Source organism: Leptosomus discolor, chromosome 14 (genome assembly GCF_034619465.1).
Source record: "Leptosomus discolor isolate bLepDis1 chromosome 14, bLepDis1.hap2, whole genome shotgun sequence".
In the NCBI taxonomy this organism is placed as follows: Eukaryota; Metazoa; Chordata; class Aves; order Leptosomiformes; family Leptosomidae; genus Leptosomus; species Leptosomus discolor.
In genome coordinates, this window is record NC_141404.1 from 9,509,747 (window position 1) to 9,795,547 (window position 285,801).

At 53.7% G+C, this 285,801-nt stretch overlaps 2 protein-coding genes across 2 annotated transcripts; one reads left to right on the forward strand and one right to left on the reverse strand.

Moving 5' to 3' along the window:
• Positions 1–7,201: 7,201 nt before the first annotated feature.
• On the reverse strand, positions 7,202–203,330 carry LOC104343576 (ankyrin repeat and fibronectin type-III domain-containing protein 1). The gene is made up of 23 exons (XM_086473044.1): positions 203,212–203,330; positions 184,156–184,349; positions 179,489–179,706; positions 78,063–78,103; positions 46,889–47,017; positions 22,289–22,490; positions 21,756–21,963; positions 21,257–21,451; positions 20,897–21,010; positions 20,170–20,267; positions 18,642–18,732; positions 16,502–16,609; positions 16,149–16,248; positions 15,403–15,535; positions 14,100–14,219; positions 13,523–13,738; positions 13,004–13,170; positions 12,609–12,759; positions 11,661–11,829; positions 11,244–11,410; positions 10,488–10,698; positions 9,510–10,171; positions 7,202–7,489 (listed from the first exon to the last, which is right to left on the reverse strand). The coding sequence occupies exons 1-23, from the start codon at positions 203,328–203,330 to the stop codon at positions 7,202–7,204; spliced, it is 4,101 nt and encodes a 1,366-aa protein (XP_086329170.1).
• A 68,564-nt stretch (positions 203,331–271,894) lies between these two features.
• TEDC2 (tubulin epsilon and delta complex 2) lies at positions 271,895–283,294 on the forward strand. The gene is made up of 10 exons (XM_086473162.1): positions 271,895–271,920; positions 271,998–272,096; positions 272,341–272,396; positions 272,863–273,544; positions 274,993–275,046; positions 276,994–277,078; positions 277,436–277,544; positions 277,756–277,857; positions 280,642–280,853; positions 283,072–283,294. Exons 1-10 carry the CDS (start codon positions 271,895–271,897, stop codon positions 283,216–283,218), a joined length of 1,572 nt encoding a protein of 523 aa, XP_086329288.1. The 3' UTR covers positions 283,219–283,294.
• The last annotated feature ends 2,507 nt before the right edge of the window (positions 283,295–285,801 follow it).

The following is a 285,801-nucleotide window of genomic DNA, read 5'->3' on the forward strand; positions in this document are numbered from 1 at the left end:
TGAAGGGTGCAACAATGGGACCCTGGAATATTGTCCCTCCCTTGCTTCTGTGCCCAAACACACATGGTATTTGTGGCTGCTCCACCAAATGCTGCCCAAGAGATGTTTTCTTTGAAGATGTAAGGATCTATAATTAGTTGGTAATTTCCCGCATCCTTTAAGACGAATTTAGTAGACTTTAGCACCTGGTTCAGCTCACTGTTGTCATTACAGGGTAAACTGTGGTCAGAGTGAAAAGCCAGGGTGCACAGAAGTGGTGCCCTCATCTAAGCTGTGCTGTTATGTTAAAGCCTCCAGCCCATGACCTGCTGAGCTTTGCAACGACACTGTGGGGCACCAGGCTTGGTTTGTTCTTAGTGTAGAGCAGCTGTCTGAGCATCTTGCTCACGAAGGAGTGGAAACAGCAGCGCTGGGTCCGGGAATACCCAGCAGCACCTGGGGAGATAACATCTCCCAGTACGCTCCTCCACCACCACACTCCCCTGTGAACCACAACACAGGCTGCTAATCCTTTCCGGGACACCTCGCCTTTCTCCGCCTCCTTCTCCAGGCAGCATGGTCAGGAGCTCAGTGGGGTGGATTTCCAAGAAGCACCTCGTGCATTTAACTTCCAGTTTTGAGGCACTGTTGGAAACCAGCTGTCTTGAGGGAAAATGCTGGGAATCAGGTCAACTGATACCATCATGGTGATGGGCCGTCTACAACTGCAAGTAGGAGCGGGGACATTTGTTTGCCCAGAGCGCTCTGTTGCAGTTTGGCTTTGGCTGGCACCACGCGGGGCTCTGGAGGGAGAGCGAAATACGGCTGGCTCAGGGGCAGCCCTGCAGCCACTTCTGCCACAGCAAACCATCCTCAGCGGCCGAGCTGCCATGACCTCCGGCAGGCTGGGCAGCCAGCTCCAGCCTGGGGTTTCCCGGGGGCTCAGGCAGGCGAAAGCAGGTCCCAGACAGCAGCTCCCCAGCGAGGAGCTGAAGGACGAGCACTGCTCTGCTCGTGGCCAGCAGCTATAGCCCCTGCTGCCGCCACCCCATTTCCAGCAGTGGCAGGACAAGTCTAGGAATGTGGTCCAGCAGCTCAAAAATGGTCACAGGAAGAAAAGCAAAATCATACTTTTGTTGCTGTCTTAATTTACAGATCAAATCATACTACTTCAGGACAAATACGTTTGCATCTCCAAAGGTTCTTTGAAGCTTGAGTCAGCAAAGTGCATGCTGAGCTTTAAGCATGTGGTTTACCGTCTATCGGATTAAGCTGAGGCTTGAAGGAATAACCATATAAAAACATTTTAACATGTTATCTGTTGAGTTTTTCTTTTTTTTTCTTTCCACCAAAAAATGCAATTTTAGCCATAATATAAATGTTCATAAAGGATTGCTGGTTTCAGCAAACAGTAACCTCCAAAACTGTTGAGTTAGAACAAATTTGTAGATAGTCACTGGCCTGTTTCTGTGTTTTGGTTTTACAAGTGAAAATGAGTTTGGTTAAAAAAAAAATGTTTTTAATGGAAAATAAAATAAAATAAAGCACTATTGATTCCTCATGAATTTTTACCTTTACATTTTCACTATGTTTTTTCAGGTTGCTTTGGGAACAGAGGACTTTCCTGTGCCTCAAGAATTTTCATGTGGTGGAAGGAGCTGTTTTTTGCACGGTCTATAGGTGGGTTTGGAGAACCTCAAGCCAAAAAATCCTAGACACACCAAAGTCAGCTGGAGCTTTCCAGTGGTGCTAGCGTCACCAAGGCTCTAATCTGCGCCAATCCAAGTGTCTCTGTGGTTGGGGAATTGCAATCTTGGTCTAAAATCTGCATTGTCCAACCTGGTTCCACATGGGAAGTGGCTTTGCCCACAGGGTACAGAGCAGACCAGTGTGTGGTTGCTTGGAGAAACAGCGAGCCTTAGGCCAACAGTGCTTTTGCTCAGTGGCTGGTCGGCGAAGTCGCCTCCTCAGTGAGCATCTGTGCCAGGGATGGAACCTGCGGGCCCTCTGCAGCCCCTTGATTCACCCGGATATAACTGATCACACCACATTTCACTTGTACGGCAGCTCTACTTACAAGCTGTGTGGGTGAACGGTCCATGTAGCTGCACAGGAATTGTACAGAGTTCCTACAGGTGATAGAGCAACAATTAACTTGGCAATCACACGCACCCCAATCGCCCTGGAACTTCCACTGTGTCTTGGATGGCTGGCATGGCTCTTGCTCGCTTTCTTACCTCCCATTTGAGGGAAGAGAGAATTCCACAGGTCAGGCTCAGAGCGTCTCTCCTCTGTGGACACTGCAGCCGCTTTATGGAAAAGGCAGCTCTTCAGCTTTCCCCAGTAACCAGAACTAAGGAAAGAAGAAGTGTGCCGGGGAAAAAAAAAGGGTGAGGGGAGAAAAAAAAAAAAAACAAAAAAGCAAAAACCCCCCAGAACTCTCACATCTCAGACTCAGAGAGCCAAACCTTGGGAAATGTAAAGCTGGATTCGTGACTGATAAACTGGGCAACTCCCTTTGGATGGGAGAAAAGAAATGCAGATGCCTTAGAACTGATGCCAACAAGCTCCTGATTTTGAGGAGGAAATTCAGTGTCATAATTCAGGTTTATTTCTGTGAATCCACACATGCAGGCATGGCTTTTCTGGTGATGTAAATTAATACATTCCCATTAGCCTTCATGGAAATACGCCAGTTTTCTCCCACCGAGCTTCTGGACCTGGGGCTACCTCCAAGTAGAGGGAGGAGAAGACCTGGTTTCTGGACTGGACAAGTTGATATTTTGCTTTCGCTGTCCCCAACAGCAAAAGATAATACACTGATCTGCATTTAAAAGCTGTTGCTGACAGAAGTGATGTTGACAAAGAGATGAGAAAACCCTCACAAAGTACAAATTGTTCTGCAGCGTCATCTTTTGGTGCTCCACGGTGCCTAGAAGAGGAGGCCACACATCCCAGCAGAGGGGAGTGGCCCTTGCCTCCCAGGGAAGGTAGAAGATGCATCCCTGTGCAATGCCCACTGCTGCCCTCAGACCCTGAGTGCTGCCAGTGGGAAGGGAAAACCCTGAGCTGTTTGGTTCGCTGTCGGCTGAAGGTCAGCGGGGGACGAGCAGTGTTGGCATAGCGAGATTTCCTATTGAGCTCAGTTTGGGGACGACGGGCTGCTCTCGATTTCTCCCAGACCTTTGCTGCTGCCTCACCTCCCAGGTAAGCGCTGCTCACACCTGCCCTCAGCTGGATGAGATTCTCGGGGCTGCCCCATCCACCAGGAAGCGGGGATGCCCAGGGTAGGTAGGTGTAAGGCACCGGGGAAGGGACGCTGTGTGCGCGCAGGGTGTCTGGGTGGCAGGCTGGTCTGGAGGGCGCTGGTGTGCCCTGGAGGCGCTCATCTGGGCTCAGGCGGGCGTACAGCACACGGGTGGGTCTGTGCACATACGGGCACAGGGGTGTTGGTCCAGATATCGCCTGCGCCTGTGGCTGGCAGCACTGGGGACACGGGCACTGCAGGGATGGTGATGGCTGTGCAGGCACAGTCTCTCGGGGCCCCTCCAGGCCTCTCGCCTGTTTTGCTTATTAAAATACTGGAGAAAAGTGATTGCGACAAGCAAAATTAGGTCTTGTCCAGCTCCACCTCCACTGCTTCCCCAAGCCAGGAGAGAGCAGGGCCGAGGCCACATGCTCTGAGGATCTTCCTCCATTGCCTGTGACATGGTGCACAGGCCAGAGCAAGTGCCAGGCTGTTCCCCACTGAGGAAGCCCCTTCACCAAACTTCTGCCATCAGTGCAAGCAGACCTAGCAGGGCAAACACTGTTAATCCTTGTGCTACTGAGAACAACTGCCCTGGCTCCTCCTTGCCTGACAGCACACCTTGTCATGCCATGCCAGCTTCCCAGACAGCGATGCTGAAGCTGGTGGGAGGTTGTCAGCTCCACACCAGCCTTGCAGGGGCCACCTGCTGCCAGGGGCAAGGCTTTGGGTTGGAGAAAGAAGGGAACAGAGAGCAACTGAGGCACAAGGGGGTGAAGAAGTGACAGAGCAAAGCTTGAGTCACCTTAAGCCTGCTCAATGCCCCTTAGGGCCTTGAGCCACTGAGGCCCAATTTTAACCATAACACCATCCTGCTTGAGAGTGAGTGTGACATCGCTGTCAAATATCAAAACCAGCCTTCATGTAAGCAACTCATGGCTCCAGGCTGGTTCAAGCAGCCACATCAGCTCCACACAGCCCTTAGCACTGAGATTACAGCCTCAGGGACTGCCGCAGACAGAGCCTACGTGGTTTCTGCTCCTGCTCCTTGGCCATAGGGAAGGGCAGGAGAGCATTTGAAGGCTTCAAGACCTGTTTGGAAAGAAAATATTGGGATGTGCCCACGAAGCCATCCAGGGAGAGAAGGAGAATGTAAAAAGTTGCAACCACCTTGCAAGAGCCGTTCTCCAAGAAACGTTCTGCAGCAGAGCCTGCCCCAGAAACCCCTTTTCTTCACCCAGGCCCTCTTTGCTCTGCTCTTTATAGCAATCCCACCTTATCATGCATCATTTAGCAGCACAAGGCAGAGGTGTCCATGAAGTTCATCTCATGGGGCTGAAGACGTGCTTGGGGGAGGAGTGAAGCTTCCATCAGGACACCACACATCCCAGTGCTCCTGGTAGGGGGGGTTTCCCACACGACTGCTGTGCAACTCCCACCCTTCCCGTTCTGACTGCATCCAACTCTGCTTCTACCCAGGCCCCTGCTCTTTCCCTCTTCCTCTTCCAGGCAAGGGGAGTTGCTCCCATGAAACCACTTTTTGTTCCCTGCAGCCAAGCGATAAATCCTGCTGCGTGGCCAGAGGAACTCTGGCAGAAAAGCACCGCTCAGCCAGTGAGACCCTCCTGTGGGCAGGAGCTCTGCACTGAGCGATGTGGGTAACCAGACCCTGGCAGGCTCTGGCTGCCGAGTTTGCCCCATGCGCACCCTGGCTAAAGAGTCGGCACTGGGCTATGGGTTGCAGCTCCATCTCCCTTGATGGAGCAGGGCTTCCAGGAAGGGAGAACAACCACTTAAAGGGAGGCTTTTTTCCCCTCTGAGGTCAAATAAAAGGACAGCAAGAGTTGCATGGATCCGTGCTCAGGAGCACCAGGAACACAGATGTATCTTTCTGTTCGTAGTCCTGCTCTAATACTGAGCTGACTCTGCCACTTCCAGAAAGCCACTGAACAGTTTTCCACCAGTTGGGCCTTCCCTCTCCTCTGCCCCAGGCTCTGAGCATCAGTAGGTGATGCATGTGAGCAGGCTCTTGCCAGGGAAGGGCAGCTCCTGCCTCTTTGGGATGTGGGTGCCCCTGGATGTCCAACAAAGACGAACTCCATGGGCACCTCTAAGCTCACCAACCTGCTTCTTCCTTGACCCAGGAAAGTGGGATTGGTTTTAACTTGAGGCAGGAGATGAGCAAAGGGGAAAGGAGACAGGAGAAGTGCCTTTTTAAATGCTCCTTTGCCACTTGCCTCCACTTCCCATGGCGGTGTCTGTGCTGACATCAATGCGGTGCCGTTGATTCGCACCAGCTGAAGGGCTGGCACACGATCTTCCCCTTCAGCATGGCTTTGACGTGGGGCGGCCAAGGACTCGTGCTGTGATCTATTCCTGCCTGTGCCGCACAGCGGCCTGCTGGCCCCCTGCAGTGAGGCGAGGAGCAACGAACCTCCACGGAGCGATGGCACTCAGCAGGCAGAGCCCACGCGGCCGCCTGCAGAGCCCCTACCTGCCCCCCAGCACCCAGGGACGGGGCTCTGCTGCCCAGCCTGAGCCCCTCCACGCAGAGAGATGGGTACTGCTGAAGGGGCAGCAGCAACACCCGCCTCACCACCTTGTGAAGGACCACCAGCCTCGCACCTTGCTGCTGCTCGCCTGCGAGTGTTTGCGCCAGCTGCAACACAGCTGGGAGCCCTCGCTGCCTTCCACGTGCCTCTCCCGGTGTTCTTCCCCCAGTGGAGGCTGCAGGACTGGATTAATGTATTTAACTGCAGATGCTCGGGCCCTACAGCCGTCGGGTTTCCAGCACCACGTGGAGGTGACTGCCTCTGCATGCCAAAGTTTATTTTACTGCCTCAAAGAGCAACGAAGCCCCGAAAAACATTTTTAACTTCCACTTGGCTCCCACACACGTGATTTGTGTGTTAATGTAAACCCTCGCTGGGTGGAAAACATCCCATTAAACGCTCCTGGGAAAGACGAGCCCAGCCCTTGAAATCAGGGCTAATCTGGGGGATGACGGAACACTACACATCAAGCCGCAGGAAGGAAAAGAGCGAGACCACAGTCAGCAGCAGTCATCTTTACTATGGACCACAGGGGATCAGAAAAATAACCTTGTTAACAAGAGACCTAGTGGCTAACGAAATGTCATGCTATAGGACATACAAGAGAGGCCAAGCACAATCACCAGAACGAAACGGCAACCAAGGAGGAAAGGAAATCCTGGGGTGGTGGGCAGGGGGGGTGGCAGTAGATGCCCTGTTGCAAACCTCCAGTGGTACCAACACAGCGCGGGTGTGTGGGGCTGGCTGCGTGGGTTCCTTTTGCCTTTGAAACAAGTCAGAGGGTCTTCACCTCTTACACAACTCCAGTGTCTCTAGCACAATTATTATTAAACTTTTTTTTCAGGAAAAAAAAATAATAATAACATTTGTTCCAAGAACTATGTGCAAGAATTTTCTCCAAGTACAGTGAAAGGAGGGCAGACAGGAAAACACCCTTCTCAGCGCTGTCCTTGTGACTCGTGCCCTCTCCTCATGGACACCACAACCCTCCCCAGCAATCCTCTGTGGCTTTGCCTTCAGTGAACCCCAAACAAGGCTTTTCAGAAAAAAGAAGAAAGGAAAAAAAAAAGGTATTGCTGCTTCTTCTTGTAATATTTTTCCTCTCTCTCCCCCTCTTTCCCCTTAAAAATGTTTACTTTCAAAAATTCCATTCCTGCAGAGATTCCTCCCAAGCTCTGAGGTCTCTGCACTCCACCCTCCTCTTCTGCAGTCAGAAAAACTGAGTCTTGATGTCTCTTTGGTTAAAAAAAAAAAATTAAAAAAAAACCCCAACACAAACAAGTAACACACAGCCCAGTATGATCCCATTCCACCCCGTGGACGCCTGATGAGAGGGTGTCTGTGGAAGAAGGAAGCATCAGAGACGAGCTGTCTGCTCTCTGGAAGCTAAGGTCCCCACACCGCCCGGCCGGCTCTCCTCCTCTCATACAGTGGTCGCTGGCCCGTACTGGAGCACCAGAGGGGATGTCTCCTTGATCCGGACATAGAACCGCCCCTCGGGCCGGGTCGTTTGGAGGGACAGAGGCAAGAAGTCATCGGGAAGCCACTGCTCGCTCTCGTCGGAGGCGAACACCAGTCCAAAGTGCTCCAGCTGCTCCTTGCCGTAACAGAAGGCGGCCGAGCTGCCCAGCATGCTGCGAGAGACATCGTTCATCTCGAGTACCACCAGCTTCACCACCTCACCGGCAGATGTCTGGCTGGTGACGTGCAGCTGTGGAAAGAGAAAGGTGGGAGAGATGGACGTGAGGGGGAGGAACGAGGAGGAACCAGGGGCCACAGGCAGCGTGTCCTATACTGGTGATTACTAGGGTGGAGGAGCAGCAGCCCCAGTGGTGCCTGGTGAGCAAGCAGCAGCAGCCCGGCGCAGAGCCGTGGGCACACTGTGCCCGGGGATGCCCGGCATGCCGGGGCCCCAATCCACGCACCGCTTTCTTGCCTCCACTGCTCTCTCTGAGCCCTCATCGCTCAACTCCTGCATGTGTCACCTACGGCTTGCCCGCTCTGCTCAGGCTGCCCCACTGTCCCATCACCTGCAGCCAGAGAGGGATAGTCCCAGCCCTGCTCCTGGCACCATGGAGGGATCTGCATCAAGTCCCTGTCGCGAGCAGGATCCACACTGTCAGACCAGCTGAACCACCACGGCTCTGCCAACCTAGTGGCGCTAAGCTGAAGCCTCTTTGGGAAGCGGTGCTCAATTTCAGCCCTTTCACAAGCTCAGGGTTCTCCCACCAACATCCACTCTTGCTTTCCCTTTCTGCTTCCTTGGGCACTGCCCTCCCAATCCCAAATACAGTGAGAAAAGGAGCTCCTCTGGCCTCTGGCTGCTAACGACCATCGGGAGCCTGCTACTTGACTTCAAAGGCCCTGAAGCAGAACATCCATTCTCGCCTGGGCAAGGCGACAGTTTCCCTTGGCACATCCGCAAGGGCTTGCGGAGCGCTGTGAGCAGCGCCCCGGCAGGGTGGTCCGAGCCCTTGGCCCACGCGAACGCTGCCAGCTCCGAACAATTATCGCAGGGCTCAGCTGATTTACGCCAGCCGAGAAGCCTTTCCTTTGAACTTGGCTTTCTTTGAGGAGAACATCGTAAAACGCTTTCAAGCAGGCGTGTCCAGAGCTTTGCAACTTCAAAAGCCACGTGGGCAGCCCGCCAGGAACCCGAGGGCTGCGCTTCAGTTGCATAGAAATCTATGGTAATTTCTCAAATGGAAAATAAATACTGAGTCAGATTCCCCTCTGCTTCTAACGTCCCTGCTGGGTGCAGAGAAACTGGCTATCAAAACTCCCCAGCAATAACACCCATCATCCCATCAGCTCTGTCCTTCCTCTGCCATTTCACAGGCAGGCTGCGCTCAGGCTGCTCCATCAGCCTCTGCTCTGGGCACCGGGAATGTTGGAAGGGAAATTTCAACAGGGGAAGGAGCTTCGTGGCTGGGAGCAGAGGAGGTGGCAGAGCCAGACGGGACCTGCCCGAGATGCGTGCCCTGGGGGACCCCTCCATGGGGGATCCCACCCGGAGCAGGTGAGGATGATGGGAGCTGGAGCAGCACCTCTCAGCAGCAAAGCCCTTGCGGAGAGGAACCAGATTGCACAGCAGCTCCGGTGGACATGGACCCCAAGGCCCTTTACCTGCTTCCCGACACGGGCTGGAGACAAGCGGCTCCTGCTCTCCCTTCCCCAAAGGCTCACAGGGCTGGAGCGGTGGGAGCACAGACCCTGGGGAGGGGAGGCTGAGGGACGGCCAGGGACAGGGCAGGGGAGCGATGGGCTGGATTTTGGCCACGGGGCTGGTGTGTTTGAACACCAGGCTGTGGCGAGAGAAAACCATCAAAGCGACCTTCGCTCGCTGCCTGCCCATGCTGGGTGGCACTGACCTCCTATCAGGTGCTGAACCACAGACCGAGAGCTGAACCGCAGCTCCGTTAACTTGTCTCCCAAAAATACCCTGCCCATGGCCCTGGCTTGCCCCCCGCACCAGCGACTACCGCTCCTGCAGAGCCACGTGCCCCATCCCATGCTGCCCAGGAGCCTTATCACCGCTGCAGGGACAAAGGGATGTGGGGCAGGAGTGTGGCGGGTCTCCAGGGGACCTTACCCCCAGGATGGTGGAGGATGGAGAGGGCAGTGCCGGGCAAGGGGCACACGAGCCCCTGCTGCCTGCCTCCCCCACCCTGCCAGCCCTTTCTGCCTGGGCATGGCAGAGCCACACCACTGCCCTTCACAGGCTCCAGTACCTTGACACTGGTCTCTTTGGAGAGTCCGGTTTCGTACTGAGGGCAGACCCGCAGGGTGACAGAGCCTGGCTTCTTCCCTTGGTCGGCCGAGCACCCAGGTTGCTCCAGCTGCTCCTGGAAGTTCTGAGTCCACTCGGCGGAGCGTGTCCGGAAGACGGGCTCAGAGCCCTGCCTGCCCCGGCTGCATTCGGGGCTGGGCATTGAGCCAGTCCCCAGCCTGAGCTGGCCGCAGGGGCCCGCGGTCCTGCTCTCCGTCGGGGAGCTGTCGATGGAGCTGGGGCAGGACTTTCTGGCTGCCTGGCAGAAGGGTTTGGGGAAGTCCAGGCTGCTGGTTCGAACGCAGTATGCCTGCCGCTTCTCTGTGATGCGCAGCAGTTCAATCTGGCGGCTGGGCAGGACGAAGTCGCTGTCATAGAGCTCGGGGGGCAGCCGGGGCTCCTCCGGCAGCAGTGGCGGTGGGGTCTTGAGCTCGTGGGTCTGCAGAACATCCGGGGTGCTGTCCTGGAGGGTGCGGGCGACTCTCCTGCTGCAGCACTCAGGCCCCGAGGAGGAGTACACCAGATCGAGCTCCTTTGGGCTCTGTGCCCTGCTGGAGTCATAGTCGCTGTCGGTGGCCAGGAACACCTCTGAGGAGCCCTCCTCATCTGACAGCCCGTGCGAGTCTGCGAGGGGGTTCAAGAGAAGCAGAGAGGGGTTCAGCCTTACTGTTGGCGACCCCAGCTGAGGGTTTGCACCCGATGGAGTCCAGGAAAACCCCCAAGCGTTCACCCCCTTGCCTTACAGCCGTGCTGCACTCGCCAAGGCACAGGCAGAGCAGGTCCTGCCCCAACCGAGAACCACTGTCCTGCTCATAGTCCTGACACTGGCCCTGCCTCCACCCCTGCGGTGCAGCCAGCCAGAACTGCCCTCCCAGTCCCCACAAGCACAGGCAGCCCCCCAGGTCCATCCGGCAGGAGCCTTGCAAAGCTGAGTCCTTACGAGAGTTAAGCTTACGGCTGGTCTCCGGCGAGGGCGCTGGGGAAGGAAGGTAGTCAAGGTGGGACGAGGTGGACTGGGTTTTCTCCTTCATTGCGCCACCAGCCTCGCTGAGGAAGCCACTGAGAGACACCCCACAGGAGGGCTGCTTGTACCGGGCGTGTTGCAGGGCATCCATAATCCAGCGCATCTCACGCCAGATCTCCTCCATTTGCTGCCAAAATAGGAAATGAAGCACCCCTTCCAAAAAGCAAACAACAGTAGCAACAAAAAAGCCCATGGCAAAACACAGGCTCTCCCCACACACACCCTTCCCACGAGTTGAAAGTTCCGAGGGAAGGCCCGAGTCAGGAAATCCCAACAGGGCTCTCAGGTGGGAAGATGCTGCTTCGACCACCAGCAGCTGCTGGTTCAGCAGTACCTGCCTGCTGCGGGCAGGGGTGCTGGGAAGGGACAAGTAGCGTGGGGTGCTCTTCTGCACCTCCGTCCCAAAATGCACTTCCAGGCCCTTTTCTAGCAAGGTGGGGACGTGCAGAGCATGATTAATGCGATCATTGCAGTAAGAAGTTGCAAGATAAAGCCCTGCCTGCTGCTGCCCGTCTGCCACGTCAGAGAAACCCCACAGGTCACTGCCGCCAAGACCAGTGAACAGCCCCAGCGCGAATGCTCCTGCAGCTCACCCTGGGCCTGACTGTGCTGGCCATGTCCCAGGGCACCGTTGAGCCTGGCTCCCCCCGAGCACAGTCCGGCTCCACGTACCTGGATGTAGTCCTGAACCTGCTGGTGCCTCTGCTTCGCGGTAGAGAGCTCAGCATCGGAGAAGGCCTCCCTGAGGCTCTGCTGGGAGAGGAGCGACTCCAGCTCCAGGAGGGCAGACACCTGGCAGTACTGGGTGATGAACTCCCGGTCATATGTGAAGAAATGGACTGGGGAGAGGAAAAAAGAGAGGGAGGAATGAAAGATACCAGGTCCCTTGCTGATGGATGCCCTACAGGCTCCTCCCCACTCACCCCACACAGGGAGGAGGCAACACTGTCCTCCAGCCTACCGGGACAGCCCTCAGTATCCCCCTCCATCCCTCCTCTCCAGCCCACCCCACTGTCTGTCCCATCTCTCAGGAGGTCTCAGAGGACAAGAAGAACAGCAAGGTTGGATTTTGGCATTCCCCCTCCTCACCTAGCTCGAAGATCTGCAGTGGCAGCGTGAGGAAGCCGGAGCGAGGGGTGTAGGGGTTGTTCTGGCCTGGAGCAGTGCAGACGTCATCCGATGGAGGCAGCAGCAGGAGGAAGGAGACCTGGCCCCCGAAGTCCAGCACCTCTTGGCTGTACAGACGAAAATCTTTGGCCTGCAAGGAGACACTCCAGTTAACAGCTGCAAACATGACTTGGAGGGTCCTCCACCAAGTCCTCATTCACAAGGGAGTCCTCAGGGACCACCTGCAGACAGGGGACACTGCTGTTTCAGCTCACAGCCAGAGGCTCCTTGCTTCCAGCATAATCTGCACACCTCCTTTTGTCTCTTATTTCTCCTAAAAGTCTCTAAACTACTGGTCAAAGTCACTATGACAGGGTCTCAGAGAAGAAGTGCCACCAACCATGGTCTCAGCCCTGCTCAGAGAGGAGGCCCCACAACTGCCTGGCCGCAAGCACGTGCCTGGCACTGGAGCTGGTGGGCACCATCCCAGCTAAGAGTCATCACGGTGGAGGAGGGATTTCTCCCCGTGCAGTTCAGCCCAGAGCGCTGCAGCTCCATCCCACCACTGGCCAGGGACCATCCTGCTTTGGAGGGGCAGAATTGGGCTGGTCTCATGCTGCAAGGGCTCAGCCCAGGACCAAACCTCATGACAGGCAATAGTGCGAACCCGGATTCACCACCCTTGCTTCAGAGGTACAGGTGAGGGTAGGACAATCGGCTCCTGTGGACACTGTCCCTGGGCAAGCAGACGCTGCAGCTGCTGGTTGTCCACCACTTGCCTTCTGTTTGCACAGGACTAAAATCTCATTGATGCTTCAGGTCCCCAAACAGGGACCTGGGGCTGCAGTACCCTGCCTGCCACAGTGACCAGCATGGTGCTGCACGGCCCCTTCCTCTCCTCCCTCCCCAGACCTCAGTCCCTGCCTGTACCTCTTGCAGTGGGATGTTGACCAGAGTCATCAGCTCCTTGATGGCCACTTGGAGCTCCTGAAACAAGTGGTTCTGGGAGGTCTCAGCCTCTGGCTCCACAGGAACAGGCTCCTCCATGCTGGCCATCTTCTGCAGCCATTCCCACTCCTCCCTGGAGAAGGACAGAGACAGACACATGAAGGAGGGAGCAGCTTGGGGTGGACCTGAACGCACCATCACTACGAGAACTGTGTTTGCTCGGCTGCTCCTGTTCACAGGCTGCCCTGTACAGCTGAGAGGGAATGTTACGTTGCTGCCAGGAGCCCGAGAGCAGAAGCAGGAGGTGATGGGTGCTCTTAGGCTGGATGGGACAGAGGAGCCTGGCTGCCCCAGGTGAGCTTCCCTGCAAACCCCACCTGGAGATGTTGGGGTTGGATCGAATCTTGACATGGCATAGGATGTTGGGGAGCTGCTCCGGCACCAGCACTCGGATCTGATCCACGGCGCTGCAGAGCTTCAAGTAGCCCAGGTAGAGGCCTGGGGAGAGGGCATGGCTGCTCCGCTGGTGGTAAGTCAGCTTGTCCTGAGGAGAAAGGTACTGCTGGATGGAGCAAGCCCTCGCTGCGGGGCTCTCTCCCGCCCCTGTGCCGGCTGCCATGGCGCCGCCAGCCCAGCCAGCAGCAGGGAAGCAGCAGAGCAACCACAATCCAGTGCTGCTGGGACGAATCCGGCACCAGCCTGATCCCTGCCCTTGAAGCAACAGGATTTTTTCAGGTTGGCTGGGCTTTGCTCCCCTTTTGCCTGCAGCCAGGACCAAACCCTCTGTGGCCCGGGCTCTGCTGTGGCCTTTCCAGCCGGCAGCAGGACAGGGAGCGCTGGTGGTCCTGCACTTGAACCCACTGCAAGCCCCTGCCGCAACAGCACCGGTGCAGCACCTGGACGGAGATCAGCAGCGTATCCAGAGCAGTGGGCTCCTCCGGGGAGGATACAGACTTGCGGCCGGTCTGCAGCTTGCAGATGGGAACCCAGCGGACGCTCTCGAAGGTCTGGTTGGTTTTCACCTCCTTCAGGGTGACGATGAGGATGTTTCCTTGTTTGTCTTTGACAGGCTCGAAGAAGACCTGCCCCAGGTCCTGGATGCCCAGCAGCCCCTGCGTGATGGGATGGGAGGGCAGGAGAAAGCAGTGTCAGGGGGGCATCCTCGAGGCACAATGCTCCGTGGGTATGGGCAGCTGGGATGGGACTGGCAGCTGCCTGCTGGAAACCAGCTTGCCTAGCAAAGCATGCCAGCCCCTCTGCATGAGATTGCCATGAAGCCTGACACCCTGTTGTCCCATGACCAGGATCCTGTCAGGAAGGGGGGCACCCAGTCCTGTCGCTGACTGAGACACGGGCAGGACTGGCAGAGCCCGGGGTTTTCCTGGGTGCCGCACATCCACGTGCTGCTCCCAGGGGAGCCCAGCCCACAGTGCCCCCAAAAAGCGCCCGCTCCTCACCCAGGCCCACCCTCACCTGCATTTGTGAGATGGCCAGCAGCATCTTGAAGCGGGTCTGCAGGATGCAGGAGCAGGACGACTGGGAGACGGTGACACACTGCCGCAGCCACAGGATCTCATCCCACATGCACGAGACCTGCGGCAGACCAAAGGGCCGTTACCACCACCCGCCGCTGCCTGCAGCTGGGTCACACAAAGGTGTTTTGAAGAAATCCGTTTGCCTTTCTGTTGGAGCTGGGTTAGGAACGTGCACGGGCACACATCGCCTCTCAGGAGGGGTGCGATTTCCTATGCCACAGGCACCGTGAGATGCCCCCAGAGCCTGTACCCAAGGGAAGCACCATGCAATGACCACCCAGGTATCTACTTCATCTAGGACTGAGACCTTCTTATGTTTGAACCAAGAGAAGGAGGGAGAAGTTAGTCTTCTCCCTCAGTAGGTAAGGACCATCCAGCAAAGATGTGGGCCCTGAGCTGCCCACCTGCCCCACTAACAGCAGAGGACCAAGCAGCAGCGCCCTGCACAGCCTGCTCTGCCCAGCAGACGGGATGCTGAAGCAGTTAAACAGCTCAGAAGCTGCTGGCATCCACGTGGAGAGGCAGCGCCCACCAGTCCGGGCATGCAAGCCTGCCCAGTGCGACACTGGGCCATCACCCACCCGTCGTGGCACGCAGCCTGCCTGGCGCGGCACCGGTCCATCGCCCACCTTTGGGTGGAAATGCTGTTCCCTGGGGGTTTCTCAGTCCGTGCTGAACTCTGGGGAGCAGCAAGCCCGCTGCCTGTGTCGCAGAGCCCCAGCGCCCGGGGCGGAGGAGCAGCTGCTGCCAGCCAAAGGCAGTGGGGGTGCACGACGCCTGCTTGGCTCACCCTGGCACTCCCAGTCTGTGACCAGCTCTTGGCATCGCTCTGCCCCGCAGAGCGCACGAGGGCAGTGGCACAGCAGAGGCCCTGGAGGCAACTCCGGGAAGCCCAGGAGCCTCCAGACGTTGTGCTGTCTGCTGCGAGGAGCTGGAGTAGCTCATGCTCACTTCGTGCACGTGGGGTGTCCCCTGATGCTGCTCCCAGCCCCGAAGCAGCCCCAGCCAGCCCTGGTGAGAGCCCCACAGCACCCCACGTACGACAGGCACTGCTGCCTGTGCCGGCAGCACCACGAAAGGTGCTGCAATGAAGATCATGCCAGCCCTGGAGGACACAGTGCCCGGGTTGGTGGCCATCATCTCAGCAGCATCCAGGGTGATGGCCAGGCAGACAGACGTGTGTCAGAAGACACACTGCTGCAGTGCCTCAGCACACACCACAGGGTCGCTGGGCCCCCCACCTTGGTGAACCAGAGGAAATCCTGCATGAGCAGGCAGGAGTAGGTGTCATCAATCTCCACCACGGGGATCTGGTCTTCATGGGTCACCAGGATGTTGTCGTCCTTGTAGAAGATGGCTGTCAGGTAGAGGCCCCTGCATGGGAGGGAAGACAAACTTCAGTGTCGCCCCAAGCTGCCAGTTTCATTTCCCAAAGGGTCTCTCTCCCGATGGCAGAGGAGATGCCCTGCCCCAGATCTCAGCTCCTCTCCAACTGCCCAGGGCAGAAGAGGCACACGGCCAGTACAGGAGCAGAAACAGGAGCCCAGCACCGTCAGCAAGGCAAGCCTCGCCTATGCCATGGCCGATGACATGGCTGATGCCCCAGCTAGCCCAAGGAAGGGAGATAGCGCCAGGCCTATGTGGGAGAGACCCTGGGGTGCCTGGAGGCCAAGCATGAAGGTGGGTCGTGGGAGGGTGGTGGGGTCTAGAGGAGGGTGGGGTGATGCCTGGACATGGTGCAGGGATCTGGGTATGGGCATGGCTTGGACAGTCCAAATGGAAACAACCAAGGAGAAACGTTTGATTTCTGGGCAACAGGACCCATCTCCAGTGACACTACCAGCTTGCCCCAGGCAAAGATCCACCTCTGAGCACCCCCACCCCCACCCAGCCCGTGCGCGCAGCTCCCGGCTGTGCCCGGGACGGGCAGCCCTGTGTCCCGGCCAGGAGTCGGGCTCTCCACCGCCCCCGCGCACCAGCTTCTCACCGCTTCAGCGTCTTGAGAAACTTGCTGCCAGGGTGGAAGAGGTGCTTGAGGCTCTTGGAGACTGAGTGCTTCCTGCTCTGGGGCTGGTTCTTGCAGGGCTCTGGGGAGCAGACAGCAGAGGATGCTGCAGCAGGAGCTGAAGGACTGCACTGGCAGCCCACAGCACAACATGCCAACGTGGTGGGAAGGCTCTGCCAAGGTCTCCACTGCCTGCCCTGCCTCCCTGCGATGATCATCCATGGGACAGACCTATTCCTGGAACCACCTCAGCCCCCTGGACCATGCCACAACCACGGGGGGCCCGACTGGATCCCCCGCCCCAGCCTCCCCGCAGTGCCGAGCCACACACTCACCGTGGCAAACGCAGTGCTGGTGGACGGTCTTCACCTGGCCCAGCAGATGGTCCAGAGCTTCCGCTTGTCCCCTTCGCCGCGGGGCCCGCCCGTCATACTCCCGCCAGTCTGTGGGGGACAGACCAGCGTCACCCCCAGCACCCCTTGGCCTGGAGGAAAGGAAGACTTCCATCCCTTCCTCCTCATGGCACTTCGCTTCCTGGCACCCCACACGGCTGTCCCAAAGGCCCAGCATGGCACAGCACGGCAGCAGTCGTGGGCGCTGGGCACCGCTGGGCAGCCTGGGCTTTGGGAGAACCGCAGTTTTGTGCCACTCCTCCCAGGAGCACCCCACCTCTGCACAGCACCCATGGCCACTGGCCACCCTGTGGCACAGCAGGGACACGGCAGAGGGAAAGAACAAGGTCCCGTCTGTTCCTGCTGCACTTCACTGACCTTAAAAAATAAAATTCTTTCCAGTGTCTTCCTCCAGGTCTTCCCCAGAGCTGCAGCATTCTCTAGGCGAGCGTGGAGAGCTGGGCTCACTTCGGCAAACACATAAATAAGCTCTCCTGCCAGCTCCACCCGTTGCGAGACAGCAGCAGGGCTGGGGACCGCAGGCGCTTCTACATTAGCTTTACATTAATTGCTTTAAACACCCTCTACGTCCTGCCTGCTGCTGTTTTCCATGGAAAGTTCAGCTCTGTTAACTTTGGCTGGGGCTTGCCACTATTTTTAGGAGCTTTAAAAACACCCAGGGAGGTGCCTGACTGTATTCTGCTGGGCTGGGGAGCAATCTTTACTGAAGGGAGAAATATTAATGAAGATAAAAATAAATAAACCCCGCTCCTGTCTGATTCATTTCAGCCGCACTCCGCATCGATTCTGCATGGATCTTGGTCACAAGGAATGTGACCTGTGCGGGCTGGCAAAGGGGCTTTAAAGTGGGTGCAAACGTGACCGACACCCGCTGCCAGGACAGGGCAAGGCCAGGGCAATGCCGCGTGGGCGCAGACCCGCTACACGCATTCACACACATGCAAATACATTTTCGCACCTCTCCACACCAGTGCTACAGCGCTGGTGCCTCACAGGAAGGGGCCTGCACACCTCTGGCCCCACAGCTGTTCACCCGCTGCCAGACCCGCACCCCGACCCGCCCGTGGGGTGTCTGCTGCGTGCAGGCATGCCTGCTCCCTCACTGCCTGCTCGTCGGGACAGGCTCAGCCTCCCCGGAGGCGCACAGAGCTGCTCCATGCACTCCGACGGCGCCGATTCCATGGGACCGCCTTGGGGCCTGCTCAGCCCTGAACCCTTCGGGGCTGCTCCTTCCAGTCCAGTCCTTCTGGCTCGTCTCCCCCAGCACCCTCGGGTGCCTTGTGTGACACTGGGTGGCTTTTCCTCCCAACACTGCCCTCATGCCAGCACAGGGAGGGGAGTGCTGACAGCCCCAAGCTGGTCTCCGGTGGGGCTTGTGACCCCATCCCAGCTCAGTGCCAGGGAATGCCGGTGCCCGGGGCTGGGCTAGGCGGGCAAGAGCATGTAGTGGCACAGGGAGGGCTCCAGGCCCACTGCTGCCCAGGACTGGGATGGCTCTGAGCCCTGGGGGGCACCTCCAGGGGCTGAGCTGGGGCATCCCACCATGTCACCCCTCAGCACTTCCCAGTGGTGGTTTTGCACAAGCTTAGATGCTTTGGGGCAGATGTCACTGCAGTGGCAAGGACCAACCTGTCCCCCAGAAGCTGCCCTGCACTAAATTACAAACCTCTGCTAAAAACCAGAGGCGTGTTTTTCCTTCCTACAGAGGAGACAGCTGCATTGCTTTCCTTTCAACTGAGAAAGCAAAACATCCTCTCCTAGCTGCCTCCTTAGGATGAGCTGATCCAGGTGGCCTAAAATGGCTCAGCCTTTACCAGGCAGCCAGGAGAATCTCAGGTTGAAAAATCAGTATTTGTCAAAGCTGCTGTTGGCTGGAAGCAGCATCCCAGACCCCTGGGCACAGCCTCCCTGCCTGGCCCGAGACCCCAGATACTGCCTCTGAGCCCACGAGATCCCATCCCAGCAGCAAGAGGGACCTCAGATGTCAGAGGGAGCTGCCACCTCCCCACAATCCACCCCACAGCCAGTGCTGGCTCCCGCGGGCGTTCCCAGTTGTACTTACTGGAAGGGATGGCGAAAGGGGGCACAGAGGCCTGCGGGGGACCCCAGCCCTTCATGTTGTAGGCAGACACCTGGACGTAATAAGCTGTGCCCTGCGAGGAGGGAAGCCACACTGAGCACATCGGCACCACTCCCAGCTCGGTGTGTGAGGGAAGGAGGATCCCACCCAGCCCAGTACACCACCAGTACTAAATTGGGAGCCTAAAGCCCAGGTCATCGGTTCTATTCTTCCCCAGCTGTACAAAGCTCTTGGTATCAGACGTCAGAGAATCCCCATGGCCCCACTGGGCAGTTTTTGGGGGAGGCAGGATGGGATACTGCAAATGCCCCTTGCTGGGAGATGCTCTGGCCCCAGAGACACGGGGCTTCCACAGCCTGGCGGGTCGGGGTGCTGCCTTCCCACTGGGACGTGCAAGGATCCAGCCCCTGGAGACAGGGAGCTGGCCCAACGCTGTCGAGGGCTTGTGGCACAGAAACAGTGATTACAGGCGTCTGATTAAAGCTCAGTCAAGCTGCCAGATGTTCCAAGGCCTCCAGGCACTCATGAAGGTGGCCAGGAGCCTGTGAAGCAGCTCTGAAAGAATGATTGATGGGCTCGGGGGCAGCTCCTTGCAGCGGTGCTGCTCTGGGCTCCGCTCGTGCCCTGTCCTGCCACGCACCAGGGCAGCTCTCCCACCCTGACAGCGGCTCCTGGGCTCCAGCACTGCTGCCTTGGCTCAGCCCCTCTAACCCATCAAGGGCTTGCCCTGCTCCTCGAGCCGGTGGTCCCTGCCTGCCTGCCTGAGCCAGAGCTTCAGTGCTGCCCCTCCCTGGTAAGGGTGGCCCCATCCATCCCAGCATCTCCCCATGTTCCTGCCCCAAGCTCCATCCCACCCCAATCCCCATCCCACCCCACCTTCCTCCTCCAGGCCAGTGCATGCAGCCGGACAGCAGTCCCTGGGGAGGGGACAGATGACAGGCAGCGTGGCCCCTGTGGTTCTCAGGGAGATAAAACAGCGGGGAGCCCCAGCCCCAACCAGCCCGTGACCTTGCCGAGCTCCTGGAGATGGAGACGGGGCTGGTCCCCCCTCTCCAATGAGTGAGGGGGCTGGTGCAAGGGGTCGATCTGTGCAGGTGGCAGAGGAACGAGCTGCTGATTTATTGCCCAGGAGGAGCACGGGTGGAGATGGGAGCAGGGTGGGGGACAGAGAATAAATCAGGCGCTTGGTGAATGGACCCATTTTGCCTGTCACTCAAGAGTCCCCAGGCACCCTGTGCAGGGGGTTTCCCCATTGCCAGGGCAGCTGCAGCCTTGCAGGCAAAGACAGATGCCTCTCCCAGCCCCACGCTCACAGCTCTGCCACAGACCGTGCTGAACACAGCACACACCACAGCACGCTCCTATTCCTCCTGCTCAAAATGATGCCTCATCCCCTCCCTGCATCGGCTGCAGGGAATGACCCCAGGGGCTGCACTGTGGCCAGCAGCTTTTCCCAGCTATGGGCTCTCCCCCACGGCCCAGACGCCCGGGGGACACCCCCAGAGCTCACCGACACCAGCCCCCGGATGGTGAAGTGCAGGTTCTTCAGCTTGTCGATCACGGCCTCCCCCAGCGACGGCGAGAAGGTGGGGGAGCAGCTCCACTCCACTGAAAGGAGAGACCCCAAGGTGCCGCATGGCCCCAGAGCAGGGACAGGCTGCCAGGGCTGGCTGCAGCTTGTCGGGGCCAGCAGCTGCAGAGGGACCACGGGCAGCACCAGAGCTGGAAGCGGTAAGCAAAGGCAGGGCAGGAGGGGAGCTGCAATGGGGGTGGGGGACAGCATGGGCAGCTGTGGTCCTCCTCACCAAGCCCCATCAGACAGGGTCAGCACCCTCAGGTGATGAGTCAGGAGTTGGGGATGGAGAAAATTCTCCCAGAAGCCAAAAATACCTGGTTTAAGTGGGTGAGGGGCACAGGAGTGGCAGGATGGGAAAGACTTGCAGTGTGCAGGACAAGATGAGGGGCAAAAAAGTGGCACTCTGAGTTTCGCTGTGGTGCAGGAGGGTGGTTTGGTCTGGCTCAGAGCATTTGGGTGGCAGCCAGGTGGTGTCACAGTATGGAGCCCTGGCTCCTCCACCCTTGAGCTCAAAGGCAGCTTGATGAGCGCTCAGCAGCACTGCCTGTGCCCCTGAAACACTGGCACGGCATGCACAGGGTGAGAGCCCCAGCACACCACCCCCGGTGGCACAGCCACAGCTGTGTGTCCCCTGCACTGGTGGGGGCACCCCAGTCCTCACCTTTGTACTTGGTGACAACGGCCGAGTTGACGCTCAGGGGCTCCGAGAAGGTCACCTGCACTGAGGAGCTGCTGGCCACAGAGAGGTGGACATTGGCAGGGGCATCTGGCACTCCTGGGGACAGAGAGCACAGGGACCACTACAGCAAGGACGGTCACTCGGAAGCCCTCAGTGTCCCTCCTGGGCCTCCCCCTGTGCCCAGGGACATGTTCCCAGAGTGCCCACCCCCCACACACCCACACACCGAGGATCCTGACGGGTGCTGGTGCCGCCCCGCGCCTGGACCACGCACAGTCCTGCTCCTTCCCCCAGCATGGGGACCTCCGCCCGCGCCCCCCGAGCCCTCCTGCGGGCACTCACGGGCGTGCTCAAACCCTGCCTTCATGCGCTTGTACAGCCGGTAGCGCCACTCCCAGGCCTTGAGCTGCTTCTCCTTCTCGGAGCAGTCGGCGTTGGGCGCCTCGTTCACCACCTGCGCCATCAGCTCGTTAACGCGCTGCTCCGCCTCCCGCACCAGCGTGGAGAGGTGCAGCGAGCGGCTCTCCAGGCTCACGACTGCAGGGTGGGCGGGCATGGCCACAGGTCCCAGGAAGACAGGCAGCAGGAGGGAAAAGAAGGCGGTTAGGGCAAGCCCAGGCTCCGCTGGCACCAAGTCCCCACCCCGAGACCCCACCGACCCCTTTGTATCCTGCTCCTAGGCTCTACCCAAGTGCATGGCTCCACCCGAGCCCCTGCTACAACCTACACCAGTTTCCCAGAGCCCACCCACCCACCCGGACCCTGCTGCCTGGGGTGCCTCACTCCACCATGCTGGAGATCCAGGCGACAGGCATGGCACAGCTCCCCTGCACCAACTCACAGTGCGGGCTCTCCTTTGCTCCTGCCTGCAGCAGGGCCCTGGCAATGGGAGCGTTGTTGGTCATGATGGCAATGTCCAGGGGCAGCAGCCCTTCACTGTTGGGGGTGTTGAGGTCCAGCTCCTCAGGGCTGTACTGCTTCAGCAGCTCCTGGACCCTGTCTAGGTCCTGCAGCTCCACGGCCTCGAAGAGGGCAGCATTGCTCTGGAACTGGGTGGACCGAGGAACACATGTCGGCTGAGCATGGGGCACCCTCCTCCACCCCACCGAACACCTTAGCCCCTCACCAGCACCCCAGAAACCCAAACAGGGTGGGCTGCCGTTGTCCCAGGGGCTTGGGAGCACCAGCTCTTTGCAGACACAACCGGATGATGCTTAGCAAACACCCAGCCCAGATCCAGCTGAACTCGCTCCAGGGCGGCTTCACTTAATGCACTCTTGGGCTTCCCCCCGGGTGACAGTATCGCCCACACATGGACCCTCCATCCCCGTCCTCCCAGCCACAGCAGCGCCAGACAGAGCAGCAGGCACTGACCAGGTAGGACTTGCGGAGCTTGTCCTTCTCACCCCGTCCCGCCAAGCTGCCCTCATCGAAGGATGTGTAGTTGACACGGAATTTTCCTGACAGATTTCGGTAGAGCCTCTTGGCCGCGTTCGGCGAGGAAGGGCCTGGTGGCTTCCTGGCCTGCGCCAGCTGCAGGTCCCGCATCTGTTGCGTCATTTTAGGGGAGGATAACCTGGGAAAAGGCAAGACGGTGTGGGGAAATGAGGTGTGGAGGAAACGCCAGAAAGGCAGAGGCACATCTGCAGCATCGGGACTGAGACACGACCCAGGAAAGCCAGAGCAGTGCCGGGGCAGGACTGATATGAGTGGCTCCAAGGTGGGTGCCGGTGCCAGCACTGCCCTCATCCAGCTGGTATCTGCCAAGGCCAGCCCGTTCCTCCTCCCCATCACTGCTGCTGGCCCTGTTCCAAGGGGCTCGTGCGAACCCCACGGGTGAGACATTTCCTTCCAGACCCAAGGGCCAGTCTGGCCTCGCACTGCGCTTGAGCTGGGACTCCCCAGGCAACCTCAGGCTGCTCAGCTCCAGAGCCAGTCCCCATCCATCACACTAGGGAAAACTCTCCCTACTCCCAGTGTCCGCTATCCAGCTCCGACAGAAATGGGACGCCCCACCCTGAGTTGCCCAGACACCCTCAGCAGTGGGGGCTGCAAGGACTAACAGCTGCCCAGCCTCATGCTGGGTGAGTGCTTCCCACCAGGCTGGTGGCTTGGGATGGCCTCATGCACCCTCTCCACATCCATCCTTCCAGCAGGAACCAGTCTCCTGTGCTTATCGCCATCCCTCAGCCCTCTTTGCTACGTGACATTCCTTGGGGTCTTTATTCCAGCGAAGGGCACCCTCTGAAAGTGACGGAAGAGCAGGGAAGGGACAAAAGGCCATTCCTAATGGCATCAAGACAACACCAGGTCCCAATGGTGACCAGTGACCCCCAGTGCCCCACTCACCAGCAGACCCACACTCCACAGCTGCTCCTCACCTTCTCCATCCACATTGATTAAGATACAAAATCTTTCTTTTCTCCACTCTGATTTTGATTCCTACTTTAAATAGCCATGATAAATATGTCCAAGTCACTAGGAAAGCTGGCATCTTTCCTTGGCTTCACAGTGGGGGAGCTGCCCCTCTCCCTGTAGTCATGAACTTCATGTGCCCACCAAGCCCTCATCCCCATTGGGTAAAGTCCCTCGTTTCAGTGCTGCTGTGTGGGGCTTTTGCCCATGAGTCATCCCTTACAGCACCCAGGGTTTGCGCTGGTGTCAAACACCTGATCCCCTTCTTGCCGTAGCCTGTGGCACAGTTCCCAGACAAGGAACAACAGGTCTAAAGAGCATTTAGTGCAACAACGCTGAACACCATTTGTCTCAGTTTTGACCTCATACCCCTGCATATAAGGTCAGATATTTAGGATCAAGGTCTTCTCCATATCACTTTATTGGTTAAATATCAAGCGAGGGTTAAGCGTGACAAAAAGCGTGACAGTTGTCTAGAAGGTCATGCCAAAATGCTACCGCAAGGCTGTGCCTGTGATGATGATGTTTATAAAGCCATCATCAGGAGGCAGGATATTAATAACAACCTCACTATGTGCTCTTCATCATCCTGACTTCAGATTAGGCACAGTGGGCTGCAGAAGGCCTTTAATGGTTTTTACCTTTTATTACTGTGATATTTAAAAGCAGAAAATGATGGGGAGGTTGGCTCCTGCCAATCACTCATCTTACCGGCTTCAGCCTACGGATTTAGAGGTCTTGAGGCTGGCCCAAGCTGCGGTGTCAAGTTGCTGCCCTGGATTCCTCCAGGGATAGGCATTATCTGAACAGAGGGCTTTACGGACCAGAGAGACACTGAACACCAACCACGTGGGCTTCAGGTGGCAAGAGACCCCTAAGCAACCACGTGGGGGTTGGTGAGATCTGTGCAGCAGGGTCCTGCTGGTTCTGGTGGGGAGGAAGCGGAGCAGCTCTCCACCAGGACGGCATCATCATGGGGAGAGAGACCTGCACAAAGCAGGGAAGGGCTGGAGAACCAGCCTTGGGGCCACTGGGACCTACTGGGCGCTGGACACAGAAACCTCAGCTTACAGCTGTGGCAGCCTGAGCACATCGTGTTTCATCGTGGACAGGGAGAAGCTCCTGGCACAGCCAGTACTGAAGGCTCCTCATGCCAAGAGCTCCCCACACGGCACATACAAGCCTCTACAGATGGCAAGTTCAAGGTCCCAGATATCAAAGGAGCAGAAAAGCACCACGCAGCTCTGCAGCCACACACGCCTCTGCAGGCAGGGTACTCTGGCAAGAAGAGGCAACCAGGAAGGCAGGTCCTGACCCACGGACCAAGCCTGAGAAGCAAAGCGCTGTCTGACACACTTAGGAAAGAGAAATAATTGACTCAAGAGACTCTCCAGCAAAACCTTGCCCTTTCTCTGATGTTTAAGAACTCCCTGCTGCCCAAGTCCTCCAGTCTCCACCTCCAGCTCAGTGGTGAAGATGGCTCTTTTAGCAGGCTTGTCGACAAGATGCCTGATTCCGCTGCAGTTCTCCTTCATCCAAGGAGGCAACAAAGCTCTCCCACATCAGGAAAGGAAGGAAGACCCCAAAAGTAGCTCTCTGGAAGCTGAAGTTGTGACAGATCCCTGCTCCATCCATGCCTGCAGAATCAAGGTTTAAAAAAGGAGTGGTGCTTTGGAGCAAAAGCACTTTTTTCTGCCAATTAAAATATATGGCAAATGACCCAGTACAGGCAGACTGCACAATTTGGAGGAAGCTCTCAGAGAGATGGTAGAAACAGAGGCGATACAGAGAAATTTCTCACTGTTTTCCCTCATTTGATTTGCTTTTAATGAGAAGTAAAGAGACAGAAATTATTCGGAGCTCAGGAGTGAACATCTATCTATATTAAACCGGCTGCCCCAAAGATAAAAGTTTCCTGCCGTGTGGTTATGAGTCATCTGGACTCAGTGAAATGGTCTTGATTTATCTAGAGCTAAACTTCGCGGTTGAGCAACTGATAGCTGAAAACAACACCCACAGATGTCGTGCCCTCAAGGTATGACCAGCCAACACCAGCTTGCTCCAACGGCAAAGCCCCATCCCGCAGGGAAGGTGGTGGGAAGAGGTCCCACCTCCTCTGCCTTTACAGTCTCAGTGCAGCCGAACTAAATTTATCTCGCCCACAATCAGTTCTTGTTGCTAATTATTTACCTACCTACTGCAAACACCGCGGCAGGGGATGGGTGCTTTGTCTGCCCCAAATGTTCAGTGTTCTGGCCGCAGGAAGTGACAGTAACCACCAGGAAGGTGGCATGGACATCACGTCTGCAATGCCATAAATCCACGCACCAGCAAACTCCGCCACCCCCTCCACGGAAAAGGCTGAGGTTCTGCAGAGGGATGGGTTAGGGCTGGCCAGAGCCATCTCATGAAACCGATGTAAGGAGGATTTTTTTTTAAAAAGCACATGAGGATGGATGTGCATCAGACAACTTCATTTTTATCCCTCCTGCAACGAACACAAGCAAATCCACTGGGTCGTTTATAACATTGTGGTTTCTGCATATTCTGGGTTTTAATGTTTCCAGTGCTGCAGATCTTGGCCGAGTAAACAATGTTAATAATTGTTGTAATTATATGATTTTAAGTGCATTTTGTTTAAGGGCGTAGCCTCTCTGGGCCTCCAGCAGAGAACCAGTCCATGTCAGCCAGGACTGCCCTGTCCCACTGGTGCAGCCCAGACCCTGGACTGGCTGGAGGAGCCTTGCTTGCCCTGAGCCCAGCAGAATCAGGCCACCCTTCCCCAAGCACCCACGGGGACGCCCCACGCCAGGCACCTGCTGCACCACACGTGTAAACCCCAGAGGGACCGTGGGCTTCGTCCTCCCTGCTGCCACGTGCTCCCATCGCAGGGACAGGGGCTGGAGGCACCTGGACGGGCACGCAACGACCGTCCTGCCCGGACATCACCAGATGTGGCTGCTGGGACCACGGTGGCCATCCTATGCCACCTTCCACCAGCTGTGAAAAGGCCCATGTGCAAGTGATGCTGTCGCTGGTGGCAATGGTCTTCCAGCCAAAACCCAAGGCTGCCCAATCCCCACCGCCCCCCACGCCGGCCGTGGAAAGGATTAGCTCATGGGTGCCCACCCGCGCCGGCAGCGAGAGGGCAGATCCAGCCCGCAGCGGCAGACACAAGCTCAGCGTCGCGCTCCCATCCTCACAGTCGGCAGGGTTGGCTGGCACTTCAGGAAGGTGCTCCCCACCCTCTGCAGCCTGATGCAGCAGGGAGAGAAGCTGTGGGGCTCCATGCATGAGAAAAAGGGAGCCTGAAGGACGGAGGATGGAAGGTGTTAATGCTTTGAAAGGATGAGGCTTGGGGTGGGGAGGAGAAGGACTAGGTCTTTGCATAGTTCGCTCTAGGCTCGTGGTGCTGTGGGTGTCAGTGGCATGTTAGCACCAAGGATGCTTTCCTGAACCTCCGTTCAGTTCCATCCACAGCGTTATAAATAAACAGGCAAAGGACAGGAGAAGCCCAAGAAACAAGTTATCGGGGAGATCCAAGTCCAACCCAGTCAACCTCATCTCAAAGTGGGAGCTTGCATCAAGTGATCAGCCAGCAAGCTGGACACACAGGCTGTTCCCAAAGAAATCTGAGTGCAAGGGGTCTTTCCTTGTTTGAACACACTCGGCCATGTACACCAGGATGAGAGGAAATGGCCTCAAGATGCACCAGGAGAGGTTTAGGTAGGATATTAGAAAAAATTCCTTTACTGAAAGAGTGGTCAACATTGGAACAGGCTGCCCAGGGAAGTGGCAGAGTCACCATCGCTGGAGGTGCTCAAAAAACATGTTGATGTGGCACTTTGGGACATGGTTTAGTGGGCATGGCGGTGTTGGGTTGACAGCTGGACTTGATAATCTTAGAGGTCTTTTCCAACCTTAATGATTCTGTGACTCTATTCTACGATTCTATGCTCGCTTTTGGCGCACGCAGAAAATCACACGTTATGGCCACCAACACTTGGGCACCAACCGCTCTACGGCAGAGTCCACCTGAGCTCCCAGCACAGAAACAAGCTCCTCTCAGCTCATGGCAACATGAACCAGAAGCAGTGTCCAGCATGAAGAGGAGCTGCCGAGGCACTTGAATTTTCCACTTTTTCTGCGTGAGTGTAAGCAACTTTTCAGGACTGGGGAAATAGAGACTGGATCCAAAATGGAGCATGAGTAGGGGAGACCTTCTAAAAGAGTGGATTTCATAACCCACTGAAAGGCACACTCAAAGCTAGGACAAAACGCTGTGCTCAGCAGCCCTGCAAGGCAGCAGGACCCATGGGAGCAGCCTGTACACCAGTTACCCACCCTGAGCTGTGCAGATCTCAAAGGTATTGAAACATATTGCGGTGACCTGGCTGTGAGAAGATGGAGCTGAATACTCCTGCTCCATGGAAACATCTGCGTGCCTGGAAAATGCACTTGCTTATTGAAACCTGGGTCCAGGGAAAGGCACCAAACCAGATCCAGGGCTTTGTTTGTTTGTTTCCTATGGATTTTCTCTTTTTTCCCCATTTGGCAAACCTGCCAGGTTTTGTTTTGAACGAAGCTGAAACAAGCCTGCCTCTTTTGTTTAGCAATAACAACTAACTTATATAGACGTTGCTTCTGCCAGTACATTTTTGTTTGAGCTCCAGAAGCCCAATGCTAATACCCCAATGCTCGGAGGAGCTCAGCGCAGTGCAAGGCCAGGAGATGCTGCACGGCACCCGGGTTGGGGCAGCCTCCCAAGCATCAGGCACCGGTTTGGCAGCGCTGGCATGGCTGCATGTTGTCTCTGCTGTCTCCCTACCAGGCACGCCACGGTGCAAGAAGTCGGTGCTTTTTGAGGAGCTCGTGATCCAAAGAATGGACCCCGTGGCCATGCAGCCCACTGCGTCATGGCATGCCACTGGATTTGAAAGCAAACTCCCAGCAGCTCGGTGCCCGAATAAGCCAGAGGAGAAAAGCACATCCTGGGTGAGAGCCGCAACACCCTGCCACCATCCAGCACCCCGCACCTCTGCAGGGGAAGGAGTGGGGGGTTCACCCCTGGGAGCAAGAGGGGGTCAGTGTCAGGCCTCACCATCTGGGCTGTTCCCTGAATCAGGAGACTGTTGCATCCCTTGGAGAATCCTCACGCTAGGAGCGCAGCAGTGGCGGGGCCGTGACAGTTGGGATGCACAGGCTGGACATGCCAGGTCCACGTTGTGGGGCTGGTTGGCGAGTCAGTGGTGAATTCCCCAGGCACAGCCACGTTCCCTGAGCCAGCACAGTAAGGAAGAGCCTGCCTGCATGGCTCACCCCCTCCGCATCACCCTTCTAAATCACAGCCGCTGAATTTGGGAGATGGAGACTTCAGTGCTCCAAGAGAGGTTTGGAGACAACCAAGTAGATCACTTGCTGACAGTCTGTCGAGGCCTCTCATAAAACCCCCTGCTTCTGCAGGCCCAACAGCTCATTTGGGGGAGGAAGGGAGCAGAGACACTCAAGCAAATTCTGCTGCAACACAATAATGCTGCTGCTGCATTCTTTTCTTTTTTTTTTTTTTAATTAAGCATCCCAATCACTGTTTTTAAATGAGCCCAGAAGGAGCCTGTGGCTCAGCCCCCATTAAAATATAACCAAAATCACTTTCAGTTCCTTGGTCCCCCAGGACAGTCTGCCATCATGGTCAGGACCGCTGCTGCGTGCACGCTGCAGTCACAAAGCGGCACCGTCCCGGCTGTGCCCACCCACATGCATCCCTCCTGGGCAGCTCCTGCCCTGCCTGTGCACACACCTCACACGGCATGGCCAGGGCACCGCGGCACCTCCTCCAGGTCCGTGCTAAGGGGTGGTGCGCAACGGCTGGCTCTGGCCAAGGCAGATGATGCTGACAGTACCACCAGGCCCTTGAGCTGCTCCGCAGGTGGCACCGGCTGGCATTGCCTGGCTCTGGGCACCCCCAGCCATCCTCTGAGGCGAGGGAAATGTAAAATGCCATAGGCTCGCACAGGCTCAATCCAGGGACGTGCATCAGGAAGGAGATGCCGGAGGGGAGAGGTGATGTCCATGTCAGGCCCTCGGCTCTCCACGCCAGCCCAGCTCTGCCGGCTTCACTGTTTCTGTGAGGATTTACCCCAGCAGAGTTCCTGGCCCGCCCTGCCTGGAGGCTTGCACCTAGAAAATCTGCTTTTCTGCTTTCACGCTACCAAATTTCTGTGGGGACCAAGCTAAGTGCATTACAGACCGAGGTTGTAGGGGTTCGGGAGCTGCTGCTCGGGGTGCATCATGCCCCTGTCACCAGCACCACTTGTCCCTGGGGCACCTCCCAGTGCCAAAAGCCTCCGATTCCTCCCCACCAGCGCGAGCGCTGGGGACGGCAGATCTGCTGTCGGGAGCTGTGCTGAGCCCTCGGCTCCCACCTCCCAGCCAGGGTAAACCCTCCTTGCTCTGCTCCCCACAATGCCAGCCTTTAATTGCTCCTTGACATTAAGTATCTGAGCAAGGAAGTCTTGGGTAAATGTTCTTGCTATGGGAACACACAGTGCTGACTCTCTTTAATTACATTGTTTTTGTTTGGCTTTTTTTTTATTAGTTGTGCTGTGGCTTCCCCTTCCTGACAGGCCAGCGAAGCGCACGCTAAATATGGCTGGGTTTAAAGTCCACTGTGAAACTCGAACTGCGGCACCAGACTGGCTGGACTCGGTGCAAGCCAGGGTTATGCGGGACACACATTCCAGCGGCTGTGGTCCTGCTCTGGCCCCGTGCTCCCCCTGTCCTGCACAAACACACACCGTCGGTGCAGTGCAGAGGGCGACCGCCATGCTCCAGAACACCTATGCAACCTCCTCTTCCTCGGCTTGCTAAATCCTGCTGGGATTTAACCTAACCCTTTACTCCATGGACCCCAGGCTGGTCTGTCTCCATCATACGCATCACTTCCACACTGGTCCCTATCCCACGCCGTCTCCACCATGCCCATCACCTCCGCACCAGTCCCCATCCCAAAGCACCCTGCCCCTGCTCAGCCCGCCTTCAGGCTGGACCTCGGGGCCAAAAAGCCCTCTTCCCACCGGCCACGCTGCTTTCATCTGCCTCTGCCCCCCTTGTTATTTTAAAGGCATTCCAGAGGATGCTGTCAGGCTTGGATGTGGTTTGGTTGGGTTGTTTGTTTTCGTACTGGAGGTTTTATGATCGCATTGGGAATGAGCCCTAATTGAGCTGCAATTCGAATTGCAGTCCGTGGGTATTTGTTTCATTTTTGGAAGGGCTTAAACAGCAGCACAGCTTAGGCTGGAGAACGCATTTGGTTTTAACTGGAAACTGATGGAGACAGGACTGAGCAGGACAGGCTGCCCCAAGCCATGGCCAAAGCTCATGGGGAAGCCCTGTGTAGTTGCCCCCGCGCCAGGTACCCACGGCAGCAACAGCAGCGCCGGCTGCAACCACAGCCCTGTGACCACCCAAAAACCCTGCTGCTGTCAGGCAGGAGGTAGACGGAGCCAGTCCTCCGGTGCCAAGAGCCAAGCACACAGCCCTGGGGCCTGGCTCGGTTGGGGCTCGCAGCCACCCTGCAAACCCCTATGCCCTGCAAACCCTTGTGCCCTGCAAACCCTTGTGCCCTGCAAACCCCTGCGCCCTACACACCTCTGCGTCCTGCAAACCCCTGCCTTCTGGAAACCCCTGCCCCCTGCACACCTCTGCATCCTGCAAACCCCTGCCCCCTGTACACCTCTGCATCCTGCAAACCCCTGCCCTCTGCAAACCCCTGCGCCCTACAAGCTGCTGCCCCCTGCAAACTGCTGCCTGCTGCAAACTTCTGTACTGCATCACTCTAGCAAGGGAGCTCCACACCACTGCCCAGGGTGCTCAGCCCTGGGGGCTGGCTGGGTGCTTCTTACTCAAGTCAGGAGCTGTCTCCAGACCCAAGCTGCTCGCAGGGACCAGGCAGCAGAAATGGACAGGACCTAAAGGTCAGTGTCCAAATTGTCCTTCACAGGATCTGCATCGGTGTCATCTTCTGCTGACCGTGCCCCACGCTGACTGCCAGAACTAGCAGTTCAGCCCCAGCACCCAAACTGTGCCTGATGCTTCTGGCAGCCACAACCAGCTGGACCTTTGCAGGTAGGGACAGAAGGACAGACAGATTTCCAAAGCACAGAGGGACGGGCCGAGCACCTGCTCTGCGCTGCAACGGCGCTTCCTCCCGTCCCTCCAGGATCTCACAAGCCCGGATGCTGGGGCAGGTCAATGATGCTCTTGAAGGCACCTCCGACCTGCTGGCACCATCCCAGCTAAATCAGACTTCCGCATATTAAAAGCGGATGAGCAGCGGGGACTCATTGCCCCTCTTTCAGGAAGAAATCCTATCCTGGCATGGCCTGCCAGGAACGAGCACCGCTCTGTGCCACAGATGCATGTGTGCAAACTCTTCTTAGGGGTATCAAATGCAGAAGCTGAGTCATACGACGCCTGGTCTCAAAGATCACTGAAGGCAAAAGGAAGGAGAAGAAAATCCTCTCTACGGGGTCGCACAGCCCCAGCTTGGACCCAGCCGGAGCAGAAGGCAGATGCTCAGCGCGGGGATGCTCAGCTGTGGCTGGGGCCTGGCTGCCATGCTAAGAGGAGTGAGAAGGGATGTAAGACCCCACTCAGCCAAGCATGGTCCTGTCCCCTCACTCAGGCCCTGACACCCGCTCCTTGGAAGGGAGCGGGGCAGGGTGTTGGCGAAGCTGCCGAGGCAACCCCAGCCTGCGTGGGACCAGCAGCTGTGTCTGAGCACTGTCCTGACGGGAGAAGGGGCCACGGGGGCCGGGATAGCATCGCCCCAGCTACTCTGAGGGCTGTCGCCACGTACCCGCAGCCCAGCAAAATGCCTGGGACCCCCCCCCCCCCGGGAAGAAGCACTAACTTGTCTTGCCCTGTGATGGCTTGAGGTTGTGCGGGAGGGATGCTCTGTGTTTCAGCATGGCCTCACACCAGGGTAACATGTCGCACTGCCTCCTCCTTGCCCTTGCTGAGACCCACTGGGGCTCTTCCCCCACTGAGACTGGCTCCTCTGCACTGCTGTGCCCTGCTCCTGGGGTGCTGGGGCTCCGCAGCAACCATGCATCCAGACCCCCTGCTGTGGTTCAAATGTTGGCTCAACTCTCCACTCTGCTGGACACGGGGCTCCTGGGAGCTGCATCCCCGGCACCTGGCCCTGGGGCTGCAGCTCACCCTGCCATGGGGGCTGAGACCTCCAGACTCATCACAGCAGTGAGAGGCAATCAATTTGAACCCAGACTCGCAGGGATGACAAGCAAATCCTTTACCCTCCTGCGCCACCTGGTGCCACCAGGAAGAACACACTACTGAGATCCAGCTTTCATTGGAAACCACCTCTTCTCCATGAAATTGTAGAAAATTGGCCCAAGAAGGACTTCTGGAGGTCATCTGAGCTCAATCCCCCATACCTGTGGCTGGTGTCCATCTTCAGCCAACTACATCCCGCCTGTGCTTCACAGCCCTCCAGGGGACCTCCCCAGCCCATCACTGGGATGTCCCTTCTGGTGGAAGCCCACCTCCAGTCCATCATCCTACCCAAGCCATCCAGCTAGACAGGGACCAAGCTGCTCAAGCGCACCAAAGCTGCACGATGGAAACCAGCACTGCTAGCTGAAGACTTCCAGAGCTGCACCCAAAGGGGTTATAAAAGGCAGGCCACAGGCATTGATCTCGGCGGGAAAGAGGAGACGACGGCCAAGACACAATGGAAGAACAGACAAACCCACACACCCGGCTCCAGAGCTGCTGCCCAGCTGGTAAATGTTACTGGAGTCAGAAAATCCCCTTCCTGCTGGAAGGCAACCAGCAGAAGCCACCCAGCAGTGCTAGGCACGCTGGCCACCCTGCACAGGGTGTCCCTGGCACCACTACCAAGAACAGCCACCTCCCCTTGGGGATCTCCTTGGACTGCCGGTGGCATGTCCCAGGCTGGCTCCCTGTTTGGCACAGCTGCACACCAGGACTTGCTCCCAGCTCGCTCCATGACCAGCTCCCTGCCCAGCACCCACCAGGTCCTTCTCTTCTGACAGGAGGGACCAAACCCACCATGTAGCCCTGATGCTGCTCACATGCCAGCACCACCCAGCGCAACGCCAGAGGAGCTGGTTCACTGCCACCTAACTGCGAAAGCACTCACTTATGCCAGAGCCAACCTTCCCTCCATGCGTCTCCAGCGGAGTCAGGGTCCAGAGGCTGCAGTCCAAGAGAAGCCGACTTTTTTTTTTGACATTTTGCTAGAAAACACCCCACAAGTGCTCGAGAGCTCTTGTAACAGCATTAGCTGCGGAGACCTCCAGCCAGGCTTCCTGCCAGCGGAGATTTGCCCGCTGCCTCCATCAGACTGGAGCTTTCCCACCTCATGTGTCATTTTATTCTCCCTCTAGCTGCTCTGAGATACCATCAGGTGGAGAAGCTCAAGCTGAGGATAATGGAGCCTGTGGAGGAATTGTCAGAGCCCCCAGGGCAGCAAGTAGCAAAGATTTCCACCCTAGTGTAAAGGAGCTACGTTAAAACCCATAGTAATCACCAGGTCAAACCTCCAACCATCAGGACACGCTCATCCATCCATGCATTGATGCGATCAGTGCCGCTAAGTACACCCACAGGAGAGGCAGGCATGCAAACATCCTTTCCTGCGGTCTCGCAGGACATGGGAGCACTGGGAAATGCTCTCTCCTCTCACTAAGCATTGCCTCAGCTTCCCCTGGTCTAGAGACAAGACATTGCCCAAGCTGATGTGAGCTCTGTTCCTTGCTCTACGACTGAGGGCGAGAAGCAGGCGATGCCCACAGCCAGCACCTCAGTTTCCACACGTGGACATGAAGATAAAGTCAATGTTGCCTTTTGTAAAGCGCTTTGAGACTTACTAATGACGAGCACCAAAAAAACTCTCGAGCTCCTTGCAGTCGCCGCTCCTGACCCGAACTCGCGTTGGCAACGGGGTGCCTCTAGAGATGGGAACAGGAGGCGCTCAGTGCAGCTGGAGAGCAGCAGACGGTCACTTTAGCAGCTAGCCTCTGAAGAGCTCTTCCAAGCATGCTCAACCATGCCTGCCAGAGGCTAACAATTTGACCAAATCTGTGTTGATTTCCACCAGGAATGCACCAACGCTGCCAGATTTCAAGTCTCTTTGCCAAAGCGTGGAGGCACCAGAAGTCCTCAAACAAAGAGACGGGAGAGAAAAAAAGTTTGGCAGAGCTACCATTTTTCCCCAACCTTCTGCTGAAGCTTGAAAGAAAAAAAAAAAAAAAAAGGAGGCAGAAAGTTCAGCCTGAGGCAGAGCGAGCATGGAAAAATTAGCCCAAACAGTTAAATTTTGGCAAAGGTATAAGCAAACAACCTTCCGCTGGAAAGTGTTATACAGCCTTAACAACAGGCGTCTGCTGGCTCCATCTACAACCAACATGCCAGACGAGAGGTGCCCTCCTCACCCCCCCACGGCAGCACAGAAGGATGGCTTCACAGCAGCACGGAAAAGCAAGGGTGTCAGGAGCTGATGGCTGTAGGTGGCCCTGGAGATGGGAGGTGGCAGGGGAGGGGGGGGGGGTCGTAGAGGAGATGACTCCGACCCCAGCAGCTCAGAGATCTCTCACAGCACTTGGCAGATCTCTGGTCAGATGCTTACACCGAGCAGGAGTTTCGAGCCAGATGTAAACAGCTTGGGCTCCTCCATCACCAAAAGGCTGGGAAACATCTCACAGAGCTGGTGGCCCCAACACATGGTGTGGCTGCTGTCTCCTTCCTCCCCCTTGCCATCCCCGAGACACACTGCTCATCCCACCATGCTCCTCACCCTGCTCCTGCCTCTGTGCTGCAAGACAGCTTCCTTGGGACCAGGATGCCCATAGACCTGGAAAGCCCCTCTAGGTGCCCACTGCATCCTGGCACAGGCTGGCCTGGGATGTCACACCTTGTCCCTCGTGTTAACACGGGCTGGCTCAGGCTGCAGTCACACCTTCCCATTTACTGTGCCAACATGCCTTCAGCCCGGAGGGTTCCTCTTCCTCCGCTACCCCTGGTTTTTCTGGTGACACACCAAAGGATGTGGTATGAACACAGACATGGAAGCTAGCAAGGGTGATGTCCAGGTGAAGTCTGGGAGCAGGGCTGGCAGGGGTATTTAACTCTTACCTTTGTCACAGACCGCCTGGATGACCTTGAGCAGGTCACTAAAGCGCCTACAACCAGGAAGAGCAGCAATTATGGCAGCACGGTCCCAGCGTAGCCCAGGGACAGCTCTATCCATCTGTGGATGTTTCTACCTGGGTGAAGAGCAGCTGCTCTGGCAGCAGATACCTCCTTCCTGGCACAGCATGAGGATGAGGATGCTGGTGCATGAGGAAGGCAGCCTTGGTCCCCGTGCAATACAGGACCCAGCTCCTGACCTCCCTGCACTGTCAGGAAAGGGAAACGGCCAAAGACACTTCACGAGTTCATGCGAAGTTCACCCGCGTGGAGCTCTGCTCCATGAAACGTCTTTTCAGCTTGCCCCGAGCCTTCCAGAGCTCGTGACTGGGGCAGAGCAGGGCCAGGAGAGCGCTGGGAGGATGGGGACCTTCTGGCAGCACCAGCCTTCCACTCGCACAGAAAGCAGGCAGGCGCTCAATCAGGTTATCCACCTCCTCACGCAAGGAGCTCCAAGAACACACTCACAGCTGAGGTTCCCTCAGACACTCCCTTGGACAGCCAGCGAGCCACCGGGCAGAGACAGGGAAAGGAGGAGCATTAGTTAAATGTCATGCCGGCTTATCTGTGTCCAGAACCAGCCTCCTTGCTGCTCAGGATTTGGCCCGCTGCTTTGTGGGATCCCAGTGCACAGGGAAACCTGACACAGCTCTCCTAACCGCAAGCACCCGCCTGGCGTGGGGCATGGCAGAACTTGGCTCCAGCTGCCCCCCAAGCGTGGCAGCCCTGACAGCCTGGCGTGCAGCAGAGAGGGTGGAGCGGGAGGTGGGCTGGCTGCCGGCAAGGTGCACAGGGCAGTAACAAGGGACGCCAGCAGTGTCTTGGCATGTGTTAGACCTCCGATGACCTGCCTGCTCACCAGCAAATGCATGCCTTCACCCAGTCCTCACTTTCTGACAAGGTCCAGAGGCAGAGCAGGCCCCCTCAGCACCAGAATCCCAGCCAAGCCTTATCAAGCTGTCTCTGCCCTCCAGGATGTTCCCCGGCACAAGGTAACAGGGACTGACCCCCTGACGGGTCCCTCCTTCAAAGCTTGCACCTTCTGACGTAGGCCAGGCTTGCAGAAAAGCTGAAGGCTCCACCACACAGCAGGAGCAAGCACCCTCTGACTCCAGAGCCTGGGCCACAGTGACAGTTTAACCCAAAAGCATTTAAGATTATACCTGCCTGGATCTCACCAGACCTAGAAAGAGTCGCCTGCCCACCTCTGCTCCTGCCACTGCCTCTCAACAGAGTAACTGCCTCCTCTGCCCCAGCGAAGATGCTGATGAATGAGAACACCAATTGCGGGGGGGGGGAAGTAGGGAAAGACACTTGTTTTAGTACCTGCTCCCTGGGCAGAGGTAGCTCCAGCCGCGCAGGACATCCCACGCAGCACAGGAACCCTGACCTTGGTGCTCTTTGCTGAAGTGGTGACATAAGCTAACAGCTCCAGATTGTGATCCCAAACTCACAAAGCTCGACCTGCCAGCTCCGAGCTCGGAGCCAGCCCACATTTTTGTCCCTGGGGCTGGGGGAATGGGTTTGCCAGCAGAACACCCCAGTTACCAAGGGTCCTGATGGAACAGCCAGCTACTTCATCAGTAGATCTCAAAATGTCTGAGGAAAGAGGTCAGTGTCGCTGTGCTCCTTTTAGAGAGCAAGAAACCAAGGCAGAGAGAGGGGCAGATCTTGTCCTCAGTTGCTCAGCAGGCCAGGAGAAGTCAGGTCCCTGAGGCCGAGGGCCAGCACTTTGTCCTCAGCCCTCAACGCAGGCCAGTCTCCTCTGCGATGGGTGAAGATCAGAAACTTTGATGAGTTAGTTTGGGTCCTGGCCACTTTAGTGCTTAAATGTGGAGCTTGGGGGTGGAGAGGAGAAACAAGACTGCCGGAAGAGCTGAGTAACCACACTGCCAGATCTACCTGTGGTCCCTCCATCTCAGAGGCTGCAACAAGCATGTGCCCAGAAACCTGCAGGGTTTGCATGGAGAATGTCAACTCGACAAGCCACAGCATCCCGCCGAAGGTGATGATGGCTCCTCTTGGGGCAGTGGGCCAGAGTGGATCCTGACAATGCCAAGAGATGTTTCTTGGAGCTCTGCTCAGCTCAGCAGCTGCTCTCGTAGCCACGCTTAACAAGTGCTACCACATAATGTCATATGTTTGCTTTTCAAAGCTCAGAAACTACAGCTTTTCACAGCAGACCATCAGTAAGGACCTTGCCCTGGCTTCAGGCAGAAGAGATTTGCCTCCCAGCTACTAACTAGTGAGCGCTTACAGGCCCTGTTAGGTCACTTCTTGGATGGAAACCAGACTCTGTCTGAACAGACTTGGAGGGGGCTCAGGTGAACCTCCACACCATGGGCAGAGTGAAGACCATGGAGAGCTTCTCATGATGACACTGGCAGCTGCTCGCATGTGTCCAGCTCCACTTTGGACAAAGCAAAGCATGAACTTTGCCTTTCCCTGGCCCTGACACCAGAACTTTTATCAGATCTGCATGATTTTGCACTTCACACATGGAAAAACCTCCTCCACACTGCCCGACAGCTCTTTGTGGCAGAAGATCTTCATTCCTGTTGGACCTTCCCTGTTAACAGTGTAAATAAAGGCAGCAAAGGCAAAGCGGGACAGGGAGAGGAATGCCCCTGGGGAGTGAGCTGCTGCAGGACACACTGGGGTGGATGGACGAATATTTCAATGTTAGGGAGAACGGGAGGAAATGTGGAAGTCAGGAGCAGAGAGGAACATAACTGCTTTTCCCTGATGTTCCCTTGGGCTCAGAAACCTCCTCTGAAAAGCAAGCAGAAGAAAGGTGGGTAAGAGGGATGGATGGGTGTGAAGCAAAGCGATGAGGAACAGTGAGTGTGCAGGCAGCAGGAAAAGACTCAAGCACAGGTGGAGAGAGATCTCAACACACTCGAGGACCTGGTCCTCCATGTCCCAAGTGTCCTGGGCTGTCTCCTACCTCTAGTTTGGCCTCCCCGCTGAGTGCTGCCCATCCTGCCAGCATCCAAGGCAGTAGGTCCTGGCACCAGGAGACACTCTCCAGGAAGATAAACAGGAGGTTCCTGAAGCTCTGGCCAGCAGAAGTGTCTCAGCCAGTAGGAAACCATCTAAGAGCAGAGAAAACCTGCACAACAGGGACTACCACTGTTTAAGGGACAAGGGAGGATTAAAAGTACTTGAGTACCTTGAAAGTGCCGGCTGTCACAACTACCTGGAAATGCTGACGCTCCTTTGTCTCCTGACCGTAATGTCCCCAGCAACATCAGCAGCAAGACCAGGGATCCCTCCTGCTCCCAGGGCAAAGCTGTCCCCAGGAGCGGGGGAAGCGCAACCCCGCAGCCCAGGGGCTGAGACAGACTGCCTGCCCTGCTGGGGCTGCTCCAGACACACAACTCATCTGCACTGCCCTGCCTCAGGTGCCAATGGGCTCATGGAGAAGCCAGGTTCAAAGCTAGTAGGTCAGAAGAACTGATCACTAGTAAGAAGCCAGGACTATTATCGATATTCCCACTAAAAGAAAGATATCGAGATACTTTCTGTGTGCTGGCTGAGAGGACTGGGAGCGCCTCCAAATCCAGCGCACTGACACTATGGAAATACCAGCTGGCGTGGAGGATCCATGGGCCCATCAGGAAGGGCTTGGCTCGCACTAAGGTTCAGACATCCATGAGGTTTCCCTTTTGTACCAAGAATTGTGGCACCTCTGCACCTTCCCCTCAGCCTAACCATGGGGCTTGGGCTTCCTGCTGTACAAATCCAAGCAACCGGCACCTTCTGGGCACAGACATCTATGGAGAAGAACTGGCTGAGAACCTGCAGGACAAAGAGCATCTTCCACACTCCTCAGCAGGGACCAAGGCATCCATCCTGCTTTGCAGATCCAGGCCATGGGAAATGGCAGAGAGATCATGAGAATAAAACAGAACAAAACAGGCAAATGGGCTATTTGAGAGAAATCAAAGTGTGCTGAGGATAATGGATATGCTGCACTGAGCAATAATCTTATCAGGGCTTGGAGGTTATCAGCTACCAGCAGAGGGAAGTGGCCAGAACAACACAGCAGCACAGGATTTTAAATTTGTCTTTCAAATAAATGATATTTGCTTCCTGTGCTTGAGGAAGGGATCTGGCTGAGGGTTCCAGTCCCAGACAGGGCGAACCTGGAAATCGGTCTTCTCCGAACAGTTTGCTTCTGTCGCTTTCCCAGAGGGCTCAATTCTTCCTGCTGAAGTGAGATGAGAAACAAATGCAGACAGGACTGCTGGACCTGCTGGAGCAGGTCACAACAGCACACAGAGAGAATCTGGCCCTCTGTCTTCTCCCAGCCTCTCCAGCCTCATCGTAATCACGAGTCAAGCTGCCTCTCCCCACACGAGGAGGAAACCTGGGCTGGTGGAGGCCTGTGGCATCAGGACAGGAGGCACCAGCCTCGCACAGCCCCTACCGATTAGTCCCAAACTCCTCTCCCGCTGCCCTCCTTCCCGCCCCATGCCCACAGGACAGGGTGCTCCCCCACCTCTGCCTGCAGCACAGGGTGGCAGAAGCAGGGCTGCTCGGGCCGCGACTCCTCTGCCGTTGCAAAGCCCTGTCTGGGCTAAGGATGGGCTGCAGCAGGCACATCAGGATCACCATGAATGGCAGCTGCCCTTGAGCCTCTGTCTGTTTGCAGACGGCTCACGCAACAATGGTAAAAGGTGATTTTCTGCAAATAAACTATTTCTTTCATAGGCTTTCCCTAAAGGCAAACCCAAGTTGCAGGAGATATTTTGGGCTTGCTCCTCCCCATCCCCATCAGTAAGTCCCTCACAGTCACTGGCCAATCACTGTCCCACCAGCTCTAGGGGAGCGAACTCCTGCTGCCCCCATACACCCAAAGGCACTGACCGTGGCCATCCGCAGGGTGTCGGGGATAAAGCCAAGCTCTTGAACCACATCGCCCCATGTGTCATTCAACACCAAAAGCCCTGGGGCTCCCTAACTGGTGTCCACCTCACCCGTGGAGAAGTGTCCTGGGATGGTGGGGGGCTGGCAGCACTGGGAGCAGGCAGCCAAGCCCCGATCCTGCCCCGGTACAGGGGGGTCTCTGCAGACAGAGCCGTCCTTGTTTGCTGGGGCTGCAGCTCCTCTTGACCACATTTATTGCCCGTAAACTGACTTTCTAGTGACCTGCTGATGGCAACATCCATCTGCCATGCCGGGGGGAAGCTCAGGCTGCCTGGAGCCCTTGGGCAAGAGGCCCTGCTGCAGGCTGGCTCCCCGGGCAGTCGGGACACCCCGGCAGACCATGGTGCGGTGTGGAAGTCCAGCTCCCATATGGCTAATTCAATAAGTCACAGATACCATGACTTCATAAGGCAGAGAGGCTCCACAGCTATTAGGGGAATTGGGAGCGGGGGGAGGAGGAGCTGAAATGGAGAAGGGATGGAGACGGGGAGGGTGGAGAGGGGGAAGCTAAGACAAGCAGCAGAACAAAACATCCCATAAATCATGAGGAGCTGCTGAAATACCAGAACAAATGACCCCATAGCTTGGCCATTGTTCCCGAGTGAGGGCTTAAAGTGCTCCCAGTCAAGACAAAGCGCCTCGTGTTTCGTTTCAACACCGTGCCGGCCTGTCCAGGACCGGTGCTCGGCACAACCGAGCTGGGGGTGGCTGCGTTTCCCTCTGCATTGATGGCTGGGACCAGTGGGACCAGGGAGGAGAAGCTCTCAGCAAGGCTGGCTGCCCCACACCACAGCTGGTGCAGACGTGGTGCCCACATCTCAGCCTACCCAGAGCATCTCTTTGCTGCAAGATGCTCACACACCTCCCAGGCTCGGGCACTCCTCCCCTTCCACTGAATGGCTCAGGGCCTGGTTTTCCTTCTTGTTTTCCATTGCTCAGTCTAAGAGCTTCCTTGGCTGGCAAGAGAAGGGGCTCCAAACCTCCTCTTGGATGTGCGGATTAAGTTAGGAATAAGATAGCTCAAGTAGGGCTGTGAAACCCAGAGGAGCTCTGAGCCCTCTGTCTTTATGGTGCTGCTCCTCCCCACCTCCCAAAAAGTTGCTGACAATTCACTTTGCACTGGCTCCTCCTGACAAATGGATGACTGTCAAGCAAAGAGTCCTGGGGAAAGTCCTATATGACCGTAGACTAGTGTGATGGAAACAGCACCAGGCTCTCATCAAGCTCTGCAGTAGCAGCCCTCTGGTGCACTGGCTCAGGAACAGTCAGACAGATCAGCCAGCAGCTCAGCACCTCCCATGGGCTCTGAAGCCCTGTGGGACTTCGGGACTTGGGTGCCAGAAGGCGAGGAGCCTGCTGATGAGGACAGGCCATTCGTGCTGCCTATCCGCATCAGCTGACAGCAGCTATGGAAGGCAGCTGAGCAGTGCCAGGCACCTCCGTGGCACCAATTCCATACCCCAGCACAGCAATTTAGAGAGAATTTCTACACCATACGACACCACTTAAACCCAAAAGGGGAAATATTATCATATTATAAAATTTTAAATAACTTCATGAAAACACTTCTTGCTTTACAACCAAACCTGAAACACAGGGCTGAGTACAGCAGCAGTCACGTGTGCTGCCTCTGTCAGCCCAATGATGCCAGCGTGGTTCCTGTGCCTTATGGCTGCAGCTCCTGCCTTTGTGGCATCATGGTCCCACCCCAGAGGGATGCCCGCCAGTCACCACATCCAGCCCCGGTACTGGGACACCGCAGGGAAAACCACTCTGCACCTTCCCGTCAGGGTGGGCACGGTCTGTGCTCGGAGCTGCTGGGCAGGCAGGAGGGAAGAGAGGAACCGAGATTCAGCAATGTGCCAGGGGTCAGGCAGCAAAACAAGACGCAGGCAGGACTGAACCCGAGCCGGCTGGCTGCCTCTAACCACCAGACAACATGCTCCTGCCAGCGTTGCTTTAACAGCTCGTGGTGGGCAGCCAACAAGCAGAACCGAGATAACGGGATGGGGGAAGCGAGGAATGCTCTGCATTTTTCCTGAGCCACCATGGGAATAGGCTATTCTGACCACGGATTGCAGGGAGGCTGTCTGACATGAAAAACTCAAGGAGCCCAAATGGAAAAGGCAGCAGGTAGAAGTAAACAATCGAGAAGAAAACAGAGAGGAAAATCAGGGTGGACAACAAGCTGCAAGTATGGGACAAGGAGCGTGGCTGGGGAAGGCACGCAGAGGAACAAATGGAAGAAGGAAAATCAGACCGAGAGGTAGGAAAGGAAAAGGAAGACAAACGGATGCCAGGAGGACAAACCTGCTGAGGCTGGAAGTCCCGATGAGCACCAGAGCTGGAAGGATGCGAGACAGGGACAGAGGCTCCCAGGCTCTGCATGCACAAGAGTAAACCAGCAGATCGCAGCCCTTTTATTGGATCAGGACTCGCTTAAGAGGAAAGACAAACGCAGATCATTTCTCAGGTGACAGCACAAGAGGAGAGAAGGCTCTCTTTGCCTCCATTCACCCTAAGGGGAGAGAAAAGGGATGGCTGGTGTTTCAAGGCGGCCGTAGGGACAGCGGGAAGGCTCCACTGGAGCCACCAGCTTTCAGCTTCTTCACTCCAACAGCAGAAGGTGGCGAGCTTCAAAGAAAGAGTGCTTTTGTCCAGCATGCCTTTGTGCTATTTAGGCTTTGGAGCTAGATTACTATCACAGACCAGCAGAAAGTAAAGCTTTAATAAATCAGGCCCCAAATCCTTCCTTGCCTCAGTGACCAGTTTTTGCCTCATTTGGAGCTCAAGCTGCCTCAGTGCCCTGCGAGCCACAGCATGCACCCACCAGCAAAGAGGAGGAGAAAGGAATCAGCAAACCTAAATAAAACTGGACATGAGCAGCCCCCAGGTTTCTCCCCCAGGCTTGGGAAAGCCTCACGCTGCCCCACTCCCCGCAGTGCTTCTCTCCAGGCACCTCCCGGCAGCAAGACACCGGCTCGCAGGAGCAATGGGCTGAGGTGATATGGCACATTCATGGGCCCTAACACTGGAGACTTTGTGGTGCTGGATTTAAAAAAATATCGCCTAAAAAAAGCCTAATAATGAAGTATTTATTTCAGTAAATAACATATGAATGAAAGAAGTGTTTTCTCAATACTTCACTTTTTCCCTGCCTTCTCTCCCTTCCCCCCAGCAATTTTTTTTTAATAAGTGGAACTAACGAGGCTTCGCTCACCAATGGCCAAGCTCAGGAGCGGGACCACGCTCTGCTGGCCCAGTGCAGCACATAAACATGTGCCGTGCAAATAAAGCCTGCCTTGTGCTCGGGGAGAAACGTGACCCACGAGCGCATCCCACCCGATGAGCGGGGAAGACATGCTCTGACGGACACAGGGACCATCAGACCTGCGATAGCAGCATCCCTGCGCTTTTGGGCAGGCAGTGTGGGACATTCAGCACCTTATTTATTGTAGCAGCAAATAACTGCACCGCCTGGCCCTGAGAAATGCCAGCGCCCAGCAACGCTCCCTGCAGGCCTTCAAGGTCTCCCCAGGGACAGGGAGAAGGGCCAAGGGGAGATGAAGGGATCTACTGTCCCCATCCTACCTGGCAGTGCTCAGCGCAGGGGACACGGTGTCAGGCAGACACTGTGGTGGTTCTGTACAGCTCCTTCTCTTCTACCGCAGCTCCATCCAGCCCTGCCTGAGCACCTGAACAACTGGGAACACTGGAAAACTGGCTCAGCTCACCCTGTGTGGGGATGAGAGGTAAGGATGCTCTCCGCTATGGCAGAGACACAAGGTTGGACTGATGGTGTTTTGGTAGGAGCACTAATCTCTCCATCAAACTGAGCTTTTCAAAGCAACGGACACTAACGACGTTGTGCTTAGAATCTCTGCCTCCTTCTTGGCAACAGGTAACAGTGGGTCCAGGAGCCCCTCCTTGCCTTCAAACCTTGGGATTAAAATGGGCAGGATTCTCAGAAACTGCTGGTTTGGGAAAACGTGGTCCTTCACTTTTCCATCCCCCTCCTACCTGTATGGGAAGAGCTGAACCCCCCATCACACAGTGTGGATATTCACCCTCTGCACAGAGACAGGTAAAACAATGCAGAGGTGACCTTGGGTTAAGCTTATAAGTATACACAGATTTGATCTATGTCGATATTTGCTCTGGAAGCCACATTAGGCACCTGTAGAAGTGCAAGGGCATGAGCCATGCTTCCCGCCGGCCACAGCGCCCAGCAGCCTCGCCTACAGCCCAGGACACCCTGTGTGAGACATGGAGCGAGCAGGGACAGGGACACCCACAGCTCCAAAGGTCCTTCCCCTGTGTGACACAAAACCGGGAGGGGTGGCTGACACGCCAGAAGGCTGTGCTGCCCTTCAGAGAGACCTGGACAGGCTGGAGAGCTGGGCAGAGAGGAACCTGCTGAGGTTCAACAAGGGCAAGTGTAGGGTCCTGCACCTGGGGAGGAATAACCCCATGCACCAGTACAGGCTGAGGGCTGAGCTGCTGAAGAGCAGCTCTGCAGGGAAGGACCTGGGGTCCTGGTGGGCATAAAGTTACCCATGATCCAGCGATGTGCCCTCGTGGTCAAGAAGGCCAGTGGTATCCTGGGGTGCATGAAGAAGAGTGTGGCCAGCAGGTTGAGGGCGGTTCTCCTCCCCCTCTGCTCTGCCCTGGTATGGCCACATCTGGAGTGCTGTGTCCAGTTCTGGGCCCCCCCAGTTCAAAAGGGACAGGGAACTACCGGAGAGAGACCAGCGGAGGGCCAGGAAGATGACGTCGCTGCAGAGGCGATGACATCAGGTCCTTCCAGCCTTGATCTCCACCATGATGGCACGAGGCAAACTGAAGGCAACGGCCATTCCTCCTCACCAAGAGCTCATTTCCAAGCTGGCTTACAAAACCCCCATAAAATAGCATCACCTACTGCTGCTGCGGAGTGGCTGCTGTACAAGGTGCTTTGCAAAGTAACACAAGACAGATGGTTTCCCCCAGGAAAATGCTACAGAATGAAAATGTACTACAAATATACCTTGACACCAGGGCTAAAATGAGATCCGGGGGCTTCAAAGAGACATTTAAAGAGAGAAAAGAGATTTACTGACTTCTTTTGCTTCTTTATTATGAATAAAGAGAAACTGTGATTGTTTTTAATGAGTTCTTTGCTCCTTTTCCTATTCGGTATTATTACAAGTTCACTATTTGTCTATTTGAAAGATTCATAGTAATTGCAAAACAGCTTTCCTGATGACATCGTTTCAGCAAAGAGAAGAAAGTTGTGCAACTGGAGAAGAAGGCAATCTGTCACCAAATAGCTTAAATTCTTTGTCTGGCCTCATTAATACCTAGTTAGCTTTGACGCTTAACTAACCTCAAAGATAGAGGAAGTCTTTGAGGAGGACTCCACAACCTCACACTCAAGTGTTAGAACATAAAATAAATGCCAGAAAGATCTCCAAAAAAAGCAGGGAAAATGAAAACCAAACTTGACATTCTTGCAATTTCTAAGCATTCCTTTTTTTCTTTTTATTTTCCTTTTAACAGTTTTACCCTCCTTTATCCATCTAAGGAAGCAGAAAGCAATGCAATTTCCAGCGCTTTTAAATATCCTTAGCAGGTCACCTCTAATGCTGGGAGGGCTGACTGTGATCTGCTTCCAAGGCTGTTGCATCAGAGCTTAGAAACCCAGGATAAATTACTCCCTGCTCGAGCAGGGACTGCAGTTTGAGACCTGTGCTCAGCATGAGGGGCCCTGTGGGCGCCGCAGCAGCAGCAGCAGCAGCAGGGAAGGAGGGAGCACTGCTTCCCTCCCAGGCTGGGCAAACGGGGCCGCCCCGGAGGGTGGAGCAGCCCCGCAGCCCGTACCCCCACACCCCTCGCCCTGGGCACAGCGCCAGCAGGGAGCCCCTGTGACTCCCGGTGGCCGCTCAGCAGCTGCAGCCATCCTGCCATGGCTCTCGGCTCTGACTTATCCAGTGGAGATCCACCGATCAGCGAGGGGCTGTGGGATGCATCCCCCGGCGGCTCCTGTGAGGAGCACAGGGTGGGAATGGAAGGGGAGAGGAGCAGCCGGCAGTAGGGTCAAGCGCTCATGTGCCCCAGCCCATTCGCGTCCCCCGAGCCCCAAAAGACCCCCATGGCTCAGTTCGTGGGGTCTCCTCCATCCCCGCAAAGAAGGAGCTGCCCAGGGCTCCTCGCTGCTCCCTGCACTGGGGCAAGAGGAGATGTTTTGGCTTGATACCTAGGGGAGCTCCTGCAGCAGATGGAGGGGTTGGAAGGGGTGTTTGCTCACGGGACTTGGCTTGGACAGGGACAGAGAGAGGCAGCAGTGGGGACAGAGGACAGGAGGGGGACTGGAGAGGCAGAAGCTCCTTTCCCCCAGCCCTGTCCTGCAGCTCTTACCATTCAATGCTCAGAGACCTGGGCCGGAAGGCAGACAGCTCAGCCGAGGCATACTCAGCTTTCCTTCTCTTCTCCTGCTTCTGCTTAACCGACAAGCAGTGGGCAAATCTAGAGAGGCTGCTTTCCGACCTGGGGAAGGGGAGAGGAAAGGCATTAATGTCACTGAAGCACCCCAGCTCCCAGCAGCAGGTCCACGGCACAAAGCCAGGTGATGCTTAGAGCCGAAAGGAAGGGCCTCCCGGAGGGTCAGCTGCACCAGGACATGGTGGCACCAGCCTCAGCGGGGAAGAAGCAGAACCATAGCAGGTTTAGCACCGCTTCACAAAGCCAGGACCAGCCCCTGTTAACATAAACCGAAGCTGCGAGCTTGGCAGGCTGAGTTAGCGCCGGCTCCTGCTCCCCAGTGCAGCAAAATCACTGCCTGAAGTCGTACGCTCCTGCCCAAACGCCAACCAGTGACAGCCAACGCTGGAAAAACACCGGCTGCTTCTGCTTCTTGCAGTGCCTGCCCAAGAGGAGACGGGCAGCCAGGGAAACCTCGGCAGAGAGAAGCAAAGCAGACCTCTGCCACGGCCACACGCTCCTTCAGAGAAAGCCCAGAGCCCCTGTGGCCTCCCAGCCAGGGCTCTCAAACACCGGGACAGCTTTCCCGATGAGGGCTGACCTGGAAATCAGCCCACATCCGAGATGTTTCAAAGGAGGAAACAAAAACGTGAGCAACCAAATGGGTTCAGCTGCAAGACCTGTCTGCACCGACAAAGCTGGATGCTCCAGCATCGCTCCCAGTTCCTGGGACCAGGCAGAAAAGCATCCCCAGGTGCCAGGGCCATATCGCACCCCACTCCAGCCTGGCTCTCTGCAGAAGAGAACTGCTGCCCTGAAGCACAACCACACTGTCTCCAAGCCCAACGGCATGCAGAAAGCTGGCACTGAGATTTGCTTGGGAGGTACCTGCCCCGCAGAGACCCGCAGCCTTCTGCTCTCCTCTGCAGCACCTGGAGCCCCTGGCGCCCGCTGTGCCGAGGGCCGGCACCTCTGGCTTGCAGCTGAACACAGTGCCACAACCCGTCCCTGCTGCCAAGTGACCAGGAGCAGAGGTGGGAGCAAAGGAGGAGCAGCCTGGGGAGCTGGGACACCCTGACTTGGGCACATGGCCAGGCCAGTGGCACTGGTGCTGCCTGCCAGCCTTGCCACACACACTGGCACAGCCACTGTCTCCTTCAGTTCTGTGCCAGCATGACCTGCTCCCACCGCTCAGCCAGCCTTGGGCTGGGCAGGGAAGGGGACAGGAGAGATTAGACAGAGGTCCTGGGGGATGAGGGACAGACCCGGGGGGAGACTTTGAACCTACACACATTGCTAAAGCCAACCCTCCTTTCCTCTCAAGTCCGGGCCGGCTTCAACAAAACAAAATACCTCCAAAAAAAGAAAGAAAAAAAGAAGTATTTCTCAGAAACGAGAGCTCCCCGCCTTTCCTCACAATAATTAAGCCAACCATGACCAGCTAACAGTTTTTTTCCTGATACATTTTAAACACAGACATCTTCAATTCATTAACTCTGGTTATTGATTTATTTTTCAGCTTATGAATTGCTGTTGCTGGGGACAGGGTGGAGACAGCTTTCTGGAGAAGGCTCTTGTCTCTCCAATCACCGCCGGGAAAGAGCCACTCAGACCTTCCAGGGTCATTCTTTACATTCTTGAGAAGAAATACTACTTTGATGTAAAGGATGAGGTTTGCCTTAAAAGAAACCCAACAAGAAACCCAAACCCCAGCTCTCCCCTGCTCACAGCCGGAGGAAGAGGCGTTCGAAGAGGAGCGATCCAGGCACCTTGTGAAAGCCCATCGAGCAGAGCCCTGCACTAACACCACCCCCACCACCTCGCCTCTCCATTGACCTGGTGTCCAAGCTCCGCTATAACGCGTAAGCCCCCAGTTTATGGAGGTGTGGGCACTGACCGCTGATGCTCTGCAGCAGCCCCTGGTGTGGTGTGGGCCCCAGGGCGACGAGGGCCTGAGGCGGACCCAGGGGTGGGGCAAGTGGTGGGAATGGGGGCTGCTGGCTTCCTACAGCACCTCCTCGGCGGCGTTTGACCATTCCTCCTACAGCAGTCCTAACACTGCCCAGCTTTCCACCTCCCGTCCTGTTTGCTATGCTTGCCCCATCGCCACCATGCTCCCTGCACCACTACAGCCACCCCTCCCAAACGGGTCCCCAGCAGGGACGGCGGGCTGGGAAATCCCAAAGTGCCTGCATGGGCACAGGAAGGCAGCACAAATGAGTGCCTCTGCCGTGCCGGTATGTGCCTTTTGCAAGCAGCACCACCGGGACAGTTACACACCCAGGAGGTTTCTCTAGGCGCATCCACCTGCTTCAAGCAGGGAAGGAGCATCCAGTGGACAGAGCCAGTGGCATCTGCCCAGGTGTGACAACAGGGCTCGACATGGGGGAGCTCTAGTCCCCGGGGGCAGGGTGCACTGTGGGGCTGGAGAAGGCACCTGGGTGCTCCGAGACATGTGGCCTTGCCGTGACTCCCCCTGCAGCAAGGGAAGGCAGGGGAGAAGGGGGATGCTCTCTGGCTCTGGGCAGGTGCTGCCTAATCTGCCTGAGCCAGGGCAGACAAGTGAGGCCACGTATGAACCAGAAGGTGACCAAGAATCTTGAGATGTTGGGTGCTGCTTTCACCCCCGAGAGCAACCTTCCAACCTATCGGTCACCCAGCCGCTTCACCCATCATCTCCAGCTGCTCACAGCCAGGTCAAAGGAGGCGGCTGCAATCATTCTGACAGGCTGGTACCTCCCCCTTGAGAGCTGTCAGCAACTCATCCAGTGCTCAGCCATGAACCAGCTTCCTCTCACCTCCACTGGACCCAAAAGCTCCAGCAGAAGCATCGCTCATTAGAAACTCAGGAGCACATTCCAGTATCATCTGGCTATTTATACAGTGCTGCTTTACATAAACTGTGCTGCAGAAGAGGGAATGAATCATACCTGCTCTGCCGTGGCTGCATGCAGGCAAACACAGCCCGGCACCAGCAGCACGCTCTGCCCCGCTCCCCTCGCCCCACTGAGGCCCTGCTCGTGGGTCGCCTGCTCTGAGCTCCTTGAGCTGGGGCTGCTCCAGCCCCCCAAGGTCAGGATGCTCCCGCAGTCCACTGGGCAGCGGGGCCAGGGTCTGAGCTCTGTAGGTGGCAGCGGTGTTGAGCCTCTAACATGGGGAGGGGGATGCTGCTGGGACCACTCTTGTACTTCACAAGTGCTTTCCAAATACTAAGGGATGTCCCTTGAGAAAGATCAATGTTGAGGATCTTAAGGTAGAGGCAGGGGAACTGAGGCACAGAGAAGCCGTGCGAGTAAGGCAAGTTCCCTATGGCTGTTGGCATCGGTTCTTTTGTGTTCTTCACTGATGGGCAAGATTTTCACACCTTCTCCCATCGGTATCAGCACACTAAGCACCACAAAGGCCAGTCTGGGGAACACAGCCCCCAGAGAGCTGCTGCTGCCTTAAGCCAGCTTCACCCCAGTCACGGGATGGGGACAAGGCCAGCACCACCCCACCCCCCCACCCCCCCCGTCACCCCTGGCCCTGTCTGCTGCACGGGACTGCTCACGGTCCAGCCTCGGCAGGATTTGGGGTCACCTGCCCACCCCACTTAAGTAGCAGCACCTCTGCAGCAGCTCAGCACCGGTGCTGCCAGGGCTTGGCAGACCCAGTCCGCGGCACCAGCACCTGCCAAGTCTCCCTGGTGGCCCCCGCACGCCGCTGAGGAGCCGAGGGGACACGCGGGGACAACCATCAATTGAAACATCAACCGCAGCACTGGGAAGAATTGTCTCCTGACAACCAGAGAAGGTTGTTCAGCTACTGTGCTGTATCATAAATCACACCTCTATGACTTGCCATCTGTCAGCCAGATTACACATGTTCAGAGTCCCCTGTCAGCATTTAAGTCAGAACACAGCATCTTTTCCCCAGAAATAATTATCAGCCCTGGAGACTCTTGCAGCAATACCCATCCTCAGCCCTTCCCTCCAAATCTCCTGGCAGAGCAGAGCTGGCAGCCCCAGGGAGGCAGGAACGCCGCTGCTGGTGGGGCACGGGGACACAAAGCCCGCACATGACATCTCCCCCCTAAAACCACCGCTTTGTGCGTGCGCGGGGGCGGCGGGACCTGGCATGGCAAACACCCCCGGCACCAGCCACAGCACCCACCCCTCACCACAGGCACGGAGGACGCAGGGGCACCCAGAAGCAGACGCTGCTGCTGAAAGGAGATGGGGACAGTGCTGTCTCCAGCCCGGTGCGTGCTGATGGCTCCCTGGGGTGTTCAACCAGGATGAGCAGAGGGTGCTCAGAGCAGCACTCAGACCCTCGCTGCCAGCCCAGCCCAGCCCAGCCCAGCCGCAGGGGGAGACCGAATCCAGCTCAGCGCAGGGCACAGGTCCCGTGTCAGCTGCACTGCCCAAACGGGCCGGGTAACACCAGCCTGATGCCCACCCCTTCACCAGGCATGTTTTCCGGGGGCCTGACCGCAGCATGGGTGACTGCCGAGGTCCCCAGCTCGCTGAGGGATGGGGAACACAGGTAGAGCAGAGACACGGTGGGCTGGCAGCCCGGCGCTGTCCTGCCCGCGGCTCGGCCAGCTCGCTGAGCCATCACAGGACACAGCATCCCAGCACAAAGATCTGCGCAGCTGCCCTTTCGGATGAGGACAAGGGTCTGAAGTGTCACCCTCCGCCTCCTCGCCGGCCAGGCAGGCGGATGAGCAATGACATTTCCCAAAGCTGACTTAGTTCAGAAATACACAGGGACTCGATTCATCCCTCCGGCTTCACCAGCCATGCTCAGGCGCGAATCCAGCCAGGGGTTTGCAATGCCTCACCGCCACGTCCCCCATGCCACGCTGCAACTGGAAAGCGATGACAAGCAAAATCCCTGTCCTCTCGGCTCCACAGCTGTCCCTCTCTCCTGCGGTATCCCTTGGAGGGACATCGCGGCTGTCTCTGCAAGAAGCAGTGCATTTCAGCAGTCTGCAGCCGTCAGAGCGAGTGTGTGCCTGAAGAAGCCCGGGTGCTTGTGCGGTGCCTCACCCAGCCCCTGGCACCGCAAGACCTGGCCACGCCATTGCTGGAGCTACAAGGCAGACGGTGGTCCATGCAGGCACAGCCTCACCGTGCCATGAGTGCGGGATGACTGAGGTCTGGAGGCACTGCCACAGGTCTGGCGATGCCAGCAACACTGCTGCTCCACCAACATGCCCAGCCAAAGCCCTCACCACCACCACACAGGCACGAGCCATCCATCCCACAGAGATGGAGATGTCTCAGCCCAGGCAGGAATAACTCCCACTTGTTGCACTCCCCAGCCTGAGACTCAGGAGCCAGCACGTGCTGGTACGTGGTTCTGAGCTAACCCAGCTCCTGGTCAGGCAGCTGCCAGCTCCTGAATTAGCACAGGCGAGCAAAAGTCCCAGGACAAGCTGTGTGGTGGCTGCGGGCAGCCCAGGCACTTGGCAGCAAACAAGCATGATTTTCAGCTGGTCCTGCCTTTGGGAAGAGTCATTGCAAAACCAGCTTTCAAGTTGGGCTTATCCCCACGGGCATCCCGGCTGCAGCTTGGCCTCGGAAGCCGGATGCTGCCTCAGGGTGAGCGGGGCTGGGAGCGAGCACAGCTCCCTGCACTCCCTGCAGCCGCGGGGTTTGGCTCCTGTGAGCGTTTTATCTGCACAGGTGCAGTTAGAATAAAATAGAGGAAAAATAACTGAAGCTGGAAAGGTGCACTCCCGAGTAGGCAGAGAGCGGCTTCGGAAAGGGAATGTGCGTGGCCGCATGGCCGCGCACATGCAGCCAGCCTCCGGGCAAGCGTTGACCGCCAACACCGCTCCGGCGAGCCCTGCTCATCGGCCTGCCGCAGCGGCACACCTCGGGCACGGTGCCCACCGACCGCAGCTCCAGCCGTGAGCGCATCCCCAAAGCAGCAGCCGGGGCCAGGAGCGCCGGTGAGCCAGGCACAGCTGCAGGGTGCCGTGCTGTGCCGCGCCGCGGAAAGACGCCCAGGAGCTGCGCGAGATGCTCACTCACCTGCACAGCCTCTGCTCCCTTCTCTGGGGGCTCTGCCGATCGCCCGATGCTGGAGGAGCAGCTCATTCGAGAGTGGCTCTTTGGGACAGTCCCCGTCCCCTCGACGCACACAACCACGGGCACGTTCCCATCCCGGCCGGGAACCCCTGCTCCCACCCGTGCCACCCGACCTCCTCAGCCACCACCTCCGCTTCTCTCACCCATCACCTCAGGTTTCTCACTCGCTCTGTGCTTGGCTCTTTTTTTCTTTCTTTCTTTTTTTTTTCCTCCCAATCTTGTTTCTATAGAAACGAGATTAGCAGAGGGGGAAATAAAACAGCCCCATGTGACTCAGATTCCGACACTGAAGAATCTCCTGGTCGTGCTCGCCGGGGCTTTACATAACCATGAGTCTGCGTGGGCTCGGCTGAGGGGACTGGGCTTGGATAGGGGGACTGGGCTCAGAGAGAAGGACCAGGCTCGGCTGTGGAGGCACCACCAGGCAGCAATGCCTCTGGCTCACCTCTGCTGGCTTTGGGCTTTTTGTGGCATTCCTGATGCAACCACATGTCACCGAACTCCACTGGTGTCCCCAGAGGACACCGTGAGCCCCTAACAGCCTGCATGGCCCTGCTTCCCTCTCTGCTCCTACTGAGAAGGGGAGAAAGCAGAGGTAGTGATGCTGAAAACTGCCCTGACTCCCACCAAAACTTCTGGGATTCCCAGGTGAGCTGAGGAGGAGGAAACCCCAAGAGCCCTTCCACACTGCACGGCTGCCCTGCCCCTGCCCTCACCACTCAGGAAAGCAGTTTTGGCCACGGGTCTCAAATCTCCATGGGCTCATGGGTGACAACACAGGGAACCTGGCGAGCTGCAGCCAGCCACGTACTCCACTCTCCTCATGTTCCTCCTCCTTCAGATCCTAAATCCATGAGCAATGTCCGGGGTTGGAGTGCAAAAGCCACTGACTGAGCTCTTCCACCACTGTTTCGGGTCACGGGGTGACAGGCACAGGACACTGCTCACAGGGACTTCCCAAGCCCAAATGGATGCTGCACACCTTAGCTCCGGATGAATGGTGGGTGGGAAGCACTGGGCAACCACTGACTGAAGCTTGCCCTCAGTGTTCCCTTAGCTCAAAGACTGCACGTGGCCATCGCTGCCAGCCAAGGTTTCCCACCAAGGGTTTCTGGTGATGAACTCCCATGCCTATGCGGGACACTGCCCTTCTGCCACACCGCTGGGGGCTCCCCTCCCACTCCCCAGGTGCTGCCCGGGGTTGGAAATGGGAACTTTGGGTGATCTCCAGACATAACACAACAATTCAACCCAAGCAGCACTGAGGCACCTTCCCCAAGGCAGCGGCACGGGAACTCAGCTGGGCTTGCACTCCCTGTGGCAGGGCAGCAGAGAGCATCTTGCAAGGTTTGGTTCCTCACCCGAAGGGCAGGGCATCGGCTCCATGCAGGCAGAGGAACCCATCGACAGTTTCTCCAAGTCCCTGGGTCTCCTTCAGGACTTCAGCATCCCACTTCTTGAGCTGACTCAACCGTGATTAGTTTGTGAGATCTGTTACCGTTACAGCCCAAGGTTTGCCTGTGGGCTATCACATTAAGAAATCTCTCCCTCCGAGCATGGCAGTGCTGAACAGCTCATCAGCGGAACGGGGCTCGTTTACCTCCGTGACGAGCTCAGGACAGTTTCGACAGCGCAACAGAGCAACTGCAGGCAGCCACAGTTGGAGCAAGTGATGGATTCGGGCGTATCCACCCGACCAAACTTTCCGTGTGTTATCACAACAGGCCCGTGAGCTGTGTGATGAGCCAAGGTTGGGTGACGCTGCAGAGAAGAAGCCAAAGGTTCTTGCACTCCTAAAGGGATGAGCTCTGCGAGTGTGCTGGCTCACCCCCCTGCTGAGGATGAGTCTTCATAAGCTAAACGAGCCAGCCTGGGGACTGAGCAAAGCTGGTGGTTTCGACCCAAAGAGGGGGGTGCTGCAAGGGGAGGACAGCTGGCCAGCATGCTGAGGCTTCCCAAGGCCCAAGAGAGGGACAGGAGGGATGCTGCGGATGGGGAAAGAGTGGCAGGAGTTGCATGAGATAGTAAAGAAAGAAGATAGAGGTCTCTATAAGAGGGAACAAGGAGAGACTTCTGAGCCCTGGGACACGATGTTGCAGCTCTAGACAAGTTGATTCCAAGACCCTGAATGGTTCAGAGAACCTGAACCATTCCTCCTTGTGCCAGAGCACACATCTATATGAGTCGCCTCTTGGTTGACGAGTACCCTAAAGCCGTAAAGGAGGGATGGGTCAGGGCTGCCAAACCCAGGGCAGGCCCGTGCCACCGGCACAGCATGCCTGGCCAGCCACAGCGACTGGGGCCTCAGGCAAGGGACTCTGCAACAGCAAATCTCTCGGTGGTCGCTGACATTTGCCAGGTACTGGGGGGCATAAGCAGCTCTTAAGGATTGTCAGTGAGCATGGCTTTGCCAGGCCCGGCTCTTCACAACCTGGCAGATGCAGGCACCTAGGCTGACACTGGGCTGGCTTCCCCAAGAAGGACCCAGCCAGACGCTGCAGGACCTGGCTCTGCAGCAAGGAGTCCGGCAGAGCAGACGGAAGCCTCTATTTAAAGTATGGTAACGGGGTCACAAAACACTTCCGCCAGCAAAACCGCTTGGGTACGTACAGCTAATTATAGCTGGCATTATCAGGCTGCATTACAATTAGCAAGTCGGCGGCTAGTCTCTATTTCTGCTCTGCAACACAAGGTGGGTAGGTACACCCAAGGATGAGAGGAGAAGGGAAGCAGGGGGAGAAGGACGGAGATACCTCACGGGTGTGTTTAAATAAGCAGCGCAGCTGTTTCCAAGCGCTGTGGAAAAGCAGGTTTTACTTGGGGGGTGTTTATAAAGAAGGCCAAGGAGAGGAACACAACACATCCCTTCAGCACAGCCTCCGTCAGCCATCCGGGCAGCCTCGTGACCCTGCTGCCCACTTGCTCCCACCCTGATGGTGAAGTCTGCCAGCACTCTTCAGGTGTGCGCTGAGGTCCCACCAAACCTCCCGGGCCTGTGCCTCCGCGCAGAACCCCGGGATTGACTTTTCTGAGCTACGTAGCGGCCAGATGAAAGCAGCATCCAGGAAGAAACCCAATCTCACATCCCACTTGCATGTCCCAAAGCCTGTCCCCGTTGGCCTGTCCACTATTCAGCACCAAGCCAGTTGCTTCACAACAGCAGAGGCAAAGGGAAGCAGCAACAACCCCTTGAAATGGAGGGCATTTTTAGAACTTTTTTCTTGTTTTCTTTGAAAACTGGAGTTTTGTCAAACTTACAGCATTTGTTGCAAAGAATTTGATGCTAATCCAAGCAGAAGGAACCATCTGATGAGTCCCAAATTAAAATGTTCCTTTGTTTTGGCTTTCAAACATTGTATTTTAATACCAATGTACACGCTGAATGGAAGGTAAATTTGCATGTCCTTCCCCTAAAAATTCTCTGCCAAAATAATGATTTTATTCATTTGCATTTCGACAATAACAATTGTCCCCGCTCTGACCAACAGCTGTCCATGCAGGAACAGAGATGCTGGGCACGTGTGCCGACAGCCTGGTGAGTCACGCTGTGCTCTGCAGCCCCCCGGCATGCCCATGCTGCTGGGGCCTGGGACCTGCACCATCTCCCTTCCTGGGCACCACCATCACCCATGGGCACACACGATCCTGTGGTGACCCATCCCCATGTGGGTACAGGTCAGGAAGCCATCCATGGGTGAGCACGGCTAGGAGGCAGCGGGACACGCTGCCAAGAGACCGCGCACCCAGCGACCGGAACGTGGCCCGTGAACGGAGTTGCGGGACTTCAGAAGAGATGGGATGCTGGAGGCAACATCAGGTGATCTGGAAGCTTCCTCTCTCTCCAGACTCAAAGCAATATTTAGGCTGGGATCTCCATGCCTGCTACGTTGTCACATTAAGATCCTGTTATCTCCATTTGGTGCTTTAGAACAGCTTAAAAGAAGATGTAAGCAAAGACCTTTTCTGACTTCCTACCATAAACTGTACCATTGATGAACACCACTTCATGAATGGCATGCACCAATATCCTTCACCCTCAGAATCAGCTTAATCTACTTCAAAAACAAAAGTCCAACAATCTGCAGACAACAATCAAATAAAACCTACAAAATGAAATGGGCAAAAAATCCTTTCCTTGTGCAAAATCCCCATCACTTTGCTTATTTTTAAGAATTCCATTGTTTCCTTTTACTATCATTTTAAACGAAGATATTGCTCCTTCCCGAGCAGCAGGACCGCGAGCTTGGGCTCTTCCAACCAGGCTGCGTGAGCGTGCAGAGCGCACATTTACCAAGGCAGAGAAACATGCAGACTTGTTCCTGTCTTGCAGGACAGGAGAGCTCCACATACCGCCCTGGTAGCTAGTTTTCAGGCTTTCCCCCTAACAATTGAAGCTTCTATCCTAATTAAGAAGATACAAAGGAAAATAAAGAAAAAACAAGAGAAAAGGACAAAACCCAACAAATCTCCTTCCTCACACGCAAGCAGCATGCAAGGGTGAGGAGGTCCCTGGAGCAGCTCAGCCCTCCTGGGACCTTCACCTTCCTCCACCTGCTCCGACTGAGCCCACGCACGGCGAGGCACCACCACTGCGCCGTGCTGGCCTCCCTGTCGCACCGTCCCCATCTGCCCCAGCAGCTGTGACTTCAGGCTGATGCCCCTTTGCAGGGGACAAGCTGCCCGGGGGATGTGCCGGTGTTTAGCCTGAGCACTGCGCTTGCGCTGGAGCTGGCTCTTGCTTTCAGTGGCCCCGTGTCCAACGCGGCGCGCAGGAGTGGAAAAGCTTGTTATTCTGGGCTGCCCCTCGGCCAGGCTCTTCCAAGCGCCGGAGGGGAGTGATGTGGTTAACACGTGCTGGTCGCAGAGCTGCGATGGTTTTCCTTTCTGAGCTGGCACCCGCCTCCTCCCGCGGACCACAGCGCCTGCCACCGTGGCTCGCTGCTGGGCCGGGCAGCAGGTGTCAGGGGCTGGGCGTGCACGTGGGCGCACTGGTGTATATGGGTGTGCTGGTGCACGCGGGCGTGTTTGCACGCTGGGGAGGAGGAGAGAGGGGTGGCAGAGAATGAGCCCAGACCTTGGAGGCACCAGGACACCCGCCCAGAAATGGACCCCCAGCAGCATCTCACTGGCCTCGCTGCTGAGGGATGGCACAGAGCAAGGCCAGGACACGTCCCAGGGACACACACACAGCCTAACCCACACCTGTGCTGCCTCCTGTAAGAGACGAGTGGTTGGTGGTGCTGGTGGCCCACAAAGGGCACCCAGCACCTCTGGGTTTCATCCACAAAGCTCCTCAGACTGGTGAAGTAGCACCTATAGAAGAAGTACCTATTAAAACCCAACCCATGGAGAAGCCTGGGTTGTTTTTTTTTTTAAACTAACCAAAGGGAAAAAGGAGGAAGGCAAAATACCACGAGTCTGGCTGTAAGATATGACACTGGTGTTGCCCAAATGGGAAAAACTCATGGAAGTATTTTCACAGTCAGAAGAACAATGCCATCAAATGCCACCAAGTTACATGCAGCCTTGTTCTGCCCTCTTCATTTCCCCTCCTACAGAATGCAAGCAGCTATTAGGGGAAGGTGTTTCCATGCCACGGACTTCGCTCCCAGCACCCTCCTCCCAGTCCCAGGATGGGCAGCAGGAAGATACAGAGCTGGGGGGCACCTGTGGGACTTGTGCACATCACACACTGTGCCCTTACGTTTCACCTGGCCCGGGGTGGGTTGCTGGGGGCTGGGAGATGGGGACCCACCAGGTCGCAGTCACAACCACATCTCTCTACGCTAAAGGAAAATTTCCCTCATTGTTTTCCCCTTAAGTCTTGTGAGCACGTCAGGATTTAAAACACAGTCCACTAGGCTCTCTTGCACCAGTGTATGAATCTGCATCTTCTTCTCTTCTCTGCGTTCTTCCCAGTTCAGTGAAAACCCATCGCTGCCCTGCCCAAGGCACTTGCCCGTTAGCATCTCCCCTGCTTTGCCCAGCAATGTGCACAGGGATGCAGAACTGCTTAACAGACCTTGAATCAACAGGGACAAGGAGAACAGGAAACGCAGCCCTACAGGCAAATCATAGCTCATCCAAACTTCCTCCCAGAGCGAAAGTCCCCTTGAAAAGGCACAACAGGGATTTACAAAGGTCCCTCTTGCAAGAAGGGGAAAAACGCAGGAGAGAAAAGCCCTTGGCATGCCTCCCTCGCGGCCGCCTCCAGCCACCACGTCTGCCCCACGGCGGGGAAGCGCCATGAAGGTTTGAGGGACTTGAAGGGATTTGCGACGCAATAAAAACATTCCTGCCAGCAAAGCATGAAACCCCAAAAGTTTATGGGAAACCACTGTCTTCGGGATGTCTGCATATCTTCAGGCATCCTGGGAGCTGTAGTTCAAAGAAACCAAGAAAAAGCAAGCGGCCGATAATGATGGTTTCTGGATGGAGGTTGTGTGACTATTGGCTCCCACATGAAAGGCTGAATTTCTGGGATGCTGAGCCCATTTCTGCAGCCAAGTGAGAGGAGAGCTCCTCGGCGCCTGGGGCACGAGGGACTCCAGCAATGAGGCGAGAGAGAGCAAGAGGCACTCGCCGCCCCTGGGGAAGAGCAAACGGCCTCGGCTCCAACATTAGCAACCCAAAAGCCAAGTGGTGATGACTGGAAGGAGGGATGTGCTGCAGCAGGAGCCAAACAGGACAGGTCAAAGCCATTTCCACGTCTGGGAACCTCGCTGTGATCTGTCAGAGATGTGGTCCCTGCGGGGGGCACGTCTCCAGCCAGCATCCAGCCAAGGACTGGCCAGGTGGGGGACCACAGTGAGGGAGGACTCAGAACAATGGCTTTTGTCTGGTATTATGAAAATCAAAGGACACCAGTCTGAGCTGCATGGCCTAACCTGTGAGCTAAAGTCTCCATGCCTCAGTTTCCCCATTAACTCTGCAGGGACTGGCCTTTGCTATTTGAACACCCACGGGGAGCTGAGCTCCTCAGAAGCCAGCTGTCTACACCGCACCATGCCCAGCATCATTAAATCATCATCAGGCCCATTTCCTCAGATTCCATGAAGGATGGCTGTGTCTGCCAGGCCAGTGAAAGGTGGTTTGTTCCAACACAGGAGCCTCTTCATGCAAGAGAGTCACCTCCCAGCAGGAGAACCAGCGGCACTTGACGTCCTCCAGATGAGGCACTTGCCCACGAGCAGAGCCCCTGCACCTAAAACACCCTTCATGCACGACCGCACTGAGGGCAGAGGTGAAGGGACAGAGTTGTGAGAGGGTTGCGTCTTATCCTGGACTGAGCCTGGAGTGACGCGGGTCATGAGACACTTTCATTTCCAACCACGGAATCCTGTAGCAGAGACCACAACCACTGGGCAAAGCCAACGCTAGAGATGTGAGCCATGGCGGGTGACCTTCTTCTCACTGTCTGTCTTTCATCGTGGGCTTGGGCTTCACCCTTCAGACTGCAAGACTGCTCCGTGGCCGTGCAAAGCCCTTTGTGCCATCGGACAACATTTGCCCACCAATGCACATGTGATGCAGAAACATGATGACAAACCCATGACGTCAGACTTTGCACCAGTTGACTTAAAATCCCAGCGTGGTGTGCTCTGCAGCACTGGCTGCTGGGAGCCTGAAATCTTCAAAAGCAGCTTCAGACACTTAGAAAGCAAACAGCCAGCCGTGAAAGATAAACCACAGGAGTGTTTGTCCTTGGAGAAAACCTGTAGCCCTGAAGAATCAAGAAGAGGTGGATTATTCACGCTGGCAACAGCAGCATGGATGCTCTCCAGGTGTCTCGTCTTCCTCCTCCGTCCTCCAGCATAGGGCACATCACAGGTCACTGCCAAAAACGCATCTTGGTGCGTGGCAAACACTGCCTGTGGGGTGGGGACACCATGGGAGGCAGGTCCCCCAGAGCACAGCACCCTTCACACCTCGCTGCAAGTCCATCCAGGCTGTCACAGAGCGAGTGCTTTCCAACTTCTCAGAGCAAACTGCCTTTTGATGCAACCAACCAGCAGGTCCACAGGGCAGTGCAGCTGTGAGTTGAGTTTCTGGAGGCTCTGCAGAAAGATGTCTCTTATTTGTAGAGCTGGGCCCTCTGCTCTGGAAGAGAACAGCGGTTGGGGATATTTCTGGGCCAGTTGTGCTTTTCACAGACAGTGGAAAAGGCACCCTGAAATGGTCAAGGCCACAACAGGTAAGATGGGAGATCTTGTCTCCAAGATTAGGGCATCACACTGGTGCCTCTTACCTCCTTTTCCTGAACTACCAAACTCACACAGCAATCCTGATCTCCCCTGGAACTAAACCCCAGATTTCCTGAAGTCACCCAATGGACACAGCCTTTTCCCTCTCTGAGTCCCGCTTGGTACGTACCCCTTCTCCACAGGGAAGGGTCCCACCAGGCAGGTGGTCTCCCAATTCTCCCCAAACCAGCAGCAGGCTCCCTGCCTCCAGTAAATACCCACAGGTCCTCGGGATGGCAGTGTGCCACTAAGGTTCAGCATCTGGGATGCAAAGCCAGCGCTTGCTTCACCCTCCGAGATGGAAAGTTTGGAGCGTGGTCTTGTCCCTCTGCTTGCTTCAAACCTCAGTCTGGTGTCCTTCGTCTGTTCCTCAGCACCAATAAAACACAACTGAGGAAGATGGCAGGGGCTTCAGGAGCAGAGCAGATGCTCAGAAACCATAACCAGCTCCCACCGAACCCCAGCCAAAACACATCTCCCCAGGACGTGCCTCCAACACACGCAGTGCCTGCAACAGCTCAGCCTTTGCTGTACCATCTCTCGCACCTTAGATCGTCTCCTGCATCACTCAACCCTGTTACAAGGGTTTTCATTGCACTGTGAGCCTCAGCAACGGTCATCTCCAAAGCAGAGCCTCTGGAGAGCCTCTGGGAGGGAAGGGAGGAGCAGGAGGCTGCTGTTACAGCCCATTTCTGAAAGGAAAAGCAACCATCTGGGTTCAGAGCCTCTCTCAGCAGCTTGGAGGAACACATGCGCAGTGCCATGTTTTGATACAGGTTGGCTCAATGCTCCCCAGACACATACCGTGGGACTTCTGCAGTCATTTCCCTGAGCCCTCTCTTTCAATTAACACTGCTTTTCAGATCAGATTGAAAATGCTGACGTCTGTCTATTATACCAGGAGTCGTTCCCAAAGCTACTGTCTCTTTTTCCAAACGAGTCAAACCAGCAAAGGATTATTAACCGGGGAGAAAAGGAGGACGGGGAGGGAACGTGTTGTTCTTCAACAAGAACTATGCTAATGAACATAATAAAAATAAAGATCAGAAAAGCCTCAATGACAACTTCAATCCTAGAAAAGCTGCAGTCAGACTCAAAGCAAAACAGCTGAGAGAATAGAGGGGAAAGTCCACCGTGGCCCCAGCACCTCGCAGCACCTGGGACCACGTTCAAAACCTCTCACCTCCAACATCGGGTCACTTGATTAAAGCGGACTCTGACATTAGACTCATTGCAGAGGTACCCCAAGCCCCTCTGCGAACCTGGGCGTGATTTCAGACAGCCAAAACCCGATCATGATAGAAAGCACCGTTAGGTGACGGCTGATCGATGGCTTTGCAAAACACAAGTCACCAAAAGCACCACTGCAGGCACTGGTCCCTGTCTTCTCCTCCAGCAAGTCCCACCACCCACTCCTTGGGGATGTGTGGCCACAGGGCCTGCTCTCCTTACTCCTCCTTGCAGCTGGTTAATCCGTGAGGAGGAAGAGGAGCTGCCACACCATAATGCTCAGGCCTTGCTGCTGCAAGGGGATCTAACTCTCGTGGCCTTGCGAGCGGCTTTCAGCTTTGCTTGAATCATTGGCTTTCGTTCCCTCAGCTGCTGAAGGCACTCTGCTTTTACAGGACCAGGTCCAACAAAACACTTAGGCATGTGCTCATCTCCCAGGGTAAGAGTGGCCCATGGAGATCAACGCGTCAGAAAAATGCACTTTCCGGGATCAGGGCCACAGTGATGGAGCTACCACCACCAAAGTCATACCTGAACGGGACCTCCCAGTGCTGTCTCTCCCCAGGAAAAACAGCCAACCTATACTGAATACCAACCTGTATTTTAGGTGTTTAAAAATAAGCAAACTTACCCTCCTCTACAAAATAACAGAAAACCTGGAAAAAACAGAGCACAAACTGTACCTTCACACATCCCCCACCAAGCACCAACCCAGGGTGAGGAGAAGGAGGCTAAGTCCAAAGAGAGTCACATTTTCTAGTGAACACATTACACAGCCCTGGAGCTGGTGGTGACAGGTAAACTCGCTGCAGGGAGCCCTGTGCTGGGCTCAGTGGGAGATGGCGGGCTGGACCCCGGTGAGACAGATGCTCTAAATTAGGAATGAAAACACTTCCCCCCTGCTCGGCAGAAGGGTCTGCTGAAAGTGAGCCCTTGTCTGGGAGAGCCAGCGGGCAAAGTGAGGCGACGACGACAGCTCCACCGGAGTCCAAAATATACTCACAACTTGTTTTGAATTACTTGATGCAGGGCTTTAAAAAAACACTTAAAAATTTCCATCCAACCTTGCTGAGGAGCTGCAGGAGGACCCCAGGTTTTGTTTCCAGCAGCCAGTACGGTGATGCTGATCTGATTTTTTTCCCCCGGATAGTGAAAAAAGAGAAGTCTTGGGGAGGGCAGTGCTGAGATGAGCAAGGAGGACAACTGCCGCCCAGCATGCTTTGACAGTGATTTTGAGTGATGACCGCAAGGTAGCTGCACCAGCGGCTGCAGGTGGGAGCGATGCTCCCTCCCAGCACCCCGGTCTCTGCAGGGGTGGCTGCCCCGGGGCACCCGGGCTCCACAGAGCCACCAACCTTCGATAAACCCACAAAGGTAATTTGCTCCGCCAGCACCGCAGTGCAGCCCCTGCCAATGTTGAAAGCTCCTGCTCGTGGCTCAAATCAACGCAGCTGCATTACAAACCAACCTGTAGGAGGGAGAGGGGAAGAAAGAATCCCTTGAGGGACCTGCAACACACTGGAGGAGCCAAAAATAAACACCGACAACAAGTTGATCTAGAAACAGAAAGCTAAAAATCCCTAATAATAGAGGGTTGCCAGCCGGAGGAGGGAGATGCCCAGCACCCCATGCTCCAGCTCTGCCCACCAAGGCTCCTACGGAGAGAAGGGGCATGGGGACCCCCATGCATCGCTGCAGGACCGAGGGGGCATCGCTGCCTCTGAAGCAATGGTGGGCTACCTCCAAGAGAGACCAGCTCTTGGGCAGGGAAAAGTGGCCCCGAGGTTCCCTGTTGCTTTTTATCTTTGTGTTTTCAAATTACCTCTCCAGATGGGCCAGCTGACTCCGAGGAACCAAGACGCTTGCACCAAACTCCCCAATCCCTCCTCCGCTCCCTCCCAAGCTCCAGAAATGAAGCCAAATCTGTCCTTTCCAGTGCTGGTCACCATCTTTCCCACATCCCTCAGACAAGATCAGTCCAGTCTCAGGACTCATCTCTGTAGCTATCTGGGCTCGGCTCTGCTATTCGCCCCCTTCCAGGCCCCTCCAAGCACGCATGCCCTGACCCAGGCCTTCCATCCCCCTGAACACGTGCCATCAGGGCAGAAACCTCAGAGCGCAGGCCACGGTGATCTCACAGCTATAAGGCAACAGAAATGTTCTTGGAAAGTGTATAAAAGGCTCTGGATGGCAACTCGCTTGCAATATGAAATTCAAATGTGAATTTCAGGACTTCACAGGACCAGAAAAATCTGGCCTGGATGCGAACATGGTAGAAGAGAAGGGTGGAAGAGCCCTGGGTTTATCCACCAGGCACATAACAGAAATCCAAGCCCGCTGGAAGGTCTGCAAGGGTAGAAACCTGCTCTTGTCCCCCACATCCCCCACGGCCTGCAGGGGAGAATGCATCCCCAAGGGCAATCAGGAGAGCCCCCATGCTTGTGCCACCCCCACTCACCATGCTGCTGGCAACAGCAGGGGGGACCAGCTCTGTGGCCAAGTGGAGATGGGCTGCTTGCACCCACCCATCCCCGGGATCAACATCCTCTGCCTGTCCCCACCCTGCCATGGCAGCCCTGGCACAGCCCACCTTCTGGTGACGAAGGGCAGCGTTGGAGGGACACGAAGCAAGGACAGGCCACCTGGGAGCAGGGGGACGGGAGGAGGTAATTTGATGACTTGCACTTGCCTCCCCCACCCCAGCGTCAGGCTCGGGTGACTAATGCTCCAGGAAGGGGATGCTGCTCTCCTGCAACGATATACGCTGCTAATCCCGTGGGTTTATCTGCCACTTCCGCGCCTCAGCCGCGGGAGCCAGCACCACCCTGCCCGGCTCCCCAGGCGCTCGCGTGGCCTCTGGCTCCCACCGAGCTCTGCTCCCCATGTGCCTCCCAGCTTCTCTGTCCCCCATCCCAGCTTCTCCTTTCTCCCTCTTTTTCAATAAAAGCTCTAAGAGGAAAAAAGGGCACCAATATGGTGTTTGTTTCAAGTAAAATGAGTGGGAGTCTCATCAGGCAGCGCTTACGCCTCTCCTACCTAGAAGTTAACTGCCTGCACCGGGAGGGCAGAGCAAAGCTGCAGCGGTGAGGGGGACTCCTCCCCAGGGTCCGTGCAGGCACAGGGCACCCCACTGCCAGGGCAGGGAACCAGGGAAGTGTGGGAGGCCCTAGCTCGGGCAAAGCTCCCAGTGACCGCCAGCCCCCAGCCCTCCCAAGTGCCTCCCCACCCTGCTGCTCCAGATGGGGACCCCCGCATCCCCCACCTCCAGCGGGGCGCAGGGACCAGCAGTTTGCCCTGATCTGCCCATCGCCTGCACATCCAGCACCTGACCTCCACCTCGGAAGGCAAAGCCCCAGACAAGCCGAAAGGGACGTGCCCAGGGACACAGATGCGAGAGCCCCGGGTCCCCACAGGCAGCGCCCACACGGGCTAGCGTCGGCTCTGTGCCTGGGAGCCCCACAGGCAGATAACCTGCTGTCGGTGACAGCATATGCCCCATGCAAGTGCTGGGGCATATGGCTCAGCATTAACCCAGCTCTCCAGCTCAGGAATGTCCAAATAAATACAGAAATACATAAAAAGGCCATAAATAAAGTTGCCTGAGATGGCCGTTTGTCTCCTGCCTGGCCAGGACCCCCTCTTCCCTGTTGCTGTTTGCTTTGGCAGATGACAGCTGGGTAATTTGTTTCCATTGCAATGAAGTCCTAATTAACTGGAATAAACTTTTTACACTAAGTGTGTTTGTTTAACAAACTGGCTCTTTCAGAGCCTCACCGAGACCTGATTGATGCATTTGAGGGGAGTGGAAACATGCTGGGTACTCGGACGTTAAAGCTGCAGTGTCTGAGCAGGCCAAGGCTGAAAGGGCTCTCTCTGTGTTTGGGAAATCAAAAATGACACCTCTGATGTCTGGAGCGGGACAGGGATTTCAGCGTGGCCTTTGTGTACAAATATTGAGCGTTTCACATTCACTGTGGCTGACAACCCCTCCAGCATCCCCGCTGCTTGGGTGAGCAGGGTCTTGTGGCTAGGAGATCCCCCAGGACCATGCTCTGCTTGGTGGCAGGAGGTGGGATCCATCACGCTGGACTCGCTGCTGACAGCAGTGAAGCGCGCTGGGATGCACATGGTCCCTCCTGGTGACAGCTCTGGTGGCCTCGGTCAGCCAACAAAATCCTAAAGGTGGGACTCCACAGGACACTGTCAGTGAAGCAGGATCAGCATCTTCAGTGGAAGACACACTGCCTCCTCCTCACCTTCAGAGATTGGCTTCATCACTTGTGAAGCCAGTAATTAGCATCAGCAAAACCAAGACCGTTAGAAAGCAGTCTGAGATGGTTAGGAACTAGTTAGAAGTCTGAGACTGGTTTCTGGTTCAAACCAGAGCTTCCAGCAACACTTGCAGGGATGCAGAACCTCAATGAAAGCCCAGAAGCAGGGTCCTCCTCACCCTCAGAGCCATTCGGTTGGTCTGGAAACGGCAAAACCGAGCGGCCACATCGCAGAATAGGGATCCGGCACAACCAGGCTTGGTAACCTGGGCCTGACCCAGGCGGTCAGGATGCTGTGTGCAGGCAGAGGGGCTTACTAGAAACCTCTGGGAACAAGGGAAACATCTGGAGATAGGAGCTCTTCTTTGGGAAGGTTCCTGCCGAGAGCTGAAGGACTCTCAGGACAAGCAGTGCTAAAGCCCACTCACCTGATAGATGGTGGCCCAAGATCCAGGACCAAGCCTTTGATTGAAAGAGGGACAAAAGAGGAACGCGGTGGGGAAAGGATGCCCAAACTACCACTGGCACTGGTGCCCAAAGCAGCTCGGAGAAGGGCTGCAGAACCACCACCCCCAGCACACGCTGTGCTTCGCACATGGTGCCTGCTGGAACAAGGCAGGAGACGACCGTGCTGGAGACAATGGGAAGTTGTGAAACACATGGACCAGTTTGGAAGGACATTCCAAACTGCTGGTCCTTCCCAAGAGATGCTGCCCACCAGTGGGCTCAGGAACAAGAAAACACCCTCCTACAGAGCAACACTTCTGGCAGGTGAGCACAAGGCAACCTCTGGTGCTGCCACACAGCACAGGGCTCAGATACCAGCCAGGCTGGCCATGGTGAGGGTGGTCTTGGGCGAGGACAAGCTCTGAAGAGAGGGCAGGCTGATGTAGCTGCTGATGGTTCTGTGGCGCAGCTGTCTACCTGGCACCACGGGTGAAAGCATAGAGAGAAAATACCGGGACTGTGTATATGAATAAAAAGCCAGATTAGTCTACGGTTGTTCCAGGAAAGAGCATCAGAGACCTTGCTCATGCAGTGCTGATGGGCAAAGCAGTAAGCTCGTGAGATGAGCGAGGCTGAGAAAGGAGCATGAGGAACAGGAAATTTTCACTCATGAGCAGAAATTTAACACACTTGACGCTGCTGAAACCTGCTACGATGACTTATGTGATCAGAAGTCTCTGCATAGGAGGGGTGGCAGGGGAGGAAGAGGAGGGCACTGTATACTTACAATACATGCCTTTTTTTTTTTCTTTAGAATTACAGACCTTTCAGCAGTCAGTGCTTGAAGAAATACAGATTTACCTCCTCACCAGGGACTGGGAAGAGGCACAGCACATCATACTTGAGCCAGCAGAGGACTGCAGGAGCTCAGCCTTAAACATACATTCTCACTGGACAGAAAGAAATAATGCGTTATAAAGCATTTGGGGTTGTGAGTTGAGACTCACGGAAGCAGCAGTAAAACACCACATGCATTTCTAAACACTATAGTTGATAACCTTTCAATGCAGAAGTTAATGCACAGCAGGTGACAAAAGGTCGGGCAGTCGGTGGCCACCCGGAGAGGCAGCCCAGGGTGGCAGCAATCCTCATGGCCACCGAGGAGATGGCGGTAGGCAGCACTACTGCCAAGTGGCCATTTTCACCTCCTGGGAGATGGGATCAAACTGTCAGGGAAGACATCGAAAAAGTAGAGTGAAAAAGTAAGAGTTCTTGAAGGGAGTTCACTGAATGTCTGTAAGGTCCCAATTTCGTCAGAAAATGAGCAACTTGCTTAAAAATCCCCTCTGCTAAATGAAGACTCAGAGTGGAAACAGAATATACGACAAAGAGTGGTCAACACCAATGAAAAATTACAACACATAGGAAACTGATAAGGGAAACTAAAGCAGGGGAAAATGCATGGCTGGACACGCAAAAATCTATTATTGGGAGTCAAACACATTCTAGCAGTAGGTCCATTGTTTAAGGAGCAACAGGACCATCTTTAAGCAGAGGTTGTAGGACCGCTTGTAATGATGCAGAAAAAGCAAATACAGTCAATAAGTACTTACTCTGAGTTTGGGGAAAAAAGAAGAGTAAAGTACTTCCTAGGAGAAATGAAGCTTTCCTAAACCATTATCATCCTCATCTACAACTAAGGTGGCCAAATACCACAGAACAGCCAGCAGAGGTAACTGGTGCCCAGAACTGGGGAGAGATTTCTGGGCTCTGCTGCCTGTTTTGAGCAACGTTTGGGCTGCCATGTCCAGATGGTAAATGGCTCCTTCACAGCAACATTCACACCCAGCAGTGAAGATGACCTAGTTAACTACTAAATGGTCAGCCTGATGTAAGACCCAGAAGCCAGGGCTCATCTGGAATTAAATTAAGACATAATTAAAGGATGTAAGTTATAATTAAAGTCAGTTGGCGTGTCTTTGTGGAAAAGAGATCTTGTCAAATGAGCCCGATGTCACTCCAGCGAATACAGGCTGAGCTGAAAAAGGCACCGTGTACGTTATGGCTGCGCAGGCAGAGCGCTAAGTGCTTCTTGACATTCTGATTTTAGAAGATCGTACTATACACTATCAATAAAGAATGTTAAATAGATTAAGAGCCGGCTGACAGGTCTCAAATAGAAGTTGTCAATGGGGAATCGTTAGCGAGGCTCCATGGGGAGCATGCCAGTCCATATTTTCATCGATGATCGAGAAGAAAATACAAAATCCTCACTCAAAAAAAATTAGCAGATGACAGGAAGATTGATGTAATGGTAAATATTGATGAGGAGAGAGTGAAATGTGGGTTGCTTGTTAATGCTGAGCCCATTCAAACACTGTGTATGTTAGTGCAGCCCAGTGCAGAATGACACACCTACAGAAGAAGGGTTTCAGGCTGTATTTATGAATGGGGACTGTATCCTAGACAAGAGCAAGCCTCCAGAAAGGCTCAAGGGTCACCACGGGTGACCAATCCAACACAAGGCTCTAATGTGATGCTGTGATGAAAAGAGCTGATGCAGTTCTTGGGGGAGAGGAGAGTCACATGTATTGCCCTGACACAGAAACACTCCAGCAATTAAGGTGCCCACGTTCAAAAGGGGACACTAAAAAAGCAGAGAGGCTGGAGGGATGAGTCACAAAATTGATCTGAGGGCTGGAGAAAATATGCCGCTGCAAAAGAGTTGAGCTATAATGAGTTTATTGACAAAAATTCTGCCACCACCACCCCCAAACCAGAGTGGTGCCAACCCCTCTTATCCAATGAGACACAGGGGACTGGAAGCTGAAGCCCAACAAGTTCAAACAAATTTCGAGTCAGGATTAGATACCTCTCAGAGATGCTCAGAGGATTAGATACCTCTCAGCAGGCAACCACAACCTCTTCAGCTTGCCGAGGAGTGCGTGGGCAGCATTTACATCCCTATAGCACATGGGAGGCCAAACAACGTGATCTAACAGACCCTTTCATACCTAAATCCCACACAAGCGAATCCCAGCGGACAACCGGAGATGCAAGGCTAACCCCTGCCACCCACCATGGTGAAGACAGGTGACTCAGGAGATCGGACCGGCCTTGGAGCAATGAGGAGCTGGGGAAGCACCGAGCAGCAGAGATGGGTGCTAGCTCCTCAAAGATGAGGTTCAGAGCTAGAAGTCTGTCTAGCTCTGAGGAGTCCTCATCAAGTCTTGTGCTGGGAGCAGAACACGTGGGAAGGCATCTCTTGCAGCTCTTGGAGAAACACCAGCAGAGAGTGCTGGCCCAGCAGCTCAGGAAACACCTCGACACACTTCTCCCTCTCGGCACCCAGCTGTGGGACCGACAGCTGCTGTGGGTGGGAACGTTACTGCCCGTGCCAAAAGCATCTCTGTGTTCACTCGCTGCAGCAAACACTTTGCTCTCTTGCTTAGGGGAGAACACAGCCTTGGTTATTTTGTTAAAAAATGCCCATCTTCCTACGCTCGATTCCCTTTTCATGATTAATGCAGAGCGTAGCAAATGTGGAAGGGCTGCAGCTGGTGCATAGGTGGCTTCTGTGCTGGTCTCGGCTCTGAGCTGGCAGCGTCGTACTCCCATCCCACAAGAGGGGAAGGCAGCCCTAGACTCAGACCTGCGGGGCAGGCAGATGCCATTTCAATGTCTCCACCAAAGGACCAGGGACCTCCAGCAACCGGGCACCAAGTGGCCTTGCCCACCCAGCTCCCTGGTTTCAGAAGCAGCAGCAAGGAGAGGTACCCCATGGTACCCCATGGTGAGCGAGGGGATCTTCTCCTACTCAGAGGCACTGCAGAGGGACATGGGGTGAGGACCAGCCCCAACCCCAGCAGGAGCTCTGTGGGGACAGAAGACCACCCAGCACTACCGGGAAAGTGCCCAGTTTGCGGGAACACGCACCCTTCAGCTGGGACAGAAGGGAGCACAGCACCAAGTCCTTATGTGGCATTACTGGAGATGGGGGATCAGGGCCTGGCAGGTTTTTAACTGGACTGGAACTGAAATTATAGGTGGGAAAAAAAAACCCCAACCCTGCTCTGGCTTAAAGAAAAGGGCTGGGGTATAGGAGACAGAAGCCCTTCAAGTTTCTATGACAACAAGCACAGTGAGAGCCTACATTACAACCTCACTTAACACATTAAAAGCTGCACAGAAACAATGAAAACCAAAACTTTGTTCTACCATTGGGTCCAGGAGGGCCGTCCCCAGCTGGAGAGCAAGCACGCTGCAAGGGGGTGGTCCAGTGGTCCCCTGGCCTGGGCACCCAGAGCAGGGCAGTATGGGTTCACCCAGCCCCAACAACTCCTCCTGTCCCCTGGGCTCGAGGGACCACTGAAACCAAGTGGCTCCTTCTCCTGACCTCCCTTGGGCCAAGGTATTCACCTCTGGGTATCGAGGGTCCTGGTGCCATCCAGGGCATCTCTGTCCTCATAAATCTGTGCATAGAGCACCCCACCACAGTCCCCCGGCCCCATCAGGTTTTGAGGCCCAGGGTGAGCACTCGACCCAACAAGCAATAAAAAAGATAAAAAAGAAAATGAGTAAGAGTTGTGTTCATTCATACTTTACAAAAATGGTGCTCTGGAGAGGCGGGCAGCAGCTGGACAGCCAGACCCTCAGCATGGGGTCCCGCTTGCTTCACTGGGCACAGATCAGCACCAGCTTTCCCAGCTTCAAAAGCAATATCAGCCTGGCAGATAGCCCAGACACCACAGGGTGTATCAGTGGGGCTACTGCATCCTCCATCCCTGAGCTTCCAACCGCTTTCTGCCAGCACCACTCCCCATCAAGGCTGTGTCCCGTTCCCTCTGCAGCCACGGAGCTCAGAGGAGCCGGAGCTGGCGCTCTCAGCAGCACAGCCAATGTTCTTGGGGGGACAAAACCATGCCCAAGAGGCTGGAGATGTCGACTATCCTCCTGCCTCATTGCAAGGCCCTGAATTGGCACACCTACACCTGCACCCCTCAGAGAGCTGCCAGGGCTGGAGGGACTGCACAGCCCCAGCACAGCACATCACAGCACCCATCACCCGCCAAACAGCATCAGGGCAAGGAGCAGCACCAGCCCCCGCGGGGCAGAACCCCCCTCCCCAGAGCAGCCATGTCTCCAGAAGCCTTTGAGGGCTCAAGGCTCAGGTTCTGAATCCATTGGCTAAAGCCCAGGGGACATATTTTTGAAGGTTGCTGTAAAGTTTCAATGGCTCAGACCCTGCTGCTAGGATACCCTGACCAGCACTGTAATCTTCTTTACTTAATTACATGGCGTGTGGAGGCGTTAACTCCCTGACTCTTCAGAAAACTGGCTTAGCCAGGGATTTGGGGTTGGAAGCTAGGAGCCCATGCTCATGGTCCCTTCTGGAGGGCTCTACTCCCCTTCACCTGCTAACCTGCACCCACCCGAGGGGCACCCACCCCACAGGCCTCAACACCCCTCTTCCACCCGTCCCAGCTCTGCTATCCCACTGCCACCAGAGATGCTGGTGATGGCGCTTCATCCTTTCCTACAACCAAAGCTTGGGAGAAGAACTCTCCAACCCTGTGAAGGTGGTTTTGTGGCAGTTTCTTACAGCGTTGAGTATCCCATGGCTTCAGTACACAAAGGTGGCCTCGGCATTGCTTCTCCTACCCCACTGCTCCCCTTGCATCATCTGCACCATTTCTTACTCCCCTCTTTCCCTGTGTGTCCCCCTCCCACTTCTTGGTACTTTGCAGGTGAACCTGAGGTACCTGAAGAGCATCCCAGCTGAATGACTCAGCCACGGCAAAAGAAATCAAATGTAGCATATATGTGTGTTATCATCATCATTAGTCTAACAATAATATCTGCGTTAAGGAGGCAATGAAATGAACGTCCAGCTTAAGAACACATCTAGATTATGATGGCCCTTAATGCTTCCAGGATGTAAATACTGATTTCCAGATCCTTAAAAACACCACAGCTTTACAAGACAATGATTCAGCAACAAAACACTTTCATCAAAGTGCTGGCACGTAAAGGTTTTAGTCGAAGAGATGAAATGTTCTGCTTTAAGAGCAGGTTGACATCAAATTAGCTGCAGAGACATCTTGGCGTAATGAAGACTGCGAGGCAAAACAAACATGAGCTGCTGCTTTATGTAAGGTTTCAAAGGTTCTTTGTGTGTTTACATATCTGAGGCTTAAGCACAGAAAGCGGGCAGCAGTCTTTAATCTGAAATGGAGACAGAGCCATGAGGTGCCTGTATGAAAGGGCTGTGGGATTCTGCTGGAGCAAGAACGGGCTCGGAGACATTAGGGCTCTGCAGCGTGGCCGCGTGGTCCTGAGGGACTGAACGAGTGCATCAATGGCGAGCATTTTGTGTTGCTACAGCAGTGTCTCTCTTGACACCTCAAAGCGCCTGGCAAATATTAACCGCTCCCGAGTGACGACTCTCTTGACAGATGAGCATTGCTCTCAGCAGAGGTGACAGCATGGAGAGGGAGCGCAAGCAGCTCCTGCAGCAAATCAGTGACACTTTAATTAAACCCAGGTATTTCAGCCTACATTTGCTAGCAGTTTTATGATTGTTATTACTACCAAAATTTCTTTCTGGGTTCACAGAAACTGAGTTCCAGTCGGTGCCTGACACTGAAGATCAAAAATATATGCCAGAGGGAATTAGCAAACACACCAGCCTTTCTCGGTTCTGTCAAGACACTTTGAACCAGCCCTGCCAGGAGAGTTATTAAGCAAAAGCACCTGTTCCAGAAGAGCCTATTCCCATCTCTGAGCGCGGTGTCCCTGGGTCTTCAGCCAGCAGGTCCTTGCTCAGGAAACTGCCCTGACAAAGCAGTCATGGGCCCTCTGTCAGAAACTGGGAAGGACCTCTGGAAGCCTGGATATTCTAACAACATTACAGCTGTATTAGCAGCTTCCAAAATCGGGGTGACAAAGGAGCAAGCAGCTCAGGGGCTGGACTCAGCCCACGAGGTGTCTCTTCCCTGGCCCCTACAGATGCTGGCCAGATCCCAGATGGAGCAGGGCTGCAGGCAGGGTTGCGATGGGGAAGGTACCTGCCCAAACTGCATCAGATGAGAATTACTAGTTCAGGTTCCGACTTCTGAACAACCTGCTTTGGGAACACAGGAAGGTTCTGTACCTGTTCGCATGGGATGGCTGGAGCAGCCAGAGTAGGCGAGGAAAGCCCTGCAGAGGCTGGCTCACCGCCGGACTCGTGGCTGTTCCCAATACGCCAGGCTCCTCTCTCAGGTGTTTCAGCTACAGGAGCATTTTGTGTGCCTGTTCTGCCTAAGGGGGTCTCCAGCCCGTTCAGTTCTCAAATGCTGTAACTTTTTTTAAGATAAATGCCTCAGCCTTCTTGACTCAAGCCGTGTCCTTCCATTTACCATGGAAAGAGGGAGCATTACCTCCCAGACACACTAAGACCCAGGAGCCACAACTCCTGACACAGGCCAACTCTTGCAGGAACATCCCTAAGCATCCTCACTGAAACCCTGGGAAGGAAAAGAGCCTCCCCCCAAGCGGGCAGCAACATCATTTCAGCTCTGGCACCTCTGACTTCGCACAGCGGAGGTCCACCTTCACTACACTTTCCTGTGTGCCTGCCACATGACATTTGGGGCAACCCAGCAGGAGATCCGTGCCTTAAAACTCCTTGGATGGACTGGGCAGAGGGGAAGAGCCTAGGGTAAAGGTCACCAAAGGCTGGTGGGTGAAGGTAGACACCTCTCCATGCCCTTGATGAGCAGTGGACTATTCTAGGCTCTTGGGAAACACCCTAGTGCTGGCTGAGATTGCCCAATGGTAATTATGGGGTAAGGGTACCTAATGACATCATTTCCATTTCTGAAGGGAACAGGGAACAAAGCAAGGAAAGGAGTCACTCAGGGTGACACAAGGAAACTCAGCTGATGGAGTACCTGATGCCCAGCGTGGAGGAGGACACGCGATCAGAGAAAGCTTCTGAACATGGCAGGAACAAAGCAAGATTCACTCCCAGGACAAGTGGTGACAAAACCCACTGCTCAGATTTCTGGCATGTGCGTCTTTCCTTTTTCTGCTTCTATAATCTCATCTGCTGTGAGAGCCCAAAACCACCGACCCGAGAGCAGGGATATGCTGATCCCACTCCCGCAGCACGGTGGGTCTGGTCAGCAGAGCGAACTGCTGCCTCTGAAGCGCAGGAAAGGAAAAAGAGAGGCACAGTCAAGTTTTCTCTGGCATATGGGGGCTGGAGGGCCAGCCACCCACTGCCAGACTTCTCTTGGATCGCCAGCCTCACCGCACAGATGTGGTCATGAACCACCATGGCTCAGCTCAGCTCTGGGAACCAGCTGCTTCCCACACTCCGGCTGCTCGCCCGTGCTTTGCCCAGGGCTCGGGGAACACGTCTGCGGAGCTGCTGCAGAAGTGCTGAGCTCTCCCGAGCCCTCGGCCGGTCTATCAGGCCAAGGATCTTTCTCTGCTGGGCAAGACCAGCTCCAGCCCTGGCAGATGGGCTGCAGCAGCGAAAACAGCTCTGCCTGCAACAGCAACAGTGATGGCATCAGCCAGTGGATCAAAAAGCCAAATCAGATGGGGGCAGTTGTACCAGGCAACATCAAGGACACAAACTCTACCAGTTACAATCCCAGAACAGCCACTGAGGAATGTAAGCAGGATGGGCACCAACCAGTCATAATGTTACGATTAGCCAAGTCACAGCTGGTATCACAAGCCACTTGGCCAAACCACAGAGGTCCCACAGCCCCACGGCACAGAGGAACACAACAGCACCTTGTATCTACGAGACCTTCTGCACCAGCACCCGCCACTCTGACCCACCAGCTCTGCAAGTGCCGTGAGATGGGAAGCCCATCTGCTCCCGCTTAAGGTAAAGAAACGTCCCTTGTTTCTCGGATGAGATGAGCTATGAAAGGAGCACTATAATTGTTGCTACCTACCACCAAAACCACCCCACAGGAAAACCAAAGAGTAACCAAATAAGCTCTTTGCGTATTTCCTCCAAATCTCTTACTTAAAGCCTCACAAAAGCTTCAGCTGGAAGAGGGACAGTAGAGATGCTTCGATCTTTTTTAAGCCTGCTTGTCAAAACACACACTCTACATAAGCACACAGCAGCGCTACAGTAAGAAGCACCGAAATCTTGGATGGCTGTTGGTAGAGGTCACGAAAACACGGTTATAAGTCCTTTGCCAAGTGTGCGTTCATTTTGTTGTTGAGCCCAGGATGACTCCATAACCTCCTGGGATACCCCCCTGATCTCCCAGAAAGCCATGTGGATTAAACAGCCTGGGAAATGGCTCTGGCTGTATTTTCAGATGTCTTTAGCTGCCAACAGTCTTGGAAAGCCCACGACCAGCACTGCCTTGGGGTCAGTGGACAGAGGAGCTCCCTGAAATCAGAGTTTTCAGTATAGACCTAGGAGACTAGTGCTGAGTTTTAAAAGCTTTTGGTGGTATAAAGGAAGAGGAACCAGCAGACAACGGAAGAACACGCGCGCACCTGAGACTTGCACCCCCCATCACAGACAGTGAGCTGGCAGCTCCACAAGGCGCGCCATGACCCAGACTGCCATCCCTGGTGTGCCTCGGACGTGCCTCCTCTGATGCCAAGAGTAACTTGGACCGAGGACGCTGCCTCGGTGCCCACTGCGTGCTTGGGCACCACTGGCAAGCGGCTCCGCAGAAACATTTTGGAAAGCAGCAGAGAACAGGCAAGTGCAGAAGGACGCTGAGTTTTGGAGGACAAATTTCCTCAACCCACTTCCTTCTGAATCTTCCAAAAACATGCTCCTCTGACAATCCTGCACATCCAAGCACTGTTCCACAACTTCAAAACCACCTATGGCATTTTTTCAGAAGAAAAAAGGCGAGAACATAAAGATGTTCATTTCCCCAAACAGAGCAGGAGCAACATGAGGTCCCACATGCAATGTGCTCAGCAGCCCAATACACAACTGCTCAGTGGTCACGGCCAGAACCGAACCTCTCAGCATGGCCTTCCATAGAGTTTGCCATTATCCAAATCATGACGGTAGCAGTCACATCCTTCCAGCAAAGGGACAACCTTCTCGCCTTGAAGGTGCCATGCTACAGCGAGGCTCTTGCAAACGCTGGGTGCAACGACATAACAGGCCTGCAAGTGCAAGTTCTGCTTGCATTTTAATGTGGGTCTCAGAGGCTAACAGCTGTAAAGGCTCTGCTCTTGCTCGCTCGCTTATGGACTGTCACAGCCAGCTCAGAGCCATGGCCAAGGGCACGCTGGCTAAGTAACCAACTGCTTATGTTAGTGGGGTGATTTGCAGATCCTTTGTTTGTGTTCATGAATACGGTGGCTCCAGAGAGCCTCTTCCTTTCCTCTCACCCCTGCAGCTCACCGCGCTTTACAAAACACAACGGGTGGAAGACGACAGGCATCAACGTCAAAGCACGGGCTGTGGAAGATGTGTTTCAAGATCATCCCGTTGCAACACAGAACTAAATCCTTCAATTCTCCAAAGGAGCTCAGCTGTGCAAACCCAGAGCAGAGGGAGCCAGAGGTGGGAAAGGTCACCCCTGCATCCCCCACCTCCTGGCCACCAGGTCCCGGCTCTCTCCCTCAGGCTCAGTCAAGCTGTCATGATTCCTTCTGACCTGATTTAATGATCTGCATATGCCCTGAAGCCAAAATGACTGACAGCCCTTCCACTGTTATCCTCACTTGTGTAATTGCAGCAGCTATTCTTGTACATTCAAATGTCTAATCTTAGCAAGCCACAGAGCTACTCGGTAATATGGACCAACTGGGAATTTCCATGCTATTACTCACCGCAGCTACCGGCACTTACTTGGGCTGGTAAAAGTCCTTCTTGTCCGCTGACCCCAGGCTCTGCAAGACACAAAAGACAGATGTATTTCTTTAACCCTTTGCCAAGCAAGTATCTTTGATGAAGATGTGTGGTGAGCAGGAAAAGGCTGCCTAGTGGGGATGTGAGGGCTGGCTGGACAGCGCAAGCAGCTCAAGGACCTTCAGCCACCGAACACGCCGTAGGCAGAGCCCACAGCAGCCAAGGATGTAAAAATAACGAGTCAAAGCAGAGGTGTGAGAATGCACTAGGTCTGATCCCAATGTATTCAGACATATCTGTCTCTCCCACCGCTTGCAGAAGTGTGGCACCTTCTGTCAGGAGGGGACTCGTGTCCTCTCAAGCCTGCCCAGCTGGAAAGAGGACAAAACACATGGTTGGTAGAGGGACCGAGCCACCACCACCTGCAGAGACCCTCTGGCTGGGCAGGGGACCAAGCCCAAGGCCCACAGCCACTCCGTGGGGGCAGGACCACGAAATTCTTCTGCCAAGAAAAGCAACATCAGACCCCAAGCACGTGCAAGCCCGGGAAGCAGAGACAGCCCAAGGCACACCCAGGTTCCCAGGCGCCGCCAGCTCCACCGACAGCACGGTCTAGTACGAGTCTGCAGCAAGCCAGCCCAGGTTCTGGAGCGCCAGGGTCCCCTGGGAGATGCCAGTCAGGCTGAGCCTCCTTGCGGGGAGCCCAGGGGCGACAGGCATCCACCAGACCCCGCTTCAGGTGCAAGGCAAGACGCACATACGACACGCACAGAGAGCACACACGTACCGCCGCGCCCTGCCCTGCTGCCTGATGGGGCCACACACACCCACAGATGCTCAAGTCTCTCCTCCAACATGCCTTATCCCGCAGGCACCCACAGCAGGAGCGGGCCCCCCGCCCTGCTCCAAGGTCCCAGTTCGGGGCATACGCCTGCTGAGCACGGAAGGGCCCCGCCACCAAGGGACGCGGAGGGCAGACTGTGCCCGGTACAGCCTGATGCTCGCGGTGGGTGGCATCGGGGCAGACAGACAGACCCACCAAACCTGGGTGTCAGCAAAGCCGTCACACTGCCAGAGCCCTCTCCTCCTTCTCCTCCTCCTCTCAGGGATAGTCCTCGCCCTTGCGCCTTGCCAGGATGGGGGATGGCGGGCGGCAGCGTGGGGTGGCCCCACCACCCGCCCTGTCCCAGTCCCCGTGGGGGCAACAGGCGTGTGCCAGTGTGCGTGCACGCCTGCGGGAAGCACGCTCGGGCTCTGGGGCTGCTGTTGTAGTTTTGCTCCGTGGTTGCCAGGCAATGTCGAGCACAAACCGGGAACAGCGGGGCCGAATGCTAATTAGGGGCACAGGAGCTCTCCCGGCACTCTCCACCGGTGCTCCCCCTCATCGGCCAAAGCTGCTGCGTGCTCCCACCCTTGAGACTGGGAGAGGAGGGCCCCAGCTGTTAAGCAGACAGGGATCCACTGGCACTAAAACAGCCCCCCCAAAACGGAGCTCTGGACAAGCCGGCGAGGTGGAGCCGTGGTTTGGTGACACCGACCCTCGCCACGGCGCAGAGGCATTGGTCAGAGACCGGCACGGGGAGGCTGCAACTAAACACACAGAGCGGGGTACGTGGGTCTGGATGCGTGCTTCCCTCTCGCACATCTCACGGGCACACGCGTGAGCTCCACCTTGGGGTAGAGCTGGGAGCGCACAAGGAGCACCCCTTTGGGGCGGGAAGATCTCATCTGCCCCTGTGCCACTTGCCACATCGGCGTGCAAAAGCTCTGAGCAAGCCTCACCGGCCAGAGACGACAGCACCCTTTGGCCCTCTCTGCTGCTTCTCCTCCTCTGACACCACAGCAGCAAGAAGCTACCCCAAAGCCCCACAGGATCAGGGATCAGACACCATAATGGGGTGGTCCAACACTGGCACAGGCTGCCCAGACCAGCTTGGAGACACACAAAACCCAACTAGACACAGTCCTGGCTTCCCAGGAGAACCCGGAGTAGGTGACCCTGCCTTGAGCAGAGGGTTGGACCGGGTGATATCCAGATCCTCCAATCTCCTCAACCACTCCGTGCACTCCTGAAGTAGCAGAGAAATGAGTACAGCAATAACGGCATAGAGTCAATGCCTTGAGTGACGGGACCTGTCCTCCAAGCCCAAAGCATGTCCAGGAACACCTCCGCTCCCTCGGGCACAGCATTCCTGTAAGATACCTCCTTACTTCTTTAAACTTGACACCTAAACCCCAGGGTGTTAGTTCCCAAACTATGGATTGGCTGCAACAAGGTTCACGAGCCACGACAAATGCAGCTCCTTCTGCTATTTGTGCTAGCGGGAATCACAGAGAACTGTCAACATTTAAGAAGAAACCACTTGCAAACAGCTTTCTCAACACTATTGAAACAACACATGGAAAACCTGCGCCCCGTGTACTCAGACCCTTCAGCCAGCTGCAGCTGAGGTCCATGGGAACAAGCTCCCATCAGCCCCACAGCAGCTCCAGACAGTATCTGACCTTCCCTATACCCAATAACAGCAGGAAACAGCGCTGACACTCTTCTGCCCTTCCAAAATGCTGGGGGGCCTATTACTATCACCGGTGTTCCCGGTGCTGACAAAGCCTGCAGTAGCTTCTTCACGCAGTCACAGCTACCATCATGAGCGTTAACCTCTCCTCGTCTCTCACTAGGGTGGAGGTGCAGGTCTCTGAAATCAACCCCTGATGAGGGAAAACCACGTGGAAACTTGAGGGAAAAGGAAGGATCACCTTACAAGTTCAGCTCTTGCAGAAAGGGAGGTGGAGGAGCTCTAGCGAAGCCACGTGCTTTGTGCTGGCGCCATGGCACGACTGCAGGTGAGCAGCACCACGGGTGCAGCAGCCTGCCCACCCCTCTGCACGCTCTGCGCTGACGAGCCCGTGCACTCGGCCAACCGCTGGCAGGATGAGCTGCACAAGCACCCTAAGAGAAGGGGTTACCATGAGCTTATCAAGCAAGTATTTGTGAAGAGTCACGGAAAGCTGAGGTTTCAGATGCCTGGAATGAAATGATGAGGCACCAAATTTGCAGAGAGGAAAAAACCCCCAATAAAACGGGGAATGATCACAGCAATGATCAGCCAAAACAGCTGATTTTAAAGCTTATTAAGAAAATAGCAAACCAGGAGGAAAAGCAGAATTCCAGCAACACATCCAAGGAATCTGGCCTGGAGCAAGGCCAGGAGCCATGGATCAGCTTCTGGCTCTACCATCACTCTGAGGTGTTGAGCCATTTTTTCCCTCTTCGTGCCCCAGTTTCCCCATATTGCTCCTGCACAGCCCTCTGCCTCCATAATCTCTTCCCAGAAGACAAAGGGACTGTGCCCAGCAGCCAGATGAAGTTACACAGGTCCATCCCAACATGTTGCATTTCCTTCTCCCAAGTATGCACAAAACCAAGGATCCATAGGGCTCCAGGAGAGCGGCAGGAAATAAGAATCACCCGTGACCAGAGGCGAGCTTGCTGGAGGCTGGCAGAGGTGATGCCTGGGCAGGTGAAGGTGGTCAGGACCAGCAGCAAGACTCAAGGCAAGCAGATGTTTTTTACCGTCTCTAAGCAAGTTCGTCATGAAAAAGCGAAAGGAGAAGTGTGTGCAAGCACGCGTGGTGTCACAACAGGAGCCACGCACGGGGACCATTCACCAAGGAGGTCGATAAGCCAGGCAGAGGATAAACCAAAGATGCTTTGAAACCACAAGTAAAGGAGCACAGAGCCGTCGAGCAGAGCAAGGAGGCAAGACGGCAGCGATGCCCTAAGAGACCACAGGGCACCTTGGGGCTGGCCTGACTTTGTGCAGTAGTTCAGTGTAAGATGTAGCTGTAGTACAACAGAAATGCCCCAGACACTTTGCCAAGGGCAGGGACATCACGACATCCTGATACAACTGGCCAGGAGCACCGAGGGAGCTCAGAGAGGCACCTGGAAAGATCCTCCCAAGCAGGGGAGCTGGCCTTCACCGATGGCTTGAAAATATCAACTAGAAAGCACTCGGGGAATTGGTGATGCGAGGCTGCGGGCAGGACTGAGCGGGGCTGCTGCCTGCTGTAGCATGGTGCGTGAAGGGGCAGTGGCCGAAGCATCTCCCCTGGGGCAGCAGCGTGGGCTGTGACACTGCCATCAGCCACCACCCCTGTCACATCGCACCAGGTACCGCAGTCTCAGCCAGCATCCGCAGGAGGGGAAGATTACGGAAAAGTGGTCAAGGGAAGGATGGGACATGAGGAACGGGGTAAAGGGAACATGCAGCCTGGATCTTAAGAAAGATCGTGGCACTGAGCTTGAACAGAGTCTGAACCAACTCCAGGCTGGAGGCATAGAGCAGCATTTCTAAGGGCTATTACAAAGCTGACTAGACAAACCAGTGCAGAGGGGACAGTTCTGGCCTAACAGGAAGCTGGGACTGGCTTTTCTCTTTCTGCCTGTGCTTGGGGACTGCAAGAGGCAGAGAGTTCCCAAAAACGAGCAAAAGGTGACCTGGCATTCGCCCCTGCCCTCTGGGAGGAATGGTCAATTCCTCCTGAACTGATACAGGATCTGGAGGCTTTTATCAACGCAAGTATACAATAAAAAATCAAATGCCTGCCTGTGTGCATGCACTGTTGTCGGCTGATCTACAGGCTTCCAGAAGAAGCTGATGGCTCCAATGCATCAAGGCATAGCTGGGGACCCCAGCAAGGCATGGCTGCAGTGTGAGGGCTCAGCTCCCAAAAGAAATCTGGGAGCCCCACAGGCTTCCAGAGACCTCCTGCCGCTGCTCAGGGTGCTGGGGAGACCCTGGCCTTCCTGAGAAGGAGGGAAGCAGTAGAGCACCCCCCAGTTTAAAGAGTCCCCTGCAAGCTCCAAGCCCCCGTGCAGCGTGATTCACCCTCCAGCGGGACCCGCTGCGCTGCTTCTCGCTTGCTCACTTCATTGATGACTCAGGGTTTAGGAAGCACATTTTAAATCCCTTAATGAAATAATGGAGAGAGTCATTTGTATCGGCCTGTATTTTTAAAACAAATACTTCAAGCAAGACTTGTGCCCGTCTCCACCCTTTCCTCCCCGAGGCACGGAGGGGAGCGACCGCGGGCACCGGCAGCACGGGGGCATCGGGAAGGGCAGGAGCAGCACCCATCGCCCTGGCATGTGGCACTGGGCAAGGCAGCTACCAAAAAGCTGCCAGGTTACACCCTCCATCCCCCCGGCGTTCGTGGCTGCTGCCAGCAGGGCCAGGGGAGGAAGGTGGGACAGGAGGACACCATCCCAGATGATGTCCACAAAGCCTGGCAGTGCCCCCAGCACCTCGCTCCCCACCGGGTGTGTGCCTTCTGAGCACCTGCCCTTTTGGACGCGGTCGGGCATCGTCTTTAATCCCTTTCCTTTGCAGAGGAAAGAACCACTCGAGCAGAGGCAGCAGCAGAAGGGGACGCTGACGCCAAGCCCACAGCTCCTGGGTGCCAGGGTACAGCCTGCCAAGAAACAGGAACTGCCTGCCAATACGATTTAGAAAGCGCTGTCTCAACATCACCACCACCACTACCCTCTGCCCCTTCCTGTACCAGAACACCTGAGCCAGACTTGCACTGCCCTTGCTTTGATGAAAGGGTCTCTCTGTGCAAAGGCTTGGAGCCCTTCTGCTCTCACAGAGAAGGGCAACATTGGCGTTGAAAGTGCAGCATCACAGGAACACCTTAGAGCTGCTACGAGGGACAGGGAAGGCAACAGGACACCAACTTTCCTGGTACTTTTACCCTAAAAGAAGATGACCTGTGAGGCCAAAGGGGATTTATCAGCCAGAAGGGCCCATGCACATTCTCAAAAAGCACCTTTGCAGGGGTGTAAAAATGCAGCCTCCCAAACTAGCAGAGCAACACCCAGCTGCATCGGGGCCACTGCTAAGGCTTGGCCAGCGGCATCAAAACCAGCAGACCAGTGAGAAGACTTCTCATCTTCCCACCGGCGTCCCCAGCACTGCCCTTCCCAAGCCTCCTCGCCAGGGCAGGGTGATCACAGGGACACACACACCCCAACCCGGCTCCCTTTGGCACTGCAAAACACGCTTCTCTCGCATAGTAGATTTTGCACAAAATGTCAAAAACATTTGTAGGCTTGTCTCTGGATTTGAAACATGACCTACGATTTTCACAAAGTCTTTGAAAACCTGTGAGAATCTGGGCCAACACGAGTGTCTGAAAGTATTCTCTTAATTTCACATTTCAGGCACTAAGTAAACTATTTTGCAAGTTATTTAAATCATATATTTGACAAGCCCAAGTTACACAACGTATAGAAGCTACCAGGCAGGCTTCCCTAGCACAGCTCCTCTCCAGAGCCAGCCTTGTTGGTCCCTGATAAGAATTAGCACAACATGCTGCAGACAGAAAAGCTGAGACTGATTTAAAAGACCGCTCTGAATTCAAAAATTCAGCCAGGCTGGGGAGATAACAGACATGGGGCTGGAAACCAGGATGCTCATGGAGGGGCTAAGGCAGAGGTATTGTATTATTTACTTATTTGTGCCAGCAGACATCAATCCTGTTGTACTTTTGCCTCTCCTAAATGTTGCCAAGCATAATCTCAGCTCATCTTTTTCTGGGCAGTGTCCCTGGGAGAATGAAGTTATTAGCAAGGCTGAAGGAGCCTCATGCAATTATTCAGAAGCAACACCAAAATAATCCCCAAAGACAAGTGGCTGCTTGCAGGTGGCAGCTTTCTAAGTCATTCCAATAAAATCTGGCTCAGTAAATCCCAGCGTAATCAATGCCCACACAAACAAAAGAGATAAAAAACGAGGGATGAGTTATTTTTCCACACTAGAAGAGGATTCTGCAAAACAAACTTGTGGGCCATCGCCAAGAGCGGTCTGTGCTGCAAACCCGTCATCCACGCCTGGTCACCTGCTGGGACCTCAGCACCTGCCCCAGCAGCCGCAGCACCCTCGAGCTGGGTTCCCAAGCCAGGCTGGGCAGATTTCAGGAGGATCTGGGCACAGGCAGGAGGCACCTGGCCCCCAGGGCAGGACAGGGTAGGGGGACTGAGGCGGCACAGCCTGTCCCTTCCATCCCGGCTTTTTGCCCCTGGATCCTGGTGGTTTGTGCTTTCGGGCACAGCCACTTGTCAAGCCCCGTGTATCTGCAACATGCTGCATTTATGAGTAATCAGGAGTTGATGCCTGACTGGTGGAAGGGGAATAAAATTCAGAGCCTGGGATGCTGAGAAGGTTGTTTGGAAGGAGGAGGAAGGAGATGTCACATCCCCCCCGCCCCAGCTAGCAGCATCCTTCCAAGCAGGGGCTGACCCACCCGGAGCATCCCGGGGCTCAGTGTGCCGTGCACCCTCATCCTCCTCCAGCCCCCTGCCTCTGGCATGGGCTCGGCCAAGAAACCAAAGGGCTGTGGGAGTACTGCGGGGGTGCTGCCTCCTCCTCTGCAGACACGGCTGCCCTCCATGCGTTCTGGCACCCATCCCGCCTGCCACTGCAACCTGCTCCCAGCGCCGTCCCCCTCAGAACAGCCCTGCCCTGGCCCTGCCAGCGCCCCAGGCTGATACAGCCCTGAGTCTCCCTTTGAGGCCAGAGGAACCCTCAAATCCTGAAACCTGAATTTCAGGCTGGATGAACCAGATTGCTCAGCCGAAAACCACGGTGATAACTCCTGACTTCGCTGGGGCAGTGCTGCAAACCAGCTCACCCCTGGGAGGGAGCTCTGGGCCACCTGGCGGGGCGCAGCTTCGCACCTCCCAGCCCTGCTGGAGAGCAGATCCCTGCCTGCGTGCCAAAGTATGGGGTGATTAAGGAACGGAGAACAGGGGTGATTAAGGAAGGGGACGTCACACGGCAGAACAAAATCTGGTGGCCGGGGAAGGGTGAAGCCCGGGCAGCAGCAGCACTGTGTGCCCAGATGGAGAGATGGAAGGGGCTGGCTCGAGGGAAGGAGGAAGGAGGACACATGCCATTCGGAATCAAAAAATGGCCCTGGTCTCTCAGAGGACAGCATTTTGGCAAAGCCTAAGCACCGGTGGATCATGGGGGGATGTGTGAGCCACCAGCATTTCTGCATGTCCAGTCCCAGCCTCTCGCCATCGTGATCCTGCCTCCTCCTGCCTCAAATACAAAGGCTCCAAAGAGGGGGTGGGTGATTCCCTGCAGACCCGACCCAGCCAGGGGAGGATGCCAATGGGTCTGACATGTTCATTCTTCAGCGACTAGCTCATCCAGCCCAGGTCTGGAGTGGGAGCCTGAACCAGCTATCACACTCGCCTGCAAACAGCGCTGACCCTGTGCATGCACACGGGGCATTGACGTGCATCCAAGTTGGGCTTTGAATCTGATGGAAGGTGAAAAACACACTGAGAACTAGAGAAGAGTGCTTTTGGACCATTCAGGCGGGAAGGAGAAGGGAAATATGGCTATGCACGCGAGGTACACCGAGGTAATCCAGGGAACAGAAATGAAGCCCTGCAGCCGCCCCCCAGCAGAGCAGCTCAACCCACACCTGGGAGTTGGAGGAGTTCGTGGTGTCCTCCAAGCAGCAATCCCCACCGGAGACACCACAGACCTACCCAGGAAGAGATGGGGTGTTTCACTGGCTCCCCTGGCCAGTGTATCCTGACACCACAGCCTTGCTCATAGACCAACCTGAACCCACCACCATGCCAGGATGGCCTCCTGCAAGCAAGTGGGCACCCTCGGCTCCACCAGCTCATCCTACCAGAGGCTGAATGCTCTTCTCTCGTTGCTTATCCACTCTCACATCCAGGACCCAGGAGAGGAGACCTTGGTGTTTTCCTAGAAGCTGAAACACAAACGTAAACCTGATTCTTTGGAAAACAGGCTTCATCCTTCACCCAACCAATATCTGATCCCCAGGAAAGAGCTAAGATGGGTTCTCCTAGACAGCAGCCCTGTTATACCGGGCCCTCGCTCCAGAGCACGTCTCAGCAGCTCACCCTGGTCCTGCCAACAGGTTGTATTCATGAGGGCCAGGCCAAGCCAGAGCAGTGTCAAACGGCCCAACATCATCAAATTCTGCTTCCTCCTCCTCGGAGCGCACCCTTGCAGGTGCATTGCACAGAGGAGCAGAGATCTGTGCACATATATGTGTTGGACTGAGGAGGAACAGAGCCAAACCCCAGTGCCATGAGCCATGCCAGCACAGTGCTGGCACCAAGCAGCACCCAGGGACCCCCCCTTCTCCCTTGGTCTCCTTCCATGTGGCAATTAAACACATACAACCGGGCTGGCTGCAGCATGAACCCTCAGAACCAACTCTGGGCTCCTCATCGGCTGGGGTAACGAGGGCAGGATCTGTCCCCGAGGAAGAGAAGTCTGCTAATAAGCATCTGCCACCACTCCCAATAAACAAGTCCATTTGCACCCATCTTTCATTCCCCTGCCACCGCATCTTCCCTTGCCTTCCTACCTCTCTCAGCATCTCTCCCAGCTTTCTCCCGTCCCGGCTGTCCCCAGCCAAGCCTCTTCCCAGGCCAGTTCCCTGCGCCAACGGGGGCTGCTCACCTGCAAACCCCTTGCAGCTCGCACCAGGCCAAGGCAGACCCGAACTTCAAAGCATTTCTTTACCGAGAGCTCATCCAGGAAACTTTTTTTCTCCACTTCTATTGTACTGCTACATGCCTGTAAAAACTAATTTATGCATATATACACATGCATGCACGCACAGCCTCTTCACTAAAAAGCCTCTCTCTCTGGAAGGACCTCCCCGAGCATGCTGAGGCCCGGCACAGACCAAGCCGTGCACTTGCTGCTCATCAGAGCTTCTCTGGGCAGAAGAACGTGTCCAGTTGCTGGCAAAACCACTGGAGCTTGTAAACTCCACCAGCTCAACAGCAACATCCAGGGTGACACACACAGAGGCGCAGGCATCTTCTCTCTGTGTTGTCATTAATCAAATCCTTAATTAGGTAGGTAAGGGCACAGGAGCTGCAAGGGAGGAGCAGCAGACACCCTGTGTAGTTCATCGATAACCAGCACCGACAGCGTGCTGCACATGCTCTGGTTTCTACCTCAGTTTTTCCTCCCTTTCCTGCTTACAGCCTGCAAACTATTACTGCAACTTTAAGCACATCGGGAAAGAGCTGTGCTTGGGCTTAAGTGTTTGCAGAATCAGGACCGAGATGTGTAGCTGAATATGCTGCTATTTATAGCGTTCAGCCCTGAGCACGGCACGCGCAGGGGGTGCAGCACGGCTGAGCTCGTGTTGCTGCTAGAACATGGGTTTGGGTTTTTTTTTTTTGTTTTGCCTCACTTTAGGGGAGGTGTCAGCTGCCTGATCTTAACATTGCATTCATGCACTGCCTGGTATTTTCAAACATTTTTGGGTTTTTCTTAATCTTTGAGCACACCAGCTCATACATGTTTATAGGTGAAGTTATATATTTCATCACTGAAAGGAAAAAAAAAAAAAAAAGACAAGAAAAAAGGCTGGAAGCCGAAGAATAGTCAGCTCTCAGCTCCAGGGGCCTGCAGTTAATTACACCCTGTCCTCCAGCGTGTACTTTACAGGCTGCATCGCCAGCCTCGCAGCCTGGCTGGGTGTCAGGCAGCCTGACAGCAGCTCTGCCCGCCAACCCGGCTAATTATAGTGTGGGGACAAATGAGCGGCGTCCTCCCCGCCGCATGCTCCGCTCAGTCAGCTGCAGCCTCCCAGGACGTGCAGCACCCACGGGGAGACAATTCCCCTGAGGCATCCAGGGGAGCAGTGGGCATCACAGGGATGAGGGTCTCCAGAAGAGGTGGTGCCCAAGAGCCTTGAACCCCCCAGGAGCACCGCAGCAGGGAGCAGGCTTACCACCCACCACCCCCTCACCCTTCACGCTACCCCACCGGAGCAGGCTGAGCACGGCTGGTCCCATCCGAAGCCTGGCTGCTGCTGGACCAGCCAATCCACCTCTTCCTAGACAGAGCCAGACCTCTACATCTCCCTTGTTTTCTCCCTCTGGTTCCATCTGCCCCCCGGTACAGGATCTGGGGGTACCCCTTCACTCAGTCTGAAAAAATGACACGCGTGGGTACGTCCCCCTCTCCTCTGGCAGTCTTGTCACCCCGGTAGGGACAAGCCACCAGCTGCAAGTGGACCCCAGCATGAGGGTCCCCACAGCGGGTTCCCCCACCCTGACTGCCTGAGGTTTGCTGTCCTGCGGGGGAGCCCGGCACTGCAGCCCCCTGCCCAGGCAGCAATGCTTTTGCCCCTGCTACCAGGCCCAGGACCACCGCAGTGCAGCACCCTCGGGAAAGGTCCTGTGACATCAAATCTGGTGGTAATACACCTGGCAAAGGGAGAGGATCCGGCCAAAGCAGGCACGGGGCCAGCCTGGCCAGTCACCCACCCACTGACGAGCTATTAATAACCACCGCGCACACTAGACCTGCAGGAACATGAACCGGGCTGTCAGCAGGGGACCAAACAAAACCCAGCCCTTGCTTGGGACACCATCCAACCAGAGCTCAACACGCCATCGGAGAGCAGGTCTCTCGTTCTTTTGGCCCCGAAAGCGGTTCCCCAAGGTTATACAGCGTCTGAGTAAAACGATGTAAGTACAAATCCTCGCTCCTGGGAACCTGGCTGCCGGCAGCTGGCTCTGTGCCCATCAACCACAGCGCGATGCAAAGGTGACCATGATATGGTCTTAACTTCACTGAGACCTCGGAGGAAGAGCGGAGCCTCTTGCAGAACAACATGCCCCCTGCAAAATAACAATGCTTCTTGCAGCTGGCCTCTTCATCCTCATCCTCCTCCTCAGCAGCCAGCCCATCGTGCTGGCAAACTGGCTCCTGCGCTGCTCATCCCTGGGGAGCTGATGGCTCTCAGCGAGCTGGGGGGCACACGAGGCTACAATGCGCTTGTCGGGTTTGGTCAGGAAAGGGAGCTGGTGTGACTCACGGGGAGCAGAGACACTCGAGTGGGGAGGTGGTATTTATACAGACACCTTACAGAGCAAAACTGCTGCTTAAAGAGAGCGGGTATGACTTCAGCACCCGGGATAACACTCACGGGGCTGTGCTCAGCACCCCTTCCCACTGTCACTGACACAAAATAACTTCTCCAGGCCTAAAAATTCATGTGCAGTCTCAAACCAAAAGCATTTCTTCTAAAAACAGGATTTGAAGCACATCAGCCAACCCATTTTGGAGCTGCAAGGCTCTCCGAAATTAATAGGCCACAGGATTTTGGGAGCAGACGCTAATGTCCGTGCTCCTCCAGTCCTTGCCGCCAAGCAGCCCTTGTCCCTCTGTGGACCCCAGGGACACCAGCCCTGCTCTTCAGCCTCACCCTCCTTGCCTGCACCCTTGCAGTGGCTGGCAGCTCTACCTGGCGGCCCCTCTCACCTGGCTCTGCCCCGGGGCACAAAAATGGATTCAGGAGTGCCAGAGGAAGAAACGGGGCACAAACTGCTCTTGGAGAGCTGAGAGGCCACGGAAGAAAAACCCTGGGGCAGTGAAGCCCACGCTGGAACCGCTCAGCACAGTCAGGAGTTTTGGGCTAAATTTGCATCCCGTGGCACCGCCAGAGAAAGCTGGAAAACGAGCATCTTCAAAGGCAATGCCAACCGCCATGGTGGGCAGAGCGGGGCAGAAAGCTGGCGCTGCTTACTTGGATGCGTTTGTAAGAAATGTCTATAGCCCAAAAAATGTTTTAACAGAGAAAACCGTACAAAGACATTATTGATGTACGCTACAGGTGAAGCTGTAAGTAGAAAAAGCCCCTTGAGCTTCGCACGCTTCTCTAGGAATACCCTTTACTTGCCCCCCCTGAGGCACCCACTTCTCATTCAGTCAGGACGGTAAAACAAAGATGGGGGACGAGGACACCTCTCTGTCCCGCCAAAAGCAAGCAGGTTCCCCCGTTAGGCCAACCCCAGCCAGCAGCAAGGTTCAGGTCAGCACACGTGGCAGGGGGACGGGACACGACAACTTTTCCACATTCCTGAGCCCACCTGCCTGGGCAGAAAGGGACAGGGACGGCCAGACCTGCCCTCGCTGCCCAAGCTTGCCGAGAGACTGCACGAGTGCGCTAAGTATTTACATGGGCTCCAGCCGGCCAACCACCACTAAATATTTAGGCATCAAACTCCTTAAAGGAAGCGTAAGACACACTACAGAATAAATTGAGTACATTAGAAAAAGTCCAGAGGGGAAAAACAGATTTTTGGAATGGGTTCTCAATCTCATTAATTGGGAAGACAGCCTTGGAGGGGAAAAAAAAATGATTATATTCCTCCCCAAACCATTATCCCCTCTTCAGAGTGTATCATATGAAAATAGTTATATAAAAGAATAAATTATATTTGGAATGGCAAGAACCCCAGAATAAAGCTAGAAACTCTGATGTTCCCATATAAAGATAGGAGACAGTTATCTGTTCCAAATTTTCAAGTTTTGTGCTGCGCCAGTTCAAATTCACTACATACCAGCATGGCCATATAAAGGGGACTCCACCCATGTAATCTTGGAATGAGCAATAATCCCCTAAACTATCAATTTAATGTATGGGGATACAAAATGAGACAAGAATGTACTCACAGAACGAGTAATCCATTAACGACATGGCAAAAGGCACCAGAACGTGCGCACAGGAATATCTATTTAAAGTGACATTTGCATTGAAAGACCAGATCTGAAATTAAGATTTCTGCACGCAGACATCATAGATTCTGCAAATTAAAAGGCTGTTTCTAGATGCATTGTGAATTTTATTTTTTTGTTTTATTTTCTACTATTCGTTCAGTGTCACGTTTCTTGGCCAGCACTAGAAGGACAGCTCTTCATTGGGGTTTTTTAATTAACTTCGCTTCTGACCGGCTTTCCAGCCCGTCTCACTCAGGCTCTCCTGAGCAGCTGAGAAGCCAGAGTGGTTTAGGGGCAGCTCCACAGGGGTGCAAGGGCTGGAGCCAGGCAGGGTGCTCTGAAGTACGTGGAGATGCCCCGGCGCCACCCTGGGGGGAACGTGGGTGCTGGCATGCAGCACCCAGCCACGCAGGTGCCAGCTTCCCCACGCAGAGGTGGCCCCAGTCTCCCCTTGACCCGGTATTATACCCGAGGTGGATCCAATCCTCCCTGTTCACAGATCTCTGCAGATGCAACCCATCCTCAGAAGCCTGGATGCTGTCAGCCCATTACAGCCGCCTCTGCCCCAGGAGTGCGGGGCTGGCGCGGGATCAGGCACCGCGGTGAGGCGCCGGTGATGCGGCTCACGGGAAAGGAGGATGCAATCCTGCGGTCTGAGCGCCCACTCCCCAGCCCCGGTGAGCGTGCTGTCAGGTCTGAAACCACACCACGAGCTGGTTCCTCGCCTAAAGAAACAGTATCTGAAGTTCAGCAGGGATCTTTCCAAGTGCCCTTCCCAGTTCGGAAGGGAAGGGCATGCAGAGACCTGGGAGCACCTCCACATGCCTCCAGCCAGTCCTGTGGACCCCCCTGCCAACAGCACAAGGCGAGGAGACGGGAACGAGGGCTAGAGCTCATCTTTTATCGGATCAACCTCCATTTTTTAAACCAGCCGAGTGTTGGGGCGCAGAGCTCCCTTGCCACCAGTCTGAAGCAGAAGCCTAAAGAATAAATTGCTTATTTACTCCAGCTCCACTAGTCTAACAAAAATAATATTAAAAAATAAAAAAATCAATAAAAAAATACCCTTCCAGAAACCATCTAGGCTCCTACACTGAGACCACAATGACCACCAGCAGCACCACGGCCAACCTCCCCCACGCCCATCGGCACCACGCGCACTGCCAGCGCTGCAGCCAGCGAGCAGCACTGCAAGCGAGCACCCTGGGAGGCAGCCAGCAGCCAGCAAAGAGACCTGTCCAAGCCGTGGGGATGGATACACAGATAAACCAGGTCAGCTAAGTGTTTCCATCCAAGCCAGACAGTGACTAAGAGACGGCATTAATTTGTTACTCAGCCGAAGTTAAACTTTTCAGACCCAGAAGAGCCAAATGGTTGTTCCAAGTGAAAAAATACTGCAGGATGCATTCCTTCACCCTGTCCCAGGAATACCCAGGGATTCATGATTTCAGGATGGAGCTGACAGCTCTTTCATATATCACAAAGAATAATGAACTAACCTTTCTGTTTTTCTTTTCATTCCCCAAATGCTATTTACTGGTCACAAGAAGACACACGTCATGTTCACGCAGTGCTCTGGGGAGGTGCAGGCTGTACGAGCTCAACAGATCAAATGAACACAGAAAACAAAAATTCATTTTATTGGCATTACTGCTGTCAGCACGGAGAATAAAAGCGCGTGCATGAGGGAGCACTCACCTTCCACCCCTTTCTGGATTCAATGTAAAGGCAGGTGTGAGCTTCACCCAGGGAGCTGAGACTGAGGAACACAAATGGATGAACCCTTCAGCATGCAGAAGCCCTTCCAAATTTCACGGGTGTTCAAATACCTGTGACTCCCGCACTGCCTAGTTTGGACAGTCCCCATGCGTCGCAGGGACAGGGCAGCACCTCCATGCCCAGGCTGTGGGGACCAGCACGCCCAGGGTCTGGGGCACCCGCCTGACACCTTGCTGCAGAGCCCAGTGATCCTGACATCCACACAGAGGGCAGTCGATGTCACCAGCAGCTATCACGGTGATATCTTTTTTATTTATTTTCTCCATTTTGGGCCTCCAGAAAACGGCATTTTCAAAGGCCAGACTAGGAGCCAGGCAGGACTCACATCCAACACCACCTGAAGTGCCACAAAATACTAGGATGGTTCCCCAGGCACAGTGACTGCAGGAGGAGGAATCCCCAGCCCCCTCTGGTGCCGCAGCCCTTTGGCCCCTGGGCTGAGGCTGCAGAGCCCGAACCCCGCAGGGTCCCCTGGGTGCCCCCCACCACTGCCGTGCATCTGCTGCCTGCAGGCAGAGGGGATTTCACCCCATCGACCCGGGAAAGTGCTGCACAGCAGAGCTCTAAACAAACGTAATGCCACAGAGCTTGCATCCGACTTCAGCTGAAACACCAGCTTCAGGAAACTAAGGGCAAAACATACATCTATGACATGATACAGCTCAGTAAATCCTCGCAAAGAACACAGATGCTTTAATACCCACATCTTATTTTATAAAAATATAATGTTTTCTTGCAGTAGGTCAAACCTGGGGCTCTGCAGAGCCTCTCAGCTCCAGCATCCCTCTTTTGCAAATCTTCAAAATAAGCTACACCGAGGCGCCGGGCCGCAGAGCTACAAGTCAATCTCCCCCCCATCGCCCAGCACAAGCCCCAGTACACCTTGCTGTTGCCTGGTCCCTTTTGAAACCTCCCCGGTCCCTACTCCTGCATCACTCAGGACCTGTGGACCAGTTTTACTGCATAATCCAACAAGCTTAAGAAATCCCTTTGGGGCAGTGGGGTGATGGAAGTGCCCGGCAAGCCCTCAGCCCCGGGGCAGCATGCTGGTACTTGAGGATCAGGGCGGTGACAGTCCTCACATCCCCGTGGACGTGGAGACTGGGGAGAAAGGTGATGTGCTGACTCCACCTGGTCTCCAGTAAAACTCCTGCCAACTTCAGCCGAGCCAGGCTCCCGTGCGGGAGGGCAGCCAGGCCCAGCACCCACGCGCAAGGCGACAAGCACACGAAAAAGCGACTCTTACGCTCATGCAGGGCATCCTCATGTGGCAGGTGATGCATATTGGAAGGACTGTGCCAAAATGCAGCGGCCGCTGGGGTGGTGGGTGACACATGCTGCGTGCTAAATGCACAACTGAAAGCTGCTGGGGCTTCTAGGGCCTGTCAGGCCTCCGCCGCTCCTCCTCCCGCCGCCCACGGCCCTTCCTTGTCGCACCTACGCCCTGGTCCCCACCCTGCAGCTCCCGCCCGTGTCCTCACGCTCAACCCATCCCACTGGCTCCTGCCCCACTCTGGATCAGTGGGCACGGGGATGCCTTCGAGACAAGGGTAATGCCTTGGGCCAAACCCACAGCCTGCCTAGCAGCAGCTGCGCGGCACAGGGAGCCACGACAGCTCATGGCCCGCTGCCGCGATGCCCACTGGAGCAGTCCCTCCTCCGGCGCAGCCTCCCATAAGCAGGGGTCTGAGCACCAGTTGCCTCCACACAGCACAGGCCGGCAGCCCCCCAGGCTGCTCGCTGAGCCCATCTACCCTTCTGGCCTTCATCACAGCCAGATTCACAATGTCTTCATGAACCACATGAAAAAAAAGAGCTGCCTCGAATTCATATTAGCTTTTCCCCAGCAAACCTCTTTGGTAGCCCCTGAGTTCTGGTATTAAATCACTCACCATCCCCGTAACACTCAGAGCTGCACAGGGGCCCCTGCTTCTTCCTTCTCCTTTTCTTCCTTCTCGTCCTCCTTCCCTCCCTCCTGGGATGGCTGGGCTCTCCTTGCCGGGAGGGCAGCAGCCTGTCCCAAGATTCCTATCCAACTGCAGCCTCTCCCTGCAATTACAGGCCTCCACAGCTGTCCCAGGGGAAGTGGCAACAACAAACCTCGAGGCAACTTCCACGGAAATGTCTCTGTTCAGAGGCAGGTAGATCTGCCCTTGCTCCCTCCTGCCTGAAGAAGAGCATCTCGCATGCACCGACAGCGTGGCGATTCAAAACAACCAGGCAGAGAGCAGCGAAATTACCTCAACCTGTCCCTAGAAAACAAGGGTAGGGGTATCCGCCTGGGACTCTGCCTCATTCCAGCAGCCCCAGTCCTCAGATTCACCGGCTCCTTCCCAGCAAGGGCAGGTCTATGGGACTGGTGCGGCCAACCCAAAAACAGGGGAAGGGCTGGAAACAGCCCAGGGTTTGTGTGAGCCCTGAGTCTGTGAAGATAAAGTGATCCTTTAACGCTACATCCAAATGGTTACTGGGTTTTCAACAGGACAGTATTCAGCAGGCACACGTGTGCTGTCTGGCTGTGGCAAGATGCGGGTGCTGGGGCACTATGAGGGGCAACGCAGGGTATGGCCCCGGCTGGTGGCTCCAGAAGAAGCCTCATACACTTGAGCTCGGGGTACGGCCATATCCCAGAAAGACACAGCCGGGGGGGCGAGTGGGGGGGCTGATAGCAGTGGGGGACATGTCTGAGGCTGGTGGGGACACCAGCACCGCAGCTCTCACGAAGCACTTGCTCTGCCTCTGACCTCTCAGGCTTGATCACCATGAAAGCCCAGAAACCCCATCCAAGAGGCAAAGCTGGGAATCCACAGCTCCAACGCACAACAAGACCCACACTTGTGCCTGAAACTGCTTGTATAGGGTATGACAAGTTATCAGCTCCTCCCCACACAAACCTCTCCATACTCCACAAACAATAAATGGCCTTTTTACCTTGTTCCCCCTGTCCCACAGGAGTTAACGAACTCACTCACCACCATTTCCCTTGCCCTAACCCTGCTGTGACTCCCAGCCCTGCCCAGCAGCACCAGTCCTGCCGCATTAATGCTCGGCGCAAACTCACCATAACTACCCCCGGCTTTAAAGACAGCAGCCTCTGCCCCGGGGAAGGGCTTGGGGCCTAAACAGGGTCCCATGTTTCCCAGCTCCCACAGCCAGTCCCATAAAAGCCCTCACAAACCACCCGCTGAGCTGGGCAGCTAGTAACCCCAGTCCTGCCCATCCACCGCTCATCCGCTCGGAGGCGGCAGCAGCACCACTGCAAGGAGTTCCCAGGTCACTCGTTGCTCTTCTGCCCGTTTATTTTAGGGACACGAGGCAGACGGACTCCAGGCACCTCGGGGAGGATGCAGGAGCCTCTGGCCCAGCACAAGCCTGCGGCACCCAAATATCGCAGGCCACAGGTGACCGCCCAGCACCATCAACTGATGGGGAGTCACTCCGAAATAAAGACGCACACACAGCTTCGTGCAGGGTGATGAGATGAAAGCCAGTGGAAGAACCCACTGAACGGAGATAGAGGCTCCTGCATCCAGACCCCATCCCACACCAGCAACAGCCAAAACCTTAACAGGAGTTTGTATTACAGCCTCTGGTCTTTGCCAGGGCTTCATCACTGGGCACCACGTACTCACGCGTTAAGGGGCAGTCACTGCCTGAAACCAATTTTAATTCAAGTAACGTTAAAGAGATACTCCGGGGATTAAATGACCTAGCAAGCCACAGGCACAGCCAAGGATGGAAAACTAATAATCTGTCTTGCAACAGCAGTGCGACAACATGACCTTCCTGGCACTCACACCACGTGCCTCAGTTTACCAACTCATTACAGGCAGGTATGGCAATACCCAGCTCCTGCAGGGCAGCAGGACATCACATATATATACGCACAGACGTATACATACATGTAGAGGACTGCTCCCACAGGAAGCACAGCACCTTGCTGCTCTGGCTGGGGCTGGGATGCGCGGGCAGCAGGAGGAAGGCATGCCGTGCCTTCAGCAGGCCCCGGGGAGGGCTGCCCGCAATCAGGCAGCATTTAAGCTGTTGCAAGGGAAGAAATTAAAGAAATAAATCGTATTTTGTCACGCTCAGTAAACACTCACTAGAGAGGCATGTTAAAACCTTGCATATGCTCTTTCCCAACCCTGGGCAGGAGACGGCGGTGCTGGTTGTCACGGGCTGGTCCCAGGGTGGCACAGGAGCCCTGGGCTGGCACAGGTATGTGGGTGCCCACGGAGGGAGAGGGATGGGTGCTGCCGGGGCAGAAGGGGTGAAGACATGGACGTCAGAGCCCAAGGTGGCTTGGCTGGGGATGTGGGGACAGAGGGCTCATGAGGGTAAAGCAGAAGATTGGCTGTGCAGGAAGAGCTGGGCTAAGGTGGAATGGTGGAAGAGGAGAGAGAAGGTGCAGCCTGAGCTCCGCTGCCAGCACAAAGAGGGGCAGCAGAAAACACCCTCCGCAGACTGGACCCTACCTGGCTGCCACCACCTCGCACCTGCATACACAGCCACAGTGGCACTGCTGCAGCTGGGGACATCACCCACACCCCTGCCCGTCCCCTGCCTGCGGGAACCAGCCAGCCAGGAGCGGTCCAGCACCTTGGGATTCCTGGCAGCAGCATAGTGGGAATGGCCACCGGCTACAAAAATGGAATGGGAAAGCCAGCTTGGGGGCAAAAGGGCCCTTTTTGGAGAGGAGGGGAGAAGAGAAAATTCAAGAAAAAAGAAATTGAGAAGGAAATGCTGCTGTGTAAGAGATGCAGGAAGAAAAAAAAAAAAAGTTGAAAAGAAATCCCTGGGGAATTGTGGAGGAGAAGAAAGAGCGTAGACACGCCAGGCGAGCCAGAGCAAGAGCCAGAGAGCAGGAAGCGCCTAACTAGGATGGAGACAGAGATACTACAAAATCGCGGTGACGTCATGCCGGAGTTGCAGTGGTTTCCAAAACAACTCCAAACTCCAGCACCCGGAGAGGGAGCGAGAAAGCGCGGGAGAAGCGGAAAAGAGATGGGGCTCTGCACTCAGAGGGAAATGGAACAGAAGCTCAATGAGTCTGCAGAGCTGAGCCTGCTCCCGGCTCCCTTTCGGTTTGCACTGGCGGGACGGGCTCTGGGGAGCCAGCAGACACAGAGACAGGGGTTATTGTAGAGCCAGACAGCATCAGAAAGGAAATTCCTGAGGGTGTTTTCCTAATTGACATGTACAATGAAGTTACAGTCCCCCAAAGCCCCTTTCTGCAGGAAGGTAAATGCTGGATGCTCCCAAGAAGCACAGCCAAGGAGTGAACTACAGAGACAGTGACCCGGAGGAAATAAATCTGCAATAAATGGAAACCACACACAGACAGTTGTCCCGATGGCAGCAGTGCTGCTCTGCCCCAGCCTGTTCAGATTAGAGGGTTTTATGGCTGGGTTGGCCAGGGCTGGAGGATGCGCAGGGAGGCCTGCCAAGGCAGCTGGGTAGACTAAGCACTGTTTGCGGAGAGAACAAAATGAGAAGACAGAGTGAACCCCCACGGGGTCAGGCTGTGATGCCCCTCGTCCGGGGCTTGCGATGGGAAGCTGCCTGGCGGGCCCCCAGCCCGCCCTGGCAGCCAGATGCAGGTAGGGGTATGGCAGCCCCAGCACCCACCCTCTGGTCGAGGGAAGGCAACTCAACAGCCAGGGTGACTCCGAACAAGGGAATTTCTTGGCTGCGCAGACAAACTGGTGACCAAGCAGCTCCTCGCCCAAGGAAGAGAATTGTTTCAGGCAGGGAGAGTCTGGCACAGACCTCTGCACCCTCCCAGGGTCTGCACAGGACCCTGACACCAAGGACAAACAGCACAACTTCTAGGAAGTCCTTTTGGAAGTGATTTCTCTGCCAGAACAGTGCCAGCCAGACAGAAGAAATCCATCTGACGCCTCTGCTTGCCCCGGCAATGCTGCCACCGCTCAGGAAGATGCCACAACCCCAGGACTGCCATCATCGATGCTCCTTGGGAGCCATGGTTCAAACACCCCATGGCCCAAAGGACCCCTTCAGTGAGGCTGGCCCGGGCACGTGTATCGAGGTGCCCACTCGCCACCACCATGGTCCAGCTGAGACTGAGAGCTGGTCGATCTCAAACCTCCTGCCACAGCCACCCCTGCAGCACCCACAACGTCCCCATCCCTCTGATGGCTCCAAAGGCAGCCAGGATGCCCAAAGCAGCGGCTTCTGGCACAATGCAGGTGGCACAGGGTTATTTCCAACACGCATTCTCCAAGATCAGAGCTACCCAGGACTTCACAAACTGCTCTGCCACCTTTCCTCTTACCACTCTGATGCCTGCACGTTTGGGAAAGCTTTGACTTTTTCTGTCTCCCCAGCCCCACAGGTGTTTCTAGCGACTCACTGGCCAACCTGCCGTGGGCTGCAGGCAAGCTGTGCAGCCTCTTCAGTGCCTGCCTGGTCAAAGACAAGCCAAAGGCAGCAGCCTGAGTGTCCCCTCACCTCTGCTCTTACAGCTTTACCTGCTGCCAAGCTAGAGCCCAGCTGCGTTCACGAGCCTGTTGCTGCCATTAATTGGCAAAGCCGTAATCAGTGCCATCCTGATGCTGGGGCTGACCCTGGGGGTCAGGGACCCTGCAGCAATGCAGGCTTGGATCCTGCTGGGACACAAGGCTGCCCACTCTGCAACCACTGCTGCACATGTGATGGACCTGCTTGATCTCAGTTCCATCCTACTGCTCCCATAACTTCAGCCAAGCGATGAAGCATCAGGTAACGCTGCTCAACGGGCTGGCCAAGAGGAGGATGGATGTCGGGACATGCCTGCAGGCTGGTGGACAGGTCCGGGCTGGAGAAAGGGTCTCCCAGCCTTGTGCCACACACCAAGAGAGAAGCGCGGGGCAGGCTGGCTTGATCAGCTCTCCTTGCCTCCAAACCTGTGACTGAGCATCAGGAGAGCAGGCGCTGCACACAGCTGGCTTGGCCACGAGCCCAGCTTGCAAACTTCACTCCCCCGCCCAGGGGAATCCTTGGGAAGGCAGCAAGACTCCTGAGCTGGCGAGAGAGGGGATCGCTAGGACCACTGTTACGCAGGACCCAGCAGGAGATGCCATAGGTGCCACATCCCCTCTGCACACACTGGATCGCTGGCAGCACCAGGGGAGCAGGGGGGCCACCAGCAGTGGCCCCTGCCTGTCGGCCTCCCCATGGCCCCCTTCCCGGCTCCCTGTTTAAAACTCGCCACGGCCGCTCTCCTGCCTGGGGGCGAGGAGAGCCTGACTCACGCGCTAGAAGGAATTAATAAGCGAGCCGAGAAGACAGGCTCATCCCATCCACCAGGCAGCATGAATCACTGCTGCTCCTGACTGCCGCATGCTTTGTTCCAGCACTGAGTCAGTACCGCTGCGCAGGTTAACGAGGGGAGGAATTAAAAGTTATGGCCTATGAAACACAGCAGTACCAAGAAATTAAAAAAAGAAGTGCTACTGTAAGAAAGCTAATAGGACTACCCACAGAGTCCCAGAAAAGAAATGCTCTGTGCTCCAGCTTTCCCCTCCACAGATGTGCTGTGCTCCCCCAGCAGAAATCAAACCCTCCAACCTCCATCACAGGCAGGCTCGCTGCCTGCAGCACGGGCAACATGCTTTGCAGCGTCGGTTCTCTTTCTGTTTAAAAGCTGCCACCTCTGTATTTACCACTTTAAAGGTACAGCCTTAATTGGAAGACGTGCCCCAGTCGTACTCCCCGCCCCAACTGGGCCATACACACTGCACATACACAAGCCCATGCCTTCCCAGCTGCCCCCAAATTCACAGCCCTGGTCTATCGCTTCCTCCAAAACTAGAAAATGGGATTTTGAAGGCCTCTGAGAAGGAAAACAGTAACTCCCAGAGCAAGTTCTGTCTTGAGATGGTCTGAGAAAGGACCATCCCCTTCTCAAGGGCCAAACTCTCCAGCTCCTCTCCAGCTGCCAAGCTGCCAGGTTGCTCCATCTCTCACTGGAAAGGAGAAAGCCCTGCCTGCTCTTCCCAAGCGTGCCAGCCCCCATTTCCCACCCCAAAACAGCTCCAGCCATGCAGTAACCTCTCACCAACGTGAACAGCAGCTAGATGCTGGGCCTTGCAAAATAAGTCATACTTCACCTCAGAATAAAGCAAAAGACTCCTGCACTCAAACTGCTGCAACAAGCTGCTTTTTAAGGTTAGGATGGAGCATCTCAAGTCCTAAGAGGGTCCTTGCAACCTGGAAAGTAGTTAGCTGATACACAAGACAAAGCTACAAAAACTTGGAGAAACAGGGACCAGAACCCGACTTCATGCAGCAGAGAGATAAGAACCAGCTTGGGAAATGGGGTCAGCTGCTGGTCTGTCCTCAAACATTAACATGAATTAGAAACATCTGCTGTGCCCTACACTACTCTTTCTGATCCTATCACCCACAGATGAGTCTCATCCTCCTTTGACACCAGCTAATGAATTGGCTTTGAAGATACTGCAAGGCAGCAAGTTCTGCAGGTTAATGCCTCCTGTGTAAGAAAGCATTTGCCCAGAGCAGCATTTCAACTCCTTCCTTGCAGTTCTGTGTAATATATTTCTGCCCGACAGACCAAGAAGCGCTCTAAGGACATGGCGTCACCTCACAACCACCAACCCCGCCATGCCAAGGCTCCAGTGCAGCTCTGCCAGAGCCCTGCATCCCAGATGGATGGTCACAGCCACCTCTGCTCAGCCCCGAGCGCTGCTGATGAAGTGGCTTCCTCACCCCATGCCCCGCTCCCAGCTGATCGTGGGGATGGTGGTGGCTCTGGGCAGGTCTCAACACGATGTGAAGCCTACTTGTCCATCATCCAACCCAGTGTCATCCAATCTTCAACGACCTTAGGAAAAGTTTATCTCAACGAACCATCAACTCGAAACAAAACAAAAAATGCTCAAAAAACCAGCAAGCACCAAGTTAGCCCCGTTTTCTCCTACAAGGGTCTAATTCAGTTCTGAAAGGACAGTTATTATTATATATTAAATGAATGGCAATTGATCATTAAGAGCGTATTCATTGAAGCTAGGTAGAAGGGTAATAAGATACCTGCCGATTACATAGCTGTGAAACCACACTGAATATGCTTCTAATGACCAACTGGTATTTACTTAACATTCAATATCCATCGCTAAGGAAGGTCTCTCTAGATTTAATAAGCCTCTGTTATTTTATGTTTAATTAAATACCATCCACTATTAAAAACATATTTAACTGAGGTCGAAACCAGTAAAAACTGTATCTTATAACATAGCTGCTAAACCTCAAATATCTTCTTAATGATTAATTGGGATTTAGCACATGATCGCCGTCCTACTGAGAGCGGGTGAAAATCGGAAGCTCATCGATTCGGGGACCAAAGTGCTTTGCTTCTGCAAACAATTCTGCTGGTTAAACAGTTTGGCTAATAAAAATAAAACAGAGCAGTGGGAGCCTCAGTTCCTACGTAACCTGCCTTTGAAAAATCCAGAATACAGTACAGCTGCTTCCACAGCACCGGCCGGACAGTGCCAGGAACTCTGCATGGCTGTGCAGAGGAGCCAGGACCACTGTCCTCCTGTGCTCAGAGAGAGAGGCACCAAGGGTGCGTCTCCGCAGGCCAGGACACCAGTAGGACCTCTCCAGGCCAGCTCTGCCCCAGCTGCGGTGCAGAAGCTCTGGGGTGGTTGGGCTGGGGGACTCCTGAAGGGACGACTCCAGTTGGGATTGCGAGTGGCTTCCTACCCGCTTCGGCGGCCCAGCTGGTGCGGTTCAGTGGCTGATCGCACCTATCAGCTTCTCCAGCAAAAGAAGAAGCTGGAGGAGGATTTGCCATGATGGTCCAAACCCCTGATGTTAAAAACCAAGAGACATTTTCAGGCTAAGGCTCCCAAGACCAAGGAACCTTCAAGCACAAGCACTGCAAGAGCAGCAGACTGAAGACAGATGCTTCTGGCACCGCTCTGCACAAGCAGCCTCCGTGCCCTGCACGACAGGCAAAATGGAAGTCACCCAGTTGCCCAGCGCTGCACACCCACAGCCGAGCACCCGGAGCACCATGCACCACGTCTCATCTTCCTTGCTGGGCACGGGGAAAGTGCCTCTCGGCAAAGGGGAAATAAGCTTGAACAGCGAGCAGGGAGAGGTACAAAGCATGTCAGCACTTGGGAAAGAGCCATTCTACCTCAGTGACCTCCCACAAGAGGATTTATTTGTATTGGTTTTGTTTTGAAAGCAAAATCTGATACTAGCAAAGTATTAAATATAGCAGCACATACTCACACAGATTGCACAAGAAAACAATTTTAAAATAGAAACAGCGAGAACGAATATGAATGCAGAGAAAAGTATCAAGAGAGGAAATCCAAGAGGGTCCTTTTCTTCTATTGTTCCCCTCCTAACCTCAGGCATGCTGGGGAAATCGGGGTCAGACAGTGGGCTGCGTGCTTTGGTCCTGAGAAATGAGTCAAGAGTCTGGAATGTGTACTCAGCACTGGGCAAACCCCGTGGCAACCGTGTTATGAGCTCATCTGCTTCACTTGGAGGAATCTTGGCATATCAGACCTCAGCTTTGTGGTGCTCTAATGAGATGCACCGAGGAAGCATCACAACGGAGCTGCTCACCCCAGCTGGGTGGCTGGATGGGGTTGGAGATAACCAAAGCTCTACCCCAAAGTCATGTCCTAAGAGTGAATCATCATCCTGCCATGAATGACATACCAAAGGGATAAGAAAACATTCCCAGCGTCTGACAAGGCACCGTGCTATGCATGAGGGGGGTTTCTAAGCATCCACACTGAGTGGGCATCTTTGGAGGAAAAGCTCTGCATTATTCAGTGTTTCTGAAAACAAAAGAGACTTTGGGAGCCCAAGCACCTCAACCAGAGGGAAGCGTTTCAAAGAGGACCTGGGCAGTTGCCTCTCTGTCTGGTGGGCAGGCTAGTTAGAGGCTGCCTCCACAGATGCTCCAAGGAGAGGACCTGAATGAGAAGGATCTCTTGGGAAGACACTAGTGGAATAACCACATCACCAAAGAATCTCTCTCACCTCACGAATCTGAGCACCAGAAGGAAAGTCCTGTTGGTTTCCATTTCCTTCGTCGAGCTCTGCTGTGTATGTACATGTATATACACATCTATACAAACTACTGCACTACTCCTCACAACATCCCTCCCATGAACTAGCCACACCACAATGGTAAACAGTCCACTCGAGATACCATCTGAGTTGCTTCAAAGCCATGCGGCTGATTAAGTAAATAGCAGAGGTGTCTGTCTGAGGAATATGGTGATTAAGGATGTCTTGATCTCCAAATCAGCCTTGGAGACCTTGCTGGAATATTGACTACAGCCCCATAATGCCATGGAAGGAGCTCAACACCCGACGTGTCCTGTCTCACTCAGGAGAAGTCAGTGGATGTGAAGAATCAGCAGGAAGCCTTTAGAGATGCCTCCCTAGTCCAGTGGAGGAAAGAGGGATGCCTGCTCCCGCTACTATCATGTCTACTGCACAGTGCTGGACTTTTCTCTTTCCTCTTGTTCAGACAGAAATTTTTGCTCATCTTAAAGCAAATTAATCTCATTTTTGATTGACTCTTCATAAGGATACAAGAGCCCTACAACCTAATGCTATATTTTGGCATCTACAAATGACTCCCACAGGGTATGGGAGGCTGCGGGAGCTGCTCCAGCCCAAGCACAAGGGTTTGTCTGCTTCAGATCTCTTTTTTCCATCCTCGCAACCCCATGGTTCCCAAGAAAGATGACTCAGGAGCACCTTTTCCACAAACAGAAATGTCCCATGCACACCTTCAGCTGAGGCTTCAGGCCGTGTCCTGTTGAGTTCAAGTGTTGCCAGGAGAACACCGCACAGCTGAACATGGGAGAAAGGCCTGGGCAGGCATCATGGACATGTGGGATAAGGAGAGGGAGATAGGCTGAAGCAGCCTCCATGGAGATCCCTTTGCAAGTTTACTTCCAGAACAGCAAGCACGGTCCTTGGCCCAAAGCTGAGGTGAGGCCAGCCAAGCTCTCTGTGGAGGAAGACAACTAAGACACACACAGGGATCAGGACAAAGCCCAATTCCACTTCCATTTCTGCTGGAGATTTCTTACGTCACTTGAAGAATATCAGCAGGCACAGGCTTGACACCTTCCTTTCCACGTCTGCCACAGAGGCATCTGCTCCAGTCTATGGCAAGACGAGGCTATCTCCCAAGAAACCATTCCTCTCCGTTCTACACATCCATTCACACACGCCAACAACGCTCTGGTGATGCTCATTTCTCTCCATCACCTAATAAAGGGAGTCCAGACCCCAGCCCAGACACGCATGCCTGCACCACCGTGTCTCTGTTTGTACAGACAACTCCCACCCCTCATGTTTCCATGCCTCAGTTTCCTCCACTGCAAAAGAAAAACAGACTGGGAATGCCATCCCAACCTGACCACAGCAACATAGCGAGGCTTAATTCATTACAGCCTGCAAACTGCTTCGAGATCCTCTGCTGCTGTACAAATCCAGCGCTGATATTTGTTTAACCCTGCCGCGCAGACGGAGGCAGGCACCCAAAGCCACAGCACCGCTGGCTTCTCGTAGCCAGCCCCAGCCCCACAAGGGGTAGCAGATGGATCGGCTGCTACAAAATAACAACTTCCTTCTTTCTTCTTGCTGGAGCTAACTGGGGTTTAGACTGGGATTTCGGTTACGTTTTGTGGACAGCCTTTCTGGAGACAACCACCCGCCTAATGCTGGGGGAGGACGAGATGTCTAAAACCACGGGCGGTTGGGTTTATTTGGATTCCAATCTTCCCATCATTCAAAATCCTGGGAAAAAGAATATATGTTGCTGGGGTGAAATTTTTGTTTTGGAAATAAGTGTTAGACTGGGGGCAACTGGTTGTCCAGCCAACCAGCTGGGAGGCTGGGCTCCCTTCTGCCCTCAGTTTGGCTTTCCTACACTTCCCCGTCAGTTCAGTCAAGCAAGATTTTGCAAGGACAACAGTGATGGGCATGGCCTCTGAGATATCTGGGGGCTTGCAGGCCAAGCGAAGCATACAGGCACACATGGAGCCTGCCCTCCGCCAAAACCTGACACCGCTCTGGAATGTAGAAAATTGCAAATAATACTTTAATTCCACAGTCACTCAACAGTAGCTCCGGCCATGGGAAATGCTGGGAAAGGTGCATGCTTTGGAGTGCTTACATGGAGCATGTCCAGCCCCAGCCTCATCTGCTGGTCTGTAAACCACGCTGCCTTTATCAGAGCTTCCAGCCCTGTCAGGTCATCCCCACCTGCCGGCCCTTGAATCAGCAAGAAACGCTGCGAGGCCTCAGCCAGCTCCAGAGCTGCAGGTCAGCTCACACCACCTCTCTGCCAGTGCCAGCACAAGGCAACGCTGGCAGACAGGCAGCTGCCTGTGGTGTCATCCCGCCACACCACACCTACGTGACCACAGAGCCCTCTCCTCCAGCCTGAGCACTGCACATCTCATCACTGTCCTCTCCACCCAGAAAACTGTTGGGCTGATGGGTTTTGTCTAGATGTCCCTTCTCTCCAACGGGAAAATCCCTAAGTGCATCCTGCAGCCCCCTGGCATGGCACTCCCCTGCCAGCACTCGACAGAGCTGAGCCCCGGCCGCAGCAAGCCCCGTCTCCTGGCACTAAGCCCTGCCGCCTCACTGTCCCCCAGCCACCTCCAGCTGCCACCCCATGTCTGGTGCTCTGACGGTCGGTGCTGCAGGAGGATGCATCCCCTGTCCCACCATGGGGACGAGCTCAGCCACAGCACCGAAGGAGCCTACAAAACCTGCAGGACACACACCTTGGGTCCTCTGCTCCCCCCAGGAGCTCACAGGTCCTGTGCTTTCAACCTGCTCTGCACCACAAGCCACCCCTGCAAGGGGATTTGCCTGTCACCAACAGATCCATTGAGTCCCTTCAGTGACGAAGAGTCAGAATAGACCCAATAAAACCAAGGACAAGAGGATATGGTAAACTCAGAAGATCCATGTCAGGAGCTCAGGAACTGCCACGACTGGATTTATTACCAGGAGGGAGGTTCTGAACTTCAAAAGAGTTTGCAGTTAAGATTTAACACCGCTTAGTGCTTGGCCAAAAGCGTCAGAAGAGACAAGAGGCTCAGCACATGGGGATGAAGGCTGCTCTCGCGTTTCAGGAACTTCCTCCTCCGGTTTCATGTCTTCCTTCCTTCCTCTCAAGCTGTCCCCTCTGAAGTCAGTAGTTTTGGAGACTGAAGAATTACACAATTTGCTTCTCCGTTGCTGAAAAGGGGCTTTCAGGTCCCCGCTGTCATTCTCCGAAAGCTCTCAGTGGCACCTAAGGGGCAGGGGGGGACAGGCATTCCCAGCGTGGGTGCCACACATCCCACAGTTCAGGAGACCTTACTTGGACCCTGCCTGTGCTCCTGCCTCCCCCCTGCCTGCTCACCCCCAACGAGGCAGCAGCAGACGAGTTCCTGTTCCCCTCCACGAGATCCTCTTCCCCTCTAGCAATGCGTTGCACAGTGGAAGAGCTGTCCCACAGCATGTCCCTGCCATCACCCAACATGTCACGACACAGAGAGCCAAGTATTGTATATATGAGACAGCCTGTACCTGCATCACGAGATTCCTCTCCACGTTGCAGCCTACCGGGATGGACACACACTGTGCCTGTACGTCAGGAGAAGGATTTAGTGCTTCTCCTGCACTGGGTGGCATAGCTGCTGTGGCCTTATGACCTTGCCTACCCCAGAGATGTGCCATAGACAACCTGCACTGAAATAAGGTTATCATGATGGAAAGAGTCTATAGCATTTAGCATAAAATGCTCCTCTACCCTTCTGGCACTGGAACAGCCCCTCAGCTGGTGTCTCTGCACTGCGAACACGCAGCGTTGCTCACCAAGGAAAACGGCTGCTCCCTCTGCCCTGGTCCCCATTGTCTTTGCACTTAGTACACACTCCAGAAAAAAGATTTCTTTTTGTATCCTATGCCAAAACATCGGTTCTTCAACAGAAAAGACTCAGGGGGATATCTGAGACTCTGCATGAGCTTTCACTGGTCCTACATGGAGCTGGTCGCTGAGCATTTGGTCTGGTGAGGTCCTCTGCATCACGGAGGATAATACACAAAGGTGAAGACCCCATCCCCTGTGATACCAGTGCCCACTTGGGCTACCTCCAAGGGTCCTGACTAGTACAAGCTCAGGCAACAGTCACGGTGCCCGGCATAGGGTGCCCAAAAGTGCACCCACCAGCTCACTCTAGGAACCACTGATTCCAGGTCATTCTTCAGGAGGTTCAGCTGTCACTCGTGTCCATCGGAGGAGAACACCTCCCTCCTGCCTGGGCGCTCCTCCCCGTAGCTCTGGTTTCCTTGGGAGGTTTTGACTACAAGCAAATCCCTCAAAACCGAGAGGCAAAACGGAGCCCTGGCCATTTTAGGGAATGGGTCACAGCAAATAGCAGGGAAAGCACTGGTCTCCCAGTGCCACCTGCACCAGGTTCTGCTCCCAGAGAGCCCCGTTTGCCACCTGGAGCGAGCAGCCTCCGCCCTGCCCGCAGGCTGCCGCTTCTCAGCAGAAACCGCTCTTTCCGCAGAGCTCCTGCGGGTCAGGGCTGGGCTTTACTTTGTGCTCTGTATCAGAGGGGCAAGGAGAGAGAAGCCCGTTCTGCCGCCCTGCCAGAGCGTCACACCGCGCACTGGAAGAGGGTAACCCGAGCTGTGGTTTACCCGACATTCCTTGTGGCTCCAGCTCCCCAGCCAAAACAAAACCAACATTTTCCTTTTTTTTCATTCCCTCCTCTCCTTGAGGCCAGACAGGAGGAGGGGGTCCCCCACAGTACTTAACCAAAGTCATGCTGGCTGGAAACCAGCTAATCTCAGCCGGTTCCCAACACTGTTCCCAGCTGCCAGCCCCCTCCCTGCAGCAGCACCCAGGCGAGCAGGGTGCATGGGGTGATGCCATGGGGTGACGCCGCAGGGCCAGGGCACACAGCGAGCACGTGGGAACAGGCTGCCTGCTCCTGGCTCACATGAACAGGTGCTGCTCCGAGTGGAGCTGTAGAAGTGCCGCTGATTTACAGCGGCGGGGAGCCAGGACCTCCATCTTTACAGGGCTTTAGAAACTTCCCCGAGAACAGCAAGCGAGAGGAAAGACAGTGCCGCTCCAGTGATAGCATCAGTCATGTTCGTGTTACCCAGCGGACACACCAGTAGCTGTGGGGCTTTCCAGGGAACGTGGCAAATGAACTGGAAGCCGTCCCCAGCACGGTATTTGTAAGCCCAGCAGATGGGGCCCAGGAAGAGAGGAGGAAATCGCACCCCAAGGCTGCAGAGCAAGTCCCGCTTGTGTCACCCAGACAAGCGTGCTGCTGCTGGCACCACATCTACCACCTTCCAACATCTTCACAGCATCTACACAAAGGCTCCTGCTACAGATACCATCCCACAGCCAGTCAGGTAGCCATGGGATGCAGTGCCAGAAGGGGGCACAGCTTCTCTGTTCTCACCAAACACCCAAATCTGTCATCCCATGCCATCCAACTATTCTATGGGGCACACTGCAATGCAACGGGGCAGGAGGAACTGGAAAGCAGGCTCACTCTCTGAAACATCGGGTCAAGGGGACGTGCTGAGCCCTGTCACTGAGCAGGGGGAGGTGGCAGGGAGCAGTGAGGAGGGACGGGGTTGACCTTGTCTGGCAGCTCAACACCCAGCAAGTCGCTCTCTTGCTCCCCCTCCTCAACAGCAGCCCCAGCACAGGGACGGCACTTTGCAAATCTCCTACAAATAAAAGCTGACTTGGGAAGACTTGGGGTTTGCTAAAGCAGAGCTCAAAACCCGTAAGCCTGTTTCATAAGCCACCATTTCAAAGCACCAGCTTGGGCGGGGTGAAGGGGATGGTGCTGAGCTGAGTTCTCCCATACGGAGCAAGCCCAAGCAATGCAGTCAGTGGCCACATTGGTTCGATCATGCCGAGGGGCTCTGAGGACGGCAGGAGGAGGAGGAGGGCAATCCCAGGGCCTCGGCACGGTGCTCCCACCATGGCAAGTCTCTGTTGGACCAAATGGTGGGCAGCACTATGAAACTCAACTCTCATCCCCCCAGAGGAAACGCTGGCACTGCTGCTCTTCAGCCAAGCGCAAGCAGGGTGTGGGCACCGCTCCATGCAGAGCCGCCCCCAGCCTGGGTATCTGCTGCAAACGCTAAAGCTGAAATTCTCTGCCTTAATTAGCGGAGCACAGATTTAACCATTATAACGGTCCTTTCTTCAACACTAGTGCTTACTGATTTGTAAAACAAATGCTGCTTGCTGGTATCGGCCATTCCTCAGTGCTGCTGGAGTGCTGGCTCCATAGCAGGGAAGTCTCCATGATGGGGAAAAACTCACATTCAACACCAAAGAACTGCAAAGAGGGAACTGCTGTCCTGCTGAGCAGGAGACATCGACAAGGACGGGGCAGGAGCTCACACCAGTCTGACATGAGATGTGAACCCAGCTGGGGAGGTATAGAGGAACAAGGCAGAGGCATGTCCCAGGTGTGGAATATCCACTCTGGAAGTGCTAAAAGCTGCTCCTCAGTCACCAGGACAGGAAAAAAAAAAATCAGAGATTAGCCAAATTTCAACAGCAAGCAATGCCCTATCATTTAGTGTGACTACATCAATAACTCCTCACTAATCCAACCGTTCTGTGATAAAACCCTGCACTCACCAGCCAGCCTCACAGCACGCGGGAAGGGACAAGGTGCCCATCATTCTCACTTCTGCTGCTGGGGCATGGGGAGCACTCTTAGGGCAAGTGACACCACAGGGCTGGATTTTTACTAGCCCCAGCCCTGGCCATGGGACCACAACTCTCCCCAAAAGGCTCAGCGCCACAAGCTGTAGACTAGGGAAAGAGTTAATGCTTCCCCCAGTTTCTTACTCTGTTATTCAATACATTATTGACGTTGAAAAGTCGTCACGTTACAAGCCAGCAGTCCATGAGTATTAAGAGGAAAATAAAGGCACGCAGAGAGAGACACACACCGCAGAGATGTGGGCCCCACCAAGCTACGGTTACGTTACCGCATAGAAACTCCTTTCCCAGACTCACTTTCCTCTCCCATTTGGTGCAAAACCGACTCATTTGTTATTTGCATTTAATGCCACAGTGAATCCCTAAATCCAGCTCACAGAAAGGATTACTGAAGGGGGAGGGATGGCTGCACCGGGGGTGTTTTCTCAGGCTTCAACCGTTCTGATGCGTTGTGGCCGAAATGAGGACCGGGATGGTGGTGTCGGGGGCTGGAGCCCCTTCATGGCTGCCCCAAGGAGGCTTTGCCAGACCTGTGCCCCCAACCAGGGCTCCTGCAGCCAGACCCCTGCAGTGCCCACGCCGCCAGCTCCCCTGGAGCAGCCCCTCTCCCCGGCCGCGCTTGTGTGCTCAGTCCCAGCGGCACGGCACAGCCCGGCGCTGCTGCCAAACAAACCTCTCCCAGCTCCGACTGCTGTGGCTCTCACGCAGCCGAGGACGGCAGCTGCCTGTGCCAAGTCAGGACCATTCGCTACAGAGCACCAACATCAAAACTGTTCACAGAACAAACTGATTCCCTGCCCCTTCCTCTGACCCACACCTCACCCTCCACTCAGGGCCCCAAGATCGTGCTTCTCTGGGGAGTTCAAACCCAGCAGCAGGAAAATAAAGTAAAATAAAATAAAATTAATTTAAAAAAATTAAAAATTTTAAAATACAATAAAATAAAATAAAATAAAATAAAATAAAATAAAATAAAATAAAATAAAATAAAATAAAATAAAATGGTGGGAAAGCAGGTGCCCATGAAGGGGCGTCATCCTTACAGCCAGCACCGAGGAGGGGAATCCCACCACGCTACAGACCTCGGTCTGCCACGATACATTTGGCTCCCATCAAAGCTCCATTGAGGGCTTCAGGTTCCACCGGCTGCTCCAGCCATGGACATCTCCACCCGCACCAGCCCTGCGGGAGCCCCAAACTGCCATGTGTCCCCCTGGCCACCCGTGGCTGATCGTCACAACCCTGGTGCAGGAGCAGCCCAGGCGAGCCAGGAGGGTCACGGGGCCCTTGACGGTAGGCAGGGGACAGCATCCTGCCTGCGGGCAGGGCAGGCAGGAGCCCGGCAGCACCTGCCCACCATCAGGTCCACCATGAGCAGGGTAGAGGAGGTGCAAGGGACAAGGCTGGACGTGGAGAGGGAGCTCGCCAGGCACGCTCCCTCCCTGCTCGTATTTTATTTCAACGCCTGATGGGTGAAATGTGTCCTTAATTTGTTCTAAAAGAAAAAGAGAGTGAGCTGCATTCTCACACCCATAACGAAGACAACACGCAAAGCCCTTTAAAAGCAGGCGCCACGCATACTACGCGCTGCCTTTTTCTAATTAAAGGCAGCTTTTCTAGTGAGCTTGGAGGCCGCACACAAGCTCCAGGCAAGGCTGCCTGTCGGCGCGGGCCCCGCAGGCTGCCCGCTCCTGCCCAGCGGCCGGCGGCGCTGGCAGGGCACCGCCTCGCCCGGGGCTTAGCTGCGCCTTAGAGCTCGGAGGCCGAGCACGGGCAAAGGAACCTGTCCAAGGCCTTCCCAGACGATCCGTCCCCAGAGGGCTGTTGCTGGCTCAGTTAGCGTTTGAGAAAGAGGGGTGCATCTGGTTTTAATCTCACCCCTCGCGGTAGCTGTCACCATGGGTTTGCTGTCAGGGTAAAAGACGCCTTCACGCAGCCCTGTGCCAAAGCAGCAGGCATGAAAGCCTCAGGCTACAGCAAAACCCCCATGTCTTGGGCCACCCCGGCCCCAGGGCTCCACACCTCGGCCCAGTGAGCAGGGGAAGGGGCCGTTGCTCCTGCCCCATCGCTCGTGGGGTAGCCAGCTGAAAGTGCGCACAGAAGCCAAGTGACACGGCATTAGGGAGTACGTGCCTTATTTCAGCCAGCAGCCACAGCAGCACCAGCAAGAGGGGGTATGGCTGCCCCGGCTCCCCCAGGGACCCCAGCAGCAGCACCGATGGTGGGCAGGCTGCAGGCACCGTGCTGGGACAGGCAGCACAAACCCTCCCGGTGTTGGTCGCCTGCCCTGAAGCACGCTTGAGCTGCAGATCTGTACTCCAGTCGCCTCTTCCCTTCTCCCAGAAAACACAGGGAACCACAAGAACCACAAAAATGCATCTTCTCCGCGCTGCAGAGCCTCTCTCTCTGAAGGGCACGCCATGCTGCCGGAGGACCAGCCGCTCTGCTAACCCACGGCTCTCGCCGCCTGGAGAGCCGCCAGCTTTTAAAAGCAGCTGTCACATAAAAGCAAACATTGAAAACCATTACATTTACAGCAGTTTATCTTTAATGCCGTCTCAGTTTTTGACGTTGCTCCATTCTGATTCAGTTAAATGGTTTGCCCCTTGCAGCCGGCGTGCCTACCCCTCCCGCGTGTTCACGCCTGCCTGGATGCTCCTCCTCCTTCTCCAAATTTGCAGCACTGTGACATCATGCTGCTTTGCCAGGGTGACAGCGGCGAGGTCACAGGCTCATACTGAGGCCGATAAATCTACCCCCTTCCCAAGTGAGGGAAGCAGGGGAGGAAACAGGGAAAAGGGCAGAGGATGGTGCAGAGATGTCACCAGAGGCTGGAGCAGACCCGCAGGACAGGTTGTCCAAGGAAGGACTTGCCTCACCCCAACCCCAGGCCATGCAGTCACTCCCCCAAAGGGAAGACCTGCAAGCAATGGGGCTGGAAGCACCCTTGAGAGCCAAACTGGCATTCCTTGCCTGCATCTGGGAACGCCAGCCATCACCAGTGCAGGAAAATCCCATCTCTTTGCCGTGTCCTGGGGTGTCCCGGCAGGCACGGGTCCTCCTGCACCGTGTCCAGATGGAGCTGGGATGCTCCAGCATCCCCCGTGGCCCCACTGAATGCAATCTGTGTTACCGTGGAACGACCACATGCATCTTCCCCGCAGGGAGCTTATGGACACGCTGCCCTTGCGCCTCTGCACCTGCTCTGCGGCACTGCGGAGAGGACGGGAGGCCAAGCAACGGGCCCGCAGCACTGCACAGGTCTGCCAAACGGCAGAGTGGCAGAGTGCCCACAGAGCTCCCACAGAGGGCAAGACTCTCACCCCAGGGAGGTGAATCCCACCCCCCTCCTTGCCCCCTCTCCCAGCCCTTTGGCTTTGCAGACCCCACTCCCCTGTCTCCATTGCCTGTGGTGCGGCGGGAGCATCGGCTCAGGGCCCTGCAGCACCCGCCCCCCTCCCCTGACAGACGTGCAGCTGGGTTGGGGAAGAGATTCCAGCTCCAAAATGCCCCCAGCCCAATGGGCCATGTCCTGCTCCACACCAAGGGTCTGCACAAGGGAAGCCCTCATCCCCGTCCCTCTGACTGGCCAGGGTTTTGCCCTCCAAATGGGGCAACAACTCAAGAAAGTCCAACACCATCCCTGGAAGTTCTCATAGCAAAGCTCCAACCCAAATGGGCTGAATCAGGAACCAGGACAAACAAGGCCACTAAAAGCCTACAGGGGCTGGGTCTCATGAAAGGCTTTCGGGGCTGCGCGTCCCCATAATCACTATAAAAAGTGCAACGTAGCACGTCACAGGCTGGTGTCCCACTCTCCCCCGTACAGTCACTGGGGGATGAACCCTTTCCCCAGGCCATCACCTCCACAGCAAGCCTGGAGAAGACCAATGGGCTGTGAAGCAGCTCCTGGCTGGTTGCAGCCTCCCAGCAAGTTTTGTAGAAGAGGGATGCGAAGCTGTGATCTGATGTGTGAAAAGAGCCTCAGGCCCGTCCGGTTCTTTTCCGTGGGCTGAGCAGCAGTTGCAGTGGGGTGGGGGGACAGACATCCCAAAGCGGTTCCACTCATTGTTCATTCATCTCATGACACATTTAACACCACACAAATTAATAATACGTTTTTTAAAAAAAACTAATTTTAAACATATTTTCTAGCCCTTTGATGGCAAATAATTGAAAACGTGTCACAAGAAGAGAAAAAGAACCCCGCACCATATAGATTTTCTGATGACTGAAGCCTCTCTGCCAACATCATCACATCTGAGGATGGAGAAGCAAAGGCACGTGCCCAGCACACACAGGCTCCCTTACCAGCTGGAGTCACGCAGGGTAAGGAAAGGTCGCACTGCTCAGGTCCCCGGATCCCAGCCCCCAGGAGCGCTGCGCCCCAGATTTCAGTGGGCACAGGATCAAGCCCTCGGTTCCGACGCTGAGAACGGTGCTGGGAAAGCTGAGAAAACCCAAGAGCCAAGGCAGTGCCTGCCCCAGGAGCTGCCGTCAATGCCGTGGTGAAGCCTGAGGGAGGCAGGGAGGACGCTGGGTACCACCAAAGCCGGCGCTGGGCTGCAGCCCTTGCCTCCTCTGACTGCCAAGGGCCTCCTGTTTCATCCTCGGCAGGGTTTGCTGCCTCACCCAGCAGTCAGGAGAGTTCTCTTGATGCCAAAAAACAACGACGCAGCCCCAACGCCTGCGTTCAAGCCTCTCTGCACTGTTGGCTTGGCCCAGCCTGCAGACAGAGGAGCAGAGGTGCCAACTGCCCCAGTCCCGCTTAACAAGGTGTTAACTCCCAGGCCTAATTGAGACCACTTAACATGTCAACACCCTTCACCTCTCTCCTGCTAATCAAGGAGAAGTTTTGAACCGGCACCGCTCAGCACACACTCATGTGTTCGATCCTCGGCTGTGTTTTCTTTCCATCTTCCTCCCCTCCATCACTGCGGACGGGTGTTGGAGCCCAGCTGACCCTCACCTCCTCCAGTCTCCCTCCCTGACCAGGGAGCTCTGCTGAGCATCTCCTTTCCAACCGGCTGCGTTCCTCCCTCTCCCCTTCTCCGCACATCCACATACACAAAGGAAACTTCACTCGCAGCACCCTAAGGTTGCAAGGCAAAAAAATGAGCAGCAGGAAATTAAAAAGGGTCATGTAACAACATTAACAGAGCCGTAACGCACAGCCAGTGTATATAAAATAACGTGTCAGACGATCCCCACGCCAGAAGAGCAGGACAGCACGCTGCCGCCTGTATCCAGTATGGGTTTAGCTGCCGGCAGCGCAGGCAGAAGGCAGCATGTGCACGCTTGCCATGATTACAGGTGTGATCTCACCATGAGATTTTTCTGAAGGGGCACTACCACGTTTTAGATCTACTCACATCGCTCCATCTTTTGCTTTTTAAGCCACAGAAGATGAAAAAACAACAAATTAGTCTCTGTGAGTTTAGTCCTCTGCCCCATTCAACATACACAGTGTCAGTAAATTTTTTCTGAGGCTGCTGTTATAAATGCCTCTTGTTCATGTCCTAACAAACCAGTAGCACAGAAACTCTCCAAAACAGGGCAATTCATGCATTACTTTTCCTAGAAAAGGCTACTTCTTAGAGCATCCAAAGCAGACTCAGACCAGCAACTCTTCCCTGTTGTACCAGGACGTGGTTCCCAGCCCCGCAGAGGTGAGCAGCAGAGGGGATGTGCTCGCGGCGCTCAGGGCTGGGTGTGCGAAAGCCAGCACCAGCAGTTCCACTTGCAGAGTACCTGCCCACTAACCCCTCTGAGGCTTGCCCCACACCTCCAGTGCTCTGGGGAGCACAAAATTCACACAAACTGCACACTACTACACGAACAGACTTCCTGCGGTTCTCTTTACAAGTGCTTACAGAATCAAAGACTGGCGGGGGTTGGAAGGGACCTCTGGAGATCATCCTGTCCACCAGGACCCCAGGTCCTTCTCCGCAGAGCTGCTCTCCAGCAGGTCGACCCCCAGCCTGTACTGGTGCAGGGGGTTATTCTTCCCCAGGTGCAGGACCCTGCACTTGCCCTTGTTGAACCTCAGCAGGTTCCTCTGCCCAGCTCTCCAGCCTGTTCAGGTCTTGCTGAAGGGCAGCACAGCCTTCTGGCGTGTCAGCCATCCCTCCCAGTTTTGTATCATCAGCAAACTTGCTGGGGGTCCACTCTGTCCCTTCATCCAGGTCATCGATTAATATATTGAATGAGACTGGAACCAGCACTGACCCCTGGGGAACACCGCTAGTCACAGGCCTTCAGCCAGACTCAGCACCACTGATCACAACTCTCTGAGCTCTGTCCTTCAGCCAGTTCTCAATCCATCTCATTGTCCACTCATCTATCCCACATTTCCTAAGCTTACCTGTGGAGATGTTATGGGAGACAGTGTCAAAAGCCTTGCTGAAGTCAAGGGAGAAAACATCCACTGCTCTCCCCTCATCCACCCAGCCAGTCATGCCATCACAGAAGGCTCTCAGATTGGTCAGGCATGATTTCCCCTTGGTGAATCCATGTTGACTACTCCTGATAACCTTCTTTTCCTCCACATGCTTAGAGGTGACATCCAGAATGAGCTGCTCCATCACCATTCCAGGGATAGAGGTGAGGCTGACTGGCCTGTAGTTTCCCGGGTCCTCCTTCTTGCCCTTTTTGAAGACTGGAGTGACATTGGCTTTCCTCCAGTCCTCAGGCACCTCTCCCATTCGCCATGACCTTTGGAAGATGATGGAGAGAGGCTCAGCAATAACATCTCCCAGCTCCCTCAGCGCTTGTGGGTGCATCCTATCAGGGCCCATGGATTTGTGGGTGTCCAGTTTGCCTAAAAGATCCCTAACCCAGTCTTCCTCAACCAAGGGGTAGTCTTCCTTTCTCCAGATTTCTTTCCCTGCCCCCAGGGTCCATGATTCCTGAGGACCAGCCTTAGCAGCAAAGGCTGAAGCAAAGAAGGCACTCAGTAACTCTGCCTTCTCTGTATCCTCCAGCACCAGGGCATCAACCTCATTCACCAGCAGGCCCACATTTTCCCTAGTCTTTCTTTTGCTAGTGATGTACTGGAAGAAGACCTTCTAGTTGTCCTTGACAACAAGTGCCCCTGCATGGCCCCAGGGGATCAGCTGATTCCTCCCTCCGGGTCTCAGAGACCCTTGGATTCAGGGTGGAAACTCATTTTGGCTGATCAGGATTTTTCCTCCCTCACTGACTTGGAATCAGACGATGGGAAATCTGAGCAGTGGTATCTCTCCACCATGACCTCTGTGGTCTCCCTGCTTGGCACTGGCTTTGAAGGTCACTTCAAAGGCAGCAGAGCAAGCCACTGCTCTGGAGGGTCACCTGCACTAGGAGTTGGCAGCAAATGCGCCCCTTGAAAGTTACAGGGCAGTCGCCAGCATAGCAAAGAGCTTCCATGCAGATGCTCTCTCTCAAAACTGGGATGACTTTAGAAAGCGACTGAACAGCCTCCAGCCACTTTGCTACTAAATTAGATACACATTGATCTACGTGCATTTGCTTTACCTCTTCGGGGATGCACCCGAGCTCTCCCTGAGTAGTCCCGTGGAGCTGGCTGGCTGGGTGTAGGCAGGGGGGCTACCACCCTGGCTGCCAAGGTGAGCTGCAAGCTTGGACACAGCCTAGCGTGGTGCTGGCCAAGAGCCTCTCCAGGACGCAGGCACTCACCAGCCCCAGAAGTGCCGAATTTCTGCAAGTTCTGGCCCTGCTGTTTCCCCTGCTTCTTCCTCGCCAGGAAGAGAGCTAAGAGCCAAGCAAGACGAGTTCTGAAGAGCATCCTTTGCCATCGGTGGCACAGCAGCCATGCGCAGATGCCCCAGAACCTGGCAGAACCTCTCATGGCCTGGGAGAGCGCAGTGGTGGAGATGATCTGATCCTCCAACTTAGTCATAGTCATCCTAACAGGGCTGGTCCCATCATTGACCTATCAGAGACTAAACACAGAGATCACAGCCAAGTCTCCTTCCACTGTCCATCTTCCCTGAGGTCCTCCCATGAGTGGAGAAAACAGAGATGAAGTGGCAGTGGGGAATTATCCCACTCCAGCCCCTGCTTTTCTGCCTCATACTCAGCAGGACACTACACTGGAACAGAGCAAGGGCACTGATGGGTGCAGCGGGTCATCACCAGCCTGGTCCGCACACCAGCCAGGGCATTGCAACACAGTCATGACCTCAACCAAGCTTCTACTGGCATCACAAATTAAAGCTCAACTAGAAATGAGGAAGGGGAAGGAGACCCTGCAATGCGTTCAGTCCCACAGGAGAGAGGAGGGAGGGTCTGGAGGAGATCAAGGAAGAGAAAGGGGCAAGGCAAGGTTTGGGAAAGTAGAAGCCAGACAGCCGAGGGATTTCGCTCCACTTCACCAGCACCAGGAGCCATCGCCCTGAGCGCTCAGTGGGCTTGTGAACAGCGAAACTCGATCTGCTGTTAACCCAGGAATGCGTGGAAATGGCAACTGCACATAACTCCGGGGAATCCGCCACCGGTGCCCCCGGCACCCGGAATCGCACAAATAGCCCGCGCGCTTCACGCATGAGCTCATCCTGGGGATAATACCCTCGCATGAGCCCAGCCGGCAGAAATTCGCCGCACGCTCAATGGGCCAGGGAGGGGGGTGAGGGGGGACACCCTCCTTCTGCTCCTTTCCCCTTCCCCTCCCGTCACCATCCCACATTTCCCACGGATCGTGCGTTGCACCGTGGGAGCGCGCATGGGTCCCAGGAGCCCAGCGAGCTGTGCTCGGCCTCCCCCTCTCCCAATAGGCTGGCAGCCTCCCTTTGCTGGGTTGCAGAGGGGTGCTGGGGAACCTGCTTGACCCCATAAAATACTATAAAGTCAGGAGGAAAGAAAAGGAGGGGAGAGGCATCTGCATTCCCACATCCCTAGCACCAAACGTGCTGCTTTCTGTTCCTTCAGCCTGCTGGGAAAGGGAACTGGAACGTCTTCTCTGTTCCCCCCACGTCTCAGCTGCGGGTGGTGCTTCGTGCACCCAGCACGGCACACGGAAGGACCAGGAGGGACCATGCTCCAGCCCTGAGAGCACATTAGACAACATCAGGTGTTGTACCGCTCCTCGCAGCACGGCATCCATGTGGCTTCTCTCCTCCCCTCTGCATTCCCCTCTCACTGTAGTCTGCCTCATGAAAAGAGGCGGAAATCCATGGGGGTCCCCACTCCCTGAGAACCATCCTTCTCCCAAGCAGCCATTGACCCACAGAGGGGCTGCAAATATTCTGTTCCTCCCTCTCCTAACGGGATCGGCCCCAGATCCTGCTGTCTGCCAAAATGGATGGCAAAAATCCCACGGAGCAGGAGCAAGACTTGGCCTACGGTCGCAGGAATAGCTGTGCTCCACAGGGCAGACGTCCAGGTGGTCCATGAAGCCAGCCTGGCTCACAGATGACACACTCACCACCTCTCAAGCACTCTGACACATCCTGATGATGGTGGCTCTTCTAGGGACCAGCTAAGACTAACAAGAGGAAGTCAAATGGGACCTGTCTGCCCCTTCCACATCTGGACGTGCCTCCTCCAGGAAGCAGCAGTCCCACATCCATCTTCTGGTATGAACCAAGGGGAAACAAAGCCACCATAACCAGAGAGATAGCTCAGACCTGCAAGGCCAGAATTCAAGCTGCAGGTATCAGGGACACGGGGCTGCTGAGAGGGCTCAGCAAAACCCGGGTCCATCAGGAAGAGGGGAGGTGGCAGAAGGCAGACTGCAAGCATGAGATATGCCTACTGGGGTCACTGGAGCAAAGGGGGATGGCCATGCCCAAGGCGCTTGGTTCAGGGTGATGGGGCCAGACCTGCTGTGTCCTCCTCCAGCCATCACACGCTCTGCTGATGTGGAGGGCCATCTTGAATCCACCACCCTGGGAACTGAGGCAGCTTCTGTCTCCTCTTGCTCTGATCCACCTGCACACGTTTCTCATGCTCCTCGGCTGGATGACAGAACACATGGACCGCAAGTTCCACCACGCAGGAGGGGGACCTGAGGAAGAGGCATGGCACCTGGCACTGGGACTCCTGTCAACTGGGTAGTTCCAAGGCCACCACCAGGTCAGGGGGATCAGAGTCAGCTCCCCAAACAGCACCCTAGCAGTCCCCAAGTACTCGGCTGGGTCCTGCTGGGGCAAGCTCCCTCCCAGAATGCAGAGCCCGGTATGGGTTGCCTTGCACAGGGGCAGAGCATTTATGCCCAAGGTCAGCTAATTTGAGTTTTGGAAGCAATTCTTGGCTTTTTGAACTGCCTCCAGAGAAGAGGGATCTTTTACCTTTGAACTGAATGATCCAATCTTTCTGCAAGTGCTCCACCACTGAATCCCTCCCCTCCAGCAGCTCAGCTCTGGAGCCTCTGAAGTTGCTCACCCTGGAAATGCCAGGGCAGGAACAAAATGAGCTGGCCCTAAAATAGCTTAGTCGTGACAAAGGTGCAGGCTGGGCGTGTGAGGTTGGATCCGTAACATGTCCCGCTGTGGCCAGACAGGCGCTGAAAAAGGACTGGAGATGCAATCTAACGTGTCAGCAGAAACACAGTTCACTTCACACCTGGACAATTCTGCTCCAAGACCAAGAGGGTCTCCTGGAGACCCACCCCATGCCCCCCCCTCCACCTAGAGAAGCACTCCATGAAGAGCTCCCAGCTTCTCCTCCAGCCCGGGGCTCTCCCGTCCCGTGGGGCAGTGTGACCCAGGGGCTGGATCAAGACCCAGGGGCAGACAGAGAACTGGCACCGGGAGGAGAAAGGACAAAAACTCAAACCGGAAACGGAGCCAGAAAATGAAAAATTAGGCCCAGAAAATGGAAAGCTGGGAGGTAAAGCAACAGTGGGACAAAAACCAAGGGCGAGAGAGAGTCAGCAAAAGACACAGGCAGTCCATCCCAGGGGAGAGGGTTAGGAGCAGACACAGAGTAGGGGTAGCTCCTAGTTTTGACCAATTCCATGCCTCCATCACACCCCAGAGCTGGATTTCTGCTTGATCACCAGTGCATGGGACATCAAGCAACACGAGGTGCTTTTTTCCGCCCCAGGAGTTCCCAGTCCTCCACCCCAAAAGCATTACCCACAACACATCACCACCAGTAAACTTAGATTTTCCCCAAAGCCGGCCAAGAGCCCTGAGCAAACTGTCGGCATGTGAGACGGCACACAGCCCGTGAGGAGGATGCGTCGGAGCCCAGGGTAACCGGACACCCGGCCAGCTAATGAAGGGAAAGTGATTTATACCTTTCCTGGGACAGTGGGGATCAGCGTGAGCCCCCCACAGGGTGGGGAGGAGCGGCACTGGGGCAGGACCCCACAAGCTCAACAGATCCCCAAAGCTGTTTCCAGCCCGCAAATGAGAGCTGTGCCAGCCCCCTCCTAATGTGCCGGCAGCGGCAGCCCCACGGTGTGCCAGGCCATGCAGCAGTCACAGCTCCTCGTGACTCGCCCAGAGCCAGATGCCAGAAGACAGAGTTACCGAAGTCTCCAGAGGGCCAGGCGGGAGGCGAGGAGGAGGCCAAGGGCTTGCAGGGGGACTTGCCGCTCCAGCGCGACACCTAAAGGACTCTGCATACGGATGCACAAGGAGGGTTCTGCTGCTGCATCCCAGCTCCCACTTGACCCCTCCGGCTGTTGGCACGGGCGGCTTTAAGCACCGAGGCTCCTGCCTAGGCTCAGAGGAGATTACGGTGATGCTGGGCTTAAAATACCAGAGCGACTGCACATGCCTCACCTCTGTCAGGACATCGTATTCGGCCCAGCGAGACATCGGTGCTGCCAGGAACGCGGGTCGGGGAGCACAGGGTGTGCAGGGATGCTGCCCCCAGCGCTCCAAACAGCAGCTCTAGCAGCTCCAACGTCCCCAAAGGGGAAGTGGGTTTGGGGCTGGCACCAACATCTCATCAGCTCTTCGCCCTCCCTGGAGGCTGCAGAAACAGCAGCTCTGCCCCTCGCAGACACAACCAAACCTGGCCAAAGCGCCCTGAAGCAGACACTCGGGGATGAAGTTGCAGGAGACTTTTGCAACACAAACGCATGCCAAGCGCGAGGGAGCAGGGCTCGGGCCGCAGGAGCCACAGCGGGGTTTGCACTTCATTTCACACAGAACCGTGGGCTGGTGCCATTCTCTCATTTCGGGGATTATCTGTTGCAAAGGAACAAAACTACATGCTGAAGAGGGAAACAGGAGAGATGGAAAGGTGCAGTGCACACCGGTTGCTGGCACAGAGCCAAGAGCCGGCAGCCCCCACGCCCCAGCACTTCTGTTTCTTCCTCATCTATTGAACACGTTGCTTCCCAGTGCTTCTCCGCCTGCTGTTAAATGCCTCGCGGGAAAATCCTGCAAGGAACTTCACAGGTATCGAACTATTAGGCTGCTCGACAAATTATTCTGAAACCTACAGAGTTTATTATTCTCAGGAGTCTTTTCTGTCTTTCTTCTACACCAGCCTGAAATCTTCTTTGGCAGGTGCAAATTTTTGTACTAAATTCCAAACAAAGACCTACTCCTAACAAATTACAGTAATTTCTTTGAATCAACTGAGAGAGGTTACAGTGTGAGTGTCTCGCCCCATCTAAATCCACTGAGACCCTGATTTGCTCCAGTCAGACCAGGACATTGTTTCTATTAAAGGTAACAGGCTTTTTGGAGCAGAGGTGGGCTGGGCTGGGTACTTCCACCCCTGAAGCACTGTAGGTGATGAGCTGACCGCAGACAGGGCTCTCACGGTAGACCTCAGCCAGCTAATACCCATGGGTGCTGCCAGGGTGCAAAAACCCTCTCCCTCTCCTCCCAGTCCAGCCCCTCTCTGGCCCACCTCGGCACAGATCCGCCCTTGGAGGAGGGAACCGAGATGCTCCAAGCACCTGAGAAGCTGCTGCCCAAGGCAGGCAGCACACCCCCAGGGAAACACTCACTGCAGGTGCTTTTGGTGCCTGACTGCACCTACAGCTGGGTACACAGCCCACAGACGACGAGCAGGGCTGGCAGCTCCCGTATGCAGCGGGCAGCCCCAGCACCAGTGCTGGCAGGCGGGCTGTGCTGCAGAGGGAGAGAAAAGGGTTTGCTGGTTGCTGCTAAGCAAGGGTGCAGCAAGGCAAGCAGCACAGGAGAGGAGACCAAGCACAGGACGGGGCAACCTGGAGGCCCCCAGAGTCTTCCTAAGACTCGGAAACCACGGCACTTTCCCATGGGCAGAGCAGCAGCAGGCTCGAAAAGCACCCTTTCTGAGCAGGGGAAATCTTAATAAATATTCTGCAGTAAGAGAAATATTTGCATATGGCATCTTATCATGGGGAGGGAGAGGAAAGAAGGTTCTGTGTCTCGCTGGGAGAAGTATCACACTTCCAGAGCTGCTTTTGGGTCCTGCAGAAGAGCTGGGCAGGGGTGATCCTGGCAATAGTGTCCGAGGACAGAACAAGCAGCATCCAACACAATAAGCATCACCCACACCGAGCGGACATCCAGCTGCTTGGAAGACAGCTCACACGCACGTTAGTGTATGTATATATATATATAATTCCATACGCTGACAAGGGCAAGTCCCACATTATTAGGGGGAGAGAGAACCAAGAGTGAATCTAGCCCGCTAATTACATGGGCTAATTCACTCACTGAAGCCCAAAGTTGTCGCTTATGCGCAGTCTTGGGGGGGAGTGGAAGGCGGTGGGGAGCCCCTCGGCAGCCAGGGGTCAGGGGGACGCGTCAGGTTTCACAGCGGGGGGGGGCAGCAGGGCAGCTCTGCCTTCCCCGCCAGCAGTCTCCCATTTCTAAACACCTCGCTTTCGTCTGCCGGGGTTGCATCAGCTCCTGCGCTTGTATTTATAACTGGGTTTCAAAACCCGATATTCCATTTCCAGTAGCTTGGTGGGGGTGAGCTGAACTCACAGGGCCTCCAGCCAAGCAGCTGCTGCCAGCATGATCCCTCTTCCCTTCACATCCTGCTCAGAAAAGCTCCCCACCGTCAACCTGGTGCCACGGCTTACTGGCATGGTCTCTTTAATTAGCTGACCGAGGCACGAGGCAGGCCCTCATTAAAGTGACAGCTGATTGAGTCTGGGCGAGGGGGACGGGGAGCTTGGTGGCGTTTTACACCATGCTGGTTAATTGAGCCGCTTGCATGCTCAGACACATCGCTCCCTCCCTCTCCCAGCACCTCTTACCACTAGCCAGAGGCTTCCCAGATTAAAAAGACCCCAAAAGCTATTTTTAAGCTGACACGAGGGTGGTGAAGGGGCTGGCCCAAAAGAGACAGGGGAGTCCCAAGCACTGTCTCTCCTGGCACAGCCTCTCCTTGCAAGAGGAGCCACAGGCTGGGAGGAGCGGGAGGTCCTTCTCCAGAGCTGCTCCTGTGGGCGCCAAACAAGGCTGAGAGGTCCCCGCAGCAGCACTTGGCTCTCCTCTGCTTCACCCCCATGCCAGGGAGAGGGAGCCAGCCACCACAGCTCTCAGGCCTCACCCCAATGCCAGCTCACGGCTGGCTGGAGATGGCAGAAGGACCTGTCCCTGCCACCGGCGCAGCACCACTCCAGGGACCTCTGCTCCCTCCAGGAGGAAACTTTCAGCTGCTTTAGGTTATAAATAAAAAATGACCTGATGAAAACAGCCAATCTCCTGGGCACCAGGATCAATCACACACCTATTAAGTGTACAAAGCAACCTCTCAAAATAACAGCAATTCATAAACCCTGACACCAGGAGCAGATTTGAAGCTTGGCTGGGACCCATCACCCAGTGTGCTTCCATGGAGCATCTATTTCCACCGTCATTTTGCCTTCGCTATTTTTTGTGGAGAACCATAGACCCAAATCCTGCAGAAACAGCATAAAAAGGAGAACTCAGGACTGGGACTCTCAAATAAACCCTCTCCCAGCCTCGCCGCACTGTGTGTGTGCGCAGAAGCCAAGGAGCTTCCCTGTGCACGAGATTGCTTCTGTGGGAAAGGAAAATAGCATTTGCAAGCCTGAAAGGGGCAGTAAAAGGACAAATTGCCTATTATTTGAAACGTGCTTTGGGAACCTCAGCTGAAAAGTATCTGAGAAATGCAAAATAAGCCTGAAATTCTCCAGGCTCCTGCCTGGATGCTGCAGCATTGCTCCAGTCCAACCTTGACCACTGAGGACCAGCTCACTTTTGGATGGCTCTGTGCTGGCAGCACGGTCAGGCAAGGAGTACTGGGGGCAGGAGGGGCGGGTGCCCAGCAGGGAGCCACACAGTTCCCTGTCTTTCCTTCCAAAGCAGCCGGCTGGCCCTGCTCCATCACCCCGGACATTCGATGCCACCCCCCATGGTGGCAGCAGCTCGGCCACCCAGACTCCAGCTCTGCTCCCCAGCCGGCCCCTCGGAGCACAGCCCAGGGCACCAGCCAGCCAACGGCCACCAGGCAGCAACCGCCCCAGCAGGCTGCTGCATGGCAGGGGCAAGACACTGCGTAACCCCAACTGCAGGGCCGCGAGGACATCCCGGCCACCTCGTACTCACGGCTGCTGCCAGGAGAGCCCCAGCCCTGCCGGCTGCAGGTGGCCCACGGGGAGTGAGCAAAACCATCAACTTCTATAAAGACCCAATGCTAACAAGTGGAAACCACTAATGCACCCGGAACAGGTTTCAAAGCACATCTTTGCAGGAGGAGAGCTCCATCTCTATAACCAGTCCTCCGTCATCCTGCCCCCTTCATTTGCTGCTGCCCGAGGCAGAACAGACTGGAACCACCAGACTTTCCATGACATTCGAGCCAAGGATGTGATCCCATTTTGGAGAATGTCACCATCATTGTCTTGACAACCCTGGAGAAGAATCTGAGCAGACACTCAGTGAAGATGAAAAAGAAATGCCAAACCCAATCCTACTTCAGACTAGCTCATGAGGTCTATGGGTGAGTTTCTGATGGGAAGCTGTTTTGCAAAGAAAGCCTCTGCTGGCACCCACGGAGCAGCAGAAAGTACGGGGGTGTCTCCCAACAGCCAGCGGTAACTGCTCTGAGCTGAACATCCATTTGACTGCAGCAGGGAGGCCACACGGGGCTGCCTCTGATCCACCTCCACATCATTACCCAAATGCAGCACCCCTAGCAGGGAGGCAGCCAGCTTAAGGAGGCACTAACAACTGACATCAAACCTTCCCATGACCAGTGACAGCCACCAAGCCTCAGCCCGCTCAGGGAGAAAGAAGAGCATCCTCAGGAGTCTTTTTCTGATCATCTTCACCTCTGGGCGGCGAGGATAAACCTACATCCAGAGCACAGCATTCATAATTTCTACTCAAATATGGAATTATTTTATCTGCTCTATTTGCTGACTCCACTCCCTTGGAGGAGGGCAAGGACTCCAGCTGTCTCCTTTCTTGCTGACTGCTTGGAGCTCTTCAGATGAAAGGCACTACAGTGCTACAAACTATGGATGTATTCGAAGTCAGAGGGATTTAAGAAACATCCACCTTTATCAGTTTTAAAATTAACATAAGCTTTGTATTTTATAAGCTGACCTGAATAGATACCAGTGTCTAAGGCAGGGAGGTGCCCTCTTAGATCATTATCTAGGAGAGCAAGATACTTACACATTATACCCCCACCCAGTTTTGCTAATTATCTTGCAGCTACCCAGTAGTCAAGTTTTGTTTGTGCAAAAATAATAACCAAGCAATTATTTTCATTCCCATTCACCCCTCATATCAGAGGTATCAACAAATGAAGGAAAGGCAGGTTGCTTATCCACGGGCAGCAAGAAGAGCCCAGCAAAGCACACATTGCTTTCACATGCAAGACTTTGATTGTCTCGATAAATTTGGTTCTCCATCTTCACAGCAAGACATTTTTGGGTACCAGTTCACATTGTGGTTAGCACTGAGCAATCCAGCAGCTGAGATCCGGATGGGAACACCAGACTGAATTAAACTCATCAATCACTCTAACCCCAAATCTTCTCAGTGCTGGATGTGGCAGCAGGATGTGTATCATCTCCGCTCCGACATCTGCATGTCCTGCAGCTCCTTTTAACAAAGAAATGCTGGTTTCTTCTCACCTAGAGGATGTGCAGGCTCTTGCCGATGCAGTACACGCAAGCACCCCAGGAAAGGTGTGTGCCTGGTTTCCAGCTGGTCCCGATGACCCAGATCCAAGAGAGCCTGGAGGACAAGAGACTTCCCTGCACTTTCCATTGACCAGCAAAAGAAAGTGGAAACAGAAGCTGACTTGCTGTCATTGCTGTTTGTCACAGATGAGAACAGCAACAACAAAGCTTGCGGTACTCTTTGCTTTGATTACAGGTTTCCCCAGTAATTAAGAACAAGAACTACTGCAAAAAAAAAAAAAAAAAACCACGGCAGTGCAAATTTTCTGCATGACTAAGGAGGGCACAGGCACAAAGAGTCATCACCATCCAGCAGGGAGAGGCGAACTGACAGCCTTCCTTCTCTGCAGGGTTCAGCACGGTGAGGCTGGCCAGGTGATGTGTCCTAAATTAAAATCTGGGTCTCACTAGGCTGAATGCTAAACAAATGTGTAAGGTGTCAGCCCCAGCTTGCCTGAGCTACCTTATCTCAGCCACAGGACTACGCTGCCTTTCTCAAGGCATCTTCAGGCTGGCCACCCACTCCTGCCAACAGATCGCTCCTGCCTAAATGCAGTTAACGCTGGGTAACAGCCAGGGTGCCCCAAATGCCCTGACAGCTCCGAAAACCCCAGGGATGCAGAAAGGATGCTATGGAGCAGCCGTGTCTGGAGCAGACCTCATGGCCCATCAGGAAAGAGCTGTCCCAAGCATAGAGCCTGCAGCACACGCTTTCATTCCCAAAATGCACTCCCAAAATGCATCCCCTAAATGCACTCCCAAAATGCATCCCCTAAATGCAAGCATTACATAGGAAAATGTCACACCTTCCCACTGGCAGGGCTGCCAAGCCCACACCGGCAGCCACTGACCTGCGAGCATGCAGGACACGAGGATACAGGGCAACACTGCCCCATGCTTGTCATGCACGTGACCTAGCTGGGTAAAACATACCCTGTCTGCAGACAACAAAATAAGGGTATGAAAACCCAGTGGGGTTGAGAGAGAGGCATCCTCTATTGGGGAAAAGCTGTGTGGTGATGCCCAGCTGGCTCTTGGCAAGGAGGAAGGAGGCAGCAAGTGTTTGTGCTGTATTGCGAAGAGATAATAGGAGCTTCCTCCAACAAAGCAACTGAAGGCCACAAAGCCCAGCATGAAAATGTCAGAATAACTCCAGGGCTAAGCAGTCACTAAAAACCTAAATACAGATGCGAACTCCGCAGACAGGGCTGCGCAGAGAACAGGCAGCACAGCAGATGGGAGCAGTGGTCCACCCCAGCCAGCCGCCCGCTGGCACGCTACAGAAGGGCTGCAGCGCCCTGGCACAACCCCAGAGCAAGCACCAGGAGAGACCCAGACTGCATATCCCCGGGCTGAACAGACAAGCCCATCTTCAGGTTGATCCTGGCAGTCGGTGCAGCAGCCAGACAAGACGCTTCTCCTCTGTCCAAGGGAGGATACCTCTGCCTGCTGCCCTCAGCAATCTCTGAACGAGCAAAGAAGGCTTGAAATACCACCTCTCCTCCTCCTGGTCCTCAAAATACCCCATAAATCCAAACCCAGTGCACGTCTTGCTAAGCAGGCTGTGGAAAGCAGAATGACACCAGAGGTAAATGCACTGGGGTCAGCCCCAAGCTGGGTCCAAACACGCTCGGAGCACAGGAGTGCACTACAGCCCACAGGCTTGCTGCACCCCATGTCAATGGAGGCAGCTTGAGGAGGAAACCTGCCTTCTGTAGCTTTGCAAAGCAAACCTCCCAGCTTTCCAGGTGTTTGGTGAAAGCCCAGGATGAGGAAACATGTGTGAACGCAACTGTCGTTGCCTGGCTAAAAGGCAACTCACCTGCTGAACTTTCCCACAGATGAGCTGTTTCTCTTGACCACCACCACTTTATCTCCTGGCTTAATCTAGGGCAACGGAGCACATTTTAAGGCATTACACACATGATTTTTTTTCATCTCCAAACACATCTTTTTCTACTTCCTTGTCCTCCTACAGCAGAAATTCAAACACTGTCTACACTTTAGAAACCACAAAGATTCCTAAGAACCAACAGATGTGACATCCCAACAGGAATGAACCACTGAATAGGAGGGAAAGCCTGATCCCTCAGTTTTATTTTGCTTAAAGACCCAAAGAATCCAATCTTAGGAAGAAAGAGACTTTCAAAAATTATGAACTTACATTGTTTAAACCTAGAATTGAAAAAATAAGATTTCTCTGGCTCTTTTTCAGTTATTGAGAAGCCTGCCAAAAAAAGACAAAAATTCACATTTATAGGGTAAAAACCAAGTCCGTGCACGTATACATGCAGCACAACACATGCACTTACACCCTCTGCACCCAGATCCATGATCTACACATATATTAAAACGCAGCCCTCTGTTACAGTGCATGTGGAGGGGCAGCAGCACAAGGGCGTCTCTGGAGGTTTGGGGTTTATGTTGTCATGTCAGAGGCAGAAATTCATTTATTTCCTCCTACAGAGGCAAAATTACAGCAATTTACTTCTTCCCTGCTCCTTGATCGGCTCTTGTACCAGCTGAAAGACTCGCTGAGGATGCCTGTGAGCTCCCTCCTCCCGAGGGAATCAAACCTTCCCGCCTGTCATTGCCACATTCATATTAATGAGGGGGAGAAAAAAAAAAAGGCACTCAACTGATTTTATAGGCACATCAGTAATAAATTCCTTTCCCAAGGAGAGTATGGGAACAGAACTCAGCACGGGCTATTTTTAAACCAGATACCAGGCTGCCCTGGGTTTGCACATTCAGTGCTTGCTCTTTCAAGAAATGCCAGCCTGGAGGAGGGACCGGCTCCCTCTGCCCTGGGCTTGGCAGCTGGATGGTTTGGTGCTTCATCGCAGTGGGGAGCAAACTCTTCCTCTTCATGCCCCCCAGACACCCAAAGAGAGACCTCCGTACTGTAACATCAGTGCTGGCACCTTCCCCAGGGTGACCACCTGGCTAAGAGGCTGCCATGCCCTGGGCACCGGGCAGCATGGCACCCTGCCTGCCCCCGTGCTCCCCCACAAGGACACGCTCCTTTCCATAAAGCCACCATGGCACTGCAGCTACAGCAGCATTCACTTTCCTTTGGACCCTCGGCTCGTCGCTTCTTGCTCCCAAGCTCTCGGCCAACGGGGAGCAGCCACGAGAGCTCAGCCAGAGTCTGCAGATCCCACTTCCTGCCTGTCAGCTGCAAAACCTTGAGCAGCCAGAAAACTCCAGGTCTGCATCCAGCAGCATCAGCCCCTGCCTCTCCCGCAGCAGTCCTGCTCCAGCACAGGCACCCCTTCCAACGAGGGAGGAAGAGCTCAGCAGGAGCTGAGGCCAAGGCAGCTCCTCTCTGAGGAGGTCAGCAGGACACAGCCGACAGCTGGCCATCCTGTTCCATGGGGCCTTTAGATGCTCATGTGTTTCTGCGGGTGATCTGGCACCCTCTTACACCTCGAGGAGGTGGGACCACTCTGCCATGGAGAACACCCTGCTCCAGCTGCCCCTCTGCACTGCTCTTCGGCCAGCTGTGACCAAGCTCTGCTGCAGCAGGACCCACCTCAGTGTCCGGCACAGCTCCAGGCAGGGGGAAGGCACCATGGCAAACCTGCAACGTCATTCTCTGGATGCGAAGACCTCACCACGACCCAGCGTGAGAACCTTCTCTCCCACAACACCGGAGGCGTCTGGAAGTATTTTGAAGGTGATCCCTGCAAAGCACTGTGGTTTCACAGCTTTCCCACTGTAGCAGATGCTGGGGAGGCTGCTGCCAGCCCCAAGCAGCACTTCCAACTTGCTCCTAAGCCTTGGTGGGAACTGTTGAGGTGCAGCAAGGGCCAGGAGCCGGGGGGACCTCACAGCCAGCAGGGCAGGACAGTCACTCTCCTGCGAGGGGAAGAGCAGACCGGGAGACCACAGCCAAGTTTAACGAAGAGCCCAGATCACCAGCAAGCTGGTGGTGATAAGGCAGGTCTGAGGTGACACTGGGACATCAACCCACAATCAGGGTCAGGACCAGGCCCAGTGCTTACCTGGCGGGTCGACAGAGATGAGGACAGGGTCCCTCTGGGAATCAGCCCATGCTTTGGGGATGGAGCCAAAGGCTCCACAGCTGAGCAGGGCAAAGCCAAAGACCAGCTCTCCTACAATGGTGACCCATCCAGCATCATCCTACTGGTGATCCACCCTGACCATGCAGCACCACCCATGCCTGCAGCCAACAAGGCAACAGCATGGGTTGGCTCCATGGACATCTCGGAGACCTGTGGACATCTCAGAATAACCCTCTGTGCTGCAGCAGGGGCTACTTTTCCTGCCAGATGCAAAGACCACAGGTCTTCTGCAGGGTGCCGCCATTCCTGCACAGCCACACTCCTCCAGCACAACGCTCCCGCATGGCTGAGGCCACATGTGCAACCCGGACTCCTGTCACTAGGCATCAGCTCTGCCCATCTGGGGATGCTGAGGTGAAAAGACCCACTCAGGGGAGTATTTACTGAATATAAGCAGTTGCGCAGCCAGATCCCAGGGCACAGTCTACTTCCAAACCCGAAAGGCTGCACTGATGGCAGGCTACAAACTGGGCTGATTTAATGATATTTGATTGCAAACGCTCAGGAACAGCCGTGCAGCAAACGTGACGTGCATGTGTTTCACTGCTGCGCATCATTTATAGTCCAAGGCAGGCAAGCGCAGGCGCAGGAGCAGAGAGATGAGGTTTACGGCGCTGAGCAGCAACTACAGTTCTTATCCGAAATGCATTAGTGCCAAAGGAAACCTTGGCGCTGGCTTCTCCAGGCTACCATGAAAAAGCGTCTGCCCACCTTGTCAAGGCCTTAAGGCAAAGATGGATGATCCCTGTAACCAGCAGGGCAAGGCCAAGGCTTAGCAGGCTTCCAGGCTGAGCTGCCTAGAGGAGGAGGTACTTGAAAAACCCACCATTTCTGTGGTCAGCCAGCCCCCAAGGGAAACAAGGACCAGCTGCTTTCAAAGGCAACCCCATGTAGGGCTCTTGGGTGCCCTGGAAGCCATGGCCACCTCCTCTTCCACTGGGCTCCTGAAGCAACCTCTGCCCTGACCTCAGAGCAAGACGCTCCCACAAGGAAATCCTCCTTGGCATGCATCTGTTCTCCTTGTGCTGCGCACTCCCCACGAGGACGCCTGCCCAGGTGGGCGGTCTGCTGTCTGGGCAGCACTCAGGCTGCCTCAAAGCAGTGCCCACGAGCAAGCCACAGCCTTTCCACTGCCCCAGGCACACCCTGCCCTCTCCATTTCCACTCCCTGTGGTGATGGAACCCCAGGAGATTTTAAAGGGAGGTCCCATTGGGGGTCACAAGGGCAGGCGGCAATCGCCACCCAGAAGCAGCAATACAGCACAACAAAGACTTTGACTCAAAAGATCTGCAGCTTTTGCAGCTCCTGTCACCACCGCAGCACTACGGGGGGGGGGATCCTCAAAAGTTTTGCAATATCTAAGTCTGGTCCTAACGCTGAACTGGGCTTAAAACGGTGAGAACCGCTCCTGTGTTCCCTTCTGGTGGGTGTCCTGGTGAAAACCAGACTTTGCATAGGGGTAAACAACTTCAGGTCAAAGACTTGCTGCAGGCAGAAGAGCCAAGTTCTAGTTTGGTTTGGATTATTACTCATGCTCCAGCGTTGCTCCACCCAAGCAAAGCACAGAGCAGCTCTAGGTTTGTACACATACACGAGGAAACCTGGGCAGTGCGCATTGGCTTGGCATCTGAGCACAGAGACGGGGCTCTCCAGCACACAGAGGCCAAGTGGCTGCCCGAGGCCACCAGCAAAGCTGAGCTGAGCCCAGACCGTGTCTCCTCCGGAGCACCAGCCTGCTGCCTCCTCCCTGCACGCAGGCACCCCAGGACTATGCTGCCTTTAGATTGCAACACCTCAGAGCCCTTCGCTGTTCCCTGCCAGGGTATTCCCAACCCTCTACGTTTTTCTAAGATTGGCAGGCCAGCCACAAGATGTTTGGAGGACCACAGCGGGGTGAAGCAGACCCTGGCCAAACCCTGGCTTGCCCTGCAAGTACCAGCAATGTCCAAAGGGGCTCAGGAGGACACTGCACATGGAGCTGCGTGCAGCCACGGCCCTGCCCGGCTCCTCTGGCACCCTGCCGTGGGGAACAGCATTGAGAAAGGAGCCAGAGCCCGAGGCCTCTGCTTTGCCCACCCTCTGTTGCAGCTGCTGGGCTGGGAGTAGGAATTCCCTCTGGATACACAGAGGTTAGTCTACACCAAGCTGGAAATCAGAAAGGGACATGTCCTGTCTTCAGGCAGAGCTGAGCACGGGCACTGCTACCAACAACAGTGGCTTGAGAGCCCTAATGGAGCTCGGGCTTCCCCTTCCTCAGCCCCAGTGGGGAAGGCAGGGGGAGCTGGAGAGCAAAAGGGACTGTTGCAGCCCCCCCAGGCTCACAGCAGTTCAAAGGAGTCAGAGTAGCAGAGCTCATCCCAAATTAATGCTCCAGCCTCTGACTGCACAGGCAAGGGGTGCCACAGACATCACAGTCACACATGTCAGGAGATGCAACCACCTGGAGATCATTTCATAATAAAGACATTAAGCACCAGGAACCCAAAGGTCAGGGACTGGAAGTGCTTGCCAGACCAAGAACTGGTAATAAGGGCTTTAGACAAGAAGAGACATAGAATCGGCACCGGGATTAGGCCCACGCATGGGAGAGAGACTAAGGAACAGCTTTGTCTGTATCCTAACACAAGGAGGAACACCACACTGAGTCTTACTACCACTAATAAGACACCATTTGGAAGGTTCAATCCCTGCAGCATCAGGCACTACCACAGACACTCTCCACTAGGAAAGACAAGAGCCTTTCCCTGCGGAGCTGCTGCCTGCAAGGACAACCACATTTTACCTCCTCTTCCAGACTCCCCCATCCAAGTATCCCAAAGCAACAGGAGATTTAGGGCACGCAGGTTTCCATACTTCAAGGAGTTCCATCACCTCCCACGCACGTCCAGCTCTACTACACAACAAGAAAAAAACACAACAAGATCGTTTAAAAAAATACCAGTTTGGCCACACTGAGAACAGTCATTTTGCTCAGGCAACTACAAGATCAGTGAGCGTATCTGTTTCCATGTTCGTTGACACATCCCCTGTCTACCCGCCCTACGATGCTGCAAACTGGCCAGCATCTCCCTTGGCAGCAGGAGGTGCTCACTGGTTCCTCCTGCAGCATTGGCCCTTAACATACACAAGTCTACAGGGCCGGGTGGGATCCACTCACAGGTGCTGAGGGAGCTGGTGGAAGTGTCCACCAAGCCACTTTCAATCACTTACCTGGAGTCCTGGCTAACTGGGGATGTCCCAGTTGACTGGAGGTTAGCAAATGTGACGCCCATCTACAAGAAGGGCCGGAAGGAGGATCCAGGGAACTCCAGGCCTGTCAGCCTGACCTCGGTACTGGGCAAGGTTATGGAGCAGATCATCTTGAGTGCCATCACACAGCACGTACAGGACAAGCAGGCAATCAGGCCCATTCAGCACAGGTTTATGAAAGGCAGGTCCTGCTCAACTAACCTGATCTCCTTCTATGACAAGGTGACCCACTTAGCGGATGAGGGGAAGGCTGTGGATATTGTCTACCTGGACTTCAGTAAAGACTTTGACACCGTTTCCCATAGCATTCTCTGGGAGAAATTGGCTGCACATGGCTTAGACAGGCATATACTTTGCTGGGTAAAAAACCAGCTGGATGGCCAGGCCCAAGGAGTGGGGGTGAATGGAGTTCGATCCAGTTGGTGGCCAGTCACAAGTGGTGTTCCCCAGGGCTCAGCGTTGGGGCCAGTTCTGTTTAATATCTTTATCAACGATCGAGGGGTTCGAGTGCAACCTCGGTAAGTTTGCTGATGACACCAAGTGGGGTGGGAGTGTTGATCTGCTGGAGGGCAGGAAGGCTCTGCAGAGGGATCTGGACAGGCTGGATTGACGGGCCGAGGCCAGTTGTATGAGGTTCACCAATGCCAAGTGCCAGGTCCTGCACTGGGGTCACACCAACTCCCCACAGTGCTGTAGGCTAGGGAGGAATGGCTGGAAAGTGCCCAGCGGGAAAGGCCCTGGGGGTGCTGGTCAACAGCTGTCTGGGCATGAGCCGGCAGTGTGCCCAGGTGGCCAAGGCGGTCAACAGCATCCTGGCCTGTGTCAGCCATGGTGTGGCCAGCAGGAGCAGGGAGGTGATCATGCCCCTGGACTCTGCACTGGTGAGGCCGCCCCTCGAACACTGGGTGCAGTTTTGGGCTCCTCACTGCAAGGAGGACATTGAGGTGCTGAAGCATGTCCAGAAAAGGGCAGTGAAGCTGGTCAAGGGTCTGCAGAACAGGTCTGTGAGGAGCGGCTGAGGGATCTTGGGGTGTTCAGCCTGGAGAAGAGCTGAACCTGATCGCTCTCCACAACTGCCTGAAAGGAGGCTGGAGTGAGGTGGGGGTTGGTCTCTACTCCCAAGTAACAAGATGAGAGGTAATGGCCTCAAGCTGTGCCAGGGGAGGAAAATTTCTTCACCGAAAGGGTCATCAAGCCCTGGAACAGGCTGCCCAGGGAAGTGGTGGAGTCATCGTCCCCAGAGGTATTTGAAAGTCATGTAGACGTGGTGCTTAGGGACAGGGTTTAGCAGTGGACTTGGCAGTGTTACATTAACAGTTGGACTTGATGATCTTAAAGGTCCTTTCCAACCCAAATGATACCACAGGCAGCTGACAAGGGCCATATTTGAGGTTTTTAAGCTAATCAGCAGGTATTGCCACGTGCTGCCATCGAAAACAGGCTGGAAGCAGCAGTGAAGGGCAGCCCGCAGCCTCCCCGAGAGCAGCAGGGATGAACGACTCCGCGGGCTCGCACGCTTTTATTTTCTCAGAAAACTCTGGAGCTGAAAGGTGGTCGCCAAGGTTGCCGTGTTTAAAATAACAGCTGGGAGGAGAAAGGACGCTGCTCCCGAGTGTAAATGAGAGCCTGTGTTCAGCCACGCCGGCGAGAAGGGGAGCCCTACATGTGGGGCATCGCTGTGCCTCCCCCCTTCCCCTTGTCAAAACCTTCTGGGTGGGCTCTGCTGATTCCAGCTGAGCCCCTCTGTTCAAGGAAAAGTTCAAGCCCACGCTGGGCAAGGGCATGGGGATCTCCACGATTTACTGAGATGCTGACAGGCACCCGGAGGGGTGACCCCAGGGTCTGCATCCCAGCGTGACCAAGCATCAGGGGGTGCAGGGAGCACCGCACGGGGGCATGTGCTGGGAAGTGCAAGGCTGGCCCCCAATAAACACATCATTTTCTCTTGGTGGCTCACATACAGCAATGTCTAAATATATACCCGACGGAAAGTGTGGAGTGATTTATTTTTGTTATTGTTGGTCTAAAGTTATGCCGGCTGGAATGGCGCTGCTGAGTTATAGGGCCTCGCTGGGCACACATGAAACATTATCAAAGATATGTCATAAAGCAAATATTAGCAGGACCTGCGGTGGAGGTTATGCAGGGCCACCGCTGCCAAACACAGCCACCACACAGCGGGAGCCACCACGGAGGGTGACCTAATCCTGCTTTGCCACAGGCAGGTCTTCCAGCCTGCTCAGCCACCATCCATCAGGGTGGAGGACGACCACAGCATCATCTCGCCTTGGGAAGACGCCAAGATACAACAGGCTCTGATGGGCAAGGGCTGCGTCAGACTCCTGGCCACCATACACGAGGCAGGAGAAAAATCCCCCCAGCAGAAGGGGTCTGGGCCGCCTGGCTTTTCCCTGCAGCCCATCTCTGGTAGCAAGATGCAATCCCCTCAAGGGATCCCATACGGGAGTTATCAGCTTTTCATCAGCGAGCGTGCAGATGAATGTTATAAAAATCACAAAGCCGCCATGTACTCTAGACACCCAACCCATCCAAACTCAGCAGTGCATTTCTCTGGGATGTCTTTCCACAATTTATTTCACACCGGAGGGAGGGGGATGGAACCGACACTACCAGGAACCTTCCTCCTTCCCGCTTTCTCACGAGGACGTTTCCCTGCTGCCGTTCCAGGCGGTAGCCATCATTACCATGCTGTCCCCTCCTCACTGCCACATCCCTGCACTCCCCATCTCCCCCCGCACAGCCCCAATGGCAATTGCAAAGCACAACATCCCTTACGCCACCGGCTGAGGCAGCCGATGGTCTTTGGCGGGCACAGCAGCAGGGACCCAAGAGCCTTCTTTGCTCCTCACCCCAGGTACCTGCTTGCCCAGCAGAAACGCACGTCACTCAGAGAGATGGAGAAAGAGAAGAGGAAGATCCTGCCAAGGCAGAGCTCACACCAAGTGGGAAAGTTGCTCTGCCTTTGCAGATGAGCTGTGGTGCACGGCCACGGATGCCTGACTGGTCCCTGGGCAGGAGAAAGTCAAAGGTCCCACGTCCCCCTGCCAGGCCCGGCTGTGGAGCAGGACCTGTGGTGCCCCACGGCTCCCCTGGACTCAGCCCTGCATGCAGAGTGCAGGGCAGCAGGTTCCTCACCTAAATGGCTGCTCTTCAGGTGGCAGGGGCACAATACTGAGCAGGAATCAAGCTCAGCCTCAAGTTTGGGTGACCACGTAGCAAGCTCATGAAGCATCGTGCCGTGCAAGCATGAGCCCTGCAGATACGCAGCCAGCTTGCAGACCAGCGCGCCCTGCGTGTGAAGCCCCGCAGCATGCACCCCCGGCACCACGCCAATCCAGCGCCGATGGCAAGGCTGGAGCTCCCCTGAGCCACAGGCACCAACTCACAGCGGAGCTACACAGACCAGCTGTTTCCTACAACCAACCAGCCACGGCTGCACCTTCAACATAGCCACTCCAGAGAAACGCGCAGGGTAAACAGAGATGCATCTAAAGCCCAAACGCACTATGGAAGCCACAGCCACCACGGCGTTCATCTGGTCATACGGCTCTGTTCTCACCCGTGAAAGCTCACTTAATGCCACTGCCGTCTGCCACGCCGCAAACCGAGGTTACGGCTGCTGTGCCGGTGACTCAGGCATTGGCAAGTCCGCACAGTTTTCCGCTTTCAAGCGGAGCAGGTTTACAGCCCCAGAGCCTGTCTCTGCTGCAGGCAGCCCCTTGCCTGCAGCCCCTGCCAGGAGACCCCTGAGCCAGCTGCCAGACACTGGGGAGAAGGTCAGAAAAGCACCAGGCTGCCCGGGCTTCCTCACAGCACTTACAGCAGCTCGAAGGCCAATGCTCACAGATTTCCAACTGCTTCTTGGTACAAAAAGCCCTTATTACAAAGCGAAAGCCCTGCTCTACATGCCCCGCCTGGGTAAGGATCCCAAAGATCCACGAAGCAGAAGAGCCGCTGGGTTTCTGCAGATGGGAGCGAACACACAGGTGTTGCTCCTCTCCCACTTGTAGGACACCACCTTTACCTGACACCGTGACTGACACAAGAGACCTCACCATGGCATACTCCAAGCCATCCGTAGGAAGTCCCCATTTAAGGAGTTAATTTTACAAAACATTTATTTAGAACCAGTTTCTTTGTCTGTGGATCAAGCCTTCTTTCCACAGGGTGTTCGAGACTCCACCACCACCTCATCCACCCACACAGCCCTGACCCCAGTTTGGCTCTGGCACAAGGATTTGACCATAGATACACATTGATCTCACACTTTTCCACCTCCTCCCTCTATCCCAAGCAACTCCCCTGCCTGTCCTAGTGCCGCATCATTTTATACTCACTGACAGACCTTAGTGAGAAGCTCTTGACTTTGGGTAGCATGAGTTTGCATCCCTTCTAACCATCAACCACCACTGCACTCACAGGAGACTGCCTGCTCCAACCCCTCTACCAGGTAAGCCCAGGCTAAACCCAGGCTGCAGCTCCTCATTGTGTTGCAGTTGAGAAAGTGACTCAAGTAAGGCTTCACGGGGTTGCTTCGACCTAGTAACACCCCAGCCAGAAACCTTCAATTTGATATTGCAAGCGAAAAAGTCTCAGGCCAGTGACCCTGCAAGCCACACGTCAATACGGAACTGCACTTTTCGTTGAGATGTTTCTTGATCAGCACAACCCCAGCACCAGCTCAGGGACCACCGTGTACAGGACAGGCACCATCCTGGCCGTTCACCAGCGGGCAGGACAGGCCATCAGCGAACTCACGAGCAGCGCTGGCTCGGTTTTGCAGAGCAGCAAAGCAAGCTGACACTCAGCCAAGCCCTCGAGGAGAAACCAGCTCCCACAACGTTTCACACAAAGCAAAACCTCCAACTCCTCTGGCCAGCCCCATGCAGGGCTCGTGGAGCCACGCAGCCTGCAGCCAGGATGGGGATGGCAACCAACCCACCGCGTCAAATGCCACCACTAATCTCATCCACCTTCAGGCTCTGCCCTCTCTATTGCAACCAAGCTCAGGAATGGAAGCCTGCAGACTTTGAGAAAAACATGTAAACTGCTTACTCAGTGATCCTAACTGTTCAAATTTCCTCTCTCCTCGGGACAGAGGGGTCCAGAGTTCAACTCTTCCCCCTCCTGCGGCCCCATCTCACCCCCCACTCATCCGAAAGCCCATATTCTCCTATTAAACTTCACAAGCCACCCTGGTTTTCCCTCTCTCAGCATCTCCTTCAAACACACGCACGCTCACTCTATGCAAAAGACAGAAGGGCTGAACAAGCTTCATCTACAGAAGAGAAAATTAAGACAGTAAACTCTCTCCCTACAGATCATCTTTAAAGTTTTTTTTTAAATTGTCCTTCTTTATTAGTCCCAGACAGAAATCTGAAACCCCCCTTAAAAAAAAAAACAGAGATATATAATGATTTTTCAAAGCTGTGTCACATAATTAATGTCACATTTATCTCTTCAGCTGTAGAGATAAAAAGAAAACATCTATCCATGTCCTTGTTATTTTTTACTCTCCTTTTAAAGCCAGCATTTAAATCCATGGGATGGGACTACTCTAAAGGAGGGGGAAAGTCTGACTTTCCCTTTACCCCACACAGGTATGGAGATAGAAGATTTCTCCCCTCCCCTCTCCCCCATTCCCTTTTCTCCATTGCTGCCCATCAGAGGGTAGCACGGGTTGAGTATCCCTTAGGCAAACCTCTCCCTCCCTCTTCTGTCCCATCACCGTAAGTTCAACAAAGGACATTTCAGCAGCCAGTTTTTCTCCCGTCTTCTTTGGCTGAGCAAAGGGCCAACCTTTCAGGGTCTCCTGTGACACACCGAGTCCCACAGTAATATTAGTTTTTAAAAGCCATGTACATTTCCACCATTAGCACAGTTTTGATTCATCTCATATTGCGTTCTGCTTCATTTAGGGGGATGCTGTCCACATTAAAATGATATTTAACACCGTGCTGCTCCCTCGGGCCACCGGGAACATCTCTGAGCAGTAGCACTGAATGGGACCACCAGCACTTTTCCCCACGGCTGCTCATTCCCACCCCTTGCTCCTCTTGGCTCAGAGCTACCTCCTTCTGGATCAGACAAGGACACGGCACTTACAGCCTCATAATAATGTCCCAAAAAGTGAGAAGGGCCCTTTAAGATATCTGACAATTGCAGATAATCTGGTTTTGATCAGCTTATGATAGCTCCAAATACAACAGTTAGAGCTCTCCAGGGCTTCCAGCATGCTTGGCGTCCCGTACATCCATGCTCAGCATTTCAGAGAGACCCATGGACTGCCACCTGCCCTCAGCCTCTGGTCCCACCAAGCACCTCTGTCGTTAGATGTTCCCCAAACTGAGGGTGTTGAATATCAGTGAGTATCAAATGGAGCAATCGGTAAATGCTGTGGTAAGAGAAAGGGCTGCCAGACCTCGGGAAGCACAGGAGACCTGAGGTCTCTCCCAAGGCAACCTCTACCAAAACAAGACCTCTCGCTGCCCCTCTGCGAGCACCCAAGCAGACCGTGCTGATACTGGGGAGGTTTCTCATCTTGGCCACAACCAAACTACTTCTGTACTTGCTGCTACGCACAGGCTCAGCCGTGCTGCCGCACCAGAGACCACGTGCTGTGCGTTAGTCTAAGACACGGGCACACACATTCTGTTCACTGACTTTCTTCAAAAGGCACCCAGAAAAGCCACCGAAAGTTCACTGGCATTTGGAAAACTCCAGGAATAGAGAGCATCAGGGCCCCAGACCCCTGCATCCAACTGAGGCCAGCATAAACCACTTGGCTCCTCCACATCGCTGGCACTAGCAGACAGGCTCAGAAGCTGGTCCTTCCTACCGCAAATGGCACTGGCAGAGGAAGAAATATCCTACCTGCTTCTCCCCGCTGTCTGAAGAACGTACAAGCTTGCATCCCCTGGATGAGCATAGAAACGCATGAAAAAGAGCAAGCCGACCCTCCCCGCTTGGTCTCCTGGAGCTCCACGGAAACGTCTTTCGGCCAGTAGATAACCACAACCTCAGATAGCAGCTACTGAACGCCAGGCTCGAGACCGCTGCTTTCATCCCAGCTCACCGACCAGCAGGTCAGAGCCCTTTTAATCTCATGCCTTCAGTTTAACCAGCGTAGAGACAGCTGCCACACACCCACTCAGGCACAGTGGAGGTGGCAAGGCCCATGGCCACTGTCCCCCAGCCCAGGCCTGTAACCCAGCTCAAAGAGCGCTCCTCCACTGAGTCGAGGCAAGTCAAACCAATTAGCCGTAAACCATGCCTAGTTTTAGTTTAGCATTTCTACGTTCACTGCATCTTTGTTCAGGCAGAAAAGCACACCCACAGAAGAGAAACAAGTCTCGAGCATCCTCCTCTGTCAGACACAGCCCAGAGAGATGGAGCCCAGCGCCTGCTTTTTGCCAGCTGAGGCAGGGGTGGTTCAGGCCAGCCAAAACTCACCTCATATCCAGACTTGCCACGGCGTGAAGATGGCCACCTCTGAAACAGGGCGCTGGGAGGCAGCGCAGGAAAGGGCAGGCACTAAAACAAGCGAGAGCATTGCTGTGTCGAGGCACGCAAGTGCCACCATGCTCATGGGGAACTTCTGCAGTTCCAGCAAAGAAAACGAGTCCATGAGTTCTTCCAAAGAGGTGCTTTTGCTCCACGACTACTTGTGCGTACCGGTGGTCATCCCAACTTTGCTGCCTTTCTCTCAAGAAAGGAGAAAGAAAAAGGGGCATTTTTGTTGCTGCAAGCTCACCGACAAAAATCAGGGAAGTCAAAGCAACTCTTCACTTGTTCACATTGAGCAGACAGAATCTTGAAATGAAACAGTTGGTGAAATACCTTCAAAATGCCCTAGGAGCACCAAGCTGCACAGGTGAAGACCTACCTTAACGTCAGTTCTTCTCTGCCCCATAACAAAAACACTCAGCCAGGGAAAACCATTTGATGTCCCACAGAGCTGCTGATAAATCATGGTTACAAACTGAAATTGTGGCTTGTCCACAAGATCACTTCTAACTGAGTTGCTGAACGGCAGGAGGAAAGCTGTGCCGCTGATGGGAAGGTCTCCCCGTGACTCCTGAGCACACTGCACAGCACACGTGCTCCGAGCATCTGCCATGGGATGTGCATGGAGAGGCAAGAGTGCTCCCCAGCGTACAGACAGACAGACACACAAGACGCAAATGGTGGCATAAACGACTCTCTGTGGGGAGCTTCAAGTCATGAGAGATCCCAGCTGTGCCCCTGTAAATGCAAGAGGGGCCGGGCTGCTGCAGCACCTCCTCTCGCTGAGCCAGGGCCGAACCAGGCTGGGAGGGGATGCGGCGCTTCGGAGCTGCAAACTCCCAACACCAGAGGTGCGATGACAAGCGGCACTAGAAAAGTGATGGGAGCCCAAACAGGGGAGTCCCAGACGTGGGGTGCTCCTCCTGCTCACCCCGAGGCCGTCCCCGCTTCTGTCCTGGAACTCTGCTGTCTCACACCCCTTCCTCCTTCTCCCTCGTCTCCTCCCACCTTTCCTCATCCACATGCCTTCTCTGACTCCACCAGCGTGTTACAGCTTTCCCCTGCAAAGCCAAGAGCCATCCACAGCAGGCTCTGTCCTGTGCAGCTTTTATTTTTGTTAAACAGGCTGGCTGGCTTCCTCTCAGCGATCTTCAGCCTTTCAGGAGGAACCACCCGGACATCATGGCTCTCCAGGCTCAGGGCTGGGAAGCAGCTGACCTGCACCAGTGCCCAGGCTCTGCCTTCAGGCACCAGACAAGGGCATCGTTTCCATTTTGCAGTGGCACAAATACCTGCGCTGAGCAGGGGGAAACAGAGAAGCAGCCCAGCCGTTTCCAGAACCAGATACCTTCATTTTGCCTTTCTGAAGCAACCCCATACTGTTGTCTCTCCAGATTCAGTTCTGCTTCTCAAAGCCAAACCGGATTTCCCTTTGGGCACTGTGAGCTGTCTCTCTCCTGATTCACCAGCTGCCGTCACAGTTGGGTAGAGCTCGCCAAATGCCCCCAGGCAGCTCCGGCACTGGGGCCCCCATCCAGATCTGAGCTGGGAGCTTGCCGGCAGCCCTGAGTCACAGCCAGTGCCGCATCCCTTGAGAGCCAGGGCAGTGGAAGCAGGAGCAGCAAGCCTAGCAAACCAGCTCCTTAGCTAGCAGAGCAGAACAAAGAATCACAGACTGGTGGGGGTTGGAAGGGACCTCTGGAGAGCATCTAGTCCAACCCCCTGCTAGAGCAGGTTCACATACAGCAGGTCACTAGGATGGCATCCAGGTTGGTTTTGAGTATCTCCAGGGAAGGAGACTCCACAGCCTCCCTGGGCAGCCTCTTACAGTGCTCTCTCACCCTCAAAGGAAAGAAATTTTTCCTCACGTACAGGCAGAACTTCCTGTGCTCCAGTTTGTGCCCATTCCCCTTGTCCTGTCGTTGGGCACCACTGAGAAGAGCCTGGCCCCATCCCCTTGACACTCACCCTTTAGACATTTATAATCATTGATAAGGTCCCCTCTCAGTCTTCTCTTCTCCAGGCTCAAGAGCCCCAGGTCTCTCAGCCTTTCCTCACAAGAGAGATGCTCCAGCCCCCTCATCATCTTCCTGGCCCTCCGCTGGACTCTCTCCAGTAGCTCCCTGTCCCTCTTGAACTGGGGGGCCCAGAACTGGACACAGCACTCCAGATGTGGCCTCACCAGGGCAGAGCAGGAGGGGAGGAGAACCGCCCTTGACCTGCTGGCCACACTCTTCTTCATACCCCAGGATGCCGTTGGCCTTCTTGGCCACAAGGGTACATTGCTGGCTCATGGGTAACTTGCTGTCCACCAGGACCCCAGGTCCTTCTCCGCAGAGCTGCTCTCCAGCAGGTCGACCCTCAGCCTGTACTGGTGCAGGGGGTTATTCCTCTCCAGGTGCAGGACCCTGCACTTGCCCTTGTTGAACCTCAGCAGGTTCCTTTCTCCCTGCTCCATGCTATCACACGCTTGCTCTGATGTGCCTGAGCCATCGTGCCACCAGAGGCAGGGCCACCACTGGATCCCGACACGGCCACGTGCCTGGGGTGAGGAGGGAGGCTCAACGCCCAACTGCAGGCGCTGGAGGAACCCGTCTGCTCCGCCATCCCCAGCCTCCCTTCAAGGGCGCAGCATACTCATCCCCAGATGGGCCACTTAGCCCTGTCTTTGTTCAATGCGGTTATTTATACGAGAAGTTTTGTAGATGTACCAAGAGCTCCTTTGCAGGGATGTCCCACAGCAGCTACCCCTTTATCTGCTTATTTATTATAGAAAGATATTTATGTAGGATAACACACCCACGCAAACACAGCTACCTCTCTCACACAAGCAGCTACATACACAGTTGCTACAGGAGGATGAAGAATCAAAACCACTCTACATTCACAGATGGAACTACCCCCTGGCAGCTCAGGCTGGTGAGTGAAACTTGGATCCGGAGCACCTGGAGACCTTGAGTCTGGTTTCTCTGTACATGTGGTCTCAGGCAAGATACTGAGCTCACGTCCCTCCCACAAGGCATGACAACATTTGGGCAGCACAGCCCAGGGGACAGAGGCTCCAGACTGGTCGTTGCCGTAGGTATTCCTTGAAGAAATCCCTTCTCTGTTCTGCCCCAGCTTGTGCAGCTGTAACAGGTCACCCACTACCCACACTGCAATGTATTTGCCAGCAGAAAATCCCAAACAAGGGGCCAGAGCACAGGACCTCCACCTTTCCTTGCCATGGCCGCACCTACAGGTTCATTTTCTCCACCCAGAGCAAGTGGCGGATGGCAGGAGATGCAGGTGTGACGCAAAAACATTAAAGCACGAGCAGCAGTGGCGTTTGGGAAGTGAGATGCAGGGAGAGATTGCCGAGACACCATCTCGAGCAGAGACAGAGATTTTGTGCTTCAGCCCATGGAAAATTACATCCCTTCTACTTTCCTAAGAGGAAACACAGGCTCCTAGTCCCAACAGGAGATCTGGGAAGGCTCTATATAGGGCACTGTGTTTCTTAAAGAAAATAACTAAAATTTGGTGGGACTGGGGAGAAAAGAAGGAAGATGCTGCAGGCAGAACGCACATGCAGGGTATGGTGTAGGCCAGGGCTACGGCCACACATAGTCCACGGAACTGATGTCCTGAGCCTGATCCCCTGCCCAGCACTCTCCTTCAAAAAGCCTCTTGGTATCAGCACTGGAACTGGATGTAAATGCACACACGTATTCAGGTATTGCTCCTAGCGTGTCTCCTGGGCTTCAGGAGCCCTCCCAGGCCCAGAGGCTATGCTGCTTTCTGGGTGTAGACAGACAGGTAATGAAAACAGCCCTTCTGAGCATCACATGATAAAAAAAACACATTAGCAGTGACCTACCTGGCTTGAGCAACACGAGGCTCAATGACCGTGGGCTCCTCAGCTAAAATTCACCAAGCGATGTGTCTCAGAGGACACCAGTCCCTGGCTACTGCTCCCAGCCGCACAGGGGGTCATCAAAGGCTGTTCCTTGGTTACCCAGGCAGCTTGCACGCTTCTCCAAGCATTGTGTAATGAAGCCACCAAAATCTGTGCTACTACCCTAACGGAGAATCCAGCTTCCAAAACCCACGTTCGCTGCAAGTCCTTCACCTGCTCGTGTGTGCGTACTACCACAGGATGCCAGCAGCCCTGCTGCCAGCCCAGGAAACACACGAGCCCCACAGCTGAGCTTCTGAGACCTCTGGGTCAAGCAGGAGTGGGCCTTTTGCCCTCAGCAAGTCTAACCCTTTGTCACGACACTCATCCTACCCATTTGGGAAAGATGAGGTCAGTGCACCGGTGCAGGGGCATTCTGTGCTCCTTCTAAAATACCTTTCCAGTAAAACAGGCAATATTTGGGGGATGCTGATATGAGCAGCCAGATTACAAACCCAAATTCAGCGTTAGCCCAGCCAATCTATACTGACTTATGGGTGACTTGAACTAATCAGACCAGCTGCTGCAGGAGTGCAGAAAACAAAACAGCATTGTTCTTCCAACACAGGCGTCTCCCTCCCAGTGCACAGACCAGCCCCACACCCTGAAACGGGCTGGCCAATGGGAAGGTACTTGTTGGAGGGCTGAAGGATACAAAAAGAGAGAACAAGAGCAAAGAAAGACCATTTGTTCCACAGACTGGTTCAGTGAGTTAAACCTTTCTACCAGTGCACACAGAACAGGGTAACGGGCCATGGAAAAACCAGCTGATGAGAACGTGCCCGAGGAGGCTCTGTCCACACAGGGCAGGTTGGTCCCAGCACGACTGGAACAAAGACGCAAGGGAAGAAACAAGTATGACGTGACTGAGGTCACAGCAATGGCTTTCAGTGGCAAGCTGGAGCTACCAGGATCTCTTCCCACCACTGCAGCGCAAGTCATTTGAAAAACCTACACCAACTGCATCGATGCACTGCCTGGTCCCAGATCGGAGACTGCGGCACCAGCGCCTGCAGCCCAAGTGCTGGCTGGGGACTCTCGCTGAGCCTCACAGGCTGTTGGACTTGTTCTCCTTCCCTCAGTCCCACCGTTCTTCTACAAAGCTCCTTTGCTCCTCTACAGAGGGCACAGGGCATCCTCCATTCCCAGGCTCTGCCCTCCACCTAAGTGTTAACTCAGGGAAATAACGCAGTCTCCATTTTCCTCCCACTTCCATCCAATATGTTTTGGCACAACTACTCCACAGACAGGAAAAAAATACCATCTGAACACCCCCACACTTGAAATCCTAAAATTCTAAAAGCAAAAGCAAGAGCACAGCACCTCCTGCTGACACAGGCAAAGCCCCTGATGCAACTCTGGGACCGGCTGCGCCACCACCAGACAGCTCACTGGGCCACCCCAAACCAACAGCTCAGTCATCGTTGACACTTACACCAGTGTATGCATTGCTAAATGAGGAAGTTTGGAGGGTTTAGGTTGAGGAATATACTGAGATGTATATTATGAGTCAAACTGATTCATTTTGAATAAAGAAACCCGCTAACATGTGCAGATCACTGCCTTATCGCATCCTGCAGGCGAACATTAAAAAGCAGTTTGTCAAGAATTTTGCATCCTGGGTTAGAGTCCTTCATTCTAACAAACGCAGCCAGCACCCAATCAGGGACCCTTCACAGCCTGCCACAAAGCCACAATTTATTGTCGCTTGTGCTGACACACAGGTTTGTATGTGCCCAACAACACAATGGCCCAGTTCTCAACCATTGCAGCTAAATCCCGCCTGCGCCGGGCAGCTTCAGCACAGATAAGCGGCGTGCCCGTCCAAAGCCTTACCAACGAAAACAGAGCAAAGCAAATACATCCCACGCGCACAACTGACAACAAACTGGCGCATTTTTCACGCACAGCTATGAGTATTGGGGTTGGACCATTGGCAGCAGCCATGTGGGACCTCAAAACGAGATCCAGCAAGCCTCCTTCTCCCACAAGCCCACACCAGGCATCCTGCAGATGCTGGCATAGATCATGGCCCATCCTGCTCGTCCCATGTGCCAACTGCACATCACAAGAAGCTCATAGCTTTAACCGGCTGGTCTCTCTCTCTAAAGATTCATCCTCTCTAGAGAAGGCCAAAGGCCTGGGCTCACTCTCATAACAGGGATGGGCCGTTCTGCCTTGGTGCTGCTCAGCATATCTTTCACCCCCGAAGAGGAAAGCCAAAAAAATCCCAGTTGCTATCACCATGACCTGGAGGCACCTCAGCTGTGCCCTCAGTGCAAAGGCAGGGGAGAACAGCGATGGAAGCACCAGCTGGGGGGTGACCAGGTATGCCAGTGATCTTGAGGTGCACAGTTAGTTTGGGACAACACGTTGAAACAGAGCAGAGCCCCTTCTCTTTCTCATGCCACTGGCTGCCAAACACCAAGATGATGCAGGGAGGGGAAAAGTCTCCCAGGAAGGCAAAAAAGTAAGACTGTGCACCTGCCCTGCAGCAATCCCGAGCAGCGGGGTCCCAGCGGCCAGCAAAAGGGTCACCCACCGATGCCCGTCCTCACGGCAATTGGCAGCAAGGGCGCACGTACCGCAAACGAGGGGGGCGGGGGCCGGGGGGGGGGCCACGGTGAGCGTAGGCACAATTTATCCTACCGGGTCTTCAAAGCAAATGCCTCCACGGAAAGGGAGAAATCCAAAATCCCAAGGCAGGACAACGCAGGATGACCACCTGCCTGGTTCAACATCTCCACGCAGTGGCTAAAACCACTGGCTGTTTCACACACAGGGTCCAGGCAGCCCTGAAGTGACATTTACTGGATAATCTGCCCCCAGGGAAAGTTTTTGCTGGTCCTCTGCTACTTAAACATCAGCTCATGTCCACGGCTCTCCCCAAAGACTTTATCTTCCTTAAACCCTGACTACTGCAGTTCACCTTCTCGTGACCCTTTGTGCTGTCTGCTACCCCTCTGAAACCCACTCCCCCTTCACCTTCCTCAACCTGCAGCCAACAAACAGTGTGGCAAAACATTCTGTTTTGGGTTGCACCCCTAAATTTCTTGGAGAACCCAACAGTGAAAAGGCACCAGAATTCTCCACCTCACAGGAGGTGAAAGCAAAACACCTGCTTTCAAGCTGGTGCCACTAATTTGTCACCAACTACAAAGGCCACGCAAGGATGCTGCGATTCCATCTCTCCAGTCAAGAAAGGGCTGAGAACTGGGCTGTTCCATCAGTGGTTTGGAGATCGACATTGTCTCTTTCCAGGGCCCCCAAGTTGGGACTAGACTGCTGTTCCACCCCGGACAAAGACACACCACCTCCTGCTAACCAGGACTGCGTGACCACCAACCTTTCCTGGACCAGGCGCTGGCAGGTGAGAGAGGGGAGCAGAACAGACACCCCCAAACCCACAGTGTTTCAGCTGGCAGGTTGCTCAAACCCTGAGCACACCCTGACCACCCCCCAGCATCACATCCAGCTGAGCCTGGCAGTGTCCCAGTGAAGCTGAAGATGACCACAGGGAAACTAAGAGGAAAAAGTGGGAAGAAGGGATGCATGACCTCCCTCCCTGCAGCCCTCATGGCCATGCGCTGGTGGGAGGCTGGCAGAGTTCAGGGGGCTGTGAGGGGAACCCCCCACACACGGTACCTGTGTGTGGCCTGGCTACCATGTCACAGCATCAGTCAGGCCATCAGAGAGGAAGAACAAGGACCAATTGCAGCTGTAAGACATTTTTGTCTTAAACAGTAATCTACCTGACTCCATCAGCCAGACTGCTGCGTTTCTCCAGTCATCAGGCAAGTCACCTCATGCATTCCAGGCCATGATAATATAGAGAAGTCAAGTCTGCCACCCGCCATCAAATTAACAGTCCGGGCAGCCCAGCAGCCTGGCTCCGCAGCGGTGTGGGGCTCAGGTGCAGAGTGAGCCCCTGCCAGCTCACACCATGCCCTAACGGGGGGAACCATTTGGTCACCAAAGCGGCGGGGAGGTAAGACAGCCCTTCGAGCTCACAGAGGGTGGCTGGGACAAGCCTTGTTCTTCCTAGTCCCAGGCAAACCACGCACAAAGTAACCCAGACAGTCGCTATGGGGAGCGTTAACCACCATCGACAAAGTTCCGGATACCTTTCTCTTCAAATACAAAGCCCTGACATACACAGAAAACCCTGGCCGTGGGGGACGCAGCAGGTCGCACAGAGAAGGGACGAGGACGGGTCAGCATGCCAAGCACAACCTGGGAAACCAACAATATGGGCCAGGCTTCACCTCACGCTCCATACCTGCATTAAATGGTTAAGCAATAGAGACAGTACAAAGGGAAGCAGGAGAGAGGGCAGCAAGTGGAAGGATGCAGCGCACGGGGCAGTGAAACCGCCACTGGGGAGGCTGCCACCAGGAGCCCTGGGACACAGGGACGGAAAGGGAAGGAGACATTTGACTTCCTGCTCTGCACCCCTCCGCAGTGCATGCACAACCACAGCGGGGGCTTTTGATTTGCCTCTCCTGAAGCCTTCACAAGGCGCTCCCCTCACCACCACCCTTCTGCAGCTTTTCCCTGATCGTGATCAAAACCCACCTTTCTCCGTAACACAGGGAACATCCCGTCTGCACAGACCTGGCTACTCAGCTCAACAGGTCGCTTTGCCACTGTCCCTTCAAAGAGTTTGTCCTTTGGCAAAAAAAAAAGATGAAAAACCAACCACGGACTTCACTTCAGGCTGCTGGTGTTGCTGCAAATCCTGGCAAAGCGGGGCAGCTGCCGCTTCCCCAGCCTGCGGTACAAGCACTCCAATCACAGCTGCTAACAGAGCAAAAACGGGGGGGTGGGGGGTTTCAGACTAACACCCAGCTTGCACTATTCCTTTTTAGCCTGGATGATGAAATTGTAAGAGGGCATCTTAAATGCGAAGCGTAAAGTATCTGGTGTGGATGCTGCAGTGATGACAACAGAGAGCCCAGGGACTGGAGACAGAGAGATGTCCGTTGAGCGGTTCAGGAAGAACTGACAGAGATTACAAGTGCAGCTGCTACCATTCTTTAATGTTACCTGAAATGGCAGAATTTTCTTTAATGTGACCAAGTTTGGGTTCTACGCCTCTTTTTTCATCTAAAAAAGGGGGTAGGGTTGGCATGCCTCTTTTAAACTGACAAAAAACAGACAGAGAAAATGCACATAGTTGCTGTTGACCAAGCAACCGGTGGTGACTCATCTTCTCGCATGCAATAACACTCCCTGTACGAAGCCACCAGCCGGGTTTTGCTCTGCAAGATCAGTCTGGTGGAACTGGTGAGACAGTTTGTTGTGTTTTTCTTGGAGGGGAGGCAGTGGGATACGTGGACGTTGCTGAATAAAAATCATTGCTCCACATTAACAACGAGCCAGTCATCCACCAGCAAAACATTTTCAAAAAAAAAAAGATAACTCTTTACACACTTCTTTGCTGTGTGGCTCTTCAAAGCCTGTGGAAATCAGCTCTGCCCCAGCCTCCCCTTCACATCAGGGCCAACATAGGATACTTGTACTGCACAGCTTGGCCTCAGATGACAAAATCCTTCCAAGCACCAGAAGATACCATCAACACTGCAAACTAACGGATGCCTTCAAAATCCCACTGGAAAAGGCGAGCACTTTTCCTGACAAGCCCACCAAGAAGGGATGAAACGGGAGCCCCGATGTCTGCAATTTGTACCGAGCAGTAAATGGAGGGCTGGGTGTCGCCAGTCCTCATCTGAGGTACGTCTCCATGAAGGGGGCTGACCTTGAAGCCGTACCTGCCGATCACACATGTGTGGAGGTGCCAACGGTGGATTCCTGGTGGTGGACGAGTCAGACCCAGGCAGTGCCAAGCTCCCAGTCATGCAGGGGCCGCACAGTCCCATCATCCCTGCCCTTCTGTGCCAAGCACCCCAATTGGCAGAGGAACACCCTTGCCCCGTTCCCCCAGGATGACAGCCCAGCAAAAGCACCGCTCCCCCTGCAGGACCCCGATGGGGCTCTGAACCACGTGGGGGGACAACACCAAGCAGCTATCCACTCCAGGCACTCAGAGCCAAGCACCACAACACCTTTAAGAAGAAAAATGAATCAAAACACACAATGTTTTTCTAAGCATCTGCTGGTTCACTCCAGCCCTGCCATTTCTGTCCCTGGGCTGCGCAACGCATCGTTCCAGCTTGGAGCCCGGGTTTCCCTCAGAAATGCAAGTCCTTAACGAGGAATTCATAGCAGGAGAAATCAAGAAGAGAAAGGGGAGGGGTGAAAAAAAAAAAAACCAACCCACTTTTCCTATTTTATCCAGTACCAAAGCCTTTTGCAGGTCTACTTCCCTTTGGCTCTCTTGCTCTTCTGGGTCTACCAGCATACTTTGGGTAATTAAATGCACATTTGCTGGTCAGCTCTAATATATCCAGAGGGACTGGGTTTTGTTCGTGTTTGTTTTAAACTTAATGGTGTTGTAAAGTTGTTCTAGCGGCCCAGGGACGGGATGATAAGACATGGCAGGCAGCGCCTGTTTAGTGGGTGGTTGTGGTATTAATATTTATCCCGTAATTGAAGGAAGACGTGACAACATGAGAAAAGCAAACCACCACCACGTTTCCTTACAAGGCACACACTGAACCCTCTGCAGAGACCACCAGATATGAGGCATTTCCTACAATTCTTGTTTATAGCAAAGAGAGAAAATCCTCTTACAGGCCAAGTTCTTAAAAAAAAAAAAAAAGGGGGGAAAAAAAGCAGGGCTCAAAGACAGGATCAGGCCTTTCCAGCCAGCTCCCGCATCTCCCTTGGCTGATGCCCAAGTCCCAGCTGACACTGGACCATCCCCTGGAGCAGAGCATCCTGACCCAGCCCTGCCTGCCACGGAGGATGCGGCTCCATCACAGCGCCCCACGCTGACAAAGTGTGCTCGTACAAGTGCTGCTTCCACCTCCAGGCAGTTTTCAGAGCACCGATGGAGATCAGGCTCACAAAGCTACAGGGGAAAACTTCTCGTGTAAATCGATTTTGTGCTTGCTTGGTAGAGAAGAAAACGAAAGATATCTTATTCACCTTGAAAAGCAAAAATAGCCATCCTTCCTGGAGCAGGTACCGGGAATTTTGCAGAGCTACAGATCAGCAAGCAAACAGCAGCCCAGTGTCAGAGCAGAGCAGACTCCAGGTGAGAGCTGGTGGGAAGCCAGCATGAAAGGGTGTATCGCTGACAGGCAGCGAGCTGTGCCCTGGGTAGGCAGTGGGCGCAAGAGTGACAGACTCATCCATACAAACCCCCTCTTGCAGAAATGACAACGTGATGTAAAATTCCTGCCCCAATTTAGGGACATCAGGACCTGAATTTCCAGCTTTCCCTTACTTTTGGTTGCTTGAAAAGTCCAGGAGAGGAAGAAAAAGCTTTCCTGAGGCACTAAGCACGCACACAAAGAAAAGTTAGCTGAAATGGTGGAGAGCAACCTGGAGAGCACGCACCTGCATTGGAGGACTGGGAACACAACTGGAATTTAAGTCCATTCCATGACTTACACACCTGGACTGCATCTGGGTAACTACTCGAATGCTGAGCTCAACGACACAGGAAGCAACGTAGCTCCCATGCTGGCCTCCCCCGTCTTCAGCTCTCTTCTGTTCCGCACAGCCCAGCAGAAGGAGATGGAAAGGAACACAATTCCCCATAAAATTCTCCAGCTGTGGGCAAGAATCAATGCAATTAATTGTGCTTAATGCTCGTTGAGAGATGAAACATTCATGAGAAAGGTGAGAGCTTATGTGGCCAGGCTGCTGCACAGCCCAGACGTCCCACGTGAACTTTACTGCACTGGTGGTCAGCAAGGAGGGAGCTGGGACAACCTCAGGGCACAGACCCATCCCAAAGCCACCTCACTCTACAGCCCAGCCACCCTGAACGCGGCTTGGGCTGACAGAGGGCAAAACTAGCTACAGCTGGGGAGGAAGAAATGGCCTCTTCTATTTGCCTGGTTGCCCCTGATCACAGCTAACGAGGACAAACAAGAAAAGTCATTTACTTGGCTTTCCAACCAACTCTGCAGAGGGGTGAGGGTGCAGCCAGGATGGCACACCCTGCCTCACCCAGCTGCTTCCAGGACTGCCCCTGGCCCAGGGCAGCACGACCAGCAGATGGACACAGGATCCATTCCCACAGCAATAGAGAGACCCTCAGGCTTCCCACCTGCTTTCTCAGGAGCTGGTGGGACCCACGCCCAGGGGACACAGGGCAGCCCCACGGGGGGCTGGACAGACCACGCGGTGTTCCACACCACTGCTTCCTGCAGACAGCCCAGGCAGCTCCGTCCTTGCCCTCACACGCTTCCTTGGCTACCTGGTCACAACCTTCTGGATATTCTATAAAAAACAATTAACTTGCACTTTTAAGCCTTTGGAAGAGGCTACCTACAAAGAAAAACACACTTTAGAGTTAGTGAAGTAGCGATGCTGTTTATGAACATGAGGTTTTTGGTATCTTCTGTGGACATGTAAATTAACTGTAAAGCAGCTTCTTCTACTCACAATCTGCCCAAAACCCCAAAGCACCCTGCTTTTACCTCAGAATTTCTGAGACCATTTAGTAGACAAAAGTCTCCATAAGTCTTAATACTTAGGTGGTACATTTCTAAAAGTAATAGGACACTAGGGATTTCTCCCACAAACACGCACATCAGTCATCTCGTATTTGTTAAGCTCAGTGGTTTTCCATCTTTCACTCGCAGTTCTCTTACAAATGGTGCCGCATGGCTCCAGGCCCCTACATGGAGAATCCGGGCTCGTTCGTTACAGCTGCGCTCCCTGGTCACAGAAGGAGATGCTCACTTCAGGGTCCTCCCCATAACGATACCCACCTTCCCTCTGACCTCCATGTTTACTACCTCTTTCCTTTTTTCCCAGGACAGGCAGAACTTTATTTATGGTGTTAGTTAGTTGCTGGCAGGTAGACACATGCTCATCTGGACAATCGGAAACCCTGAAGGCAATGGCTTGGGCACATAAATTCAGTTTACCCCAATTCTAAGCTCACAAACCCCAGAAGATGCCCCAGCCTTGTGCTGCACAAGGTGCTCTGCGCTGGGTTCCTGCAGCTGATCTCCCTCAGCTTCTTCTCTCTCTCTTGTTTGGATGAAAATTAGGGGCCACTGACCACCCTCTGCCTGCGCACAGCATGCAGTTTCTGTCTGGCTTATTAATGGAGAGCCTCTGGGACAAGGGACCAGCTGGCAAATAAATGGCTTAAATTGAAATATTTCAAGCCAACACCACAACAAGTCCAGCTGTTCCAACACCACATAGGACTTGTCCATGGCAGACAATATTCTTGCCCAATAAACCCTTTAAAGGTTCACTGATCACAGCTAGACATGTCATAAATATCCCTGAATAGTTTATTATCCCCATAAATCTCTATAAAAGCATTTTATCTCATCTGGATTGGCAATTAAACAAACGTTACTCTGTTTCCAGCTTACCAAGCCAGCCTCTAATGACAACGCACGTGCTTCTTAAAATAGGGGATGAAGAGACTCACCACTGCCCAGCCTACACCAACGCGTCAGCCCTCCAACCACGCGGCCTCCCAACGCGTACCCAACACCCCAGGCACAGCAAACAACCACACGTGCCTCATGTGTTTCCCCCGCCAGAAACAGACCTACTATCAAGTAACGTTTCTTCTACTTTATCTTCCAAACACGCTATTTAAAGAGGGAAAAAAGATTTGCTTGGAGGCTTACTCAGCCTGCTTTTGCCAAAATACATGCCCTGCATTTAATTCAAAGAGTATTTCTGCTTCTGGAGCTTAGCAGCTACTTTGTCAACAGTTTTTTTATTGGGAAATGTCAATGTTTTACGGCTTCATTTAAATCAGGTGGATGAATGTAAACCCATCATCCGTTTGGCTTTTCAATTACAGGACACAGAAACAAACCCACTTTCCCGGTTGTCCTACATGCTACATGACTCCCAGGTCTTCCATACAGCCCACTCTGTTTTTGCTTTATAATCAGCTCAGGCAAATGGAGGGGTTTTCCTGTAGGAAAGGAATCACGGGAGCCACCGACCTGTTTCTCGAGACGCCGCATTACTTACGCCACGGACGCCTCCCACCCTGCCCCGCACAAGGCAGGTCCGAGCAGAGCCGCCCCCAGAACGCCGACGGGCAAAGCTGAGGCCAGCAGCATGGTTCAGCATCAGGGTACGTCCCACCCAACAGCCTGCTGCCACGGTTCGCTAGCCAAGGCCTGGACAACTGGAGAGTTCTTTTGAGCCATACTAAATATCAGAAGACATTTAAGACGTATCAGCCTGGGTCAAAGCTTCCGAACAGTAGACCCAAATATAGCATTTAATACAAAATGCCATCTGATGCACAGCTGGCTGGCGGTGTGGCACCCTCAGCTTTCATCCAGAGCTGAGCAGCCACCTTCAAACATGCCATGACTCATGTCACAAAAGCAGGTTTTGAATAACACAATTAAGAACGTGTCTGACGAATAAGCACTTCCCTCACACTCCAGTGAGGACACTCACACACAGCACTTTTAATTTCAACCAGTCTTTGACGCCTCCGCAGTGCTGCAGGAGCAGCCCCAATGCTCTGTGTGCCACCAAGCAGCTCCTCTAGCAAGACCATGATTTACTGGATCTCCTTCCACCCAGCCCTGTGCCCAAGGACACGGCTGCCCCACACATCTGTCACCTGCCAGTGCCATAGCAACACCCCTTAAGTGTCATTTACAGAAGAGCTGCCTTTGCCCAGAAACCTGGCCTCTGGGCTCGACCACCAACCTCCTGCAAGAGGTGCCCAAGAGCTCTCTGCCACTACCATGTGGCACAGGAGGGTTACAGGTCATCCTGAAGAGCTCCCAGGACATCACGATCCCTAAAGGGGAGGACGCGCAGAAATCCCATCACACCTTCCTCTCACTAAGGAGCTGTGAGGAGGTTCAAAGCTCCTCAGTGGAGCTTAGGAAAATCATCCAACAGGATCACAGCCACCAACCAACCTTCTGAGGATCTGATGGCAGCCTGCCTGCCCTCAGCCACATCATGAGGATTAATGTTCACAGCTGGTAAAGACAGCTCCTCCTCCTCCTCTCTGCAGAGACACCCCCCATCCTTCCTGAGGGCACACAGCTGCTGCTCACCATGGGCCTCCTCACAGCCTGATTCCCAATCATACCATGCCTGTATCCTGGACCAGAGGACAGCCATCGCTCACAGAAGCCTCAGCTCAAGGCAACGCCTAGTTTAAACAGACAGCTTTGCTCATTGCCTCTTTCACATTAAGTGTGAGCCAACCTCAGCCCCACTCCTCTGCTTCCCAAGGCTGCCCCCATCCCTCCCGAGCCAGGCAGGTCCCACAACCTCGAGGCAGGACCCTCACAACCTTGGCCATGGCCCACCCTGAGTTAGGCTTACCCTCCACCACCACTCCCACTGATGCCCTTCACGCCATGCCAGGAGAGCCGAGCAGCTATTCCCTGTCACCACCCTCAGGAAGGGACCAGGAGCCAGTACAGCACCAAGTGGAGATGTGCCAGGCACCTCTGGGGAGTCTGATGGGCAAATATCTCATGCTGGTGTCTCGGACTCCAGGAAGGTGAGGAGCAGAAGTTGCAGTCACTTCAAGAGGCTTTACGATGAGTTGTGAGATCATTTACCAAAAGAACCTCACACTAAGGCAACAGTAGTGTGGATGTAGGGTACAGCTCCCAGGAACACAAGCTGGCAGGACTGCTTGGTCATGGAAGCCGGGCCCCGGCAGCCTGGGACAGACCTTCAGGTGACTGATCACCCACACAACCATCCACAGCACTTCTTGCAACTGATAAACTTCAGACACGCAGTAAAAAGTCAAAGCCACAACTAACACACGCTGTACAGGGGGACCCTGTCCCAGACCTGCTCTGCAGGGGACATGTTGACCCCCATCCACCATGGTGCTGACCACTGCCCAAGCCAGCAAGAATGGTGCCACTTCCTAGCCAGGCTCACCACCAGCAGCTCCAGCCCCAGCTCTCCACCAGGCAGAGGTGAAGCCCCGACCAGCCGGATGGCAATTTCCATGGCAACGTAGGGATGCCATCAGCAGAGGATTAAGCTCCTGCGGGAAGGGAAGCAGGACCAGGGGAAGGGAGGTTGATCAACAAGCACTGCGACAGGGACGCTGCAGAGGAATGGAGGCCCATGGCAGCGATTTTCACGCCCATCTTCCCCTTTCAGTTCTGCTCTAGCATGGAAGTCCCAATTTAAATGGCAGAATTTGACACCATTAAAATCTATCAGAGTATTTAACACACTGTCCCTTCCTCCCACATCATCACATCCATGTCTGCCACAGAAATAAAGACGGCAGCAAGATCCAGACATCTCCCCCCTGTCCCGGCATGAAAGTGCAGCAAATATGCGTCACACAGAGAACCTTTGAAAGAGAATGAATGCTAAGTGCAGGGAAAAATGATTACTTTATTTGTAAAGACCATGTGTCTTGTCATTCTAATTCATTCCAAATCCTCCAGGCACTGGACAGCTGCGAGTTTAATCATGAATATACAAATCAGCAACAAATGAACAACAAAGAGAGTCTCCAAATGCAATACGGGGAGACTGAGAATTCAGGCTGGTTTGGCTGCCGCTCTCCCTCCTTTGCACTGAAAGAAAGGAGGGGATGGGTAAAGTCAGGACCTGCCACCTCCTCCTGCCACCACACAGCCAGGCAGCCCAGCAGTGCCTCTCCCATTTACTCCCAGACATGGGAACGACAGCCTGCACCTCTCCCTCCTCTGGCAAAGCCTCCCCACCGCCGAGAGGGAAACAGCAGCTGCACAGAGGACAGCAAAGGCGAGAGGAGAGGGAGGAGAAGCCAGAGAGGGCAGGCAGAGGCAAGGCCAGTGGAAACGAAAGGCTGTGGGACTGAGAGCAGCTGGAGCAGCACAGACAACTCCAACAGGTAGCTGGGCAGGAAAAATGCAGGGTTTAATCTATGCAAAGCAAACACATCAAGCGAGGGGAAATTGCTCACTTCTGTCGGAGCCTCGGCCAGGGCAGAGCATGAGGGTAAGCGGGGATGCACACCGAGGTGAAGGAGCACAAGGTCCCATGCAGGCACTAACCCTGTCACACGTAACGTCAAACCTCAGTCCTACTGACGTGGGGGTCCTGCAGAGGCTGCTGCCGCCAGGGAGGCTCAGAGCCCCTTCCCAAGCATCCAACACCTGCCTTCTGCTGCAGTTTATGCCTATGCTGTGCTGCTCCTCACCTTCCAGGCCTGCTTGCCTAAACTCAGCAGACAACACATGAGGAATTTGCTTTCTGAGGGCCCCAGACCCTGCAGAGCATCACAGCAGACAGCTGACCATGCAGCAATATCCAAGGACCAAGCCCTCAGTTGTCACCCCAATGTTATCTCTGCAGAATTATCTTTTACTTTAACCACTCTGCAGATTTATGCAATGTGATTTGATCTGTGTTATCGTTTGTCTAGAAGTCATGGGGGATGGAGGTGATGTGCTTCTAAAGTAAAAGCTTCAGGGGAAGGGAAAAAAAAAAAAAAAAAAAAAAAAAAAATCAAACCAGATGGGGAAAAAGCGAGTTTTGAGCCTCTTAGAGTTCCCCCTGGGGTGGAGGCAGCCTCTCCTCTGGGTGCCAGGCTGCACCCGGGGCTGCGGGTGGGCCACCAGAGTGGGCACACAGCAGACGGACAGTCCCCAGCAGCCTGGGAGACCGATTTCTGTGCAAGCCACAGCTCCAGCAGTCACTACCAACAACACGTTCCTGCCCTATCTGTTCCCCATCAGGCTTTGAAGCTGAAACCATCCTCACGCAGAGGGAGAATCAAAACCCATTTCCCTGCCCTTCCCCCTTTCTGCAGTGCAATCCCCTGATCCCAAACATGACATCTACATCCGTCCTGCTCCGGAAGGGATGGTCCCAGCTCCAGTTGGTCCCTCTGCTCCAGCTGCCCTACGCTGGGAAGGGATCCATCCTCTCCTCTTCCACAGGGTGAGTCTGTCGGGTATTTTACTCTGCTTGGAAAAAGAGGCCTGGGTTGCGGAGTAATGAAAATAAACCTTCCCGTGCAGTCCTCCCCACTGAGAGAAGCGAGGTCTCCCCAGCTGTGCTGACAAAGCAGATCTGGAGAGAAAGATAGGGAGATGAGCAAGGAGACCCTGCAAGAAATGACATGCAAGACAGTCTCATACGTCCTCACCAAGATGTTTTCCAATGCAAAACCTTGCCCTTAACAGGCTGGGGCTCTGTGCTTTAGCGTGGCCCCGGACTTCTCACATGGGGGGACCATCAGAGCAGTCAGGTGCATGTTCTGGTCCCTGGCTCTGCCCCAAGGCGCAGCTGATGTGAGAGCTCTTCGGTCCAGGGAAGGAGTCAACACACTGGCGAGGTGACCCTGCAAGTCCCCACAGCCTTCCCGTCCCCAAACGGGCTTGCATGCGAAGGAAGAGGGGTGTTTCGGGGGGTTCAGCTGAGCCCTCAAACTTGCAAACTTTCTGTATCACCCCTTCTGCAGACTCCCTTATAAAACATGCCATGAGGAGGAGGGCCCACAGGGGATATTTCAGCTTTGAGGTTATCGAGACCCCACAGTGAGGCACTTGATGCTCACACTCTCCCCAGCCCAGCTCTGGGAGCAGCACTCACATCCCAGGTCCAGCCCACCACTGCCACCCTGTTGCCTTGCCTCCTTCTCCATCCCAAGACCATCAAACAAGGCTCCCTCCAATCATTAGGTCAGGCTCCCAAGTCAATGACCAAGCAGCACTAAATGCAGAACACTGACAATAAAACCCAGCACACGTAAGAGAAAAGTCTAGTGCCCGATTTTGCAAGGAAGCAGATGTGACCTCTCCCCTCCACTACCACCAGCTCTGAAGCCTCCAGCATTTTGCAAGCACATCAGCCCTGGTCCTCTTGGCAGAGTGCCTTACGGAAACACCAAGACCCCCTCTTGGCTGTGTACCCCTGCCCAGACAGCACCTGCAGCCAACAACCAGACAGGTAAGCAACAGCAGTCTGCTGTGAGATAGGAATTAACAGGGTGAAGATCTTGTATGCCAAATTCAATGTCAAAATAAACAGCACAGGAGATATTTCACCAGCCTCATCTGTACTTAAAATTCTGGGTTTTAATCAAAGCAAAGCATTTGCACCACACGTGAAGGGTCAGGAGCCCAAGCCCAGCTGGCTTTCACACCTGGGATAGTTGTGGCACTACCAGCACGGGATGGAGATCCCAGGCCACCCACATCCCTACAGCCACCAGCAAAACCCATTTGATTCAACTGATAAATCCAAGGCCCAGTGACCAGGAAAATACTGAAATACCAGTGCTTGCATGGACAAACCAACCTTCAAGCCTGCAGGCAAACCTGAGCCCTTCACACCCACAGCCTTTACGACGCAGGGCTGGCCAAGCTCCGACAAGGGGGTCTGCCCCCCACCCCAGCCCGGAGCCCAGCTGCACAACTAGGGCTCCCCAGCCAGCTGTGCACAGCTGTGGGAACCATAATCTCAGCCCCAAAACCACAGCTCAGGGCTGGGACAGGGTGTCAGAGCAGCGCTCGATAAAGTACTTGCAACTAAGAAACGCAGATGCAAAACCACAATCCCTCCGTGCCAGCTGTGGAGGCAGCAGCAGGTTTTCCCCGACAGCCTCAAAGCCTTTCCCTCATCCACAAAACCTCTTCCCGCCAGCACGGGATGGGACGCAGCCCCGCCACAGCCTTCCTCTCTCACCGGTGCTGTGCCAGCTGGGCTGAGCAGGAGGTGGGACGGGGACGTGAGGCCCCAGCGTGGGTGCTGAGCACCCCGAGCACCTGCTGAGACAGGCAGTGGATTTTACTCCCCGCTACAAACACGGGCTGGACTTCATGTTCCCCATCTCCTGCGTGGGCTTGACAAGGAGAGACAGGAAAGCACGCACATCCCCTCCCATGCACGGAGCCCAAGTCACTCTGGGAACGCAATGGTGACAAAACTACACCTCTGCCCGCCTCTGTGCGCCACAACTCGTCTCCTCTCCCCGCAGCCAGAGGGGAAGGGTACACACACACACACACCCCACCCCCGTTAAAAATTGCCTTTCTTTACCAAAAAAAAAAAAAATTCCTTGAACAAATGGCAGCAAATCCCAAAGCAGAGCTGCACAATGGACACTTCAGTCTGCCCAGGGGAGGGAGAGACAGGACCTTCAATGCCTAAATAAATTCAATTTGCTCATTAAGAGGGGGCTGGGGAAGGTTAGGCGGAGGGTAGCAGTGGTTATTCACTTCTCCCAATTAACATTCCAGCAGCGCTGCTCTGCTTTCTAGGAACAATAACTTTTTTGGAAGGGGGAGCAATGCTCATGGGGGCGTTGGATGGTCCTGGAGAAAGGAGACATGTCCGTGCCTTAACAGGGTCTGAATTTATATATGATGGGAACTGCTAAACAAAACCAAGAATAAATAAAGAACTAGTCTACGCAAAAAGAACCTGCAAAGTAAAACCCCTCACGTCCCTAGACCAAGATTATTTGCCTTTGCTGCTGAGCTAAATATTTTCTGCACAGGCCTTGGCAACAGAAAAAGAGGTGGCTTGTCGCTGGTTTGTTTATAAAAGGTCTCCAAATGTAGGGTAATTAAAAATATTTAAACCAGGCTTTGAACCGCACCATCCCCACAGCCTCCCACGGCCCCATGCTGACTTGCAGCAGCCAAGGACCGCAACTGCCCGGGTTTTAAAATACACCAGAGCCTCATCCCCTCCACCCTCTGCCAGGCTCCTTGCCGCAGCCAGCCAGGCTCACAGGACGGCAGCCGCGAGGCCGGGCAGGGGAGGGGGTTACTTCATCCCTGCACCAGCTGGGGAGGCTGGAGCCACAGGCCAGGTCCCCCACAGGATGAACAGGCCTGGATCCCATCTTCTCCTCTCTCCCAGGCTTCTTTCTGCCCAGGAAAGTCCCAGGCCCCTTTACTGAGGTCTGCCCACCACTCTGTGACAGTAACTTACTCATTTATTTCCTTCCCAGAATGAAAAATCTGCCTTTTCTTAGCATGGTCATTCATCTCTCCAATAAAGCATCTACAACACACTCAGAGCTCTCACTCGCTCTTGCGGCTTCCTCGATGCTCTTGCAAGGGAGGCTGCTGTGCTTTAGTCCCCCCCAGCCCCACAAGCCCCGAGATGGTGCACACCCACAGAGAACGAGGCACCAACCAACCCCAGCTGCAGTCACACCACTGGGAAGGAAAGCACCAGAGGGGCTCTGTGCAGGCCAAACGCTGCCCATCCCGACCAACACCACCCGCCGGCAGAGCCCAGGGCTGCTCCCACGTGGGGCACACTCTGCAGGAGCGGAGGGCTCCCAGGGCGCAGGAGGAAGCCCGACAGCGGGCAAGCCGTGCCTGTCGCCATCTCGAGCACTGCAGGCCTGAAAAGAGCATGCTTGCCCTTGTAAAACTGAAAGCGACCACCGAAAATGAACAGGTCCCTCAATACCCCACGGGCATATGTGCTGGGGTGTAACTATTTCACCACTTTACAGTTTCGAAGGATTCCCATGAAAATCTAGCCCAAACAGACAGATGGCCAGAGCTCAGTGTTCCCAGTCACCACATATAAGCAGTAACAGGGTACCCAAAAGCGGGACCCTGGCACATAGGCGCAGCTGGACAGACATCACCACAGAGGGAGGAGGTCAGGCACTGCCGGCTGTCAGCAGGGGTTGGTACTGGGACCAGCACTATTCAATATATTCATCAATGACCTGGATGAGGGAACAGAGACACCCTCAGTAAGTTTGCTGATGACACAGAACTGGGAGGAGTGGCTGACACTCCAGAAGGCTGTGCTGCCATTCAGCGAGACCAGCACAGGCTGGAGAGCTGGGCGGGGAGACATTTAATGAACTACAACAAGGGCAAGTGCAGAGTCTTGCATCTGGGAAAGAACAACCTCATGTACCAGTACAGGCTGGGGACTGAGCTATTAGAGAGTAGTGTAGAGGAAAGGGACCTGGGGGTCCTGGTGGGCAGCAGGATGGCCATGAGCCAGCAACGTGCCCTCATGGCCAGGAAGGCCAATGGCATCCTGGGGTGATTAGAAGGGCTGTGGTCAGTAGGTCAAGAGAGGTTCTCCTCCCCCTCTACTCTGCCCTGGTGAGACCCCCTCTGGAATATCGTGTCCAGGTCTGGGCCCCTCAGGTCAAGAAGGACAGGGAACTGCTGGAAAGAGTCCAGCGCAGAGCCATAAAGATGGTTAAGGGGCTGGAACATCTCCCTTGTGATGAAAGGCTGAGGGAGCTGGGGCTCTTCAGCTTGGAGAAGAGGAGACTGAGGGGTGACCCATTAATGTTCAGAAATACATAAAGGGCGAGTGTCAGGAGGATGGAGCTGGGCTCTTCTCGGTGATGGCCAGTGACAGGACAAGGGGCAATGGGTGCAAGCTGGAGTGCAGGAGGTTCCATATGAACATAAGGAAAAACTTTTTCCCTGTGAGGGTGGCAGAGCCCTGGAACAGGCTGCTCAGAGAGGCTGTGGAGTCTCCTTCTCTGGAGACATTCAAAACCCATCTGGATGCGTTCCTGTGTGACCTACTGTAGATGGTCCTGCTCTGGTAGGGGGGTTGGACTAGGTGATCTCTAGAGGTCCCTTCCAACCCCTGACATTCTGTGGTTCTGTGACCGTTAAGCTCAGTTATATCATCTATGAATAGCTACAAACACATATAGGAAAGAAAAACACTTTGATCCGCTGTTTGTGTTAGCAACTAAAACCAGTTCACTTTACCCTTCAGGTGTTAAATCAATGTATGAGCCCCAGGAGAACATGCCCAACTAACAAAGCTCCCATCAGCATGTGTGCAGCTGCAGCCAGCTTCTACTCAGTTATGTCCTATTGCAGAGGCATGAGGCGGACTTGAAGCAGGCAACATCCAGAGATGTTCCAGTTATTTAATTCACTCATCAGCAACATTCAAGTTGAAGATTTGCAGTTTCCCCACTTTGCTTCTCAGATGACAAAGCAGCTTGCTGATTTACCAGGCAATGCATAATCACGTCAAACAGCTCTTCAGGGCCAACGCCATCTCTCAGGAAGAAGATGGAAGGATGGTAGGAAGGCCTGCACCTACCTGAGAAGGTGCCTCCTCACAGGCTCAATGCAGAAAGGTTGGGATTGCCCTATCAGACAACCAATATTGTCACCCTGAGGCACTTGGCAGAAGCATACCAGAACCAAACATCCCCCACAGACAGACAGACAGAGGTCTGGGGGAAAAGTTGGATTTGTCTGAAGCCCTGCTAGAAGCCTCCAGCGCACTCCTGCCCTGAATCCTCCCCACGGGTGAAAACCAGGTCACCAACAGAAAGTCTCTCAGGGAACCTGTGTGGTTCATGCATTCCTCCTGGAGCATCACGAAGCTTAGTCCCAGAGCATAGGAGCTGGTGCCTTTCAACGGCAAGCAAAGGTCTGCAGTCAAAACAAATCCCCTCTCAAGGCAGCATCAGGCACTAGGACTCTCTTTTCCCTCCTTTTGGAGCAGCCAATGCTCTGTCGTACCACTGCACCCCCTATTGCTCCAGAGCCAATGCCACAGATGCTCACCAGAGGTACCTTAAATGGCCCCAAGAAATAGTAAATGATCGTCTGAATTAAAACCTGGATGAAACAGCAGAGCTATGGGCTGGACTGGCTGTTGACTTTCCTGAAGCCTGAAAGAGGAACCTACCCATACAAACACAGAGGCCGACTACTGAAAGGGAAAGATCCCTGCCAGAGGGGGAGCAGCATGAACCAAAACCAGACTCAGCACGTGGCCCTCTCCAGCCCCAGTTCACCACAGACCATGCATGCCTCCTCCTCACCACGCCATGCAGTTATTGCCATAGTTGAATGCAGGAGGAGTTAAACAAGGACCAGCATGGCCCTATCAATGTCCCCAAGACCTTCCCTATGTGAAGTCCGTATCTGGTCTCCTCCAGCAATCGTTTTGCTCCCCAGGAGATAATAGAGGCCCAGGCAAGAGTGTCAAGACCCCACCACCCCACAGGAAAACTGGGTGCACAGAGGGTCTTTCCAGGACAGCAGCTTTCATACTGCTTTCCTCAAAACATCCAGAACCACCTCACAAGGCAGGACATTTCTGCTGTCAAGAAACAGGAAGATTCAGAAGTTGAACGTTGTCACGCTGGTAGCTGGGCAGCTCAGAAAAGCTATTCTCTCTACCTTGGAAAACCACCTCTGTAATACCCAAAGAAAACACAGGGAAATTCTCACCCCTGCAAAAGCATCATTCTGCCTTTCTACTCCGCTGCCAGTCGATCCTGGGTCCCAGCTCACCTTCTCCTGGGCTGCTGGGAGGCTTCAGCAAGGAGGAATTCAGCAGGCTGGCAGCAAGCACGCCCCTTGCCATGGAACAAGGCGTCAAGAGCTCCACAGCCAAAGCATCCATCCAGCCCCTCTTCACCCAAGCCCTCCCTCCCCTCGTCCTCCTTCTCCAGGGCAAGGATCAGCAAGGCTGAAGGGCTCACAGCTGTGGGCCATACATCCACCCCATCACCACCCCTCTGCAGCTATTCTTAGTCCTCTGGTGCGGTCAGGCTCAGACTGGAGATGTGACTGCAGCAGCAGGAGGGTGGAAAAACAGCTTTCTACATGTGACAGGCAAAGACCTCTAAACAGTCAGCACAGAAAGAGATAAATCTCCTTTTCTTTCCAGGAGATCAAGACCTGACTACACAAGCGGGACAGCCTCCAAAGGCACCTAACTCTCCTTGAAGCCTGGGCTATTTCTGCCTCTGCAAATGCTCCCTCTTAGAGGTAAGGCTCTGCTTTCCCGAAGCTCACAAACTAGTCATTGAGAAAATAAAACACAAGGGGGGAGAAGTGAGATGTACAAAATACTAATAGGAACCCTCAGGTCAAACCGCCTCCCCTGTCACCGGGGCCCTCCCCTTGCCAGCACATTCCTGCTGCTAATGAGGCCCCAACGCTTCCTCCTCCCTCCTCAAGTTGCTCTTGGTGATGCAAATCCATCGTCTTTGTTTCTATTCTTGGAGTAAAACCAGAACCAAAGTAAACAGCAAAACAGCTCTTGGGTTTCAGGATCCTTTCTTTTTCCATCCTTCCCAACAGCAGCAAGGCTGCCGTTGCCATCAAAGCGAGATGACACCCGACCCCAGACATGGTCTTGTCCCACCGGAAATGCTCCGCTTAATCTTCAGCCTCCGACATCTCCTTTGAGATCACTGCCAGCTCTTTCTCCAAACCTCTGCTTCGCTGTGCTCCTCGGGAGGTTTCAGACATCACTGCAAGCCTCTCGGCAAGCAAGAGAGCCTGCGGAGAGCCTGTCAAGGACGCTGGTGGTGGCAGAGAGCTCTCCCCATCCCCAGTCCTTCTGCCGAAGGCTGGAGACACGTCCCCACCAGACCTTCTGCCTTCCACTGTCACCCTTGCCCAAGGGGCTGAACCAGCTCCAGTCTATACCCAGAGACCTCGTGGTGCCCAGTGTGTTCCCACATGCTGGGGTGGGCACTGATGCACGTGCACAGAGAGGGAAAGGAGGCACATGGCAACACAAGTTAGACGCATCACCTCTCCCCAACATGTGCCAGTGTCCTGTGAAGCAGGGTGACAGCCATCCTGCCATGTCACACAGCCAGGGAAGCTGCTCACGCAGGGAAGGGCCAAGGCTGAAGATCAGCTCTGCCTCTGCCTAGCTCCCATGCAAGCTGCAGACTCAGGAGGGGCACATAAGTCAGTCTGTGTGTGAGGAAAAAAAATTCTGAATTTCAGAATTTCTGACCTGTAACAATGTCCCCCAAAGTCACCTGCTCCTTAGTTGGGGTCCAGCAAAGGCAAGCAGGCCGCAAACCCTTCATTAGGTGCTGGACCATGACTGTCTGCAGCAGGAGAAGCACACCCTGGGTGGCACCAGGGTCACATCCCAGCACTCTCAACACCGTCTCGGCTCACGCTGGAAAGCAAGTGGCAGCCCAGAGCCAAGCCTGAGTTCCAGGTGCAGGTGGCAGGGCCAGCGCAGAGCCCTGACAGCACTCACTAATGATGAACGGTCAAACACGGCCACCACGTTCAGACACAGCAACCCCCCGGTGCTTTGGGAAGCTCCGGCAGTTTTTCCCAGGCTCCCAGGCGCAAGGAGGAGCAGGGAGACTGTGAGGATTTGATGGCTGAGGAGAACTCAGACCCGTCCCGTGAGGGCAGGGATAGGCAAAACAAAGCCCTTCTTCCAGAGCCGGGGGAAGAACAGTCCGAGCAGCCCGAAGAGCTGCTGCTTTGCAGTGGGTACCGGTGCGCCGAAGCGCGGTGCTGCAGAGACCTCTTGCAGCACACGACTGCTACTGCACCCACGCCCCGACACCACGGAGCATCTCTCAGAGCCACGCAGTTTCTAATGAAAAAAGCGAGCTCTACAGCACTCTGGTAATTTATCCTGCAGCTTTGCAGCATCCCATCGATGGCAACCAGCACAAAGTGCCACCTACGGACAGCTACTGCACTAAATTGCTCCCGGTTCTGCAGCTGGATCCACTTGCCAAACCCTTGAGTCTACGTGAAGCCACAACGATGCCCAAAAGGGCTTATTCAGGCACAAGCACCTCCCTGCATGAATCTGGTTGCAGGGAAAGTACTCTGAAGCTTTTAAACCTCAGGCTGTCAAAGTACTTTCTTTGCTGGCGGTCTCCACTAGCTAATGAGAGGCATTTCGGGGACTGCATTTGCAAAGAGCTGCACCATTTGCTCATGAACCTGGGTCACCTGCCTTCCTCAGAGAAGGCCCGAAGACCTGCAGACTGTGAGCTCTGAGTTGTAGAAGGGCAGATTTGCTGGCTGGTATCTGGGAAAGCAACAGCAAAAGGGCTTCAAAGGAAGAGCAGAGGAGCAGATCTACCAAGAGAAACACAAAAAAGGTCTGCAGGTGGACCAAGAGGCCCTATGGTCAGCAGAGGACGTGATCTACTACGCTTGTTCTGAGCAGCAACCAGGCTGCGATCCAGGGACCTGCAATCACAAAGCCATTCTTGCTGGCAAACCACAGAGCCCAGAAGTGACAAGAAAAAAGAAATCAGGATGACAAAAACCACCAGACTTTGGGATTTAAAGGAACAACCCCAGCAGCCGGAATCTCTCTGGCTGGGTGCAGAGGCCTGGGAGGACCTGGGCAGCAGACGTTTAGCCACTGTCACCATCACACCCAGCTGTTGGGAGGGGACAACCAGCCAAAAGCAGGCAAAGAAGCTGCACTGGGGAGAGGCACCTCCTCACCCCAACCAGAAACTGCTCTGGGTCATGTGCTCAGCGAGATCAAGCACTCCAAAAGCCTTTGCTTTTCCACACAGCTAGACCATCGCTGGCTGCAGCTCGAGGCATCCCCAGCCCACCCTGCATCGCTGAGAGCCCAGACTGGGCTGTGGCACTAATCGGAAAACTCATTCAAGTTCCACGTTGTGAGGCCCTGGTCCTGCCACAGGGGAGGAATACTCCAGCTCATGAAATAAGGCCTCGCTTATTTTAAATCGCTATAGTTGTTTTCTTCTTTCACACAAACTTCAAATACCAAAGGACGCAGTGCACATTTTTAGCGAGTCTAGCTTGGAGCAGCAGAGTAAAATTGGAAGTTGGCAAAGGACTCTGCTTTCCTCCTCCTCAGCCTCGCTGTTTTCTGTGCATTTGATGCTCCGTGCCCAGAAGCAAAATGCTAACGCATCGGAGGCTGGAAAATTGCTGCTTTTCTCTCTATTAGCTCATCAGATGCTCCCTTCACCACCTCCCAAGCCAGCCTTGCGCTCTGCCAGCATCCCCATCCCTGTGCAGGCTGCACACGGCTGAACCCAGGCTGTTCCTTCCCAAAGCAAAGCCAGCAGAGGGAGCAAACACTGAGGATTTGCAGGGAAACCGTGGCTGGTTTTAATTGTGGTTATTATATTTCAAGTCTACAGGTTATTTCCTAGCAGTTTGTGTAAGTTATATGGAAAGGCCCGAGTCAGGACCAAAGCCAGCCGGCATCCTCTCTTGTAAGAGCCCTGGAAAATGATATATAGTTCACACGAGTATCCAACCTGCAAAACATCAGCATTCAAATCAAAACCAAAGTCTGACCCTCGGCAAGAAACACCTTCCAGCTTCAAGCACAGGGGCCCACAGCTACTGTCTATTTATTTCAAAGCACTGGACTCAAAGCCCTGAAAGACCACCCATCACTTACAACTGACAGGAGAGGCTTCCTACAGGCGATTTACAAATGCCATGTTGTTTTGCCCTGTATTAAGCACTAAATAAATATCAATTAATAGATTTAAGAGATAAACTACACCATATTTTCCCTTCAGAAAACTGGAAAAACTCTCTGACACTGGAAAATCTCTCACTGGGAGAGAACGCACACTCTGGTTCTGCCTGCAGGTGTCCACAATCCAAAGAGGTTTGCTGGTGGAGGCCGGTGCACCCCACCGGGCTGTAAATGCTTTCCACAACCGGTCAGCATCCACACGCCCACCCTGCAGACGCACCGAGGGTGCTGCGGGCGGAGGAAGGCAGCTGCAGGGTCGGAAAGCAAGGAGTTGCAAAGCAGAAGAGGGCAAAGCGTGTGCTGGTGTTCGCAAGCTCTCGGGAACCTGCTGCGTGCCACGCGTCAGTGCTGACCAAACAGCGCACCGATGGAGGAGAGCAAAGCAGCTGCCTTCCACCGCCCCTTTGCAAAGCCATTCCGCCTCCGCTGACGGAGCGCTACGTGGTCGTCTGCTGCTCTCACCTGGGATCTTGTCTATTGCCAGCACTGTTGGAGCTTGTAACCCTTCCGGGCTAAGAGGCTGGCTTTGGTCACAAACACCCCCGACTGCAGGCAAAGGCTCCTTTGGCTGCCCCGGCAGGCCAGCGCGGGCACTACCAAGACAGCTGAGAGCACCAAAAAAACGCCCCGAGAACCAAAACGTGACACAGGCATCTCCCAGGCTGCACCCTGCTCACCTAACCTCTGCAACGGAGGAGAATTTATGGCTGAGCCAGTATTTTCTGAAAGGGAAAAGAAACGCTGTCTCCCACCTGCTTGCAGCTTGCTGCAAAACATCATGCTGGCTCGCAGTGCTCGCGCATCCCGCCGGCTCTCCTGCTGGGCTGTAAATTGTCCCAGCGTGCTGGGCATCGAGTCGCTAGTGCCTTCCCCACCCTGCAAGTCTGTACACCCCTGCCCATCCCCATGGGCAACTAAACACACACAGACCCACCCTCGTGTGGAGCTGAGGGCAGGGCAGAGCTGAGCTGCCACCACACAAACACTGCAGCCCCATCCCAGCCGCCCACCACGGGTACCCACCCAGCAGTGGCAGCGTGCTGGGAAATGCAGCCACAAATTTACAGTCACCAAAGGCAACAGGGGAAGCCAGGCAAAGCCATGGGGCAGGGGCAGGAACGACACGAGTTCATGGAGCTCCAGGGAATCAACTCTGCAAGCACTGCAGCCTAGCGCTGTCCCAGCAGGCTGTCGGTGTTTCTGGCCATCTGGCTTTGTGCGATACTTGGATTTAGTTTTCTTTTTCCTATGCTCACAGAGAAGTTCCCCACTGATGGCAGAAAGGGCGGGAAGTTTAGGAAGGTAAGCACAAAGCAGCAGCCAAGCATGGTTTGGGAGTATCAACAATGTTAGTCTGATGTTCATACAGATAGATGCTGCTCCAGAAAAATCAAGACCTCAAATGACCTGCACTTTGGACACTTAACATAGACATCTCACCAAAACCCACCTCCAGATGCCTCCCCAAGCAGACAGCCAGCACAGCACAGTGGTGACATTAAGCAAAACTCCCCCTCCTAACCATCAGAGTCACTTTTGCAAGACCAGGGGATTGAAAGCCCTTTGGTGCAGGAGGGCACCTCCATGCCCAGTGCCACATCATCAGAGATGCTTAGCATACAGTAAAACACCCCAAAGTGCCCAGACCCATCCTTTCACACATAGTGCGGTGCCAAGGAAGGAGGTTTGGGGTGAATGTTGAGTGAGGCTGCATCGCTCCATCCCTTCCACACACAGCCATCCTCTCCATGCATGGTAGCAACAACACCCCCAAGATGCCCAACCCTTGCCCAGCTTTGCCTGAAGCTGCCCAACACACACAGAAAGCCCTGGGGAAGGCTGGGGGTGGGAGGGAATGAACAGAATAAACCTCCATCCACCCGGAAGGCATGATAAAAATGTTCCTGCAGAAAGGGTGATGATCCTGCTCCCAAGCTGTGAGCCCCAAGCGGTCTGTGTGCCACGGGCAGGACAGCAAGGAAGGGCTGGCAGAGCCCAGGCAGGAGGTTTCACTGCATGGAGAGCCAGCATCGCTGCAGAAGCAGCGGAGGCAGGGGGAAAAAAAAAAAAAAAAAGAAAAAAAAAAAAGAACTATTTGCCCATTTCACACCTGTCTCAGCCAAGATTTCCAAGGCATCTGCATTCACAAGCACCAGAGTAACCTAAATTTGACATTAAATGCCCAAGGTGCAGAATAAATTGCTAGACTGTACCGGGCGATTTTCCCCATCCTAATGGCAGAGACACAGCCGAGCACAGAACAGCCCATGGCGGAGGTGAACAGGAGCAGCACGCCCCTACAGCCTAACCCAGTTTTGGAGAAAAACAACTGCTCCTGCTCCAGGATCCCACTGCCCTGCCCGTGCCTCGTGGCTCAGAGACCTGCTGACCCTGTGACAGGAGATGGGTGCTGAGACGTCTGGCTCCGGCGGCTCCAGCAGGGAGGGAATCTGGCATGGCTGGCCAAAACCCAAACTTAGCTGAGCAAGACTCATCCTCAGAAGATTCTCTCACACCTGACTGAGCCCCTCTACACCCACCAAGTAGAGCAGCAGCATCTCCCTATGTCAAATGCCACATAAGATCATTTCTGCCAGCACTGGACTTGCACAGCATCTCAGGGCTGCTTCACGCTGTACAGTGAGTGCGAAGCATTTGTTGCACATCCTTGATCCCAGAGAGCAGCCGTGGGCCCACCCACCCCAGCCCCCCCAGTTTACCATTTCTCACAGATACCTGGTCCCAGTTCAGCTTTGAAAGTGTGGGATGTATCGCACTGTCCACATACACCACCAGGAACCCCCTCTCTACCAGCCTGGCTGTGAATGGTCCCCCCAAGCTGCCCCCTCTAATTCCTCCCCACAGGAGACGCTTCCCTTCATGCGGTGATGCCAAGAGCAGACCCGCAGCACGCTCTCCTCTCCTGCTGTTTTTCCTGCAGCACAGCAAAGCGCTTACTGGGACGCTACAAGCTGCTGTTGCAAACAAAACCACGCTCGACAAAGAAATGAGCCAGGCACATTTCGGTTTCAAGTGTTACTGTGTCGGTTCGCTCCCAGACTAATTTGCAAAGCCAAGGGATTCACAGGCGGCCTCTCCTACTCAGTGCCTGCTCTCCAGCGAAGGAGCTGCTCTCCGGCTCAAGTGTCACAGTATTTATCAGGCTCATATTTTTGAAATGCTCATCAATGAACAAGAGTCAGCCAGCGAGCAGTTTACCAGGGTGGGGTAGGGCACAGTGACACCCTTCTTCTACCTTCACATTTACCTCCTGAAGACTGCCACTGCCACTGTGCTTCGCAAAGCAAAGTCGTAGATCCAGTATGACTCCCATGGCTCTACTCCGCCTCTTCCCGAGACGCAGCTGACCTGCCTCTTGTACGGCTCCAGCCTCTATTTGTTTTTCTTTTTTTTTCGTTACACTGAACTACAGGGCACAAACAAGTATTGAGTGGCAGTTTGCTAACATTTTCTGCAATCAGGTATGAGAGCACGTGGTTTTGTAGCAATGTCGGAACATAACCACATAAAATCAAGCAGGAGAGCATTACCATCAGTGCCATTTCCCTGGCGTCAGTGGGATTACAGCAGGGCTGTCACCACAAGCATCACACCAGAGCCCCCGGCACCGGTGGCACACAGGAGACAAGGGACTGCACCCAACAGACGCGGTAAAGTCCCTACACACTCCAGGATGAGACCAAACCATTTGGATGACACAGGGATGGGTCCACTAAGCAGACACCATTCTGCTCCGGGCTCTGCTCAGTTTGCCTAGCATCAACAACCCAGACCAGGATTTTCACATCCCATGGACCGGCGCTAAGCCACTTCTGCGCATCCCCATGCGCTCCAGCTCCCCGACATCACTGCAGTGTCCATCAGGAACAGGAGGAGTTTCTGACTTATCCTTATCCTTGGGAATAGGAAAACCTGGACGGGTACATGTAAGCTGCTGCCGGCCTCCTCCTACAGCCCAGGCACTGTTAGTAACTTCAGTGAGCACCAGATGTGATCAGGTTTCTGCCACAAAACAGGTCTGTCTCCTCACTGCTTCCTTTCCCCAGGCTCTACTATTTTGCTTAGCCTTTTCTCCTTCGTTACGGGTTTTGTAAGGCAAGGATTACCTCTGCTCCATTAATCTGTAGAGCTCCCAAGACAAATAGGGCTCTAAGTCTTTCCTAGAGGGCACAGACATTTCATAACAGAATGACTGCCTGGAAAAAATACTATACAAAAATAATAATAATTAAAAACCAAAATAAATCCGTGCATGAGAACACAGCCAGGAAAGCAACATGACCTTGAGTTTCACCCACTTGAAACATGCATGAACTAAAGCAAGCAGGAGGGTCAGGCCAGTTGGGGCAGCACCAGGGACGGCAGAGCTGGCACGGCAAAGCCAACTGCTGCTCTCCTCCTGCTCTCCTCCATCTCACCTGCACGAACTGGCCAACTCTTCCGTGACACACAGAGAGCGGCATTTCATTTTGGAGGAGCAGGGGGTCAGGATAGAGACCCGCCGCAGAGCAAGCTAATGACCCATCGGCCAGCACATCGGGACTCCAGGCACTGCCGGCTCTTCCTCTTCAGGGAGCAGCAGAATCTGCACCGTCAGCTTAACAGGTTTCCTTATAACATGACAGTGTCAGTGGGCAATATCAGAACTGACCTAGATACAGAGTACTTCAAAATCCCAAGAGGAAAAAGAAAGAGCACAGATTCACTCAGAGCCCTGCTGTAATCTGCACCAACTGTCCTACAGCCATCACAGACAGGGACTCAGTCTTGGGTGACCGCCTTTAGTGCTCCTTAAGGCTAATACTGCGTTTAATAGGGTTAATTCTGCCTTTAATGATGAGGGCTCCTGTGAAGACAAGAAGTTTCACCACAGCCTGTAACGCAGCTCTCCTCCTCCCCCCGGGCAACGGACACTGCAGAAGGTCCCATCCCTGCTCTCTGCTGCCCGTCTCGGAGACAGCTCAGAGCCAGCTGGGGACGAGACCTGAAACAGTTCCTTGTCCATCACTGCGTGACCCAGAACGACACGCACAAGGTCTCAGAGCCCATGCCCAGCCACGGCCACCGCCTCAGTCACAGCATGAACATACTGGACCTGCTGGGGAAGGGCAGGGGAGCTTTGTGAGAGACAGATGTCAAAAGCAATCAAACGCTCCTCTTTCTCAACAGCAGAAACATCGCCAACATTACAAGCCTTAGAGGAGTTAAAAGGAAAGGCTTATTAGAAAGAAAACTGGTTCTGACAATCACAAAAATTGGAATTCATTTTAAATTCAAATTATGCAAATTCGAGTAATCTGTACGTGCAGCTCCATCGCATGCCAGCAGCAGGACTGCAGACACATGCCACCAGCTACATGGCTGGGGGAAATCTGCCCTCCATCGCGCTCTTGGAAGAAGGCAGCATGCTCACCTCCAGCAGACATGGGAACAGTGGCCACTCCTGGGGCACGGGGCCAAACAGGATTTGCAGGTGCTCCCTCCACACGGGCAGAAGAGTGGACAGATGCCTCAGCAACACCGGCAGCACTCCAGCGTGACACACCCCAGGGGCACAGGGAGCACGTGTTTTCACACAAGCTATAATAAATTCTCCTTTGGAGAAGCTTAGATGGCCACGACCAACACAGAGACTTCGTTAGGCCGAGCGCTTAATCAAAAGGATGCAAGATAGCTGCACAGCACAGGCTGCACGTGGGCGACAGCTCTGTCCCACTCCCATCCGCCCCGCCAGGTTATGGTCCCAGCTGCCCCCCTCAAAGGCCTGACATCGGGAGCTTCTCCCCTCACTCCGCACCTCCCAGAATGGAAAGCCAAGCAGTGGCATCACAAGGCAAAGGCAGCTCAGACTGTCAGCATGGAAAAAGCAAAGCCAGAAAGCCAATGTTACAAGCTGGCTAAGCGCAACAGCCCGGAAAAATGAATCAAGGTTTAAATATGGACTTTCCTAAAAGGTCCCAGATGAGCCACTGCAGAAGGCAAATCATAGTCTTGCACGTAAATGCTCTGCCATGCATGGGGAGAGCAGCTCTCACCTGGCACCAATTCCTCTACCAGCCGTGCTCCAAGAGCCAGGGCCAGGCAGGGCAGGCATTGTGCAGCAGGCCAGGACACAACACGACCCAGAGGAGACTACAGCACCTTCAGCACGGAAACGGAAAGTAATTACCAAACCTTGGGAGGACATGGAGCCTGGCACTAGCTACCTGTTCTTGCAAATAACTTCCACCAGGTTTGCAGGACGTTTACTTTGAACTTAAAAACCAGGCACTCCAGCAGCTGTGTGGGGAATACTGGTCCTGTACTGGCACAAGCCTCAGCTAACGAACTGCCAGCTCAGCTTCCTGCACATTTGCTGCCCCAAGCCTCCGCTGAAGGGCCCTGCTGATGCCCTTTCCCGGTAGGATGAGTCTGCTTTTCTCACTAAGTCTCACCAGGTCACAGCCTGTGGCCAGGCCTACAGCAACAATATCTTTTAGCTGTTGAAACAAACCAGAAGTGACATAGCAAGAAAAAAAACCCTACAAAAATCCTGCCCTGCTCCTTGACAATCAGCTCCACAGGTACACTGAGGAAAGCTGAAAGTCCCCTTGTGAAGCCGAAGGCCAAAGCAAAGCAGGCACAGGCAGCACAGAGAGGTGCTGGCATGGTGCTGAGCAGGCAGCAGGCTGGCCCCAGGGGCAGCTGCCCCACAAAGAAGGGCAGAGCCCACCCCTCTGCAGGCACAAGGACGCTGCTTGGGCTTGAGAGCCCAAGTCCTTGCAAGCGTTTTGTGCCCATCTCCACCGCAGAAGGGAGGTTGGGGGTGACAGGTCCCACAGAGATACTGAAAGACCATCTCTGAAAGGGGAATGGTGCCCAAAGTCTCAGCGACCTCCTCTCCCTCCTGCTCTCGTGGGCGCAGCTTGGGGCTGCAGATCCCAGCTGAAAGGCAAATCAAGCGGATGTAGGTGCCTTACCCCACAGCAGGACCGCCTCATCTTAAACACCTCCAGCATCTTTCAGCCCCGTCCTGCTTCTGCTCATCTCCAACCCTGAGGCTTTCACCTGCTTCCCAGGCCTGAGGCAGCAGCTCCCACAGAGATGATTTAACAGGTACCACTAGCAGCACCGGGGTCATGATCAGCTCCCCCAGACTCACACCCTCGGGCACCCGCTGCTGCTGCTGCGCATGGAAAAGCATCAACGAGCTGCTGAGATCAGAACTGTCCTCCCAGGGAGAAAAGGAGCAGTTACTTTCAACAATCTGTCCAAGCACAAGCAGAGAGGGGTGAGCCCCCAAAGCCACACCGTACAGCAGTGACGCAGCCCAGGGGACACCAAAAGCAGCACCAGTCTGTGCAGCCCGCAGGGAATCAGCCCCTCCTCTGGGCTAGAGGAAAGTTGGTGACTTCGGGGACAGGGGATCTCAAAAGATGCATCCGTGAGCACCGCTGCGGCAGCCGGCAGCTCTCAGTGGCACTTCGAGTTGCACGGGCACCCACTGGCCCCTCCGCTGTCATTGTACCGATGCTCTCACCCGTTTCCAACCAGCACCAAGTGCTTTTCAGCACCGGGACACCTGAGCCCTCATTACAACCTCAAGGCCGGTAACGAGTCAGGAGGAAGGCCATAAGAACCCCTGTATCGGGTGTCCCTGGGAAAAAGTAGAGGCAAAGCTCATTAAAAATTGATCCGCGTCTCCCACAGCTGCAGCGCAGCCCTCACACGTCCCTGCTGTCCCACCACCAGGACAGGAACACTCCCTTCCTGCTTTCAGCCTTGTTTCATACGTTGGCCAGCAGCAGCCACAGACAAGGCACTCGCCCCACGCATCACTCAGCTGAGCAACAGCCAGCTCCGAGCCAGCGACAGCCTGGTGGGAAGCAGGGAGCCAGAAACCCGGCCAGGCAAGGCCAGCAGGGGCTCTGCCACAACGTGGGCAAACTCGAGCTGCTGTCGCCATCTGCTCCACCAGGCTGGAGCGACCTCTTTCTGGTTCGGTAATGCTGGGCACAAAACCAGCTCTCTGACATGTCGGTGGTTTTGGGAAGCCGCACACGTGAACACAGGAGGGCCGGACACCCCGATACTCACGAACTGCCGACGCAGCTTGGTCTTGACGCGCTCGGCCTTCGTCTCCACCGGGTGGACAGTGTAGCTGAAGGACCCCAGGTGGTTGTCAACCGACAGGCTCTTCCTCATGTAGAAGGAGCGGGTGCGGAAGTAGCTGAACGGGGCATCCTCCACTGCCGTGCCAAGCTGGGTGTCCCTGGGGGGGTCCGTGCAGTCATCCTCCAGCCGCCATGCCTCCCCTGGGGAGCAGAGGGACATGCCACCCCATCAAAGCCACAGCCTGGGCCATGTCCTACCCCTCTGGCCCACCAGTGGGGATGCCCAGTGGACAGCCTGGACCCTCTCTACCCATCCCACACCCACCGTGGGGTACCAGTGCTGCAGGAGGGGGGTTGAAGGGCACATCCCTGCCCAAAGCCCCTGTGTACCAGTCACCCCAACCTGCCCCAGACAACAGCCCCTGCTCCCATCTTGTCCAGCCTCACATGCCCACAGCCCCCAACATCCTCCTGGCAGAAATAGGTCAAATACAGTTGAGCACAACAAAGATTTGGCCAGAGTCAGGGCCTCCAGGCACTGCTGCAGTATAAATATTATTACTCAGAATAATCAGCAGACCAAAATCCTAATATTTAAAAACGTCCTGCTATTTAACTGTAATAGGGTTATCCCATTTACAAGGGTCATTTATAAAGAAATAAAAAATTTCAGTCATTCTTCATCACATGAAGTCCAATAAGACATTCCACATTAAATGTTTCAGGGTTTTTTTTTAAAGGAATAAAAATCCTACAATCAGAACCACACACAGTTCCTGCTGCTAGCATTAATACTATGCACCTGTATCAAACTTCTCTCCTGCAGATATTCACATGCTCTGTACTTGGTGACAACAATAAATCTTGCTTTGTGAACGGGAAAACTGAGGCACCACAAACGTTGCAAATTGCAAAAGGATTTACTGCCATCTCCTCTTCCAGAAAACTCTTGATGGCGCAGCCAGGAGCAAATCAACAGCCAAAGCAAGGACAGATACCAGACCTCTGGTCTCCTCGAGCTCCGCACAGCCCATCGCCAGCAGCACCATCTGACATGGCACTGCAGGGCTGGAGCGCCCGGAGACAAAACCTCATTGATGCTGAGAAAGCAGCGGCAGCAGAGGACAGTCTGCATCATGCAGAGCTGGCGTTCCTGGGGTACAACTGACCATATTTCACTGCAACAAAAGGGAAAAATAACAAAACACAATAGGATATGTCTCCACAGTATCATCGCTCTGCTCTTTCTTGGATGCCTCATGCTTTTTGTTGCCATTCTCTGGAGTTTGCCCTTCCTCCCACCCCCCAGCCAAACTCCTTTCTCAATAGCCATAACAAATAAACTATAAAACCCTCTTGCTACATTCTTGTAAAAATGGTCAATTCTTAGCCACTACGGCCCAAAAGGGCATCTCACATGATTGACTTTAGAAATTCTCCCCCTCCTGCAGCCTCTTCCCAAGGCAAGATCATTTGTCTCTGGTTTCTAAGAAACCCAGCGTCTTCGGGCACGAATGACCATAACCCTGCTATGCCAGAGCTGAGGAGCAAACTACTTCCAGAGTTTAAAAAAAATAAAGGCCTTCAGGTAAAAACCAGCCACAAAGGGAGCGAAGTCTTGTTTACCCAGCCAGGCTGCAGGTTTTACATTGACTATGATGAGACAGGCTGGACACCGCAGCCTCAGAGCAGTGACTGGCCACTCCATCTTCTGTGTCTCAACGTAAGTGTCCCTTCTCCAAGCTCCCCAAGCTTTTTAAGGTGTGAAGACAGTTCACTGCGTTCAAAGTCCTGCCAGTGCATCTGAAGGCACCACACTGAAACCAGCAGAACCAAGAGGACAAGAGGGGAGAAAAGCAGATAGCTTAAAAACGTTAACAAAGAGGCAACCTGGAGCACAGCACTACCCAGTATCACATCTTTTTTTTTTCCACCCCTACTTTCAATTTAATAAGCTGCTGCTATTCCTCTCCAAATGTCAACTCACACAACACAAGAACCGCTGTTTGAAAGCTGTGATTATTCAAGGCACAAACACGTCAATCAGAGCCCAGATCCAGACTGCCACCACGAGATAGCATCGCTTCGGGGACCCAGCAGGAAAGGCTGCGACACAGGCACCAAGCCCGGGAGGAGATCCACCCAACATGCAGGAAAATCGCACGTGCAAGGAGGAACTACCCCCGGTGCCCCAGTGCTCATCTGTAATGGCTCAGCCACTACCTTCTGTCCCCAAAACTGTCTCCTCCCAGGCCCACAGCATGTCCAGACGCAGCCATTGCTGCCCTGGGTGAGGGAGGGCCAAGGCTGTGTGCTGAACGGAGCCCAGCTGATAGGGTACAAGGGAAAGGACAGCCACCCACCATACCCACTCCTCTGGGCAGGACACATCTCCCAAGGACAAGGAGCTGGGTTTCAAGCCCCACAGACCAACAGGGTCACATCAGCATGCTATCATGGGGGAAAAAAAAAAACAAAAACAAAAACAAAAAAGAGATTGCACTGCTAACAGGGTGTGATATCTGGACAGCAGGACAGGAGCAGAGCAGCACGTGACGCGGGAGGTTAATGAGGCCCAGTATCCTGAGGAGGAAAGCGGGATTCCCACAAGTGTTTATGAACGAGAGCTGCCTGCAGGGTGTCAGGAGGGAGAGAAGATCCTTGCCTTAAAGAACTCGTAAACTTGCTTTGAGCAGGTGCTGCTGCTCCCTGTTCAAGGAGGGGGGACACTGCAGCCAGCCATAGTGGTGTAAGAGTCGGTCTGATAGTCTTAATGAGTAGCTAATTAGCAGTTCCTAACTGGGTATTGAGGAGCCAGAAAAAAAAAAAAAATGGGAGGAACTGGACAGAAAACAACTCCTCATTCATTTATCCAAGGCTCTGGCTGCAGAGCGAGCCTTCCAACCTACGAGGGTTTTCCTATTCCTCCTCTTCCTGGCAACTCGGGCACCTTCCAGTCGTGAATAAAGCAACATCCTAAACTCTTGTCACGTACAGTGAGGGCTCTTCCTCACACCCACCGCGCAGGGAGGGCTGTGCACAGGGTTTGCTCTAGGGCGGCTGTTCCACGGCGTAGGAGCACATCTTCGCTCACATGAGAGGAGGCGTTTTCAGTAGAAGGTGATGAGGTTTGCAGTGGGTCTGACTCATGCTGGGACTTCATCCCACAGTCTCACACCAGTCTCCCACTCCCTCCCTCCACCTCCAGCATAGCTCCCTGGAAGCACCAGCACACCAACCAGGGACCTGCTCTGAATGCATGTCCTTCCTAGTGGATGCTCTCTCAGGCACCAGTCCTGCCAAGCACTTTGCTTTGCCTTCTAACAGGAGGCAGACCTCCACCGTTTATTCAGGCCTGTCCTTGCAAACCATGACGCAAGAAATCCTGAGGGCTCACAGAACCTCACATGCTATCTCTGATTCCAGGCAACGGAGTTGTCAGCAATTACCTACCCACTCACAAGTGTCCCACTCCCTCGTGTCCCAGGAGTCAGCCATACAAGCTTTCCTACGGGCCTTCCTCCCATACCAAGACCTGCTCTAACAATCTGATGGGCTGAAAGGAAAACCAGGGGTCCCGCACGCAGCAGAGTGCTGTCACTTGGGTACTGCAGCACCCCCAGGAGCACTGCTGCCACGAGCGCAGCAGGACGGGCTCAGCGACACGCCGAGATCCTCTCTGCATACGACTTTCAGGAGAATTAGTAGCATCAGAAAATAAAATGCAGTCTGCAGAGCATTCAAGTTAATCCAGGGTTTGGATAGCTGCTCTGCTGGGTAGCTCACAGTGATCTGACTGTTAGCAGGTTTAAAAAAATCCAAGGGTGCTGTTTGAAGGGAGCTGTTTTACAAGGATTTTATTTAGCTCTGGATTGTCAGCCCTGGCTTGCAGGCCTTATCATTGTTTCAGCGCTAATAACCCCTTTCCCCACCATTTTTATGGCCTCGGCGTGATTCCACTGGCACCAAAAGCACTCAAACACTTTGGCCATCCACTGTTTTGCCAACAAACTTGTTCAGAACAGATGGCCCAACCATATTAGTATCTCATCAGGATCAGCACAGGAGCAGAAGATAAAGTGATAAAAATCCTCAGCTGACCTGAAGGCCAATGCACGCTACCAGGCTGGGGAGCATTTGCTACAGCAAATCCCCACCCCAGGCCAGGACCACAGGACAAGCACAGTGGAGCCACTTTCTGCAGCTGCTCCCGACGGAGACCAGCAACGAGTGCCCAAAGCCGCTCCACACCACAGGAAAGGGGCACTTTGGCCTGCTGCAGAAGCCGGGCAGCCACTGAGGCAGCAGTTTGCCCCAGCACACATGGCCAGGGAACACAGCTCACCCAGAGGCAGAAGCTTCTGAGCATCACCTCCCCACATCGGGTGGCTTTCACGAGCTGACTCCGCTTTTTCATCAGGGTAAGATGAAAGATGGGAGGTTTAAGTAACAGGCTCAAGGTAAAGCTCAGAGAGGGGCAAAAGTACCCCAAACTTCATCAAGAACAGCTGGTTTTGGAGCAGGACAAACCCCACATGTACTGGAGTTGGATTTATTTTGTTATTCATACCCCTGGAGAAGCAGAAAAGATTTGCTAGGATTTTGCAGGCCCCCTAGCAGAAAGGTGGGGAAGCTTGCCCCAGCACTCACCGGCAGAAGGGACCGTGCAGCCTTTCTGGCTGTCGGAGGCCGAGTGCTTCTTGTAGGGCTTCTGCTCTGGCATCTCCTCCCTGTAGGCCGTGGAGTCGAGGAGGGGAAGCCTGCTCAGGACCGGGGACTGTGGGATGCTGGGCAGTGTTCGGGACTTCCCCAGGAGCGGTCGCTGCAGCTTTCTGTCCAGAGACCTTGAGGGGAGAAAAGAGAGGACATACCCCTTTCAGGAGGTGGGCTGGCTTCTTCATGCCAGGACCCCTCTGTAACACACAACGCTGCCACTGGAGTGAGCGCACATGGTCCTTCCCAACACCAAACTGCACCCTTTGCAAACGGCTGCTGTTTCAGTATAGGCTTCTCCCTTCGCCAGCGTATTTTAATTGGGATTTGCATCTTGAGCTGCAAGCCACAATCAGCATAAAGAGCACGGGAAGCATTCCAGCACCCACCTCAACACATGCAAAGATAATCAGAATTATGCAAATAAACAAACTAGAGGGTTCAAGATTGAAGTGATACAATTTGCCTTTAAGAGACTAAAAATCCTGCTTAGCACCGTCTGAGACACCAGAATGCTTTTTGTGGTGGAAACCAGGCCGCTCAGGGGTCTCAGGGACACACACTACAGGGAAGGCCCAGAGCGTACAAGACAGGCTCATGCAGCATGCACTGTAGATGCACAAATATGTCATGAAACCTGTAGAAACACACGTTCAAGGTCTCTGTGGGGTCAAAACTCAACCGAAGCTGATGATGGTGCTCGAAAGCTGAGAGGGTGACCAAGGTGCACACCAACTTGCTCGCAGTGTGACCACAAGCCACCACCTCCTCCAAAACTCCAGAGTATGCCAAGCCTCACAGCAGGACACGAGGACGGGTCCCCTTTTCTCCTGCTTCACCCTGCAGCCTCCCTCAAGGGACAGTCCTCAGGTGCCATCCTTGGGGATGACACTGGCCCAGGCCATGCTGCAAAGATCCCAGAAATGCGATTAAAAGGAACGGATGCCCAGCACTGCCGTGGTGTAAGGAGAGGTGGGGGGATGGCCCTGTGCTGAGGGTGACAGGCTGGGATCACCCCAAGGCTGTCCCCCATACCCCACTGTCACAGAGCCCACACCTGAGCCCAACTGAGCTCCCCAGCACACCCCAAGGTGGCTCAGCAAAGGGTCCCTCCTCACACAAGGCTGTTTCCAAATCTCACACTGAATGGCATGAAACCTTCAAATTTCCATCCAAAATTCAATTCTTAGCTGGTTTATGCTCATTTGTTCTTGTGCCAATATTAACGTTTAGCTTAAATAATTATTCCTCCTCTCCAGTGTTTGCTCCCATGATTAATTTCCATTATACCGCAGTCACAGCCCCTTTCAGCCTGCATTTTTCTAGGCTGATTAAGGCAAGTTCTTTCAGCCTCCTCTCACAAAATGAGCTTTCATTCCCCACGGTTGTTTCCACACCCCTCGCTTGCCCTCCTCCAGCTTGGACCCAGCATCCTCCGCCCGTCCTGGAGCATCACACAGAGCTGAGCTCCCGGTGCAGACAGCAGGGCAAGCACTCTGCCTCCCCGCACGTTACAGTACTAAATTTTATCCTGTTTCCACTAAGCTGGTCCTCAAGGTCACACAGAGAGAGTCTATCATGCCTAAGCTCCTGACCCTCGGCGGCTGCCTGTCACTGCTACGTTTATCATGATTGTTTTTCACTCCCTTTACAAAAGGTGACAGCAGCTCCCAACTGGTGTTGGCGTCTGATGCAATTCACGGGCAAGCAGCGACTCAGGGGGCGGGACAGCGCTATGGTATCACAGAGCGATCTGCAGGACGGGAATGCATCGGGGACACAGCAGTGGGCACGGGCACAGTGCAGGAGCCACGCCACTCTCTCACCCACACCCTAAAAGACACGTCCATCAGAGCAGGGATGGAGATGCGTTTCGACATTAAGGTTCAGAAATTTATTAGTTTTCATTAATAAATTTTTCATTATTTTCATACATTTTCATAATTTTTCATTAATTGCATTCGCCCATAATTCCCAGGTGATGCTGCTCTGCTCCACAGAGCTGCTGCCGAGTGCTCGGGAACGGGGACGGCTGCAGGGACAGCACTGCCCCGGCCCTGGAGAGGCACCGCCACAGCTGCACCAGGCGCACAGCATCATCCTGCCCGCTCCAAGCCCCACGCTTCACTTGCATCAACATGAAAACAAGCTACGCCAGGAGATACAAAGCCAGAATTAGCATTCTGAGTTGTTTCTATTTCAGTAAAACGTCTGTACCTCTCATTGTAACACATTTCCCTGGCACAAGGCAACGGGGATGTAACTAACATGTCGCTGGGCTGCATAAATGAGTCCTGGGCTCTGCCGGAGTTCAAAATACTCCTTTTTTCTTGCATGTAAATCTCAGGGCTTTCAAACACACCTGGTACAGCTCCATCACCGGCAGAACCGCATTAGCATTTTAAGTGCTAACATCCCTTTGTGCCTACAGTGTCACTCACACAAATCACAGGGGGTAAAAAGGGAAGAATTTGCACTCTCAGAGGAGCAATTTTTAAGTTGCATAGCTGCAGACAATGATTTATATCAGGAAGAACAAAGCAATGAGAAACCTGGTTAGATCTGAAATCTGAACTCGAATTCTGAAGCACTCTCTGGCTCCCTGGATCTACCGTCCCCTGAACAACTCCAGCAACCGCAGCAGCAACTGTCAGCCGGGACTCAACGCCACTAGGAAGTCACATTGCATCTACGCGCGCGACTCAAGCCAGCTCCGCAGCCAGGCGTTATCAAGGACGCCACATCCCATCAGTGAAGATCCCTGATGGAGTGTAAAGCTCAATTAGAAAAGCCATAATCAACGCTGTTACAGCCTATATTTAGCTGCTGTTCGGCGTCTTGGTAGAAAGGAGAGCACATAATCAAGTCTTGACAAGAGAGGAAAAATCCTTCTGGCCGCATGCGAGAGCTCAGGCAGGAGCTCCCAGTCTGCAGCCAGATAGGGAAATGTGAGAACAGTCACCAGTGCCAGGTCCTCTGCCACCAGCCCCGGGGCCAGCCACAGTGCACAAGCTGGTTGTGCCAGGCAGGGTGCAAGCCCTGCTCACTGCTCCAGCACCCCTCACCCAAGCCACAGCCCGTGACACCCAGGGGACACGGGTGCTGTTTTGAAAGTAAACCAGGCTAACAAAAAAAGCCACTGTGACAAAAAAGTGAACAAAAGAGAGGCAGAATACATGTCAAAAGCCGTGCTGTGTCCCGCGCCTTCCCCATGATGATGTCCTCATCGGATGGCTTCTCCATCATGCCCGGGAAGAGAGAGGGGAAGGGCTGAGCAGAGATGAAGGGAAGGGAGGGACAGAGAAAAGGTTAATGCCAGTTAAACCAGGGAAAGCCAGATCCTGTATCCCTCCCGCAAGCAGCTGCACACACTCCCCAGCCTGTCCTCCCCACTTCGATGAGGGAGAAGCTGCTCTCCGGAGGGCACTTCCCAGCCCAACCTGGAGAGGACAGAGTCTCCAGCTTACCCAGGGGAAGGATGGAGGAGACACCACACCAGCCACAGCAGAAATGCAGCAACACAACAGAGACAGCAAGTAGGAGGGAAAAAATAACCATAAACCCACTACTCTCAAAATCCAAAACTGACCCAAATAAACCTCACCGATTTACACGATTTCCCAGGGAACTGAGCAAGAAAACCTCCCGCACACCTCCTTGGAAATGCCCGAGGATGTCCCATTCCTGGGAAGAGGGAAACCCTCACTTTGCCACAGCACTGAGTCCCTGAAGCTCTCAGACGAATCCGAGCATGCACTGTGCTAATCCAGCTCCCCCCAGTCTTCCCAGAGCAAAGCTGCTTGTGGAAAATGGGAAGGAGAGAAGGAGGTTAAACCAGGGAGCAAGGCTAAAGAGGGAGAGAGGCAGAGTAGCGGGGCACCAGCTGCTCCAGAGCTGTGGCTTGGTGACAGCCATACGTCCTGACACACAAGGCCATTTCCTAGCTCCGAGGAGGACAACACGTGTCCCGAAGAGCTCACAGCCCCAAAAGGCAAATAAGGATTTCAAAAAAGAAGATGGAGAAGCCAAATGGCTGCTCCTCCTCCTACAGGACCACAGGGCATTTCACAGATAGTTGTGGGTGGCTCCTCTACACCCTTGGTCAATAAGTTCACTAAATGTACCAAGAAAAGGATGGTTATAAAGCTGAAGATTTGGGGAAGAATAGCTAAATGAGGTGCTGAGATTAGCTCAGGACTGACCAGGGATGGCAGGGAAAGGAGCCAGGTGAGCTTGGTTATTGCAAAGGGACACCACTCCCAGATCTTCCCAGCCAGTGGCTGCTCCTGCCTGTAACGCGCTGCTCAGCCTGCTCCTCCAAGGAGGCGTAACTTAGCAACCTGACCTTAAAAACTCAGCAAAGGTTTCAGCTGAATTTGGGAAAATGAGAGATGCTACAAGCCAGGAGGAGCAATTACCCACCACAACCCTGTCTTGGACTGGGGCAACAGCAGAGACACCTCTGCTTGGGGAGGAGGGTGAAGGCGGCACACACCTCCTCTGCAGCCCGAACCCCATGGCCTCTTACCACAAGCAACAGCTGCAAAATAGAAAAAAAATTTAAAAATTAAAAAAAATACCCCCATCTATTCCCTGAAACAGCTTGCAGAGACCCAGCTGGATGTAAGGTGACAGGCAGAGGGCAACAACACATATCCCAGAGGTCAAAGCCCCAAAGGGCAAGCAAGGACTAAAAAAAATATATATATATAAATTCAAAAAAAAAAGTGGAAAAGCCAGGGCAGAAGGAGGCTTCTCAGGGGTGCTCAGCTCCACAGTGCAGGTTTCATCTTTTACTGCCATCCCTGTGGTGCCTCACCCCACTGTCTGCCAGTGCCCAGGCGAGAGGCAGAGCCTGCTCCTGGGGGAAGCAGCCAGGAGCAGAGCTGGATCAGGGACACCCCCAGCCCAGGCTGCGGGCCCTGGCCAGCCCAGCTCCCACAGCCTGCAGCAAGGCATGCCTGCACCTCCAGCACCCCAGCAGCGCACGGGGCTCACCAGGTGCGAGCTCTGCTGCGGGCAGGCTGCGTGCCACGGGGAAGAGGAGAGAAGCAGCAATTTGTGCAGCGCTCTCCTCCATCCGCCTGCAGCAGGACAACCTACCTGCAGTTGGTTTCTGCAGAGGAGCTTCGCGGGACCGGGAAGCAGCAGGAGGAGAGGTAAAGCAGAGGAGGCTGCAAATGCCTTAGAAGCTGTTTCTGGACAGAAGCACGAGGTGACAGTGACAGCAGCCTCCAGGACACAAGTCAATGCGGTCCAAAGCAGTGACAGGGCCCCAGGGAAGACAGGAGTGAAGTTTAAGAGGATGGCACAGCAGGAGAGAAGCCTTGAGAAGGAGGCTGAGAGGAGCACAGGGTGGCCTCGAAAACCAAAGCCCAAGGATTTAGGAAGAGCATAGCCTCCACAGGGCATCCACGCATGTTCAAATCATCATAGTTTCCTCTGGAAACCTTATCAACTGTTAGCAAACCCCTGAGTCACTGATACTTTTCCAGTGACCCTGTGAATTGCAAACCCAGAGAAAAATCCCTGAGAAATCTTCCCTTCGCATTTAAAAACCACCCAAACAGAGAATCTTCTTTTCTTGCTGCCCAGTATACGTATCTGGGTTAACTACCCAGCAGCCAATGCAGAACCGCAGACCCACACCAGTTCCCACCTCGCAGGTAGTGAGCAGCGACAATCCACCACTCCCTTGCAGAAGAAGCCCTCATTGCACCAAGCCACATTTTTAGCAGGAGAGAGGAGCAGCCAGCAGCACCGAGGGAAGCAGACATTTCAACAGAGGAGACTGAGCATCACTGCACTGGGCAGCCCAGTCCTGTGCATGGTCCTTTCCCCACCCTGCACAGCTGCTGGGCAGCTCCTCTCCACCACTCACAAGGTGCTGCCGTGTCCTCCCCTGTTCCCAAGAACGTCCCTGGAGCACCAGAAGTTCAGACAGTCCTAGTCCTGCCTGGGGAAGAGGCAGCTGCAGCCACAGCCATGCTCCATCACCGTTTAACGGTTTGGGACCAGAGCAAGGGCAGCAGCAACCCCTTCTGCTGCCTGCAGAGCACAGCTAGTGCCCCCATGCAGGAGTTCAACCATTAGGTATCTCTCCCTCTTCCCAAATCAAGCCAAGCCTCCCCAAAACTGTTTTCATGCTGTTAAAAGGTAACAGGGGTTGAAGAGTAGAGGATGATAGCTGAAAACAGAGTGTCTTTTATCTGGCTGTGAAACAGTTTCAAAGCAAAACAAAAACCAAAACAGCACTCAGCTTGCAAGTTCAGAAAAAAAAAGAAAAAAGAAAAAAAAAAAAACCCAACCCAAAAACACACACCAAAAAAACCCCACATGTGAAGCTATAAAAATACCTTCCCAAGCTCAGCTGTGAGCTGGTAAATACCACAATTTCCACCAGCTGGCTTGCAAAAGCTTCCTCTCCTGCCATCTCTCCAGCTTCAAGTGCATCTCTCCAGCAGGGCCCATTGCCCAAGCACTGAACAAAACACTGCCCAGCATCAGGGGAATAATTGCTCCTGTCCCTGCAAAACTGCATGTCAACCCGGAGGAGGGAGACAGGCTTCAGGGGCTGCCGGGAGTTGCAGGAGAGGAGGTCGTGCACCCCACGTGCCAGAAAACACAGGGAGGGCCTCAGCAAAACATTTTAGAAGAGCTACTTGGAGGAGAAGCATTCAGCACCCATTGCCCCCTGCGAGTCCAGCCATGCCCTGAGACCCAGCCCTGCTCCCAGCACCCATCCTGCTGGGCTAGGGGTCAATTACCAAACTACTAAAGACCCACTGCCTCTCTGCCAGCACTCACCCCCTGGCACCACCAACACCGTCCTGTCAGTCCAAGCTGGTCAACAGGCAAAGCCACCCCTGGGCAGCCTCATACACTGCTTCAGGGAAACCAGGTAAAAAAAAATACTAATGTTTCACATCAGCAGTCCTGGGCCCAAGCACTGTGGCTGTGTTTTATAGCAACGCTCCCATTTCAACATTTACTTAAACGTAATTGTCAAAAAGGGAAAAGGAAATACTTTGGGGCCAGATACTGCCGTTCATTTATTCAAAGTACATTGGTTTCTTCGTTAAAAGAACCTTTTTTCTGGCTCGGCTGCAGGCAGTGAACCAAATCCCCAGCCAGCGGGGAGCTCTCCCCAGTCCCACACAGGGCTTTCCCCAGCTCAGGCACACCCTGTGGGGGCCCTCACTGGTGGCCACCCTGCCCCGACCAGACCCCAGCGCACAGACACGCTCTGCCCCTATGAGGCCACAAGACCATCCCCTTCCACGTCCCGGAGCCCTGGGCACCCTCTTGCCCCCCTGCTACACTGACCCGCATACCACCAACAGGGGCAAAGTAGGCTCTTGGAGGGCTCTGGCAGAGACATCCAGCCCAGCCCTGCTGGAGCTGTGCCTCCTCAGCAAAAATAAAGTCCAAAGACAGAAAGCCCCCAGGGCCAGGGAAAGAAGCAGGAACGCTTACGAGTTTGAACATTCATCCTGCTCACAGAGTTCTCTCTGATAAATGGGGAAAGAGGGCAGACGAAGGTGAACACATGAATCCCAGCGTGACGGCAGAGCAGGCAAGCATCCTCCCTCCCGGCAGCTCGAGAGCGTGACCTGCATCCTCAGAGAACAGTGGTGCAAACACCCCAGGGTCCCCATGCTTGTAGCCAGGTGCTGCCATCCAGGCACTCACAAAGTGGAGAGGGTGGCCGAAGGCATCTGGGATGCTCTGCAGGGAACGGAAAAGGCTCGTGGACCACTCTCCAGAAAAAAAGAGGGCTTAGGCTGCACTCCCCACCTTATTGAGAAGGGTATTGTAGATGAATTAGGAAGCTCACCTATAGATGTCGGACACTGAAAGTCAGCTCACAAGCAGGATGCAACCTCCAGAGACACGCCAATGACTCAGGAACATGACCAGCCTCAAGGCAGGTGAGGGACAGCAAAGTGCATTTGGGACGCAGCAGCTGTGCAACAGGCACGTTAAGTCAGGGGAGAGAAACTGGCCCAGAAAGGAGCAATGCAGGCCATAATACAGCTCCTTGCTTTAAATGGCAAAGCTTTCAGTTCCGCACCATTATTAACCATATATTGATGTTTAAAGATGGGGGAAAGCAGAGATATGAAGGGGTTTATGTGACCTGCCAAAGGCTAGGACAGAGCAAAAACCTCCCACTTCCCGGGTTCAGAAGACACTGAACCACAGACTTTGTGCCCTGGCTCCTGGCTTTTCTTTTGCGGTGATTACTCATCTCCTGTTTGCCCTTGAAAAATTTCTGAGACAAAAGCTAATGAAGCGCAAGTAACACGGAAGACTGCATCTTGGCTCAAATTTTAAAAGCCTGGCTAACTTGCAAGACAAATACATAACCGCCTCCTTTATATGTGCAAACACCTTCCAGGGAGGACCTGAAGGGGGTTCACCATGTCACCCAGCACTGCAGCCAACTCCAGCACCCACTGCCCTCCTCTCACCCACCTGCAGCAGCACAGTCACTGAGGCAGGACCGAAGCCGCATGCTTGTTCACTGCTGCACCCCCAGCCCCTCCCAGGGATGCCCAGCAGCTGCACCGCCAAGCTCCTGATCCCATTCCCAGTCTCATGACACAGGGCTGCTCTCCCCTGGTGCCTCAAAATCCAAGTCACACGACTGAGGAGACAAAAAGCCGCTGAGATCATCTTGGAAAGGACACTGCTGCTCCTGACAAACATGGGGGAAATGCTTCAGGCATGAACTCTACATGCTCCAGCACAGAAAGACACTTGAGACATCTGTCAGGGCTGCTCGGTCTGTTTTAAATCCTGTAATTTTCACAGCGTGACCAAGTTTTCCAGCACGTGAGGCTAACAATGGCAAAACTGGCCTATCTCTGACTACTAACCCCTGGCAAAAATAATTATTTTGTACGTTTTGGTCAAAAAACATATTTATAATCCCAGGCTCAGACAGCATATTGTTGTTTTAAACCCTCCTGGGCACCACCTTTCATCCAGAGCCTTAGGCTGGTTTTCATTTTCCTCCAAAGCATCAGAAGCACAAGAGGCAGGTCACCACCGTGGTCAGATGGACAACAAGCCCATTCAACAAGACAGATTTTTATGCTCCCAACGTGTCACAGCAACATCCCTAAAAAAAATGGCTTTCAACGAAGGAGCAACGGCTGCCACGAGGAGCTGGGAGCAGAGCTTTCAGCGAGGGCAGGACCCTGCAACGGCTGCTTGCGGCGGGCACTCACCTCTGCCCTCCCGGGCTGGGGGCAGCGTTAATGGGATTTATCTGCCTTGCGAGGGAAAGAGCAAGGAGCAAACTGCCCCAAAATACCAGGAAGGAAGCCCACCCCCTGGCTGGCCAAGCAGGGTGCTGATCAGGTGCCAGGCTCAGAAGAGCAGCCTCGGCTGTGGGAGCACAGTGGCCAAGCGAGAGCACTCAGGGGGAGGTTTCCTTCGAGGCAGGCTTGGGTCTCGGCCCCAGCCAGCCCCAGGGCCTCGCTGCACACCACCACGGAGGACAAGAAACTGCCCCGCTGAGCGGGCTGCAGGGCCGTCCCGTAGGTGCAAGGGAAGCAAAGCCCAGAAGCACCCCATTTCTAAGCAAGAGCCTGGGCACAGCTTTGGCTGCCCAGCTGACTGTGAGCAATTTCAGCTCAGCACCTGCAGAGGAAGGCAGAGCCGGGTCCTGCCAGGGGAAGCACGTACCTGCCGCTGCTCCTCAGAAGAAAAAACAACACCCAAAATCCTCAGTTTGAATAAGCTCCTCTTCTCCCTACCTCTCTCTGGAAAAGAGGAACACTAAAAGCCAGCACAGCTGCCTGCTTCAGGACGTCACAACACACATGCACTGCGGGACAAATCAACACACACCAACTGAACCCTACTTCTCCGGTGCCTCTTCCCTCTGCAGTGACCAGCCCCGCAGCCCAGTGCCAAGGCTCTGCTCTCCTTTCCTCGCCCCCTGCACGACCACTTGTACCTAATCAAACAGCACCACAAGGGGTTAATAGCACCCTTAGTGCGAATTGCTTTGATGCTTTGGTCACAGGATGGATCTTCACCATTTGTTCCCCCAATAATTCCCTCCTACCGGCTCTGGGTGGTTCATGCAGAAGCAGGCTTCAGCTGTCCGCACCAGGAGGATGAAATCCAAAGCAGTCCAACCCAGCCAACAACAGACTGGGAATTCCCTCCGCAGCAAGCCTTCCCGAGATAAAACCAGCCTCTGTTCCTCATGAATATAAACATGACATAGTTTTTATACTTCAGAAGGTCATCAAGGTGGTAGGAATAAATAACCTATGAGTTTCTATTGCTCCAGCCTCGGGGGTGCCAGCTGTGGGTGTATCTCTGGAGGCTTCTATAACACACACCAGGACAGAGTCCTGCCATTATCTACATTTTAGCTATTTGTTCTTTAAAGCAACAGAAAAACAATCTGAAGCTTTTCTTTTTTTTTTTTTTTGTTTTGTTTTTTACAAACATGGATTTGCAGCCAAAAAAAAAGCCATAACAGAGGTGGTCACCTGAATCCTGTGCACAAGGCAGGTGGCAGTGGGCCTGGAGCAGCCAGTCAGCACAAATGCCAGCTCCGGTGGCTTCCAACACCAAACACCCACAGGAGCACACGGTTCTGGGCAGTGGTGCCTGCACCCAGGGGCTTGCCTCGAGTGGGAGGCATGGGTCAGGGCTCTGCTCTGCTCCCCCCACGCCGAAGTGGCTTCCATAGCCAGCTAACCAGGAGGAGCTGCTTGTTCCTGCCTGCATTCTTTCCCATCAAAGAAATGCAAAATAAAAATATTTTTGCATAAATTTGTATAATTGCCAACTCTTCCTACAGGAGAAAACACAGAATATGGGGGGAAAAAAACACAAACTCGCTTTTTAATTATTGAAGTATTCTGGTCTTCCCATTTGAAATACTCTAAACAGAAGTTTCCTTTTTTTTTTTCTTTGCTTTCTGCCATGTTTCTTCCTGGGTCCAGAAGAAGTCTCCTTTGTCAATCCAACACACCCACCCACACACACACACCCCCCTCCCCTTCCTCTCCAGCTCACCACCTGCAGAAGAGCATCAGAGCTGGGATGGGAACAGCAGCCCCCTGCTCCTGGGGCGGCTGCTCCCCCAGCAAGGGGTCTGAAGGAGACAACCCACTCAAACTTCCCTGCAGGAGGGTGCTGGGCTGGGCACATCGCTGCTCTGTCTCCAATTTCCCACCCTTGCATGGGGGCCAGGTCAGGGCTGGGCACTGTTAGCAGGACAGGTCCTCCCCTGCTCAGCCTCCTGCACCAGGGTGCTGAGCATGCCAGTGGGGTGATGGATAGATGATACTCTGTGCTCAGACCCCTCCAAATCACAATGACATCTCCTCCCTGCTCCCCAGGGCTCTGCCCACTGCCCCCACAGGCACTCACGGGCTCCCCACGTGCCATTCAGCTCAACACCTCCTTGAGGCACGTGAGGGCACAAAGCCCCTTCCCTTCACCTCCAAAGGCAAGCGGTACCTTGATGGCTGCTAGCAGGGCAGCCAACACCCCCATAGCTCCCCTATGCCCGGCAGGGCCCCCCTCAAAACCCACTCCCAGCTGGAGAGCAGCTTTTGCTCCGCCAGCAGAGCAAGAAAAGCCCCCCATGCCGCAAAAGCCAAGAGTTGGGCTGCTTGGCATCCCTACACAGCCCCAGGGCTGCCCTGCACAGGCAGGAGCAGGCTGAGAAGGGCAAACAGGGACAACCTCCACTCTGAAATCTTCCTCTTGCCAGCCACCACTTTCATTACAAGCTGTAAAAATTCACATCTGCTGTCTGAACTCACTTCCTTCCCCTTCTCCGTGAGCAAGTCCCAGTGTGTATTGCTGGTGCTTCTGTTTCCTACCTGCACACCCACCCAGCTGTGACTCAGTGCCAAAACAGTGGGTGAGTTAGGAATCAAACAGTCTTTCTAGCAACCGTGACTCACAGTCCAAGGCTTTCTGCTGAAGGAGAAGTTTTCTGCAGGCATGCTACAGATGTAATTCCCCTTAATACCAGTATAACTTCCTCTTCCTCCCGCTACCCCATCCAACTACCCTTCCAAAATAAAGGATGACTATCACTTTTTTTCTGCCTAATCCAGGCAAAGATTAGCTTCAGCTTGTGCAGAAAATAGTCAGCTCCCAACCTCTTCTCCCATCCCAAAGATCAGGTTTAAAAGGAGGCCAGAAGCTAGGCATAAAGGCAGGACATTGGGTGCAAACCAGATCACTTGGCTTGAGGTACAACACGGCCCCAAAACCCAAAAAGATGACACAGAGTTCAGATGTGCTTTTCCAGCCTGTCAGATCCAGAAAGTTTGATTTTCCCAGCCAGCTCCCAGGCCCACGAATGCATGGACTTTCATGGGAGAAATATTAACTGTACCTCTACCTACAGCCAGGAGAGCAGGTTCTTGAGGAGCATCAAGAGGCAGAGAGGACCAGAGAAGCAAGGCATGCCTGGCAATGTCCACGTTGCTTCCCCCTGCAAACACGCGCGCGCCCAGCACCATGACAGTGCGAGAGAGGATGGAGCCAGCAGCCCACTCTGAGACCAGGAGAGCTGCAGAGCTGTGGCCAGGTTAGTGGGTGCTGGAACTGGAAATGCACCCAGGTGTCCATCAGTGCATAGAAACCTCCGTGGAGAACCAGGATGTGTCAGGTTCTGGAGGAGAGGCCCTTGTAAGGGCAGGTTTGATGGGCAGAGAGATTTCTTCTCCATGCTGCTCTCCAAGCCCCTTCCCGATAGATCACAGCTACAGTGATGCAAACAACGGGGGGAGAGCAAAGCTAAAAAGCCTCTTTAGATTTAATATGCAAAGTCCAGGCAGCTCAATCAAGCAACAAAAGCTAAATGTCATTTCCTCCTGTGGCACTGCCACTCTGCTCACAAAACAGAACCGTTCACGGCTGACAGCTTGTCATCTTTGTGAGACACCAGGGACACAGTGCTCGCACAGCTTGGGAAAAAAGCTGACGCAGAGGAGAGGGGAGGAAGAGTAGGTCCTTCACCTCACCACACACCACCAGCACGGAGGGTGTAAGGTGGCAGCTGCCAAATGCAACAGCTGAAAGGCACTGGTCACCCCAACAGCTGCAACCACACAGCACCACGATGCCAGACCAGGTGGGAAAGAGCAGCAGTAGCACTCACCATTTCAAACAAGCCTCACCCAAAAGCACACGAGCTGCCCTTAAGGACAGCCATCATCCAGCTGTGCAATCCCAGAGCACCCTGGACCTTGCCACTGAGCCCCCCAACCCAGCACCTCTCCATCTGAAGGAGGCTGAATTTTTCAGCTCCAGCTTCTAAAGCTCTTTCTCACATTCTTGCACGGCCGCACAGACGATACCAGCTACGATGTAAAGATGCTGAGTGTCTGCTGCCTGCTACAGTTAACAGGATTTATGGGGGCTCAGCACTTCTGCAAAGCAGGCCACGGTCTGAGTCACTATTTCCAGCACAGCCTGGTTAGGCACCAGCACTTCCACGCAGTAGTGATGGACATCAATTTTTTTTTTTTTAAATAGGTTACAATGATCTCTTGCAGCAAAAATGCGAATCCATGCACCCACACACATTTTCCTGCTGGCCTCTCAGCTGGCAAGGAAGGTGTTAGCACTGGGAAGTTTGAAATACAAGTGCCACAAACACCTTATTGGCTAATTTCACGTGGAAACTTCTCACTTAACCCAAAACACTTCTAAGCCTTACTTGTTTTCTCCTTTAAAATGCAGGTATTTTTCCATATCGACGTGTCATTTGGAAGCAGAAAGGTTTTGTTCAAAACATGTCAAAAACAAAGCAGGAAAAGTCAGTCAAACCATCAGCCATGTCTGAGAGCCTCAGCGCCCCTCAGAGATGCCTCTTTGGGGGCAAGTTTTACCACATGTTAAGCCTCTCACCCAGCTCAAGCTGGAGGATACAGTACTTAGGAAAAATGCTCCATGCACACTTACAAGACTAAATGCTGCAAGTGGGTGCACAAGACCCCCCCAAGCATCCAGAGGGGCCGGCAGACGGACAGAGGTTCCCCTGAACTCCGGGCACCGCCCTGCTGCTCCGCATACCCCAACTGCCTTCTTGCTCCATCCTACCGGTTCTCAACTCCCACGGGTGTTTAAAGCAGCCCGCATCAACTAAAGAGCCCAGATTAGGACTTAGAAGGAGTGAGCTGAGTCCCCAGCACCGTGTTCGATGTGGTATCAGGCAACTCAGTGCCACCGTGACACAACCCAGGAGGAAGCACAAGGCAGTCCCGCTCCAGCGGTGGGGACTCTCGAAAGGCTGTACTGTAAGCTAGAGGTGAAAGACCTCCTGCCATTTTTATCTGTCTCACGTTGTGTGCAGCTCACACAGGATTTGTTCCTTCAGCGAAGTTTTCCAGCCCCAAAACTTGCCAGTTCCTCCTCTTCCCATCACGACCACATGCTTGAACACAGACGTGCTGCCAGAGCTGAAGAGATATTTTTAAACACCCAAAACCAACTAAGCACAATCCTGCCAGGAAAACATTGCCCACCACCCCTCCCCGCTCACCGACCTCAAAGCCCATCAAGCCGCACAGCAAGGAACATGGATCCTGATCCATATCAGTGGATCCTGATACACCTATCAGTGTGGAAAATACCCAAAAGAAGGGGAGGCAACAGTTCCCTGTTGCAAAGAGCAGCTCCCTGGTCCAGCTTCCCATGAGGCTCGAGCCAGGCTCTGACTCTGAAAGCAGCAGGGAAACCTGGACCCACTCTGCTCCCACTGCGAATGCAAAGGTGGAGAATCACCTGGAGCACTATTCCTTCAGCTGGTGATTATCTAACGATGTGGGCAAAAAAATTCCAAACTTCCCCAGCCTGTTATGTAATTTAATTCTTACATAATTTAATTCATTGCTAATTAACATCAACTTCCAACCCCAATTCAAGTATTGATAAAAAAGGTACTGAAACCCTAAAGCAAACACCCTTCCTGCCTGCTCCCGGTGCAGCACAGGCCAACCACCTCTCCTCCCTACTTCCTGAGCTAAGCTTCCCTGGGTTTCACCACAGGTCACCCTGCTGGCTCCCCCCAAGTCGGGGAAAAGCTGTTCTCCCGAAGCTCACTGAGGACAGAGGCTTTTCAACCCCCAAGTTTTTAGGGGTCTGCAGTTCTGCTGCCTCTAAGGCTGAAGGTCTCCCTCAGGAGAAGGGTGCAAGATCCAAAACCAGGCAGAAATCTCTCCTTCCTCCTCCCCCATCCTGAAGATCTCTTTTCCACAAGCAGGCAGCGATCTCCAGATGAGCACACCAAAGCCCCTCTGCGGGGACCGTATGGGGCTCTGGAGATCACAGAGGAGGGGAGGGGTGGCAGCTATCAAAGAAATAGCTTTCAAAGAGGTGCATCAACCTCCTGAAGCCAAGTGAGCAAATCGATCTCAAAACAGTACTGGGTCAAGGGAGAAAGCCACTAAACCAAACAGCCTCCGACTTCCTGCCTAAAGGACCAAATGCCTCCCAAAAGCCACCCCCAGACAATATTTGGGATTTTTAATGAAAATTAAAAGCATTTGTTACTGCTGCAGGTCATGGCTCCTGTGAAAGGACTGGCATTCCCAGAGGGGTTCTGCTTGCCAGCGTTGCACTCAGGCTAAGACCAACTCCAAGAGTCTCCCTGAGAAATTTTCCAAAGCAGTTAACTCTGTCAGATGACACTGAATCCCCATTCTTCCCGAATTGCTGCAAGGGCCCAGGATCTCAGCCCAGGACTCGGCCAGGCTAGCTCGCTGCTAAGCAGCCTTGGCTGAAACCAGCATCCTGGAAAGGTGCCAGCCTGCTTCCTAAAACTCCAGCTCGCCCTGGACCCTCCCCTGGCACACTCACAGCAGAGCAAGGCCGTTTTCTCAGCTCAGTTACAAGACAATAGCCTTCCTCGATTTTCTGATCCACTTTCAAAAGCTGCAGGAACCCAAAATTAGCTGTCCAGACCCTTCAGTTTAAAAATAGCTACTGAATACATGAGTTATTTTGTATAACCTGCCTTTTCCTTTCATTACTCCTCCGTGCCAGAAGCGGATCCTCTCTACGTTTCCTGCCAACACACAGAGAGCTGGGCACAAGCACCTTGAGGCTGGCACCATAATACAAAGAACAACACACACACACACACACACCCCCCCGGGTCTTTTGCCCACGGGCACCTGCATCCAGTGCTGCAGCCTCTGAGCTGCAGAGAAATCAACCCCGGCAATGATCCAGGCTGTCATGCTGCACGAAGCGGCGCAGCTCCAAAGCCAGTCAAGTTGAGCATTTGGTTCACCCATCAATGCTTCTACTAGACTGAAAAAAGTTGCCACAAATAAATCACTTACAGACTTTCCCGAGGTTAGCCCTCGCTGGTGTGTTTACGCTCAGTCACTACACCAGTACAAACTGCATGCTGGGGACACTGATCCCCCAGCTTGTCCCACCTGGAGCCTCTCAGCCCCTGGAGATCTGACTGTCCAACTGATTTAATAACATGAGGCAGCACCGCAGCACAGCATCCGTCCCCCTGCTGGGCACAGCTGGCAAGTTTCAGGTTGGAAAAGCCTCCAGCTGACGCAGGTGTAAATCGCGCACGGCTCTGTGCCACAGGTCCTGGCAGAGCAGGGGAGCGCAGGGCATGGCGGGGGCTGCAGAGCTCCTGCAAGCAGCACGTTTGCCCGACAGCACCCTGAACGTGGGGAGAGACGACGCTATTGCTGGGCTCCTCTTCTGCGCGCAAGTTCGAGCCCACAAATTCTCAAATCCAGTAGACTTACTCAACCCACCTCGTACGCCCTGCTTTATCTGGAGGCGTAGTTTAAAAATGTAAAAGCAGTGGGAGCCCAGCTGCCCTGAGTCATACGAAGGCCAGGGCAGGGCTCTGATGGGGTCTGTTAGACATCATGCTGCAGAGCTCAGGATGCAGGAACTCCAGTACCTCCATGCACATGGAAATATGGGGTCTCATCACCATACTCCCTTGTTTAATTTGCCCACATTAGCACGAAGAAACGAAATAAACCCAGAAAGTTGCTCAACAGAGCTAGAAAAAGCACCATCTAGAGTAAGGACAGGGTCAGACATGGCAGCAGCTGCCTTTGGTTTGCTTTCAGATTCCAGCCAGGAAGCATTTGGTTTTCTGGATGCCAGCAGAGGAAACAGAGGGAAACGGATCCACCAGCCCCACACAGAGCGGCGCTTTGACAGGCAGCAGCCCCAACAGCCATGACTGAGGGACGGTGAGCCACGGTCCCGTGTAAGGGAAGCACTCAAACATACACATACCCAGCATCACCCCAGAAAATCCGGCGCATGACCTACATACCAGCAATGCCACTTCCGTGGCTAATGCCCAGAGCTAGGAAGGCACCATGACATCTCCCATTACATAGGAAACCATCCAGTTCACCCCAAAACACAAGGTCTGGGACCACAGCACCCTGCGTATGGGAGATCAATAGGGTGTGGAGCCCCGGGAGCATCTCCTCATCTCCCTCATGCCTGAGACGTGGCACGCTCACGCTCTCCATGTGGTGCTTTGCTGACAAGCCAACGCTCAGCAGCACCCAAAGGACTGGCCTTCCTCACACCCAGCTCTGCACCAGTACAGCAAAAACCTGAGGGCAGAAACCAGGGTTTCTGTCTGCAATGCCAAAAAAAGAGCAGAACAAAGCTCCTGGCTCAGCCATGAATGTTTCTGTGTTTCCGGAGAAACCGTGCCGTGCTTCGGATGCATGGGGAAGAAGCAACCGTCTCCTGTAGCCGCTGACTGAAGAGAGGAGACAGCAACAGCACATCATGTCTCATCATCTCAGCAGCAACATGGAGAGCGGCAGGAGAGGCCCAAGCAACATACTTCCAACTTCTTTTTAATCTGCAGATACTTTAAGAACCTTTACAGAGTATGATATGCCCAACAACCAGGGAAGAAGCTGAGTGGGTATCTTGGTGCTGCATTTTCCCCCCGTGTGTCCCCACATAGACCTGCACCCCTCCAGAAGCAGGGAGGCATCGTGTGCAGGTCAGCAGGAGGATTCGGGGACACACACTGCTCAGGCTGGTAACACTCTGCCCCACCATGAGCCCACACAGAGGTGGAAAAAGCCCAGAGCAGCATCAAGTGCCAGCCACATCCTACAAGCTGCTCTAATATCTGAGGAGAGATAAGCCACGCAGGCACAGAGCAATTTTCTTAATTGCATTAACTGTGTTTACACGCAAAACAAGGACATGTGCACCCTACAGCTGGGGCTGGCCTTGCTGCCTCGTGCCACGACCCTGAGCACCCCGACAGCAGCACGCTCCTGGGGATTTCCAGTCAGCCCAACACAACCCCTCCCCATTCCCAGCACGTTTCCCTTATCAACCCACATCCCAAATAAGCTGACGATGATGAACCGTGTGCCGAGAGCAGCCCCCTCGCCATTGAACCCTGTCCTTGAGCACAGCCGAGACCCACCCCAGCCCTCCCCAGCTGCTGCGTGCCGGGAAAATCCATCAGCACCAAGCGCACACGCACATTCGACTCCACCTGTGAAGCCACTTCTCGCTGCCTGTGCAGTTGAGAACTTTGCACGCAACAGCACGAGGGGCAGAGGGAAGGAAGGGCAACTGCGGCACAATAACCTCACTCCTCTAACGAGGAGACAGTGCAGCGGCACAACACAGAAAGCAAAAGACAGAGGCAAGCAGGTACACAGGCACACGGTCACCCAGCAGCTGTCTGAGATGTAACATCGACACCTGGGACGTGCCCTGAGCAGGGAGATGGACACCAAGACTCAGAGCCTCCCAGAGATGTCCCACAGCAATGAGCTGCTCAGGAGACCCAGGGAGGACCAAGGTGATGCTTCCAGAGCTCTTGGCTTGCTCCCAGCCCCCTCCCCAGCCCCAGGAGAGGTAAAGGGAAAGCAAAACACTAGGGCATCCACCCCGCAGTCCCCTAGGCACACACAGAGGCACCAGGACAGATGGGCCACTGCCACCCCATACCTGCACTCGGTGACACTACAGCAACAGCTCTCACTCCGCCGGCTTCGCCGCCCAGAGTGCAGCTCCATCCTCGACTTCCTCAGGCTGAAGTACTCCGTCAGCTTCCCGAACGAAGCCATGGCCCCCACAGCGTCCAAGCGCGTGCCTGCCTGCGTCCCTGGGCGCCGGTCCACCCACACCCTCACGCATGCTACAACCTGGCTGCACTCACTACCCCGCGCGCTCCGGCAGCCCACGGGACGGGAAGGGAGCGCTGTGAGTCAGAGCGACAGCATGAAACAGGAGGAGTTTAGCCAGGAATTACTTGCTGGACAGTCCACAGCACGCTCCACAGCAATCCCTCAGATTTGGAGGGCAGGAAGCCCTGCCTCCCCCAGCCAACCGCAGGCGCCGGGCTGCACGAGAGCAGCTGGCATCTGCACACTTATTTAGCGTGATGCTGCAAAGCTGAATTAAGGAGGAGGTGGAATGAAAAAAATGTAATGCCTGCTGGAAATGATCCCTCAGTAGCGATGGCAAGACCCCATGGCAAGTGGCCACTTGGCAGGTGAGGGAGCTGGCCTCTGAGGAGGTAGCCAAGGGTGGCTGTGGTAGTCCTCGGCCAGGCGAGGGGATGCTGTCTGGATCAGAAGGCAATGGAAAACCCTGAGAAACGGGCTGTTCAGATGAATTTCCAAAGGGTCTGTTCTCACGGCACACGGAGACCAGCAGAATAGGTAGAGAGGATCCCCACTTGGTCTTCTTGCAAAGGATCTCCACTTGCTCTTCTTGTGGCTATTCAGAGTTCACCAGTTTTCCTCCCTGCCCATTTTCCGAAGCAGAAGGCACCCCTTAGTCTTCAGCAGCACCTACCTAACGCGATTTTCCAGCCTGTCACCGAACACCTGAGAGCAAGGACAGGGACAGACATTTAAAGCAAGCAAGTCTGATCCAGTTAGAGGTCACCTGTGGGCTCTGCTCCCCAAGCTCGAGCACAAAGCCTTTCTACAGCAGGCGGCAGATAAAGGGATGCTGCAAACCTGAAGGGAAATCCTACTGCCAAACCTCCCCTAGTCAGGAGCACTTGTCTCTGCATCCTCAGTGCCTGACGCCAGCTGGGCGGAGGAAAAACAAGGGCTTCCAAAAAAAAAAAAAAAAAAAAAAATATCTCGCTACAGCCCCACGGAGCAAAGCCAGATTAAGTCAGCGAAGCATGTCCAGGGGAAGGGGTGTCCGACAACGACTCACACCCATGCCAAGAGACCCTCGAGGAAACAGCAAAGAAAACCAGCATTAACTCAACTGGCAGACCAGCAAGCTATCTTTGCGTCCTCTTGATCCCTCCGTTGTGGATGCCATGTTAAAAACCAAACAAAAACCCATTCATCGCTATTTCCCTGCTCAGAGCCCTCCACTGCAAGCACCCTGCTCGCAGCGAGGCACCACCATCCGCTGCCGAAAACCTGCGGTGTGCCTTGCCGAGCCTCGCTTCCCTCCTCCCTTCTTTTCTTCCTTTGCCTCTAAGCCCTGGTTCAGCTTCCCGCTCCAAATTAAATGCCTGAAGCAGCCGGGTACGCCCCACAGAGCACAAGCCCAACAGCCCACGGTCACCCAGGCGGCCACCCCCACCAGCTGCCTGTGACTCTCTGAGCGACCGTCACCATCCCTGCCCACGGTTCTTTAGGGGGGGGGTTAATTTGTTTGAACCATCTCTGCTCTCTGCCTCCCCACTCCGGGCACTGACATTCATCCCAGCAAAACGGCACAACCCTGCGCACAAAGTGGGGGGCTGGTGACGCACCGGGAAGGGGGCCCCATGGCCGTGAGGGACCCTGCCAGCCCCTCTGTCGGGCAGGGACCCCGTCCCCCAGCACCTTCTCCCTCCTGTTCACACATTGGGAGGGGAGAGGTCGGGAAAATAAAGCTGTCTACCCGCTGCTCCACACAGCCACCCCCCTTTGTCTCCCACCTTCTCCCTCCGATGGGCTCCACCGCTGCCAGGGAGGGGTCCAGGGCGCTTCCTAAAACCGATTCATTTGCGGAAGGAGGGTTGAGGCAGAACATCCGCTCGCTGGCTCCTTCAGACGCAGCATGAGCTGGGAACACTGTCACCCCTCTTATCTCTCATCGGCTCCCCGTTACCAGTCGCAGTGAAATGCAACACGTCAAAGAAGGTCAGAGGAGCCAGAGGAGAGCGGAGGGGGGTGTTGGGAGGCAGCGAAAAGCAGCCGAGGGGGAGACCAGACAAGCAGGAGACAGAACGGAACAACTCTCGCTTCCCTGCTGCGGAGGAAAGGCAGAAGGGCGGCTGTTTTGGAGGCAGCTGGGTTAAGGCACGCACATGCCTTCAGAGGAGAACAGCAGCGGTTACCTGGCAGAGATGATGTTATCTGCTCCTGAGCTACGCAAAGGTAACAGGAGAGAGGCTGGACCCGGCAGCAGGAGGAGTGGAGAGGATGAGCGGGGTTAATTTGAATCCCTGTCTTCTCCTCTTCCTCGACAGGAGCAGCAATGCTGCCCCAGGGATTCTCCTTTGGCATTTGCAAAGCAGAATCGTTTGGGGACAAAAGGGCAGTTTAGAAGACTGTAGGAAAAGCAGCAGGAGGATTAAGACAGACTGACAGATACACATTCCGAGGAGCAAGCCAACCTTTCCCAGCACCCCGGCTGCATGGGGGACACTGCTATGGCCAGGGACACCCCACATTTCTGCAATCCCCTCCTGAGCAGGTAGGTAATAGCTACAGCTCTTCATGGGAAAGTCAGGCCTCCTGCAAGACTGCAAAGCTTATTTGTGAGCCTCACAGTGCCAGCAAAACTGCCTTCATGAAAGCCCATGTCTGGGTAGCTGGGGGTGGTGGGATTCACACAACTCCATAAACACCTTCATCTATGGTCAAAAAGTGATATTCCAGAGGGGACTGTTGCCCCACAGGCCCCCCCAGTGCATCCCAGTCCCTTGGACCAGGCTAACCAGGGACCCATCTGCCTGGAAGCACAATCAGCGTTGGGGCAGAAGCAGCACAAGGTCCCACATGTCTCCTCTCCTGGAGTCTCTGGTTCTCCTCTGATGACTTGGGGCAAGGGAAAGGCTCTCTTTCCTTCCCTCCGAGGCAAAGGAACAGCCCTCAGGCCCTTCCCTGCTCAAGGAATGATGTGGTCAGCCCTTCAAGATAGGGCTGTCACACGAGTCTGTCTCCCAGAGGAGCTCCCCGCCTTTTATTGACTGACAGAGGCAATCTGCTGAGATACTGCTGAAATATCTGTAATCTCACATTAACAATCTGCTGCGCTGGGGTTTGCAGCCATGTACTCAGTGATGCAAAAGTCAGCTTCCCACTTCCACTTAATAGTAGAATGAAACACTTTATAAGTGAAACGGTAGTTTAATTCGCAGGAGACATAAACTGATTTTAGGAGGAGCTGTGGAGGAGACTGTTTAAGCAGAAATCAAAATCCCTACAGCACTAGGACTTGCTGTGCTGGGGAAACGCCGAGTGCTGCCACATGCCATCGCCACTCCGCGCAACCATCACGAGACATTTGTACAACCATCTCCCACCGTTGTTTGCAGACATTTGGGAGGGGAAAAAACCCAAGCCAAACACAACCGTGTGGTTGTCTGGGTCCACCTCACACATTCCTATACATATGTGTAACGGGTCTGCATGGCAAGGTTTTGGTAGCGGTGGAGTTACAGGGGTGGCTTCTGTACGAAGTTGCTAGAAGTTTCCCCTATGTCAGATGCAGCCAATGCCAGCCAGCTTTAAGACGGACCCGCCCCTGGCCAAGGCCGAGCCCATCAGCGACAGCATTTTTCACCTCTGTGATAACATATGTAAGAGAGTGAAAAAGTTGTTGCGCAGCAGGAATTGCTGCAAGTGAGAGGAGTGAGAATATGGGAGAGAAACATCCTGCAGACACCCAGGTCAGTGAAGAAGGAGGGGGAGGAGATGCTCCAGGCGCCGGAGCAGCGATTCCCCTGCGGCCTGTGGTGAAGACCATGGTGAGGCAGGCTGTCCCCCTGCAGCCCATGGGCGGTGGAGCAGATGACTGCCTACACCCCCTGGAGGGCCCCCACACTGGAGTAGGTGGATGCCTGAAGGAAGCTGTGACCCCGTCGGAAGCCTGCACCGGAGCAGGCTCCTGGCAGGACCTGTGGCCCGTGGAGAGAGAGAAGCCCACGCTGGAGCAGGTTTGCTGCTGGTGACCCCGTGAGGGGGGCTCACGCTGGAGCAGTCAGTTCCTGAAGGACTGCACCCCATGGAGGAGACCCACGCTGGAGCAGTTCATGAAGGACTGAACCCGTAGGAAGACTCAAGTTGGAGAAGTCATGGAGGACTTTCTCCCGTGAGGGGGACCCTACATTGGAGCACGTGTGAGGAATCCTCCCCCTGAGGAGGAAGAAGCAGCAGAAAACAGCAGTGTGATGAACTGACCCCAACCCCCATTCCCTGTTTTCCCCCTGTGCCGCTGGGGGGGAGGAGGGAGGAAAATCTGGATCAAAGTTACGCCCGGGAAAGGAGGGAGGGGTGGGGGGAAGGTGTTTTAAGATTTGGTTTTATTTCTCATTACTCCTCTCTGAGTTAATTGGTAATAAATCACATTTCCTTTCAGTTGAGTCTGTTTTGCCTGTGATGGTAAATGCTGAGTGATCTCCCTGTCCTTATCTCAACCCCACAAGCCTGTTGTTATTTTTTTTCCTCTCCTCTCTCCTGTCCACTTAAGGAGGGGGAGTGATAGAGCGGCTTTGGTGGGCACCTGGCATTTTGGCCAGGGTCAACCCACCACAATATGCTTGTTTGGGCCATAGAGACCAGCATTTCCCATTTTAAAACTCTCTAAATACAGTGAAGCCATCGCAGACATGGGAACTGGCACTAGTCCCAGCTTGAAAACAACCACGAGGCTTTTTCAGGCAGAAGTCATAGCAGCTACCTCACAGCAGCCTCAAACTCCACAAGTCCAAGGGCTGCCCAGGAGCTGTAGACTGGAAAGCATCTCTGCCAGGTCCCCTGCCCAGCCAGCACAGCGTGACAAGCTGGACAGCACTGGAAGGCAGCCCTCACACCATCCCCAGGAGACTCGTTGCAGCCCCCGGTCACTGTGCTCCTGAGCCCTGGGTGAGCAAACCATACCTTGTTGCATCTTTGTGGCTTCCCTGGGCAGCTTTTATTCTGATAACGCTTCTGACACGTGGCTAGGCAGAAGCAGTGAAGGAGGAAAAGGGCATTCTTCAGAGCTGACAGCTTCTCCATTCGCTCCTATAGTGCTGGAAGACTCCAGCCCTGTTTCTCTCCAGGGCTTCAGTTTCACTCCTCCACGCCAAGACTGCTCAACACAAGTTAAACACAACCTCTCCCCCAGCCCGTGGCTCCTCTGGGGGGCTTCATCCCTAAGTGCCACTCACTAGCTGATGCACAGCCCGTTGCTGCTCCTCCTTCAGCATTGCTTTTACCAGCTCATCCTTCCCCCAGGACAGCTTAGGCGATGCTCAGAAGGACTTGACCTCCCAGTGTCTGGGGGAAGTAGGTAAGACAGAGTTAAGCCACATTGGGAGTAGCCACCCCATTTCTACAAAAATGGCAACACCTCAGCTGTCTGAAGGCTCCTTTTCCAGACAGGCCTTTCTTCTCAGTCTGGCTGATACTTGGAGAGCAGCAACCGCTGCCTCTTTCAAGGTCCTCCAGCAATGCAGAGGATGGAGCCCAGCAGGATGCACAAGTGGAGTCCCAGACCACGGGTTCAGAATTAAAGCAGTGACAACAGCAGGACAGACTAGAAAAGCAGCGAGCCTGGCCAGAGGAGGAGCCAAAGCCAGAGCAGCTGATCAGGGACAGAGCCTGGAGCAGGAGGCACTTCTGTCTGCTCATCCCGAGATGTCCTGCGGCCAAAGGGCAAGCGGGTCCTGGTACCCCAGTTCCCATCAGTTGTGGTCAGAGTTCCTCTCCCCCAGGGGGAAGAACATCTGCCGAGATCCCAAAAACTGAGGGAGCGGAAGCCTCCTAATCCCCCAGGGAACAGCTATGTCTTCAGGTCAGGTTGGACGGGATTTCTCATAAGCCACCTTTTAGTGCCAGCTAGGGAGGAACCAGCTTCTCCAAGCGACCTGGGAAGTCAGCTGAAGGCACTATGGGGATTTCAAAGGCTTTTTGGGCAGGAATTTTCAAAACTGCTGGAAGTTGGCCAAGGACATCAGACATCAGCTCCCTAACAAGCCTCACATCAGCGAATGAAGCCAACAATGAAGAATTTTGATAATCGCCATTTTTTTGGAGGACAGGGTAAGTTCTGAGCACTTGGGGTTTAGGAAGTAACATTCTTCCACCCTGTTCTATATATAAGCAATGACTGAGCCCCCATTTTCACAACCAGTTAACCCAGTGTACCGGAGTGCCATCAAATGTTGCAGGATAGTTATAACAATAAAATTGGAATGCATTATTTCACAGTGTGAACAAGAGCAACTATCACCATGTGCACACAATGAAACATGTTAAATGCAAGTATGAACTGAGTTAAGAAACAGATGCACAAGAGACTCCTAGCAACTTTTAAATGTCCCAAAAGGCCAAAAAAGCACACACACCTCCCTATTAAAACATTACATTGCAAAGTTATAAAAGAGTTCCAAGGTCCCCAGTCACTCAAGTCTCTAGGAGGCTCAAATAATTGTGTAAGCATCCTATTTGTAGCTGGACAGTATGAGGGTGACACGGTGCATCATGCAGAGATCATGCAAAATGAAAATATAACTCCCCACCAGTGACCCCTTTTTCAAGGGACAAAGGCACAGAAACAGTCGCTTCAGACCACTATCAGCACTCCGCTGTGCAAGGCACTCCCGACCCAGAAGCTTCCATTTAAGAAACGTGCAGCAGGAACGAGGGGTGTCAGGCCACTGCTGCCTCGGATCCCGCCCGAACCAGCTGCTGTAGCACCCATGGTACAGACTGGCCACAGGCAGGACGTTTCCCCGCTCTAGCCACTCCCTCCCCATCCCCTCCCAGAGGCAATCCCGCAGCTCAGCCCCTCTCCTCTGCTCCCAGCCCCACCGGAGCACCCGGCACTTCCAGCCGTCGGGTCAAGGTGGACACTCAAAGACGGGGCAACAGAGCTGCTCTACTTCCTGACAAACAAACTTCAGGGCGGAGTCACCTCCCGGGAAGCTTGCTGAGCGTTGCTACAAGCATTCTGGTGAAGCCCTGCGGTGCTGAGCGCAGCAGACCTCCTGGAAGCAGCCACAGCAGCAGCAGCTCCAAATGCTACGGCCCCTCCCCAGGCGCTGGCAGCATTTGACAAAGCACTTTGTGACAGCTCAGGTGGCCAGTGCCCAGATGCGCGGCCCTGCGCTCCCTCCCTCGCAGGACAGGCCAGCTGTACAACTCTCTTGAGGGCTGGCGAAGCCCCAGCCCTATGACAGCTGAATAACGGGGTGCAGCAGGGCAGGCTGTGGGTCTGCCTCCCCGCAGGAGAGCTGGTGAACTCAGCCCTCCTCTGCTGCATGGAGCCCAGCCAGGGCACACTTGAGTCCCTCCTGCAGCATCCCCACAGCAATCCCGGGGTGCACCCACAGCAACACCAATGAGCCTCAGGGAATGGAGGAACAGAAGAGCAGCAAACAGCAGAGACACACACACACACATCATTGCTAAAACCAGTTTTGGGTCAGAGAACTTTTCAAGACCACTAACAGTTCAAAATAGAAGACTTCTGTTGCTTTTGCACCATCCTTGCAGCATAAGTCAAGCAAACATGCCTGCGCTACGTGCAAAGGTGAGCTCGCAGCAGCACAACAAACTGCAGGTCCTGGCTGTTGCCTGCAGCCCTGAAGAAGCACAGTCCGAGACTTCTGGAGGCCAGCTCCTCAAAACAGTGCAGCCCTGGGACTAACGCACACCTATCGGCAGAGCTGTGAAGCCCTACAGAAAGGCTACGTTTTAACACAGCTGTAATAAAAAGCAGAGTATATGAGAGGCTCTATAATTTCAGTCTAACTAGGCACTTTGCTTTAATTGTCAGTTATATTGCATTACATACAAATTTCAGTGCTGATACCTAGCATAAGCCAGCCACATCCATTTAGTAATTTGCCTGGTGTATCACTGCATTAGAACTCATTGAGCACAATTACTCTAATTCCATCAGCAAATCCAGATGTGCTGCCCAAGTTACAGTTAAAATATCCTCATTCTGGGGAACAGCATTGAATCACGTAGGGAGAGACTTCAAAGACACGTTCTTTTTGGATTTGACCCTCCTGTGCACGAACACAGAGAAGGGGGGGCATTAGCCACATTAAAGAGAGAAGATGCACTGTAGCATCCGACACCCAAGCGCAGCCCGGGGTGCTGGGGGCCTGGCTGGTGGCACCCTGCTTCCAGTCTGCCAAAATCATAGAATCCTACGATACCAGGTTGGAAGGGGCCTAGAGAATCATCTGGTCCAACCTTTCTTGGCAAAAGCAGGGACCTCAGCAGTCAAGTCAGGGCGAAGTGCACAGGGGCCACAACACTCTGGTGCAAGTGAGTATTTACGTGAGTTTGGCTCAAAATTCACCTTCATAGAGAAGCACCCGGGAAGCAGAAGTGTAGCCACCACCAAAAGCCAGTTGGTTCAGCATCATGGAGGCAGCCACAGCCCCCACCGCAGAGATACTGGTGCTCACCTAGTCACCTGCCTGCAGCAGCGCATCAGCACCTGTCCCTTTTCAGACACAGGGGATGCGCACGCTCATGAAATCAAATTTCCTTTTTAACCCCCCGGATCGATGGGAATTGCCAAGTTGTTTCATCCCACTTAAGGTGGTTCTCCCTGCATGCAACACTGTGCAGTTAAATCACAGCACACACAGGGACAATTACCTCCCAAAGCAGGGACATCCCTAGTGCTCGCTCCTTGATGGCAAGACAAAGACCTGGCTCAGGCTTGCAGGGGAAAGATAAGGGTAGGGAAAAGCAGATGGCAGCACAGCCAGCTGAAGGAGTCACAGGGGCTTCTGTGTACTTGCTAAGAGAAAAAGAGAGAGAAAACTGGTTGGTCCCTCCTAGAAAAGAAAATAGTTTGTTGTGTTCAAAAGGACTGAAAAAAGTATAAAACATCAACAGTGACACGATGGGAAAAGACACAGCAAAAGGAGAGACAAAGGCAGAATAATTTGAGGACATTTGGAGCTGGCAGGACTATCTTACAGGTGAGGGGTGCTGCCTCTGTGAGACCATGCCCATACACAATCACCTTGGCTCTGCCCCCCACCACTGCTGGAGATCCACCCAAAACGGGCTTGATTCCTTAAGGCAAATTCCCAGATTCTGCCTAAGTGGAACAAACATGGCATCCCCATCCCCACATCCTCAACCAGCCTGGGAACAGACACAGCTCGGCACTCTCCAGTTGTTCTTTTTCCCCTAAAAACCCTGGCAAAACCCTAAGCAAAAACTAGAAAACTCATTAAATCGATCAACAATTTGAGAAAATAGAAAGGAGAATAATTCTTGCAATTACAGCCCAGCAAACTTCGTCAGTCTTTTAAAAAAATAATAATCAATATGGAACGAGCAGTCTCCAGACTGGGAGAGCCATAGGACTATAATCAATAGGGCTGCCTGCATTCATAAACAGCTACTTGTGCCGATCTGGATCGCTGCTGAGGAGCAGCCCCCTCCTACACCCAGCTCCCCACAAGCAGACTCTCTCCCCACCGTCAGACCTATGGGTGTTGGTACAAGGGTTTCCTTAGCAAGCAGACAACCTCTAAGGCACCCCATCTCCTTCCCCCTTCCCAAAAGGTACCAGGACTCACAGCGGTCTGGTTGGAGAAAGAGAAAGCTCAGAAGAGGCAGAAAAGGGACTGAAAGGTTGTACCCAGCTGCCAACCCATTGTGCAAGGACATCCCAGCTGTGTGGTTTTCACTTTGTTGTACTCTTCCCACTCCTCCCGATCCTGTATACACCACGGTGGCTGCTCACCGTGCCTCTGCTGCTTCCTTCACCCCGGCCACCACGCTTGCTAAACGTCTGTGACTGATGGATACCGCCCGAGCTGAAGCCGGGCTGCAGGGTGATCCCTCCCAGGGCTCACGGGGGTGAGGAGGTAACAGGCAGGAGCCACGGGCTGGAGCGGGAGCTGGTGAAAATGCAATTAACTGCCAGGCAAGGGAGGCCACCTTCACGCGCAGGGGAATGAGCAAGATGAGCCTCCGACCTACTCCCTTCAGGCACTCCGTGTGGCCTGCTCTGGAGTGAATTACAGATAAATGCAACAACCCCGCGGGGAAATCACTCATCCGTGACCTCGAGCTTCCCTCAGATTTGTGTGAAGTCCTTCCACTGAGCCCAGAGGCACAGCAGCACGGTCCCAAGCAGCTCCCCTTCCCAGGGCTTCGCGACCCAGACTGGCCTGGACCTTTGTGAGCCAGCAGCAGACCCAGGCCGGCACTCAGGAGCCCGTGTCCCGGGGAGGCTGCCCGGTCCCAGCCCCGGCACTGCCTGGGGGAGCCAGTGCTCAGACCCCACAGGAACCCGCACCCTCCCCACTCCCCAGGCAAGTGCTGCTCCCCAGGGCCAGGCACACACCCTGAGGGGCACAGTCCTCCTCAGCAGCCACAGCCCAAGGCTCCAACAACAGACACCCACATACACAAGGGAAGGACATTTCGACTTCCAACCCTTTTCTTCTCTCCTCTCACCCAGTAATTATTCCATTTCTGCATCAAAATAGAGTCTATTAAAATCTCAGCTTCCTTCCTAAACAATAGATTAACGTAATCCTCTTACGACACAGGGCTGGCCATGCCTGTTGCAGTCAATCATTGCAAACTTTCAAGCCTGGAGTCAAATTTTAACTTTTCATGTCAAAACTCTAAACAGCACAATAATCAGATAGACGGGGATGTTGGATTTACTCAGCATAAGACTTTCCATTTAAATTAAGCCAAAAGATTTCCCCCAGGTTATAGCAATTTAATTAAAACAAAGTAAAAACAAACCTCTAAAACTTCCAAAATGCTAGTTGTAAAATTAAAACCTCTAGGACTGCCAAACAAAGTACAGAACCCAAATAACACCCAAGGGAAAACAAACACTACAACTTATTTCAGTAAAATAAAAAGACTGACAAACCAGATCACATTGTATCCTGCACAATATAAGCAAAAATATTTAAAGCCCCCATCGGGCAGAACAAAGACAATTACACAGATGGTCAATGCCATCAAATTGAGCAGTTGTATATCGAGACTCCCAAGATGATCTCCACTGCCATACGGCTTCCAGCCACCGCTTCCCCTGCTCAGGGCCTCACCATACAGTTAGTAGTGACCCACCTTTAATCAGAGAGCTGCTTAGGGGACGGACATCAGCTCTCTAAGCCCTGGGACCTCAGTGACACCTGCAGTCCCTGGAAGCTGGTGGGATTAGCTGTGGCCTCATGGGGCAGCCACACACGGGGCTCCCAGGAAGCCCCCCCATCTTCCAGCACAAGCCGCTGCACTGCAGGTCTGTTTCCATGAGCCCCGAGGAACCTCACTGCTTCCAGACCTCTCTTGCACACATCACGTCATGCTCATGCTGTGAACGCATGGCCCAAGCCCAACACTGCAGCCTTGTGTGGTGTGACTAAGGTTTCTACTACTGGGGAAAAACGATAGAGGCGAGGGAGGGAGACCCTGCCGGCACCCCACACCCTCTGCCCACATCAGCTCTTTCCTACCTTTACCTTGCCGCTGCTCCTCAAATGGTGCTGCCATGCTACTGGCAAAGGGAAAGGAAACCCTGGGGAGGTGCCTGGGCAGGCTGACGGGGCCTGGCTGTGGGACAGACATCTACGTCACACTGTGGGGTTTGCTGTCCCAGTCACTCACCTGGGAACAGAAAGTGTAACCTTTGGAACAGAAAACTCAAAACTCCATCAGCAGAAATGTGCCATGAGGCCCAGGGTGAGTCAGCTGAGCTGATGTGGTATGAACCAAGAAACAACCCAGCCTCACCCCACAGCCCTGCAACCACAGGGCCTGACACAAGGGCAATGGAGGGAGGTGGCTCAGTTCAGGGCCATGGGGGTCCAGGCCTTTCCCCAGCACCCACCAGACAATGCCCGATGTGAAGTTGTGGGAGGACACCACACCAGCCCTTGCAAAGCATCCTAGGGTCCTGCCAGAGTCTGGAACAGACAAGGAAAGGCAGCATAACCACCGCACATCCAGGACAACTGGATAATGAAGCACATTAAAAAAAAAAAAAAAAAAAAAAAAAAAAAAAAAACCACACCACATTTAAGCACTAATTGGCCACTTTCGCATGTGTTTAGCCAAGGGTGTTTCTGCCAGTCAGGGTCAAGGATTCACTGGATTTCTACCCTAATTCAACACCCTGCCTCAAAGAGACTGTAAGGCAACTCCTTTTCCAAAACACCCCCACTGAGGTCTGTCAAGCTGTGGTTCAGCGCAGTAGTAGCACAGGGGAAAGCCAGCAAGCCAAGCACATTGCCCACAGCCTGGAGGAAGGAGATCCAGTACCACAGCCACACTTGACAGCAGCAAAGCCCCCGCGAACCTCCAACCCCATGACATCAACATGGTAAGAAAAGTAACTCACAGCACATGCTCTGCACAGCCGCTGCTGTGAAGTAACCAACCAACAGGCGGGAAATACACTTTTCGCTTAAAAGATAAAGCAATCTGGAAATTTAAACTTCTTCACCAGTTACCAGCCACCATGGGAGAGGAGATGGTGGAGCACAAGGCACTAAGGTCAACAGTTCTTCATGTCAAATACCTGAAAACCAGCATCCTAAGAGTGTCTTGACAAACCCACTTACTACATCGCCTGTGTGTACTACTGCTGCGCACAAGTGTACACACACACACACAGAAGTTGGCTTAAGCTAAAACACCAAGCAGCCCTCAGAGCTGCACATCCCTTAACACCCCAGAGAGCAAAAAAAATCTTGAAATGCACCACAGAGAGGTGTGTTCATCACATTTCTGTGACTCTTATCTCGGCCTCTATGTGCACCTCTGCACTAGCAGACACATAACTCGCACCGTCGCACCTCAGCCACGTTTCTCAGCACACTGGGCAGGACACAGCACCACGTTACCTGCAGGGTTGAGCAGCTTCACTGCCCCATGCAGCAACTGGCAGTGGCCAGGATGCCTCTGCCCGCACCTCTGGCAGGTCTGCGAGCTGTGTGATGGCCTCCCAAACGCTGACAAGCCTCAACCGATGTGTCTGCTTCACCCTGGGCAGGACCACAGGATCTCTCATCACCCAATACTTGCGAAAGTGATAGGTGGGAGTCACAGGGAGACTCATGACAGCACAACAACAAACCTGAACTCCCTGGATCCAAGTCTCCCGACTTCAGACACCACAGAACTGCAGATGAACTAACTGGGGCAGAGGCCAGTCCTTCGGCCACGGGCCACAGGGAATTGCCTTGGACGTCATCACCGCTGGGCTGCTGGAAGCAGACGGAGCTCAGTGGTGCAGCTCAGCATTGTGCAATTGCCAAATGATTAAATCAGGATATACCCCCTCCCACAGGCCTGGAGGCAAAACTCAAGGTGCTGCTTTCCCTCCCAAGAAGGTCTCTTGGGCTACTTCTCTGCCACATGGTTATCCCAGGCCCCAGCAGCTCACCTCACAACTGGCTGCTCCCCACCTGCCTGAAAGGCTGCCCCTGCTTTGGGGGCACAGGAGAGGTTTCCCCAGCTGTGACACCTCATCACGGGAAGAGGGAAAACAAGAAAAAGAAGGGGAAAAGGAAAATTTCATCTTACTCCATGCTGTCCCTGTGCTGAATGCCTCTGCTTTGGTCCCCAGCTCACTGGCAGCATCTCTCTGCACCCTGGACCAGCCCTTTTGTCACATCCACTGTCAGTCCCTGAAACCCACCTCAGCCTCCACTTCCAGTGGAAGGAGCAAGCGCCTCTGCAAGCCCCCAACCTGCTATCCACAAATGTGCCAGCTGGTGCCTGGGGTACACAGGGTAAACCCCCCACTCCCAAAACCAGGAGCCCTCAACATTCTCTTCAGAGTCTTCCTCTGCTCTTCCAGACACCTGGAATCTGACCACAGTAGCTCTTTGTCAACACATAAAAAGTAAAAACTGAACCTGGGTAGCACAGTTTAAAAGCAAAAGTTGACAGGTTTCCCTAGCACAGCATGGCTTCACATGGCTCATCTCCACTGGTCCCATGACAGCTCTGCTCTCGGCTCAGGTCTAGGCAGTGTCCCCATGGGACACTCGGTGCAGCAGTTTTGGGACAGCAAACCCCTGGGGTTTCTTTACATCAGCTGCTGCAGAGCATGGACAGAACAGGGCCACACGATGTGGGCAACCAGCACCCACGATGGGCACGGGCCACCCTGTGTTGCTCTGCAGTATTCCAGCTGCAAGAAACCACCTGGTACTTTTTCACTCTAATATCCCCAGGCTTTGCCCAAGGTGGGTGATGTTTCCAACTGAGTTGTGTCTTTCCAACCATTCATTTTCCAAACAAAACCTTGTTTTTCCTCCACCTGCCGTGAAACACATGCTCTCCTCTGCCACTTGGGCCATGGCAGGACCAGGCATCACAGCAGTGTGTGGCAATCCATGCCCTGGGCCTACTTGCTGGCAAGGGATTTGGCCACAGAGTGAGACGGGGCTGAAAAGGTCATGGGTTGTTTTTTTTGACTGGTGCTTGCAGGGTCTCCCACCAGCTGCTGCTGCGAAAGCTCTCTCTGCCTGGCTGGGCAGGTTTCAGTGATGATGCACGCAGTCCATGGGGTGACCAGACAGGAATACTGCTGAGCAGGGCCATCCTCCCAGTCCCCACATCAGCGGGTTAAAACAGGAATGATCCTGCAGGAGGGACAGTCACCAAGCCAGTGTGACCCACGTCCTCCCCAGCATGCTGCAAACTGCTTGGGATCTCTCTGCCTCCCCCAGGTATGCAGAGCAGGCACTCCACATCTACTTTTGGGAAGAAAAAAAAAATTTAAATATCAGGTAACATCCTTACAGACATCCAGGAAAACACATTTAGAAGTCACTCTGCACCTAGTGCATGGAGTAGGAAAAATTTAAAGCAAGCAGTGAGGGTGGGAAGTACCAGAGGACATGAAATAGGCCACATTCTCACTGCACACATCTGCTGGCAGGCCAGTATTAGCCAAGATACATGGAGATGCAAGCTGCCACCAGAGCAGCCAGACCTGTGAAAGCCTCATGGATGAACGCACTTGTAACAGCACAAGAAGCCCCACAGGGCTCAGGAATAAAATTAACTGATAATAGGGCAGCTCTGGCAATTTGAGCAGCTTTCACGTTACAGTCACTTCATCAACCCAGAGGACTGAAGTGTCGATGTCTGTACCAAGCATCGCCAGTGGTGCTGATCTGCCGCATCAGGTACCACTGCTTGTGAGACTTGGTCATGGCCCAAATCTCTCTGAATCACCCTGCGAAGTGGACAGTGAGCTCAGCCCTGGAGCAGGATAAGGGATGGGGCTCTTCTGGCCCCAGACTAGGTCCTGGCATCCCAAGAGCCCAGTCACAGGAGCACACAGAGATGCTGAGAACTACGATGTTTTCAAGGCATCAAGATGCAAATAAAGGTAGATAACATGAAAATAAGAACAAATAAATAAATAAAACAAAGATGCAAACAGTCTTTTTCATCTACAGACAGGCCTCACGCAGAACTACAGCTACAGGAGGTAAGCTGTGCAAGTCCAGGATTAATATACCTTCTTCCAGCCTCCCAAGTCTGAAGATGTCCCAGCCATCCTCAGCCCCCTCTTCTCAGGTAAGCTGCATCCCATAGCTGAACACTGCCCAATTTGCCCGTGTGTCTTTGTTATCTGCCTAGTATTTACAGAGGAACAGAAGGGAAGATTATACCATATTATGGTACACCCCAGGCACTAGCTTCAAGTCTTTGATTTACTCTTTTACAGGTCACTGTCTCTGTAAATGTATATCAAAGGCAATTGCTAGCACAGTCAACAGCTGCACTGCTGGCTGAGCATGAAAAATGAAGGAGGCTTTCCTCCCAAATTACTCCCGCCTTGCAGAGAAGGCTGTGAGGACAGAAAGCAGGGGAGAGGAAGGAAGAAAAGGTCAAAGCAAGCAAGGGCATGTAGCAGAAAGCAACCTAAAAGTCAATTCAGCAAAAGTAGGATGGGGCAGCGTCAGCTGGAGCAGCACAGCCCTCTCCCTCCCCTGCCCCACCGTGGCTGGACCATGCCCAGGGAGCCATGCAGGCAGCATCAGGTTCAGCAACACACCAGGTGATTTCCAAAAGGCCTTTTATAAAAAAAAAACTATCCAAAATGACAATCAGCAACCCTGAAACTCTTAAGAAAATGGGGCAAGCAGGGATTTCTGAGGATGGGAAGAAATGAAAACAAAGGCAGAAGTGACCTGCTGGAACAGAGTTGTCAGTAGCAGTCCTGCAACACCACATTTCAATTCCTACACAGTTTATTTCACACTGCACAGGCCCCAGCTGATGTGACTCAAGTACACAGAGCACAGAGAGGAACCTGCCTTCCCCAGCACACAACAGATGGGGAGTTACAGCAAACGGCAGGGAGAAAGCAGAGGAGCAATGCAGCCCTTTGCCACGCCGGCTCCCTCCAAAGGCTCTGACTGCGCCAGCTCCAGCTGCTCCAAAGGGTAAAGCCGCTGGGGTAGCATTAGGGCTGTGTAAGAGATCAATAGCAAACGCATGGAATCAGAGTGTGCTCCCTTAGCAGTGTGCTGGATTAAAGATTTAATGCAATGTGTCCCTCTGGAAGAAATTACACAGGCTATTAAGAAAGATGCGCCTCACATCTGATGAAATCCAGCGATCATTGCAGCAATACATGCAAACTAAGCAGGCTCTGTAGAGCAAAGGGAAAGCTGCAGTTGCTCTTGTGAGCCCTTTCTGGGTGGAGGAACCAATGGGTAAAGCAGCAGCTCTATTAGCAGTAAAGCAAGTGTGCAGACACAGCCATTCTGTGCCTGCAGAGCATGAGACAGTCCCTGCTTCCAAGGGAAGAAGCAGAAAAACGCTCGGCAGCAATCGCTCACTGTTTCCCACTGGCATCTAGGGGCTCGAGAGGCTGCCGGAGCAGGGCACACAGCAGGGGACCTTGGACTCCTCATGGGGTCTTGCTTTCCAGAAAAGACTGAGGGACACACCAGTTTCACACACCACCCGCCATCCGCCAAGGTGGTAGCACCTTGGCGCTTTGGGAATCCAAAGCATTAGCTCTTGCTTCTCCTGATACACAAGCAGGAATTAACCCCGGCTCCCTCACCCAGGGCCAACAGGACTGGAGGACTGTAGGCTGCAACAGGAGCACCATATGCTACAGCATCGTCCTACTTTGGGGGGATAACCCCAGGTTAATACAGCATTATTCAGGGTGTAGCAAGTGCCTCTTTCTAAGCAGCAGTGTTGTGCTGCAGACAGCAGCACTGGCTACATTAAATTCAGCTCTGACATCCTCTCAGAGCATCCAGCAGCTTCACCACAATGGAGCCTGAGCAGGGAAGAATCAGACTTGAGCAAAGAGACACAGGGAAAGAGCCCAAGTAGCAGAGCTTGCATCAGCATCCACAGAGCCCTCTTGTACAGCAAACCATCCATGAAGCAAGACGCACCTGGAGACAGTTTTCCCAGCACGCCTGGCACTGCTGTGCCGCTCTCTGGACTCACGGCTGCCCATTCCCACTCCTTTCCAAGGGAACCCGTTGGTTCAGATGCTGTGCCAGGCTCCATGCCACAGACACCCAGATGCCTTCACAAACTCACAGGGCAGGCAACCAGCACATCTCTGCAGAGCTCCCCCATCCTCCCCCAAACAAACGTGGACACACAGGGGATAATACCCCCCTGCAGAGGACCTTTTTGATGGGGTTTGCTTCCCGCATGCCCCTTAAAGAAAGCTGCTTGAAGCAACTCCCCTGCAAGAGCTTCACTACCGTAGTGCTTTGCTCCCTGGAAAGGTCACTCAATACTCTCGGCCTGGCTCTGGGAACATCCCATGCAGCCAAGCACTACTCTGTGGTGTTGGTCCCTGCGGTCTGCCACAGGGCTGGGCTCAATTCCCTAAATCCCAGCAGCCTGACATGTGCATTACAAGGTACACACAACAGTGTGTTGAATCAGAAGAGTTTCCATGACAGTTCTGCCTGCTGACCTACAAGAGAGGCATCACACCAGTACGGCCCTGCTTCAAGGACCGTCCTTCACTCATTTTCCCCCTGCTACTCCATTCCAGACCTTCCCAGCTTCCCATTGCAAGGTGAAGCTGAGCTGCTCACATACTCTCCCAACCTTTCCTCACCCGTTTTAAACCCCTCACAGCTCAGGAGCTTGCATAGAAGCTCCTGCAGGACCCAGCTGAAGGTGTGACAGAGCACTGGAACAGGCTGCCCAGGGAGGCTGTGGAGTCTCTTTCCCTGGAGATACTCAAAACCTGCCTGGATGCAGTCCAGTGTAACCTGCTCTAGGTGACCCTGCTCTAGCAGGAGGGTTGGACTAGATGATCTCAAGAGGTCCCTTCCAACACCCACCATCCTGTGATTCTGTGACTTACAGAAGGAAATAAAAGCTAAAATTCATAGTTGCTTAGATCAAAGCAAGGATGCCCGCAGATTTCCAGACTCCAATGGTGAGAAAAGTTGGACAACTTGGAAAACAGAGATGCCTGTGGATCACCTGAGAAGATAACTTGGTTTGAAACACCAACTCTTGCAGTCTGTGCAGCAGACAGGGGCAGACTGTGTGGCACCGAGCTGGACCTTTGGGTGCTCGGGTGACAGCAGCTGCTTATCAACATCCCCTGGTTTCCCCACCAGCACCTGCAAAGCTCACAGTGGGCTGCTGCAGGCGGAACACTCCTTAGCTCACGTGTTTTTCTGCTATAAGCACCAGCTGTGGTTCCAGCAGAGAAATACTCTCTCCAAAGCCATGGTGCCTGCCCCACCTTGCAGCGTTCTGCCCACACACCCAGTAAAAAAAGCCAGTTTTGGGGGTGAGCTTCAGCAGCCGGGTCACTGCTGCCCAGCAAGCCAGTGCCAGCAGCTGCGCACTTCTGCTCTACCCACAGTATTTCTTAGCTAAACGTGCCAGCTTCGAACGCTGGCGCTTTTTGGCAACTGCCTTCAGTCTAGGAGTGTGCACACAGACAGAGGCCAGGGCTCAGCTGGTGAGCAGCTATTTGCAGGTTATTAATGAAATCATTTACCGTTTATTGCAATGCTGCTGCTAAAACACAAGCAAAAAGCATTACGGTCACTACCAGCAAACCTGCCAGTTCACAACAGGTCAGGGAAACAAAAGTTTCAGGTATTGCGTTCTAAAAAGCAGGTTTACAGACCCCATCAGTGGCTCAGGCTTCTGCTGGCACAGCTGTGCCTGTCACAGGTACGAAGGTGTCCAGGACAAACGCTACCTCCTGCCAAAACCCCTTACGCAGAGGAACCTACAGTGGCAAAATCACTCTGCGTAAGCACGCTCCCAAGGAACACACGTTCACTCGAGGTGTTCTATGGCAGAGCTGCAGCCAGTCCAGTAAGGCTGTGAGTTGCACCCCCTACCTCCCACAAGTGCAGCGAAGGGCCAAGCATGCGAGTAAACCCTCAGCAATGCAGCTTGGGTCCAAAAGCACCAACCGCACTGGCACACCCACGCTGCTGCCGACAGCCTCTTAAGCATGTTTTCTCCCAAAATACCATAGGGAAAGCAGAGGAGCACACTGGGGAAAGAAACTGCCAACCTGCCCTTATCATTTGCTGTTAAACAGGGAATCCACTTGCACCAGCGCTTCAAGAGCCTGTGGAGATCAAGGAAATATATTCCTTTATATGCTCTCCAGGGCACATAGCTATTTGCAACCTGAAAAATAGTTGCTGTCACTGCACATCTGAGGAATTATCCTGAGCACAACAGCACAGTTTTAAAGGAACAAGCACTACCTACACTGCAGCTTGTTGCACGCTCCCTCCAAAGCTGCCCCGAATGAGCCAATGAGTGGGACACAGGCACGGCTGTGGGGAGGGCCAGCAGCATCCCACCCACAGGGACAGAGGCTGAGGATCCCCCAAGTCCCAGCACTACAACTGGATCTCTGCAGATCTACTGCTGACAGCCCTTCTCCAGGGGACTCTGGAGCCTGCTGCCGAGGCCCTCTGTGCAAGGCCTGGCCAAGGCAGAGGTGCCCACCCCAAACAGGGAGGCTGCTGTGGAGCCTCGGGGACATCAGTCACAGGGACTTCCAGGGAGGAAGAACAGCAGCACAAGCTGAAAACCCGTCACTGAAGACGACGAGGCCAGAACTTGGTTTCCTGCTTAAACAGAGTAAAAACAAGCAAAGGACCAGCACAGCACACAGAAACGCATCATGATGTGCTCCCCGATGTGCACCTGCACAGCAGTTGTGCCCAGGGCAGGGTGCACACTGCGGCAGGGCGCCCTGGGGAAGGGCCAGCACCCACCCCCACGCCAGGCACCCCTGCAGAGTTGGAGCAGACATTACCCTCCCTTCCCATACTCACTGAATAATTAATCCTGCAGAAATTAGTCAAGTCTTTGACTAAGCCAGTTCAGCAAATGGAGTGAGGAATTTCTAGGTCAGAACTACAAGGAGAGCTGGGATGGGGGGTTGGGGGTGCGGAAAGGAACAAAAAAGAGCCTCAGGGCTCTGTCTCCTGTTCATTGCCAAGGGATTAGTACCTTGCTCAGTCCTGCCCAGCCAGTGCAAGTGCAGGGACGAGAATCACACTGTCATCCTGACGAGGGCTGACACCACAGCTGCCTTCTGACATCACCAAAGAGCAAATTTTTGTGCAAAGCACCTCTCTCCATCTCATGCAGTTAATTTTCCAAAGCAGAGAGGAAAGCACCTTATGACAATTGTATTTGTTATATCCCTCCTGCTTCAATGCCTTTGATGTCTGAACAACCATCTTCTGCAGAGGGTTTCTTTCCCTCTTCCCAAAGCTGTATCCCAGGGGTGAAGCACACAGGAAGAGCCCCAGGAGCGTCACATTTCACAGCACCAGCAAGACCAGCCCTCCATTAAGCCCCCTTCAGCCCACTCATGTGGTACCTTCCATCACCGTGCCCGACAGCACAAGGGACGGGCAGGTTTCCAGCTGCATGCCCTGCCAAAAGACAGCAGCAGCTACCGCAAGGCACTAGGTGACAGATGCTCCCTTGGGTAAAAGCTGTGTCTGACACCTGAGAAGCACAAGGTCTGTCCCCCCCGGGAGACAATCCTTGCAAGAATAATAAGTAATTATTTAAGAAGATGGATCTTCCCCAAGATACATACAGATATTTGGCCACACAAAATTATCTGGGACTGGAGGAAGAGCACACAGAGCTGGGGTGCAAGGAGGGTCCCGGGGGTCAGGACACGGTGGGAGGGTGGAGCAGCGCAGGTGAGGGGGTACCAGCGACGCACCCTGCAGGTGTCAGAGCAGGGTGGTGCTGGGCGAGCAGCAGTGCCACACTGCCCTCTCGTGTCACCCACCCCAGTGGGCGCCCACCCCACGCACTGCAGGGGCCCGACCCATGGTCCCGCAGGGACCCACCCCGCACCAGCCCCAGCCTCCTGCTCCCGCTATTCCCCACCATGCTGCTCCCTCCTCTCCTCCCACCCCCACCTGGGAAGCAGGGGGCCTGCATGGGGGATCAGAGACAAGGTCAGCACTTGCAGTTTCCCACCTCGCAGTGAAAGAGTTCAGCCAGCAATTCCAGTGTGGGAGCATGGAAGAGGGGGCAGCAGACTCTAGTGACGGCTGCCAGACACCCCTGGCCATCCCCACGCTGCTGGGATGCACAGGAAGGAAACACAGGGGGACCAGACTCTTGCCAAGAGCCCCTGGTGGAGGGATCCCAGCAAAACCTGTTCTCCCCTTTGCTCACACATGTTAAAACACCACTGACCACCGTTACTGCCACCGTCCAGGCAACAGGTCCCGCCCCAAGAAGGTGTTCACAAGCAGATCCAGAGAGGGAGGGTGGCAGGAACCAAGCAAGCGAAACAGCCCCTGCTGCACCCATCTACTCCAGTGCTTTGTGCAATCTCTTCTTGCACCAGTAACAAAAGCCACATCCACCGCAGACAGCCTGCTCAGCTCTCCCTAACGTCACACCACCTTATCTGTTCCTTCAGTTTAACCTGCTGAGCACCCTGCAGTCCCTACTTGCATTCGGAGAACAGACTGTGCACAGGTATCGCATCCACCACCAAGCTCCCACCCCAGCTCCAGCACCCCCAGCTTGCCCCTTCACTACTCACAAGTTGGTTTTTCCAACTTCTTCTTCTGCACTTTCAGACAGACATGGACAAATGGAGCCCAGAGGAGAGCAGGGAGTTAGGGAGCAGCAGTACAGAGGGTTGGTGTCTCTACCTGGTGGGCTACACACTCCCCCAAGGGGAGCCCCACGGCAAGAGCATCAAAGCCTTGTTGGAGTGTGGATATCCAGCATCCCTTTCTCTCACCCACGTGGCAGAAACATACACGGCAAAGGCCGAGGTTAGGGCATCTCCACCTGACCAGGCCCATGTTCCCTTCAGATGAATCCTCCTCCCCTCTCCGAGAAGGTGGACACCCAAAAGACAGCTCCCTGTGGGAGCAAGGGGACCATCAGGGACACAGGACTGGACTCAGCACAACAGTTCTGTTCCGTGAGGGCATTGCCGGGCTCACAGGGGTGCTGGGGACCCGGAGCAGCCCAAGGCAGCAGCAAGGTGGCAGGGCGGCACAGCAAGCACACCTGCCTGTCCCCCTACGTGAGGTGGGGGTGGCCACAAACAATCCCAGCATTGAGATGCTGCTCGCCTCAGCCCACCTGCGGCTCCATGACCCTGTGGCAGACAAAGACAACGTTGGCCGATGGTGAGCCCTGCCAAAGCAGGGGAGACAAACCGGCCTTTGTATCTGCAAAGGCAAAGTTAGCTTTGGGGAAAAGACTAGATAGCTCAATGACTGGAGCCTGTGCTTTGGCTGCTTTTCACCTGGAGGTTTCTAATCCACATGCAGATGACAGCAGAAGTCTCCAACACTCCCTTTCTCTTGCCTGCCCACTCAGGAGACGAGCTGGGGGTCCCACCACAGGTCCTCCCTCGTGCAAGGACCTTCAGCACACAGCAGCGGTCCATGAGTACACTCTCAGCGACAGGTAGACTGAGCCAAGAGGGGTTTCACCCATCCCAGCTTAAACCCGTGTTTTTCTTTTGCCTGCAGCCCAGCAGAGAGCTGGGGGCTCAAAAGTATTATCCCGCAGGGGTCTGCCCTTCTGCCCTCAGAGCCGGCCCATCCTGTCCCTTCTCAGCACTTGAACTTCACGTCCATGCCGGCAATGATTTCCATATGGAGAAAAACAAACTCCCTTCCTCAGCTCTGGGACAGGAGCAGCCCCTTCTGCCTGCAGAAAGCCAGCGTTTGCCTATCCTTGCTCATGCCTGTGGCACAGACCAGCATGTGCAGTGTTTATCTCCACACCCATGCATCACTCTCAAGTGATCTCAGCACAGATACTAAAGGTGGGAAGCAACTAGCAGTGGCCATTGAAAGCTTCTGCACAGCCAGGGCAGCCCAGCCCAGCACATGCTTCCCACAGCAACCTCTCTGAAAAGGCAAATCCTCCCTGCAACTTAATGGGAAAACCAAAACCAAATATAAAGGGAATCAGAAAGATTTTTTTTCTTTACACAGCGCTCACTCTGGAAAGCTGACATAAGGGACCGACATTAAATATATGTATTTAACCACTGCTGCAGTGAAACCGTCAGGTTTGACAGTATGTACCGGGTTTTCACTACCCTGCCGTTCATACCTTCCTTAGCCACAGCCAGTTCACGTTGCATTACTCCAATTAAAAACACACTTGCCCAGCACTCCCCACAGCTCCCACCACTACAGGCAAGTGCTGCACCCAGCTGTGGCACCAGTAGGTATTTGTCAGGTCGTATGAGAACGAAACACGGGGAAAGGCCGCAAGCCCTCAGTCGTGCCATTTACTGCTCACCCTTGCGGTGAGGCACAGCCTCTCCCTACAGACAGGTTTGCTTTGCAATGTGAAAATGGAACGAGGGTATCGTGCACGCCAAATGCATATGTTGGAGAGCCAGGCGTCAGCTTGGCTTCCCAAACACCAGCACACCTCTTCCCCTACCAATCACCTGTGAGTGAAAGACAGGGAACGTGGCACAGCCCCGACTCACCCTTTGACAAGGTCCATCCCGCCCCTCGCCTCAGGGTCCACAGCAGCTCCTCCCAGGCTCCCGGTGGCCGAGAGATCGTGTGCCACGATGCAGACCTCCACGCTCCACCATTGCTAGCCACCCTGCGCCTCTGGAAGGGAGAGAGAGATGGAGACCCTGCCCATTAGTGAGACGGAGGAGCTCAGGGCATCGTCAGCACATAACCGAGAGGCGAGCAACACCCTGTGCCCTGCAGAGGAGGACAACCACGTGCCCAGCCCGGTTGCACTTCCCACCCAAACAGGGCCAAGAACCGCTGAGGGACCTGGTCCAGCACAGTCCCACCCAGTGGCTTTGGCTCATCCCATCCCCCAAGTCTGCGCAGCGGGCTCAGTTTAAGGGATCTCCACAGCCGTGAGCATGGGGCACGCTGCTGTAAGAGCACACTCTGTGAGATGCCAGCCTTCCTTCATCTGCTTGGTAGCTCTGACATTAAACCAGAACGTGCTGTCCTCTTCTTAGGTGATTATCAGTCACTGGATTGATAATGGATTACATTAATTTCTTATTCAGCAGTAAAAAGTAGATGTGTGAGCAAGAACTATGGGCTTTTACTTTCATATATCCTTCCTCCTGGTAGCCAAACTACATTAGTACTTCCTCCTGACCTCAGTGAACACGCATGGCTTGGCAAGAACACCCAATGCATCTACTCGCTGCCACGCTGATGGTCATTTATTATTACATGGACACATTCTCATTAGCCTGCAACCTGGTATGGTAGGAGAGATGAGAAGCCAAGGCAGAAGTATGAACCACAGGGGAAAAAGAAACCCTCCACCAGGAGCAGGGAACTGGTGTGGATCAGTCACCCTACAGGGGAAAAAACCCACCACCACACATACAGGCTTTCCTGGCTCTGGGCTGGCTGCCACTACAGGGTAGAACACGGAAATAGGAAGGAAAAGGAATGAATGAGCTAATACCATTAGCAGACACTGTCGTTGGGTGATGCCTTTGCTGTCCAAGGGGAACAGCTAAGGCGCCAGGGACCCACGGCACATGCGAGCTGCAGAGGAGCCACGACCCCCTTCTGCAGCACAGCCCTCAGTCCCTCTCGTGGCACGACGCAGCCCATGAACCCAGTGCCCACCAGGCCTGGGAGGATGCTCGCTGCTGCTGGCCACAGCCATAGCAACAGCAAAAACCAGAGAGGCCAGGGAAGGGTAAAAAGCTATCAGAAGAGACAGCTTTAGCATAAAGTCTTCCTCCATAGAGGAAAACCTCCCCCACTAGAGAGAGGCATCTCAGTGCTTTTCCTGCCACATCACAACATTGCTCCATTTTCCTTTCAGCTCAGAGCGCCTTTGCTTTCAGCCTCCAAACCCCAGTGTGCATATCACTAAGCTGCCTGTCACAGATTTACCCTGTGATGGACAGAAAAAGGTGGCTGCCAGTCTTCAGCATCACTGAAATTCAGACAAATATCTGCCTGGGTTCAGGCTCCGGTGTGTAACTGCTGTCTGCTTCAGCATTTATATTCAAGGCAAATTTGTTGGGGAAAAACACACACCAAAGAACATAATTTGCAAATCATTATTTTGCTTCACTAGACCTGGACACTGATGCAAAAGAAATATTTGAACCACATCCTCAGTCACACCTGCTAATCAGGAAACCTGCTCTCACCGTGCCAGGACTGCACCTCCAAATTTGTATTAAAGCACACGATCAAGTGAACCGCTTTCCCTTGCTCCTGTTCCAGCTGCAGCTGAGCAGTGGGAAGAATCTGGCCAAAAATTGTTTACCCTCAGAAAATCTTGCAAAATCCAGGACAACTGTCAGGCAGAAGCCCGGAAATCCCAGTTTCAGCTAGAAATATTTTTCTGCTTGTAAATTGGAGAATGCAACTTCAGCCAAGTAGTTAAGGTTCTAATCACTGTGTCTGACACGGAGAAGGATGCCAGGGAAATTTTATTTATCACGCAGCTAATGGGATTTGCCCTTAAGCACTGGACAAACCTTCCAGCTCATTACCCAACGTTAAGAATAACTTGGACAAATTAGGTATTGGAAAATCAAGCCTGCAAGGCAGCTCTTTGATTTACCTTAAAATGACCTACAAAAGAAAGTGTCACACATGCCCTCCCTGCTCATCCTCACAACACAGCGCATCCAGAACACAGGACAGGTCAGGCATTTAGTTACAAAACTGTTTCCCACCCTCACTTTCTAAACCAAGATCTCTTGGTCAAGGGATGCTCTTCCCTGGTTGGCCCAGAAAGCTAAAGCAAAGCTGGGGCATCCTTGGGCTCATCAGCTACAGGGGAAGCAGCAAATTTTTGACAAAGAAAGTCTGAAAGAAAACTTCTGCATACTTAAGTCAAGCAGATTGCAGGGAACCTAAAACAGAAAATGTAGCGGAAAAGAGCGCAGCAAATGGGATGAGACTACACATGTAACTCCCAGAGCCATTAAGGGCATCCCGACCAGAACCAAAGAGAAGCTTGCTCATCACTTCTCTCCCAGCTGCTCTGCTCTTCCATCTGTGCTGCTCTTACAGCGAGGGAGGGACATTTGCTGTGGGCAGAGGACAAGACTGAAGGTAACTGGGCACCCCACGAGGCTCCCTTCCCTTGCCAGACTCCTCCAGACAGTGCTTTGTCCAGCCACCAGCTCACCGTGAAGAGAAAGGTTTCCCACGACATCACCACCTCTGCCCTGTGCACCAGCTAGAGCAGACACACAGGACCTGAGCTGCTGAGTCGTTACAGTCCCATTTCATCTCCTTCCCACCGCAGGCAATGAACAAGGAGCAAAAGGAAAAGAGAAGTAGATGCAGCTGGAGACGTTCCTTAAACAGTGGCAGCCAAAGGAACCAGCTTCATCTGGTGTTTCAGAAATGAAGGTCACAGTATGGCTGAGCATGGCATCCCAGGACCTCAGGAGATCATCCAGTGCAAACCCTGCTCAAGCAGGGCCAGCTACAGCAGGCTGCCCAGGACGGTGTCTACTCAAGTTTTGAATATCTCCAAGGCTGGAGACTCCACAGCCTCCCTTAGCAGCCTAGTCCAGTGTTCAAACATCCTCACAGTAAAAGAGCATTTTTGATGTTTAAAAACACCCCCGGGCAGTTCCCCGTGTTCCAGTTTCTGCCCGTGACCTCTATCCTGTCACCCCAAGAAGAGCCCATCTGAGAAGACCCTGCTTACTGCCACACCTGTGCTAGCACACCTTAGTGCTGCAGTGCAAGAACTGGCACCACATCTATGTACCAGGCTTCCGTGGGCGCTGAATGCTTCAAAACCCATGTCTGGCTGTGGCTAGGGAGGTGTAGCACCCATCACCCAGGGGTTGGAAGGAGAGGTTCCCAGCCATCCTCCTCAGTCCATGCAAAGCCAGGTTTTACTGCAGCAAGGCATCTTGTCCACCAGCAGGACAACGCAACTGAAATTGTCACAGAACCAAAAGAAAATGCTCTTTTACCCTTTATGGCCAGACCTAGAAAGAGCTCATGGTGGGATGCTGCTTCTCATTTTGCTAACAGTGTGTTTCAGCACCTCCAGCTGCAGGTTTGCACTCAGGAACTCATGCGGGTGCAGCCCAATGAGCAGCCGTGGTCCCCAAGGCCAAGAGATAACCCTGCTCTTCCTCCACAAGCTGGAGAAGGTGGCACCCAGAGAGCTAGGAGCCCTCACTCCTAGGAGACTCCCGAGAGCCAACAGGCTTTTTCCCTCTGCAAAGAGGGTGCTTGACTGCCACTCAGGAGCCAAACAGCAGCAAAGCTCCAGGACAACAAAACCTGTGTTACTCTTTCCACTTTCCCAATGCTGCCACAGGACGTGGAGAATCGTTCGATCAGACAAGGTAAAACACTCCAGACGTGCACAGGACAAAGAGGATGCTTGTCACAGGATTGGTCCTGTGGTCTTGCAGCAGCTGCTTCTCACAAGGGCATTTATTTCATGCACCAGGACATTAGCACCAACAGCCAGCAACGCAAACCCGCTCAACAGGATCCCTTACAGAAACATTCACTCTTTTCTCAAAATAGAGTTTAGCTTGTACAGTTTCAAGTCATTTTCACATTTTTAGTCACATCTTGTGCGGTATTTGCAGAGTGAGGATCACTGGCCTGGCAATTGCTGATCTTTACATTAATGATTTTGACTTCTTTGCATAAAATGGTCACAGCCAAGAACATGAAAACAAACAGCTTCAGGAGGTTCCTTCAAAGAAAAGGAAAGAAAATCCCTTTTTGCCAAGAACAAATACAGACCATTCAGGAATTCCTTGGAGCTTGGGTTGGTTTTGTTTGCCTGCTCTTGCTTTTAATTCAGTCAGTGAAAGTGTTTTGTGCCCTTAACCACTGAATTTGCCACAAAATCAGCACCTCAATGAGAAGGAAATGAGCTCAGTCATTTGCAAGCCAACTCACAAACTGGAGGAGGAAGAAACAGCCATGCCAACATCTACAGCCAGCTTGCCCTGGACCAGCTGGCAGGAGGTGGCACAGGGCAGGACTTTCCATCCCCAGCAGTACGCTGCCCAAGCTCTTCCCACTCCTCACCCCCAGCTGCCCCTTTGCTGGTGCAAGCCCACGGATGCCACGTAAGAAGGGAAAGCTTCACACCAAATCAGATGCGAGTGGAAACGTCGTTTCTCTGCTAACAAAGTCAGGGGAGCAGCCCCACGTCCCTCGGCAGGGACAGCACTGATGCCCCGTGCACTGCACAGCCCTGCAGCCCTTGGAGGGGCTGCCCAAGCCACTAAATCCCCCCATCCTTTCCAATAGCAGGCAGCTGGGAAAGCCAAGGATGAAAGCAAAATACTTTCAGGTGAGCACCTCACGTGGATTAAGAGCAACACCATAAACTCTTAGCATAGCCAGAGGCCAGCTCGAGGTGGGGACCCAGCAGATGAGGACTGCTGCCAGTCTCCCCAGCTCAGAGAGGGAGCAGAGATGCACTTGTCCATTGGGATGGGGAGCTGTGCTGCCGGCCGCACCCCAGACAGATGCGGGGAGGCTGGGGTGCATCACCACCTCCCCAGAATAGTAGCAGCTCTTCCATTTCATTCCCAGCCAGCAGGCATGCCCACCCCCTCACAAAGGCAGACAGCCCTCCGCTTTCAACCGCAGGCTCCAGAGGCTGCAGATATCAGCCAGAGGTCTGCAGGGGGATCGGACCACAGAACAGCAGGGACTGTGCCATGCTACGACAGTCACAGACCGTACGAAAGAGCCTTTACATGCTGTTTTGTGCACAAACACAAATTCTCTCTGTCCACTTCCTAGCCACGGCCCTGGCAGCAGGCCTGTCCCCAGCACCGCAGCAGGACTGTCCCCAGCACCGCAGCAGGACACGGCCCCTGCACTCGGTCACGGCTGCTGCCAAGGGGCATCTGGCACTGCAGACCTGCCCACAGCCTGGGGTTTACTTCAAATGGGGCTCCCTTGCCACAGAAACGGAAGAGAGACCACAGACACAGAGAAAACTACGACTCCCAAGGAAAGCAAGCACCGTAACTCATACAGTCCCAAACAATGCACCGGGAAAGCCACATGTCCCAGAGCAAAGCATGGCTCACCAACAGAGCACGTGGTCCTGGCAGCGCCGGCTGGGCCATCTGTCTGACAAGCCCCAACCTGGGTCGAGCCACATCCCCATTCACCAGCACAGCCAGGAGAAGCACACACCCTGGTTTTCAGTTTGGTCTCTTATGGTGCCTCTTTTTGGTGAAAGGAGAAATGGGGCATCTCAGTGGCAGGCAGTGATTTCTCACCAGAGCAAATCCAAACGACCATGCACGAACGCCCACCACCGTGACACAGTGTGGCAGAACCCTGCAGCTCACCAGGGACACCCCGGCACCCCAAGAGGCACATAGCGAAGGAGCAAAAGAAACAGGACTACGTACTCATTCTGCACCAGGGGACTTGCAGGCCACCGAGCCAGGCTGCAGCAGAACTGGGAATCGCAAGCTCCGTCCAAGTTGGTCGCACAGAGGAACAATGGCCCAATGCAGGGACCTGCGAGCCACTCAGCCTCCCATTCTCATCACCACGTCAGCAGTGATTCCCTGATCCAAGAAAACAGAAAAATCAGGAAGCTCTTCCCTGACCCAAGGCAAATGGCTGCCAACAGAAGCAGCCTGGCGTAGCTGTGTTCCCCCAGCACTCAGAACCCGGCTCCATGCAAGACTCTGGCATGTCAGCACGCAAATCCTCTTTGCCTATTGGCAAGGGAACTGTAGGGAGGAGGAAGAAAAAAAAAAGCATCAAGAAACTCTTTGTCTACAAACATCCCAGCCAGGCGCACGTGCAGCATGTGCTTCCTGACGAGGGCGGAGGGGGAGCCTGAACTTCAGAAACACCATTTCCGCCTGCAGCTCAATCCACTCACTTATTGTCTTCTAAAAATAAAAGTAAACACTGAAGAAGAGCTCTTTGTTTTTATTTCTGCTGTGTCAGAGAGATTTCTCTGGTAGGAACAAGTTGTGAGACTTCTTCCCAAACCTCTGGGAACTTCCCCTGGGACCAGAGCAGTCCCAAAAAAGCAGTGGGTGACCCAGGAACTGGCCAGCAAGGAGGGCTGCGCTCTCTTCCCTCCACCCCACGGCTGCTCATGGTGCCCATGATGAGGATCACTTGCCCTGGGTTCCCACCTGTGCCAGGCTAATGTCCTTTCCTCTCTGCTGCAGGTCAGAAAAGAGGGCCATTGCCCAGAGCACAGGAAACCTCGGTCTAAGCCACATCACTCCCCTTAACAGAGCACCACAGTATGAGGAAAGTCAGGGCAGCGGCCTTTTTAACACATAAAATACGTAGTAAAAAAGTAAGATTGAGATATACATATGTATCTCTCTCATTTGTTTTGCTTCCAAATCTTGCTTCCTGACAAGCCCAGTGGCAGGCAGCATTAGCTGGCCAAGGAGGCCAAGCTCGAGCCCTGAACGGCCCCACACGGCCAACATCGCTGATTAAAAAGCGAGCACAAACTTCCTCACCAGACAGCTGCCATAATCTAAGCATCTTACTGCTTTGCCAGTTGTTTGTTCAGGCTCTTCCTTTACCATGGAGCTGCTGTGCATAACTGCAGGGCAATGAGACACAAACGCAACTATCTTTTTTTTTTTTTGACCTGCACTAAGAGTAAATCCAGCATTAATACCCCAAGGCTTCAGGTGTCCTCCCTGATTTTATGCAGTTGCTTATCTAAGCAAAATCCTGGAGGGACCAGCCTCCCCGCCCAGAGCAAAGCTCTTCCCCTATACCCTTATTAACACTGTTGCTTTAATCTGCCAGCTCCAAAAAGCAAGACTGTATTTCAAAAAAAAAAAAAAATAAAAAAAATAAAAAAAAAAAATAAAGGAGACATTTGTTTTCCCCATTTGAGTGCTCTAGCCCACTTCCCGAGGAAAGCACCATGGGACAGTTCATCAGGCTGCTAAGGACACCCCACCCCTAGGGAATGGCACTTGCAAGGAGCAGCTGGGCCCCCGGGACCAGGAGTTATCCGTCCCGAAGGCAAGGGGCCGCTGGGAGGGACAGGAGGAGACACAAGCGGAGCCACAGCTGCCAGTCTCCTCCAGCAGCCGGGAGCTCCCCCAGCTCTGTGCTCCGCTCCACGGCGGTGTGCAGGATGGGCCCTGCTCTCCACAGGGGGGGATGAAGGCTTTAAAAGAGAACAGGTTCGATGAAGCCTCAGCTCCATTACAGCAGCTCCAAGGGAAAAAAGAAGACAAGGAAAAGGGCTCGTCATTGCAAACATCCTCCCCAGAGCCCGCTTACCCCTGGAGAGTAACGAAGTGCAGCAACCAGCACCGGACAAGCAGATCAACACAGCCCTGTCCAATAAGCCAGCCTGTGAACGTACACAGCAAAGCCTGCTGATAAAAATGCCATTAACTCCCAAACCCTTCGCTTCCTGGCTACCAACTTACACACAGCGCGTTGGCTTGGCGTTTGGGGGGTTTTTTCCCCTCCAGAGTAATGACAGTGACCTGAGACTGGATGCAGTCTTCAGAGCACACGGGGCACGGCAGGATGCTCCAGCAGCCCAGCACAGCTGGGGGAAGCGGAGTCTCCCCTCTCCAAACACAGCTCAGCCCCCTCAAAGCCCAGGAGGACTCTACAGCTGCAGATGTAACAACTTATGAGTACCGGAGTACCAAAAAAATCATCATTAAACACATCATGTGCATGCACGTGTCAGATGGTGACTCTGGCAGCTCCACGGGGAGCAAGCCGCTGTCTCCCCCAGCCCAGGCTAGCACTGCTCTCCACAGCCCTCCCTGCCCCCCTGCCCCTGGGCTGCAGCCGGGCTCTTCATCACCATCGCTGCTGCTTCAGACAACGCGCTGCGTCACGGAAGGAGGACTCAGCAGCGTGCAACCTCCTCCCCCGAGTCTCTCAGCATTTTTCTACCCTAACAGCTGGGTCTAACATAGGATGGCTCATTTTTCTCAGCCATCCAACCACTCCCTCTTTCAGCAGCTCACAGAGGCTGCATGTCAGCATTGGTGACCTGTCACCATTTCACACCACACAAAAAACCCACAATCAAACCCATGAAGCAACTCTACATGTATCAAGAAAAGAGAAAATAGCTTTGCTGCTCATTAGTTCTCCTACAAGCCAGAAAGCCAAGCCACACCAATACAGTTTGTGGGCAAGAAAGAGAGCAGGCTGTTTGACTAATGAGCATCCAGCATCCTGCCCTGCAGCCGGGCAAGCTCCAGGACCCACCCTGGGCTGAGCAGAGGGTGAAATCCAGGCAAGCCACAAGCCCAGCATGCCCAGAGGCACCCAGACAGACAGCTTCCCCCTTTGCTCGTCGCCGGCACAGCACACGCGCTCGCCACAGAAATCCCAGAGCCTGAGAAGCAATGCCAGGCACAGAGCCGGGGCCAAACCAAACAGCAGCCATGGACTGACACAGGGACGTGACCTGGCCGTGCTCGTGCTGCCGGGAGCGCTGCCAGCCTGGATGGGATGCACTGGCAGCGAGAGCCAGGCAAAGAGCCGGCAGGAGCAGGGTCATTGTTAACCAGGAGCTTTAAAGCAGACTGTAACCTTTGCTAAAGAAAACCCACGATATTTAACATCCCAGTTAAAAACTGCCCAGGAGCAGCGTGAAAGAGCAACACTGTTCTTACAGGACAACACATTTATTATGGCTGTAAACTTTTATGACGCTCTTATCTTGCAGTTGTACCAGGATAAGCTGCAATGCATCGTTAAGTTGTACAATTACAATTTTACAGGTGTATGGATTGATTTACTCAAGGCATATCCCCTGGGAACACAGGGATGCTTGTCAGCACCCGTCTTGGTCCGACTTGCAGCCCGGAGCCGATCGAGGAACAGAGAACACTTCACACCTTAAGCACTCTGGGGGGAGTGACTCTGTTAGGAGTCATGGAAAGGCTTTGGCGTTCCTCCAGTTATCATCTTAATTTATTTCAGCGTGCTTCCTGATGTTGGCATTAGAGGCAAAATCAACAGTGTAAACTTGCCAAAGCCATCAGCACCACTGTGGCTCCCAGCAGCTGCCAGAAGCCACGGGCAGGCAGGGGCAGCACCCCAGGGCAGGGCTGGGTGCTGGCAGTGCTGCCAAGGCAGGTCATGTCCCACCAGCCCAACATCCTCCCACAGCCTCCAGTGCCGCAGCCTGCGCCTTCTCCCTAGAAAGAAGGATCCAACCTCCAAAACCCCCCAGGCACAGGCAGGCGCTGCTCCACTTCGGAGTGCACACACACGTCTGGAGCAGGAAGGCTTCAAAACCACGCTGTAGCTGCCCTCCCATCCCTCCGCACCTCACCCAGCTCCCCAGGATGAGCCAAGAGAGCGAGAACAGCCAGCACTCCCACGGGACATCCATCACCCCGTGGCAGGCGTCCCCTCCAAGAGCACTGGCTGCTCTCTGCCAACCAGGAAGGAGAGCTAAGCGGCTGGCTCACGAACCACGGTACCCAAAGGCAGTGCATACCCACACTTCACTGCCAGGACACACATAGCGTCCCCGAAAAACACAGAGGAGGGCAAACCCCAGCCCTCACCCCTCCTGCCCCACACATAAAGCTATGTGCAGACAGTTTAACAGCACCCAGGAGGGGTAATTACTAGGAAACTTGTTCCGGTTAATTATTACCTGGCCAGCTATCTACATTTCTGTGCAGGGAAAGCCTTGTTCAAATCCAGGGAAGGAGGCAAAAGCAGTATAGCCTGCCCAGCAGATCAGCTCATCCCTGGCCTCTCTGCACACACCGAGGGCAGAGCAGGTCTCCTGTCCTGCGGGGAAGCAGGGCACAGAGGGGTGACGTGATCTGCCCAGCCAAGCAGGGTCATGCTGCCTCTCCCAGGTGCCCTATCCATTAAGGCTCACCAGCTCCAGCCGTACTGTGGAGAGGCTGGACCACTGAAAAGCAGGACAGCTTTGCTGGTTTTGAGCCCCAGTACCTCCAGCCGTCCTTTGTCTGCCACCAACAGCTCATTTCTACCAGCACAGGACCTTTTCTGAAGCACGCTCACCTGCTCTTCTCTTTCAAGTCCACATCAACATACTGCAGAGCCAGGCTGCGCAAGTGCTCGTGCTTGGCACCAACATCGATCCCCAGCTCAGCAGGGAGGACACACTGCCCAATGATACGCCAGCAGCAGGGCAGACAGCTCCAGGAGCAGAGACCTTGCTGGTGCTCAGAGGGATAGGGGAAGAGTCCAGCAAGCCAGGCATGGGGAGGGCAGGGCTGGCTTTAACCTGCCCACTGCTGCCAAACCTAAGAGCACACCCCTGCTAGAAGAGTAGGTTTCAGCTCACAGATCAAATTTAAAAGCTATTTGTACAAGGGACAACACCACAGCTCCATACATGCTACAGAACAACCCACATATCTAAAGTTCCTACTGGATTTTGCACCTCCACTGACGCACACTTAGAAAGCCAACAGTCAAAAGAAGCTGAAAATCTTTTTTGTATCATCATTAAGGGGAAGAAAAGGAGATAAAGAAGCCAAGATAAGATCAAGTGTGTGTTCTGTGAGCCTCAAGCCAACCTCAAAATTAAGTCCTGAGGTAATAAGACAAATTATTTTACCTCACTGAAAAGTTTTTCCTTTACTCATGGCAAGAGCATTCATGTTCAGGACCAAGTGCATTCCAGTGAAATGCTCTTTCATGCAGTTAGCGTGGTACCAAAGCGAGGCACAGGCAAGCCCACTGCAAACCTTTCCTCCACTGCGTCACGTTTCTGCACGGGTGCTTGTAGTTGAAGACACGGCGTTTCTCTGGGACAGAAAGCAGGTTCTTTCTTTCCAAGCTACAGTCCCCAGGACCTCGCTGAACACAGCTCCCTGGCAGCGGCAGCCTGACAGCGCCCAAGCCTAGAGGCCCCAGGCAACCTGTAGGCATCACCTCTCAGTGAAGAGGCTTTTAAGCAAGTTGTATCATAAACACAGCCAGGAATCTCTCTGCCTGGAGGCTAAAAACGGTCCGGTGACCTTACTGAGTCACTGCGTGCTGACTCACTCACTGGCAACTTGGACAGCGTTGGTTGAGTCGTAGGCAAGGAGATGCCATGGTGACACGGACTCGCAGTGACTCTCCCTTAACACAGAAGTCTTGCAGGATCTCCAGGACAGCAGGGGCTTTTTGTTTTTAACAGCCATCACCCCCCTCTGCTCTTCTGCACCCTCTCCCACCTCCTCACACCATGCACATGCTGCCAGGGGTCATCATCACACAGGAAGATGTCTTCAGCTGCTCTTCTGACAATATGGCTCCCAGCAGGAGCAGGTGAAGTCATGTCACTGTTCCAACATATCAAGGAATCAAGTGGGGAAGAGCAGACAGGCCACAATACCACCCAAAGGAGCAAACCCAGAGCCGAAACGGCAGCCATCCCCCAGGCACCAGCCCTCTGGCCCTGCAGCCCGGGCTCCAGCTGCCACCCAAACCCCATCTACAACCACTTGCATGGCACTTACTAGTACCTGCGCCGGCTCTCCCCGGCAGAAAGTCAGCCTTTTGCAACCGCTGCCTCACCCCCAGGGAGAGAAGAGGCATGTAACGCTCCATCAGCACTGCTGTCCCACCCCCACACACATCCCCCTCACAAACACAAAGATCTCTTCACAGGAACCACGTGAAAGGGTTGGTGTCAGCGCTTGCTCTGGGAGCAACACACAGAGGGTCAAAGCTCCAATATTAGAGCAAAGATGATGACGGGGAAGAAGGGAAGGAATCAGAAAATAACTGTATAAATAGCAGCATTGTCCTTACTCGGTTTCAGGGGGCATCAGATGTCAAATATGATCTTTCACTCAAGAGCTGAAACCTCTAATTGATTCCCATCTGACAGATTCTTATCCAGCAGTTGTTATCCGTCCAAACAAGCTGAGTAAATATGCTTTGCTCTACCATTAAAGCTGGCTGCAAATCATTGGCTTGCAACAAAACCAGTGTAAACAGCATCGTTCCTCCTGGGCCAGAAGGTCTTCTGCTGTTCCTCTGACCTCCTCCCTTTGCTGCACTTTGATGCTCCGCCAACCCTGGTCCTGGCATGGGGTAAAGACCTATTGTGGTGGGGACCACGAGCAGCCCCCTGCACAGGTCCTCTTGGCTTTGGGACGAGAAGTTGCACTCTCTGGAGGGTTTGGGCTCCCAAAGCACCTTTGCACACCTTGAATGAAACCCGCTGCAGCCCAGTACATTCCTTTAACAAGCAGAGACATCCAATCTACAGCCTGCAACCAAGAGTCCTTACAGGAGGCAAGACCTAGTCTGAGTAGAGAAAGCTTAGCCTGGCGGTGCCCACAAAGACATCTTACGGTTGAGCAGAGTTCAAGAAAGACTGTGCAAGTTCTTGCCCTGGGCACATTTGTCCTGACCTTTGGGGTGTCCCCTAGCAGACTTCAGCACCGCACACAGACCATTCGAAACGCTTGGCTTTTCTGCTGTTCTGCCCCAGCCTTCCCCAAAGAGGGTGTTTAGGGAGAGTACAGGAGTCTGGGCACCCCATGGTCCACTCCCTTGGACTCTCCCAGCACCCACAGCTATCGGATGAGGTACATCAGGGGGTATGTCCCAGATGAGTCCCTTCTGTATCCATTTATAGACCTGCTGGCCAAGAATCTGCCCAGTGCCTTTCAAATAAGCCATCTGCCTTCACAACCTACTGCAGCACCAAGCTCCAGGCATTTGCTACCTGCTCGGTGAAGCAGCACCTTCCTTCATCTTCTTTCAATTAACTACCTACTAGCTTCACTGCCACCTTCTAGTTTTAGTATCAAGAGAGCAGGTGAGCAACAGTTGCACCTTCATCTGACTCACCACCTTCATGACTCTGTAAGCCTAGATCAGATCACTGTTCCTCCTGGTTTCAGATTGCTGATGGAGCCCCCAAACCAGTCCTCAGATTGCCCCACCACTGACTTCTCCATCCTTAACAGTCCACAGCATGACCATGCAGCCTACCCTTTGCCTTCTACCACAGAACTCCCTTTCCAATACCAAAAAAAAAAACGTTCTTCCAGTGCCTGGGTGCCATCAGTAATAAACAGTAGAGCTGAACCCCACAGGGGCACCAAGCACATGGGATCCAAGAGCTCTCTGCACCACCAGCTGGTATGAGCATCTCTCCAGGTGCACGCCACCACCCAGCCAGCACCTGGACACCTTGGCACACACCAGACCCCACAGGAAGGCCAGCTGGCGGAGCTCGATGGAGTGATGTACACGCATGTACCTCCTGCGTGCCTGGCTGCTGGCTGGACCAGGCTTGGGGGCCTCTCAACTGTTCTGTGCAAAGAGCGCAGCATCCTTGGGTGCAAAGCTCCAAGCTCACAGTGACCGACAGCACCACCGCAACTCGGGCAAACAGCCGCCACCCAACCTAACATGAGATCCGTGCAGCTAACGAAAACAAACACTTCTGTCCAGATTGTGCTGGAGTAGCGCTGCGACAGTGGCTTCACCAGAAGGCTTTGCTTAAACACTTTGTGGTCCCAGTGTAAGCTATGTCTTTGCTTCTCAACATTTACAAAACCCCAAAGCACTTAGCTTGGAAGAAATCCAAAGCAAAAAGAAAAAAAAAAAAAAGAATCAACATTTTTCAAAGATGATTGTTGAGAGCTAGTGAGACCTTGCAGTTTTACAAAGGTCCCACTCAAAGCATATATTGCTTTTTAAACCCAGATGAGAACAACTGCCGAAACAGCAGTCTCGTATCCGTTTCAGAGCAAGGATCAGCAGCCTCCAGTGAGGAGGAGGGAGAAGTGTGTGAAGATGAGGATATAAATAGCTATTTGCTGTAAGGACCAAAGGTCCTAGCTCAACATATGCTGTTGATGGACATGTCTGAAAACATACTGAGGAAGTGCAAGTATAAACATCTACCTGAACCCTGTTTTAGGGAATTTCATAAATGCTGACTTTAGCGCTGCCATCTGAAACATTCCTGAACAGAGCTGAAATCAAACATTCACCACATGACCCCAGCAGCCACAGAAGCAGCATGAGCCCGATGGGTAGGAAGGGCTCTAACCAAACAGGATGAACGAGATCCTTGGAGATGCACACGGAGCATCTGCGTTCTTCCCACATCCACTGGCAGATGCTCACATAACCCCGCCCAGGGCACCCCCAGATAGTGCCAGACCCATAACCTCAGCAAAGCCTCATGAGGCAGGGCCACAGCCACCACTCTGAAGGTGGTCACCAGGGCCACCCTGCAGGGATGGCACCGGGTGCCCAGCCTTGGAGGACCATAGTGCTTTGTCACTTGGAAATGTCATCATTTCAGGGAAAGAGAGGAATAATTATATATTCTGATATCTCTGTTTACAACTGAATTTCCAAGCCCTCACAGAAAACATTTCTTGGGAACATTTCTGTGAGCATAACTTAGCTGGAAAACCTTGTTACACTAGGGCTCTGACTCAGAGGTTACAGCAAATCCATCTCACATCGCTTATGGTGAACTGGAAACAAGTGACAAGAGCCCCAGGTCACTCAGCTGTTCCTCGTAAGAGAGATGCTCCAGTCCCCTCATTATCTTCGTGGCCCTCTGCTGGGACTCTCTCCAGTAGTTCCCTGTCCCTCTTGAACTGGGAGGCCACAGCACTCCAGATGTGGCCTCACCAGGGCAGAGTAGAGGGGGAGGAGAACCGCCCTCGACCTGCTGGCCACACTCTTCTTCATGCACCCCAGGACACCATTGGCCTTGGCCACAAGGGCACATTGCTGGCTTGTGGTCAACTTGTTGTCTACCACAACTCCCAGGTCCTTCTCTGCAGAGCTGCTCTCCAGCAGGTCGACCCCCAGCCTATACTGGTGCATGGGGTTATTCCTCCCCCAGGTGCAGGACCCTGCACTTGCCCTTGTTGAACCTCATTTGGTTCCTCTCCACCCAGCTCTCCAGCCTGTCCAGATCTCGCTGAACAGCACCACAGCCTTCTGCTGTATCTGCCACTCCTCCCAGCTTTGTATCATCACCAAATTTGCTGAGGACGTACTCTGTCCCTTCATCGAGGTCATTGATGAATATACTGAATAAGACAGGCCCTAATAGTGACCCCTGGGGAACACTGCTAGTTACAGTCCTCCCTGGCTCGGTAAACCAAACAGGAGTGTGACCTGCTTGTGCTCACCTGGCCATTGCAACAGGGAAAGTTACACAGCAAAAGATGACTGCCCAGAAAAGATAAAGCTACATTCAAAACACATGACTGCAAACCCAAGTTATGACTTCCAAACGAAAGCAAAAAGCCACAAGATGGGTTTTACCCCCAAAACTTACACCAAGATGACAGAACGTACTGTCTTCCCCTAAACCTCTGGATCCTGCTGCAGCCCTCCCCTCAGAGGGGGCACCAGCAGCGGCAGAGACAGCCCCACAGCGCACATCCGCACCACAGAGACAAGACAAGCTGTATCACAGTTGTGGGTCAGGGTGTATTAAGCATGGTTGTATCATATTACGTATTTTTGTCCAATTCATTTCACTACAAAGGAAGGAGAGTTGGAAAGATACATTTAAGCTGCAGAAGCAGGAGTGGTTAAAAAAAAGGAAAGATCAAAGGTCTGTCATTTAAAATTAATTCATTCAAACCTGAACTATTAACATAAATTAAAAATTCAAACCACATACAAGGCTACAATTCTTTCCAAGTAATTTTCAAGAACCTCTAGTACTGCCAGATAAGTTAATCGCACATTCCATTAATTTGCAGCATGCACAGTGGAGGTTAACCTCCACTTAATTAGGACTAATTTTAATTTTGCAGGAATAGGGCAAGCACAGTTTATAAGAAATCCTCTTGACATTATACCTCACAGGGAGGGGACAGTAGCTCTTCATGCTGCCTCTTCCCCTCTCCTACACCCACATCATCCCCCTGCAGCTCCTCTCGCAGTCCCAGCTGGAAGAGCAGAGGCATTTCACAGGGCACCACAGCCGCTGAGGAAGTGGTGACAACAGAAAGAAGAAAGCGTAGGATTTCTCTTCCGCAGCGTTCCTGCTAAGGGAATGGAGAGGCACAGGGACACCAAACAACCACCAGAGCCACCGGAGAAAGGGTCACAGAGAGCTGACGGACCAGACGCACGTTGTGCCCCAGTTTGCCTGCAAAGTAATGCAGGAAAACCAGTGCTGAACCACACTGGAGTTACACCACAGGCGCCAGATGTAACAGCTAGAGAGGAGGTGACACGGAAAGGACCAGCCTTGGGCCGGCCCTTCCCAAGCAGCCTTCGGAGCGGGGTGAAATCTTGCTGCCCTCCTCCCTCCCACCCAACGAGCCCTGGAGCCAAACCTGCATCCACTGGAGTTCCCGCGGCTCTGAGGGTGGCCAGGTCTGGTCGCAGCGTGATGACTCAGCTATTCACACACACACATGTCCTTCTAGATCAGCCATTCACCCTTCCAGCAGCACGATGCTACCAGAGCCCACTGCTGCCTGGTCCCTGTTAAAGACCCACCATGCCAGCCTCTCCGCCAAGTCCTCACCCACCAAACCAGCCCTGACCAGGAGCCAAGGACCTGAGTCAGAGCCTGGGAAGGCTCCCGGCGCCTTCATGTGCCACCAGCTTTGCCACCAGGCACGCTGGAGCCTTCCCCCACATCTTGCCATCAGCTCTGCCTCTTCCCCAGCCTGGCCCAGTTTCCAAGAGAGTTTCATGCATACTTTTAGTTTAACCTATGCAAAAACCCCCACACTACAGGGTGGCCTCAAGCTCCATTAATGCAAATTGATGCAAACCATAATTCAAAGTGAGTTAAAGACATCCACCCTAAAATCTTTTAATTCACCTAAACCGGTTTAAAGACTCCAATCCCCATCCTGTTCAGAGCTTTTCTGCAAATGGAAGGCTTTGCTGCAGGGTCACGGGGAGCTGCACTTCCACTGCCCTAGGCCAATGCCAGCCCCCAGAGCCTCCCAGTCCAGCAAAGCAAGTGTCCCTGGTTGCTGCAGGGGCACCCACACTTGCCTTCCCCGGGGACTAATGCCAGCCCTGCTGCGCCCACCTGCAGTCATGCCCAAACCACCAGCTCAGCCTGCGTTCACATGGCACAGCCGAGGCTTCACTCACACCCGGTGAAGGAGAAGGACCAGTTCCTGGAGACACGGAGATCCCTCTCTGGTGACAGCTGTGTTAAACCCTGACCGCCTCGTGTGCGGGACAGCTCAGCCACTGCACAGCAGGCTGCCAGTCGAGGGACGGTACCCTGCACATACAAGCCAGGCATGCCCGTTTGCCGCCTTAGTACCTTTAACCTGAACTTCTCATCCCATCCCCGCCAAGTAAACTTGTGACTTCATCGCAGCTTCCTTCACCTAAATTGTCTCAGGAGACCCCACTGGTGCTTTCCAGTGGGCGCAGCATCCTCCAAGCACAGCTGCACAGCCCCCGCTTCCTTCCTTTCCGCAGACCTCTGGTTTGCGTCCACCACTCCAAGCCCAGCGTGATTTTAATCTCAACCTCTCCCCTGACAGTATTGGCTCCACAGCAATGCCTGCCTGCTTCGGGACAAGCAAAACCAGTAAGCAACTAGTACCCCTCCCTGGGGTCCTCCTCTCCAGTGCTTCCACACACAGCAAGAAGCTTCCAGGGGCTCTTCAAGGCCGGTGGGACTGATCAAGACCAGAGCTGAGCAGTCCTGGTGAGAACAGGCAGGGCAGGAATAGTCAGCAGCCCAGGCTCAAGCCCAGGGACAGGCAGCATCACTCTGCTCCAGGATGAGAAACTTGCCAGAGCATCAGGCAGAGGCACATTTGCACCCAAGCCCCCTTGTCCACAGCACCCAACATGGGATGGCATCAGCAGGCCAAGGTAGCAAAGCACAGCCAGCTGGGGAGGGAAAACACCGGCCACATCTGCAAAAACCCTGGAATATTTTGGAAAGAGATACTGAGTCCTTCCATTGTATTTTTCTTTGAGGCATAGTAAAAAGGTGAAATAAAACTATTTCAAGCTTTCTGAAGGACCAGATTGCCCAGTCTGCTCCAGTAGAAGTTTCTCAGCAGAGACACACTTCCCAGCGCCACTCCCAGCAAGCAGGCTGGTAGCGCATTCCTGAGGCTTCCTCTGACCCCAGCCTGGGCTCAGGAAGGCGAATTAAAGCAAATATATTTTGAACAAAATCAGTCCTTAGCTTTCAGGATCATCTGGTAGCTTTTACCAGGCCCGCTTTCCCAGCCCAGAGCTTATCCATCAATGAAAGCACCACCATTGATTTTGAGGGACTTTGGCTCAGCGCACAAATTTTAACATCCATCTGCCTCCTCGCACAGGCCAGCATTGCAGGCCAAAACTGTTCTTCAGACTATGCTTTTATCCTCCAGCCTCTCCCCAAGTTTCAGCCAGGCTGCTCTCTCTGAACAGGCACATTTCGCTCTCAAGGCGACACATTTCCACATCTACCCGTTGTTGAATATTGCTTCGCTGTCGGTTTGGGAGCCGCATGTACAGCTGCACGGGGCAGCTGTGTTGCGCAGACCAACAGGCAGGGCTGAGCGTGCAGAGAGCGGGTGCTCTGTGGGAATGGCAAGGTCACCAACGTGCACCTGGAACACTCCTTAAGAGTGGAAGGGGAACAGCTTCAACCAACCCAATAAAAGATGGCTCGGAGACCACAGCATCATGCACAGGGTTTGGTGCCTTTTTTTTTTTTTTTTTAACTTTTAGGTTTTATAAGCTTTAACAGCTGTATTTTCCCCTTAATTGGTGCAATTGTTTTTAACCCTGCTCCTGGAGCCACGTTGCTATGGTTACCCTGCACAAGCCTCAGCAAGCAAGGTATATTTTCAGAATTGCCAAAATACATATCTCTAAAAGAGCTTTTCTGTACAGAGCTCTCCTTGTTCCGTGACACGGGAATTAAGGGCATTCAATGGAATTAAAACGTGGGAAATTCAAAACCGATTAAAGGAGAGGCGCACGGTGCAGCCAGAGCGCAGCTCAAACCCCCGTGGTCCAGGATGCCACAGAGGGACGTGGCTTCCCTCCACTGCCTGGAGGCAGGTTCAGGGCACAGCTGAGGCTACGACCTCACCAGGACCACAGGACATGGTGGGACAGCCAAGATGACCAAGTGCTGCAATGGATGGACATGAGCCCTGTGGGACAGTGAGGAGGAGGAGGAGTTGCTTGGAGTGCATGGGGCTGCACCTCAGAACAGCCAGTGAGCCAGTCAAGAGCTTAAGGCTCAGGGCTGGGGGACAGATCAACACAGGTGACATTGTGGCGTGTCTGCAACAGACCACCTGATCAGGACAAACTAATTGAGACCTTCAGACAACTGGAAGAAGCCTTGCGTTTGCAGATCCCAGTCCACACAGGGGACTTGAACAACCCCAATATGTGCTGGAGGAACACCACAGCAGGGCTCATGCAAGCCAGGTGGTTTCTGGAGAGCACCGATGACGGCTTCCTGACATGAGAGCAGGGCACCAATGAGAGGAGACACTTTGCTGGTAAGTACTAGTACTTACATATGAGTAAGAACTGCTCAGGGATGTGAAGGTCATGAGCAGCCTTGGCTACAGTGGTGTCTTGGTTCGAAAGACAGGTGTCTGCTGAGGAAGGCAGGAGCCTCCCTTGAAATGGAAAATGCAACCCCCTTCCCTCCAAATTATTATAATTTTGAAATTAAGGGGCATTCAGGCAAAGATGTGGGGAATAGGAATAACAGTTCTTTACTAATATATATATCTATCTATATAAAACAAGGCAGAAAAAAAAACCCACTGGTTTACACTGACTGAGTCAGAAATACAACCTGACACCCTGTTAGGGTGGCAGTAGCAGTCCGATAAGATGGTGGCTGCAGTCCTCCTGAAGCGATGGATGTAGTTCTGTTGAAGCAGCGATCCTGTAAAAGAGTCTGGTCTTCGGCCGAAGGTCCAGTGGTAGGTAGGTAGCTCTTGTCCTCTGGAACTCCAGTGGGAAAAAACTCCTCTGGGAATCCAGTGGAAGAAGGCTGCTAGGGTGTTCGAGATCTTAGTTTTTAGTTAGCATGGACTGCTTGGATCCTTTTCCCCCCTCCCCCCCCCCCCCCCCCCCCCCCCCCCCCCCGGGCAGAGCATCTCACAATGGGATGGGGAGTCATGAGGCAGTTCATTGATGGACCATTAACAGGAGATAGTCCAGGAGCGAGTTATCTGTGGGTCATGTGATAAGGCATTGTTGTGCCCATTAACAGAAGATAGTCCAGAGGGGGAAGGCAGGGACCACCGCCCCACCTGGTCTCAACAGCTCCTGAAGATGGTAATAGAATACTTTTTGGGCACATCTTACACTGTAACCTAGGACAAATGGCCATGAGATGGTGGAGTCCAGGATCTCAAGAAGGGTGAACAGGACAACTAGTCTGCAGGCCACAGCCCTGGACTCCCGGAGAGCAGACACTGGCCTGTTCAGGGACCTGCTTGGAGAAATCCCATGGGGGACAGTCCTGGGGAGAACAGCAGTCCAGGATACCCAGTTGACTGTCATGGATCATGTCCTCCAAGCTCAAGAACAATCCATCTCCATTTCCTGGAAACCAAGTAGTAGTGGCAGGCGGCCTGCACAGATGAGCAAGGAGCTCCTGACTGAACTCAGACACCAAAAGAAACTACACAAAGGGTGAGAGCAAGGGCAGGTGACCCAGGAGGAATATCAAGTCACTGAGTCTGTCCCAGAGGGTTGTGCCACCATTCAGAATTATCTTGACAGCCTGGAGAAATAGACCATCAGGAATCTCACAAAGTTCATCAAGGAGAAGCATCAAGTCCTGCAGCTGCCCCTTCACAGCACCCGCACTAGTGCTTCTGAGTCCAGGGCTAGACCACCAAAAAGTCACCTTACAACACCAGTATGTAGCTTTTTGTCTGTTCAGCTCCTTGAATAGAGTCACCGCAGGAGGAAAACCAGAACAAAGGTATGGGAAGAAGCAGGAGGGCCACCACAGACAGCAGCTGAGATATCACAGCCTCAAGTCTATCAGGAGCTTTCACAACACAGAAAACAGCAGCAGAGGAGCAGGTCCAGGCAGCAGTCAAGGCTCTGAAGCCAGATTTGCATCCTACAGACACAGCATCAGCTGCGCAAACTCATATTTGAGCATTTTTTTCCCACTGGTTCTTATTTAGGGAAGAGTCCATTAGATCATCTCCAACACCTCACGCAGGCAGTGCTGGGAGCACACCCAGCCAGCCTCGTGTGTACTCTGGACAAGTGATGCTCTACTGTTTAAGACCAGTTAGACAGGCAAACCCTAATGTACAGAGATTGCATCCCACAAACTGCCTCTGTTCCAAAAACCCTGGCACTCCTCCAAGAAAGAGACATCAGTTCCCTCAATTTCAAGGGACAAAATACATCCAAACCGAGCCAAAAGAACATACTGGGAAGGGAAAGAACAGCAAGAGTTAGCGATATTTTAGCTAAAGTCAGCAAGTGGATTAAAGGGAGGGAAAGCTGGGGGCTCCAGCATGAACTCATCCTTTTGCAGAAAGTCTCTCACAGAACAGGACAACTTCAATATAAGCTGCTGAGCTGCGGGCACTTGAAAGCCCAACCCAGGTTCCTGAGGACCCATCAAGGAGAAGGGAGAGCACAACAAAATGGAGGCCACAGTGCCAGCAAGAGCCGTTCCCCACACAAACTCCATGGTGCTGCAGCTCTGCTCTCCCTCCGTCCCACTCCCAGGGAGCTGCCAGACAGATGCTGGAGAAGAACCACTCACCTCCAGCATGTGTGGGATGGTCAAGTTCAGCCTGACTTTTGATCAGAAGCTACACTGACTCAGCTTACAGGTACAATTCTACCAAGAGAGACCAAGGGCATGGTAGGTCCTGCGGTCTCACAGCTCGCCCTGTGTTCCCCTAGGCGAGGCATGGGAGTAGGCGCCTGCTGCAGCCCATCATCACAGCTCTTCCCTTGCTGTGCAGTGGCTGGATATGCAGAAGGCACACACAAGACCATCACGCCTGCAAGGAAAAGCATGGCCCACTGACAGTCATTTCCCCTGAGCCAAGTCGCCACCACAGCAGTGGCTCTCAGTACCCTGCCCCCTCGAGCTGCATTCAGCCCTGCCCATCCATCCCGGCCACCACAGGTTGCCTTTTCAGAAACACACCACAGACATCAGAAAAAAACCCAAAGAAACAATACCAGAAGCTCAAATACCTAGGAGGACATTCTCTGTTTTAGAGAGCGGATATATTTGACAGTCCCTGGGGTCTTGACAATTTACATAGACTCAAGAAAGGAAGAGTTCAGAGACACCCAGCATGCTGCATGTCAAAGTGGACTGTAAAAATGAAGACAGCAGCAGCAGAGTGCAAAGATACTCCTGCTGCTAATGCTTCTCTGAACACCCCTATGGACAGCTCTTTACAGAGAAGCCACGCTACGGACCATGATCATTCCTGGCTGAAGCTGGGTTCTGCCAGCATTGCTCCAGGGGCACTGTGCATCTGGAAAGACGCCTTCCCAAAATAATCTGCACAATTCATTTCAGAGTCAGAGACGTCTGCCAACAGCTGTACTCATGCTGTCCCATCTCTTCCATAAGGACATGAGTAATTATTGGGCACTCTAGCCACTAAAACTGATTAGAGCAAAACAAATTAATTTTGTTACAAGGCAATGATCTGACCTCATTTTAACGATGTCAGTAAGTCACTAACAATATTTTTCTCTTACACAGTGATGTCTTTCATTAGATCTCAAGCTGTTTTATAAAGGAGCTCAGAACATTCCTACAAACCCATTTTGCATAGGAGGAAACCCAAGCCATACCCAGAGCACTGTTCCCTGGGAAGCAATCTGCATCTGACGCTGTAAGCGAGTACGGAGAAACACCACCAGTCCCAGCCAGAAACAATAGCCCGAGGCAGCGGTGCGCAGAGCAGCCTTCCCCCACACCTCTTCAAAGCAGGCGCCAGGACAAGTGGGTACTCCCCAGCCAAGGCAGATCTCTGCCAGACCTGCACAGCAGGTTGCCTCCTCTTTAATCACAAACCCACATCTCATCTCTTCTTTTTGGATGAAGAGAATAACTTTGGACATCCAAACTCACTGTAAAACCTCACAGCAGTTACAGATTTTGCTATTCTGTGACATTTCACACCCAAGAAACACCCTGATGAGCCACCCAGCAGCTCCCTAAAGCTCTCTCACACCTCCCCTCTTAACAGACATCAGCCACTAAATGGAGCTGCCAGCTGCCCTCAGTCAGTCCCGACCTCCTACATGAGGGACAAGCACACTGCAGGGATCCTTCCTTGTTATTTCCATCAAGAGCCACCTCCCCAGATCCCGTTTTCCCCTTTGCCGGTTGAGAGGATTCATGTGCTGAACACAGCAATCTCACCTCCGCCACAGCGCAACGCAGACACTGCCGGGAGTCCCGAACAGGAGTGCACCCACGTGCACTCAGCACGTATTACCTCCAGAGCCCGGGGGAACACGCTGCCCCAGCAAGAGCGTCCCTTCACACGCCTGGGAAGGAGAAGATACAGCCTGTGAGGTTTCGAGGATGAAGCAGAAGGAAGACCCTCCTGAATGACACCCTAAGGGCTGGGACATGGATCCTGCTTCTCAGGAGGAAGAGGAGCTGGGAGCCCAGCGGGCAGCAGCAGGCAGACTGGGAAGCAGGCTGCAGCACGGGGGGTTTAACGGCTCCTCACTCACCACCACCTGCAGCTAGTGCTGGATTTAACCCACCTGGCATGACCGAGTCATCCGCTCACAGGGACAGTACCACCACCTGTGGCACAGTCACAACACAGCTCCTGCTTCAAGGCCAAGCCGAGGTTTTCCTCTGTGCTTGCAACAGTAGGAACAAACAGACCTAAAGATACTGCGGCCATATAACCCTCCCCCCACCGCCTTTCCTTCTACCCTGCAGCCAAAAGCCTCCCAGCACTTCCTAATCACTAATTAACAAGGTCTTACAGCTCTGCTCTTGGGGACCTGGGAAAAACAGTTCTCCCCATGTCACAGATGAGGAAGAACCCGCCCAAAAGAAGATGACTCTCTTTGTGGTCGCCACAGGCAATAGGCATGTCTGGAGCTCAATCTCTCCAGGCAGATCCCTGGCCACCTGCAACCACACGACATTGCAGGGCTGCATCTGGCGGGGTAGATGGCACGCCTGCATCTGCTGTGAAGTTTTTTGTGTGCATAAGCCTTACAGCCCTCAACCAAGTCTGACACACAGGTTAATAACCAGCGCTGATATACTCAGGTTATAACCTAAAAAATGCATTTAAGGAAGACATTGGTCCAATTTCCCCTCTGCACTGTTAAAATGGATGTTTTTGAAACAAAATAGCAGAGAAAAGAAAAGGTCCAATCTAAGAAGCTCAAGCACAGCTGGAGGGCAACTGCATGCTTCCCAACTGAATGGCACACCAGTACACAGCAAAGAGAACTTGCAAGTGAAAGAAGCAGAACAAGCATCTCAGAGAAACTTCTGGGGTCTCTTGTCCCTATGCGTACACTTTTAGCACTCTACAAAACACGAAATACAAGACAGGCAGCTGCCCTGCCTGAGCCTTACCACTTGCAGGCTCACACACATGGGCAGCTCTCCTGGCGTCACTCGGGTGCTCAGAGATGTCCTCTGCTGCAGCCGAGTCTGCTGCACCACACAAGCACTAAACACCTTGAGCTGACGTTGTCCCCAGATACACCCTGTAAATAAAACCAGAGTGAGAACGGGGCTTTATGCTGCGTACGTGACATCACACATCCCCAAAACCGGGCTGGGGACTGGCACCACAGTGACTTGCAGGCATGCATGGGGTGTTCACCTGGGTGCTCTGTAACCCATGGCAGCTGCAAGGGGAACAGGGACAAGTCCTTAGGAGGACAGGCAGGTTGCTGCCTCTTATTTGGGAGAGGGCTTACAAACGCTAACCCCAAAGCACCAGAACAGGGACAGCACAGACACTATGCCCCAGGAAAGCTAAAGGAACAGTAAGGGAAGAGATGACAGCTCAGTGACAGCTACTTCAATGCACACAGCAACGCTACATCTGCCAACGTGCTGTTCAGCACAGCAGGACCAGACCCCCATGGCCAATTGCCACAGCCAGTGGGAACACCATCAGAGGAGCCCCAGGGACCAAGTGGCTCGGGATCAAGCACTCAGCCTCCATCATTTTAGCATTTCATTTCATGTTTCCCCTCCAGCTACATCTCAGTGACTACCAAAACACTTCTGTTAAGTCTGGAAGCCCTTGTGCCTTGGTGTCTCTCCATGAGCTTCACAGCCACCAAAAGAAAATAATTCTACTAAATTCTCCTGGTTCCCCTTTTCAACTCCACTGTCATGTGGACACAGACTCTCTGAAGCAGAGGATCTCAGCCTGGGATCCAAGCAGAGCCATCACACTAAATGAGCTCTGCTAGATATCAAAAAAGAGATCACATGGGTCATTCTGCTTCAAAGCTCAAACTCACCGTTTCTCAGCATGGAAAGTTACATTTCCTACATGTAGCTAAGGCATGAAAAGCTTCCAAAGGTCAAAAAAATGAAGCCATCAATTTATCACAGAAAGTAACTTCCCATTAAAGCTTTTGAAAGCCTGGGCTCTCTAGTGCAAACACTCCACCCAGAGCAAGCTGTGCCAGATCCACTCACCCAGGGCTGCGAGCACCAGCAGGTGACTGTCAGCATCGCCACTGCAGCCTGATCAGGTACCACCAAACATCAGCCCAAAGGGGACCCAAGCACAAGACCATCAGTGGTACAATCCCACTGCCCATGCAGGGGGTCTTGGCAGAGTGGACCCTCGCTCCCCAGGGAGGGGGTCCTGTGTTCTTGCACTGCCTTTCCTACGGGCACCATGCTGGAGCGAGGTCACCCGTGGGACGGTCCCAGCCAGCCACATCCTGCCCTCAGTGACAACACGTGGCTGAGCAAAGCATGGCCTGAATGGCATCAGAGCACCAGGATGCCCTGCCAACCCTTCCTTCAGGGAGGGAGAGGAGCAGCAAGGGAGCCAGATGGCTGCAGTCACAGAGGTCCCTCTCCCAGCCTGCCCAGCAACCAACGGGGAGCAGAGACCACAGTAACTGTTCCACCCAAGCAACAGCATCCAGCCCACCCTGTAATGCTGCCCGAGACAATATAGTGCCACTGAAATGGCACTGCTGTCCCCCAGCTCTGTGCCCATCCTTTCTGCATCCCCAAAAAACCAAGCAGTGCCCTGGCTGTCAGTGGCAGGGCATGATTTGGCCCAGGCGTTCTCATTCTGACCCAACGAGACACAGGTAACTGTGTGGGTTTGAGACAACTGTAGAAAATAGAGGGAGCTTCCAGCAGCATTTGCCGAGCAGACAGGTACAGGGAGGCAGGAAAGCAGCAGCAGGGTCATGAGGCTGCCCAGGGCCAGCAGCCACAGGGGTGGCACTCATCCCTTCTGCTTTAGGGCCTGCAGACCCCAGCAAACAGGCTGAGGCATTTTACATAGCCTCAGCGTGCCACAGCTGGCGATGCCAGATGAGACACACAAAGATGTCATTTAACATCTCAACATTAAAGAAGGTCAGCAGGGACACTGAAGCAAGTCAGAAGGGAAGGGCAAGGACAACCTGGAGAGGACGCAGGCTGTAGGGAGGGGAAACTCCACCCCAAGCTGAGAACAGCCCTGGCCCTCACTGAGTTCAGCCTGGTGCTGGTGAAGCAGCCAACACACGTCTCCTTTCGGGAGAGACACAAGCCCCTCCGAGCAGTGGCTACGGCCATGCCCCCAGCACTGCGGCAGCTGGGTGGCAGCCAGGCACTGCCAGCGGGGCATCAACAGGCATCCCGGTGCCCTCGCCAGCTCCCGCCATTGAGAGCCAGGACGGACAGGGCTCTCGGTTACGCTTTGGCTCGGCTCCCCGCCACAAGTGACAGTTACACTTCCAAGCGCTGCCCGGGTTTCCCCAGCCACGCTGCTGCTGGTTCCAGGCACACGGCCCTCTGCCCCAACCCTGCACTGCTCCTCGGCAATTCCCAGTGCTAACAATGCTGCGAAGTGGAGGGCGGGAAATGAGGATTGCTGTGGCTGAGCTTGGCACAAATTACAATCATTCGTCCTCTTAAAAAAATTAAATCCTTAAAGCTAACAAGAAGAGTGTTTGCTCCCAAGTTATAACTCACTGGAGGTAAAGGGCTGATGATTAAAGACCCATTGCCGTAACGACTGCCACACAGAGGATAACACCTCGCCCCTTTCTGACCACTGCTTTAATTATCCTGTAGGAACACACTATATGTTGTCACCAAGTTCTCACCTATCTAAAGTGCAACTTGCTCCCGACTAACATCACAGCAGATGTCACTGCGAGAAAGCTATGACAGCTCCTTCCACGGCACAGGGCAAGAGATGCCTCATCCCAAAAGAAGCTGTTGTCCAGGAAGGGACACCAAGATTACATCACACTCCTTGCAGAAGCTCTGGCTCTTCTGCAGCGTGGAGTAACCCCACCAAAAGCATCTACCTGGCCCACACCTCCAGCCCCCTCTCCCTGCACTGAAGACGGTCCAAGACTGACCACAGCTCCAGTGTGCAAACACAAACAGACTGCAAGTGCCCTCGGTCCTGGAAGCACTTGAAAGACTGTTGTTAGCATCAAAATAGATGCGGATTTTTGCTTAGCAGAAGGAGAGAAGGAAGGACATAAGCTAATTCATGCAACTATTACAAAAGAGATCAAATTTTCATAACTTTAGATGACACAAAGTAACTTTTAAAAAAATATATCAACCAAGACCACCTTTGGTGGGCTAAAAGCTGCAAAGGTCAACTTTCAGGTGCCCAGGGACTGGCTGGGATAGGCAATGTCCCACCTAACAGTACTACCTTTTAGGGATGAAAAGCAGCTACTCAGCAAATCCCAAACTCTTCAAAATGCAGGGCGACCTCCAGAGACCACATGGGAGTTCTCAGTACTGCAATTAATTCAGGCAATGAAAGCAAAACAGCCGCACCCCAGAGGATGATACCATCAGGGGAAGCCCAGGTTTAAGATGTACAAAGCAACTTTCCTTGGTTTTAATTATTTCTAGAGTTACTGTTTGACAGGCAAAATATTTACAATAAAGAAGGAAGACAAATAGCTCCCTCCCTATTTTACTGCTGTAATTGTCAGTTGAGAGCAAGAAAAAGTACCTGTAGGGGAAAGATAAGCCAGGATAAGTGAGCTGCTCCTGAGCACCACACTCTGCATCCCGCTTTGAAGGGGAACACGGAGGAAAGCTGAGCATGGGGCAGACACAAACTGGTCCTTGCTCGCCCACTTTTCAGTGGGGCAAACACGCATCCACTGACCCGAGGACCAGCCCCAGGCTACTCATCCCACGTTTAAGCATCCGGCTGCTTCCTGGCCTAAAGGAATCAATGTCCAGCACTTGCCGCCTGTCTTTCTTCTTTAAAAAGACACTTCTTGCTCGTATTCAAGAACAAGCTTTTCAAGGAGCACATCTAGACATACGTACTCTCAGGAGAGCCATTTCTGCTGGTTTGGCTGGCTGAATTTCAATGCCACCTAAATGAGAACTTTCCCTGTCCCCCCATTCTTAGACAAACCCGAGGAAATCCAACTTGCAGCAACAGAAAACGAAAACAATCTCTGGAGGGGACGAAGCAGAGCTGAGTGTCGCTCCACACCATGACAACCTGTGGCTGCAGGAACCACGACTCCCTACCCAGGACACCAGGCGGCAGGTCGGGAAGAAACCAGCCCGCTGCTAGCATCATCGCCTCACTGGATCGCACATTTCTACGGAAATCTCCTCGAAACGAAAGGAAAAAAGCCCTAGTGATTGAATTAACCTGCCAAATGAGGCAGCCTCAGGGCACACAGCAATACGCCGCGATTACTGCAGGACCCGCTGAACGCACCGTTCGAGAGAGCAAATCTCTGAAACCAGCTCCGCCACAGAGACAACGAAATCTCCCTTAAAAGTGAAGACCCTTTTGCGGTTAAGCAAAAAAAAAAGCGCTGGCGGCACAGCAGCGCCTGCGCCCGCCCCTCACCGCGCTCCCAGGACAGCCGGGGCAGCACCGCCAGGCTCTTTTCACGCGAAAGGACTGAAATCGAACAGCAAAACAGCATTGCAAGAGCATGAAGTAATCCCACCCCTGCAGTTAGTGTTTTCCTACCCAATTAGCCACTCCAAGTGTAAGGGGAAAAAGGGAAGGGAAGGAAAAAAAAAAAAAAAAAAGCGAGCTGCAAAACCAGGAGGTGTTTTGCAACTCCCGGGCTCCTTCAGCACAGCCCTGCGCTCCCAACAGCCCCGGGCGCGGTGGAGGGAACCCCCGTGGAAGGGGGGGAGAAGGGGGGAGAAGGGGGGAGAAGGGGGGAGAAGGGGGGAGAAGGGGGGAGAAGGGGGGAGAAGGGGGGAGAAGGGGGGAGAAGGGGGGAGAAGGGGGGAGAAGGGGGGAGAAGGGGGGAGAAGGGGGGAGAAGGGGGGAGAAGGGGGGAGAAGGGGGGAGAAGGGGGGAGAAGGGGGGAGAAGGGGGGAGAAGGGGGGAGAAGGGGGGAGAAGGGGGGAGAAGGGGGGAGAAGGGGGGAGAAGGGGGGAGAAGCTCCGCACCGCAACCCGCTCACTTGCTCCGCCGTCCCTCGGGCCCCTCCAGCGGCGCAGCCGGCCCTCCCGCTGAGGATGCGGCCCGAGAGCCCCGGTGTGGCTCCACTACCAGCGGCGGCGGAGGGCAGCGGGCTCCGGCCGTGACCCGGCGGGGGAAGCAGGCAGAGGGGCGGCACCGGGAGCCACCCCCGCCCGCCGGACAGCCCAGCCCGCCCCGCCCCGGGATGCTCGGCCGCCGGGAGGGCCCGGGGGGACGGGACGGGACGGACCCGCCCGGCCCGGGAGCGCGGCGGGCCCCGGGCGCCCAGCCCCGCCGCCCCGGGGAGGGCTCCGGCCTGCTGGCGGGGGGGGACGGGGGCAGCACGGAGAGCGGCGGGGGAGCCGGGGCGTGCTCCCGGCGAAGCCCCCCGAGCCCGGCCGGGGGGTGCGCAGCGGCGCTTACCTTGGCTCAGCCGAGGCAGGAACTCGCTGCTCTGCTGCAGTTCATTTCTCGGTTTACTAAAACCGGTTTGAAATTGCCCCTTAAAGCGCTGCGAAGGCGCTGGACTTCCAGCGCGGGGGCTGCCCCAGTGGCTGCCGCCCCCGACCCCCCGCCCCCTGCGGGCAGGGAGCGGTGCAGCGGTCCGCCCGCGCTGCCTGCTCCTCACGCACGGGGCAGGCTGCCTGCCGCGAATCTGCCTGGGGCATTTTTTAGTTCTCAAGTGGTTACGCGTATAACCTCAAAACCAGGAGACATCTGCTAGAGCGGGACGGCTGGAAAAAGCGAAAGGCTGTCCTAAGCTAGATGTTCCTTCCAAACTGTGCCCAGACACGACGTTGATAAACACAAAGGCGGGATGCTGGGGATGCTGCGAGCTCAGATGTGAGGTCTCATGCACCAAGGCATGGTGTCAGCCCTGGAGTTTGGATGGTTTGGGGAATCCTGCTACCCTAAAGAGAAACCAGAGGATCAAAGAGCCATGGTGCTTTTCCACCACTACAAACTTCTCTTTGAGGGCTGTTGCTCGTCTTCACCTTCCCTCAGTCCCTGCTGGTCATTTCTCTTCCTCTCCCCCCTTGCCCTGCTTTTCACTGGTGATGCAGCTGGAGCTGATAACGCTTCCCAGCGGCAGCCTGCAGTCACCAGCCTCTCCGCACCCCTCTGCCACCCGCCTGCAGCCACCCACAGACACAACCCACCTGCACCAAGGCACAGGGGAGGACGAGGGGCAGACAGCTCTGGCAGGTTTGGGGCGAGTGCTTTTGTGCACCTCTTCGTGCTGAGGGATTGCACATCCCTTGTGTGCCAGTGCCACGTGGAGCCGCTCCACCACCTGCCTTGGTGACTAACCCTTGTCACCACCACTTCCCTGCAGCTCAGCGATGTGGTGCCGTGTTGCTGGATGGTGGCAACCTGCAGCTTGCTCTCAGTTGCTGCCGTGCTACCCTAGACCTCTCTACAGTGATGCAAATGGAAGCAGGATCAGGCCCTTTTTATGCAGCCTTGTCAGCCAGCCCCAAATTTGGCTCTGTCCAGTTCTTGCCCTCCATCCCCTGCAGAGGATCAGGCTATCTCAGCACGGCAGCCAGCTGCACCAGCACTGCAGGGTGGGGTGGGAACCTGGGGAGGGTATCACACAGTGCCTTCGTGGACAAAACAAATGCGCGTTAAGTCTTGAACATACTATATACACCTCTGTTAAAATTGGGCAAGGAACTGCTTGAATTTGCTGTGTTCTTCCTGTTGGTATTTCGTGCACGTCCACCTGCCATGCTGCGGGGCCACAGAACATTTAATTCAAGTTAAAAAATTCTAAGAACACTCCAACTGTGATGATTTGTAAAGCAGCCTCCGCTGCCAGGCAGAGAGGTTTATGCAACTGCCTTTCATTAGCAATGCCCCTAACATCAGGCTTTGTCTGGCGATTTGGAGGATAAGACATCTGTGATTTACCAGCTGAGCTGCCCAGAAGCACTCAGAAATAAATGTCCGCTGAAACCCTGTGTTAGCATTAACCTTTGGGCTGGGAATAGCAGGGCCTCATCAGTCCATCTCCAAAACAGCATCATCCTCACGCTTCACATTTGGCAAAACACGAGCACAGAAAGTAAACCACGTAATTCAGTAGGGGGAAAAATACACTCTAGGAATAAGAAGGAGATACTGCAGTGAAAATGTCTGCTGAGAAAGGCAAATACATTTTTCTTTGTATGATTAAACAGAAAAAATCTCATGATAGGCCCATGTCTGGCAGAAGAACTGTGGTATGAGCTGGGCTCTCAAGCCAAAACGCTCGAGGCATGCTCTGAGTAAGGAAGGAAAAACACTCCCTTCTTAATCGAGAGCACCCTTGATGCAAAGCATCAGAGCCAAGAGGGGGCTTGTGGGGAGAAGCGGCTCCTCACACGGGTGAGGGCTGAGCAGCTGCTCTGCGACAGGCTGAGCCCGAGCCTGCGAGCGCAGCACGGAGTGCAGGTGCTGACCCACCCGGTGCTTGCACAGTTATAGTCACGACCCATAAGGAGAACAGGGTCTGAAACACTTTGCACTGGTGGCATTTCACAGCACTTCTTAGGGCGTCCTGCTGCCCACCGAGAGGGGAGAAACTGCAGGGGCCGTCCCTCTCGGCACTGACTTTGGCCACAGCCTTGCCCATGCTTTTCTGCAGCCGTAGGGTCGCTGCAAGGAGGAGGCCACGAGTGGAATGGTAGCAGGGCACGGCTGCCCAGCCTGGAAGTCCAAAACCAGGATGTCCTGAAAGCCAACAGATCCAGAGGTCTCAGGACAAGTAGAAGGAAACTAGGGAACGCTGGGGGTTTTTTTGGCATAATCCATTTCTAGCAGTGATGACTTTGTTGCACCAAATGCTGCCATTGGCCACGCTTAGCAGGGAGCAAGGGCTGCCGCAAAGGTGTGTCACGGTGTCACGAGCAGCCTTCTCCCCCATTGCGCTATTCCTATTTCAGATTGCTTCTGCATGCAGTTGGACAAAGGGGCCTTAACCTCTCTTCAGGAAGCTCTAAATCAGCTGTGAACCAGTGGGCTGCCAGAAAAAGGAGCTATAATTAATGCTGAAAGTCTCTGACTTTACGGTTCTCTATAAGCTTATGAAGAGCAACGGCTCTATGATGGCAGGGCAGCCTCGTGGACAACAGTCTCCTGGACTGTGTTGCTTTTTCAGGGTCAAGACACCAGCTATGTTTTATATCACCAGACAGGGTGTGAACAAGGCTACACTAATTTCAACACTGACATTTTGCACCCACAAGACCAAATCCTGCCCTGATTTTACAGCCCCAAGGAACCTGGTGCACGTGCACTCCTGTTTATCATGCTTCAAACACAAGCACCACCAATCCCTGCCTGGGGTTGCAGATGAGATGACGACAAAAAAATCATCCCATTTGATACACCTGCTTCACTCCCAGAACAGCTGCAGGCCTTATCTTCTCATCAGCGATAGCACCTTCCCCTTCAAAGCCTCCTTCATATAAACTGGCTGTCTATGGTTTGAGACCTAGGTACAAAACCTCGTCTCACTCCTTCTCTTACTACACAGATTTCCAGGTCCAGCCCTTCAGACACAGGTAACTCCTAATGAGCTGATACAAGATGGAGCAATGGATGGTACTTGCTTTGAGAATCACTGATCAAAGACTTGTGCATTGTGGTTGGAGAGCATAATTAACAATAATTTCTAAAAAGTCAAGTTCAGGTTGATGAAAAATGCCAGGTCTGACAGCTCAAGAGGCTATCTCGTGGTCTGCAGCATAGATACGGCACAAACTCAACACAGTGTCCCTCCTTCCCCAGCAGAAGTGCTTTTCTTCATTTCCCAGCAGCCTGAACACGTTGCCCAGCCGAGCTTGGCATGTGGGCTTGTAGGGTCTGCCCAGGAGGGCTCACAGGGCTACGGGACTGTCCCTCTATGAGCAGAGGGCATTCGAGGTTCTCATGCTGGCAGACATGGCCTAGCCTTGTCCCTGCTCCAGGAGAGGTCTGGCACACGGCTGGTGAGGATGGAGCGGTCTGATGCCAATAGCAGCAAGGTGGAGAGTCTGATCCAAGAAAGGGGGTAGTCCTGATAGTGGTTTGGGAGATTCCTGCCCCAGAGAAAGGAGGAATGAGAGGAAAGAGAGCTGCTGAGTCCCCTGCAAGTCTGGAACACAACAAAGTCTAGACAGTTCTTTGGTCCCAATACTCTGAACTTCTTGCCAGGCCACAGACTCTCAGGTTATGTTCAAGCTACTTGCCCCCCAGGGTTCACTTATAACCCTCCCCCAGCATCCAGATGCTTGATCCCCTCTTTCTGGACTCCCACTTCACCTTGAGCCCTCCTGCTTAACTCTTCAGACTCATGTAACTTTTCAGCCATGTGAGGTCTAGAATGTGCAAACAGACCCCTATGAGCAAACAGACCCCAACCACAGACTGTGCAGAGTTCCTGAGCACACCGCTGCTACCGCACCCACCTAGCAAGGAGAGGGCAGCTTCTGGAGAAAACAGCAGGCACCAGGATGGAACACTCCACACATCTGTCCTGCCTCAGGAAAAGAGCCACGGCTTTGGGCCAGTTCCCTCTGGCTCCTGCTAAAGCTGACTCCACCTGATATAAAGAAAGTAAAAAGGGTTTCCAGCTTCTAATACCTCTCATCCAGTCCCACACTCTGCCCCACCTTGCAGGAGAGCACAGTCTTTTCTCAGGCGATTTAATTGTCAGAGAAACATCTTCCCAGAAAAACCATTACCACAGTCAGAATTAGCCCCTTATCTGGGGCTTTTGAATTTGAATGGAGGCCATGGCCACTCAATGACTCCCCATTGTAAGGCCATCTCTACTTTGTCAGCTCAACCTAGAGATAAAAACTGAAAACAGAGGTGGTAAAGTACAGGCTGATCTACTGGGGGCAGCAGGGGCTTGGAGACCTTCTCAGTCACACCATTAGCTGATCTGCACTGATGCCAGCGCTCCCCTCATGGAGCTGGACCAGACCTCACTCAGGTCAAGGCTGGGGTCAGCCCTAATAAAGATAAATACCAAACTCACAGGGAATTCACCTTGTGTTTTCACAGCCAGGTGTGATACAGATCCAGTGATGCCTGCTGGAATTATGTATTGGATTCAATATGATCAAAACAAAAACTGTTCAAAGTTGCCATGGTCTTCCAGAGTGCAGGGCATGATCAAATTGCCCGGAGAAATTAGAAGGCTATGAAAGAGGGTCTCTATGGCTGGCCCATCTTAAAAATCCTGACTTGAAAAAGCTATAGCTGCTGATTGCAAGGCAGCACCTCTGATGGCTCTTAATCAGTACTCGCTTCAAAGTACAAAGAAGAACTGAAGCAACTTTTTTCCTCTGCAGACTGACAGGACTCCCTACTAAGAACTGGTAACTACCTCTGCTGATGACTGGAGCTTCTGTCTCTTGGTGCATTTCAGTGGAGATACTAAAGGACTATGAAAAGGTTAAAGAAGTGGAGAATTACTGCTTTGGGCAGATCACAGAACCACAGAATGGCTGGGGTTGGAAGGGACCTCTGGAGATCATCTAGTCCAACCGCCCTGCTACAGCAGGTCACACAGGAGCATGTCCAGGTGGGTTTTGAATACCTCCAGGGAAGGAGACTCCACAGGCTCCCTGGGCAGCCTCTTACAGTGCTCTGTCACCCTCAAAGGAAAGAAATTTTTTCTTCATGTTTGAGTGGAACTTCCTGTGCTCCAGTTCATGCCCATTGCCCCTTGTCCTGTCACTAGGCACCACTGAGAAGAGCCTGGCCCCATCCCCTTGACACCCACCCTTTAGACATTTATAATCATTGATAAGGTCCCCTCTCAGTCTTCTCTTCTCCAGGCTCAAGAGCCCCAGGTCTCTCAGCCTTTCCTCACAAGAGAGATGCTCCAGCCCCCTCATCATCTTAGTAGCCCTCCGCTGGACTCTCTCCAGTAGCTCCCTGTCCCTCTTGAACTGGGGGGCCCAGAACTGGACACAGCACTCCGGAGTGCAGAGGGGCAGAGCAGAGGGGGAGAAGAACCGCCCTCGACCTGCTGGCCACACTCTTCTTCATGCATCCCAGGATGCCGTTGGCCTTCTTGTCCACGAGGGCACATCGCTGGCTCATGGGTAACTTGCTGTCCACCAGGACCCCAGGACCTTCTCTGCAGATGACGTGGTATGGAAACAATGACCCTTGCAAGATATTCCAGGAGCCCACCATTAATATTTTTTCTGGAGATGAGGCATTAAAATGATGATACAAGAAAGGAATTTATATTCCTTTGACATCAAAACCAGCAGATGGGAACTTTTGTGAATAAATCTGAGAGCTGGAGCTGTCTGATAATGCCGACCTTGCCAAGAAGGATGAGAAAGGGAAGGTTATTCTAGCATGGGTATCACCAGTGAATGCAAGGATGTGCTCCTAGTAGATGTGCAAGTGAGAAACTGAGTGTGAGATATGGGTAGAAATCAGGAGTCCTTCCAGAGATGATATGCATGTGTCTGCATATCTGGAACATTTCAAAATCGCTTGATATGAAAGATTCTTACTCAGTTTCAGCTGAATGCACTCAGAGAGACGAAAAACAGACAGCTGAATTTGGAAATCTTTCTAGCTGAAAGTGCCCTGAAAAACTCTGTCTTATGTCTTCAATTAAGTTCAGGAGTAATGAAAAAGAGATTTCCAGTGCATGGAGTCTTGCAGTAATTTTTGAATCCTAGAAGAGGAAGTTGAAACTTAATAAAGGAAAACAACAAGCTCAATTCTGAGCGTGATTGCTGCCCACAGGGAACAGGACGGAGCTCATCAAATGCGATAGATGATGTGATGGCGTGGAGCTGAAAGGTCTTTTCTGAGACCAGCAGCAAAGATAAAGATGCTGTTAAGCTGATGTTAGTCTGAACTGATTAATCAGATCTTAACCTGGCAGCGATATTTGTAGAAACTTAGATACCTTCCTCCACCTGATGCAGTCTTTTCCATCATTAGCTTTCACATATAGCCTGCCTTAATCTGTTTTGCGTAGAAGACTTTGAGACACAATGTCAAATGCTCTATTAAAATCTAAATATATTACTGCAACCTCTCCTAGCATCAGTCACCACACCATAGACTCAGAACTGGCATTTCCCTTCTCTAAGTCCTAATTATTAACTAAACAGGGAAAATAATAAAAGAGCTATTAGGACAAAGCAGTTCATAAAGCCGTGGCTTATTATCCTTTCTTTGCCTCCAGAACAGCCCAGTGGACTCTGACCATGTGGATCTCTGTTTACATGGATATAGGAGTGTCTGGAGGTTTTTCTCTCTCAGTATATGTTCCATTTCAGTAAGCGCTGAAGCAGATTTATTTGTACAGTTACTGCCAGGTCTCTTCTTTTTTGTACCTGGCATCAAGTTGTTTTCCAAACCTTTGGACTTTCACCAGTTTTGCTCTTCTGTACTACAGGAGTATGGACCGCTCCAGCCAAGAGGATGGGTGGTTACACCAGGCCCTGCTCACCACACAGCAGGCATTGTCTCCGTCAGCAGTCAGCCCGGTGCCTGGGCAATAGCCACAGAGCCACTGCTGCAGCAGCACCCAGTTTGACCAGTTGCTGGTTCTGGGCAGAGAGGGAGCATGGGGCCACAGTAAGCTCTTTCCTTATGTGCTCCACAGCCCAATGCCCACAGAGCTGGCAGAGGCAGTGGGGCAGCAGGGTGGCCAGGCTGAGCCCGCCTGAGCTCTCCTCCATCCCACTGCACAGACACTTCCCAAACAAGGATGGCAAAACAACCCTCACTGTCCTGGCCAAAAATATCTTGAGATGGGAGAAGATAGGCCCTGTCAAGGTTAAAGGTTTTCCTTTCTTCAACTGGAAGGAAGACAACTGGGAATAAATGTAAATGTGTCTGACTGGGAAGCCTTGCCTCTCCAAGGGTTGTATGTCCCATATTTGAACTTTCTCTAACAAGCAGAGTGTCAGCAGCATTTCAGCCTTTATCCAGGAGTGTTACAACAGCAGAGGGGAAAATAAATTTGTTGTACACTTTACTAGCAACTCTGAGAGAAACAGGAAAAGCTTTGTCTTTGGCCCTCACTCCTCTCCATCACCCATGGGGCTGACTCAAACTCAGCATCAGACAGAGCCTGAGCTCGCTCAGGTCAGAGGCTCGGGGTCAATTGCCAGCGCGGCCCATGTACCCACCACCCTAGCCTTCGTGTTCCCGTTCATGAATGTATGGGCCAGAGGCTGCTCACGGCGTACTCTGTGACAGACAGGCAGTTCAGGGTCACCAGCCATATGGATTACGCGAAGCGCAGGACAAATCATGCAACCAGGCAGCGTAGCGTTATTTCCCTGGCAAACTGGGGATGAGAGACCTCCTTCCCCAGAGCTCAGATCTTTGCATTTCATTCCCATTGGTGTTTTTTTCCCATGAGTTTTGCTATTAGCTTCCCTTTTTTTGCTTTTAACCCATGCAACCTTTGGCATCTGCAGCCTCCAGTGGCAATGGGCCCAGGGTTCACCCCCCATCCCTGGGAGCTGCACTTCCCAGGGAGTCAACTGCTAGTGTGCAAACACTCAGAGCACCAAGTGGTCAGGCAGTTCTCACAGTGATGCTCTCTAGCAGGACTGTTTCAGGCTTTCTGGCACAGAAACATACACTGGGTGAAGAAGTGGCTCACTTTGAGGGAGTCTGCTCGCTGGGGCTCTCTCAGACCACAGCTGCAGCGAGTCTCTCCTTTGCAGCGGCAGGGCTCACACAGGAGGGTCTCTCTCCTGCCGTCATAAGTGAAGCAGCCCAGAGTCAATGATGTTTGGGGAGATGTGGATGAACATGCCGTTTGTGAGAACTTTGATGAATTACTGCAGGTGTTTCAGAAGTCTGCCCGACACTGTTCTGAGCCTCAGTGCATGAGCCCTCAGCAGAAGCAGCCCTGGTCCATGGGTGGGAGCTCTTTGTCCCACAGGAGCCCCATCTCCTCCTTTTCACAAGAATCCATACTGTGAGAAGATCAGAGAAAAAAGGAAGGACCCCTCAGGTTTCCAGTTGGCTGCATTTTCCCAGACTGTAAATCAGCTAGTGAGAAGCCCCAAGGGCAAAACAGCCCCATAAATACCTTTGCAGTACGGGAACTCTCTGCAAACAACTGGACAAGACCCTTTCCTTGTCTGACAGCTCCGAGGGCCATCGCTTTCATTTGGTGTGAACTAAGACCTCAGCTTGGGTTGGGGATTTTGGAAATGTGCTAATGTGATGATCTTTAACAAATTCACTCCCCAGGCAGGGGATTAATCCACTGCTTCCCCTGTGGCATACAAATGGCTGGCCTGGTTTTATGGGGACCTGCATGTGTTAAATGCATCATTTTCTCCTGGGACATGGGAGGAAAGACACCGTTGTTACTGTAGCACGTTAAAAAAAACACTGGCAGAGTAACACGGCAGCCAGAGGCAGAACGCTCCAGCACATGGTGTTCACAGCGGCTGCGTGATGAATCGCTGCAAATGTTTTCCAAACACCCTGGCCAAATCTCCAGATTTGTAGCTTTCCCTGTCCCCAAGCGTCACTCTACAGCACAGCTCTCCTTGCTGAAACCCTGGTTTCCTCCCAAACCACAGCACCTCACTTCCTTCCACCCACATGGCCAAACAGCATCTCTTGAGAGCCATACCAGGAGCTGCGCAGCCTGGGTAGGGATCACCCGCTCCGTGGGCCAGAGCTTCAGCCTCTGCCATTGGCGGGACAGCAGATCCTCCCTTCCCGGCCCACTGCCTGCTCTGTGCTCCAGTGCTGAAGTCAGAGCCTCTGGAGCAAGGCTCATCCCACCAGCTCGTGTGAGTGTGGTCCCAGTGAGTGAGCTGCAGCCCACCTCATGGCCGCATCCAGTGCAAGTGCTGCTGGAGCCCAAGGTAACACACAGCAGAGAAATCCAGCTGCCAGAGCCCTGGACTCCCCACCCTGGGTTTTCCCCTAACCCAAACTCCAGGTTGGTGTATGGACACTCGTGCCTCAGGAGACCACGGTTGGAAAGACCTTCTCTTTTCTTTCTGGATCTTCCCGGGAACCTCAGCTGTACTCTTTTCCGACTCAGGTACATACTGTAGCCCCGTCTCTTTCATGGTTTCACACATATAAGACTTTCAACCTCCCTGTTTTGTTTTAAAGAGGCCTGATAAAACATAACCTTCAGTGTAGGAAGAAGGTGAGGATAGAGAGTAGAGTATTTCCCTATAAGAGTCCCTGCTGTCAGCGTTTTCCACCTAGACAGTTTTACAAAGCTGATGCTTGTCCTGATTTTACAAACTCCTGTAGCCTGTGACCTGCAGCTTGGGAATCTGCCTGCTGGCTGGCTGGACACAGCACCGCCTGGGTGCCCCAGCAAGGTCAATGTGCCCCTGCACACTGACACCCTTCACTTCCAGTGGCTATGTGCCACAAGACAGCCTCTCCCCAAGACAATTCACACCCCCTTCCCACCCCATCTTGCTGATAGCCATGTGAATTCTGCAGGGATTTTAGCCGCAGCAAGATACAGGGTCTGGGAATCTATTTATAACCTGTATTTCCCACAGATTCATTTCCTGGAGTCTTTGCTCCAAAGAAATGACAAGAGCTGAAGAAGGATCTTTGGATATTTATGCATTTTTCCAGCAGCATAGCAACATCCTCAGGCTTACATTGGAAATATTAGGAGATTTTCCTCTTCCTTGGCTCAAACAAGAATGGTTTGGGACCCACAGAAAAGTGTGAATCAGTTCCTCAGTCTTTAAGGTACCTCCCCAGAACCTGGAGAGTTTATCTAGGACATTACCCTGGTACATACAGGGAGGATTTTCCTATGTCAGCTCAGCAGATAGCCTTGATCTCCATGGTCAGCACAAGGAGGAGCATAGCTTGTGGAATATAATAAAGAAAGTGTGGGTATGTTTATTAATGATGAAGTTTATCTCCTGCTTCTTTTTTTTCTTCTTGGTGTTCATCGAAGTGAGATGCCTACTTGAATTTTACCCTAGGGAGTCCTACCATGATGGACTATGGGCAGGGTTTTCAAAGGGCTTTAGGCACCCAGCAGGAGATCCAAGCACCTGGACAACTTATTTTCAGTAGCCTACAGGTATTTGACAGCTGGGCTCTCAGTAAAAAATATGGATTGCAGAATATCACCTGGCACCTGTCAGCCTAAGCACCGAGTGCTGAGACGGTGACTTCCCCTACATCTCATCTATGCAAAACGCCTCATCACTGCAGGGACCAGTGGTGGCAGGACTGGTGGCAGAGCTGTGACTACCAGCAGCTGCCACTTGTACATTGCACAGGGATTTTAACCTACATATCTTTTGTAAATAAGTAGCAATTTTCACCAGTTTAAACGTTATTTAGCATGTGTGTGGCGCCCCAGCATTTTCCCAGCAAGCAATGTCATGAAGCAGAACCATAGTTCAGACTCTGTTAGCTCAAAATCCAACCCCTGGCATAAACATCTCCTGTGCCAGTCGTGCCAGAACAGGTCTGTGCTGGGTCAGGGCTCAGCAGAATATGGCTCTTTGCTGCCTTTACCCCTTCTAGCCCGAGCTGCTGCCAGTGAAAAGAGTCAGATACAAATACCTTGGACTTTTTCCTCATCTGGGTTTGCCAGATGATCCCCTGGAAAGCCAACCACCCACAAGAGAAGGTGTGGTTTACCCAGCAGCTGCCCTGTTGCAAGACTCACCAGAAGATGAGGCAGCCAAAGCCCATAGAGGAGGTGTGGACAGTAGTGGGAGAGGGGCAGGCCAGAGCAGGGAGGGAGCTCTTGCAGCAGCTAGGCTGTGTGTCAGATGCAGGCATGCTTTGAGCCCCAAGCGTCAGCAGCGCAGTGGTTTTACCTCTGCCAGAAAGTTTCTGCTATCCACCTGCTAATCATCACCTCACCCCAACTCTTGCGCCGTGGTTTCACCCCACAGTTTAACCAGCGCAGCACTCGCTGTGGTTGGAAGGGGCAGTTCCAGTCTCGCCCTCTCCACCACCCGGAGTGCTGCCCCTCCTAATTTTGCAGTGGCAGCAGCACTTGCCTAACCCTGACCTCGATCCAGAGGCAACATGCAAATGGTCACCTGTCCTCCTTCTTCCCAGCGAGGTGCAGATTAACGACAAAGGGCCCGCGTTAAAGCTTTCTTGTCCATCAGCAGGAATCTTACCGCTTGCGCAAAGCCAGAGGTTCAGGAGGGGTTGTGTGCCTGGTTCATCTCCAACACAAAGGGTTTCTTGGGTTTCAGGGATCTTCCTTTTTTTAGCATGTCTAAACCACAGAGACTTGACGCAAAAGCTGGTGGTGTCAGTCACCTGCTCAGCAGGCGTCAGGCCTCAGGTGACTCGCCTGGATTACAGCAGTCCGATCCCTGTTGTGGTTGGTTTTGAGTGCCTAAATGTCAATAGCATCCAGGTGCCGAATGAGATCTCTAACTCCCGTCGCCCGGCCGTGTTCTTCCAGAGCACCGGGAGGTGCTGGCAGCTGCAGCAGCACTCGGCCCTCTGCTGAGCTGAAGTAAAACTGCACCTGCGGGGCCCTTCCCACCCAGCAGCAGACCCCGGGCAGGCACCACGCAGCACCGGGCTGCAGCCCCCGCAGACGCCCCAGCAAACACGGGCCTTTAAACCTTATCGGAAGAAAACCACGGCGATAATTCTGCCAAAAGGAAGGAAACACAAGCAGCTTCATGCACTTGGAGTCGAGATGAAGCAATCTGTTCAGCCAAAACCACCTTAGGGACCACTTCTTGTTTGCTCCAAAGCGCAAATTATAGCAAATCCGGATATTCGGAGTCAAGCCCCTATTTGTCCAACCAGTAAATCCAGCAGGGACCTTGCGGAAGGAAAAGACAGTCAGGCAACTTAGAGAAGCAGCTGTCTGACAGCGAGCCCTTCTTGTCCCACTGCTGCGCTCGCTCGGCGGCAGGGCTCACAGAATTACAGCTGTTGGCTTTACTGATTAAAGTGTTTTCTGAGTGTTTGATATTCCCCTTAGCCCTGCTGAGCCCACTTAGGCAGGGCTGGACTCTGTCTCGGCTTGTGCCTCGAAAGCAGAATTGCTAACAGGGTTTTGCCAGTGAACTCACACTTATTTACAAGATACACAGCAGGAAGGGCCAGCCTAATTCTCAGATTCTGTTGCAAACTCTGGAGAAAGAAAAATTATTCTTTGCACATGCCAAACGTGCAAATTACACAGGGACTATGTTGTAATGGTGACTGTGGAAAACCCACAATGCACAGCGCGATCAATACCATGATTTTATTATGTTCGTCATGTTTTATAAAGGGTTTTAAAGTGCTGTCTCCATGAGTCACCTGGAATCCTCTTTTTCTCTTTAGAAGAGTCTGTGGTCATGGGGCCACAGAGAAATCATGAAAATGTCAATCTGAAGATTGGGGCCTCACAGGTAAAGAATCACTTCTTTCCTACTTTCTAAATTTTTGTTATTTTATATTTTTATTCTGCACAAGGGGGGAGGACTGGATTCCTGCTCCTCAGCTGCCTGTACCAGGCACCGCCAAGTGCCAGCTATGGGCACTTTTGGAGAACCGTGCTCCTCAGTGCGCCCCTCCGCAGCAATAGCTGTGTTCCTGACAGGATCCCAGCAGCCTTCATCTATCAACAGAGATCGCATAACCAACTAGGCAGCTTCCACATGCGCTGAACAAGGCAGATTCCTCTCTTCATCAAAAAACCCACAAATTTGCCTCTTGGCTGATGCAAGCCAAAGGCCGCAGAAGCAGTTTGCAGCGTCTCTGAGAGGGTGCTGGGCCGTTGGCCTTTCTGCTCTCCCTGCGCTGACCCAGCACGCCTAGGGATCCCTGTGACAGCCCGGCTTTAACCTCCGCGGGCCTGGTGCAGCGGGTCCTGGGGGGCTCCAGCCGCCCCCAGCGCCGGGTGGGCTGCGCGCCGCCTCTTCCCGAGTGCCTCCAACCTCGGTGGCGAGCCACAGCGAAGGCTGAGAGAAATAAAATCTCATTTATGCTCTGGCCCTCAGGAGGGAGCGGCTACAAGACGCCGCTGGGTCGGGGCTGCTCTGCGAGCGCTTCCTGCGCCGCCCGCCCGCCCTCAGAGAGGCGCTGCCGAGGAAGAGCGGGAAGTGCGGAACCCACCCGACGGACAAGCGGCTTCCCCAGGGCAAGCGGGGCCCGTGGACCTCCGGCGCTCGCTCGCCCGCCCCCCCCTGGGCAGGCATGCAGCCCCCAAAGCCCAGGGCGGCAGGCGGAGCGGCGGGTCTTGCTGCTGCCCGGCGACGGCGCCGCTCCCGCCCTTCCCCTCAGCGCCCGCCCGGTCGCGCGCGGGGACGCGCCCCGCCCCGCAGGTCCTGGCAGGGCGGTAAGGAACGCGAGCGCCGGCGCTGCGTTGAGCGGGTTCCTGCGGGGCGGCGCGCGGGGCGGCCCGCTGCAGCGGGCAGGACCCAGCCGGAGCGGAGCGGGCCGGAGTGGAGCGATGCTGCCCGCGGGCTGCGGCCTACGGTGAGAGCGGGGCGGCGGGGGCGGGCCGGGCCGGCGGGCGGGCCCCGGCGGGCCGCTGACGGCGCTGGGCCTTGCAGGTTGGCGGCGGCGCTGGCGGCGGCGCTGGGCGAAGGCGCGGAGCGGCGGCGGGAGCTGGAGCAGCGGGCGGCGCGGAGCCGGGCCCTCCTGCAGCGCTGGTGAGTGCGGCCCCGCGTCGGGCCGGGCCCGACCCCCGCCCCGCGGGCTACCCCGGGCCGCCCTGCCCCGAACCTGGGCCGGGAGGGAGGCGGTGGAGCCTGGACGGGCTCGGCCGGGGCTCCGGGATCGCTGGTGCCGGCAGGGCGGGCGCTTGTGTCCCCGGAGCCAGGCCGGAGGCCCCAGGGGCCATGGGGGAAGCTGAACCATCGGTTCACGGCGCTGTGTTCCCCCCCTGCGCCCCAGGTGCAGCGAAGAAGAGGAGCAGCTGCAGCCAGAGGCCGGCTCCAGCAGCGGACACGGTGAGCGCTTCCCTCTCGGCCTGGTGTCTTCTCATGTCACACAGGCTTGGGCCAGCTTCGGTGTTAGGAGTCCTTCCAGTGCTCTGCGTTGACTTGAAGCCTCCTTCTACCTTTTTTGCCCCCGCTTTCCTCTTTGGTTTTAACTTGGAGTCATGCCACGGTAACCAAGGCCAGCAGCAAAGTGTCTGTGGGCCTGACCGAGATACGGTGGTTGGCACTTGCTGATGAAGGTGAGATTCACTTGGGAGAACTCTCTTCTTCCATAACTTGCATCTATCCTGGGTCTTCAAGGCTTTTGGCAATCCTGCCCACATCCTTGGTGTAGTTGCTGTGGGAGTGTGGCCAAAAATACCCGCTGTGCCATTCAGTGTTCAGTTTCCTGTGGCACCTGGAAGAGCAAGTTAGTGTAGAGACAAATGAGGAAGATCCAGCTTTGGACCTTCTGATACGTCTCCTCCTCTTGCAGAGAACAAGCCTTCGCCTGAGGAGCTGGAGGAGCTGGAACTGCTGAACAGGGCCTTAGAGAAGGCACTGAAAGTCAGGAAAAGTGTCTTGAAAGCTCCATTAGAGGCCCAGGGAACTGCAGAAGAGAAATCTGCAGGTGAGGGACCTGCTCTGAAGAATGCTGAAGAGCAGCAGGTGCCTCTACCTCTTGAGGATGTTTCTGAGAGTACAAAGGTGAGAACTGTGAGAAAAAAGCCTGCCTCTTTGAAGAAGCACTCTCCATACAAGCTAAGAGCCCCTTACAGAACTGACCCAGATGTGAAAAAACTGCAAAGGAAAGCCCCAGCCAGATGTGTTTCTCAAGGTCCCAGGACAACTGGGAAGAGCTCCTCAAAAGGGGTGGCTTGCAAGCAAGGAAGGACTCCTAGGACAGCAAGCAGTGCCAGTGACAGAGAGGTCTGTGTTCCAGCTGAACCCCAAAAGATGCCTGGCTTGTCCAAATCTGGCCTGAATGAGCAGCAAAGCTTTTCTGTGGGGGATTCAGCTGAGGGAAAGAACTCTGTAGCCGCTGGCAAGCGGTTATTTGATGCAGGGAAGAAAAGTTGTGGTTTCCTGGGAGAGTCCAGCAAAAAGGAGGACCTTACAACTGAAAGTGCGTTGGGAAGGAGCACCTCACCTCGGACAGTCACCCTGCAGGAAAAGGGGTAAGTGCTGAGAGATGGGTGCCTCTGTTTTCTGTGTCATGTTGGTAGCACGACTGCAAAGCCTGGTCTCTCCTGCTGCTCTGTGGGAACCAGCTTGGTTTCACTGCTCCTCAGATCCTTCTCAGGAGGAAGAATCCTTTACAGTTTAAAAGCCTTTATTGTGACTAAGTGTTTTCATTTTAAAGGCTTACTCTTGGGTGGCTGGTACTTTGATAGTCTTTTAATTAAGCCTTTTGATATTTTATAGCCCCCTGTGACTGTTTTGGAAAGTTGCCTCTATAGAGCTTTCTTGAGCTCTAGTTATCCTCTGAGTGCACTTTCTATTACGGCATATTGATTTTTAAATTTTTTTTTCTTTTCTTTTTTACACAATGATAATACATAATGCATGAGTTCTCTCTCTCTTAAAAAAAAAAAGCATATGCCAAATGCTGTTTGGAGAGAGATGGCGTCTGGGTTCAATACTGTCCCCTTGAACCTGTAAGATACTGCCCACGTAACTACACAAATGGGTATTGAGTAGAATGCAGTTGTTTTGAGTGTTTGTTGTAGGAAGAATTATGAAGTGGGTGTAACTGAGATTCTCTGTGGAAAAGTGGCAAAATAACTTAAAAGATTGGCTTTGCATTCAGACCAGTCTGTTTTGTTTAATTAATTTCTATGTTCGTTTCTGTGTCCTCTTTGCTTTAAAGAAACAGTGAAGTTCAGGTCTGATATACCTGTCCCTAGAAAATGTTAAGAAATAGCTGCCACAACACAACTCTTGTGTTTGTGCAGGAAGTTATTACTGTTAACAGGGTGTTGGAACAGACACAGGACACTGAGTGACAGTTGCTGGGGGAACAGGAATTTGAATTCAAATGTTTGTTTACTTAAAATCCCAACTCTGGCCTTGAGTTCATAGTCTGCATGGGACTCTAGCTGTAACTGCCAACCCACATATTTTTGCAATAACAAGTTAGGGATTATTCTACTTAGATTGGGGTTAAGATGCATATTCCCAGAGGAAGCTGAAATGTCCCTTTCCCATTTCTTTGAGGCAAAGCTGCCTTGTTGTGCTCAGGTATGGCAGCAGGGTCAGGGAGATCTGCTTATGCTCATGCCTGTATCGATCCACTTCCCTGCATGTGTTGTTTCCAAGTCTGTGCTCTGCCTTGTCAGGGCTTTGCTCCCAGCTCGTCAGCTTGGCTGAACCTCTGATGGCTGGTGGTAGGATGTGTGTGCTCTCCCACATCAGCTCAGTGATGCTTGTGGAAGTGAATGAGCAGACTGATCCTCCTCTGTGAGGGCAGGCTGAAGGCAGTGGTGGATTCAATTTCCAGGGTCGCTGACATCTTCTATTACAGCTAAATTACTTTCAAATGTAGACAAAATTTCATTTTCTCTGTTTGAAGACAAGGCTCCACTGCTCTCTGGCAGTCAGGGTTGATGCTTCTCTTGTTTTGCAGATGCCACCTGAAGCTACCCCTTCCATACAGGAAAGCCTATTCCAGGAACTCCAGGTAAGCCCAGCCTGATCAGTCCAGCCCAGAACTACCCTCTGCCTAAGGGCTGTGAGGCAGGGTCAGATGGGGGAGACCTGGCTAGTTTGTGGGTCCTGGGGAGGCACTGACCACACGGTGTGTGGGGTCTGAACTCCGAGCAGGAGGAGTGGTGCGATACAGCGTGTCTGTAAGGCTGTTTCTGAGGATGTGTATTTCCATGTTATTCTAGCTGCTAGTGTCACTTTTGTTTCCAGAGTGCTAATCTGTGTTAATCCCTGAGCTGTAAAGGTACTGGAATGCTTTAATCGTGGGTTTAACAGTGCTGCAGAAGTCTCTGCTGATACCTTGTACTTGCTGAAGGCAGGGAGCCCTGCGGGGTGGGTGCCTGTACACCCCGTGCAGTGAAAGAGTGCCCAGCTGGTTGCTGACCTCAGCTGTTCTACTGGGGTGCCTCTATAGCCTGGGAGCACTGCAGCTATGTTGGAGGTGCATTCGTCCTGATGAACTCTCTTAAACAGAGCCAATTACAATTTTCAATGGTGCAGGTGGTTGGATTTCTGGTGAACTCGGTGCTCTAGTCCACTCTCCAGACCTGGAAGGGTTTCCTACCATTTCCTTTGAGAAATCTTGCCATAGTTCAGCAGACTTTGTGTTATGTGGTTTGTCCAGATATGAAGCTTAAACCGTATTTTAAATTAGCTAAGCTCCTTGTGCTACCCTCAAGAATTCCCCCTCCTCTTGGGGACTGTCATTTGCCAGACACCAATTTGTTAGTTGCCCTTCAGCAAGTTGTAAAGATTCGATTCCCTTAATTTTCACTTGTAAACTGAGCCTTTCAGCATCTTTTACACTCTTCACTGTTACTTTCAGCTTGGTGACGATTGAAAATAACCTTTGCTTTAAAGGTCCCTTATAGAGGGAATGTGTCTTGCCTGGTAATTTCTGTTCCATTAACCTCACTATTTCTTTGCATAATGTGTTTCTAAAACTGTAGTTTCTATCGTGATTTAAAAGATCTGTTCAGATGGAGAGAAGACACATGCATGGTTGGGTTAGGCAGGACTAACTATGTCTGCATAAGTGTTTTAAGCTTCCTCCTGATGGCTCTCGCTTATTGCGGCAGGTTTTGGGAGCCTGGCTGAGATGAACTGGCTCGTTAAAGCAGCCCTTTACTTAAAGGATATTATGAGGACTGTGCATCAATGGGGATGTTGAACTCTGCAAGTGAAAGGCACCTCTCTGGTAGCGCTATTATTTGTGTAACACTTTCTTTTAAAAACTGGACACTCGTATAAGGTCCTGGCCAGCTTACTCATGATACTGTCCCTAAACCTCCGTGTTTTGTGTCCCCAATACTGATACATTGCTGTCGTGCTTGGCAAACATACCACTTTGTCCCAAACAAAAAAAAAGGTTAAAGGAGAGTCATGAGGAAGTTTGGTGTATGAAGGTATATTGCATGGTAAAAGCTAAGGTAAGAATTTGTCCTGTCTGCTCTTCTTTTTGTGCACGCTTACTAACAGAGTTAAGTGTACAGAAACACAAATGGCTTACCCCTCAAGAAAGGAAGGGAAGATTTGTTGTTTCTTATGGGATAAAAAAATAGGTAGGGCAATAGGATCACTAATGGAATTAGTGACGTGCTGCAAGTTCACATTCTGCTTACAGAAATGTGTTGTCTGTCTTCTGATGGCTGTAAATCCTTCCACTCAAAACAAGTGGAGAGAAATAACATAGGTGTTTTGCAGTGTCTAATGCTTTCTGCAGTGCGTCCTTGTTGATCTAAAAGCAGCTGTCAAAAATGAGGGGGTAATGGCTAGTAAATAACCTGTAAAAGAGAGGGGTGAGGAGGAAGCTTGTATTGAAGCACTGGTATTCCATACTGGTGTGTTGCAGCTCAGTGTGGGCGCTGTCTGGTACAATGGAGCACAATTCCTCCACCTCCTGCCCCTTTTGAATTTTCAGGGCATGGGAGTGGTGTCATCTCTGCCAAACAAGTGCAGATGCAGCAGCTGCCAGGAACCGTTTTATAGAGAGGATTCGGACAACTGTATCCTTTATCAGCTCACTGCCCCCTTCCCTGGGGGGGTACGGCAGGCACTGGATGCAGTTGCTCTGCAGCGCGCTCCCGGCAGGAGAGAGTTACGCCTCCAGTGACAGGAGTTCAAGCTGGGTCTCTAGGAAGTGGGTTTTTTCATAGTGCAGCTCTTAAGCAGTCATCAGACTTTTGATCCAGCCCAACAAGGCCCAAGGCAAACATGTCATACACAGCTGTGCTGTCCTCGCCTTCCCCCTGCAGTGCCTCTTCACAGGCTGCTTGCCCTCTGCCCCTGATCCCAGCTAGCCTGGCCCAGGGTAGTGCACAGAGCTGGTGGTGTGAAACCTTCCTTAAGCTGCTGCTGTTGAGTTTTGTTCACCACTGCCGGCCTTCAGTCCTGCAGAGATAGAGGAGGAATTAAAGGTCCTCCAGGATGTACCCTCACTTCTGAGCCAGTACGTGGAAGCTGAGCCTGCAGGTAAGGAGAAAAAAAGTGGGGTGGAGGGGGCAGAAGGGGCAATAAGGATGATTTCACTGGGCTCCAGTTCCATGTGCTGGATGTGAGGGAGAGGAGTGTTCCCTGCCTAAAACGAGGGCTGGTCAACTCGAGTCCGCACTAGAACCTGGTATTCAGGGATGAAGGTTTCAGTATGCTCATGCCTGCTGGTTTTCCTCTGCTTCTCTTCTAGACCATCCCACTCTCCAAAGAGACTATGAAAGCCTTCTCACCTTGGAGGGTTTGCAAACCACAGTTTCCCAGTGCCTGCATAAGCTGCAGCTTCTGCGAGCAGGTGAGCCACTCCCTGGTTTTGTAGCCAGGTATGAATGTGCCCAGCTATGCTTGAACACTGGTTTGCCATCTGTGCGTGGGACACTGGATCAATATAATTTTTCTCCTGGTTATCCTTAATGGTAATGTAGCCTGTAAAAGTCTCTGGTGGCAAAGAAAGCTGTGGTATCGGTTGGCCACACATCTGTGTTCAGGAGAGGCTTGGGACTTCTAGCTGCTGCGATTCCTGATGCAAATGGTGGATGAGCCAACTAGGAGAGGAGCACTACTGGATCTTAGACTCGCTGACAAGCAGGGTCTGGTTGAAGTGGTGAAGGTTGAGGGCAGCCTTGGCTGCAGCGATCATGAGATGGTGGAGTTCAGGATCTTGTGCGGTAGGGACAGAATACCAAGCAGGATCACAACCCTGGACTTCAGCAGGGCCAGCTTTGGCCTTTTCAAGCAACTGCTAGGGGAAATCCCATGGGACAGGGCACTAGAAGGTAAAGGGGCCCAAGATAGTTGGTTTATATTCAAGGACCACTTTTTCCAAGCTCAAGATCGGAGCATCCCAGTGGGTAGGAAATCAAGAAAGGGAGCCAGGAGACCCGCATAGTTAAACACGGAACTGATGGGCAAACTCAAGTGGAAGAAGAGAGTCTATAGATAATGGAAGGAGGGGATGGCCACTCGGGAGGAATATAAGACTGTTGTCAGAGGATGTAGGGAGGCAACTAGGAAAGCTAAGGCCTCCTTGGAGTTAAACCTTGCAAGGGAGGTCAAGGACAACAGAAAGGGCCTCTTCAAATACATTGCAGACAAAACTAACACCAGAGGCTGAATGAGGCGGGTGCCCTGGTGACAGAGGATACAAAGAAGGTGGAGCTACTGAATGCCTTCTTTGCCTCTGTCTATACTGCTGGGGACTGTCCGCAGGAGCCCCAGACCCGTGAGGGCCCAGAGGAAGTCAGGATAAAGGAGGAGTTCGACTTGACTGATGAAGACTGGGTTAGGGATCAGTTAAACAAGCTGGACATACATAAATCCACGGGCCCTGATGGGATGCACCCGCTGGTGCTGAGGGAGCTGGCAGAAGTCATTGCTAGACCACTCTGCGTCATCATTGGTAAGTCATGGCGAACAGGTGAGGTGGCTGAGGACTGGAGGAAAGCAAATATCACTCCAGCCTTCAAAAAGGGCAAGAAGGAGGACCCAGGTAGCTATTGACCAATCAGCCTCACCTCCATCCTCAGAAAAGTGATGGGACAACTTATCCTCAGTGCTGTCTCTGGGCTTATCAAGGATAAAAGGGTCATTAGGAGCAGTCAACATGGTTTTACCAAGGGGAAGTCATGTTTGACCAACCTGATAGTCTTTTATGAAGACATAACCAGGTGGATCCAGGTGAATAGATGGTGGTAGTGCGGTGGATGTAGTTTATCTTGATTTCAGTAAAGCATTTGACACCGTCTCCCACAGCATCCTCACAGCTAAACTGAGGAAGAGTGGTCTGGATGATCAGTTAGTGAGGTGGATTGTGAATTGGTTGAAGGGAAGAAGTCAGAGAGTTGTGGTCAATGGGACAGAGTCTAGTTGGAGGCCTGTATCTAGTGGAGTCCACAGGGGTCAGTACTGGGACCAGCACTATTCAATATATTCGTCAATGACCTGGACAGGAGAACAGAGGGCACCCTCAGTAAGTTTGCTGATGACACAGAACTGGGAGGAGTGGCTGACACTCCAGAAGGCTGTGCTGCCATTCAGCGAGACCTGCACAGGCTGGAGAGCTGGGCGGGGAGACATTTAATGAACTACAACAAGGGCAAGTGCAGAGTCTTGCATCTGGGAAAGAACAACCTCATGTACCAGTACAGGCTGGGGACTGAGCTGTTAGAGAGTAGTGTAGGGGAAAGGGACCTGGGGGTCCTGGTGGGCAGCAGGATGGCCATGAGCCAGCAATGTGCCCTCATGGCCAGGAAGGCCAATGGCATCCTGGAGTGATTAGAAGGGCTGTGGTCAGTAGGTCAAGAGAGGTTCTCCTCCCCCTCTACTCTGCCCTGGTGAGACCCCCTCTGGAATATCGTGTCCAGGTCTGGGCCCCTCAGGTCAAGAAGGACAGGGAACTGCTGGAAAGAGTCCAGCGCAGAGCCACAAAGATGGTTAAGGGGGTGGAACATCTCCCTTGTGATGAAAGGCTGAGGGAGCTGGGGCTCTTCAGCTTGGAGAAGAGGAGACTGAGGGGTGACCCATTAATGTTTATAAATATGCAAAGGGTGAGTGTCAGGAGGATGGAGCCGGGCTCTTCTCGGTGATGGCCAATGACAGGACAAGGGGCAATGGGTGCAAGCTGGAGTGCAGGAGGTTCTACCTGAACATAAGGAAAAACTTTTTCCCTGTGAGGGTGGCAGAGCCCTGGAACAGGCTGCCCAGAGAGGTGGTGGAGTCTCCTTCTCTGGAGACGTTCAAAACCCGTCTGGACGCATTCCTGTGTGACCTACTGTAGGTGGTCCTGCCCTGGTAGGGGGGTTGGACTAGGTGATCTCTAGAGGTCCCTTCCAACCCCTGACATTCTGTGGTTCTGTGATTCTGTACTTCAGGAGAGCTGGTGAGGGAGCAGCTGAGAGATGAGGGAGACTGCACACTGTAGCTTAAGATGTCCTGATTGTGCCATGTATGAGGAGCTTACCCTGGCTAATACAATGTCATTAGTCAGTCATTTCTCGGAACAGTAAGTAGATCACAAATTCTGCGAGTACAGATTTAACTTGTATATTCCTGCCTCCTGCCAATTCTTCTGCCCTGGCAGCTGTGGAGTCCCAGATGAGGCTGTGCCCGGACTGCGCTGGGGACGTAGGAAGCTGCTGTCCGGCTTGTGTTCCTCCCAGGGGACAGACCTGTGACAATGCAGGTCTGCTGGCTGTGCCTCTCCTTTGTTATTCCAGTTTCCAGGAGCTGAAGGACCTGTTTGCCTTAAAGCTGCAAGTGTCAATGCTGCACCAAGAAATTGCCTTACAGAAGGTGAGCCTTTAAAAGTGTCAGCACTTGAGAAGTGCTCCTGGAGCAGGGAAAGAAAAGGACAATTGTTGGGCAACAGCTGGGGTATGGGTTCTTGGTGGGAGAGCAGCAGCACAGCGAGCTCTCCCAGTGATGTTTCTATGTTTATGCCTTTTGTCCAAGTCCCATCAGTGCCTTGCTTCCTTTGTAGATGAATGGACTTACTTTTTTTGTTAAGGCCAGAGCAGAGGCCTTTAAATGTCTGACCCTCTCCTGGTAAGCCTTTTTTTTTTTACCTTCTCTGAAGGAGTTTGGCAGTGGAGGATGTTGTTGGTAGTGCCTGAAGACCCCTTTTGGCAGCCCTTTGCAGTCCAATTAGGGCACCCACTCTGTCGTTCTGTCCTGCCTGACGTCCAGGTAGTGAGCCTCTCTGCTGTCTGTTCGTTTCCTTTTGAATCTCAAACCACTGTGCTGCTGATCTTGACTTCACTGTTCTGAGACTGCCAGTAAGAACATGATAGGAGGTCAGTCCCTCCACTAGCCTGAGCAGAGCAGCAGCAAAGGGCAAAGAAGATCTGTGAAGTCACATCTGCTCCTTTGACCTAACCTTTGCTGTTGACCTAAATAACAGAGGCTTTGGAAAAGCCATTTTTTGTAAGCCAGGGAAGAGTTACTCATAACTGGCAGCACTCCTTCCTCTGGCTGAAGATAGGTTGGTGCCTGTCCTCAAATGAGACTTTAGTGCCATAATCATGAAATACGGGTTGTGAGGTTTTTGATTGTTATCGGCCCAAAATGAAGTAGTGGCCAAAGCCTGCTGCCGGGTGCTTCGCTGAGTGACTCCATTTCCTTTGCACATGTGTCAGAGTAGGTGCTTTCTGCTGATGAGCTCTGAGTATCTGAAGCAGCTCTGTGCAGAGTGTGCAAGACAGGTGAAATTCTCAGGACAGGTGAAGTGAATGGACTTGGTACAAGATAAATACCCTGGGAAAGGATGTACATATTTCTGGGCCAAGCCTGTCCGTGGCCTTTCCATGGAGTAATGCCAAGAATCATCATAAGTTCTGGTAGCTCTTAGCTTGTCTCTGATGGCGAAGGCCTGTTTCCTCTATTCTTATGCATCAGGAGTGGACCAGGCAGATGGAGGAGAAGCGGCTTTCTCTTAGGAAGCGGAGCAGTGTGGTGCTCCTTCAGGTGCTGACTTTCCACTTAGGTAGCTTTTGTGTCTGCAGCTCAACTCTTCCCAGAGAGTAGCAGCGATGTCCTGTTTCCCTGTCCCTCTGCAGAGATTTATGGAGAACAGGAAAGTGAATCCTCTGCAGATACCCTGTACTCTGTTCTATTTGAGTCTTTCTTTGTTTCCACCACAGAAAAATGCTTTGAGGGAGGTGACTGACATTGTCCAGTCTGCTCCTGGGAAGGCAGGGTGTTCAGTAAGGTGTGTGGGTTTTAATGTGCAGGCTGCTCAGACTTCATTAGCTAATGCCAGCTGGGAAAAATTAAAAAAAAAATCCCAGGCAAAATGTCTTTCTGAGCATTGATTCAAATGTGGGGACCTAGAGGCTAACTTTTGTCCCTTGGCTGGAAGTTCACCTATGCTTGAGTTGTCAGTCACAGTCATAATGCCAGAGCTTTGTGCTGTTAAATACACTGCAACAGACCAGTGGGTTGTTTGAGGGCATGGGCTGAGATCAGAGCCAGGCTCAATAAACCAGAGGCCAGGCCGGGGAACGCTGGGCAGCTCTAGCATCACCGGTAGCCTGTGCCACTGGGGAGGTGTGCAGTTTTGTTCAGTTTGGGTTGGAGTTGGCCACTTGCCCGTCTGTCTTGGATTAAATGTGGCCCAACTGGAAGGTGACAGGAACAGTCGTGAGTGAAGGGTTGAACTTACTGTGAGTAATCACTTCACTGGGCAGTTGCAGAGCTCATCAATCAACATCAGCTTCAGCTTCTCGCAGGATGCTGATCTCATCCCAGCGTTGGGCCATCTCTGCATCAGAGGAACAGCACCGCGTTTATCTCACTGCTTTAGGAATGCTGGGTGGCTGCTGGTGTACTTCATGAGCAGAGGATGAACAGCCCTGCCTTTGTTACCTGTGATAAAAGAAAGTGTCTGTCTATCAATTAGCATGTCATTAGTCATACTGCTCTGGTTAGAGTTCACTTGTTATGCAGCCGCTTCACTTGGAATCCTGAAAGTACATGCTGGCTCTGGTGACATGTCTCCTTTGCTCCTGTCCAGGTCATGATGGCAGAACTCCTGCCTGTCCTGGGATCCAGGCTCTGCCCAGAGGCCTCTGCAGCTCAGCTGTACCGGGCGATTTACACGCAGCTCTGTGAAGGAGGCAAGCGGTTCCCTGTGCTGGTGAGAGATGAGCTGGCAGACTGATCCAGACGGAACCTCCTGCTAGCCATTCACATAACCAGAGACAGTTTTAAGCAATAAATCTTTTCTGTTGACCTTTTTTTTTTACTCTGACTGTTTGTCCAACTACATTTCTGGTTTTTGGGGGAGTGGGGTGTCTGTTGTGGGGTTTTTTTTTAATATTGCTTTTATGGCTGCTGGCTTTAAGGTTTTATGAAGCCCCTTCAGGGCTTCATGGACACTGGTTTTGGCTTTTCTTCCAAAGTCTCTCTCTCTGGCTAGCTCTAGCTTCTTGGCTTCCTTAGTCGGGACACCGGGTGTCTGTATGCAGACAGTGTAGTAGGCAATAAAACATGATTTACACTGATCAGATAGCCGCAGTAGGGTGGGCCACAGCCTTCCAGCATCTCAAAATCCAGAGAACCTGAGCTGCTGCTTCCCTGTTAATCTGTTCACCAGTTGGCATATAACCAGCATTATAGCGGTCACTGTCTAATATTCATTGACTAACGGTGTTTTCAATGACTTCACCCACAGCAGCCCAGGCCACACGCAGTAGTGCCTCTTGCGGAACTGCTCTGGTTCGTGGGTGCCTGCTCTGAACTGGGCTGTGGTGCAGCAGGAGCAGTCCCTTCTCACCGGCCTGTCAGTCACAGCTCTGCTTGGTTCAGGGCCCCTTCGAGCAGCTTCGTGACTCGCCAGGCTCTTTTGTGGTAGTAGGTCAACGGTTGGACTTGTGTGATCTCAGAGGTCTGTTCCAACCTAGTGATTCTATGACTTGCACCTAGCCTACAACTGATGTGTTTTTGCTGTGTCATCTTAGTGATGGTGCCTGAGGCAGCAGTCTAAGAGGGGCTGGGTGCTCTGCTCTTGAGAGGTGTCAGGGAACGCAGCTGCGGCAGGAAGGAGCTGATGAAGCAGCCCGGTAGATGGCACTCGGCCCTCTGCGTTCTGCTGAACCTGTGCCGGTAGCTGCTGGAGGAACAGTCTTCCAGAGGGACTAAGGCAGTGTCCTGCCTGGCTGTGGAAAACAGAGATTCTGTGACAATCCTGACCTTGCCACTATCGGAAAATTCCTGCTTCAGTTCCTCCTGCAACTTGGGTTTTTCCATGTGATCCCCAAATCCTCTGCTATTTCTATGTGACAATTAAAGCAAAGCTTTTCAAGTCAAGAATAGCTCTGCTTGTGAGCACTTCAGAGTCTGTTCAGGGGAGGGCCACTGTGTACCACTGCTGATTACAGTTTGACTCACACCGTGTCTCAGCTGGAGTAGGTCTGTTTGCTTGGGGGGATTTAGGTCTTAGCAGTGCTGACAGTGGTCGTTATTTTTTTTCTTCTGGGTTTTGTTTTTTTTTTTTCAAAGGTCACAATTAGTTGTCTGTCTCTTCTGAATGTTTGGCCCATTCTGACGCTCAGAACTCACTAAAAATCATTCGTATGATATATGAAAATCAGCGTCCGTTACCTCCACTTTATTTTTTTTATCGCATTCCATTCAGTTCTCTGTAGGCGGTTGTTCATCTCCCATGAAGTCTGCAATCAGGGCAAGGGTTGGTTACCTTTGTCCCCACTGCAGCATGTAGAGGAGTCCTACATGGTTTACATCTGCATGGTTGATGGGGGAAGCCATGCTGTGGTCAACAGCACTGGAGCATTGCAAGGTATTGATTAAAGGCTGCTCACAGGAGCAGGCGCTGCCTCCTGAATTAACATGGTCATATGCTATGGGCAGTAACATCTGCATGTTTGAATTTTAGAGATGGCGTTTGGTATTGTTAATGATCGTGCTATTATCCCTAACTTGTGTTGGTAAGCACGGCGTGAGCCATGGAGCATCTGCTTCTTTGCGCGGAGCAGTCCAGTGTAAATTGGCAGTAGCTTCGCTGCCACAGCAAGGGCTGCATAGGTGCGAAAGGACTGTGAAAAAGAGACTTGAGCCCCAAAAATGGGTTTGCAGGGGTTGTTCCAAGCTCAAAAGGCAAGCTACTGCCATAGGAGGGGTGCAGAAGGGGAGCACAGCTCCCAGCATGATGACTGGCAGGTAGCTGGGTTCTTTTGTGCCTCTGGGTGCGGTGTGATTTTATTGCTCTTCCTACACCATGTGAGAGACATTTTATAATTTTCATAAATGTGTAAGACACTAAATTGTTTGAATGACTCACTTTTTGAAATGAGTCTTGTGCTATAGCAGAGATAAAGATTCAATAATGACTTAACTCAGTGGTTGAGGGGGGGTCTTTTTTGTTATAAGATGTGCCATTGTTCTAGAAAGAAATTATACTGGCACATCAAATTGAGATGAGAACAGAAAGAAAATATAGTATTTCTGATGCCAGGGGACAGTATTGCAGCAAATGAGCAGTATTTTTGGAAAGTGATAGATGATACCAGTGTTGTGTCAACATGAGGTGAGACAAAGCACAGTGAGGGTCAGGGAGGATTAGCAGCTCTTACTCCTTCTTTGTCCCCTATAGCAGAGTTTTAAAAGGTTTTTGTTTTTTCACTACTGAAGGATGTCAAGCTCTGTCCCTGGGAGGAGAAAGGTTTTTTTTCTTTTCTTTCCAGAATCTGTTACTGTAAGCATTCACAACTGCTACGGTTTCTCT

What these genes read in the sequence shown, in the direction of transcription:
- LOC104343576 (XM_086473044.1), bottom strand. Translation starts at nt 203,330, where the DNA reads ATGGCTTCGTTCGGGAAGCTGACGGAGTACTTCAGCCTGAGGAAGTCG. An exon ending in AGCTCCGCAAGTCCTACCTG is followed by an intron (nt 21,964 to 22,288) that starts GTCAGTGCCTGC and finishes CGGTCCACCCAG; the next exon opens with TTCCAGAGCAATGCTGCCCT. An exon ending in TTTCTCAAGACGCTGAAGCG is followed by an intron (nt 15,536 to 16,148) that starts GTGAGAAGCTGG and finishes CCTCCCATGCAG; the next exon opens with GGGCCTCTACCTGACAGCCA.
- TEDC2 (XM_086473162.1), top strand. Translation starts at nt 271,895, where the DNA reads ATGCTGCCCGCGGGCTGCGGCCTACG. An exon ending in CGGGCCCTCCTGCAGCGCTG is followed by an intron (nt 272,097 to 272,340) that starts GTGAGTGCGGCC and finishes CCTGCGCCCCAG; the next exon opens with GTGCAGCGAAGAAGAGGAGC. An exon ending in GTCACCCTGCAGGAAAAGGG is followed by an intron (nt 273,545 to 274,992) that starts GTAAGTGCTGAG and finishes CTTGTTTTGCAG; the next exon opens with ATGCCACCTGAAGCTACCCC.